Genomic DNA, 245617 nt, shown 5'->3' with positions numbered 1-245617 from the left:
CATATTTGTGGAGTCCTGATTCATTATTTCATTATTTATGATTCATTTCAAGCCAATAGCAGCCCCTTTCTCTCCATTGTACACACTTTTTAAGACCACCTATGTTATAGCCACAAAATTTCAAACGTACCCAAAATGTTGAAGTCTCTAGTTCAGGGGTGTCAAACTCGATTTCATTGAGAGCTGCATCAGGGTTGTGTTTGACCTCAAGGGACCAGAGTGGGCGTGGCCAGCTCGATTTCACTCATGTCGGGGGCACCTGTGGAGGCCTGAGCACTCTATCAGCGAAAATGGGCTCCCAAGCTCCATTTTTGGCTGCAATGGCCTCCTGCAACTCTCTGCCAGCGAAAAGAAAGCTTGGGAGGGCCATAGAAGGCCGTCCCGAGCTCCGTTTTCAATGGCAGAGGCACTGCGAGCCAGTGCTTCACTGTTTCTTTTTTTATATATAAAAAGCTTTTTATTTAATTTTTGTTACCCAATAAAAAATTATTTTGTGAACAGAGTATTGTCCTGATTCCCCCTTTAACATTTCATTCTACATTATTTCCAATTTTGACCCCGTGTCTTGCTGTTTCCAGGGTGGCCCCATGGGCCAGATCTAAGTACCCCACGGGCTGAATTCGGTCCCCAGGCCTTGAATTTGATACCCCTGCTCTAAATCAATGAATACACTTGTTTCTAACCTACATTCAATAGTAGTTTCCCACTGAAGCAATTTTCAGGATCAGAGATGTTCAGGTACATCTATAGCAATCTTCAAACCCAGTTGTCTTAACAGACCGCAGACTTTCTTCTCATATGTATTTTCCGCTACATTTCAGATGTATATTACAGTATTAACACCCCAAAGCATACAGTGAATTAATGGCAAATTCTGTTTCGAAAGTTTTTTTAGATAGAAAATGATGTTTTCATTAGAAGCTGTGATTATGCTAAATAACTTTCTTATTCAGTACAGATATTTCAGATAAAACTGATATATCATCACTACATTGGCTATCTTTTCTCCCCTTAACATTTAGAAAGGGTTAGAATCAGTTGTCTGAAGTGGCCATTTATCCAGTCACTAATCAGAATTGTGCTTCTGTAAAGTAGAGTTTTTAATTGAAAGTGTATTTTCATTTTTAATATGCATGATTGAAATGTGTTCCTCAGCTTCTGAAAATCATGCAGCGAACATCCCTAATTAAAAGAAAGGGAGATTGAATATGTAACTACATTGACCACTACTTAAAAAATCATCATGGGCTCACTTCAAGATAACAAAAAGTAAGGTGACTACATATCAGAAACATCATCTATAGCTTCCTGCTAGTGTATTGGATAATACAATCCAGTGAATTTTTAGCATAGCATCAAAGCTTGGATGAGCCTGGATAGCACTGCTTTGAACATTGGCAATATATGCACTATCTGAATATAAAGGAGGCCATTCAGTTAACACAAAAGAGCAACCCAATCAACATTTAGAAAATGAGCCACATTGATATGCTTTAGAAGAAAGAATGATAATGCCATGATAAACTCAAACATCATTTAAAAAAAAATAGCCAGTCCATATATTGAGTAATATTTAGGTCTGTACAGAAGATACAAAGATTATTGGTACCATCTGAAGGCATAATATTGAGATCTGATGCCAATTATTACCAATATTTTGGATATTATCTATTTTGAATACATTACATAATTATGGTCTTAATCCTGAAGTTGTTTCACACTGTGCAATATTTCATACTACAGACATATCCAAGAGGATAGGATTTATAACACAGAATACTGTATGACAATTTTACTATTTAAATATGCATTTTTTTTATTCTGCAACAAATGTATTAAATGAAGCATTGATTTTCAATTACTGATATGTCCTTTATGTGTTTAGAGAAGAACACAGAATGAATCAGAAGATATTTGTTTCTGGAAAATTTAATTGAAATGTTTTTTATAATTTGAAAATGCTAGATATTATTTTCTAGTATACTTAATAACCTACAGTTTACAGATCTTCTTCAATAGGTAATCTTAAATTACTTATAGTCATATGATTATTGTATTATACAATCTTATTAGTATTTTGTCAAATGTACTTTTAAAAAGGCCCTGAAACAAAATTTAGACAGGCATAAGAAGCCTTACCTAAAAATTCAAAGAAGTGCCTCTCCTTAAAATAGGAGACATGCGAAAAATGTGAAATTGGACAGGGAACATATGGAGAGAGACGTTACGTATTTTATTCATTTTTGTTTTATTTTTTACAATATTTCAACTCAAAATCTTTTTCAACCAGCCTCCTTGACCTGTAATCTTTATGTTCTCTTCTGAAAATTTTAATATTTTAGCCTTACAATTATCCTACAGTAATTCAGAAAGACATAAAAATAGTACAGGGTTCACTATTCTTAACCCTATGAGGAGAACATCTTTATACAATAAAAATTCTATTCAAATAACATTGTAAATTTATCCTGCAAGAGATCAGAGATCAATTGGGTTATCAAGGGAAAAAATAATTGGTCAAAACAATTCTTGGATCTAAAATCAAACCAAACCAAACCAAATTAATTTCTTGTAAATGGTTCAGCAAAATAATTTTAAAACAGTAGAATGACTTCATTACTTCTTTAAAAAAAATTTTTTTTTTCATGCAAAAGACTAGTATTCAACTCCCCATAGAGGAAATCATAATAATACTTTCCACTATTTATACAGCTGAATTGCTTGGTGGAGCATATGTATGTTTGACATCCTTTCCTACTGCAAAATTTAATTTAAAATCTAACATTTTATTGCAGTTTTAATAGTTAGCAATAGTATAAGGCAACCTAAGCAAGCTAATATCCTTACAGAAAAATATGTGTAAATATTATTATTATTATTGAGAAGAATTCATGATTCTGAGTTATCATTCCACAAATGGTAAATTAAAAACCTATTTTTTATATAGAATCTGCTTTTGCAAGTTTTTCAATTATAGTTTATAGTATGTAGGAAAAACGACAGTAAAACTATCAGAAATAGCATATATTATCTCAACTGGATTTCAATTTTTAAAAAAGTGAGCCATCTCTTAATTTCTAATAGAAACTATCTATTTAAGTTGATTTTGTAATGAGATGGAAAGCTGCTCATTTTGCCTTTATTTTGAAGATACAGATTTTGTCTCCATTTATTCAGAATCCTTGTAAGAAGTCTTGTAGTTGAGCAACTATTTCTGTATCTACAGTTTCCATAAGAGCTTGAAAGCTTTGTTCTCCCAGCAATTCCTGCTGTGCTTTTAGTTTCTCATATACAAATTGCTGTAGTGACACAGAGTGTACTGGATCCTTTAGTGCAAGCTGCAGGATAAAGATAAGAAAAATATATAATTTAACAAAACAGGCAAACCTGTAATAATCAGTCTTCTAATCTTAATGGCAGTGAAAAGGGCTTTTGTTTCCTGTACTGCTTACATTGAAAACATAGTCTACCAGTTGAATCCTTGAAATGAAAATTTCTACTACTTCATCAATTGAAATGAATATACTTAGCTTCAGTGCCTATTGTATAACATAATTATGTGCTGTGAACTTCATATCTGTGTTTTTGTCTTTAGTTGTTCAAGGGAGATGTTAACAGCTCAACAGACTGATAAACATTTGAGATGTTTTACTCACATACAAAAGGTAAATATAACATTATCTGTAAGCTTTATGATACTATATGTTTTATAGAAAATCCCTTCTTAGAAATGCTATTAAAAGAATAAGTTATAGAAATCTTGTGCCCTTTGAGGCAGCAGTCCTCAAAGAGTAATCCATTCTTAATCTGTTTTAAAAACACAACAAAACTGTAAAGGAAGAAAATGATATTTTTATTTAGCCCATGAACAAGTATATCTAGATAGCAAACTGAAAATGTTCATATCCAGGTTATCATTCTTCTCTATAGTGATATGATGAATGACAATTTAACTTACTATCTATGTTCCCTCTAAGCTGCGCGGGTGCGCGGATGCGCAGGTGGCAACAAAACACAGCGCAGCAGTTTCCAACTGCCGCGCAGGGATCTTTAGCATGATGGACTTTAAGCTGCAGGCGGCTAGGAGGCTTCTATCAGCTGGGCCGGGATATTATAGTGCCTGGACACACCCAGAGGAAGGCGGGCCTTTGGCCAATAGAAATGTGGCTGCCTAGGGTTATGATTGGGCTCCCTCCGCCGGTGCGTGGCTGATTGACAGGGAGGCCATTCCCTCCTGGATCAAAGTTATTGAGGGGGGGGAGCAGCGGCAACAGCAAACTCTCCGCGGGACGTGCGGAGCATGCTTCCGTCGCAGTTTGTCGGCTAAGTCCCCATGGCTGGGCTCCCCGCTGTTGGCTCTGCTTCTGAGATGCGGGTGTGTGGGAGGAGCTCGCCACGCAAGCAAATGGAAGCCCACGGCAGGTGGGCACATGTCTGAATCCAGCCTCTGCGTTCGGAGCATTGGGGCTCGAGGTTTTTTCCACAGGAAGGGGGAGTCGAGCTGGATTTTATTTGATTTGATTGCTCGAAAAGAAAAAGAAAACAGAGGCTTCTTGGTCCGCCTAGACCAGAAACTCAAAATCCGGAAAATTAACCTTGTTTAGGAAAGTTTTGCGCTGATGGAAAAATAGTGTTTTCCAGTGAAAGTTTTTCCTACTTTTCCTTGTTTGCTTTTTTGGCCTCTATTCCTTCTCCTTTTTTCTTTCCTTCCTTCCTTCTTCCTTCCCTTTCTCTCTCTTTCTTTTTTCTGCCTCTTTTTCTTATCCTCCCTCCCTCCTCTCACCTTTCTTTTTCTCTTTCTTCTCTTTCCTTTTTTGTCTCTCTGTCTATGTGTGTGTGTGTTTGTTTGTGTGTGTGTGTGTCTCCCTTCCTTCCTTCCTCCCCCTCCCTCCTCTCCCCTCTTTTTTTGTTTCTTTATGTGCCCCAATTGCTAATCTACATCAATTGGTAATTTATTCATAACTTGCTAATATCACTGCAGACTATTGGATAGTAAGGGGGAAAGTATGAAGCATATAAAGTAATTCATAGTATGGAAAATGTGGATAGAGGGAAGTTTTGATCCTTTTCCCATAGAAAGTCATCCATTGAACTTGAATACAAGTAGTCCTCAACTTACAACAGTTCACTTAATGACTAAAGTCACATCAGCACTGAAAAAAGTGACTTAGGGCTGTTCTTCACACTTATGATCCTTGCAGCATCCCCATGGCCACATGATCAAAATTTGGATCTTTTGCAACTGCCTCATATTTTTGATGGTTGCAGTGTCCTGGGGTCTCCTTTTGCAACCTTCTGCCAAGCAAAGTCAGGAGGAAAGTCAGATTGACTTAACAACCAGGTTACTGATTTAATTGCAGTGATTCACTTAACTGTATGTAGCAAGAAAGGTTGTAAAATGGGGCAAAACTCACTGAACAAATGTCTCACTTAGCAATAGAAACTTTGGGCTCAATTAGGGCCGTAGATTGAGGACTACCTGTATAGGGAGATTTCTTTACTTAATGTATATTTACATGGTAGAATTGAGTTTCAAATAACACTGATTTCGTTGTCGGGTGACATCTATGAAAAAAATTCAGATGCTCAGACATGAAAATGTGCTGCTCAAACACTATACTTTTCCGCTCACACTGAAAAAAAATTAGAGGGAACATTGCTTACTATATTTCTAAATTTGGATCTTCATAAATATAATTTGTCAGTAAAAGAGTGGCCCCCTCTCTGTAATTACTCTTTTTTGTCAACATATAAGTAGGCAACTTATTTGCTAATAACATCAAGACCTCAGCTATATATCCAATTTTCTATGAGAAATGAGCAAAAACATACTGCTCCACAGTTATCAGAAAGTCGTGTTTAACCAAAGCAAAAACCAAAACCAAACCAGGCAATACCTCACCCCCATAGTCTACTGCAAACTTTTTCTGAGAAATTTATGGTGAAATTTGCAGTATGAACAAAGAACTGAAATTGAAAATTAAAAATAGACAGAGTTGCTGACAATAATATTGTAAGCCCTAATGTTAAGTTTTAAAGTTGTATCTTTAACAAAAGTATATAATAAATAAAATAAAATTATATACAGCTCAGGATGATATGAAAAAATGAAAGCAGCAATTTACTCCTACAAAAAGAATCTCTATATAGTGGCTAAGTATACGTAGTCTTCATCTTAGCCTGTTCATTACAGGTCATTAAACAGATCAGTCAGGTGACCTAATCTGATTTTACAGGTTTTTTTGCGGCAGTCATTAAGTGAACGTGTGACTGTTAAGGTAACCAATGGTCACTATTGGGCAATTTTGTTGAGAAGTGGAAGTAAATGCTGTTTTTTGGCAAAATGTTATAAAATGTGGTCACATGACATAAATGTGGACTAGTTGCTGAGCTCCCAATATGCAGCCAGAAGGCCCCAGTCATTGGAACTTAGGAATCTGGTCATAAGTACTGCCAGGGAAATCCATTGTAACTTTGAACAACTGCTAAGTAACTGGTCGTAAGTCAAGGACTACCTGTGTATTTTATATATCCAATTCCTGAGCTTAAAATAGTGAAAGAAAAGTCTTCTTTGCAAAAACATTCCTCTTCCAATTTCATTCCCGAAATTTAGTATTGGCACAACACAAAATAATTCCAAAAGAAGGAAAAAATAATTTGCGGTCTCAAGTGGCTAAGGCACTGTAATGGCATGTGGGAATGACTTGGGAGACAGCCTGCCTAGAGAATGTTTGAGTAAGAGCCAACGTAGTCCACAGTTGAATAGGGGCAAGAGGCTTAGAAGATACCCTTTCTAATTTCTCAGGATGTAAAACCGAAAGTGGGACTGTCACACATGCAAGATCTTAATGTGGCCTTTCCTGGTCCTTTTGGTAAGACTGGTAGGAATCAGGTTAGAAACCAGGCTAGAAACCAGTAGGCCACAATTTCTAATCCAGCCTTAGGCACAAAGCCAGCTATGTGATCTTGGGTCAATCAGTCTTTCAGCCTAGGAAGGAGACAATGGCAAATCACCTCTGAAATTTTACAAGAAAGTTGCAGGACTTGTTCAAGTAGTCACTAGGAATTAACACTGACTTAAAGGCACCAAAACAAACAAACATCCTTAAGTTAAAGTTCAGGTTAAAAAGTTCATATATACCTGTTTGGACATTAACAGTGATTCAGAATTACTTAAATCTAGTGTCTATCTCAAGATTTACAGCAGGATTGAAAACCAAAATGTATTAGTGCATTCTATATTTGTCTGAGACTAAAAGAGCACTGAATAATACATAAGTGAAATCACTATATTGCCAATAAGAAGAGTAATATATATTTAAATGAAACTATATAATGAAACATTGTATCATAACAAGAATAATCCTTCGGAGGAAAGTACAGTTTCTTTTAATTTCATATATTGGAACTTTCCTATTCAAAGAATGTTTTTAATTTCGAGCTTTTTACCTCACTCTACATTCCCACTTAAATCAGTGCCTTCAGATATATTGGTTTATACCCTCACATTCTCAAATTAGTATTGGTGTATTGAAATAGTAAGCAATCTTTGAACTTTTCTACCATGAACCTTTATGGATGAAAAAAACGGAATTATGTTCATCTTGCTGTCAATGGATATTGTTAATGTCTCCATTTACACTAGTAGGTTGTAAGAGTGAACTCTGTGATAATATGATTCTTGAAGGGCATTGAAGAATTACTGTACAGCTTGCTAAATTCTCCACTTTTCTCCCTGCAAATTACTTTAACAATTCAGTGCTGTTTGCCTGCCATAGTACTGTTATTTGAACAAAGACATATAAAGGGATAACACATTATGTACAGTTTAACTGTCAAATTATTAATAGCATCAAATGTCCTTAGGCAACAATGAGAAGCCATTTTTTCTGTCAGATTAATTTATTCACTGTCAGCTATTTTGTAATTATCAGCTTCTCTAAAATATTTCTAAATAGCCATCACTTTTTACAGAATATTAAATATTTTATTAGAAGCTAATAATATATATATATATTTTAAAAAATGGTAGATATAAAATGCCCCAAATTAAAGATCTGATTTAGCTAAAATCACTCATTTATAATGATGCTAAGAAAGAAGTACAGTGGATACCTGAGTTTTTGTAAACTGAGAAGAAAGTAATACCACTGTCTCTGCAAGAACTATCTTGGCCCTCTTTCAACTGGCACCCAGCAACCACCTCTTCATTAATCTATTGAGCTGCTTCCAACCCAGCTGGTTATTATTGAATTCTCAGTATCTGTGCTGAGCTTGCTTTTATCTTCCTTTTACCATCACATATGTTTTGCTGTCTAATGATTTTTAGATTGTAATCCTGGAGGCAATTATTGTATGATCACAGATTTCTATAAGGTCCTATAAGGAAGAATGCTTTAAGTAGCATTTTGAATAATTAGGGAGAAAAAAACCTTCTTTATCATATGGAGAGATTTTTTTTGTCATGGAGACAGAAGTAGAAACTAACAGGGCACCTCAGAATTAAGGTAAAATAGTGTTCCACAGGTGATTCACATGACATTTCTCAAACACCTTGACACTGACTAAGACTTGTAAGTCTGGGACATGGCAGAAATAGTCCAAAACATCTGGAAATCACCAAATAGCTTAGACCTAAATCTATGGATTCCAATTGATGATTATTCCTTTGTATACTACTTTTCTGCTAAAGTAAGACTTTATGGCTGAACAGAAGAGCTTATAGTAATTTTAAGACTTAGAAATTTGGAATGCTCAGGCATACATCCATAGGTATGTACAAAACATTTTAAGACTAAAACATTCTGACTCCAAACTGTTCCATTTTGACCTCACTGAATGTGTTTTGCTGTTGAAAATCAGCCATTCTGTGGTCAGAATGAAAAGGGACTTTTTGTATTGGAAAGCTTCAACCTTAGAATATTTTGCACATCTCTTTCTATTAGTACCAAAAAGTACTAAGTAGCCAGCATTCTCAGATGAAATGATAGTATGGTTGTTTCTCATTTGAATTGTCAAAATGAGATGAACCAGAAACAGCACATTATTTGTCTACTTAGATATGCCTCTGATTTGGGATAGATAGAATTTTCCTATTTTTATTTTCTTATAACACTTTTATCACAACACTACTACAGATGTAAGAGTCAATTTAGTGTAGCGATTAAGAGACAGACTAGAAATCAGAAGACTCTGATTTCTAATCTCATTTTAGCCACAAGACCAAGTGAGTGATCTTGGGTCAGTCACTTCTCTTAGCTCTCAAGGCAATGACAAGCCAGAAATAAAAACTGACTTGATTTTGAATTTTGAACCACAGATTACTTTTCTCTGGATTATTATTTTTCTTACTGATATTTAATGTGCAATTACTATTTTGTCTCCTTTAATATCCCCCCCCCCCAATCTCAAACATTCAATGTCTGGGGGGTTCAATCTTTTATCATCAGTTTCTCTTAGAATAATTATACATCTGGAAGGAAGAAAAAGTTATCTTACAAACTGTTGAAAATTAATTAAAACAATTAAGAATTTGACTGTACCATCTTTTTTCTTTTGTCCTGTTCTGTGGGTGGCTCTTCGTCTTCTATCACTTTTGGCTCTTCAAAACTAGACATCAACATGCAACTAAAAAAAATGCAAATATATTAGACTTCCAATAATCCTAAAAAGGGTTTTAAGGAATTGTATAAATGTGTGTTGTTCAAAACTAAAGGCTTCTACAGAAGTATGCATGAAGTATGCATAAAAACTTGAAATGAATATCTTGGAAATGCATTTAAAATATTATCTATCTTTATGAGCCAATCTAAGAGTAATATATAATCACATTTATAATATTTCCAAATAAGAAGAATATCAAAATGCATCTACTCCCTCTAGTGACAAACTAGGCTAAAACAAGTTACTTATTCTGGTAGCTTCACTGCAGTATGCACATGCAAAGTAAAGTTATACTTACTCTTTGAATGTTCTTGTTTCTATATCTTCAGTCATAACATCATGCAACCCTTCAACTGAAATATTTATGATACCACAAAATTTATCTTGGACAATACTAGAAAAGACATGGAAATTATTTAAATTGTTTAGTTAAATAGAAAGTAAGTTTAGCATTACTTTTACTATATCTTTTCAGTTTTCTTTTCTTTGTTTAATGCTTAGCTGATTGCTCATGTTTATCCCAAAACTAAGAATATCCTGGTTTCGGAATAATGTGTAACAATCAGTATTATATAGTTTCTACATGGAAAATAGTTGCAATTCAGAGATAAAGTGAGCACACATGCTAGCTAAATAGACTATAATCTAAGTATAAAAAAGTTAGACTGCAATTATTTCCTTGTTACACAAGTGTAGTACAATCTATCTTTACAATCCAGTCACATTGGCATACGTAAGTTTAATAACATGTTTTTTGTTTAACCAGTGATCCTACTCAACTCTTCCCTATGTAATCCATAAAGCTAAGGACTTTGTAAGCCTCAAATATATATTTCATTTTGACAGCAGGATAATACTCAGGAATATTAAAATTCAAATAAGTGTAATTCAACAACAGACATTTACCAGAATTAGGCAGTTATTCACCATCTCTCTAGGACTCCTGGATGTACTTTCCCTTTCCAATTTAACTTATTTTTTTCTTCTTGGAATAATAGGAACAAACTTTTAAATCAATGAAATGCAACATGGATCATTGTTATTTTCTAAAAATTCATAACTAGAACAGTGGTGGGATGCAAACATTTTTGCTACTGGTTCTGTGGGCATGGTTTGGTGAGCGTGGCAGGGGATACTGTAAAATCTACATTCCCATCCAATTCCAGAAGAAGGTTACTGCAAAATCCCCATTCCCTCCGAATCAGCTGAGACGGGAGGCAGAGAATAGATGGAGGTGGGGCCAGTCAGAGGTGGTATTTACCGGTTCTCTGAACTACTCAAAGTTTCTGCTACCAGTTCTCCAAAACAGGTCAGAACCTGCTGAATACCACCTCTGAACTAGAACTACCAGTATATAGGGCCATAAGGCACTCTAGTATATAAAAACAATGCTTGCTTTGCATCATTAGTAGATGTATACATATTGCTGTTTTTTTTAAGTAGAGTTCCTGGAAGATTGTAATTACTCCATGTACCACATCTAAATTTTTTCCTTCTTTGAGTCGAAGAAGGATATGCTTTGAAAGCAACCGAAATTCAAACTAAATCTCTTTTCTCTTATTCCTTCTGCTTTCTACAGTTCTGATACCATACACCACTGATAGGGCAAGTCACTCATATACAAACAAATAGCACCCCCTCCTTTAGCACTGAAGTTGTTACTTAGTTGAGTAATAAAATGTCTGCAAGAAAACAACCAAACTCAGAGAGCACCAAGGAGCCCACATGCCCTATACCTATACAATTTGGCCTCCACCAACTTTTTCACAGGGCAACAAAAATTACATGGGAGGAAGTTGATAAAATCAGCTGCCGCCTTCTCTAGCAGAAGTGCTATGGACTATTAAAAACAAACAAAAACCTCCAATATGCAAAGTGCTTCCATTGGAACTTCTATCAGAAGGAAATTAGGATTGAAACCAGAATATTTTTTTTCTTGTGAATATTCTGTTTAATTATTCCAGATAATGTAATTTTATGCAATAATTTCATAATAAAAGCTGTCTTATCCAACCAATATTGCAGAGCTTTATGATGGTGTCCAAAATACCTGGTAATATGAAATAACAGAAATTCTTTCTAGGAATTTATCAATAGTAATGAACAGTTAAAAAAACCTATCTAATATAAAATTTATGCAGAATGCTAAACATAAAATAACATTAATGATTAATAATTGCTATAGACAGATCAATTAAAATTGAGTAATTATAGATAAAACATAGTTACAATCAATAAAATGCAGATATTAAAATTAGAACAAAAGGTACAGGTTGAAAAAATATTAGTTGCATTTCAACCTCCCAGCCTAACGTCCGTAGCTAAACTTGCATTTACAAAACTCATCTACTGTTGCCTTCTATACACATGAAAAGAAAAAATATGATGAATGTATTACAGTGCTGAATGTTCAAATAAGATAACCTGTGCTTGGTTTTCAAGGGCCGTTGATTTAGAAAGTTCAACATGATTCAATTCAGAACTTCCCAGCGGGTTCTGAGATACGGTAACATTATAACTACCAGCCTGATAAAAGCCATAGTATTCTATTGCATTGTCAGAGTTCTTTTGCACATTGTACTTCTGTTTCAATTTAATAAGTTTGTAGAACAAAAAGAAGATCATAGCACAGGCCAAAATGAAAAAGATTAATAAAATGTCAAAAGCCTGCTTTAGTTTCTCTACCTGCTGTGAACAAATTAGTGATGTTTTAAATGATACAGAAACAGGTTCCTGAGTTGATACTTTATTTTCTTCCATGGTAAAATGAGCAGGTATCTTGTGTGTTGCTATTTGTTCTGACTTCCTACTAGACTTTTCTTCATTGAGATTTTGATAAGCAGATGTATAAGATGCTTTTACCAATGATGTAACTGCATTTGCATTGAAGTTCAACTGTTCTTGAACTGTATTCCTAGTGAGGTACATATTCTGTGCCATTAATGAAGTAGTAACACTCTGCTGGATTCCTGCAGATTTACTGTTCTTGAAAATTTCAAGGCTTGTACTGTTGAAACAATTTTTGAACAAATGCAAGCTAGCATAATTCATATATCTTCCATGCAGACTGGAAGGACTTTGGCAAAGGAGTTTCACAGAGATAGAAAAAGCAGCTAGCCAATTCATCAATCTCTGTAATTTGCAGCTACAATCCCAAGGATTGTAATTTGCCTGTAAATGAGTTAAAGAAATCAAAGGCTTGAGTACTATAGGCTGTAAAAATGTAAGATTATTGAAAGATAGATCAAGTATTTTCAAAGATGATCCTATTCCTCCAAAAGTATTACCTGAAATATCAATTATTTTGTTTCTGTCAAGATGCAAAAACTTCATATGATCCAACAATGAGAAAGTATGGGAATTGATGTTTACTAATTTATTATCACTTAAAACTAATTTTTTAAGATTGACTAGACCTGAAAATCCATTTGGACTAATAGTGTTTATTTTTGCACCTTTTAAAAATAGATATTCAAGCTTGCTAAGTCCTTTAAATGCAAAAGGAGGAATTGACCCAATAGGGTTTCGTGACAATGAAAGTTTTTGAAGTTTCCTCAGTAGTAGAAATGCTGTGGATGGCACACATGTTAAATTATTTCCTTCAAGGCGCAAGTCTGTAAGATTATCAAGGTGCTGGAATGCTCTGTCTGATATTTGTGAAATCTTATTATTTGCTAGGTTCAGAATTCGAAGATTAATCATGCCAAAGAAAATGCGGCTACTAAGGATCCTGAGGTGATTGTTTTGCAGCATTAGATAATGAACGGAAGTGAGGTTACCAAATAATCCTTCGGAAACAAAGTCAATTTCATTATTCTGAAGATATAAAGAGTGAAGATTTGAAAGTCCTTCAAATGTTCCAGGATACAAATATTTTATATAATTATTATTCAGCTGTAGATACCATAATTTTTTCAATTCAGCGAAGATATTTGGATATACGTATACAATGCCAGAATTGTCCAAGTGTAGTACAACAAGCTGCTGGAGGCTTATCAGTGCATTTGGATTTATGTGTGATATATTGTTGCCACTTAAGTACAGAAATAAAGTATTCCGTGAAAAATTGTTTGGAATAAAAGAAAGACTTGAATTACGACAGTCAACTTGTCTGCCTATACACTGATGGCAAACTGATGGACAACAAAATATATCCTTTTGGATTATCATCAGCAGAAGACAAATAAAAATATGCCAAAATGACTCAAAGTGATGAAGTTGATACATATCCCAGGCTTTGACTCTCCAAGACATCTTTGACTGCGCTATCAGGAAAAAAAGTTTAAAAAATGCTTATTCAAAATTCTCATAGCTCATTATTTTTATCATTATTACTCATACAATTATTTAGAAGTGCTACAGGGAGCCCTCAATTTACGACCACAATTGAACCCTAAATTTCTCTTGCTAAGTGAGCCATTTGTTAAGTGAGTTTTGTCCCATTTTACGACCTTTCTTGCCACATTTGTTATGTGAATCACTGCAGTTATTGTTAGTAACTTGGTTGTTAAGGGAATCGAACTTTCCCATTGACTTTGCTTGTTAGAAAGTCACAAAAGGTGATCACATGACCCTGGGACAATGAAGTCCCTTTTTTCAATGCTATTTTAACTTGAAGAGTTACTAAACGAACTGTTGTAAGTCAAGGACTACCAAATTTATTATACTTTATTCCATCATTTATAGTTTAAATTAAATTTACATTTACCCTATTTAAATATTGTTAATGATAAAATTAAATGCTTGCATTATTTAAACAGAACGTAAAAGTTCTTTTACAAAATTGTCAGATAAGTTATGTTTTAGGTTATAAATTATATTCTTCAACCTTTAATGACTCATCCTTCATAACAACATTTCTACTATTCTATGTTTAAAATATATTAAAATTCTCACCCAGAATATGAAGCTCATTTTGTCAGTTAACTGTTTTCCTTCTGTTGAAATTTCTCACTTTGCCTACCAGTCCTGCAATTGTTCCTACAGGAAATACTATTCTTCCCATCGGCTCCTCTACAATGACTGGCTGAAATCAAATTACCATGGATACAGGAAACTGAGAGACAGGAAGTCATTTTATCTTCAGTTCTGAAATGCTGATGGGAAAAAAAATCTCTAACTTATTTTAAAACTAAACTTGATATATTTTTCTTCTCCAACTACTGAATAGGTTGAAGCAAATCTAAATATAAGAGCAATTAAATATGTAAGGTGTTTGCAAATGGTGAAAGCAATTGCTTATAAGCAGAGAAAGAAATATTTCACTGTATTCAAACTTAGAAAGCCCCCCCCCCCCCCCAAATCAAACTATTACTAAAACAAATGTTATGGTCCATGCAGAATGCGTGAATGCACATAGAAAAAATGGCCATAGGTAGCAAAAATGATAGTTATAAAAGAATCAATTGCTGATCTGTGGCCACATACATAATGCCCTTGGCTTTGCTTCACTGCCACCAGATTTTTTGTAAAAGTCTGTGTTTTTGCTTTTTCTTCCCTTGAGCCAGGCAGCACACCTTCTATTTAGCCAATATGACATTATAAACTATAGAGCCATTATAAACTATAGAGGCTTTCCACTTTTCCTTATACTTCGCTTGCTGCATTTGTTTTTTCAAAAAAGGGGGAATGAAGTAAAAATAAATAAGTGTCCACTTTATGGGGGCAGAGCAAAAAGCACTCCCCAAGGCATCCAGAAAATAATTACATTGCTTCAGAAGGAGACAAAATTTTCCACTAAGAAAAAAATGCCAAAATAACTATAAAGGAAAACTATCAAAGCTGCACCTAATGTGTTTCCTCCAGAGCAACAGAATCAAATAACTTCAGAAGTTAATTGATTAAAGCTCCACAATATTAGCGGTACTAATCTCAGACTGGTGCTGTTTTTGAATATGAAGTAGTCCTAACAAATGTTGCTGAATAGGTAAGACAACTGATTTCTCAAAGTTCCTTTTGAAGAGGAAACGATGTGCTACAATAAGACAAATGTATTCGGTCTTTTCCCGTGTAAGATTGAGATTGTCTTGGCAACGTTTCGGCAAGGTCTCACTCGCCATCTTCAGGCTGGATTTTGGGCTTAAAGCGTGGTCATCCTTTCACCTTCTGAAAGGAGGTGCTTTCAAAGTCCTTGCTTAAGAAATCATCTTTGGTTGGACAATTTTAACAAATGCCCGATGCCAATAATTCATTTTCATTGAAACGGAATATAATGGTTACCTTTCCAAAGGCTCTTGATGCTTTTCCATCTAGTTATAGAACAAAAACGGCTGTGGCTGTTCTGACAGATTCTTATTTCTTATAGAAAGACAAGGAAAATAAAATCTTCCTGATATTCCTGGATGTATGGGTATTGTTGACCATGGTATCTTAATGGTATATCTACCATGTTTAATATAATTTATCATACTGTTTTATCAAAATATTTGATTAATAGGTGCCACTTTAAAATATTTCCACTCCACTTTTTCACCATTAATAAAGGTATTGAGATACATCTATTAAACCTCCTAGGAGTTTTCCTAAGGAGTCTAGCAAGGCTTTTCTTCTCTTTTCTTTGTGTTACCCTATATGAATGCTCATTCCCAGATCAGGAACATGTCACCAATATGTTGATCAGAATCCTTTCCTGTAATTGGGAGATGTGTAAATTCAGGATTTCTGAATGGTCCAAGCAGTAAAGAATTGGAAACGGTACTAGATGTGGAAGAACAATCTAAAGTTAAATATGGGCAAAATAGGAATTCCAGCAATAGGATTTTAGGATTCAGAAAATATAAATGTTCTGGTTGGGGATGTACCATATTTTTCGCACTAAAAGACGCACCTGACCATAAGACGCACCTAGGTTTAGAGGAGGAAAACAAGAAAAAAAAATCTGAACCAAATGGTGTACTAATATATTTAATAAAATATAGCCGAATAATATATCAGCCATGTACAGGTGAAATTCAAAAAATTAGAATATCGTGCAAAAGTTCACTTATTTCAGTAATGCAACTTAAAAAGTGAAACTAATATATGAGATAGACTCATTACATGCAAAGCAAGATAGTTCAAACCGTGATGTCATAATTGTGATGATTATGGCGAACAGCTCATGAAAACCCCAAATCCACAATCTCAGAAAATTAGAATATTACACGCAATCAATAAAACAAGGATTGTACATAGAATAATATCGGACCTCTGAAAAGTATAAGCATGCATATGTACTCAGTACTTGGTTTTGGCCCCTTTTGCAGCAATTACTGCCTCAATGCGGCGTGGCACTGCTGAGGTGCTATGGAAGACCAGGATGCTTCAATAGCGGCCTTCAGCTCTTCTGCATTGTTCGGTCTCATGTCTCTCATCTTTCTCTTGGCAATGGCCCATAGATTCTCTATGGGGTTCAGGTCAGGCGAGTTTGCTGGCCAATCAAGCACAGTAATCCCACAGTCATTGAACCAGGTTTTGGTGCTTTTGGCAGTGTGGGCAGGTGCCAAGTCCTGCTGGAAAATGAAGTCAGCATCCCCATAAAGCTAGTCTGCGGAAGGAAGCATGAAGTGCTCCAAAATCTCCTGGTAGACGGCTGCGTTGACCTTGGACTTAATGAAGCACAGACCAACACCAGAAGATGACATGGCTCCCCAAAGCAACAGACTGTGGAAACTTCACACTGGACTTCAAGCATCTTGCAGTGTGTGCCTCTCCATTCTTCCTCCATATTCTGGGTCCTTGGTTTCCAAATGAGATGCAAAAGTTGCTGTCATCAGAAAAGAGGACTTTGGACCAGGTCTGTTTTTCTTTAGCCCAGGTAAGACGCTTCTGACATTGTTTGTTGTTCAGGAACGGCTTGACAAGACGAATAGCCCATGTCCAGGATCCGTCTATATGTGGTGGCTCTTAATGCACTGACTTCAGTCTGTCCACTCCTTGTGAAAGTCCCCAATACTTTTAAATGGCCTTTTCCTAACAATCCTCTCCAGGCTGCGATCATCCCTACTGCTTGTGCACCTTTTTCTTCCACACTTTTCCTTTCCACGTAACTTTCTATTAATGTGCTTTGATACAGCACTTTGGGAACAACCAACTTCTTTTGCAATTACCTTTTGAGGCTTTCCCTCCTTATGGAGGGTGTCAATGATGGTTTTCTGCGCAACTGTCAGGTCAGCAGTCTTTCCCATGATTGTGATTCCTACTGAACCAGACTGAGAGACCATTTAAAGGCTCAGGAACCCTTTGCAGGTGTTATGGCTTAATTAGCTGTTTAAAGTAAGGGACTTTGAGCCTAGAATATTGCACCTTTTCACAATATTCTAATTTTCTGAGATTGTGGATTTGGGATTTTCATGAGCTGTAAGCCATAATCATCACAATTATGACAAATCACGGCTTGAACTATCTTGCTTTGCATGTAATGTGTCTATCTCATATATTAGTTTCACTTTTTAAGTTGCATTACTGAAATAAATGAACTTTTGCATGATATTTTAATTTTTCGAGTTTCACCTGTAACGTCAACAACGGTATTAAGAACCATCATCACTGTCATTAACAAATGGAGAGACTTTAAGTTTCAAGCACTCTTCTACTTTTCTGGAAACCCCAAGAACTCATCATTGCTAGTGTCAGAATTTATGAAGCTCAGTTGCTCACAATCACTGATACCACTTTCTTCGTTATCTTCATATATGATACTACGTTGAGTTCCATCTAAGGCATTGCTAATGCCACATTTTTTGAATAACCGTGCAACGATTTCATCCTTCACTGAGTGCCATGCTGTTTTAACCCATTCACAAACTTGAGTGATGATAGGCCTCTCCATTCGTCCAGTAGGTGTCAGATCATGATTACCAGCAGTCATCTATTTGTTCCACTCTTCTTGCATAAAGACTTTAAATGGTTTGTTGATGGAAACATGGAGGTTGCAACTGGCTGGTAAGACCCCCAGGAATTATAGCTAGATGAGTCTTCACTTCTTTAAATCTCTTTTTTGTGGTTTCGCTAATATGGGCTCTATACTGATTGAGCACTAATAAAGCAGTTTTTTTCAGAATCCCTCCAGGACATTTGGACCACACTTTTTCAACCCATGCTTTCATTCCATTTTCGTCCATCCAGTCTTTCTCATGAACATGCACAACCACTCTTTGTGGAATCACTTTTTTGGGAAGTGATTTGGATCCCCGCCTGGAACAGCTGATCAGCCGTATTCTGGGAGGCTGATCCAACTGCCGAGCAGCTGCCGCCACCGCCACCATTCGCCACTGCTGCCTGTCACTGCCGCCGCACCAACCCCCAGGTATAGGAAACCGCTGCGGCCCAGTCTGTGATGCAATATTCACTCCATAAGATGCACAGATACTTCCAATCACTTTTGGGGGCAAAAATATGGTACTTACACAATAGAGACACATAGAAAAATGACCAATTAAGCATTAGATCCAGGATCAAATCTAATCAGAATAGCAATCCAAATTAAAGCACAGAGGCTTCAGTTGAATGCATCCCATCATGGGGCTTATGAAACACTCTTAAAATTAGGAAGTTTTTTCTAGCATTTAGTCAGACTTCACCTCTTATGGTTAAATTAATTATTTCAGCAATTCTGGAATAAAAGAGAACGTAACCTTTACTTCATTCTCTTGGAATCATTTCTAATATTTGAAAAGTGCTATTGTATTTCCTCTCAGCTGACTTTTTAAAAGGCTAAACATAACTAGGTCATTCATTCTCTTTTCGGTGATAGCTTTCTAATCAGCTGATCATCCTTGTTGTGGATTCATCCTTGCATAATCTCTGAGGTTATTCCAATTTCTCTGAATTCTTTTTGTAGTGTGGCCTCCAAAACTGGATATAGTAATTGAAATGGGGCGTGACCAATATAAGAGTATGAACAATTACTTCCTGTGATTTGTAAATTATTATGTTGATGCAATCCAAAACTTCATTTGCCTTTCTGGCAGACATATTACGCTGATGGCTCATATTCAGTTTGCAATCAACTGCTATTCTGAGATTTTTTTCTCAAATATCATCGCCAACCAGATAGCCCCACCCCACCTTCTATACCCATACATTTAATTTTTGTTTCCTAAGTTTAGTGACTTCTCTATTAATTTTAATTTTGTTACTTTCAATGCAGTTCTGCATCGTACCAAGATAGTTTTGAATGCTCTTTCCCTCTTCTAGGATATTAGATTTCTCACTATAGGGAGTCATCATGATAACCTTGGAGAAAGTGCAGCAACAATAGGCCGAAAAGCAAGCATTAAGCTCAGGGAGTTGAGAGAATATTTAATACGTAATATTAACTCTTTTAAATGTTTCTTATTTTTTTTATGAAGCTTTAATTATTTTATTGTATTTTTTAAGTCAATCAGAGATGTTAATTAAGTTGGAAGCATAAACATTTTCTAAAAAAAAAATGAAATTAAGACATTAAACTTTTTTTTTTTTTTTGCTGATCAGTTTAATTATTTGTATCAATTGCCATTGTTTATATAGATCCAGTAAATTAAACTGTGGGTTCAATTGACCAAATCTCATAACTACTATTCAATCTGTAGAGTCTGAGGATGTGAAGAGAATCCTTAAATAGCTCCCCATATGCCATTATTCTGCTTGCCAGCCCTAGAATGCAGCTGACTTCTCCAGTTGAATCTAAGGCCTTCTCAGAAAAAATACTAAATCTATTAATCCTTAGTAATGAAACTCTAATTTTATTTATTTTTCATTTACAACAATCTTTTCTTACTGGGCTTGCTTCTTCCCCAGTAGCTGCTTAAGCCCTACAACATTCTGATCTGGAAGGATGGGAAAAATCTGTTGAGCAAAATATATTTCCTTTATTTCCACCAGAATGTGGAAATATGTTTATGGATGAAAATATGATGTATCTGGGTTCAACTCGATTACTGGTATTATCCAATACAGGTAATCCTCGAGTTATGACAGTTCACTTAGTGACCTTTTGAACTTATGTGATAAGGAGGAGGAGGAGCATTTCCCCCCCGCCTTCTTTCCAAGTACTAGCTGGATACTAAAGCCTCCAGCTCCCCCATTAAGACCTTAGCCCTCCGGCTATTGACTTTTACCACCAGCACCCTTACCCAATTGGGTTTTAATATTCTATCAATTTATTCAAGGTTAGACCTGCTCCGCCTGCGGGAGGCCCCTCTCTCGCAGGTATGGCCCTTGGCTCTCACAAGGGCCTGCCTTGATGACGGGTTTGTGAACCCCGAGAGGTGGAAGAAACGGAAGCTGAGGGGATTTTTGGTCAAATGTTTTACATTGTTTTTAGGGGGTTCCAGGGAGGGAGGGTGGGTTAACCAGGCCGGGAGGGAAGCCAGCGCCAGTCGAACAGGTGAGTCCAGGAGGGAAGTGAGCGGGGTGGGGGGGGAGAGGGAGCAAATTATTCCGGTAGAGGGTTGTTTTATTACATCGGTCGCGGGGAGGGGGGGATGCGAGGACAAGAGAAGATCACAAGGTCGGTTGGGAGACCGTGGCTGTTGGCTACGCCCGGTCGTTTGTACCAACCCCCGCAGCCTAGGTGGTCAGGAACTACAGAGCCAGGGCCTGCGGCTGATGTTTTGCAATGCAAGGTCCGCAACCAACAAGGCCACCCTCATTAGCGAGTTGATCTCGGAGGGGGAGCTGGACCTTGCAGGGATAACAGAGACCTGGTTGGGCCACGAGGGTGGTTTACCCCTCGTGGAAATGTGCCCACCGGGTTTCCGTGCATTCCATCAGCCTCGGGCCCTGGGTAAGGGTGGTGGGGTGGCGGTAGTTATACGGGACGGTCTGGAACCGAGAGAGTTCACTGTTCCTCAGATACCCGGTTGTGAATCCCTAGGTGTGAAATGGGGCCCAGGGAGGCAGTTGGGCCTGCTGATTGTATACTTGGCTCCTCGCTATACATCAGCGGCCCTGCCCGAGCTCCTCGAGCTGATCTCAGAGACGGCGGTTGAGATCCCCAGGCTCTTGGTCATGGGGGACTTCAACCTGCCGTCGACGGGAGCAGCATCTGAGGTGGCTCGGGAGTTCATGGCTTCCATGACAGCCATGGGCCTGACCCAATTAATTCAGGGCCCCACACACGAGGGCGGTCACACACTGGACCTTATTTTTGTATCTGAACAGTGGACGAGTGATCTGGGAATAGGGGACTTAGTCATTACTCCCCTGTCATGGTCAGATCACTCATGTCTCCGGCTCGACTTCCCTGCCGCTACCCCCCACCGCGAGGAGGCGGAGCCAGCCTGTCCAAGCTGGTACCGCCCCAAGCACCTGATGGAACCGGATAGGTTCCAGACGGAACTTGGGCCACTACCTGTAGCCCTGACCCGCGCTCGGTCGGAGGACCTAGTGGCCGCCTGGAATATGGCGGTGGCTGGGGCCTTGGACCGGGTTGCGCCTTTGCGACCTCTCCTGCGGCAGCGATCCACACGAGCTCCTTGGTATACCGAGGAGCTAAGGGTGATGAAGCGCCATAGGAGACGTCTAGAGAGCAGGTGGAGATCCTCACGCTCCGAGTCTGATCGAACACAGGTAAGAGCCTATTTACGGACCTACCTTGTGGCATTGAGAGCGGCCAAATGTAGACATTGTGCCGCTCTTATTGCGTCCGCGGATAACCGCCCTGCTGCCCTGTTTAGGGTGACCCGCTCTCTCCTGTCACAGGGGACGCGGGGGGCACCCTTGCAGGGTAGAGCAGAGGAGTTTGGGGAATATCTGCAGGACAAAGTCGCTCAGATCCGGAGCGGATGGGCCCCCTCCAGTGGGCCGGACGAGCCGTCAACAGTGAGTCTTGTGAGACCATTCTGGGAGGAGTTTGACTCTGTTGCCCCCGAGGATTTGGACAGGTTGCGTGGACGGCTGCGACCCACCACATGTTCAATGGACCCGTGTCCCTCCTGGCTGGTACTGGCATCCTGGGAGGTGACACGAGGCTGGCTTCTGGGCCTGGTGAACGCCTCATTGGGTGAGGGCTTCCTACCAACTGCCTTGAAAGAGGCGGTGGTGAGGCCCTTGCTCAAGAGGCCTTCACTGGACCCAATGGAGCTGGCTAATTATCGTCCAGTCTCCAACCTTCCCTTTTTAGTGAAGGTTGTTGAGAATGTGGTGGCACAGCAATTTCCACGACACCTTGATGAATCCGAATATCTAGACCCACGCCAGTCCGGCTTCCGACCCGGGCACAGCACAGAGATAGCCTTGGTCGCGCTGGTTGATGATCTCTGGAGGGCCAGAGATAGAGCTTGTTCCTCTATCCTGGTCCTATTAGACCTCTCAGCGGCTTTTGATACCATCGACCATGGTATCCTATTGCGCCGGCTGGAGGGGATGGGAGTCGGAGGCACCGTTTTACGGTGGTTCGGCTCCTACCTCTCCGACCGGTCGCAATGTGTGTTGACAGGGGGGCAGAGGTCGACCCTGAGGTCACTCACTTGTGGGGTGCCACAGGGGTCGGTCCTCTCGCCCCTCCTGTTCAACACATATGTGTAGCCGCTGGGGGAGATCATCCGTGGTTTGGGGGTTGAATACCATCTGTACGCTGATGATACTCAGCTGTACGTTTCAACCCTCACACCAGCGAGGCTGTCGAAGTGATGTCCCGGTGTTTGGAAGCCGTCGGGGTCTGGATGGGGGACAACAGACTCAAACTCAACCCCTCCAAGACTGAGTGGCTGTGGCTACCGGCACCTCGGTTCAGTCAGCTGACTCCAACGCTGGCCATAGGGGGCGAACAACTGCCCCCTGTGGAAAGGGCGCGCAATTTGGGCGTCCTCCTAGATGCCCGGCTGTCAATGGACGACCATGTGGCAGCCGTGGCTAGGGGGGCGTTCCACCAGGTTCGCCTGGTGCGCCAATTGCGCCCCCTTCTGGACCGGGATGCCCTACGCACGGTCACTCATGCACTGGTGACGTCTCGCCTGGACTACTGTAATGCTCTCTACATGGGGCTTCCCTTGGGACGCGCACGAAGACTGCAGCTAGTCCAGAACGCAGCCGCGCGGGCAGTCATGGGGAGTACTAGGTACTCCCACGTAACACCGCTCCTGCGCGAGCTGCACTGGCTACCTGTGGTCTTTCGGGTGCGTTTCAAGGTTTTGACCACCATCTTTAAAGCGCTCCATGGCATAGGGCCTAGTTACCTGCGGGATCGCATCCTCCCACACACATCCCTGCGGCCAATTCGCTCTCACAGGGAGGGGCTTCTCCTGGTGCCGTCCACTCGGCAATGCCAACGGGCGACACCAAGGAGTAGGGCCTTCTCTGTGATGGGCCCAACCCTCTGGAATGACCTCCCCCCCGACATTAGAACCACCACTGACTTCCGCTCCTTCCGGCAGAAACTGAAGACACACCTGTTCCGACTGGCTGGCTTGGCATAATTCTAAACGTCTACCTCCTGGCATATATATTTCCTACTGGTTTTTTAGGGGACTTAATTTTATAGGACACTGGGGTTTTAAATTTTGTATATTTTAAATTATTTATTTAGCAATTACAGTTCTGTCTATTTTATCCTCCTCTTATTTATGTATTTATCCATCTAATAATTTTAATTGTTATTATGTATGATGTTTTTGATATGGACTACACCGCCCCGAGTCCCTTTTGGGAGAGGGGGCGGTCTAGAAGTGCTAATTAAATTAAATTAAATTAAATTAAAACACCCCCAAGTGTTTATAACAAAGTTCCAAAATTACAAATGTTGCAGTCATTTGAACTTACAAATGATCATAGAGGCACTGCAACATTCACCCTATTCTCCCCCCGCCCCCCGCTCCTAACAACTACTTCTCCCCTCCCATCCTGCTACATTGAACTCACCTTGCAAAGTTCTGTCTCCTCTCTGCCACAGTTTCCTTGCTTTTGAGGGAGAGGAGAGCACAATGATTTTGCTGCCAGCATCCAATCAGCTTGCAAATGCATTTCGCAGTGAGAGTGAAATGTTCTGGGGGCCATGAGCTCACCTGACTTCAGGCACCTTTGTGTTTGCAGAGACTTTGTGCGCGAAGTCATGCGAGATCATGGCCCCAAGAACATTTTTGTCTTGCCGTGAAAAGCATTTGCAAGCCGTTCAGATGTTGGGAGCAAAATCATGTTGCTTTCAGAGTCTGGTTGGCTTGCAAATGTTTTTCATGCAGGGAGTGAAATGTTCAAGGGACCGTGGTCTCTCATGACTTCAGGTATTCATATGCTTTTTCAGACAATGGGTGCCTGAAGTCACACGAGATCACGCCCCCCCCCCCCCCGAACATTTCACTTTCGTCCTGAAAAGCATTTTAAGCCAACTGGGTGCTGGGAGCCAAATCGTCCTGCTTGCCTCTCTCTGAAAGACAAAGAGAGAAGTGGCAGAGAAGAATCAGATCTTTGCAAGGTAAGTGAGTCCAACACAGCAGGATGGGAGGGGGAAGCATGAAATATCTCAGTGGGTCAGGGAGGCTTTGGGTAGCCTGTTTCATCACAAGGCCCCATGGCCATCCCCACCCTGAAATGGGTGTTGGTACTTACCTGATACGCTCATTCTCACTGCCTGTGGAGACAGCAGTCACGTAGGGTTAACTCCGTCCAGTAACCAATAGGGCTGAGTCTACAGATTATAAAGCCTCCCTACTTGCTGCTCTTCCCCAGCTTTAGATGAAGACATGATGTAGACTGACGTGTAGTTAATATAGATAAGGAGAATAAAGGAAAACCAAGAAAAGGAAAGAAAGGACCGACCTAATCCTAATAAAAGAGAAACCTGACCGGAACAGGGTGGGGGTGACTGCTGTCTCCACTTGCAGTGAGAATGAGCATATCAGGTAAGTACCAATGCCCATTCTTCACAATTGGTGGAGACAGCAGTCACGTAGGGACATACCCAAGCTAGTCCCTAATTAAGGGAGGGATCCGGTCCCCGTGGAAGAGGAGTCCAAGGAATGGACTTGCTGTAAAACCCTCCTTCCAAAGGCCACGTCAGCTGAAGCAAACCTGTCTATCTTGTAATGACGGATAAAGGGAATGGGAGAAGTCCAAGTGGCCACCCTACAAATTTCTTCCACTGAAGCCTGAGTAGCCCAGGCTGCTGACGTGGCCGCACTATGAGTGGAATGAGCGGTTATACCCTGTGGAGGAATGAGATCATTAGCCCTGTAAGCTTTAGAGATACAGGCTCTAAGCCAGCGACCTATGGTGGAAGAGGAGACTTTAGAACCCAGGGAAGCTGGCTGAAAAGAGACTAGCAAGGCTTCATAAGGCCTGAACGTAGCTGAACGTTTTAGAAATAGCCAATTAATAAGAAACAGCAATTTAATCAGAGAAATACAACTACACGTCCAGCCCAGAACTGGCCGAGTCTAAAAGCTGTGAAGAGCAGCAAGGAGGAGAGCTTTATAATCTGTAGACTCAGCCCTATTGGTTACTGGATGGAGTTAACCCTACGTGACTGCTGTCTCCACCAATCGTGGAGAATACCTTGTGCATTTAACGACCAGTGCATTCGATTAGCAAATGCATGGGCGAAAGCAGGGAGTGATCATGTTCAAGTTACGTGATTTACTCCTATGATCCTCGACTTATGAATGTAATTGACAGGCTCCTTTACATTCGTAACTCGAAGATTACCTGTACTACAATAATCAAAATGACTTTCATACTTAAGAATTTATTTTTCTCAAGCTCAACCAAAAGCATCCATAAACTCAACCAGAAGCATCCATAATCTCAGTGGAGTTTCAGTAGTTTTCAGTTTGTTTTGTATTAACTTGTTTAACTGTTTATTCCTGTGGCCAAAAAAAAAAATGATAAAACGAAAACATTTACATATCACTATCAGTCAGGAGTCAGAATCCAAAGCACTGTGCAAATAACTTTATACATGAACTTAAAAGGATGTATATTTAAGCTTATATGAGAACAAATTTGTGAGAATTTGAATAAAAGAAAATTCAAAAATGAAAGTTGCACTTTGACAAGCCTGACTGCTCACTGTATTTTGTAGCTAATAAATCTAAAGTGTTGCTTACCTGTTGTCTGATGGCAGTAGTGAAAGCAGAGCCAAAGCTGAAAGCTTTCTTCTCTCTGGCTGTGTTATATTATCCATGCGATCAACCCACATTTCAATTATGTGACCAAGGAGATGGTCTGGCTAGAGAAAAACAAAGTAAAAATCTCATTCATAGGCAAGATAAACAATCTAGCTATTTGCAATACAATGAAAAAATAAAATTTTATATTTCAGAGTTTTTGTAATTCTGCCAACAGAATAATCAACTAACTTGGATTCCAAAATACAAAACAATAATTTTGAACACTATAAATAAAACATGCATACGGCTGCGGACAAAACTATGTATGGCATATGTGAAAATGAACTACATAAGAGACCTAAATTCAAAATAAAAATGAATGTGTCAACATACATTTCATGAAGTATATATTTTTAAAGCTACATATTACCACAATCCCTTCTAAAATTATTTTTGAAAGCTCTTAAAAGAAAAACCTAATATCTGATTCTATTTCTTTAATAATAATTGCTAAGCAGTAGTTATCTTCTAAATTATCCTTGCTGAATAAAGTGAATTTCCCTGGATAGAAACATTAAATAAATTAACTGGTTCATTATTATTTAATGACTAAACATTTCACAGAAAATGACTGCTTTGAGATAATTTTTTAATATATTCAATTAATTTAAACCCACTGGAAAATAGAAACTGGAAAAATATGATTTTTTTAAAAAAGGTGGATATTTAAAAAATAGATGTCCATGGATAACTGAATGAAAATTTGAGGTAGAATAAACAAATTACTTCATAAGTAATTACTTATGAACATATAAAAGAAGGAATACAGATACTAATATTAGTAGCAAATGGAAGGCCCCAAAACATAGTAAAATTATAAAAGAAACTCAGATAACAATAGCAAATATGAAGAAAACAGCTGATATGAACTACAGAAATGATAACATAGAAGAAGTAATAACAACAGAACTAGAACAGGTCAGCATAGAAAAAAAGTCTCCCGATGAGAATTAAAAGAGAAAATTATAGCATAAGCAGAATTACCAGCAGAAAGACAAAGACTGCCATCATCAAAAGTGCGCTCAAGAAACACCTGGCATCTATAATGAAGATGTAAATAGTATGCTTGCAATGAAATATTGAACCAACCAATCAGTTTGCCTACAGTACAGAAGTGTAGTTACAAAAGAACTGGGTGCTGAATTTAGAAAACCAAAAACAAAATCCTATTTAATCCCAACCTGGAAGATCAGATTGGAAAACAAGATTTTAAAAAATTAAGATCAGATGCAGGTAATTTAAACAACAGGAAACAACAAAAAATATAAGAACGTAAAGATCAAGAAAAATTCAGTTAAAAAAGATTCAAAAATTGAAGAAGCTTTGGAAATCATAAAGCAGGCATGTCCAAAGTGTGGCCCGGGGGCCAAATGTGGCCCTTTTTCTAATTTCAAGCGGCCCGCAGCCTCTTCTCCCCACTGGAGTTATTTGTTTAGTCTTTCATAAAATACCGTATTTTTCGAAGTATAAAGATGCATCTTTTTCCCCTCAAAAAAGAGGCTAAAAATCTGGGTGCACCTTATACACTGAATACAGCATTTTCTGCCTCCCAAAACTCTGCCCCCTTCACCAAAATGGCTGTGCATAGCCTTTAGGAGGTTTTCAGAGTGCTCCTGGGGGCTGTGGAGGGCATAAATGAGCAAAAAACGGGGCATTTTTTGCTCAACTTTGTCCGCCCCCTGGCCCCCAGGAGCACTCTAGAAGCCTCTTAAAGGCTATTCATGCCCTTTAAAAAAAGGCCCATTTTCGTGGGAGAATGCAAAAACTTTTTTTTTAATTTGCCTCTTCAAAATCTTGGTGCGTCTTATACTCCGAAAAATACGGTAGTTAAGTCGCATTTAATGTTAAGGGTTCAAAGAATGTCAGGTTGAATGATCGGCCCCACACATTTTCACCTCACCAAATCTGGCCTTCCTTGCAAAAAGTTTGGACACCCCTGTCATAAAGGAACAAACAACAGCAATAGCTGTGGAAACTGAATGCTATGAAGTATGAATCATCATTAAAGCAAAATCAATCAGACTAGAGACGATTCTATTAAAGCATAAATGGCAAAGAAATTTTAAAAATGGAAACCAAACAAAAGAAAGCAATTCAGTTTGGAAAAATCTATGAGAAACTCAAAAAGACTATAATAAAAATGCTAGATGGATAACCGAATTAGAATTTAGTAAAAATGAAATGGAAGAATAACAGCATAACTGTCTAAGTCAACTGAAAAGGATTGAACTGGGGGTATCAGTTGCATGTTTTGGGATTCAAATATATGATTAACTTTAAAAACCAGCTCAATGAAATATTGCATAAATATTGACTGACTCAGAAAGACCCAGCCAAAAGGGCAACACCATGAAATCATAGGCCTTATAATATTTACCTACATGTTTATCTATAATCTAAAATCCATGTTTAAATTACACATGGGAATAAAAGCAGACAATATTCAAGATTATTTATAAGAAGAATCCATCCTTCCAGTAGAAAAGGAAAAGCAGATGTACAAAATATCAATATCTAAGTGACAAAACAGTTCTGACAAATTGCAAACATCAATCTACCGGTACATATAATCTTGGTTGAATATAAAAAGGGTGTTTGATTCATTACCACATAGCTGGATTATCAAATATTTGGAAACAACTGGTGTCAGTAAAATCATTTCACTGTTTATAGGGAAAAATAATGAAACAGTGAGAGACAGAAAGTCTTGGGTAAACAGAGGTTGATTGTTTAAGAAAGGTGTGTGTTGGCTGATTATGTAAAAGATAGTCAAGAACAAGCATCAATGCAATTAAAAATTGGAACTTACTAAATGTATAGGAAAAACAAATTAAGTATCAAAAATAATGTAGTAAAAACACAAAAAGAATGCTGGCAAGAAAAAAAAAAACATTACACTGTCAATTTCTACCAAAGACTGAGGGGACAAAATGGTGTACATTAAAAATAGCGTACAACATTAAAAACATTGGATCGATTTTGTCTACCAAGGAGCAAGTTATTTGAACGAATGTAATCAAGAGTATTATTGAAAAATCATCAAATGATTCAAAGTTCATATTTGTGCAAAGAAGAAACTAGACCATGCAAGATCACATAAATTGATTATAAATGACAATATACAGTTGCTAAAATGATTTACTGGAACCCCTGTAAAAATTATCATGGAGCAGTAATGGAAAATTAATGAAAGATTTTTGAAATGAGACATTGAATTTGTTCATTAAGAAATCAGCTGCGGCAAATGGCCTTCCATCTGGATCAAAACCAGAATGGATGGAGGGAATCAGGACAGCTAGAACTCCAACTATTGTGATGGTAATTTTTTTTTTTAAATGTGCTGATTAAGTTCCTCACTGGCTTCTTCTGGCCCCAAATAAATAGATAATGAGCTAAGAAGTCATGTTATCCAAGATCTACACCATGCCTTTTTTATAGATTGAATGAAAAGCCACTGAATAATGTCAAATTATTCAAAAATCCTCTGAAAAGGTATATACACACATACAAACATGCACACAAAATTATTTAAAAATATTCTAAGTGTAATATCTAATATAAATTAAACTTAAAAAAAAAAAGTGAAAAGTGCAAAATTTAAAAAAGAAAAGGTAATGTATCATATTTATGATTAAGGCAACAAACATTTAAAAAGTGACCAAAAAAAGAGAGAAGAAAATGAATCAGTGAAGATAATAAATTGAACTGCTCAAAACTTCAATTAACAAGCTAAATATTAGCTCAAATGCACTTATTGAGATAAAAAGGACTTCCAGTGCCAAGAAAAAAATTGCCCTGACAGGAATAATTTAAATGTTGGTCAATTTATGTCTTTCATACACAAAAGGCATAAAATATAAATCACTTACTTCTTGGTTAAACTCACAAGCCATCTGGTTTAGGAGCAATGAGAAAAAACTTTTATTTTGCAACAAGACTCTACCAATGACTCCCAGGTAAGTTGACATCTCAACTGGGTATCTCTGAAATATAAACAGTTCATTTTAGCTTTCCTATCAGTGGGAAAGTATGAACATGATAAAAGCATGCTGGACTGATTAAATAAGGGCATTCCACGTGTCCTACTGCATTATCAATTTTGCAGCACTGTATATTTACAGTATATGGGCATTTGTAAGGTGCAACCATATGAGAAAACTTCAATATAAGTACTTAATAGAATATCAAGAAAATATGAATTTTATTATTTCTCTGGCTCCCATCCTTCCAAGGATTTTCAATAACAATTTTATGAATGCCTGCTCAAAATAAATACCACTGAGTTCAGTAAGCGAGCAAAGGAGTCAAAGATTTTACAACAATTCTTTAAAAACAAGTTTTTAATACATTATAGTTGTTTGTGAGATGGAGGGATTTGCTTTAAAATGTGCTATTAACGAGAAACAAGTAGCTCATTGTTGTTATTCTCAATGGCAACACTCTTCAATGCAAAGATTTTATGGAACTGTATTGTGAAGTGATACAAGTGGATGAAAAAGTGTTAAATGTTGTTATTGTAACATTTCCCAATACTTCCCATTATCAAATACCAGCTATTTGAAGTGAGGAACCTTATTAAAGGGTCTAGAAATGGCAATACACCAGTTCCATAAATTTGCACTATATATTTAATTCTGATTTTAAAAGTAGTAAAAAAGTATTGTTATGATACCAGTATACAGAGCCATTCTATAAACCACCACAAATACTGAAACTGACGTCATAGTAATAGAAAAGAAAAAAATGAAGTTAGCAGTAATTAACATTGAATATAAATTTATACAGGAAATATTTACAATTTTTCAGTAGTTCCTCATTTTTTAAATTTTTAACTAAGGAACACACCTTACCTCCCCCTGTATAATTCCACGAACCACAGATGGCAAAAGAGGTTGAAACATTTCAGGGCCCAGCACTGGATTCACTTTGAATACATTTTCTACAACCTAAAAGATATTAATCAGATTAATTATTCAAATAGTCTCCTGTTTCAATCAACAGAGAAGAAAATGCTTAGTACACTATAATATATATGGCATAAAACAATACTGATACACTTGAGTTAAGCTTGACTTCTGATGACTATTTGATTAGACCAATTTGATGGGGAATGAAGAAAGTGTAATATTCATCAGAAGTGTTCATTTATTTTCAATTTCACAGTCCAACAACACTTAGGAGAATGTGAGTTCTAGTTATGCTTTAGGCATGAAAGCCAAGTAGATGACTTTGGGTCAGTCATTCTCAATTTCACAGTTTTGTTGTTGGGTGGAAGATTATGTATGTTTGCCACCTTTAGTTATTTATGAAAATAATAAAAGCAGGATATAAATAAACAAATAAATAAATATAATTTAGTAATAGTAATTTAATTTGACTAAGAAGTAGAGTTAATTGAGTAAGGAGTTGATCAACACATGTACCATTTTACAAAATCTGCAATTCTTGTTTAATAACAGATAATGAAATGTAAGCAATGACAAGTTTATAACTGCATTTAATTTTAAAATATTCTACATATTACAACATCCCAACAATAAATTAGGTCAGTTATTTACCTTCAGAACTTGAACTTGACCTTCAGTAGTTACATCTTTTAAGATCTCACAAAATGATCTGCAGAGATCAGATGAATAAATCTAGAATAAAAATTAATGTATAATTCTGTTGTCAATTTGCTTATAAAAATTATTGTAAGTCATGACATACTAATTGTCAAAGATGTGTATTTATTAAATCAATAATTATAATTTTAACATCATTTTATAGTAGCTGAAGCTGTTTTGTCTTCTAGCTTTAATATCCAACACAATTTTATAATATAACATTTACTTTCATTTGCTTTAAAAGAATTATTTTTAATTCTGTTCCTCCTCCAACATTTCTTTGCCTGTAATAGGTGGATACAATAAAATTAGACTTATGCATTGTTGCATAAGAACTCATTGAAGGACAATTCATTCATTATCTCTTCAATTGCATCCCTCTGTGCCAACTGGTTATTGCTAGTACACAATGATTTCCAGAAACAACTTTTCCAAAAAGGCAAAAGGCCCAGGGAAGAAGGAGGGCTATAAAATTCATAGTCAACTGAATTCTAATTTGTCTCATCTATTCTAATAAAGCTAACAGGACAGGCAATGTGGCATACAGGAGCAACAGTAAGATAGTAAGAAGCTCTATTATAATTATTAAAATGACTTTAATTCAGCTTTTACATTGAAGGAAGGTGAGTACATGTGACTGTCATTAGCACTTACAATAATTTGCATACAAAATGAAGTAGGTTAAAAGCCTTATATTTCACTTGTAATCTTGCTAAATGAAGCTAGTTTATAAACCTGGAAGTCGTTCAACCATAAAACCGGTGGTCATTATGAACTACTATGATACTTTGAAAAGCCAATGATGCCAAAACATTTAACTGAGTCTTAGACACAATGTACTATAATAAAAGGAAGAAATCCAAATATTAAGCATGCTGTAACTGAAGGAACAGAGACCTTAATAATAAAAATTCCACTTTCAAGTTAACTATAGTAATAATATAAAAAAGGGTATTAATTGACGTGATCATTAGTGCCCAGAAATTTAATTATCTAATTGATGAAACTGTACATCTTTTCTATTGATTTTGTTTTTTAAATCACATGCGTATCTCAAGTCTGCATTCAAAATGCATCTACAGATAGTCTTTCTAAGGCTTTTAAGTAGCTGTGAGGAGGTCTGTCATAATTTTAATGGTTGCTAAGAAACCAGTCGTAAGTCAAGGACTGTATTTTGAATAAAGAACTGTTAAGGGAGCAGATGCAATGAAACTTTTTTGATCACATTTGATTTGCTCTACAACATATAGGACTGGCTACAGATCTGCTAAATAAGCCATTTACTCATGCAAAGTACAGCTGTAAAAAAAAAGTTGCTGCTGTAATTAACACCAAAGGGTAGAATTTGGGAAAGATAGGAGTTGGCTATCGTAAGGGATAAAGTGACATCTATTCTCTATCATATTTTTACAATAAAATATTGGCCAATGTTATTTCTCATCTTGTTCCCATAAAGCACACGATAAAAAAGTAGAGCTAATTATTACAATACTCCATAAACTAATTATTCATAGAACGGACAAAAGATTAACTCAAGAAAATTCAAGCTTCACAAAATACATAATATTGAATTTGATTTGATACATACCTGAAGAAATTCAGATGAAGATAAAAAAAGATAAGCATTGATGATCTTAAAGCAAATTCGGAGGTTTTCGGAACTTAATTCTAGAAAATGAACATCAGATGATTTTAGCATTTTTATTGCCGTTTAATACCACTTAAATTAACACAATTTTAGGAAATATTCTATAATATAGATAGTCCTTAACTTACAACCACAATTGAGCCCATAATTTCTGTTGCTAAGTGAGAAACTTGTTAAATGAGTTTTGCCCCATTTTACAACCTTTCTTGTCACAGTTAATAAATGAATCGCTGCAATTGTTAAATTAATAACATGGTTATTAAGTGAATCTGGCTTCCAAATTGACTTTACATGTCATAAGGTCACAAAAGGTGATCACATGACCCCGGGAAACTGCAACTATCATAAATAAGGTTCAGTTGTCAAGCATCTGAATTTTGATCATGTGACCATGGGGTTGCTTCAATGGCTATAAGTGTGAAATATGGTCATACGTCACTTTTTTCTGTGCTTTTTAGTTCAGTGTAACTTTGAGCGGTCACTAAATGAACTATTTTAAGTCAAGTATTACCTGTATAACCATTATATTCTCATAAATTATTCTAAAATCATCTAGGTATGCACAATTTATACTATCTGGAAATTACTCAGAAAACAGTGGTTTTAATTACTAATTAGTGATTATTGGAAAGGCTATTACAGTGCCATTAGAAGAACAGTGGAACCTTTATGTATGCATGTATAATTCATTCAAATATTTAGAAGATAAATTGTTTACTAAATAAAAGAAATACATCTTAAAAAGGTCAAAGATATACATTCTGCAAAAAATCTCCAAAATATTTTTATTTAATATTTTTATGATAAGTGAAGAGATCACAGCTCAATAATGCTTATAAAACAAGTAATCGCTTTTAAAATAACTAATAATTTTTTCTAGCTGGTAAATATAAATACAAAAACAATAAATATACCACTATTATCTTTTCCCTTGATGCTATTTATATATTGTAGTTAATGGAGTATTTATTGTACAATTAAAATTTTGCAATAATAGAGGTAATGGAACATGCAAGATACTTGTTAAACGGAATTCTTTAAATTTTTTAGAAGAATTGATATACCTCTCAGATACTGCAATATCTTATATCAGTCTTTAGCCATTATATCAGTCTTTTTTCATTTAGATGAAAAAAGTAAAAAATAAAACTATTTTGTACAGAAAAAAATATTATACAATTTTTGAATCTGAATAGATTAAATTCAATTATTGATAGCTTACCAAGAAGAGCTGACATGTTCTGGAATATTCTTAACAGCTCTGGAGTTAGGCAAGGACTATTCTCTAATGTTACTAACCTATAGGTACAAACAAAATAACATTAAATAATAGAATAGGCCCAGGGTACCTGCGAGACCACCTACTGTCACCAGTAGCCTCCCACTGTCCAGTGCGATCCCACAGGGTTGGCCTCTTCAGGGTGCTGTCGGCCAGTGTTGGCTGCTGTCCCCCAGGGAGTGAGCCTTCTCTGTGGGAGCCCCTTCCCTCTGGAATGTGCTGCCCCCGGAGCTTCGCATAATCCCCAACCTCCACTCCTTCCCACGCGCCCTAAAAAGTTGGCTTTTCCAGCAAGCCGGCCTGGCCTGTTAATTTTATCTAATTTTAAAAATGTTATTGTTATATTAATTGGGTTTATTTTATTTTTTTTGGATACTTATCTAATTTCCTTTTAACTTTTGTGATATGTGTTTTTTAATGTTGTACGCCGCCCTGAGTCCTTTGGGAGAAGGGCGGCATATAAATCCAATTAATAATAATAATTATTATTGTATCCATAAAAAGGGGCAAAATCACTGCGTGTGAGGGAATTGAAATGCCCAATGGCCAACTAATTAAATGCAATGAAAATGAAGCCTACAAATACTTAGGCATTCTGCAGTTGGACAACATCAAACATGGAGAAGTAAAAACTATTGTCAGAAGAGAGTACACCAACAGAGTTAGGAAAATTTTGAAATCTAAATTAAATGGTGGAAATACAATCAAGGCCATAAATACCTGGGCAATACCAGTTATAAGATACACAGCTGGTATAGTTAACTGGACACAAGCTGATTTGGACATTTTGGACCAAAAAACCAGGAAACTAATGACAATGCACTACAGTTTACATCCATGCGGTGACACTGATAGACTATACCTGCCCCGAAAATCAGGTGGCAGACGATTATTACAAGTGAAGCAAATAGTTGAAGAAAAAAACGTGCACTGGCTGATTATTTAAAAGAAAGTCAAGAACATCTATTAATCGAAGTAAAGAACAAAAATCTACTGAAGGCCCAACAGACGAAACAAGAATACAGAAAAGATGTGATAAAATCAAGAATGGAGAGTTGGCAGAACAAAGCATTGCATGGTCAATTTCTGGAAAAAATAAAAGATATAGTGGACAGTGAAAAAACTTGGTTATGGTTAACAACAGATACATTAAAGAAAGAAACAGAGTCACTAATCCTGGCTGCGCAAGAACAAGCTATCCGAACAAATGCCATTAAGGCCAAAATCGAAAAATCCTCTGATGATGCCAAATGCAGACTCTGCAAAGAAGTTGATGACCACATACTCAGCTGCTGTAAAAAAATCGCGCAGACTGATTATAAATTGCGGCACAATTCAGTAGCACAAATGATCCACTGGAATTTGTGCCAAAATTATAATATTAAAACAACAACAAACTGGTGGGAACATAGGCCTGAAAAAGTCACCGAAAATCAGATGGTCAAGATCCTATGGGATTTTCGTATAGAAACGGACAAAATACTGGCGCATAACACACCAGATATCACACTGGTTGAGAAAAATAAGTTTACAATCATAGACATCGCAATACCAGGTGATAGCAGGGTCGATGAGAAGTAACATGAAAAAAATCGCGAAATACCAGGACCTAAAAATTGAAATTCAACAATTATGGCACAAACCAGCAGTGGTAATTCCAGTGGTAATCGGCACACTGGGTGCTATTCCAAAAGCACTGGAATTACATTTAAAACAGTTAAAACTTGACAAAATCACCATCAGTCAAATGCAAAAAGCTGCACTGCTTGGGTCTGCACGTATATTACGAAAATATGTTACGACGTCCTAGACCTCTGGGTGGGGCCTGTCTAGTAATCAATGCCAATTCCGGCGAAACAACTGGCCGCTGTGATACAATTGTATAATAATAATAGAATCTTTCTTAGAAACTAAAGTATATTATTAAAAATGAAGAGTTTTCTTGTCACAGTATATTGAACAGTGATTAATGTCATATGCCTATGCAGTAAGGATGTGAACTGATAAAAAGCAGTGAGAGATACTTTGTTTTTAGTAATTTGGTAACATATTACTTTATACTGTACCTTTAAAAAACAATTATAGATAGTCCTTGAATTGTTACAGTGGCACTGAATTAATGTGGTTAAGACTAGTCCTTGAACCTCTGTGGTCATGTGATGGCAATCTGGGTACTTGGCAACCCATTTGAACTCACAACTGCTTGCCAAGCACCCTGTGATCACATGATCACCATTTGCAAACATCCATGCTGGTTTCCCCACAAATTCAAAGGGAAGTTGGAAGGGAAGACTAAAGTTGCAATGCTCTTCTCCATCCACATACCTCCCCTCCATCCTTATGCCAAAATGTTGCAACATTTAACAATGTTACAATTTTGACCATACAACTTTTCATCCAATTGGTGATATAATTTATTCACAAATCAATGAAAACAATTCCACTACCAAATCTCAGCTAAAAATTCAACTGAAATTGCTCCAGAAAATCGTTTACTATTAAAATGCACCTGAATAATTTTCCTAGGCTAAGTAAGGTTTTCTTCAACAAAATTTATTACTGTCTCTTTGCACAGGGGAGACATATTATACCGAAAGGGACACTGTTAAGCTCCATTAATTATAGGGCCTAATTGAGGTTAATCAGCCTGTAGGGGCAAAGTCAATAAATTAAATGTGGGCCTTTATTTTTTTACACTGTCTATTCAAAATCTAAACTATAAGCATAAATATAATCAAGAGGTACAATAAGAAACTGATCAGCAAAAGATGTAAATCATACAGGAGCAAGTATACCCTAAAATCAAGCATGTGCAAGAGTATAAACTATCTAAAATCTCATGATAGAGGGATTCATATTGCTCAATTTCCCCCCGAAATACAAATAATTTCCAAGTTACATGCTTATTACTTTGGATTGTATAAAAACACCTTTTCAGAGTTTTCCTATTCAAAGAGGGTATAACACAGTTTCTGCTGCCTCCTTGTGCCTTCTTTTATTAATCTGACTGTACATAACAGAGGGATCATTTTGTACTGAAAACCAGAACAGGTTAGCTACAAGCTCTTTCTGCCCAAAGGCTACTCAAATGTAGTCTTAGCTGTGGTTTCTAAATTAATCCATCACCCTGGATTTTTCTGTATTCATTTCTTTATGCTATAGCTGAGCTCACTGTTCATTGAGCAGTGATACATCGTTTCTGTCTCCTTTGATTTCCTGCTGTGCTTCCCTTATAGCCATATCCCTCTCAATAGGTTTTAATCTTGTCCTCAGTTGCTGAACTTCCTGTTTATTTCTTTTTATGAAAAAGCCGGGAAGGAAAGAGCTAGCCAGGTTGTACTGGAACAATGAGTGTCATACCAGACAAATCTTAACATAAAAGAATCTGATTCCTCCCCCCGCTCCTGTAATAACACAAAAGGAAGATAGACCTGCACATGTTCTTATGTGAAAACAGTAGATTGTTTTAAAAATACTAAAATTAGCAAATAAAAACAGTATTAAGTTCTTGATTCCCTCCCGGTGATCCCAACTGGTGACTGTATCACGTTATTTATAAATTTGAACACTACTACTGGTTACTAACTTTACCTCAAATATTTTCCCCTTAAATCTGTAATCTAGCTCAGGGCTCCCTGACCCATGGGGGTTGGGGACCACTGGGCCACGCAAGTGGCAGGCAAGTGTGTGAAAATCTGTCTGTGCAAATGTGGCTTTGTGCACTTGCCTACTGCTTGCACAGAACCACCACCACCACCCCGCTTCTGCTGGTCTGCAGAATCAGAAAGGTTGGCGACCGCTGCTCTAGGTATCCAAGTTCTTCTTGTTATGTGAAATTTAGGGGAAACATTTTTGCTAGATTTAGTCAAACACTTATTCTGGGTATATGTTGTTAATTGCTGTTGCTGCGTATTCCCCAAAAATCTGATATAAGCCATTAAGTATCACTTTTCTATTATAACGATTAGCATATATCTTAATATATTATGATATTTTTATTTACTTGTTTTGGAAAGATTCCTAATAGAAAAAAACAGACTTCAATTTAAGTTTTGTTTATAGTGGCAGTCATGCTATCAATATAAATATTAATGTTTAGAGTTTCATAATGAGTTATAATCATTTCCCAAAATGATATGAATAATTTAGTTTTATATATTCAATTAATTATTTAATCAATGAAATAATGAAATAATAGCGAGTTTTAAATTTTATGGCAATTGTAATTTTTTTTTATTTACTGATATTTTGTGTTACATCTACTACATCTTTACTCGTTACTCATTTTCTTCTTTTTTCTTTTGTTTAATCATTTGTGGTATGCATGTACTACGTTCTTTAAACGTTTTGAAAAAGAAGAAAGACTTACCATAGTTCTAATCCATCTTCTAGGAGATACACATGAGGAGGCTGGCTAACATCAGTACTTAGCTGAATAATTGGGAGCAGAAAAGTGTAAAGATTCTTGCTTTCTGCTCCTAAACCCTGCAGAAAAAAGTAATCAAGAGAAACAACCAACCCTTATGGTCAGATTATGCATGTTAATTGTCCCTATTTCATTTGCAACAATGTGAAGTGATGGACTTCATACACTTTATTGCTCTTATGTTTTGGTGTGTCAACTTTAGCTTGGGAATGCTTCTGTCTCAGTGTGCTAGTGCAGTGATCCCCAACTTTTGCGGCTTGGCACCCTAGCTGGGGGAGAAAGGGGAACCAGGCTGCGCAAGTGGTGGCTCAAAAGAGAAGCCTTTGGCGCATCACTCATGTGAGTGGAGCTGTGCATGCTTACTCACAGCCGGCCTCTTGCAGAGCCCAGTTCTGAATAGGTCACAGTCCAGTAGTGGACTGCAGTCCACGGGTTGGGAACCACTTTGTTAGTGGGTTTGAAGAACATAGGTATGTGGTGTTTCTCAAGTACCTGTTTTAAGGTATTTATTTATAAAGATAAAAATTGGACACCAAAAGATAAGAAGAGCAATGTACTGCATGCAGTTCAGTGGAGGGAGGAGTGTTTAGAGCTCTACATTGGAGAAACCAAGCAGAGAAACTTTACACAAGAAGATGACCCAGCACAGGAGAAGCAGCACTACAAGACCAGAATCAGAATATACCTTCATTTTAAAGAAAAAGGACACTCTTTGGAGGAAAATAATGTTCACATTTTGGACAGGTAGATGGTTTGAGAGAGGAATAAAGTATCCACTTATGCCAAATAAATAATGCAATGATTAATAAATATCAAGTTTTTGGAAAATATTGCTAATCTGTTGTTTCTAATGGAATACAAGTCCCATTAAATGCACCCAATTAAATTATTTTATCAAATGAATTAATAACTATTATTAAGGGATGTTAGATGCAGCGTCAGTACCTTTTAACTTTGGATAGCAGAACATATCTTCCACTGGTCAAGAACTAGAAGTACTAAGTAGGTCAGGTTTCATTCAGTGTATAATGATCTACATTTTTCCATAATAGAGATCAACTCTTCTATTTCAGAAGAAAAAAGGCAGCCTTCTCTATCAACATTATATGAAATATGCACTGACATAAATGTAGAAAGCTTAACAATGGAAGATTCATGAAAGAATTCAAACCTGCTCTCATCTTACAAGATGAACTTGTTGAGATTCAGAAGAATTGAAACACAAGGCATAAGAGTGAAGTGAAAGCAAAAGAAAAAAGTTTAGAATAAGAAAAAAGGTGGAATAGTTCTGCAGAATCCTCCAAAGTATGTATATAGAGACGGAAGCAAGACTAGGGAGGTTGTAGCAGGTGAAGTTAAAACAAACTCCCTTCTCTGAATTATAGACAACATTTCAAGAGAAATGAAAGGGAATCTTTCCAACATTTCTTTTTTCAAAACAAAGGTTTTAGCTATGATTTGGGAAGTAAAGATATTCTAAACCTATTGTATTGGGTTTTTTGTTTCCTTTTAAAACAATCTTTATAGTCTTGAGGAATTCCTGAGTTTTCCTCTTGAACAAGTGTGTGCAATCTGCATGTGATCCCTGAGATCCCCCCCCCCCCCCGGCTTTTGTGACCTTCTATCATGAATGCTAAAATTCACAGCAATTTTTCCTAGAATTTTGGTATGAGAAATTCATATAAATTATAATGCAGTCCCCAGGATAAGGATTATCACAATTAAAAACCATTAAACACCAGTCACCGCCAATGTTCCCTCTAATTTTTTTTTTAGTGTGAGTGGAAACGTATAGTGTTTGAGTGGCACATTTTCATGCCTGAGCACCTTAATTTTTTTCACAGATGTCACCCAAGACAACAACGAAATCAGTGTTAGTTGAAACTCAAAGTTATGTTTATTCAGGGTACCCGCTTAATTAAAAGTGTTATATAATATCAGTATCACTTATAATACTGCAAGTCTGCAATATTAAAATAATTGAATAGTGTTTACGGTAATGTACACTGTTATTCAGTGAAAGCCTGTCTCATCTTACAGTTTCTCATGTCTGTCTTTCTTTAACAACCATTCCGAGTACACTTTGTCACGCTGGTGGCAGGGGCTTTACGCAATCGGTTCCAAATAGTGCAGCATGGTAGATAGATCAGAGGTCTTCAAACTTGGCAACTTGAAGACATGTGGACTTCAACTCCCAGAACTCTTCAGCCAGCATAGGGGACAGGGGAAAGCAAGTAGATAGATCAGAGGTCTTCAAACTTGGCAACTTGAAGACATGTGGACTTCAACTCCCAGAACTCTTCAGCCAGCATAGGGTACGGGGGAAAGCAAGTAGATAGATCAGAGGTCTTCAAACATAGCAACTTGAAGACATGTGGACTTCAACTCCCAGAACTCTTCAGCCAGCATAGGGGACAGGGGAAAGCAAGTAGATAGATCAGAGGTCTTCAAACTTGGCAACTTGAAGACATGTGGACTTCAACTCCCAGAATTCTTCAGCCAGCATAGGGGACAGGGGAAAGCAAGTAGATAGATCAGAGGTCTTCAAACATAGCAACTTGAAGACATGTGGACTTCAACTTCCAGAATTCTTCAGCCAGCATAGGGGACAGGGGACAGGGGAAAGCAAGTAGATAGATCAGAGGTCTTCAAACATAGCAACTTGAAGACATGTGGACTTCAACTCCCAGAATTCTTCAGCCAGCATAGGGGACAGGGGAAAGCAAGTAGATAGATCAGAGGTCTTCAAACTTGGCAACTTGAAGACATGTGGACTTCAACTCCCAGAATTCTCCAGCCAGCATAGGGTACGGGGGAAAGCAAGTAGATAGATCAGAGGTCTTCAAACTTGGCAACTTGAAGACATGTGGACTTCAACTCCCAGAATTCTTCAGCCAGCATAGGGGACAGGGGAAAGCAAGTAGATAGATCAGAGGTCTTCAAACATAGCAACTTGAAGACATGTGGACTTCAACTTCCAGAATTCTCCAGCCAGCATAGGGTACGGGGGAAAGCAAGTAGATAGATCAGAGGTCTTCAAACATAGCAACTTGAAGACATGTGGACTTCAACTTCCAGAATTCTTCAGCCAGCATAGGGGACAGGGGACAGGGGAAAGCAAGTAGATAGATCAGAGGTCTTCAAACATAGCAACTTGAAGACATGTGGACTTCAACTCCCAGAATTCTTCAGCCAGCATAGGGGACAGGGGAAAGCAAGTAGATAGATCAGAGGTCTTCAAACTTGGCAACTTGAAGACATGTGGACTTCAACTCCCAGAATTCTCCAGCCAGCATAGGGTACGGGGGAAAGCAAGTAGATAGATCAGAGGTCTTCAAACTTGGCAACTTGAAGACATGTGGACTTCAACTCCCAGAATTCTTCAGCCAGCATAGGGGACAGGGGAAAGCAAGTAGATAGATCAGAGGTCTTCAAACATAGCAACTTGAAGACATGTGGACTTCAACTTCCAGAATTCTTCAGCCAGCATAGCTGGCTGGAGAATTCTGGAAGTTGCGTCCACAAGTCTTCAAGTTGCCAAGTTTGGGGACCACTGAGATAGATGCACGCCTACTCGACCATAAATCTGAGGGAATCTAGCTTAAATGCTAGAAACAGATAACAGGACTGTGCAGAGCACATGATTCCCAGGCAGCTCCACAGAGGATGCTCTCAAGCAGTCGACGGAGCGAAAGAGGCAAAAAATGAATGGGACTAGAGTATGCGATACCATTTGCTTCCCCAGGAGAGTGTACAAGAGACAAAGCTAGCCTCCTCCTCCTCTCCCCCCGGCTTCCCAGATCAAGTGGTTCCATCCAGGTGGCAGGCACGAAACCGCTTCCAAAACGGAGCTAAACCAGGCAATCCGAGCACTTCCTCTGGCAGCTTAAAAGGTCGGGGGAGCACAGTTGTTGATTATTATTATTATTCCCCCCCCCCAATTAACACCGTGAGTAGTTTCTTCCCCCCCTTTCTCGAATGGCACCGGCTGTTTGCCGCAGGCAGAGCTTGCAGGGGGAATGAACCATTGTGCCTGGGGAGGAGGAAACGGATTATGCCCACTTTTATTTCTTCTCCGAAAAGGGAAGGGATTACAAATCAGTTAGAAGGCTTTAAAAAAGAGTGGAACGTAGGACACATATCAAGGATTATATGTGATGGGGGGGGGTGTAATCCTCCACGTCTCCCCCCCCTTTCTATGCATTGATCCACTACTGTCCGGGTTCTTTCTCCCCCCCACCCCCACCCAGGAGAAGGCTGGGAGTGGGTGCTTTCATGGGGAGGCAGGTCAAGCAGCAGTTTTTGATTTTGGAGATGGGTGGGGAAGGGAAGTTGGGCGTTTGCCAAATGTTATGCTGTGACATTAGAAATCACTGCACTGCAGTTGGAAATTGCTGCGCTGTGTTTTCCTGTTAAGTGCGCACCCGCGCACCCGCGCAGCTTAGAGGGAACATGGTCACTGCCCATATATGAACTAACCGTACCTACTTAATGACCTTCTGACCCTATCCTCACATTACTTTTGTTCCATGGCCACAGAAATATTGCCTGTACTATTATAATGTAATAAAATGTGCACATTCAAAACAAGCCTTACTTGTTTTATTGCTTAACTATGCACAGCACAAGAAAATCTCACAAGCAAAGAAAAGCAAAGAGAAAGAAAAAGGACCTGAACAACACTATAACATTCCTTTTTAGGCTAACCCTTTAGAGGTTGAGGTACACTGTAATATTTAGTCTGATATTAAATTTTACTGGGATATCAATATTATGTAAGTTAAAAATACATGGAAGAAAAAAAGAGAAGAATTTACCTGAATAAGATGATTTAGGGTAGTCAGAATAGCACATCTCAGCATATTGTGTTCTTCACTTTGTTTCCAAAGTAGAGGTAAATACTGAATCAAGCATGCTACATAAGGTCTTATCTGTAATCAAAAGCAATGTAATATTGTTTTTAAGAGTGAAGTGAATCTAAATTCTTACATCTAAAAATTAAGAAATTAACTAATTTATTGTATCAACATATGTACATCTTAATTCCATGACTGCATGTTCAAGAAAATAAACAATTTCATATTCTTTTTTTAAAGAAAACAATATGCAAAATCAAGTGACACAAATACAGCTTTGTCTAAGAATTAGCATCATCGTTACAACAATTATAAGAGAAGCTCTAGAAAAAAAGTTTATATTTTATTGCAAGTCTAAATTATGTTATAAATATTATTCATAAATAATGTGTAAAAAATCAGTACTGGATTTTCTTGAACTTTCAAACTGAGAACTAAGTATTGTTTCTAGGATGGATAACAGGCATGGATATCAGGGAACATTTCGGCCAAGGCAATTATTTCCAGTGGTACTTCCTTCAGAAAACCACAGCAGGATAGAGAGTGTTTCTGACAGAAAACATTTAACCTAACTATCAATCATAACTCCTCTTCAACAGCTCTTTAGGGAACAGGAAAGGGAAGAAGAGCACCACAGGAAGCGTATGATATTATAAAGCATGTATTTGATCCTTAGACTAGAGCCGTGATGGCGAACTTATGGCACGCCTACCACAGGTGGCACGTGGAGCCATTTCTGAGGGCACGTGAGCCATTGCCCTGTCAGCTCCAGTGTGCATGCACCTGCTGGCCAGCTGATTTTCAATAGTTTTTTTTTTTTTTAATCTCCGGAGGATTCCTTAAAGCCTCCAAAGGGCAAAAAACAGCCCAATGCAAACCAGAAATGAGGAGAGCTGCCGGAACGGGGGAAAGACAAGCGGCAAGAAAAGAGGCTTCTTTCATTCGTGCTGGCTGCTCTGTTCCCCCCTCCCCTCCTGCTACTAAAAAGGATCCTGCCTGATAGCTGGAATCCAAAGGGAAATGAGGAGAGCTGCCAGCAAGGGGGAAAGACAAGCGGCAAGAAAAGAGGCTTCTTTCATTCGTGCTGGCTGCTCTGTTCCCCCCTCCCCCCCTGCTACTAAAAAGGATCCTGCCTGATCGCTGGAATCCAAAGGGAAATGAGAGAGCTGCCAGCACGGGGGAAAGACAAGCGGCAAGAAAAGAGGATTCTTTCACTCGTGCTGGCTGCTCTGTTCCCCATGCCCCCGCTACTGAAAAGGATCCTGCCTGATCGCTGGAATCCAAAGGGAAATGGGGGGGGGGGAGAGATCTCGCAAAGTTGGAATTGATTGATTGAAGGGGTTTTTTTTTAGTCCCACAAACTTTGTTTTCCTGTCCAAAATGGCAAGAAACACGATGGAAAAATGCTACAGAGGGGAAATTATACAGGCAAAGAAATGCTTCGGAGAAGCGAGGACCTGGGCGAGGATGGGTGGGGCAGGCTCCATGGAATGGTGCTGAAATGGAGAAAAGGGCAACAGAGCAGCCACCTAGAGGGGAAAAAGCTGCTTTTTCTTCTTTCCTTGCTGCTTGTCTTTCCCTCATGCAGATAGCTCTCTTCCTCATTTCCCTTTTGATTGCAGCGACCAGGCAGGATCCTCTGTGCTAACACGGAGGGGGAGAAACAGAGCAGCTACCTTGAGGGAAAAAAGCTGCTTTTTCTTCTTTCCTTGCCACTTGTCTTTCCCCTGTGCCAGCAGCTCCCTTCCTCATTTGTCTATTGACTGTAGTGCCCAGGATCCTCTTTAATAGAAGGGGGAAATTTAGCAACTGGACTCACACCTGCCATAGTAAAAAGGGCCCAATCTTTACAAAGGAGAATGATAAGGGAAAGTTTTTTGACACAGGAGCACACTTGAGCATCCTCCCACCCCCACCCCAATCTCTGCCCGTTTGTGGCAGAGCAACTTCTCCCCTCACTGGGTGTTAGCCAAGGGGAAGCAGCCAGAGCAGGGAGTGGTGAGGAAGCCTTGCGCAAAAATGTGCGGTCCACACAGGTGAAGGGGGGACATAAAGTTATGTGGGTGGGCACTCGAGTTCGTGTGATAGCGCGCACACATGTGCTTTTGGCACCCGAGGCGAAAAAGGTTCGCCATCACTGGACTAGAGATTTCTTATTCTCAGTTATGTACTGTATTTGTACAACCATGCAAGAGAGAATTGTATCCTTTTAATTTGGGGCAGGCAGATCAGACTGTTTGTTTTGGAAATGGTTCTTCACCTCTAAAGCTAGGTAAAATACCTGAAGATTTGGACTATAATACTATTAAAGTTTTGCAGGTATTACAGAATCTTATTCTATGTTTCATCAGAGCTTAAAGGAGCAATGAAAATTCAGTCTATGGAACTCATCTCATAGTTCACTTAATGTACTCAAATATAGGCTTTCAACCCAAACAATGGGAATACTGTATCCTTTAGGATATTTTGATATCTAATGTAGCGTGGCTACTAAAATATATTAATCCATTAGTTTCTCTTAAGCTTTACTAATTTGCTAATATATTTTTGAAGAATTTTATGTTTATTGCATTTCATTTTTAATGTATTAGCTTAGTGATTTTATAAAACAGGCTAAAATAGAAAGTGGGGTATTATTTTATTAAGAAAAACACACCCAAACCAACATTCATGTGCTCAAACTAAGTTGTAAACCTCAAACTTATTTTCCAGAAGTGTCTCGAGATCTGACTTTGTCATCAAGCCTGGAAATCTTAGGGGACTGGTGAGATCCATTGTTGATGTTCCATTGCTGACTGAATCTCTTATATGTGCTCCATTTAAAAAAATGTCTGTGTTTGACATATTGTTTGTTTGTTTGTTTTTTGCTGTACTATTTTTTCACTCAATCACTTTTTGTGAAATGGGCAATGATGTAAACATGATAAATAAATAAATTGCTTGATATAACGTATTTTGTTTACTTATTTAGGAAAGAGAACAGAAATCATAACTATGAAAAAGTTTTGTTATAGAACTTTAATGGCTGAAATGCATTTTTATTTAAAAAATTCAACAAATTAAAATAATATGTGGTTCAACAAGTTCAAGGAAATGTCATCTGATTTCTTTTTTAAAGTTTAATATGAATTTAAAAATGAAAGAAAAAAAATGAAATTTACCTGCATATTGACTCTTTCAATTACACAAGAGAGAACATGGAGGACATGCATCTTTGTGTCACATTCTCTAACTTCTTGAAGAAGTTTGAAGAGCAACGTAAACATAGATTCCAAGTACTATAAGAAAAAAGTTGGCTGTTAATAAATAGTTGTTTCAGTTAGTGATCCCAAATATTTAATAAGAGTAACTTTTATATCTGAAATATCTGGTCTATCTTTTGCCACAAATCTAATCCTATAAATCGTATTAAACATTACTAAGATTCATACAGTCACTTCCTATTTCAAAATTAGTTTTTCTTCTTCTCTTTTTTTTATTCTCTGTCCCTCATGCCTCTTCTGTGAATTACATTTCTTCATATTCAGTTTTAAGATACCTGAAATGATAATAGCTCATTAAATATACAATATCTATCAGAAATAGATAACTAAAAATGTGTTCTTCTATAAATCAGCAAGATAAAAATTAGAAACTTTCATAGGTGCACAATACATACTACTATATCAACTTTTATAATGCAAATATCCCCACCTTTCAACTGAAATATTTACTTATAATTAGATAAAATACTTACTGGTAAAAACTGGTCAGTCCTAAATTCAAAATCATCCACTGGTAAAATTGAGTTAAGAAAAACTGAACCCTGTATCTCATGATTTAAAACAAAAACAAAACCCAAAACCCAATCTAAATGTTTTCAGCATTCTGTTACATCATAATAATTTACACAAGGAAAAGGATATCAAGTTTTAATGTTGTTGCTGTCTCAATACGGACCTGAGTGAAAATAATTGAATCAGAACATATTTTGCCCAGAGTGCTTACAGTATAAATTTTTTTAAATAAAACATTTATATTCCAATTCTTCTACTTCTTAAGTCGATGCTAAACAACAGATTATAAATACAAATCATTTATTTACAGTCACAGACCAATAATACACAAATATAAATTTTAAAATGCGGAAAAACAAAATATGAAACATTTTAAAATGAGAAGAAACATCAATCAATTTTTGAAAGCAAAAGCTAGAAACCTGGCAACCTTTATGTAGTGGGTACCGAAGTTGGGTCTTGCAGAAGCAAGACTATAATTTCTTGATAATAGAGAAATTAACATTTCTGACAATTGGGATTATAAGTGTCAGGTGAAATGGATGGTACGGTGGAAAGCCTTAACAATACATAAATAACTGTCAATCTCTGTAACCGATCAGACTTTTATATTTGCCTATAGTGTAATTTCAATAAGAGGTACTATGACGTAGTTTTAGGTTGCATCAGAGCTGTTATCGTTGATTGTGTACTCGGACTGGATGTTGTAGATGTCGGGGCAGAGGCAGCAAAGCCAGGCTTCCCAGGAGGTGGTTTTTTAGGAGGCACTGTTTGTGAAATAAAGAGTTCAGTCAATGCAGAGAGTGATCAGTCAGAGGGGTAGCCAGGAGAGTCCAGGAGGCAGAAGGTCCAGGCAGATGGGGTTTTTTCTAGTCACACTGGCAATAGAGTAAAGTTTTTCATGCCAGGGAGTCCAAAAGGTAGCAATCAACAAGAGATTTGTCCGAGTAGCACAGAGACAAAGACCGGAAGCCTGACGTTTTAAAGGTGGAGTCAATTTTCACAGTTCATAAAGACAACGGAAGTGTGCCATCTTGCCCTGCCAGCTTCGGGTTTAGAGGCATAATAAAGTTTTCAAAGTTTCCAAACTTTCCAGATCATCATTCCATTGTAGATTTAAGTTCAAAATTCGCCATTAGTAGGAGCGTGACATCATTAGTTGGCTCTCCCCCCTCCTCCTTCCCTTGGGGCTGAGAGCAAAATTGTTTCAAGCCGCCTGCCGAGGGGGGGGGAATCCCCCTCCCTCCAGCCACGCTGCTCCAGCCAAGCCGGAGGTGAAGTTTAGACTGCTGGCAATTTTTCCAAATTAGTAAAGGGAATGAGAGGGAGTTTTCGCCTCACCGCACCGCAGCCGGGTTCTTCTGCTTGTTTTTTTCTTCCGTCAGCCTCGCAGCGAAGACGCCGGAGTGTCCCCCATCATGCTCCCCAGTGCCTAGAGCGAGGCGGGGGCCCCCCCGGCCGCCACCGATCCAGGGGATCCCCCGCGGTGCCGCTCCTCCGGCAGGAGCCTCTACAGGGCATCCTGTGCCCCCCAAGGAGTGGGGAGCCCACCAGGAAAGCGCGGGGCGAGCAAAGCTTGCCCGTCGCCGTTAGCCGCCGGAACCGATAACAGCTCTGATGCAACCTAAAACTACAGAGACTGAATTTCAACAAATGTTTCAGCAACTTCTACAGGGACAAGAGGAAATAAAAAGACAACTAAAAGAGATGAAAGAAGAAATTAAAGAGAACCAGGCCCAAATTAATAAAAACTCACAGAGACTGGATCTTTTGGAGGGTGGGACGGCTGAGATGAGGGAGGGGATGGAGGGGGTGCAGAAGGGGAACAAAGAAATTGATACCCAACAGATGAAAATAGAATTTGAGAGAATGTCCTTTTATCTTAGATTTCAAAATGTGGTGGAGAAAGATGATGAAGACATAAGGGACATTATGACAAGTATTTTGGCTGAATATATTCAGAAAGAGAAACAACAGATGGGGTGGGAACTAGACTTGGTTTATAGAGTAAACTCAGCTTATGCTAGAACACACAATGTACCCAGGGAGGTACACATTAAGTTCCTCAGAAAAAGTACAAGAGATGAAATTCTGAGTGCACAAAGGGGGCAAGCTTTGAAATATCAAGACAGGCAAATAACCATTCTGAAACAGATCCCCAAGAAAGTGAGGGAAAAAAGAAAAAGCTATTCGCAATTAGCGAAGAAATTATACCAGAAGGGGGTGTGGTTCAGATGGCTGATGCCTGAAGATATGCTAGTATTCTGGGAGGACACAAGAGTTAGAATTAATACACCCATAGAGGCGCAGGCCTTTATGGAAAAAAACAAAGCCCTCCTAGAAAAACCAGATAACTCTACAACAGATATACAGGACACGGGAGGGGCCGGAGCTCTGCCAGCGGGGGGAGATGGGGCAATACCGAGAAAACTCAGATCACAAAAATGAATAAGAAAATCTGCTTGACATAAGTTGACCGAAATTATTAATTGAATTTATATGCTGACTATATGTTACTATTTAGTGATGAATCTTGTGTAAATGTATACTTTGAGTATGGAGGGAGGGGGCACCTACCGCACATTGCAACTGCCAAAATTTGTAACCTTTCCATTACCTTTTTCCCTGTAAACTTTTTAAAAAAACAATAAAACTGTTTAAAAAATAAATAAAAAAATAAGAAGTACTATGACAATTCATGACATCTCCTATGTGAAATATGCAGAATCTTTTAAAGATATATATAGGAATCATTCGCAGAACATACAGCTATGCCATAATTGGGATGGATGATTTTGGCATTTTCACTTGAGGTTCTAAATCCCAAATCATTTGTGTAAGTTTGATTAAGACTTCAACCAGGCCAAGTGATAATATTTCCACAAGGTGAATCAGAGACGGACAGGAAATATGACTTTCAGAAATTTAGATTGAACAACTTCTAAAGCAGGGTTATACTTATAAACACTGAGTTGTGCACCAAATAACATGAAAGCCAAAACATTTACTTAATACAATTCTATTGCTGCAGGGCATTCTGCAGCAATAGTGAGTAACTGAATAACTTAGTTGTGGAGTAACTGAGGGAATTAAGAATTTCCCTAGAACGATGGGGCAATAAAAAAAAAACCCGAGTCACTTACAGTATGCAGACTAGTTTGGGGTAGGGATAAAGGGACATATAAGAGATTTGAAATAGGGTGGTGGGCAAATGTTGGAGAGTGATACTCTTATTCAGAAAGGTCTGTAATAATGTCCTTTATGTAGAAGTTGAAGGGAAAAAGAATAATGCCCTGTTTGATAGGACTGAGGGTGATTAATTTGCATTGTGGTCCATTAATGGAAGACGGCGATTAATTTTCTTGCTGAAAGAAGACAACTAATTTTCTCCATAATTTCTCCTGAGGAATTGAGCTGAAGACTATTAAATAAATGTCACATAAAGGTCTTCTTTAATAGGGCAAGTATTTTTCAGCTAAAAGGTGCAAAACTGTTCATTGATACACTTGATTATTCTGATCTAAATTCTGCTTGTTCAGAAGTCAAGTCATTTATCTGAATACATTCAATCTAAATGTGTACAGTAGAAAAATTGGCAATTAATGACAATAATTGTCACCTTTAAAGCCTTACCATTGCCTGAAGTCAGGTTATTTGAAGGATCATCTTTTCCCCGTTACATCTATCTGACCCACCAGACTGGGGAGGCAAGGTATGTTACAGGTGCCCTCTCTCAAGGAGTTCCTTCTGGATGGACCAAGAAGAAGGGCCTTTTCCATGGTAACTCTCTCCCTGTTGAACATTGTCCCTGCAGTCATAAGATTGGCTCCACCTTGATATTCTTTCGAAAGGCCCTGAAAATATGCTTTTGCTAGCGCACCTGGGGATCCCAGGGCAATACAGAGCCCCTCAATGGTTTGTTTGATTGTTGTCACTGGGAGGGTGACGGTTATTGGGTTTGTTATCTGGGGTTTTTTCTTCTAAGCAACTTATCGTTACCATGAGTTGGGCAATCATTTACATTTTCTTAATAAATTCTTTTTAAAAAAATGAAAATAACCAGCCAATATTGGCCTGATTTTGCTATCACCTTTCTTATATGTGGGGAAAGTGACAAAATCAGGCTACTCTTTGAAGAATGATGGAATGTTATTAAGAGTAATATCTAACACAGAAGTCTGGCAATTAGGATTTATTTTCAGTAATTTTGACAAAATCATCTTTACCAGAAATTTTGCCACTTTTCAAGTGAGACATTACTTTTTTGATTTTTGATTCTGTAATTAGGGACCAAGCCGGGTAAGAATCAAAATCATCTTTACTTTTACTTTACTTTTATTTAGATTTTTATACCGCCCCCTCTCCCCAAAGGGACTCGGGGCGGTGTACAGTCAAATAAAAACACATCAATAGATAGAAAATACAAACACAAAAGAGGAGGCAATAAGAAACTGTACATATCGAAGCAAAGTAGTTAAAAAACAATATTTAAATAACCCTAAAAATACCCGATTAAAATATCTGCCAGGAGGTAGAATAAAACTATAAATCTATAAATGGGCCAGGCCAGCTAAACGGAACAGGTGAGTCTTCAGTTTTTGTCGAAAGGAGTGGAAGTCGGTGGTGGTTCTGATATCGGGGGGGGGGGAGGTCATTCCAGAGGGTTGCGCCCATCACAGAGAAGGCTCTACTCCTAGCCCATCCAAAAGAGCACTTACAATGTCAAATTATCTTATCTAGGACTCTAAAGTGATTAAATCATTGGGACTGGAACTAAATTTATCTGAAGAGCAAGAAACAATGTGCCAAAACAGATGATCATTTTTATCTGTTATTGCTTGTCAAAATCTTAGTCTATTTCACTAATACGTAGCTCTGCTTTTTCTTCTTTGGTAGCTTATTATATTCCCTTTTTTAGTAAGTAGAAAATTTCACAAGAGGGAGATACATTACAAAAATGAGAATAGCAGATTTAAATATCTAAAGATTACCTTTCAAAATTGTATATTTAAAAGATCTGCGGAACAGTTTTCATTAAATATTTTATAAAAAGAAAACATCTTTGGAAAAAACTCCTCATAGGCTAATATATTTGCCATACTTGTAAGGATTTGAAATGGTAGAATATAAATTAATAACATTCAAATTTGGGAATAACTTTTGAGGTTGAATACAATGAAGAAGTGTGTACAAACTTTATTTTCTTTCTTTGTTATTGACAATATTCTCACTGAGAAGATAGAAAAAATAATAATATTGTGCAAGGAGTCTGGACTAGAAACTACTATATGGAATATTGGTTTGCTCCAGACTGATATGCCTCACACTATGTCTTATCTTTTTTTATTAAAAATGTTAGCTTTCTGCAAGGTTTTTCTTCCTGCTACTTGAATTCCCTGCCAGTCAGAATTATCAATGAATCTGAATTATACTTCATTTATTTAACTTCCTAATAAAGAGAAAAGATTTTCAGGTAAAGATAGGCTGTCCACACACAAACCTTATTGAATACTGAATAGATGAATCAATAACTACAGTCTAAAAATGACTGGCAACTAGTGAAAATACATCCTCAGACTTTCTCTGTGATAGTTACATCCTACCATTACTCACAGCGATTCTTATGGATCAAAGACTTTCTTGGTATAATACAAAGCAAACATACCCTTTGGACATACAAAGATGACCTCCTTAAGGCTTTCTGTGATAGGTTTGCTGTATTTTGTAGCACACGGAATTGAATGTCAAGTTTTTGACAATGAAAGAGGAATGTAGTTAACATGAGATGCATTCAGGACAAAGAAGCTGCATCTTAATTTAGGTAAGAAATAAGCACTCCAAGAAAAGGAAGCAGCTAAACTTGAGAAAGCTCAGGAATGAATTACAACTGATATAGTTAGGAGTACTTTGCATGAACTCTACTCTGGAGAAACAGTTTTTGCTTTAGTCAATGACATTCTGTTTAAACTACAATAATACGGGATGGACAGAGTCACCTTAAAGACTGTTTAAAACAACTGAAACAAAAACACAGATGTCTATATATATAGATGAAAGCAGAAGGCAGAGCATTTGATTTTAATAGCTTAGCAGCTGCAGCAGTTGATGATGCAGACAGTACTTGTCTAGCAACTGCAACTAGTACTGGCACTCTGGCTGTTAAGCGGAGTAGTCATTAAATGAAATCGCAGCTGTGGTTATACCTTACTACAGCTTTCCTTTGCTTTACAGATTTGCAAACGTCATATATGTGAGGATTGTTTGCAAAGTTACTTGTTTTTATCACTGTTGCAACTATGAACACTCACTAAATGAAGTAGTCATTAAATGAAGATATGTACAGTCATGTGAAAAAGTAAATGTATCAATGTTTTATCTTTATTAAAATAGTATATGAAAATAAAGGTGATACACAGATACAATTCTAACACAATACAAAAACTAGACAATTGAATCAAGAAAACTCTCAGTGATTCAATAAGAAAGGCCAAACTACCAAAGAAGAACAGTGGTGGATAAGCAGCAATGGACCTATCCTCTCACACTTCTAAGGATGCTCCAAAATGCACAAGGCTGACATACCACTCTTTCAAATTATGTCATTATTAAGGATCCTTAACTACAAAAGAATTCGCAAAAGAATTAAAAAAAGTTTGGGCACCTCACAAGATGAAGCAAGTACTCAATCAACTCTTCACTATAGTGCTTTCAAACAATCAGAGACCTGACTATATAGATGAGGACAAAACCATGGTCCCATTTGATATCACATCTGTGTTCACGTCCACAGATCTGGAATTAGCCAAAGAATCGATGACCACACTGCTCCACAGCACCCCTACCTTAACCAAATATACAAAGATTGAAACAATCAGGATTATGGGTCTCATAAACATCTGCCTAAATTAAATCCTTTGTCAAATCAAAGGCTCACCACTTTCAGGATTTATAGCAGAGATTGTTATGCAACGTCTAGAAGACATAGCACTTCCACAAATATAACCCAAGACAGATATGTAGATGACACCTTCACCATAATAAAAAAGGATCAATTAGAAAACACCCACAGAATCATCAACAACATTTTCAAAGGAATACAATGTACCAGAAAAGAAGAAAACAACAACTCACTACCTGGCCTGCACATCCTGATCAGCAGAGACCACAATGGCAAACTAGAAACACAAGTGTATGGAAAATCAACCATATCATTCAAGTGCTCCAATACCAAAGCAACAACTCTACCTCCCACAAGAGGAGCTGCGCAAGAATTTTGTTTAGACAAACACAAACTCACTGCAGCAACCCTGAACAACAGAAAAAGGAAACAGAGCACCTATACAACATATTCCAACAAAGTAGATATCCACGCAACTTTGTCAAAAAGTACCTGACCACTCAACACAATACAGCATAACCAACACAAGTCCTAAAAAGAATACACTGCCATACATCAAGAATAGCTCAGAAACAACCAACAGATCACTATTATCATAAGACACAAACCAACTAAAGCTTTAAAAAACATCCTACGTAAACAAAACAAAAAAAAAACCAGCAGCCCCAGAAGAAAAAACAGGGGTCATCTACAAAATACAGTGTAATGACTGCAACAACTACTAGGAAGAACAAACAGATAGAAGATCGGCAGAATGCATCCATGAACACCAACTAGAAGTCAGAAGACATGATGAAAACTCTGTAATTTCACAACACATGAACAGATTTAACCATGGCTTCAATTGGAAAACTGTGACCATCCTAGACCAAGCCAAGTCCAAAAACGCAAGGGAATTTCTAGAGACCTGCTGGGACTTGCTGGGACAGCTGAGCTTGGAATCCTTTCCACTTGTAGACAATCTTTCAAGATTGATGTCCAATTGTTTGGCAATTTTTTAAAATCCCTTTCCAGACTCTATAATCAACTTTCTGAATGCCTTAGAGAACTCGTCCAATCCAGGCATCATGATGCACCAGTTAAAAAACAAAGAACAAATCAAACTAAAATCTGAGGTTTAAATAAGATAGGTGCCTTCCAATTACTCTCTCATGATGTTCTATTCATTTGAATCTGATTTGGTGCACCTGATTCTAATTTTAGGTATGTTAAGGGTGATAAATGAGGGGTATACTTACTTTTTCCACATGCAAAATTCATATTTATGTTTATTTAAATTACACAATGGACAACAAAATGTAAATGGTGCATGATTACTTTGAGTTCAAACCACTCATCTGGCTTGGTACTAAAATAGATTATCTATTTTAATTGCCTTAGCACAGAAATGTTATTCTGAATACTAACTGAATACACCTTCAGTTAGATCGGATACTGGGGGGGGGGGGGGGAGAAACTACTTCAGATTTTCTGAGTTACATAAAGAACATTTAAAAATCCACAGAGACATCACTAACAAAAGAATGTGGCAAGAAGCAAATATCAATAAACTGAACATGAAAGGCTAGGCATATAATAAAGAAAAGCTATTTGTAAAAAAAAACCCCAGACATACCACTAAATCTTCATCTTGAAATAAATTACAGATTGCTTCATACAACATAGGTCTCAAATCAGGCTTGAATTTCACAGAAATCCATTGACCAATTAGCCAGATCACTCGCCGCCGTATTGGTTTATACCTATAAATACAAAAAATATTTTTTGAAGTCATAGTTATTAAAACTGGTTACTAAAAAGGTTAATGTCAAAACATTCTCAGTAACTTTATTCCTACAATGTCTGAACACTTTCAGGATTTTTAAAACAATATTTGAATCTGGGGTTAGCTGACTGCAAATGTTTAATTTTCTATAAAAATAAATAAAAATCAGTTGACAATAATTTCAAAGAAAAAGATTACAATAAAATATTTTATATTGAATACATTCAAGGAATAAAGTTAATTGACTTTTCTTTTTACAACCCTGTAATCCCTTTTATTGGGGTGGAATCAGGGCAACTGAATGGAGCTGAGCATTTATTGGCCGGATGCTCTTCCTGATACCTATGTGGAGTTCACAGTGAGATATTTTCTCTTTCTGCCCTGATAGAGAAACAACAGTCTGCTGCCTAGGATTAAACTCTCAACTTTCCGAGTGGGAGGCTTCTAGGCCACTGCACCACTCAGTAAATTTACCATATTTTTTGCTCCATAAGACTCACTCCGCCACTCCAAAGTGGGTGAAAATGTTTGTGCATCTTATGGAGCAAATATTGCAGCCTTTTATATTGCAACTTATGTGTGGTCTCTCAGGCTCTGCCTCCTGCCCTCACTTCACTGCTGCTTCATATTTGGCACTCCATATTCACAGTTAGACAGCGCTCCATATTCACAGTACTCTGAATATTTTTGTTGTTGTTTTCCTCCTCTAAAACTAGGTGCGTCTTACAGTGCAAAAAACATGGTAGCTATTTTAGGGATATGTCTTTTGTAATCTCTATATCACCAGTGCATTTGGAATCTACAGGAATCACAATTCGTAATATTCATTATTTCCAATGAATATCATTATGACTGGAAGCAAACAATTTTTCCAGATGTTGGTAAATTATAATTCTCTTTAGGAAGACTAAGTTTTATGAAGAATGTCATTGCTTTTTTGACAGTTTTTTTTAAAATTCAAAACATATATATGATATACTGGCTCCAATAACATTTGTTTCAAGAATGTACATTAAAGAAAAATGAAGTCTTCCTTCAAATTCTATTAAAAATACTGAACTGATGTGTTGTCTTTTTAATTTTTTAAAAAAATCTGTCTAGGTTGCAGTTTTGGGATTTCTCACTAATTACCTATCATTTGCTCCCCCCCCCCCAATCAATTATTGTTGATAAGTGTTCCCATTATATGTTAAGGCAATCTACATTATAATGTAGAATACAAACTATACAAAACAATTGGTATCTTGTATTACCACAATCCAGAAAGTGTTAAAATCTAAAGTGCAGCCTATGTACGGAGCTGCCACTGTAGCAATTCTTATTTTCTACTTTTAACAAAACTGTGTGTAGCTATTGTGGAAGGAGTATGGAAAGAAGTAACAGTAGGTTGATATGTGCAATGCCAGCAATTGTGTCAGATTCCAAGTTTAGAACAAGGGAAGAAAGCAACAGAGAGATTGATAAAATTCCACACATACATAATCTTATATTTGTCAATAATCTATAATACATACAATATTTTAATTGATTGAATGCAGAGAAACCAACTTTCCCAAAACTGCATTATTTACAATGAATTTGTGGGAACAATCAACTAAAAAAGACACATACCTGTTATGAATAACTTGCAATTCGGCTAGTAGTTGGGTTTTAAACCACTGATCAAAATCCACACTATCAAAGAGTTCATATGCTGCTAGTCCAACTGCATTGTACACTGAACAAAGAAAAATTAAATGTGGGCATTTTAAAAAAATGCTATAATGCAATTTTAAATGTACAGGTTCAACAAGGAATGCAATTTACCAAATATATTAACTTATGTATGATTATTTAAATGGTCATTTTGGGCTGTAACATAAAAGGAATACTGCTGGGCCACATCAAAGATTTACTTAATCTATTATTTTGCACACAAAGTAACAGATTATAGGGTGCCTTTGGGAGCCCCATAGAATGATACAATCTTCTAAAGTTTCAATTAAACAAGTTAATAACTAAGAATTTACTATAAACTGATGGATTTATATATAATTCGACTCCCCATACTAAACAAGGTCCAGTATAAGTAGATCTATCATGATTTTTCATGGGTGTCTAAAGATGATCTAGCTGTTTCTAGCAAACTTACAATTTCTTTCTTTACATACACATCTGTATCTGTCTATCAATATAAAAATGTCACACCACTGTTTGATACATGCCTAATCATAATTCCTCTGTAAGTTCATTTGTCCTTTATATATAGCATTTATTAGAAAACCTGTTTAAATGCAAAACTCTGCATGTCCATGCCAGATATGAAACTATCCTACAGAGATTTCCATTTAATTTTTCCTTTTGTCTGATATGGGTGTTTCTTAAAAAATATTCCCCTGGCCAATTTTTTTGTAGATTGTATGGTAGGTTGGCTTTGGCATCAAATAATCTATTTCTCTGACCCTAGGACTTAAATGAATGAAGGAATTTTGTTTCCTATGACAGAACATTCAAAAATTTCAAAAATGTTCTGCTGGAAGCATCTAAAGAACATTTTCTATATCAAGAAGAATTGGAAATGTTCTATATCAAGTTCAGAATACATTTTTAATTCATTCTGTGCAGAACCTAATTTTATAAACTCTATATTACCTGCATTGTTTATTCTGATAATTGTTTTCAAAACTTCTGACTATGTTATATAGTCATTTATTAAAAGACATTAGAAAACAAGTAATATTCCACATGTCAGTCTAAAATTATTTTTTTTAAACTATATTTACCAGCATCTTTAATCAGAAGAGCATGAGTATCATCCATATTGGTGGGGCCTGAAGTAATATATGTAACAGAAAAATAAATAGTTAAAAATTATTTTTATTCGCTGACATATGAAGAAATAAACTGTTTTCGTGTGAAAGTTACTTATAAATGTGCATTTGTTTGACAGTTATATTATCAAATTTGAAAGAAATCATAATGAAGGGAAAGCAATTACTTGAAAAGAGAAAAGTAAATATTTATGCATGGTAACCACTTATCAGCATTATAATGCAATTGTCTTATATGAAGGCAATTCATATAAGGCAATTGCAGAATGTCCTAGAATTTAGGAAGACGTGGTTCTCATCACTCTCTCAACCGCTTATAAACATTGTAATCTATAAATAACACCTGTACAGGTAAGAGTGAAGTTTTTATATATTTCGAGATCACCACTGAAAAACTAGAGCTGGTGAATAGCTAGTTCTTTTTTGTGTGGTTATTAATTGGCAATAATTCAGGTGATCAAAAAGTTAAGTATGTCAGGATTCTTCTGTCTGGATGCAGCACTGCATTAAAGTCAAACATTTGGCATACACTATTTCATGAACTGGAAGACTGGGCTTAAATTGAAGCCCCACAGGCTAAGATAACCCTTGATTCTAAATACTTCACGATAGAGAAGTCTGGCCAGTTGGCAGGGAAAAGACTTCTTAATCAACATTCAAAAACCAAGACACTCCAAATTGGAACAATATGTTTAACAGGAGGGTATGAGAGTAACAAATTCTTCAAGAAATGTTTCCAATGTATAGCTTATCCAATATATATTTTGTTTTTTATTCCAATTATTTTATAGTTCCTGAGTTATATAGGGGAATCAGGTACATTAGATTTAGCATGAATAAATTCCTGCTTTACTTTCCCCGGGTTTTGTATGGTTACTCTTCAAATCATCCAAACCCTACCTTTCTTGTTCACATCCATAAATTTGAAAGATGCTTATGTCTAACATTGCTATCATTCCTTAGCATCATTCTTCCTTCTGTTTCTGCATAGGATCTAATAATTTACATTCAGAGCCTTGTATCTTGGCCCTCTTAAAGCTAGATTTTAATGCATGATAGCTATAGTAGAACTACTGCATCTTATACGGGTGATAGTATACCTCTATTCAGAAGACTAGCTCAATATCACTTCCTCTAAAAATATCCCACTTATGATACCTTTTTCACTCTGGGTGTCAAACCCTGTGATGAGGGCATGATTAAGAAAACAAGAAACACACATGGAATTAGGGATATGCACAAAAACACCACTGCTAACTGCTTTCTTCTGATTCTCTAAATTCTGACTTCAAAAGCTCAAAATATATAACAATAGCATTAAGACTTATATACCACTCCACAGTGCTTTACAGCCCTCTCTAAGTGTTTTACAGAGTCAGCATATTTCTTCCCGAAGTGAGAGAAAGCAAGTTAAGTAACCTTTATTACAAAGTACAGGAAGTCCTCATTTGGCGACCACTTGTACAGCGACAGTTCGAAATTATGATGGTGCTGGACAAGGAGACTTAAAACCAAACCTGATAATTGCAGCTGTTACAGCATCCCCATAGTCAGGCAATCACAATTCAGACACTTGGAAACTGGCTCACAATTACAACGGTTGCAGTGTCCCACAGTCACATGATCATCATTTGCAACCGTCACTGCCAGCTTCTAATAAGCAAAGTCAGGTCCTGCCAGCAGGTCACAAATAGTAATCACATGATGTCATGTCTAACAGCCATAGCAACTGGAAATGTCTTTGTAAGTCAACATGTTCACCATTGTGCTTTACAACCATGTCACTTAGCAACAGAGTTGCCCATCATAATTACAATTAAGTGAGGACCACTTGTACATATGAAATTTGAATTGTTTCTATTTAATATAAAATCTCTGCTTCCCAGGACACACAAAGCAACAATATTACAGCTTTTAGCAGGATGGGAACACTGATGAACAGTTGCTGATCTGAGCTTATGTTATTTCAACTTCTATTATTTCAACTATAATAAAAGTCCCAACATACTGTACTATACACTCAGACTTTAAGAGGTCTTTCAACCAGGGAGGACAACTGGGAATGAATGAATTTTAATAATTTATTCAACAAAAACAAATCAAAATTTCCATTTCAACTCTAATCTTATTCACAAAATTTAACTACACCTAATGAATTCAATGTTAAAAGTTCATTTAATTTGCCAATAAAAATCTTAGAATTATATTAGTTCCTAAAGTTTTAATAATCTTAGAGGCCAACATTACCTGGTAAAATATTTATATTACTTAATTAAAATTATATAATATAGTAGTGTATATTAAACATATTTAAAAAAAATACCTTGTAGGGAGTGAACCATTTCTAGAAGAACTGGAGTAAGCGTTTGATTAAATTCATGGAAAATATCAATGAAAAGCACTTCTGTACATGGCTGAAAATGAATTAAAATGGTTAATTATAGAAAGCAAATAACAATTGAGCAAATTAGCTTGAAGTACTAAGAGACCTAACTAGAACATGAAAGCAGATGCACAAAGTGTGGTTAGATTAGTTTGTTCTATAACATACAGACATTATAATTAGTGAATATGTCCAATTACATTATCATCTGCCTTAAGCATATATTGTAACACTGTTTTATCCTTACACTGCTTTTTATCCCTACAGTGTTTTTCCCATTTCTTTGTCACCTTAATTTGCTATTTTCTTATTATGGTGCTTGCCATTTCAGAAGCATCACTTTACTGTCCAGTATACCAAATTCTACGTTTACAACTGAATTCTGACATACAGGAAAATGTGTTTAAATATAGCTTAGGCTATTACTATGTCACATTTCAGGTTAAATTGTTGTTTTGGATACTCGTATATAAAGTATATGTTATTGTGCTGCTCAGCATGAAGTAATTTATTCCAACAGTAATTTATAAGCAAGGGTTCATTCAAATTGGAAAATCTTCAATCTGCTGTCAACATCATGAAGAAGTGCTGTACTATGTAAAAAATAAACAAAAACAAGACACCCCCCCCCCCCTCCACAGTCATTGCAGTCTTTAGATTACAGGCAATCTTCAATTTATAAATATAATTGAGCCTGGAATCATGGTCGTCAGACAGGGGGGGGGGTCATTAAGTGGGTAACCATGTGACCGCACCCAATTTTACAATTTTTTGAAGTGGTCATTAAGTGAATTCTGCAGTCATTAAATGAATCTATTATACTCAATGGGCATTGTTTGCTGAAAACCCAAAATAAACATTGGAAACTGGCAAAAAATGCAGCCATGTGATCGTAGGGTGCTGCAGATGGTCATAAAGCCAGTCACCAAATACCCAAAATGTGATTATCTGATCACAGGGGAGGGGCTTTGGAACTTCAAAAACAGGTCACTGATAGTTCTAGGAAGGTCCACTATAACTTCAACAATTCGTAAGTGATTGATTGTTATACACAAAACTCCACTCTCCTGGTTTTATCTTTAGCAGGCAGTTAGAAAGTTTTCCCTAGTTAATATTCATATTTTAAAAAGATTTTAATTTAAATTATATGCCATATACTTACCCGAATACTGTATTTCCAAGAATCACCTCCTGTTTCTTCAACAACTATATAATATGAAAAAATACATTAAATTTTATTTAAATATTCAATATTTATCCTTTGGTGTCACATTTTCTTGAATACACATGAAATTCATATTAAAACAATTGTACATGCAAAACACTTATGGAAATCGTAATTAGTACTTAGAAAACCACAATGCTATTCATTGAAGTAAAATTCAACTGAAAGAATAAGATTTCTTACTAAAGCCTTCAGGGTCCTCTTCCCACATGGTTAGTTCTTCCTCAGTTAACAAGAAGTACTGAGTAACTAGCCGCCTACATATCTCCATTAAAGTTGGATATGTAAAGAACGATGCCTTTATTTTATGAGCTTCAAGAGTTTCAGGACTGCTATCTGCAGTAAAACAGTTCACAAAAAGAAAATATGTATTCTACTAATTTATTGGAAAGGATTAAGTAATTATGAATACCACTGAACTAAAAAAATTACCTTCTATATTTTTGGACGGCTTATAAGCATGATTTTTGACAATCATCTTAATCAGATTCATGCATTGGACAATGAAACGTTCAAAAACAACTCCTTCGCCAGCCTCAGTGAAAACATAGCTTACAGAAAATTCCAATGATCTCTGAATTAGAGACGTGAATGAAAATGGATGTTGGTCCAAGAAGTCTAAAAGCTAAAAGTTGAAAATATATATGTGTACATGAGAATACCACTCCAAAAATGTTAAGATTAATGTAATAATAATAAGAGGTCAAAGTAATACAGGTAACTTTCAGAATAACAAATAGTTTATTTTAAAATACACCAGATATATTTGGCATTTAAAGTTTAACAGCATATTAACATTTAACAGAATTATTACACACACAAAAAATCCAATTTTCATTTAAAACATTCTGCAGCTTATACAAAGATTCACCCATTTTGGATCAAGGATGGTTTCCCATGAATTCTTTTTCCAGACAATGAAGAAAACAATGTAATAGCCTAAATATTCTTTGTTGGGTGGCATATATAACTTTTTAAATCAGGTATTATGTAGATTGCTGAATCTGCAGTTTCTCTTCCTTAAGTGGTTTGGATGGTAAGAAAAAGTAATTCTGAAGAATTCTGGAGAAGCCCACATTGAAGGCTTGGACCAGAATTTATGAAATCCAGATATTGCAGATCTTAAGTCTATCAGTACTGTTTACACTTAGCCTCTCTTTCTGGCCTCTAGGCAAATATCAGCATTCACACAACTATGAGAGACAAGGAAGCAAGAATACAGACTTTAATAAGATATCTCTAATATTAGTTTTGGGGTAAATACAGAATATGGGAACCTGCAAGGAAATTGAACTTCATTTATAATGAATTCATTAGACTCTCTTAATTCTAATATCTCTCCAATTATTTTCTCTTCACTGAACCTATGTTATACTTATTTATGCAAACCACATTTTGTAAGACAGCAATTCTCCTAATACTAATTATTATTAATAAAATAGCATAATTGTTACATTAAAATTGCTAAAAATCTTAATAATTTATTTAGATAAAAATTTCAAAAGATTGGTAGCTATAGAAACTTACCACTTTAGTGAAAAGGATTATAGTCTTCTCTAGCCGATCCCTACAGGCATTATCTGTTTCAATGTTTTTACCTGATAAATAAAATTAATTTATAAATACAAAAATATCAGTCATGCTTAGACAGACCTATGAATTTAATTCAAATGAACCAATATTTGTTAAAAGCTACTGCCAAAAATTCACATTGATTTAATATAGCAAAACCCATAATTTAGGAATGAAGAAGCAGTAGAAAGATCTGCTTAGGACTCCAGAGGACCCTGGATGAGATGGATTATCTGAACCTCTTGCAGTGAGGTTTCAAGCCAGATATGGGACAGAAACAGCACATTTGGATGACATGGTCGCACTTTTGGATAAGATAACCAATTTGAAGTGTTGCTTATCAACTTTAAAGTCCTTCATGCCATGGGATCAGGTTATCTGAGGAATTGTCTCACCCCAATCACATTGTCTCGGCCTAGCAGGTCAATCACAGAGGGTATATTGAGGAATCATTTCAGTTAAAGAGTTTTGACTGGAGGGATGAAGGAAGAAAGCCTTCTCTGCCATTGCCCGCATGGTCTAGAACATCATATCCTCAGAGATAAGGCAGAACCCCTCCTTCCAGCCTTGCAAAAGTGTGTTAAGACTTGACATTGCCAATTGGAATTGGGGTTGAAGTGTGGTAGGCAACCATGGGGATGGTCAGTGACATGAGGCTTCCTCTGTCTTGAACTACTTTTAATTTTAACTTTGTTCTTAACTGTTTTAACTCTGCTCTTATTAATGCTTTTACATTACTTTTTATGTTTTATTATAAAGTGCCCAGAATCACTGAAGAGAGATGAGCAATATGGAAATGTGATAAATACATAAATAAAATAAATAAATGATCTGCATTATTTAAGACTCAAGTGAACTTGCCAGGAGTGAATTTTCAATTAAATGCAAGATTTAGAGCTGCCATTCCTCAGATTATAATGGAAGGCAAGATACTATAAATACAACAAGAACATAAAATCCACTTATCTTTAACAAAAAAATCCAAGATTTATTTTAATATATATTAGGATCATATCTGAATTATTGTGTCTTTTTACAACATGAAAACAAACTGTTTAGTTAAACTGTCTGTTTATATAACAACTGTTTTCAATAATAAAGTATTACTAAAAACTCAAATCTCGGACATCAACAGGACTGATCCCTAATATGCATGGACAGCATTGTATCCCGAAGTCTTAAAATACTTACTGCATTCCAAAAATTGTTTTAATCGTACAAATACTGCATGAAGAAATCCCTTGAGGAGTTAAAAACAAAAAGATGCAAATTGGGTTACATTTGCTTAAAGAATAATTATATTTGTTGCACTAAAGCATTCAAAACAAGTAAGGGAACAAGAACAAGGTAACTTGAGCAAAGAAAATATAAATAATTCTTAAAATTATCAGCTAGATATTGATTCTAATCATTTTTCTCCAACATAACACTTCCAAATATCTAGAATGCTACTGGTTCCAATTTAGATATACTAATAACGCAATATTGTTTATAGCTAATCAAACAAACTAGTAAGTAAATCCAAATTTTGGAGTAAAGTGCAGAAGCCCTTCCTAGACAATGGAAAAAGAGTCATGTTAATCTATGGCAGCGGTTCTCAAATAGTGGGGCGCGCCCCCCTGGGGGGGCGCGAGGCTCCGTAAAGGGGGGCGCGAAGGCTCCCTTTCCATCTGGGTGCAACGGCGGCGGCGTGGGCGAGGCATAATATATCCCGGCTTGAAGTGGCAGCGCTGGGGACTGCTCAGAGACTCATCAGAGCCGCGGGCTGGATCTGTGCAAGAAGCCTGCTCGGGCGGGGGTGGGAGGGAGGGAGGGAAGCATGGCTGTCCCAGGCTTCCCTCCCTCCCCCCCCCAGCCCAAGCAGACTTTTTGCACAGCTCCAGCCCGCGGCTCTGATGAGTCTCTGAGCAGTCCCCAGCGCTGCCACTTCAAGCCGGGATATATTCTGCCATGCCCTCGGCGGCGTCTTTATGCAGGTAGCTCGCCTCCCCGCCAGCAGCTCCACCGCCAACATTCCGTCTGGAAGCGGAAGCGCAACAGCCGCTGTTGGGGAAGGGACAAAGGGGCGGCGGTCGCCCGATCTTGCCACCCCCACCCCTTCGCCCCTGGTAACGGCGACTGTTGTGCTGCTGCTTCCAGCTGGGATGCTGGAGGAGCTGCTGGCAGGGAGGGAGGGAAGAAAGGGAGGAGGGAGTAAGGATAGACAAGCAAGAGGGAAAGAGGAAAGAAGGCAAGCAGGCAGGAAGGAGGCAGAAGGAAGGAGGGAAGAATGGAACTGGAAGGGAGGCAGGGAAGGAGGGAGGGAGAAAGGAAGGATAGGAGGATAGGGAAAGAGGAAAGAAGGCAGGCAGGCAGGGGGAAAGAGGAAGGAGGGAACTGGAAGGGAGGGTGGAAGGAAGGATAGACAAGTAAGAGGGAAAGAGGAAAGAAAGCATGTGACTACGGTGGGAGTCGAGGAAAGACCGGTGTGCTATGTTATGCAGAGGTGTACTTATAACAATTTTATAGACAAATTAGACTATTTACAGTCACGCGGGGGGGGGGGGCGCGAAATGTTTTCTTCTTCCTAGGGGGGGCATGACAGAAAATAATTGAGAAGCACTGATCTATGGTAACAATGAATCAAGAGTCTGGTAAAACGTTTTCCAACGCATCTTCTTAAAAGCATACGCCTTTATGAGCTGCAGTTCATTTGATCAGTAGCAGAGTGACTTTCATTTTATATGCAATACATCTGATGAAATGAGTATGGCTCAGGAGTTTGTCTTTTTAATAAATGTATTAGTTGGAAAAGGTGCTCCTACTGCCCTTTTTTAGAGTTTTTCAAAATCCCTTCATGAATTTGTTTTCAAACTAATATTTTTAATGTCACATGGGAAGAAAATTATTAACTACACAAAGAATATAGTTCTTTTCCCTGTCTACTTGTGCAGCACAATTCCTAGCACAGTGTTCAAATGTCAAAGGCACAACTCCTGAAGGATCTTTTCCTTTTCTTCTAACAAGACAGAATTTGAATTCTACCATATTGTTATACAAGAAGCCATTGGAGGAGGGGGGAAGGGGAGAGAAATCCTTCCAGATTTAACCACTCGTGCAGCAAGAAAATACAAGAAGGTCTTTAATAATATGAGTTTGGTGTTATCATTATGCCCAGACACAACTTTAGACACCTAAGAATAGTATTTTACCCTTTTTTGAATAGCTATTCTATTTACAAAAAATAAATACTTACCATCACCTCTATGTTTTTATGAGGCTCCACAAACCCATGAACTGTCAACTTGCGAAGCACTGAAAAATTAAAACAGTGTTATTCCGTACATCACAAAAGTTATTCATTGATCTTGTTTTATTTTTTAATATACTTGATTGAATTTCTACAAGAATTAAAATATAAAAAGCAACAGCAAAACATAACTTAAATGGAAAAAATTAGAAATGAAAAGGTCATAAAAATAAGGAAAAAGGAAAAAATAAGAAAAGGATAACTTTTAATTTTCTTCGATATACTTACAAATATAAAATGCATTAGCCTTTTGATCTAAAATTCAATAGTACACAATATTTCTATAATAATAAATAATTATAATCATCAAAACCCAATTATTGGCTTGTAATGAAGCATTCTTTATAACTAAGGAAAGGAAACAAGCTAGAATTCCCACTCACACATCAACTTCAGATTTCCCTCTTAGAGAAATTTAGCAAAACACATTGCTTATTCACATTAGGAAAGCTTTTAGAAGGATAACTTTAATGTCTAAATATGATCATCATGTAATAAACAAAACTCTGTCACAACTTTAATTTTTCAAAATAAAATATCTTCAAAGCTTTTAACATTTGTCAGGACAATTTTAGTATTCTAATTTATATATAAAGAATTTTAATAATTCAGAAAGTTTTTAATATTATTACAAGAAAGTATAGAATTCTTTCACAACTTTATCCTTGTCTGACAACTCAATAGGCTATTCAAAGCACTCGAAAAAAATGTTGTTATTATCATTTAAATTTCTACAGATAGTCCTCAATTTATAAATTCTTATAAATTTATAAATTTATAAATTATATAAATATAATATATATTCTGCAGCGATCAGCAGAAGAGAAGCCTGAGGACGAGCCTCGTAGGCTAGCCGAAAGGCCCTGAGCTGCTGAGGCAGCGAAGCCTGAGAGAAGCGAAGCCTCGTAAGGCTGTTGTTTTAAATCCGAAGGAGCCTGATTGAGTTTAAATTGAGAGGGAAGGCCAATTGAAGAATTTAAGAGAAGTTTTTTGAATAGAAATAGAATTTTAGCAAGGAGAGATAGGGAGACACAGCTAATTAAAGGATCGACTGAGTCTATTTCTGGGGAAGAACCTCGTGGGCGTGTCTTTAATACTTGTAGACCCAGTCCTATTGGATCCTGACGGAGTCATATCCCATGCCTGGATAATGTCTCCACCTACTGGGAGAATTTCCATTGTGAAGCAAAGTGGTTGCAAAGCAAGAGAACATGTGACTGCATCGCTTAGTGACCATAATTACAGTACTCTCCATTGCCACAATTAACTGAGAATCACGGGTCATTGTCTACCCACCAATTCAAGCCATTCTCTCCCAGCCCAAGGGACTGCCTTGGCCACTTATCTCCCCCACTCCACCATCTCTGACCTTCGCAATATACTTCCACCTCGAGCCCTGTCAGGATCAAATTCCAGACTGTGGACAGAGTTAGCCTACAATGCTACATTCTAACCACTGTACCACCAGGGCTCTATTTTGAATTAATTTTGATGATGAAAGGATAATTTAAGAAAAATGGAAGATACCTTAAAAAAAATTAACCTGAAAGATTGATCAATTCTTTAAACTCTCCTACCCAAGATAACATGTCCTATGCTAAAGATGAAAACCTGAGACTGTATTTCACAATACTATATTTTAAATACAATATTTTTGTCAATTACCTTTCAATGATAAGAGAGTTCTTTCTAATGAATTACTCATAGTTGTTTCATCTCTAACACAAATCTGTTGAAGGAATGTATCTGTATGATGATTCCACAAGGAACAGGTAAAACTATAAATTCCAGAAGCTAACTGCAGAAATATAATTAAAAAAGACTTCGTAGTTAAAATAAATATAGATGCAATAGATTTTAGTAAGTTAAATATAATCTAGCTGTTACAAACTTAGAAAACATAATTTAGCAACCTTGTTGTCATACACAAGCATATTTACCCAGAGCAAGTCCTACTTAGTAAACTGTTCATTTCTTAAATAAGTGCAATGATGAGTGTAATTTTATTAATGAGTAAAGTTAAATTGGATACAATCAAGCATCAAAACAGCAACATGAGCTCTTACACAAAGCCTGAATGCAGGGATTGATTTTTTTTCATATTGCACTTCTCACAATTGATCTGAATCTCTCTGCCACATCATAGTATCTTTTCCTCAGCATCCAAAAATATTTGCCAAGTTAAAACAAATTAGAATGGGGCGTTGGTTCTTACCTGATACGCCCCTTCTCCGGTGGAGGTGGAGACAGCGGTCATGCATAGGTTAACTCAGTAACCAATAGAACTGAGTCTACCAAAGTGATGTTATCGCCTCTGTGGAGCATGCTCCCACTTTTCGTGATGAAGGAGATAAGTAGACTGCTGTGCTGTGAACAATCGCTCTCCGTTTGGTGACTACACAACATGCTCCCAGATCCTCCCTGCGAGGTAGGCCAGAACCCTAAGGGTGGGGATGACCGCTGTCTCCACCTGCCCTGAGAAAGGGCATATCAGGTAAGAACCAACGCCCCATTCTCCCAAGTTGGTGGAGACAGCGGTCATGCATGGGACGTACCAAAGCTGGCGTGTCCCTGGGAGGGCACGAGACTGGCCTAGGAGCTGGAAGAAGGAAGAATGTGTTGAAGGATGCGCCGTCCAAAGGTAGCATCTGCCAATGCATATCGATCCACCTTGTAATGTCTAATGAATGAATTAGGGGTAGACCAAGTAGCTGCCCTGCAGATTTCTTCCACTGAGGCCTGCCATGCTCACGTCGCTGACGTGGCCGCGCTTCGGGTGGAGTGAGCCGTAATGTTAGGCGGAGGAGTGAGATGATGCGTGATGTAGGCTTGGGCAATGGCCGACCTAATCCACTGGCCAATCATGGAAGGGGAAGCTTTCAGCCCTTTGTTGGTAGGATGGAAAGATACAAAGAGGGCTTCGGTACGTCTGAAGGCCACCGTCATGGCTATGTAGATCTTAAGAGCCCGCCTAACGTCCAGCTTGTGCCATTTGCGCTCCAGCCTGTGAGATGGGGCAGGGCAGAAGTTTGGGAGAGTGATATCTAGGGAGTGATGGAATGCTGAATTGACCTTCGGGACAAATGTGGGATCGATGTGGAGAATGCCTGGAGAATAGGAGCGGCGACGGCGGGGATGGGGAGAAATATCTTCCTGGTAGAGGGGATCCTCATCAGGGGTAATGCTCCTGCCACAATCTGAATCATCCCCACTGTCATCCAAGGCCTCTGTGCCCCTGGCCTCCTCAGGCTGCAGAATTGAGGCAGAAGGAGAGAAGTCCTCCTCCAAGTCAGATGATAGATCAGGAGCGGGGCTAGAGTGGGTAGGCCTTTGGGCCTGGAAAAGGCGAGGCTCAGTGTGCTTGGTCTTGGATCTGGCCTTCTTAGCTGGGGCCTGAGGGGCCCTATCATCCTTCCGGGGGGGGGGGGGTTCCTCAATGCCATCTTGGTCAGGCCTTGGATCCCTGGGAGGGGGCTGGATGGCATTCCCTGGGGCAGGCCTGCGCTTGTGGCCCTTAGAAGCAGGAGGCTCGGTGGCAGGGGCAGGAGTCACAGGGACTGGAAGCAGCTGAGAGCCAGGATTAGGAGAGGAGGCCATAGCCAGTACTCACAATTGGTGTCCAAAATGGCCACTGAACACTTTCGTGCCCAAACAAAATGGCCGCTGAGGCTGCAAAGCCTATGGGCTGGCGACACGAGGTAGCCGAGGCCGCGCTGATAGCGTGGACAGGTAGGCCCTGCGACAAGGCTGTGGGGCCAAGGGCGAAGCTGCGGAGGACAGCTGGGGCCTGAATGCCGATTGAGGTGAAGCGGCGGCAGAAACGGAGCCTCCCAGCGTCGAAACAGCTCCACACGGCTTTTCGGGCTCCCTGCGGAAATCAGAGGCTTCTGGCGGCGGCAGCAGCAATCAGCGCAGTAGAAAGGGGATCAGAGGCTGAGAATACCTCTTCTAGCTCCTTCCGAAGGCGCAGCTGCCCGGAGAGCCTTAGTAGCCCGAAGGCAAAGCAAGGCAGGCCTCGCCAAAGCGAGGCAATCCTCTCCAGCCCGAGGCTGTTGAGAGTGCTGAGAACTTCAGCAGGAGCCCAATGGAGACGAACAATTTAGAAGTATTTTGTAGAGAAGTCCAATTAAGTTCAAATTCGAATTAAAATGATCTATTATTTAAGTTTTGTAGAGGAGAAGCGATTAGCACAGCCAGTTCTGATCAAACTGAGTCTAGAAAAGCGGGAGCATGCTTCACAGAGACGATGACATCACTTTGGTAGACTCAGTTCTATTGGTTACTGACTGAGTTAACCCATGCATGACCGCTGTCTCCACCAACTTGGGAGAAAGATGAAATGCCAGTTAATATAAAATACCAAAACCAAGAAACTAGATTTGTCAATCCCCTCAAAAAGGAAGATTCTTAAACCAACCTAAAATCTCAACCTCAAAAATCATTATTTACTGGGATTGTCTACAGTTTGGGTTTACTGGTATCTCTGGAACATATCATCGTGATCTCTAAATGCCACCTTTAGATGAGATAGGCAGCACATAAAGCTAATAACTAACAAACTAAAATAAAAATGAAGTTATCCTCAGAATGACAGATTTTGTCAATGTGCCTCATCAGTTTTTAAAAATATTTTAAATTTGAAGATTTCAGCACTAGGTTTGATCTGTCTTGAAGAACGAAAAAATAAGCAGAAATGTGTAAAATGTTTTTAATATGAATTATTTTTAGCTTGAAATTACACTCTTCAATTTTGAAGCAAAGCTGCTCTGATCTCACAAAAAACATTTCCAGATTAAAATGGCTAAATGGAATTAGAAACAGAACCAGTTCAAGGTAAAAACTAACTCCAAGGGGCCAAATCATCTTATTCCAGAGAGGGGCATTTTGAACTCAAAATTATTCAACTCTTGAATTACAGTATGTTCACCTTTAGGAATTAAATAATATATCCAATAAAGCAAAGTTTCATACTTACATCATAGAAAAGTTTTCTATCTGCAGCAAGCCGTTTAGATGCTAAAGTCTTTGTAACATGATAGAAGGTAAGTAAAGCTCTATGTTGGCGAAGATCATCTTGAATTTTAACAGATTCTACAAGGGTAGGAATAAGTTCTGGCCACTGTCTAGGACAATCCAGCCTAGCAACTTTTGCAATCAGTACAGAAATTTGTGTGGCAATCTGCAAAGGTAGTCAAACAAAATACTCAACATTAAGCTACCAGGCTTACTGAGCTGTAATCAAAACAGAATCACATCTATTGAAAATTCAGCAACATTGTGTTATACATTGCAGAAAAAAAAACAGGATTAAGGCTGTAAAATCTAAACAAAACAGTTAACACAAATAGACTCGGAAAGAAAATAGTGTAGTAGGGAACAATCTCATTCATTTTTCCAAGTCAGTCTATACAAAATACTATTTTCTTTCTCATGTTTCTCCCCATAATAGTGAATTAATTTTCCATGACTATTGAGCACAGCTGCAAGCGCATTTGGAATTATTCTATTTTTCTAAAATATTTTTGTAAATCCATAAGCCTTAGGGGCTTTCCCATATCATCTATTCTCTTATATGCAAATGGCACTATTTTGACTGTAGATTAACATCCCGGGGTGGGGGGATGGCATATAAAATGCACACTATGTGATTAAAATATTTTCTAATGTTTACTTTGGCAGCGAAATTTATGATCTTCATATCAAAAATAAGACACAACTAGAAAATGTATATGTAGTGAAAGATAGAGAAGGATAGTGTACATTTCTGTGAAAAGTGTATATGGCACAGAAATTCTACTTTTTATGAAGTACTATTAATTTTGATGAAATTAACTTTGATGAAAGAAAACGTTACAATATTTTAATGAACACTGATTTTTTGATTGTGTGTGTGTGAGAGAGAGGGGGGGGGTTGTCTCCAAATAATTATAGGACTGGTATGGTTGGTGGTACAGGAGTGACAAATCTCAGAATTGGAAAGTTTCAAGATTAATTTTCAGATTTTTCAAATTATAACTTTTTTGGACTAAATCCCTGAAAAGTTCCTTCTAGTCAATGCTGATATTATTACTGGGCTGGATGGGCCAATTAAATCATGAAACATAAAGCAATTTCCTAGCCCATTTTTTTTCCAAATAAAGTCCTACTATGAGTATTTTTTTAAAAATCAATATACTATAAATACACAAAACAAAGTGGAAGCACACTTTCATTCTAGGCATTTTTTAGTACTAACAATAATTTTTAAGGTGTCACAAGATTGTGACAAGCAGTTATTTTGAGATTGAAATGGTTACACTCAAACTTTCTTGCATATTTCATAGCATCTTCTCAGAACAGCTAATTCCAAAATGGCCAAGTAATTCTGAGTAGGGCTCAGTACACCCCTATCTACTGTTATCATCGTTTTGGAAAAAAACATAAAGAAAAAAATCTAAAGAAGAGATCAATCTGAATTGTTCATAATTATTAAAAATAGTTCATGCTTTACAAAGGAAAATTCAAGACAAAACCAAGAAATTAATTAAATAAATAAATCTGAAATAATCGACTGTCCTTTATAATAAAGTATTTATGGTCACAAATGAAGGAAAATGGTCACTTTACCAATGTCATACTTTTGTTACAAAAGTGCATACACAACTACCATTATTAGAAATAATACATAAAATAATGCATAATACTTGTAAAAGAAATGTACATTGTGACTTGACTTTAGTTTAGTTTACATGTAAGATTGAACCCATTTATTTTTTAAATATTTTTCACAAAAATAGTTTCAGAAATGCATCAATACATCCATTTTTCATATAATCACTAACCTGATTTACTGGTTCATTGAAATTAGCAATAAGTCCTGCACGCAGAGTAGATTTCTCTTCTTCTGACAGAGCACTATTTATTGGAAAATTAAAGCCTATATTAGAAATGACCATGCAAACTTTATAGAGAGGTTTCTATGATCAGCAAGAATAATACAATACAATTTACAGTAATGCATTTTGAACTATAAACATAATCCTCAAATTACAATCCTTATTCAGTGACTGTTCAAAATTGTGATGTGCTGAACTAGGGTGTGTGTGTGCTTGCAACAACTTTCTTTATATAACATATTTATGTAAAGAGTGTGTAGGAGGATATTAGGACCCAAACATATAAATTCAAAAGAGAAATATATTGATTTAATCAATCTTTGCTCATTAGGATCCAAATAAGTGCAAAGAATAGTGGCTGAAAAAATGTTAAATTTTAACAATACTCTTGTACAGGAAATCTGATTAAAAGTTCCAGATCTAGATTCAAAATGATTTGGTCCTTCTTAGTGAAATACTTGTATGTTTTGTTTTGTTAACAGTTTCAAATAATTTGAAAACAAGATAACAGGCATCTCTTAGTTATCTATGTTATCAAAAACAGATTTCCTTTCTAGCTTATATTTCTCAGAATTTCACACAACTGCTATATTTGTGAAAAAAATTCAGACTTGCCACTTTTTAGGCTATGAGAACATTTGTTCAACTGACAAAATGTGTAACAAGATAAAAATAGTGAAAAAGATGGAATTAATATTACAAATATAAACAGGAACAATGTTTTCTAATGTGTTTTAAACATAAATGAAGTGAATATAAAAAAAGATTAAGTAATTTTATAAAATTCATGTGTTGCAACACTGACATCTATAGGATAACAGAAATTAGGTTCAATGGCAGTCTTATTATTTAATTATTTTCCTTATTACTAAATGATTTGAAAATTTTGATATTGTCTGTGAAATTCATTAAAATTTGAAATAAATTAATTAAAATATTACTAATTAGAATCAAAATAAAATAAATTAAAAAGAAAAAAGTTAACATTTACAGTAATTATCTTACAAAAGAGGCTGATAATTTTTTACTATATTATTATTTTTTAATTTAACTTGTATATAAAAGGGTTTAAGAGTAGCAAATGAGAGCTTTAAGCTTTCAGGGGAAGAAAAAAGTGATAAAGCAGATGAGAACAGACAATATATATCTGAAATATAGACGAACTGGGCAAAAATACAAGAAAAGGAGCAAGTTAATTTGTAACTTTTTGCAATGAGGAGCTGAAATACATTTATATTCATCAGTTATTTAGTCTGCTGTTTGCTGGATGCAGGGATCAGGGGTGTGGCAAAATAAGCCCAAACATTTATCCCTTTCTGTTTATACGTATGGAGACAATTAATACAGAAAATAATTACTATCATATTATAATAACCTTGAACATTTAAGAAAGAACCTCAGAGCTTGGAGCTCAATGGGTCTTCTGATCTTTTTTCTCATTGAAAAAAAGAAGACTGCAAGTCCAACTACTAATTGCAGGATCCAATCTGAGTCGGTCACTGGGACAAGAGGTTTGCTCTTCCAAGCTTTCAGACTCATACTAGAGCCCATCCTCAGGGAATTTCTTAATCTACGAGATGTGTGCATTCGGCTGTCCTCACACCCTGAAGATTGAGAATTTGGGCTACAGCATGAGTTTGAAAGCTTGGAAGAACAAACCTCTGGTCTTGGTTACCTACTCAGATTGGATCCTGCAACTTTACCCTAGGACACATATATTTGCCTTCATTCATGAACTACCGAGTACACAAATTATGCTGAAGGTAGAAATCATGGTTATCTGGGTAATGGATTGCTGGCATTGCTTGCTTCAAGTCAGGAAAATATTTTTAAAAGTACAACTGCAGAGATGACATAGAAGATTAGAAAGCTATTTCTTACTGCATTGCCATTCGTCTCCAATAGCGGTCAATTCCATTTTTGAAGTATAGAACAGCCAACCACCTCACATTTATATCCAAACTGTGGTTAGTGAATATGTTCTGTAACAAAGAGTTTAATATAACAGTATTACAATTTATACAGTGTGTCTTAGGTATTATACGAAGTTGCAAGAATCTATATTCCCAAATTTTGTGGTAATAGATGATGTACACAAAGAATTGTACAATTGAGAAAATGCTATAATTGTTGGTCTAATAAGATACATAGCATAGGCTTAAAATTCACATTACTGAGTAATGTTCTGATTTTGATTCCCAAGAAAATGTTGACATACGAAAGGCAGAAACATCTGTCTGTAAATCTTAAGAGCAGTGATGGCGAACCTATGGCACGCGGAGCCATTTGTCAGGGCACGAGAGGCGCTGCCCTGTCAGCTGGCCAGCGGGTATGGCGCGCTGGCCAGCTGATTTCACCCTTTTTTAAAGCCATTTTTTACCCTCCCCAGGCTCCAGAGGCTTTATAGGGGCCTGGGGAGGGCGAAAAGAGCCTCCGCCACCCCCCTGGAGGCCTTCTGGAGGCTTCATGAGCTTCCCTGAAGCCTCCGGAGTGCAAAAAACCCGACCCTATGGGCAAACCGGAAGTTCGGGAACGGACTTCCTGTTTGCTCGGAGGGTCGTTTTGACTGCTCTCGAGGCTTCAGAGAAACCTCCTGAAGGTCCGTGAAGCCTTGGGAGCGCTCAAAACTTCCGGTTTGCTCGGAGGGTCATTTTGAGCATTCCGAAAGCTTCAGGGAAGCCTTCTGAAGGTCCCTGAAGCCTCCGGAGGGCTTCCGGGGGGCAGGTGGGGGAGGCTGTGGAGGCTGTAAAGCCTCTGGAGCCTGGGGAGGGCGAAAAAAGCATGCAAAATGGGGGGGGGTCCGTCTGTAGTGCGCACATGCACACTGGGTGAGTCGCACATTGCATTATGGAGGCAGCACACCTGCAAACGACTCCCCTGCGCTCCCCCCACTTATGGCACGCGAGCCAAAAAAGGTTTGCCATCGCTGTCTTAGAGCATCTCTCTTTTCCCAGGACTATTAGGCAATTAATGTAGAAATGCTTAATCTCAGAAATGAGTGGCAACAAAGTGTTAACAAGATGGATATGCATCCATCAAAATCTGTGATGGCGGACCTATGACATGTGTGCCATAGGTGGCATGCAGAGCCCTCTCTGCAGGCAGTCAAGCGTCACCCCAGCTCAGCTCCACCACACATGCACGCGCACCTCCCGCTGGCCAGCTTGTTATCGGGTCTCCTGCTGCCCATGCACTGGGCACATGCGGGAGATATATGTGCATGTATGGGGCAGCAGAGTGCAAATGCGGGGCTATTGCAAACATGTGCAGGGCACACACAAGGGGTCAAGCATGCGCGTGGTGTCACGCATGCATTGCATTATGGATGTGGGTGCACTAGCGCTTTCGACACTTAGCGCCAAAAAGGTTAGCCATCGCTGATCTAGATGAATATTTAGCTTAATTATAATTCATATGCATAGTTGATCAATATATTTAAAATGTGATCAACTGCACAGAATTACTGGGATGTACTTTATACTGACTTTATTAAAATATGTATTATTACTTGGTGATCTTTCTAGGAAAAAATATGTTTATTTTCTTCACATTGTTCACTTTCAACCATCAAAAGGCACACACTTCCTGGTCTAAGGATATCCTAAATCCTTTAATTTAAAGGAGCTGATTATTATATATAAATTGAATAAATAAATAATCCACAACAGTTTGTTCATTTTATAGAAGTTTTTTTTTTAATTGGAGCAGCATTCATCAAAGTTCATCAAAACAGATAACACAATCATATATATTTGGTAGTAAAGTTCAAACAATGAACACATAGATACAAAATATATATCCTTTAAAGAAAAATAGCGAAAAGGTAAATAGAAAAGATGATTATGAAGAGGTACTTGAACAAATAAGATTGCATCGTTTTAACTTACCAACAAAACTGAATAGAAACCTGGTTGTGTCTCCCACTGTTTCAGTTGTTCCTCTGCTGGTTTTAATACAGAAGTATCTTGACTAGTAGCTTGGGTCAAGACTTGAAGAACAATGTTACTGGCGCTATGGAGATCCATGAAAATCTATCCAAAACATTTTTAAAAATGCATTGTTAGCTTCCTAAGAGGTCCAATTGCTTCTTTTGTACTGATTTAAGTATTTACTAAAAGAGAATTAGGGACATTCAAATTTACAAACATTTTTTTTAAAAAAAATTCTACAACAATTATTAGCAATAAACCTGATTAAAAAGTACAGATCACAATAAAGAATTTGCATATTAACAGACTTATCTTATGTAATACAGTACTGAAAATACTGTGTTTGGCCATGTATAATGCAGTGCAATCTGGCACTATATAACCCCAGGTTAAAAAACTATCCATTCTTCCAATACTCTCTCATACTCACACAATAGGTATCAGTGACTTCAAATACTGAAAATATAAACATGTGTAACTGTAACCATAATGGTCACCCATTAAATATAATTTTAAGTTATGCCCAAGGTCAAGCAAAAATACTGATTTGCTTTCTTCAATATTAGTCCCCATGCCAACAAGCTCTTAGACAAATGTGACAAATGATATAAACTAATCAGCTAATAGTTGAAAATATATGGAAAAAACTGCAATATCTTTAAGAGTGGGCATTAATGCAATGTTTTCAAAAAACAGAAATGACAGGAGGCCAATTACTCATTAGCATAATTGCCCAAGAGCAACTTGCAGTAATCAAATTTTTAAAAAAACTTTCAATATACAGGTGAAACTCAAATAATTAGAATATCGTGCAAAAGTTCATTTATTTCAGTAATGGTGCCAAAAGCACCAAAACCTGGTTCAATGACTGTGGAATTACTGTGCTCGATTGGCCAGCAAACTCACCTGAACTGAACCCCATAGAGAATCTATGGGGCATTGCCAAGAGAAAGATGAGAGACATGAGACCGAACAATGCAGAAGAGCTGAAGGCCGCTATTGAAGCATCCTGGTCTTCCATAACACCTCAGCTGTGCCACAGGCTGATAGCTTCCATGCCACGTCGCATTGAGGCAGTAATTGCTGCAAAAGGGGCCCAAACCAAGTACTGAGTACATATGCATGCTTAGACTTTTCAGAGGTCCGATATTGTTCTATGTACAATCCTTGTTTTATTGATTGCATGTAATATTCTAATTTTCGGAGATTGTGGATTTGGGGTTTTCATGAGCTGTAAGCCATAATCATCACAATTATGACAAATCATGGCTTGAACTATCTTGCTTTGCATGTAATGAGTCTTATCTCATATATTAGTTTCACCTTTTAAATTGCATTACTGAAATAAATGAACTTTTGCACGATATTCTAATTTTTGAGTTTCACCTGTAATTCCAACTAAAAACAGGAATTAAATAAAATCGTCCTATAAAGCTCTGACTTAATAAAAGGCACAATTATAGAGTTAAACTTTCTGAAAATGTATGCAATCTTTTATGCATGCTTACACTGAAAGTAGAAGATTGATTGTTATAATAAATTCAAGAACTACTTTAGTTCAACATCGTTTCCTAAAAGGCCAACCAAATGTCTATGAAGTACCTGAAAGGTGGAGACAGGGACATTCTTTCACCATTATTGCTCTGCAGCTGATATTTGGAGGCCTGCTGCCCTAGGTTGAAGGTAACACTGACAGAGCTCCTCTCCATGCATTCATATAATCCACTTTTAAAACGATCCAAGTTAGTGGCCATCATCACAGTTTTAGCAATTAATTCCACAAGTTAATTTCATGTTGGGCAAATAACTTTTTTTGGTCTATGTTAAATGTCCTTGCATTTAGTTTATTAGATGGCTGGAAGTCAGCTTCATATTAGAAGTGCCAATGTAACTTAATTCACAGGGTAGTTTTATAACTCTACAACAATATAGTACGATTGACTTGTGGGGCCGGCGCGATAAGTTCACAGGGTGCAATAGGACTGGAAATTTATTAGTAGGATTCACTGTGCTAGGGACTCTTTTGTCTTTCACTGTCGGTTATATTGTGTTTTTTGGGGCGGGGAGAAGCGCGAAGGGAGGCTCAGTCAATCTCATTGTACATATGTTGTACTCTGACAATAAAGGTATGAATAGTTTTGTGAGAAGAAAAACTAGATCAGTTCATATTTGGCCTTTGTACTGAGATGACTTACTGAGCCTTCTAGAAATAAAACCTTCCAGAAAAGCAACAGCAGCTGAATACGGAAACATCAGAAGAGGGGGGGGGGGGGAAGAGAACATGGATAAGAGGAATCTGTGATGATGCAAATTAACAGTTTTATATATTCTTAGGTACTGTACATATGTGAATGCGTAAGAATAGATCCCCAATTATCACACTTTAAAGCAATATCTCTCAATAGGTAATAATTATCCCACTAAGGGCATATATCAGCAGTCTAAATGTACGCTAGGCAAGTCCATTTAAATTCCTTCCTGGTCCACACAAATGGAAAAAGATATGAAGCTGTTTCAATGGCACAAAGATCTGCTAAACCAGTCTTCTGTTTCCCATTAATCTCATTCCTTTCCATGTGCTGTCCGTTTAGTGGGCTTTTATATAAGCCACCTCAGGAGCCAGGTATACGAGTTGAAGTTTATCTTGTGAAGCCAGGAATTCCTGTCTATAATGGATCAATCAAGGAAATGTGGGGAGAGCATTTTTCCAGAGGATAAATAAGAAAAGGAAAAAGTTGCAGCAGTAACTGATGCACCTAGAGATAGATTCCTCACCAAATTTATCACTTGGCACTGTCAAGAATTACCCAAGGGCTCCTCCTTTCCCCCAATGTTTCAGAAGCTACCTCATCTATCTCATTTTTGCTTATTCAAGCAAAAGGGCATTATGTTATTTTTCTAGCAAACACATGGGAAGTAGGGGGAGTTCTGGAATACTTTAGAACCTACTCAAATTTCAGCTCAAGCCTGTTCAGAAGCACACAGAGTTCAGGAGAGTTTCACCTCTGTAAACATACACAGGACTGAAATTTTCCCTGCTGTCCTATCTTATTAGACTAACGCATTAAAAAATTATAACAGAACACTTGTATGGGTATAAGAGTACTTTCTACTCTAGAGTTGTTTCTACTGTTGGAGGATCCAGACACTTTTAAATAAGAAGTGAAAAGCTGAAAATATACTGTGCTCTGTACAAAAACAGCAGAATCCATAAACATCAGACATAATCATTCTGCATAATTATTTATTTCTCTTTAAAAGATTAAATTTTTATATCCTTCCAAAACATGGAAGCCTGCTTGTTGGTTTGAGTCTCCTAAACCTAAAAGGGTCGCCAACGTCGGATGACAGATTGTCAACATAATCGCCATGACGGATATGGCACAAAAAAAAACTTAAAGAGTAGAGTATTGGGGTTTATAAGAATGAATTATTTAAATTAAGTTACTTGACTGAGTGGAGTGCCCTATTGCAACTGCCTTTTCCATTATAACTCAAAGTTCATGAATCCTCTCCTCCTCTAAATTCCTGGGAGTCCATCTCAGCAAAGACCTCACCTGGAAAAACAACACAATCCCAGTGGCCAGGAAGGCCCAACAAAGATTCTATTTCCTTAGGGTCTTGCATAAAAACAGGGTGGAACAAAAACTGATGACCTCCTTTTACTGGTCCACAATAGAAAGCGTCCTCACATATTGCATCACGGTATGGTTTGACAGCCGCAGATAGAAAGACATTGCAGAGAGTGGTGAGCACAGCACAAAACATTGTGGGCTGCCCCCTGACACCACTAGAAGAGATCACTAGGGCTTGCTGCCTTAGAAGAGCGAGGAAAATCCTCAGGGACAACTCACCCTGGCCAGCAGTTCTTTACCCTCCTACCATCGGGAAGGAGATATAGAAGTATAGCTAGCCGTGCAAACAAGCTGAAGAAAAGTTTTTATCTGTGGGCTGTCAGACTACTGATAGCAAAATAACATCATAACTAAGTAGTACAATGGACTTGCAGGGCCGGCACAACGTGTAACATTTTCACATTGGTGTAATGGGACTGGGTGTTTGTTAATATGATTTATTAGATTAGGGATTTTTTTCCTTTTGGGGGGGGGGGACGCCTTCGCTGTGTATTGTATTGTGTTAGGGGGTTGCACTGAGGGAGATCAACCAATGTCATTGCACATATGTTGTGCACTGACAGTAGTAGTTGTTATTATTATTACCGTGTTTCCCCAAAATACGACCTGTCCTGAAACTAAAGCCTTGCCACATTTTTCACGTGGACAAAAATATAAGCCCACCCCCGAAAATAACCCCCCTGGACAACCCCCCCCCTCCGGCCAGGCAGAGCACCGCTCACCGACATAGCGGTATCCTGAAGGCGTCAAGCCGCAGGAGCCGGGGGGGAGGGGAGAAAGACGCTCACATTGCTTGGCACCTTCGGGATACCGCTAGGTTGGGGAGTGGTGTTCTGCCTGGCCGGAGAGGGGAGTTGCTGGGCGGCTGCTCCCTTGCGAACTGGCTCCCGAAGAGCCAGGCACAGCCTCAGGGGTGAAGCAGCCATGAGGTGACCAAGCTCACGAGCAACTGCCCGGCAAACCCCCTCTCTAGCCGGGCAGAGTGCCATTCACTGACCTAGGGGGTATCACTAAGCGCCAAGCCACGTGGCGCTCTGCCTGCTCCCCAGCTCCCGCGGCTTGGCACATTAGAGATACCCGCTAGGTCAGTGCATGGAGCTCTGCCCAGCTGGAGAAGGGAATTGCGCAATCGCCTGTTCCGCCTCCAGCAGGTATACCTCCTAGCCTCAACATGTCTAGGCCCAGCTCTTCCTGCAGCTGCCACCGCGCTCCGGCCATAACGTCTTCTCCGGTTCCAAACTACAAAACTTGGCTCCCGAGTCTTCCAGCAGCAGCCAATCTAGGAGTGCGCTCTATGCTTGTGGGCTGGCTGCTGGAAGACTCTCTGTCCGGAAGACTTTCTCTACCCTAGCGGGTATCCCATATGTGCCAAGCCGCGGGAGCTGGGAAGCAAGCAGAGCGCCACGTGACTTGGCGCTTTACTGATACCCTCTAGGTCAGTAAATGGCGCTCTGCCCGGCTGGAGAGAGGGGTTGCTGGGCGGTTGCTCGTGAGCTTGATCACCTCATGGCTGCTTCGCCCCTTAGGCTGTGCTCTTCGGGAGCCAGTTCGCAAGGGAGCGGCCGCCCGGCAACCCCAAAACAATAAGCCCTCCCCTATAGTAAGCCCAAGGCTATATTTTGTAAGTAAAAAAGAAAATAAGACCCTGCCGTATTTTCAGGGAAACACGATATTATTATTATGTGGTTAATCTTTGGTGAGATTCACAGCCTTTGGGGCTGTTTGGTAGCCTAACAGCTCGAGTCCTAACCAAGGACCTAGGAACTGTTAAGGTAATGTCGAAGGATATAAGTTGTTCCAAGTAGGGTGTTTTTTTGTAGAGTCAGAATGTTCAAGTCAGGTAAATTTAGTATTTTCAAATAGTGAGGTAGCCCTTTAGGTATTGCTCCAAGGGTTCCAATTACAATTGGGACAACACATGGTTTCTTTTTCCATAGTCGCTCAACCTCAATTTGCAAGTCCGGGTATTTTGTGATTTTGTCTTGCTGTTTATCTTCAATTCGCACATCACCAGGTATTGCAATGTCAATGAACCATACTTTTTTCTTTTCAATTATTGTTATGTCAGGTGTGTTGTAGGCCAAGGGCCTGTCAGTCTGGATTCTGAAGTCCCACAAGATCTCGCCTTTCTCATTCTCTAAAACCTTCTCAACCTGATGGTCCCAGTGATTTTTGCTGTACTCACATCCAAACTTTTGGCACAATTTCCAGTGAATAATCTAAGCAACGCGGTCATGGCATTGTAGGTAGTCAGTTTGTGAAATTTTGCTGATGAAGCAGTATTATTATTAATAATAATTAATTAATTAATTAATTAATTAATTATCTCTTTTTAATGCATCAGATGCAACCTCGAGGAAACAACTTCTTCGGGTATCAGTTATCGAGAGTTCGACCAACGAAAAACTTGTCTTCGTATTCTAGGAGAAACGGGACCTTTGTGCTACACTTTGGCGAGACGTCCAGTCATAGGACAGTTACATGGCCGTTAGCCAAGGCTTCGGGCCATGAGAAAGAAAAAGGCAAAGCACCTCCTATTGAGAAAATAAAATCGCCCCTCAGGAGCGCCCAAGACCATCCATATTTCAGGACTCGAGCCCATTCACAACTATCGACCGAGGAGGATTGCTCATTTCAGTCCCGACAGGCCGACCGCCGCCTCAGGGTGCGGGGCCTTCGCTGGCTCGCATCCTCACAGGATGGGAAGGAAGGACGGGGCGGATACAGCCAGGCGTGTCTTCGTCCTCTCTCCCCTCCCTCACTTACCGGTGAAGCCGCAGCTCCTTCACGGGCGTCCTGAGTCTGGCGCACGCGCCTTCCCGCTGGTTCCGAAGCTCGCGCCACCAACCTCGGCTCACCCACCACCGTGCCGCGGCAGTTCGGCGCGCTACGCACGTCATCGCTCGGCGCTTCTCTTTCCCCCAATGGCTCTCTCCCCCTATCCCCCTCCTGCTTCTCGTCCTGCGGGCCCGCCCGCTTCTCTTTTTTTCGGGACGATTCCGGCGCCTGAGGAGGGGAGAGAAGAAAAGTCCCCCAATATAACAAAAGTGGATTGAAAAGGAAAAGTGGGCGGGAACTTTTTGTTGTTGTTGTTGGAGATGTGGGAGAAGGACGCCTGTCAGTCTCCTCCCTTCCCGATTCTTCTTTTCCCCAAGAATGACTCTTAGTTTTAAAAGGGTCGCCACCACCAACGGCGTTGCTCAACTCGCCTTCGCCAAGTAGTAAAAGACTTCCCGAAACTCGGTATTCTGACTCGTCCCTCGAGAGGCTTTGCGGAAAATTGAGTCCTCCTCCAGCACTTTCGCCGCGCGATTCCGAAGGCACGGCGGAACTACTCGTCCCGGCAGCCCCCGCGCGTGCGACACCTCCCCCCCCCCTTTCGCCTTCCTTCTCTTCCGAACTTGGCGTGCTGGAGGCCCGGTCGAGCCATGCCGAAGGTGAAGACGAAGCCGCGCGCTCGACAGCAGCGTGGAGAAGGGAAAGGGAAAGGCCCTGGTGAGAGGAAGTTCTCGGGCTAAGGGAGGACAGGAGTGCAGCTTTGTATCATTTGTCTTGTGGGGGTGGGTGCGCTATGATGATAGTAATTTGGAAGGTACCAAGTACTTTGGCTTCGCTGTAGAAGTGATTTCGAATCTTCCCCCAAAACTATCCAGATTCTAATAGAAAGAGAATATCGTGTGTGTGTGTGTGTGTGTGTGTGTGTGTGAGAGAGAGAGAGAGAGAGAGAGAACATTATATATATATATATATATATATATATATATATATATATATATATATATATATATATATATATATATATATATATATATATATATATATATATATATCAATATATATATATATATCATTATATATATAACCCTAACAATATATATCAGCGATGGCGAACCTTTTTTGGCTCGCGTGCCACAAGAGGGGGGAGCGCAGGGGGGTCGTGTGCGGGCGTGCCGCACCCATAATGCAATGCGTGACCCCCCAGTGCGCATGCGCTCACAACAAGCGTGACGCCCCCCATTTTTACATGCTTTTTTCGCCCTCCCCAGGCTCCAGGGGCTTTATAGGAGCCTGGGGAGGGTGAAAACAGCCTCCCCCGCCCCCCCGGAGGCCCTCCAGAGGCTTCAGGGACCGTCCGGAGGCTTCCCTGACACATTTGGAGCGCTTAAAACGACCCTCCGAGCAAACCGGAAGTCACTTCCAGATTGCTCGGAGGGTCGTTTTAAACATTCCAAAGGCTTCAGGAACCGTCCGGAGGCTTCCCTGACACCTTTGGAGCGCTTAAAACGACCCTCTGAGGAAACCGGAAGTCACTTCCAGTTTGGTCGGAGGGTCGTTTTAAGCGTTCCAAAGGCTTCAGGAACCGTCCGGAGGCTTCCCTGACGCATTTGGAGCGCTTAAAACGACCCTCCGAGGAAACCGGAAGTCACTTCCAGATTGCTCGGAGGGTCGTTTTAAACATTCCAAAGGCTTCAGGAACCGTCCGGAGGCTTCCCTGACACCTTTGGAGCGCTTAAAACGACCCTCTGAGGAAACCGGAAGTCACTTCCAGTTTGGTCGGAGGGTCGTTTTAAGCGTTCCAAAGGCTTCAGGAACCGTCCGGAGGCTTCCCTGACGCATTTGGAGCGCTTAAAACGACCCTCCGAGGAAACCGGAAGTCACTTCCAGATTGCTCGGAGGGTCGTTTTAAGCGTTCCAAAGGCTTCAGGAACCGTCCGGAGGCTTCCCTGACGCATTTGGAGCGCTTAAAACGACACTCCGAGGAAACCGGAAGTCACTTCCAGATTGCTTGGAGGGTCGTTTTAAGCATTCCAAAGGCTTCAGGGAAGCCTCTGGACGGTCCCTGAAGTCTTTGGAGCGCTCAAAACGACCCTCCGAGCAAACCGGAAGTCACTTCCGGATTGCTCGGAGAGTCGTTTTAAGCGTTCCAAAGGCTTCAGGGAAGCCTCCGGGAAGTCCCTGAAGCCTCCGGAGGCCCTCCGAGGGGGCGGGGGAGGCTCTTTTCGACCTCCCCAGGCTCCTATAGGAGCCTGGGGAGGGCGAAAAATGGCTTTAAAAAAGGGTAAAATCAGCTGGCCAGCGCGCGCATGCGCACTGGCCAGCTAACAGGGCAGCACCTCGCGTGCCCTAACAAATGGCTGGCATGCGTGCCATAGGTTCGCCATCACTGATATATATGTTGTATTTGTGCTGATAAATAAATAAGAGACTAGTATAGATCTATTTCAAGCTATTTAGCTCTCATCAGCTAGCCATACCCTTACTGGGATTTGAACCTGGGCTGTATTACATATTAGGCAGATGTGTTAGCCACTAAGCCACAGGCTCTCCTCCTTTATCAGCTTTATCATATACATACATACACACATACACACACACACACACACACACACACACACACATTGTATATATAAGACAATCACTTAATCTGAGCATGATTTAAAATTTGTAGAGAGATTTCTAATGTGCAATCCATGAGCAGTCCAATGTGCAAGCATATTTCTGAGCTGGAAGAACTTTATGGGGAAGAGTGAGAAATATTTTAAAAAACTAGAACTAAAGATAAAGCTTGGGAACTTCACCCATATGTTATTGTTTTGATGCTACTTTCTCTGATAAGGGTGCCAGATTCTGAATTGCATAAATTATTAGAGAAGGTATCCCATTATTTAAGATTTTTAGAAAAAAAAACTATTGGCGAGTTTGATACAAAGCTAAGGAGAGTTTGATACAAAATGACTTGTTATAATAATGCATCTTAAAATGTACTTTTATTAGTAGGCATTAGATTCAACACTGGACTTGGTCAGCATATTTTGAAAAATCCCCTGATTGTTAACAGCATTATAGAAAAGGTAAGTGATAATCACAATCATTCATTGTAAGAAAATCAGTCATTCTCATACATTATTGTTAAATCGGTGGTATTTGAAGCTACTAATGTATACCTATTTAATTAGTAAGTCTCATTAAAATCAATGGATCTGTTTCTCACTAAACAAAATACTTAAGAAATAAAATTTGAACTTTTGAATAAAAAGTTCAACTATACCTGTACACAATACAAATTTCCTTGTACATTTTTTAAAAATATAAAGTGTTCAGATATAATATCAGAGAAAAATAAGTTAAATAGTTTGTTCGCATTTAATAATGTCCCTTTTTGACTTGATAGAATTCTGCTTTAGTAAGTCATTTCTCAATGTATCTCACCCTTTCCAAGTAGGCCACACTAGGAAACCAATGTCATGTAAATAAATATTATTTTTTGAAGCTATAATGAGAGAACCTTGAAAGTCTGAATGTATTCCTCCCCCTTCCCTTTATCTTCAGAACTAGGGAGGGTCCTATCTGAGATGTTTATTCCTGCTACATTCTTGCTCTGGACACAACTCTCTTCTCTGACCATTGCTTTGGTACTGCTCTTCCTCCTTTTCCTATAAGACCATTCCCTTTCCCCTGTATATCAATTAAATTTGTCTGTACACAGTGCTAACAGGGCTAGGTTTTTGTGTAATAATATTTTATTCATTCTTTCAGGCTTCCTTATACCCTACAGATGTTGTTCTAGAGGTTGGCCCTGGAACTGGCAACATGACAGTGAAAATGTTAGAAAAGGTGAAAAAGGTAACGTATTTTTCGGAGTATAAGACGCACCGGAGAATAAGACGCACCAAGATTTTGAAGCGGCAAATTAAAAAAAAAAGTTTTTCCACTCTGCAGACCTCAGAAAAACGGCCTGTTTTTTGCAAAAACGCCCCCCCTTTTTTTTCCCCCCAAAAAGGGCATGAATAACCTTTATGAGGCTTGGAGAATGCTCCGGGGGGGGGGGGGGGGCAAAACGAACAAAAAACGGCCCATTTTTTGTGAAAAGGGGCCCTTTTTTTGTATATATATTAAAAAAAAGGCATGCGTAGCCTTTAGGAGGCTTATAGAGTGCTCCTTGGCGCTGGGGGGGGGTGCTCATTTTTGGCCCCAGGAGGCCATTTTAGTGAAGGGGCAGGATTTCTAGAGGCAAAAAATGCTGTATTCAGTGTATAAGACGCACCTAGATTTTCAGCCTCTTTTTTGATGGAAAAAGGTGCATCTTATACTCCAAAAATACGGTAAATCTAAAAACAAAGAAATACTTTTCTTTCCTTTCCCTGTTTGGTCACAAAGAGATAGCACAAAATAGGAAAAGGTAATGAAACAAAAATTGATTGATCGTGTAAAAGAAGAACTAAAAAAGAATCAACCCTAACAACAGGCTATGTTGTATCCCTTCCCGCTCAACCCTCCCTCAACAGAGGGGGAGGGATACAACACTGCCAATCTTCTATTTACAATGCAGTCCTTTTAACAGTTCCAAGAAGATTCCACACTCATTTGCACTCTGGTTCAGGTGATTCTGAGGATACAGATAAACCTCTTAGTGACTAGATGGCTAAGGGCAACTGTCAGAATGCTAATGACCAATGACGGCAAAGAATATAAACCTATTTGCCACCAGTCAGTCAGAACGGAAGAAGCTTCTTGGATGAGAAGTGAAATGTTTTCAAAGTAAAAAACAGGAAAGTCTAGTTGCCTTTTGGGAAAAAGCACCTTTGGGATAGCCAATATATGAGGAACATCAGTATCCAACACAAAGCTTTAAAAAAAAGCCTTAATATTTACAGCTAAACCAGAAGTTTGTTTAAAATTCTATAACAACATAAAGTAATTTGGGGATTTGTTATATATGATATGTCCACAAAAAGATTTTATATATGATTCTCTTTCAGGTAATTGCTTGTGAACTTGATGTAAAGCTTGCTGGCGAACTTCAGAAAAGAGTTCAGGGAACGTAAGTGTTCTGTGTGGTAGCAAAGTCATGTTTTTTTAAACTAGAACCCCTCTTGGAAATGTATTAATGATACAGTATTATTTTCATTTCAGACATTTGGCAAACAAACTTGAAATAAAAATTGGAGATGTATTGAAAAGCGATCTCCCTTTTTTTGATGCTTGTGTGGCTAATTTGCCTTACCAAGTAAGTATAAAACAAGACTTGAAAAATAAGACAAAGACATTGTATTTTTGTGTTAATCTTGTAGTAATCAATCTTTTGTTTTAAATCTCTCCGCCCCCAGATTTCTTCTCCTTTTGTTTTCAAGCTATTGCTGCATCGGCCTTTCTTTAGGTATGTAGAAAAATCTTTCGTGTTTAATATAATTTAGATGGTTTTAGAAATAATATTCAATCCTATTATGATTAACCTTATAGATTAGAATTCACATATTTATCTAGAAAAGAATTAGCAGTGTGTAAAACTAAACCTAGTAAGAAATCAAGTACTATATGTCGGGTTCCCAACCCCCAGTCCACGAAACGGCACTGCTCCGCAGCATACCAGCAAACGGTCCGTGTAAACAAGCAAAGCCGCAGCCGCAGGATGCAGGCAGCACACAAATCCAGTCCACGGAAAACCCTCTCCACCGAACCAGTCCTTGGTGCCCAACAGGTTGCGGGCCGCTGCTATATGTCTACTTTTCAGTGGAGGTATTTGCTTGAATCACACCACCACACCAAACTGGCTGTTTCTCTAAGCCTGTTGTAGAGGATCCATAGAAAAACTCTGAAATGCTTATAAATACTGTCAGATAAGTTTAAAGAACTATTCATCTGGAATGGGTTGAAGCAAACTATGTTGTTTATCAGTCTATGATCTGTAAACATCAGTCCTCTCAAAGTGTCAGCATTAGTCTCTTACCTTGTAAGAATAACGTATTATTTCAAGAGCATTGTGTAATTCAAAGTATTTGAAATCTTCATACAATAATACTCATACTGCATTTAGCAGCTAAGTCCTCACAATACAGATGAAACTCGAAAAATTAGAATATCGTGCAAAAGTTCATTTATTTCAGTAATGCAACTTAAAAGGTGAAACTAATTCTAATTTTTCAAATTTTGCCTGTATTTTAAACTGCATTTATTAAGCTGCACAGTAGTGGTGCATGACTTAACCTAGCCTATAGTATCTACTTGATATTCACGGAGTTCAAAACAGTAAGCTGGTTTAAAACCTATCAAGCAATATGTATAAACATTGTTGAACAAATGTCAAGTTCTTAATCTTTTCCAGGACAGGGCTAATTCAGAGTAGTATTAAACTTGCATCTCATGTTTATTTTCCAGGTGTGCAGTACTCATGTTTCAAAGAGAATTTGCTCTTCGCCTAGTTGCAAAACCAGGCTCTCACCTATATTGTAGGCTGTCTGTTAATACTCAGCTGTTAGCTCGTGTTGATCATCTAATGAAAGTAAGCAAAATAATAAATAATTTTATCTTGAGTTTTTGGAATTTTAGATAAGACAGGATGGTTGTAAGGTTGTGGAAGTTTTAATAGGATGAAGATAGATTTTTTATTTTTTTTATCGTTAAACGACTTGGCAATTCACAACACTCTAAAGAAGTTACAAAAAATAAATTAAAAGGAGAAAGATGAAAAGTTATTCTTTCTTTGACAGTTGACTTTATTATGTTTAACAGGTAGGAAAAAATAATTTTAAACCACCACCCAAAGTTGAATCCAGTGTTGTAAGGATAGAACCAAAGAACCCTCCACCTCCAATTAACTTTCAGGTGAGATTTATCAGTATGATCTGAAATCCATGAAAGCAACCTAGAATCTCCTAAGTGTACATTACCTTTAGATATCTGGACAACTGTACCTGAGTGCCACATTTTGTCTGAAGCCTTTCTAATGCTCCATATTTTGTTATTCACTGAACAGCATTAAATGATAATTAAGTATATAGTATAAGAAGTGGAAACATTCATAGCTTCATTTACATTTCTAAAACTTGTAATGAGATTCAAAGGTATGAAAGGTTTTTCCTGTCGCTGTCAATATCTACCCTATCTTTGAAAATAATTGTTTCATATAACGCAAAATTTATCCAATTATCCTTATCACGCTTTCTATGGAATTGCCGCTCATAGAACCCCAACACATCTTCAGCTAAGATTAAAGTACAAATGAAAAAAAAGGGAAGATGATGAAAGATGTCAGAGGTTAATTTAATAGTGATCAACAGAAAGCAGCCTTCATGTGTGGTGCAAGAAACTATGTTTACTCTCTAACGTATTTGTTTAGGAGTGGGATGGTCTACTGAGGATAGTGTTTGTCAGGAAAAACAAGACACTTGCTGCCATTTTCAAGTAAGTTACACTTTTTAAATGTTGAATTGCTTGCAGCCTTGTCACTGAATTTTCCTCTTCCCAGATTGGTGTTTCCCCCTGCTGTTGTAATTTATTGTTGGTAAAAGATAGCCGTTGATAAAATATTGTTTTCTTTGACCAGAAATCCTAAAAGAGTATGTATTGCTGTATGAATACCAGGCAAAAGCGTATATTGCTTAGATTTTATGCTGGCCATTAACTAAGAGCAAAGAATAGAAGAATGTGGTTGATTTGATTTATACTGTTTTGTCTGATCATTTTGAGAAAGAGAACTAAGTCCTTATTCAGGAATTACCTAGACCAGGGGTGGGGAACTGTGGCTCTTTTGCGACTTGTGGACTTCAACTCCCAGAATTCCTGAGGCAGCTATGTTGGTTCTGGAATTCTGGGAGTTGAAGTCCACAAGTCGCAAAAGAGCCACAGTTCCCCACCCCTGACCTAGACAAACGGTAAATCAGTCATCAGGGCTCCCATGAACCACAAATCTCCAGAGGTATAACATCAGATTGTTTATTTATAATTGCTGTTGATTATGAAAGGAAATGAACAGCACCATGCAGGTGCCTAAAGATGATCTTGTGTTCTTGTTCCCTCTTGTCTTTTGGTTATTCTCTTCGATTGGTATTCTTGTTAATGGAAATTAAACTTTCAGGATATGAATACTATGTAGCTAAAATTTCCTTGTTCCTTTAGCAGTTAAAAGTCGTAAACTATGCTTGTATAGTCTGTTTTTGTTTGCATATTATACTACGTAATAATCTGACAAAGAATTAGTACTGTCAAAATGGCAAGCATTCCTTTCTATTAATTTTCAATCCTGCATGTTTCCAGGGTAGTTTCAACACAACTCCTTTTCATTCTGTATTAATTATGCAAACATTTTCCCCTAACCTTTAGTAAAAAAAAAAGTCTCCCAGAGCAATTTATAAAAAATAGTAAAATCGATAGTTGTTGCCCTATCAAAGATACATTGATGAATGAAAGAAACTGAGGAGACAGGAGAAAAAGTATTACAGTGGCAGATCAGTCTGTCCAGAAAGCTCTTTTCTGCTTTTTTATTACTCAGAGTTAGTGAGATACGAGTATTAAAAAATAGAAAAAAAGTATGAAGCTATGTTTGGACATGGTACAAGCAAGGTCAGTTTGTAAGGATATTAAAGTGTTAAGAGATGTAGTGCATGTTGGTGCAAACTAACATTAAACATCAGTTGAAAAGAAAGACATTTGCAAAAGAATAATTTTACAATTCAAATTTTTCAAAAAATTTATATAAGTGACTTTCCTTTTTTTCATTATTGCAGTTCAAATGCTGTGAAACAGCTGCTGGAACAGAATTACAGAATTCACTGTTCACAAAATAATTTGGTAAATATTTCTGATCTATTACAGTCTTTTATAAAGCATCTTTGTTTTGAGCTATGTCACATAATTTTCTATTTTTCCGACAGCAAATTCCTGAAAATTTCAATATTGCTGAACTTATACATGAAATCCTAAAAGATACTGGCTATTCAGAAAAACGTGCCCGAGTAATGGATATTGATGATTTTATAAGGTAAAAACAAATGTATTTACTTCAAGATTACTCTTAACTTCGTGGTTGAAACAGAGATTTTACTGGAATGAAAGCAAAAATAAGTGTGAGATTTATGCATCAGGAAGAGTAAGGACCACTGTTTTTAAATAGTGGGTGGAATTTGGACAAATATTAGATTTGATTTACATTTAGAATTATAATTATTTAGATTTTAATTAAAATTTATTGGATGTAATTTCCTCTTAAAATTAAGCTCATCAGCAACTTAAAATTATATATTAATCTTTTTTTCTACTATATTAATTAACAGCTGTTACTTAACATTGCCACTTTATATAAGGGCACAATGGTTCTGAGTGACTTTGTCCTGAACAAAACTGTACGAAAAGAATGTGCCATGGTAGAAACAGAGGTGTGAACATTATCTAAGTGGAAGAAACTAGTCAATATAATAGAATTGGCTTCAAGATGAAGTGTAATGTCAAGCGCAGGAAATCAGGAGTCAAGGCGGTTCAAATGAGTACAGGTTTTTATTGCATGCTAACAATCTCTAGAGACTGATGACACACTTCTGGGAGAGGGGGCGGTCTAGAAGCACATAAAACACTTGTCCCTTCCATCGGGCTCAGCCTGGTCATCTCCCACATGTACAGAGAAAACATTGTTCCTGCTGTGTGGGAAATTAAATGTTGAGCCCATTTGGAAGTAACATCCATTATACCACCTAAAGCTTACTAAAACAAGAATATTTTCATTTTCCAGCGTTCTTCATGGCTTCAACGCAAAAGGGATTCACTTTTCCTGAGGGGATTACAGGAAAGCTGCTGTGAAGATTGAACTAATTTACATAAATATATGTTATAGTAGAATATATTCACAATGAATGTAAACCAACCATCAACTGGCTCTTACCAGTTTTTAAGCTTTTTTATTTTATTTAGTGAAGAATGTATCCATTTATAAATATTATTAAAAGCATCTGGAAATGCATCCCATAGCATCTAGCTTCTCCCAGTAAGTGCTTATATTTCAAGCTATGTATTGATAGTTACTCATTAAAAAATTGTGTAACTGATATGGAAGTTAGGAATGTCTCTAATGCCAAACTTGACATTTTTTTTAATGCCCAAATATTCTTTATATTGTGCATTGCAATAATTTTCTATTAAAGCGATCGCTTCTGTATTTACAAGACTGCAATGTAGTCTTTAATATTATACAATATTAATTTCCTCCATACTCTGTATTTCGTGTCGTGTGTGTGTGTGTGTGTGTGTGTGTGAGTGAGTGAGTGACCAGCATAGGGTCCTTTAGATAGTTGCACAGGATTGCAGTAACAAGCAGGTTGCTGCAATTTGAACCATTTTGTTTCCTGAGAGGCAGTTCCTCTATAAAGGAAGCAGCACAATAGAATAAAGGCCCAAGCTTCAAATTCATCAGCATCTCATGGGCAGAAGCTTCCATGGAACTGTGTGCTTTTGTCTTAAAAGAATTATTGAAGTAGAGTATTAGCACACACAAAGGTTGATACTATGATACTTTGAGGTAAATCTATGATGTTGAGCTAAGGGGGGATTATGTAACCAATTTCCAGCTACCATGTTAGTAAATAGTATGCCTATCTCCTTGCATGCTTATATGTGTAAGACCAGGAATGTCAAACTGGATTACTTAAGAGGGCTGGATCAGCATTGTAGTTTTTCGCTGTACGGCCAGGGACGTATGCCTCCTACAACATTCTGCCAGCCAAAATGGGCCATGCCCCCCTCCCCTGCATGCAGTCCCCCTGTACTCCATTTTGGCCAGCAGAGTGCTGCAGGAGGCTATCCAGGCTGAAAATGGGGTATATGTGTGGGGCTCCCCCGCACTCTATTGTGGCTGCCAGAGGCACTGCGGACCAATCCGGCCCCATGGCCCAGATTTAAGCACCCCGCAGGCATTGAGTTTGACACTTCTGTGTAAGACTGATTCGATATTTTTCCAGCTCAGTCATATCCCATTCTTTCAGCAACTGGGAGAAAATATACACTGCTGCAGTTTCTGCTCTATCTTTACTTTCCAAGGAGCATAGAAAGAATCTGCTAATTGGTTCAGACCTTGGGGTGAAGAATTCACCTTTAGTGAAACATTAAATGCAGTCATAAATTCCAATTTCAACCTTATTAGGCCCACCAATAAATGGAATGCATTGGACTCACAACTCAATTCTTGGAAGTTTTCTCATAAACATTGACCAAGTTGCATCTCAGCTGGAACATAACATGCTGCCTTCATGTGGAAAAGGATTTTAAAAAACCTGAAATGCTTCTGAGTCATTTGGGTTAAATGGAAAAAATGCATTTATTTTTCCAATTCTCAGATGAGTGGAGTATTATCCGTCATAAACTTTATCCAACCTGCTCAAGCTTATATCCATTAATAATTTTGTTAAATTATTCTTGCCTTTATTGTGTATAATTTAAGTGTAACTGGTGTTACTTGCAGAAGAAAATGAACAAAGTACTTTCACTGTTATCAATCAGCATTAGTAACAGGATCACAGCATCATCTATACAATATCACTGTGCTTTATGCCTACCAGTAATATTTGTCCTGAAATAACTAACCATGCAGATAATAGGACAATAATGCAGCCTTATTTTACTAGTTCCCATGTCTACAACCTGAACTGCTTTTTTTATAAGCGTAACTTCTAAAAAGTTATGCCTCTGAAATAGCTTCCATATAGGACATCCCTCTCTCCTATTGTGATCATACTATTTTCCCCTGAAAGACCAGATTTTTCTGCACATTACCTTTAAAATCGGAAGATCAACTTAAATATGCATAGGCTGTAGCAATTGAAGTTTTTTTTCCCCATCTAATCTTGGGATAAGAATATATGTCATTTTCTTTTCAGGTTAATCAAATAGACATTACTTAGCATACAAAAGAAAACTATGGCCTTATGTACGATTAAAAAGAAAATATGGCTTCTCATAGTCCTGATATCACGGGTGTCAATTCACCATGTTAAGTCAAGTGACATTTCACAACTTTTCCCCATTCATGGAACTGGAGTGGGCATGGTCTGCATGTGACGCATCTGGCTTGTGGGCCACCAGTTTGACACCCCTGCCTTACATGATGTGCCCTCTAGAAAGGAAGATATCATACAGAAGATTTCACATTTCTATGTAGATGACATAACCAACAAAATCAAAAGCTTAGTAAGGAATGTAGAAAACTGATATTTTTATGTATATGAGTTTTACTTTCCGGGTTGATGTATAACGGTAAAGATTCCCCTCGCACATATGTGCTAGTTGGTTCCAGCTCTAGGGGGCAGTGTTCATCTCCATTTCAAAGCCAAAGAGCCAGCACTGTCCGAAGAAGTCTTCGTGATCATGTGGCTGGCATGACTAAACATTGAAGGCGTATAAAACGCTGTCACCCTCCCACCAAAGGTCGTCCCTATTTTTCTACTTGCATTTTTTATGCTTTTGAACTGCTAGGTTGGCAGAAGCTGAGACAAGTAACAGGAGCTCACTCTGTTAAACAGCACTAGGGATTTGAACCGCCAAACTGCTGACCTTTCTGATCAACAAGCTCAGCATCTTAGCTACTGAGCCACCATGTCCCTTGGTTGATATATACTTCAGCCAAAATAAATATTCCTTATTCTCTACCGCAGAATAAGTTCTGTGTCAAAAATAGAATATGGGATGTCAATTAATTGGTCTATGAATATTTATATTTCCAACAATGTCAGTGATAGCTTTGTTAAGAAACCATGTAATTATTCATTCAGCAAAGACCAATTCTTATTAGAAAAAAAGTGTACCAATTCCCAGACTGAGACTTAGAGTTCTTTTATAGAAGCAAAATTCTCATTTCTAATTTATATTTCATAATTAAATTTATTAAACACAATTGTGTAAAATCTACATTGCTATTTCAGTTTCATGTTTACAGGTGCTTTGTCATCAAGATAATGGCAAGGGATTTCCACAGCCTACCTTCTTATGGGAATTATGTTAAATACTGAAAACATTGGCTTATTTACACTCTCTTGTCATTGCTCTCCCTGTATTTCCCTCAGCCACAGCACAGATGGATTATGTTCCAGAAACAAAACATGAAACAGTTTCAAGTAATGTTTGTTGCTGAAGTGAGTGCCTGGAATATATATATTGGGAACAGAGTTAACTCCTAGAGAGTCCTGAATAAATCTGACTTTAAAGGAAAGACATAAAAGGGGTAATTCTTTTGGACAGCAATTTGAAAAAAATATTAAAGTGCCACCACCTTAAAAGTGCTGGACACACAGTGCCATTTATGAAGGCTTTAGGCTTCATGGATTATTTTTCAGCATGTGGAGTATATATTGTGCCAATCCTCAAATGATACTAATTCACTCCACTTTTCAAGTGATGGCACTGTACAACTGGAAGATACATATTAGCTACTTTCTTTTAAAGCAACAGTACTAACTACTTGCAAACTACAATTAATGCACATGTAAACTGTCATGCATCAAAAAGCCAATTTTAATAGGAAGAGAAAGGGTTATTTTGATATCCTATTTTTGGGATACCTCTTCTATTCTTATGTAGAGATCAGGTTGCATTTTTTATTTGGACAACCCTCTAGGACACATATTGTAAATCTGCACTACTCTAGATATAACTCTCCTTCATAATCCAGAACCATTTTATTACATATTCACTAATTTATAGCTTTGTTCTTTACAAAGAAGATGTTAGATTCACTCTTTATGGCAGGGGTGTCCAAACTTGGCAACTTTAAGACTTGTGGACTTCAATTCCCAGAATTCCCCAGCTGGGGAATTCTGGGAATTGAAGTCCACAAGTCTTAAAGTTGCCAAGTTTGGACACCCCTGCTTTATGGCATTGAAAGAAACCATGATTCCCGATTTATACAGAGAAAAAAATGAAATGGCTCACTGCCAATCCACACTGACAGTCTTTAATTCCAGATCAATGATATGGCACATAACTATGAAATGAAGAACTAGTCACAAAATGAAAAACAAAACAACACACATTAAAATGTACAAAAAGCAAAAGTAATTTACATTGACAAATAAAGAGTGGCATTTATTAAGGCTGTGCTTTAGAGAGGACATTTAAGATCAGGTTGCCTTGATCAAGGCACAAAACACGTAGAGGTAAGCACAGCTGTTTAGAAGAAGAGGTATATACAATCACTGATGAGGTGGGCATGCATACAAATACAAAACTGCACAGCTGTTCTTTGCAACAACTTGACTAAATGAAACAAAATTCTGTGAAGTTTTTACAAGTCCACCATTGTACTTCATTATTTTTTTTAAAAAAAAAATTGGCAAAATTTCCAAAACATAAAAAGATTCACAATTTTGAGTACGTTAAAACATTTGAAACAAAAAGTGCTTCCCAGCTCCCAAACCTGCCTGGTTGTTCTATCTGGTCTAGATGCATTTTCCAGACATTCAGGAGCGTTCCACACAACTGAAATGTTGGCTGGGGGAGGAAGAAATGGAACATTTCTACAGACACTTCAAAAGTTTTAGATCTTTCAAGTAGACGAGACTTCTTACTACTTCATTTCCAACCAGCTGCATGGTATAGCAATGAAGATTCAGGCATCTTTTAGCAGCAGAGGTTCGCCTCAAAGGGCACGTGGTCTCTTCGGATTGATTTGTTTACTAGCCTGTTCTTCTTCTTGTAGTGCTGTGCGAAAGGACTTCACTTTATCTAAAAAAGCAACAAAAAAGGGAAAGCTCTGTCAAATAATTTCAGTGGGCTTCCAATGCCCAATTCATGAGGCAACTGCTTTATTTGGATATAATCTTTAAACTGTAGCTTAAAGGAGAACTTGAAGGCTGCTGGGACCCACAGACTCACCACCTCCTCTCTATTCCTCCTCTCTATTCCTCCACCAGGATGGCCACAAAGAGAAAACAGGAAGCTTCTGCCTCCATTCTAAATAAATCAAATCATAGCTTACACGCAATTCCTAAAGGATACCTGACCACCGCTAACAACATACCTTCATATATTATAGTTTGAAGTAATGTAAATGGAAGCAAAGTCTTCTACATTAAACACAAGATGAAGAAGAACTGTAGGAACCTATGGATTGCTATAAATTATAGTGGATCACTTTTCCACAACTGCTAGATGTCATATGTTGTCTACACATGTGACAGGCTACAAGTTACAGAGAGATATCCCAACTTCTCCCCTTTTGAGAAAGCAAGTTTGAGTCTGTCTTAAAACATGGAACTGGAGGAGTAAGAGAGAGAAGCTGAACACTGAAGCTGGGATGAGTACTGGGGTTCTTTGAATCTCCTCAGCAACTTCAGAATTAACCTACTATAATATCCAGGAAGCTTAAGGTCCAGAAATCAGGAAAATTGCTATCCACAATTTTCCCTCCGAGGACTTCTGAGAGGGGTGACGTGAGACTGCCAATCTTTCAAGCTCAGCCACTCTGCTACAAGGTCATGTAACATTCTGATTATTTCTAAGCTCATAATGCTGGCTTTATCACTAACTCGCCTATTTCTCACTGTATGTCTGCCAAGTACAGAAATTTGCAGAAGATTTTTCAGAATAATATCATTCAAGTGTCTGTAGCTTGACAGGCATTTTACATTTCCTTGAAGAATTTTATGAGAAAGTTTGCATTACTTTCAATAGTCGTACTGTTTGGGGGAAAAAGTAAAACAGGAACAAATATGCATTCATTGAAATTGTAATAAAAAACTATGTGCCACCACATAGTATGTGTCTGTATGTTATCCTCTAATATTCCATAATAACCAAAATGAGATATTATACTACAATATGATTTCAACTGAAAATCCTTGTGTAACATCTAGAATTCCATTTACATGTATGTTTATTGATCTATTGATTTAAGAAGATTTTCCTAATTTTTAATTGTGCTGAGAAAGAGGAAGGAGTTGTTTCACAATTACTGTCTAAATTCTAAAACAATGTAGCTCTTAATCTAGTAATATTCTCATAGACACAAAAAGCATTCCAAAAAAGATAAAAGCCTCTACCTCGAAGTTCTGTCAAAATGTAAATTTTTTGTTCTAGAATTGCTTCAAGTTGTGTAGCATATGAATCTACATCATAGTCTACTTCTTCTGTCATTTCCAGGAGCGCTTTTTCATCTTCTAACCATCTAATTGATTCCTAAAAGCATCAAAGAGAGAGAGAGAAACACAATAATTGGATCAAGGAAAAGAATTATCAGATATAATCTGAAGTGGATTACCACCTCTCTTAAATTACCACATTGTTTGAAAGTGGTTTAAATGATAATATCAAACTAATCATCTCAAAAATTATTTTTAAAGTTCTAGTATTCTTTTTAAAAATAAAAATGGCTAAAAATATTAGCTTTGTGATATTAAGCTCATAAAAAGCAATAAGGAAAAACATGATGTAATTCCATCTACAGATAGTCCTCTACTTATGACCACAATAGAGCCAAAAATTTCTGTAGCTAAGTAGACATTGGATAAGTGAGTTTTGCCACATTTTACGGCCTTTCTTGCCACAGTTGTTAAGTGAATCACTGCAGTTGTTAAGTTAATGGCATGGTTGTTAAGTGAATCTGGCCACCCCATTAATTTTGCTTGTCAGAAGGTCGCAAAGATGATCACATAAACCCAGTACATTACACCGGTCATAAATATGTGTCAGTTGCCAAACACCTGAATTTTGATCATGTGACATGAGGATGCTGAAACAGTCATAAGTGTGAAAACCTGTCATAAGTCAGTCATGCTGGTTACCTATCACGATTCCAAACCAACCCAACAAAAGAAGAGGGCACAACGTGAGCAGAACAGGTCTCTTTACTGGAGTTTCGGGTTGGCACGTGGTGGCCAATACAAGTAAGAGGGCTTTTAGCCAGATTTACTGGCTTCTGCTAGACTCAGTATGCCCTGCCCTCACAGCTGGCTCCAGCAAGTACTTTTTGGGCCCAGATCCAGTAAGTACTCTTTTAGCCCAGTTGCTCCCTGGCCAACTACAGGAAGTATTCTTCAGGCCTGGATGGCTTCTGAACCGACCACAGCTGGCTTGCCTTCCTTGCTCCTCTCCCAGTGTGAATTGCATCACCCATCTGTGTTCCCATGCATCCCCCTCCCCGTGTGTGTGTATGTGTGTGTGTGTGTGTGTGTGTGTGTGTGTGTGGCAACTCTGAAACAGCGTGTGGTCACAACTTTGAACGGTGCACTGTCTTGGATGTTGACAACATTTTTCAGTGCTGTTATAATCTCAAACAGTCACTAAATAAACTGTTATAAATTGAAGACTACCTGTACTTTATTCGGTTCATATATCTCGAATTAAAACAAAAAAAATTATATAGTAATTGTTTAATTTATAACCCCTTATAATTCCACGCTTCCCCTTATGTCACAAAAACTTTATAAATGTTTAAAAGAAGCCAAATCAAGTATCTATAAAGAAATAATTCTACTGTCAACTTTCTTTGTAATTACCAAATATTGAAACTAGTTTGCCAGTTTAAAAATTTGCAATAAGTTTCAGTTATTTAAACAATTCTCACTTTGCAAACAGCTATGACAAAAACCAATTTAAGCCCTTTGGAAATTACATACAAATGTAAAAAGAAAAAAATGTTTCTAATTCAGATTTACTTTTCAAATATTTCAGTGGGACTTCAAAATACATTTTAGCATTGTTTAGGAGAAAACCATGCCAATGAATTTTACATCCATATGTTCTTTCATTAGTTATTTCTGAAAGTTCCATCACTTCGACAATAACTGACATTCTAGGATGGTGAAATTGTTTTTTAGAAAGCAATCCCACTGGATTTTGGGGGTGCTGCTGTATTAAACACTCAATGGCTCCAATTGCCATATTTTTCAGAGCATAAGACACACCTTTTTCCCTCAAAAAAGAGGGTGAAAATATGGGTGCGTCTTATACACTGAATACAGCATTTTTGGCCTCCTGAAACCCCGCCCCCTTTGCAAAAATGGCCGTGCATAGCCTTCAGAAGACTTCCAGAATGCTCCTGGGGGCTGGGGAGGGCAAAAATGAGTGAAAAATGGGCCATTTTTTGCTCTCCCCCCACAGCCCCCAGGAGCACTCTATAAGCCTCCTAAAGGCTATGCATGCCCTTTTTTGACAAAAACGGGCCTGTTTTTGTGAGGTCTGCAGAGTGCAAAAACCATTTTAAAAAATCTGCCTCTTCAAAATCTTGGTGCGTCTTATACTCCGGTGCATCTTATACTGTGAAAAGTACGGTACCTCAGACAGTGTCCCAAAGCAGACATACATCCCATTCCAACCACTTCCTTCTCACCAAATTGGCATGGGCATGCACTCTACACCAACCATAAGGCAATTCAGTTTCACTATCATACTTTTCAGCTTTGCACAAAGTTAGTGCGTAAGATCCTTATTTTATATTGTGCAATCTCTCATAAAGCATTTACCTGGAAGACAGCTCTGTGGTCTTCTACTACTTGTTCTTCCATTTCCACCATCTGTGACACTGCTTCATGAAAAGTGAATAACTGTGGTGAAACTTCTTCCTCCTTTAAGAAACAATAAACCTCACTGTAATAAGTTGCAAAATGGAAAGCAAAGGAAACAACATTTTGAAGAAAGAAATGGCTGAGTATATTTTGAAACATACTACCCTTTTATCAACCTGAAGTTATACAATGATAAACCTACCCTGTAATAATTTGTCAACTATTGCTTGGTGGTACAGATAACCAGCATGTAGAATAAACATCAAGGAGCAAATGCAGCAATTTTGCACTTCCTTTAATATTCCCAGTGTCAATCAAATGCTATAAACCTAAATGGCGGCTTTCTGGGGCAAGATTTGAAATGTAAGTCCCAGAAAGTTTGAAGCAATGGGGGAAAGGGAAACTTCCTTTCTAGAACATTCTAGAATATTTGTAGATACATATTTATCCATTACTTAATTAAATATCTTATGTACAGCCTAATTGATTTATAAATGTATAATTGATCTATATGGTTAAAAAGTGATATTTTAGTTAATATTTGCAAAAGTATTGCTTGAAAGATTTTTAAAATCTTTTTAAACAGAAGGAGCTACAAGTAGCTGAACTCTTAAAGAATGTTGCCTTCATTTTAGTCGGTTTAGAGCACACAGAACAGAAATAGGAAACAGTAAATAATCACCTTTGAACTAAAACCAAGATGTCTATTCTTTACTGTATCAAAAAGCAGACATTTTCTGCAAGTGAAGGAAGACTAAGAACATATATTTTGCAATATGAAAAACTGTCCAATCAACCATTTCTTGAATTTAAAACTCCTACCACTATCAGCTTTTCTCTGGATATCTTATTTAATCATTTGATCAGTTTCATAGGCTTGTGAAAGGAAGGTTTGTCTCTTCATTCCACAACAAGAAATCCAGTCCATTTTTAATGTAATTTAATTGTAAAAAAAGGAATCAATTGTGAAAAATAACATTCTGAAGGAACAATGAGGAATGAAGCAATGAAACTGTCATGTGAGAGGAGACTGTGTTGCTTTGGGAGATTCTCATCCACTCTGATTAGTAAGCTGTAAGGTATTGGGAGAGGGAGTTCCTTCTTTCCCATCACTGGAATTCTGCAGGATACAGCTGATCATTATCTTGTATTGTTTCATTCCTTCACTGACTCTACATCATGAATCTAGCAGTAATGCTCTTCTCTAAAAAAACAGGTCTCAAAACTCAAGGGAGATTTCCTACCAGGTTCATTTGCTTATGCTTATACATTCCTACCTGAAGAAGAGATAATTTTTTATGTTGGCTCCATCAGTACTTCCATGTTAGTTAGACTGAGCTGGTGAACAAAAATAATTATAATAGCAGATACTAGAATGTGTTCTTTTGTTTACTGACTCAAATGTTTGTTTTATGTACACTGATGAACAAAATTGATAATTGTTAAATTGTCATAAAACAACATTTTATGACAATTTAACAATTGGGGTGTTTTTTTAAACCCCAAATAGTCTAATAAAAGACACTTAGGACTTTGAGCGTCAATGAAGACTCTCAAGTCACCCAGGCAAAGGTTGTCTGAAGGTTGAATCAAGACAACTGGACAAACTTTGGATGTATTTTACATGTATGTAGTCTCAAAAAACTCAAATGAGAATAGAAAAAAACTTTTGCTAGCCACATGAACTCAAAAATATCTCAGCTTGATTAGGAAGAAGGTATACAAAATAAGATGATAATTTAATGTTTAACTAATTTGATCAAAACTAATTAACTAGAATTTGCATTTCCAGAACGGTGATACCTGAGGTACTCACATTTTGTTCACAAAGTAGTTTAAGATCATCTCTCTGAGGTGAGCTCCCAACACCCCACTGTGCATCCAAGTCATCAATCTGATTTGGAGTGTGATGCATGATGGGACGGACGTCACCAGCAGCACTGGGATCAACTGTTAGTTCCTTGACTCTACATTTTTAAGATAGATGTTCATTTTAAAATTAATATAATCTGAATTTAAGTAGGGAGAAAATCATTTCATGAATTCACAGACAATTTACAGTACATAAGTGGTGGTGATGTCAACTTCATGAGCATGTATGTCTATAATAGTAGGAGTCAATCACACTATATTAATTATAAAATTAGTAAATTGCAATCAACCACAACACTGAATTATATCCTCTCCCACACACATGTACACACAAAATATCCACATATAAAATGAATCAATATTGTACATCTATCACTCAGATGTAGAGCTACTAGTACAAAAAGTTGACATCACCATCTCTTACACATTGAGGTAAACAAAAAACTTTGGTATGAAATGTTTGGAACTGGTGAAGGCTAATTCGGAAGATGATTTACAGGCCATGCAGTTTTATCATCTGTCAAACTGAATGAAAACAAAAAAAAATGATGATTGGGAGAAAATAAGTGGAAGTATGACTGTAAAATTACACATCAGAATAGAAAAATAAACCACTAAAATTAACATTCCATGTAAAGAATGAAGTAGACCTGGTGATTGAAGGAGAAAAGTCGTCATACTCATAGGAAGGAGAGAGATCAGAGCGACTGCCACTACCCTGTGAGAAGGGAATGTCCGAAGGACTAATTCCAAATTCCTTTACTCTGCAGCAGCAAGATACAGCAGAGAAATTAAAAGAAAGTGTTCTTGTAAAAACAATGAAAATCATGTTTGCAACTGCACAAAACTCTTCACAATCTATCTAAACCTAACTCTCTGGTAAACCTCTTGGAAAGAGAAACAATTAATAGGAAATTGAAGTCAATGGGTGGAGGCTTGAACATCTTAAAGGTCAATGGCTGGAACTGAATAAAGATCGTACCTCCCCACTAATGGTCTATGAAGCACACCTCTGAACATAGAGTCATTTGTATAACTTCATCAACCAAAAGAAAAATAGCAGGTTTAATGGCCTATATTTCTGAAGTAACATGGCCTTAATGACACATTACAAAGTATGAATTCAATGCAATTTATAGATGTCCACCATTATTATCTAACTATACATGCTTGGAAGGTGTTTTATTGAAAACTAGACGTTATATATTAAACATAAGTCGTCTCTTTCCAGTCAGACTTCAGTCCTGGTGACCTCATAGATATGTCCATGTAGTTTTCCTGGGAGTAATTCAGAAGTAGCTTTTGTATCACCTTCCTGAACCTTCTAACCTGTCCATAGGACTAATATTCCTGGCAGTTCTTTTCCAACTAGATACTCCCTGCTTAGGTTCTGAGCCCTGAAAAGTTGCCATCTAAAGAACCTAAGAACATTAATAGACAGTCAAACCTCAATTTAAAGAGGCGAAGAATCCAGCATACACTGATCACCTTAGTAAGGTATGCAAAATGATTGACTCTTACATTTCTCTTTTGAAAACATTGTTAAATGAAAACAAACATTTTCATAGTTTACCTGTACTTTTATTTTTTTAACTTCCATGTTAAATTTGAATTTTCTAACTACGTAGATGTATATATGTCTAACAATATAATACTGCAAGCAAAGCACCAAAATTAAGATTTTATGTAAATAATTTAAACAAATACTCCTCTTACCTATTTGCATATCTTAATGTATTTAGAGTGTTTTCACAAGATGCCATCCCTGGAGAAATAGTAGCAATCTAAGATGGGGAAAAATGCCAGAATTATTTTCTTGAAGGATAACAAAAGTATACACTTCAACTGATCGGAATCAATATCTTTCTTTTTTTAAAAAAGAATACTTGGTTTTGAGGAACATGTGATGGCTAAAACATATAGTATATGCTTTACTGAAATTTGAAACAGAAGAAAAAGTTAAAGACTGCATGATAAAACTGGCTAAGGATTTTGTTATAACATACAGAGGAAGCAATGGGAGATGTGGTTAAAAGGACTGAAAGTTACATTTTCTAAAAACGTTAATGAGAAAGTTGTATTATCTTGCAACTTAAGTGACTCTTTGTTATAAATTAACACACCACTGGTATAGGACACCAGAAAAATTGCCAGGATAAAGATATTCCAATAACATCTTCATAAATCATACAATAACAATGTTTTAGTTTAAGGAGCAGAAATCCTTCCCTTCAGGAACTTACTGAATTCCAGCAGGTATATATAACTTATTTGTATACAATCCCCAAGAGTTATCTTTCATGCAGTGAAAACACTCTGCAACATTCCTAACTTACCATGCAGGTGCGAGAGTTTTCTCCAATGAATGAATCTCTTAAGACCTGAGTAAGTTTACTTGCTCTAAACGGAGTATGAGGTTTGTTTCGGCCTAAGGCTCTGATGCACTCCTGGAAGAATAAAGATGCTTATGTTTATTCCTCAGAACCAATGCAAAATTTATTTTAAAACAACTGCAAATTTGAATAGCAAATAATGGATGACAAGCTGCACTCCCCTATGTTCTTCTTAAAATATTGCAGTATGTTTTCAATGAAGAAAATATTATACATTAAAGATAGAATTGAGATTGTGTACAGTTCACATTCAAATGTTAAGACTGAAATTCCATTTGATTCTGGTCCAACATTGAGACATGGGCATATACTTTTAATTGCTACTGCACCTTGTGACCAATAGAGTATTCCACCTTGCAATAGTAAAATAATTTGAACCAAAAACTGAAGAAGACTTAACGTTATCATTTGCTGTTGCACTGTTAAAAGTTTTAAACAAAACTGACACTTCTTCAAGATTAATTTCTTGCTATATAAAATGTTTACCAAATAAAATTAGAAGTTAAGGAAATATCTACCACTCTTTATCTTTCTTTCCTTCCTTCTTCTTTCTTTCTTTCTCTTTCTATCTATCCATCCAGAGAGACCTTATCCCATCCACCAAGCTTTTCTAGCTTTGCAAGAATGCCAACAACCTCATATACAATCTCATAAATAAAATATGAATTAAATCTGACAGACAAATCTAAGCCAACTTCAATGACAATAGAAAAGAAGATGGGCTTGCTCATCCTTGAATCTAATCAATTACAATATTTATTTTAAACAGCTGGCTTTTATCAGGAAATAAATAAAAAGTCTTTACAATATACTAAAGGTACTTAAAACAATAGTTAAATTTAAAGATATTCAATGTATGCAAACATTTTACTGTTGATAATGGGTAATATCACCATCTCAAACTACTGTTGCTAAATGCTAAATCAAGAATCTATATGAATGAGCTAGCAAAGATATAAAAATATTCTTGTGTGACACTTGAGAAAGTTATTTTTATGACATTGTTAAACATATTATGCAGATCATAAAACTTTCAGCAGTTCTTTTAGTATATTAAATATATTTAAACCTGTCAAAGAAAGATATAAGCATGAATACAAAAAAACACCTGTACCAATTGAATTATTATTTTTTTATCAAGAATACTTTATTGAGAAAAACAGGCAAACATTAAAATCCTATAGGGACTAAAAATTCAGGTTTAAGCAGCTGGCAACTGGTATAAAGCTCAAGCAGTTATTAGTTGATCATTTTCTTGCTCTCAGCCTTTTGTCAAGCAATGTATAAGTTCTATTTTTTCAATGATCCTTATAAACTAAGGAACCAAATTAGTTTCATAACTAATCAAACCTGTTCCAGCATCAACTTTATATCTATTCTTAGCAGTGAAATAAACAACTTGAAATGACATAAATATAATCAATTCACAGTACTTATCAGTTTGTACTTATGTTGACATGTACCATATAGTGGCTAGTAAACATTTAAAATGGAATGACCATCATCTATAATAAATCATTAATGTAATAAACAAATGTTTCTGAAAAGTTTTGCATTTGATGTAATGTGGAAAGCCAACAACCTTAGCTTGAATTCAGGGACAAGTATTTCTTTTACCTTGAGTGCTAAAAGGCTCTTGTTAATTTCAGCACCTTCTAGTCGGGTTTGCCTATCTGCACTGGAAGTATCAGCTCCTCTTTCATTTCCAGCCAAGTCAATTAGGGAAAATTTACCATGTAGCTTCCCTTTCCTCCGGAGGATGATCTGAAACACTGCGTGACTTCGAGATGAGTGTGCATTTGCTGATGTTTGGCCAGATGTTCTTTAATAAAGAGATGGGGTGGGAAAGAAAGAATGAAATGTCACTGTATGCTATTAACAAGATTAGTGCATTCAACATTGATAAAGACTATAATTTCTGTTAAAAATTAAGGCATATTCTAATAATCAAAGTTAGAAACATTTGAAAGGTATATATTACAATTATGCAGTCCACTTCAATTACAATTTTGATTGAGACCCATTATTAGTATGTTTTCCATTTATACCACAAATTCTACAATATCTCTAAATTCCATAAAAATATTTAAAATATATTTACATGTGAACATAACACTTAAAATGATTGTTAATACATTTGAAAACAGTAATTTGATTATATTAAAACTGCTTCCTATAAAAAGATGAAAAAATCTATTTATAAATTGTATGGAACAAAAACTTCTGAAACTTCATTTAGGTTGTACTCCAAGAAAATACATATGTTTTTTTTAAAAAAAATCAAACTATTTAATTTTTTTAATGTTATCTACTATAATTTCATAATGTGAAAGAGGGCGGGAAAAAGAATACCTGCAACTGTTGCCTATCTCAATAAGTTTTAGAACATCTTCCACGCATTTAACCTCTCGCTCATGTAATCCCACCACCTGGACTTGCTGTTTACCATCTTCTAAAACTCTTAATTTGGTCTTCCTGTTCAGTAAGTCGAAAACCTTATGGGGAGGAATGGGAGGGAAGGAGGGAGAAGAGATATATGTGTTAGCTAAGGAATTTCTGGAGTATTAATTTAGCTCTGTTGAAACAGTTGTTTATATACAACAGAGAAGACGTGTAAACACAAAAGATAAAGATTCAGTAGTTATATATTTTAGGAATAAATCACATACCTTTCCACTATAAATCTCGAAAAACGTTGCATATACTTGAAGTTCCAGTTTTTTATAATTTGGCTTCTTCAACATTAAAAAGACATCTCTAGCTGCAAATAGATTACAATTACAGGAAATGGGAAATGGAAAAACTTCAGAAATGCACAACAGTTCACATACGGATATATTTATTAACTATACTGAGTGAATAGCTAAAAAAAAATGCTGGAATTTATAACACTTTAGGTGCTTTTTCTACAAATACAGAGTTCACATGTAGTATGGAACTGTATTTTGATGCTAAAGGCACAAACAGAATGGAACATAAATAACAGGCTTGCGCTATTCCAACTCCCATCCCTCTTCCTTCAGAATTGCTTGAAGAAGGCCTGTAACATCAATGACATCCGACCCAATTCCCAACTTGCATTGTATGTGTATCTGAAATTATAATTTAAACCAGGAATCATAACTTAGTTGTTTTAAAAAGTCCAAATACAAGTTCTGAATTGCTGAGCTATTAAACTAGAGTTTAATTTTCTTGAGTCACATATCATAAGCTAGGGAGTCAGATGAACTAGATATTGGTTATTTCCCTTCCAGTAGAGTAAAATGAAAGAGATAACTTTTCACACAACATACAGCATAAAAGAAACATGGGTTCTGTAGATATCCATACATCCCATTTGCTCCCCTCCCACTTGTGCATGGATTCTAAAACCAAATTAAGGATGTTGCAATTAGCATTTATTTTGGAATAAAGATTCAAATTACAATTTAAAAGAAGTAACAATGTTTTACCCTAAGGATTATGAGCTAATAAAAAATTGCCAAAAATATATATTCCCACCTCTTTAACTCATGACAGACCTTTAACTCTATCCAAAAGCAATTTTCAGAATTGGGGGAGGACAGAAAAACCTTCTCTCTCTCTCTCTCTCTTTCTGTCTACAAAGAGATAGCTGTAGTAAATCCTCTTTGTAATGAATGTAAAATGTTGCCTAAAATGTATGATTATTGCCTGGATTGATTCACCAAGAAAGATCAATTATTGTGTGAAATCTGCTACATCTGATATCCACTGAATCAAAATTTATGCAATTGAATGTTTATGGTAATTATTACTATAGACACTAATTCATCTAGAAAACCAACATTTCTAGATGAATTAGCACTTTGAGACACTGAAACATTTTTAAAGCCCTAGTAAAACAGTACAAAATATGGCTTGGGCCTTATTATCAGGGGAGGGCTTATTGTTTTGGGGTTGCTGGGCATCTGCTCTCTTGCAAGCGGGCTCCCAAAGAGCCGGGCACACCCTCAGGGGAGAACGGCTGTGTTGCGCTGTCACAACAGCGCAACACAGCAGCCATGAAGCAACCACACTCAGGAGCAGTCACCTGGCAAACCCCCTTTCCAGCCAGGCACAGCACCATTCATTGACCTAGGAGTATCGCCAAGCCGTGTGAGTGCCTGTTCGCCGTCGCCCGTCTCTCACGGCTTGGCGCCTTCGAAATGCCAGTGAAAGGAGCTCTGCACAGCTGGAGAGGGGGGGTTGCACGAGCGGCTATTCCGCTCCCGCGCCTCCCAGCCTCCCAATGTCCTGGACCACCTCTCCCTGCAGAGCCAGAGCACCTACGCTGCCGCCGCCATCCCAGGATGGCTTTTTCGGTGGCTTCCAAACCGAGTTTTCTGCAATGGCCACTCTGGGCATACGCTCTATGGTTGTGAGTTGGCTACCGGCAGAGCATACTCCCAGAGCATACAACCATAGAGTGTACACCCAGAGCGGAGACTGCAGGAAAACTCAGTTTGGAACCTACACCCAGAGCGGAGACTGCGGAAAACTCAATTTGGAAGCCGCCAAAAAAGCCATGCTGTGATTGCGGCTGCGGAGATGCTCTGGCTCTGCAGGGAGAGCTGGGCCAGGGCATCGTGAGGCTGGGAGGCGCATGAGCGGGAGCGGAACAGCAGAGTGCCATTCACTGGCATTTCGAAGGCACCAAGCTGCGAGAGCTGGGCGGCGGCGAACAGGCGCTCATGTGGCTTGGTGATACCCCTAGGTCAGTGAATGGCACTGTGCCTAACTGGAAAGGGAGTTTGCCAGGTGGTTGCTCATGAGCAAGGTCGCTTCATGGCTGCTGTGCTGCGCTGCTGCAACAGCGCAACACAGTCATTTGCCCCTGAGGCTATGCCCGGCTCTTTGGGAGCCTGCTCACAAGAGAGCAACCGCCAGGCAACTCCCCCCCCCCCCTTCAGCTGGGCACAGTGCTGCTCACCAACCTAGGTATCCCGAAGGCGCCAAGCAACGTGATCACCTTTGCCCCCCCCCATTCCCACGGCTTGGCAGCTTTGGGATACCGCTAGGTTGGTGAGTGGCGCTCTGCCTGGTCAGAGGTGTGGGGTTGTCCAGGGGGCTTATTTGTGGGGGAGGGCTTATATTTTTGCCCACCAGAAAAATATGGCAAGGCATTAGTTTCAGGACAGGTCGTATTTTCGGGGTAAAATGGTAGAGTATGAGAAAATGTGACTTGCAAGTAGAGAGGTAAGTAAAGCCTCTCTCCTAGGCCCACTTGAATGAAGAGAGACTTTTATTTTCCATTTTTAAGTTAAATGGCTCCTCTAAGTGTACTGTAGAGCAGTTTAGGAGGTGTACATACTTTATATAGATTGCATTCACACCTCATTTTAGGGCATAATGTGATTTGTTGATATTTGGCTTAGGAATGTTTTATGAATCAACTATTCTGGTTTGGAAACCAGAGTTTTGAATTTACATAAAGTAATTTTATGACCAGTCTCTATATTTATGGTCTTTACAGATCAGTAAAGCAAAGGAAAGCTGAATTTAAATCATAAGCAGATTATGATTTCACTTGGTTACTTTCACTTAAAGACCAAGTTGCAGTTATGGTCTCTACATGAGGACTACCTGTCTCATGTTGTGGTCACTACATGAGGACTATCTGTAATCTTTTATTCCCCCCCCCCCCCAATAGTTGGGGAAATAGGGAAAAATGGGGGGGGGAATATAACAAGGTAGTACAAAATAAAGCATTTTTAAAGGACAGGGCAGAGGATGAGATAGCGATATGGGGAAAGAGAAAGAAAAAGATGAACATTGCAATCCATGTAGCTTTCATGGTAAACAACATAAAAGTGATTTTGTTTTATCTGCTTCCGATTTTTTTTTAACTTTCTAGTTTAGTCTATGTAGGTCTGATAAAACCTGGTGGTCTTTCATCTGAGTATTAACCAGATCTACATCTGCTGAGCTTTTCAGGATTAAAATTCAAGATCAACATGTGACTTAGTGAATCATTTAAATTGATAGGTAATCCATAAGTCACAAATGGTCACATTTTGAAAAATGTGTATACTAGAATCAAGTAATCATAATAAAATGAAATGTAGTAATGGGCAACATGTTGAGAAAATACATGGTTGTACTTACTCTGAGTAATGAAAATTCACTGAGGGATTAATCCATACTTAGTGTCATTGAGGCAAAAAATGGAGGAGTTGGTACTAGTTGGTACTATGAACATATCAATCCCTCTCTCTTAATAAAAAGTCTCAGTCTCTCAGACACCACCTTAGAGATTGCTGTGGCTGTGGAATGGCTGAGACATTTTGCTGATGATTCAGTAACTTTCAAGGAAAAAGGAAAGTTTTTTGGGGGGGGAGAAATCACAAAAACATCCTGCTATAAATGATCTCAAAGGTGCTTTTTGAGGAGGCAACTGGACTTTCTTGTTTTTCTTTGAAGACATTTCGCTTCTAATCCAGCTGTCTGCAAGGAATATAAATCCTCCCATTCCCCACTATCCTGTCAGAGCTGAAGAAGCTTCTTGGATGAGAAGCAAAACATCTTTAAAGAAAAAACAAGAAAGTCCAGTTGCCTCCTCAAAAAGCACCTTTGAGATAACCATGACCTGGATGACTGAGAATCTCTATAGACTTTTTCCAAATGTTCATTACATTTTTCAAGGTCCATACGAAAGTGATCCACATTACACAACTAGTGTTTGTTTTCAACTTTGATGACACGTTTTACAGAAATTTCAACTACAATCACAGATTTATTATAATCACAGTAGTATTAAAATTTCTTACCAGCAAGTGCATAAATTCCTTTTGAACAGTCTTGGTTCTTTCCTGAAAAGTCACCACCCATAGTCTAAGGCAAAAATAAAAAGAGCAATATTAGAGGGGCAATTATGTAAATTTGCTGCCTTATTTATAAAGAAGCAAGACCAAATTATCATTTTCACTGAGCAGATCCATGCAAAATAAGAGAATTTGTTCTCTCAGGATGCTAAAGTTCCCTTTATAGTGCCAATAAAGTAAATTCCCCCCCCCCTTTAAATAAAACTTGAGGTAACTATGGATGTTTTTAATTTAATAGCAACCCATCTCTGAATGCTTAAAGGTCTGAGTAGACCTCTCTGTCTGCAAGGATCTCTACCAGACGGGTGTGACCTTAGTGCAAGGTCACTACCTAACCTGAAGTTGCTCTTGAAGGCAATTCCTGCTTGCATCACTCAAACTCAATCCCAAACACAAGAGTTGTGGGGTGAGTTATCTGATCCACAGACAATTTCCCATTGAGGCCCCAAGGAAAACAAGTAAATTTAAAGCTCAAAAGCAGTACTCTCCATATCAGGATTCTGGTCACCAATCCTAGGGAGGAATTATAATATGAATGGAACTCCCTGAAAATACAGGAGAACTCCAAGCATCTGATCACTCTATAGAACCGTGATGGCGAACCTATGGCACGCGTGCCACAAGTGGCACGCGAGGCGCTGCCCTGTCAAGTGGCCAGCGCACATGCGCGCGCTGGCCAGCTGAGTTCACCTTTTTAAAAGCTATTTTTCGCCTTCCCCAGGCTCCAGAGGCTTTATAGGAGCCTGGGGAGGGCAAAAAGAACCTCCCCCGCCCCCCCCCCCCGGAGGCTTCAGGGACCGTCCCTGAAGCCTTCGGAATGCTTAAAACCACGCTCCGAGCAAACCGGAAGTGACTTCCGGGTTGCTTGGAGGGTCGTTTTAAGCGCTCCGAAGGCTTCAGGGACCGTCCGAGGCTTCCCTGATGCCTTTGGAGCGCTTAAAACGACCCTCCGAGCAACCCGGAAGTCACTTCCAGTTTGCTCAGAGGGTGGTTTTAAGCGCTCCGAAGGCTTCAGGGACTGTCCGAGGTTTCCCTGATGCCTTCGGAGCGCTTAAAACGACCCTCCGAGCAACCCGGAAGTTACTTCCGGTTTGCTTGGAGGGTGGTTTTAAGCGCTCCGAAGGCTTCAGGGAAGCCTCTGGACAGTCCCTGAAGCCTCCGGAGGGTCGGGGGAGGCTCTTTTCACCCTCCCCAGGCTCCTATAAAGCCCCTGGAGCCTGGGGAGGGCAAAAAAAACACATAAAAATGGGGGGGTTCGCGTGTTTTGCGCGCATGCGCACTGGGGGGTTCGCGCGTTGCATTATGGGTGCGGCACGCCCGCACTCGACCCCCCTGCGCTCCCCCCACTTGTGGCACGCGAGCCAAAAAAGGTTCGCCATCACTGCTATAGAAGGTATTATTCCCAGCTGGGGAACCTATTGGCAGATACTATAAGGGTCACCCAAAGAATGTTAAAATTAACAGGAAAACATACATGGGTTTTTCCACTGCCTGTTTGTCCATATGCAAAACATGTAGCCATTCCTCTTTCAAATATGGTTTCCACTAGTGGTCTGGCAGTAAACCTTCAACAAAAAGGAAAATAACATTCAACTATATTTAGTATTTAACTCAAAACTAGTGAAGTTCCATACAACAATACATCAGTCCACAGTTTGCTACAATTCTTGTTCCATTCTTATCCAAGATTTCAACAGCTGAGTTTAAGAGAATCAGTGGAATTACTATGATCAGAAATTATTTTTGAAAAACTGAAGAACCACTGAATACAACAAGCTCCTATTCTACCCTCTATACATATCTTTTAAATTAGCTTAAAATACACACAAAAAGCATTTGTTAGGGTATGTATATATTAGAGGGTTTGATATTCAGGGCAGAAAAGTGACATAAATGATTTAAGGTAGCAAACTGAAGGTAGCAAATTATCTGTGTTGTATGCAACACAGATAAAAATAAGTGTCTCAAGACAACGCATATTACACATATAAACAAAAATAGTTACATTAGTGGAAACAAGACAGTAAAAATTAAATATGCCTGAGTTTTCTATTTTAAGGAAGGGAATTTTTCCATGGAATTCTTAATTCCAAACATATACTATTCTTTTCATTTAACAGATATGCAAATACAGTGGTACCTCATTAAGACTTGTTAAGATAGAACCCACTCGCACCCACTGCAATGTTCCCGAATCCAAGCCTACTCAACCTAGGTGCAGGATTATAAAGTCTGTAGGCAAAGACATAAGTCCATACATGCACAATCCAAAATCAAGGCACAATCCACACATGATAAATCCAAGTCAAGGTACAAGTCCAAAATCTGAGAAGCAGGTTTAAAGTCCAAATACCCAGTCACACAAACCACAGATCTCTGAAGTCACAAAAACTTGGAGTTGGAGCACATGCACAACAGAGAAAATGGACAGTTATTTCCAACATCACGTTGCTCCATATGTTGGCTAAATAGGCTCACCCCGGTGTAGCACATTACCTCCTCGCAAGTAGCCGCACTGTCCTCTGTTATGCCTCCCCTCCCTATGCACCCTAGGATCAGTGGAGGAGGCAGAGTTCCTCCTCATCCTTGCTGACCGGCTGCTGCTGTGATCCTTCTCCACCCTGAACTTCTGACTGGGTCTCCAAGCCATCCTGCTGCAGCTGCATCTTTCCCCTCTCCTCTCCAGCCAGTCACTTATCTGGTCATTCCCGATGACCCCTCCAAGGTTCCTGGCCTCTTCTCTTCCTGTGACTCATTCACTCCTTGCTCGGAGTGAATGGAGAACTTGACATCTTCCTAATGCTCCCTTGCCCTCCTCTGAAGTCCCCAGAGTCTTCCTCTTTGAGCCGAGGTCTGGGGAAGTCATTACAGGGATGGGGGGAGGAGACTGCTGAGGAGAAGAGGTTACATGGAATGTTGTTTGGAAGGAGAATCCACCTCTAACAGAACATCAGGCACTTGCACTTCAGATGCTCTTTCTCTTTTCTGCCTTTTTCAACTTGCACCACAGGCTCTGACACAGTCATTGTCATCTTCACTAAAAACTAATCCAATGAGAACTGCTTGTCTTTTCAGAAGTCATCGAAAGTGTGAAATTGTTTGGTCACTGAATAAATTCACATCTCTGCAGTGAGTCAGGAGGCAGCCAATAATGACAAGTTTTAGCTTGCGCTTCGAGTACCAAACAAACCATGAGCAGGACAAAATTTTCGTGACAAAATTTGACGACTTTCAAAGCAGTCGACTACCAAGGTACCACTATATGTCTAGCTAAAACTTTCCTTGCTAGTTTGGAATCAATACTATTGAAATTTGCTTACATTTTTAGCTTTCTTTTTATCAGCTGCAAACCACAACTCAAGGAAGCTTTTACATTGCACGCAAACAATACATACCTGTAGACCATTTCATTAGGGGCGCTGTCATCAAAGGCATAATCAAATCGGAACGTTTGGTTTTCTAAGTACCTTGTTAAATCTACTTTTTGCTTAGGTTCATGTACCATCACAACATCTTTGCTTGGAATTGTTATGACATCAAGGTCTTTCATTACAGTTTCTAGAGAGGAAATGAAACACTACATTAATTTTCAGAATACTTGAGTTTAACAACTGAAACATTCATATGACGAAGACAGTGAAATTAATCTGTGATTAAATAATTTGACATGTAAAAAGATACTGTATCCCATATGGAAATAGGCTACAATATCTTTTTGTACAAAGTTCATTCTGTGAATTTTTAATAAAAATTATGTATGTTTGCCGGTCCTCATTCCAAATAAGAATTACTTTAGAAATTAAACTATGCAGAAAATTTGTACAATTTATACCATGCTGCCATTTTGCCATGTGTTTCACTTTTATGCAGACATCTACAAATTATAATTTATTATATTCAATGAACATACTGTTCACAAATATAAATAATTAAAAACCACAAGATTTGAATGAAAACACAAATCGTAAGGAATTTACAAAATTGAACTTAAAATATGCCTGGCTTCTTTCCAAACTTAAAGTAGTCACCTCCTAGGTATCAACTCTTTATTTTTTGCTTAATATTTCTACATTCTAATCCAGAGGTCAGCAAACTATGGCCCCAAGATCAAATCGGTAAACGTCCAGGCAGGCAGCAGATTTCCAGGGATGATCCTCAATCAACTTCCTAGGGCAAGGGGCAGACTTTTCTGGATAGTGGTAGCAGCCTTTGTGATAGCAGGCCAGCACCATCCAACGGCTGTGCATGCAGAGGCGAAGTGGATCTGATCCTTTAGAGAAAAACCTTGTTCAGTGGTCTCTGATTGAAACAAAGTCAAATCAGTACCTGGAATTAAGTTTAAAAACCAATAGCAATAGCAACAGCACTTAGACTTATATACCTTCATAGTGCTTTTACAGCCCTCTCTAAGCGGTTTACAGAGTCAGCATATTGCCCCCCACAATCTGGGTCCTCATTTTACCCACCTCGGAAGGATGGAAGGCTGAGTCAACCTTGAGCCTGGTGAGATTTGACCTGCCAAACTGCTGGCGGCCGGTGGAAGTAGCCTGCAGTACTGCACTCTAATCACTGCGCTACCGCGGCTCATAGCATTAAGCACAAACCACTCAGAATGAGTTTCATACTGGTAGTCCTCAAGGTATGACCATTTGTTAGGCAGCCATTCGAAGTTATGATGGCACTGAACAAAGGGGCTTACAACAAGTCCTCCAAATTATGACCACTGCAGCACCTCCATGGTCATGTGAACAAAATTCAAGCATTTGGCAATTCAGCTTGTATTTATGACTCACTGCAGCCTCCTGCGATCACATGGTCACTATGTGCAACTTTCCTTGCTGGCTTCCCACTAGCAAAGTCAATGGGGAAGCTGGCAGGGAAGGTTTCGAGTCGATTGAGTTAAGTCTCTCCAACCCCTCCAGACTCTCTTTGCCCACACGTACTTGCCTTCCTCTGTTTGCTCACAGGCTGTCAGGCCTAGCCCAAGATTGATGCAATATGGTCAAGTTTTTTTATCTGCTCATACCATATAGACTGAATCTTGCCTGGCTAAACTTATACTACCCTGGATATAATGGATGTAGCCTGGGAGATTCTAGGGAGTTGGCATTCTAAATCTCTTCCCCTTCTCAGAATACAGGGCTCTGGACTCTGCTGTTTTTTGCCTTGCTCCCCTCCTTGGAATGAGCCCCCTCCTTCCAGGGAACCTGCAGTTGTGTTACTATAGTTTATCACATCTGTATGTATCCACCAATGTCCTTCTTCCCAAGCCTCCTTTGGGCCATGCACCCCACGTCCTTTTTCCCAAGCTGTCCTGCACTCACACACATTTATGGAGCCACCACTGCTCCTTCTTGGCCTTCCCTGCACTCATATCACACCCTCTTTCCCTTGCCTCCTTGTGCTTATACACACCCACCAGCACACTCCTTCCCTAGCCTTCCTGCACTCATGCCACGCAATACACATTTCTAAAGATCATTCCAAACTGCGAATCTACTACATCAGGATGAATATATCCCTGTCTAAAATAACCATCTTCTCTACTTTAAAACTGCACACTAATGGTATGGTGGGATTCATTATCAAATGCTTTGGTCCCTATTCTTACTGAATTGTAAATCTATGTTCTGGTAAATTACATTTATTATTTTTCATTGGTAAAATTCATGTATTGCAATAGCAGCAAATATCTCAAAAGACATATCGACTTACAACCAGCCTACAAACCCCTCAGATCCAAATTAGCCGTACAGCCAACCAGAGCCAGCACCAACCCTCAACCAACCGATGCTCTGCAGTTTCCTTAGTAAAATTCCATAACTGGCTTGCCATGGCCATTTCCCTGGGGCCGAAAGAGAATGAGTGCTCAACGACACCCAGCTAGCTCTCTGCGCTAGAACTGAGACTCCCCCCTCCATGGTTTGTAACTCAATGTCTTAACCATTACATCAAACTGGCCTTTATCTCTTTTGAGCAGTGTAATCTTTAAAACATTATCAGTCATAATTCAATTTAATCTGTTTAACTATGTATGAATCAGAAGCATATTTCAGAAAATGAAAACTATCCCTCATGATTTTATCAAAATCTAGTGCTATACAATTCTTAATACTGTTAACTGTGTGAAATGTCTATCTCAGCAAAAACATGGAAAAAGCCCAGTGTACCAAAGGATACACAAACAAAAGAAGCGTTGTACCATCAAATATATATCTTCTGTGGGAAGATATTCCTCTAGGCATAAAACTAAACACACTGAAGGCTCATTCATACAAAATGCATTATTTTACAATAAATATTCCAACTATGCTCTTTTAATATTATATGAAATTGAAGCAACTGAAGTTTAGTTTCAAATGATGTATATGTGTTCAGTTTTTCATCACTGTTGTTAAAGAATAAAACTTAATTCTACTGGTCAATAATTGCAAATTAAGTACAAAGGAATATCACAGAAGGAAATAACTAAAAGGTATGGCTCTTAAGATAAACCTTGCTTTATACAATTTTAAATAACATTGTTATAAAATCTACAGCTTTTCCTAATGGTTTATAACAAATTTATCTAGAACAGCACTTTAGAATAAATTCATTAAATGTTGCATGACAAACATTTAAAGCATATTTTAATACTTACTTGCTGAATCATTTATTAAGCAATTTATATAGCCACCCATTTAACACAGTCATTTTATTTCACATTTTTAAACAGCTACTATCCACTTATGATTGGAAGCGGATGGTCTTACAAATAACCTGGGCCTGTACCGTGTAGTGTTTCATAAATAATAATAAACACCTTAAATTGAACCCAGAGCCCCATTGGGAACTAGTGCTGCCTTTTTATTCTGTCAAAGTCTTTATCTTTTCATTTTGTTTGTTTCTCACTGGGCTTCTGAATTCTAATTTTGTTCCAAACATTTACTTCATGGCTTGAACAATTTTTAGCTCATACCCATTTCAAGTGACAAAAATAAACACCTCTCAGTCTCCAGTTGCTGCTTTCACTGTTGTCTTTTCTTATTAGGTCATCTATCTTTCAATTTGCCTCTTTATTAGTCTCCTGGGCTTTGGCTCAGTTTATTGAGCGTTTTCCTCTCAGGCAGCCATTTTGTTTTCCTTTCTTCTTGCCCAGCATTGCAGTTTGATTGGCAACTGGGTCATCCTGGGGGAGTGCCAGGAAATGAGGGAAGGGGAAGAAGCAGCACAGGTGCTTATCACCTGCTCAGGTAGTCTGTCTCTCCACAGGGCCATAGTCCAAAAATCGGCAGTGGGAGGACATAAACTAAGATAAAATCTGTTGAACTAATGACTACTAATTAAAATCATAGTAAAAAAAATTGTTCCACTATCTACCGATACACACACCATTTTTTTCAGGGACAAATCACAATCCCATCATATATATCACATGCAAATATAGAGAATGGATGAGTGGGAAACTGATGTAATTTCAAGTAAGCAGAAGACTTAAGCAAATATTCATATCCCACTGACTCCATAGCATAAACACGAGAAAATTGTGTCATCAAGTCAGGGTTGACTCTTAAAAACCATAGATGGATCTTCTCCTGGATGATCTGTCCCCAGAACAGCTTTTCCAGTCTCCCAACTATGTAGCCATCATTGCTGTAATCAAGCCCATCCACTTTGTTCCTGGCTGCCCTCCTCCTTTTTTTCCTTCCACGTTTCTAAAAATTATGGACTTCTCGAGAAAGCTACGTCTGTGCATAACATATCAAAATATGATAATTGGATTCTGGTCATTAATTTGTTCAATGATTAATTTGTGTTTTCATGGCTATCCAATGGTATTCTTGAAGACTTCTCCAACATAAACATTCAAAGTATCAATACTTTTTGTATACTATTTCTTCAAAGTCTAAACATTCACTTTCACAAGAGTGTCACAGGGAAAACCATCACTTGCACAATTACGATCTTGTTGGTGCTGTCAGGTTATAGCATACAAGTATCTTTTCCAAGAATTTAATGCTGTGTTGCCCTCCAATGCTAGTTCCTTTACTCTTTACTTGTTGATAGTTTGAGGAAGTGAAGCTGGGATTGTTGTCTGCTACTGAGAAAAAGCAGCTGCAGCCAGGCAAAAACAGTTCCTAACCTACTTCTCTAAGGGTCAGCACAGCTCATGCTTATGCCCAAAGATCTGTAAAAGTTTACAGCTCCAAAAACATGAGAGATGGGCTCATACATTAATTCATTCATTCACTTACAAGTTTACTTACAAGCATCTGCACTGGTGTTCCAGCTGCCTGGCTAAATGAGCTACACCATTTTCAAGGATGTGCCAACTTCCAGAGGTAGCCTCACTCCATCCAGGCCCTTAAGCTTACAAAAGACAGAGTGTGTGTGGGGGAGTGTAGAACAAAAAGAGATTTAAAAAATAGCAAGCAGACAGGGAAGCAGGAGGCGACCTTTGGAGATTGACAATAATTAGCAGGCAGGCAAGAGAGCTATCAAGCAGGCTAAGGACCATTAACTATAGTAAGCAGCATATACTGGGGCAATCCCTGTCTTGGCTTGGGAGCTCAGCTAGAGTGCTCAAAAGCAACGTATGTTTTACTAGGTAAAATATAAGTGTGGTTTACCAATGCTTTCTTCCACACGGTATGAAATGATGGCTCTTGTTATTGTCACTGACATATTGACATTGATCATTTACCTCTAGCATCCTCCTATATTATTGCTGCCCAATGGACAGACCAAAAATCCAAAGTATATTTCCTTGTGAAAATAGCCACTGAACTCAATACAACTTGTTACAAAATAAACATTTCTATATTTACCCAATAAAAGTTTGCTAAACCCAGTCCAAACACCTTCAAAAGCACAGGCTGTTCATATATACCCATTGAAGAACTGATAAACAAACATAAAGTATTCTCTGCTATTAGTAGCTTAAATTCAAGTTTCAGGTACAGTGAATACAAGTTCAGTTTGTCATCTATTTTGATTACAATTTTTAAAGAGTTAATAAAAACATGTTTTCTTACAAGGCTATTAACAAATGTATTTTCCCTCCCAGCTTCAAATTTCTCCTCCCCTCTTTAAGATGATTTTTTAACTTCACAATATAAGCAATTCCAAAATAACTTCCATTTTTTAATACTATAACTTTGTATTCAGCTTTTCTACAGATTACAGCTTGAGCTATTCCATCACTTATCTCAGATCAAAGATATGTCCTCCCTCTTTCGAGTATGGTGGGCAAATTAAAACAAAATCAGTTACCAGTCTCAGATTTCAAATGTATATTTTCATTAACTTAAAAATGCATTTTTATGGCTATAGTTATTACATTCTGATTCTATAAAATTTTGATTACCTCATCTTTAAATTAACTGTTTATACCTCAAAAAGGCTGGATTGAAAGAAGAAATTTAATATGTAACATCTTGAAACTTATCTACCCATTCTAAAATCAAGTTCAGCTGTGTATATGGTATCAAGACTATACCCATTTGAAAATTATCTTTGATCCCACTTAAAATCTGTATGTTAAAATGAGCCATACCTTTTTTATTGAGTGGTCGTTTTCGAACACATACGCATATCCTGTGCTCATCAATCTTTTACAAAAAAACAAACAAAATGAAAATGGAATGCGTGTCAAAATTGTACTTGAAATTAAAACTCAACGAGAAAGGTATTCAAGCAATTGTATTTAAAGTTATATAACTGTCTATTTTTAAAAATACCGATGATCTAAAATTCATTGTTATGTATACTTGTAGTTCAACATTTCACATTGAAATATGTTTCAACTAGTTACAGATTCCTATAGGCTTTCAAGAAAAACCACTCTATGTGCTTTAGGCTAATTCTTTTGGCCAATTTAAATACCTCATCAACAATATGGATGAGTGATATATTTTATTATTCATATTGCTATAAAAACTGCAGCTCCAAAACCAAGATGTGGTAAGTTACTCTAATATAAAACTATATTATATATAATATATAAAAAAGAGACATCATTTTATAATCTCCATTTAATTGTTCTAATATCAAATGTACATTTAAACTCTTTTGTAAGCACAAGTTCTCATGGTTGAGATTTGCCAATTTCCCCCTCATAGCAGGTAACACAAATTATACACAAAAGCTTCCTAAAGTTATATTTGAACTGGTTCCTAAACCTAGATTTGAATTGAATGAATGCAAAACCTTCTAATAACCTAAGTGTAAGGTTAATTACACTTACAATGTAAAGTTAAGGGCAAAATATTGCTGCAAATGTTTCTTAAATAAATCAATTCAAGAAAACTGTCAAATAGTAAAAAAAAATATGGTCTCTTTAAAATGAAGTATTAAAGATTATTATTTAAGATTCAGTTCTCAAATAGATTTGCTAGAAAAGAAATCACTAAAAGTGAACATTTGTTTAAATACAACTACTCCAATTTCACAACTTATTCCTGCTGACTCTATGTTATCATTCAAAATGTCAGTAAAACTTCTTTTAATGATTGCGTATTAACAAAACTTACAGGATCTGCAGTTGTTAGTGGTCTATAATCCAAACTCCCTCTGAAATCTTTGATCATACACATGATTTCATAATTTGGATTTGTGGCATCTACATCCTAAGAGAAAAAAAAATCATTACTAAAAGCATATTGCTCATGGCCACTGTAACACATAATTATCAAAAATATTACAAGAGAATCCTGAATGGAGATAATAGGTTTGCAAATATCCATTTTTCTTCTAAAATTCATGTATGATAAAGTAGACCCCAAAGTAGACTTTTGTTGGCTGTTGAAATCAACGTTTTTGGCAGTAGGTAGGGTAATGATGCAAGTGGTTACATTTCATGCACATGGTTGCCTATTATTACTCTGGAAAGAGAGTAAGAAGGAAAATGTGTTTTTCCTTTTTGTAATAAGATTTATTGCTCAGGTTTTATTTTTATGTATTCATTGTCACCAAATTTTTACAACACCTATCCCACTTCGTGTGTGCTACCTGTTCTAACGTATGCCAGTGAAATATGGACACTAATCTCACAATCGATACAAAAGCTACAATTGATGCAAAGAGTCATGGAAAGATATGTGCTCAGCATCACAAGATAAGATAGAAAGACCTGCATGTGGATTAGAGAACAAACAAAAATATATCATGCCATCAAAAAAGTAAAAGAATTGAAATGGAAATGGGCTGGTCACATAGCAAGAAGAACGGATGGCAGGTGGACTAAGGCAGTCATAGAATGGATTCTTGATAAAAAGTGTCGACAAAAAAGGGACCTAAAACAAGATGGATCAAGATTAGCAGGTATTGTGGACCCAGCTGGCAAAGGAAAGCTCAATTATTTGATTACTGATTGAAAACATGCAGAAGAAGCCTTCATCCTGCAGTGGATAGACAATGGCTAAATGATGATGATCCCATCCCACCTAAGTGACTCTGGCAATTTGTTACAAACCTACCCTAAGCAGCATACATTCCAATGCAGTAAATTGGTTAGAATACAGGACCATATAGCACAACGTAACAATACATATCTCATATCATACATTTCACCTCACACTGAGGAACAATCATATCCCAAAAAAATCTATCATTTTTTTTGGGGGGGGGGGGGGGGGAGAAATCACTACTCAACTCAGATCCCAAAAAGGCAAATTACAATGGCTTTATTAAATACCAACAATGCCAAATTAGGTATTGACAATACTGGGGGAGTGAGAAATGCTGTTTTCCATAAAAAAGTGCTAGTGCCCAAAAAGCTGATGGTTATGTAACATTTCACACTCACACTTAATCATTTGGGTTGCACACTTTCAAAGTAGTGAAATGAAGGAATGATTATGGATTTTCAGATCAAACAAAAAATCTGAAATATTGTTGTTATTTGTTTTATAACCAAATGTATTACACTATAAACTTCTAAAGCCTCTAAACCAGTGCTTCCTAAACGGGGTAAATTATATAAAATTGGGTATAAGTTGTTTTTCTTTGGTAATAACACATAAACATATTACCCAAACACACTAGGGATATTTATATTGATTTAAAGTGTTTTACCTACATTGGGTAAAAACAAATTTCTGATAAGTGGTTTGGGTAATGAAGCAAAATGTTTGAGAAGCATCACTCTAAACACTTCTAAATAATTATATATAATAATAATAATAATAATAATAATAATAATAATAATAATAATAATAATAATAATAATCACTGAATAATACAGTGATAATTAAAACTTAACATATTAAAATACAGTCATCAACATTAAAACTCTTGAATTTATATCATAGAGACTTTTCAAAAACCAGCCAAGGAAGTTTTGAATTAAACAGAAAATCAATCACTTCATTGCATGAGGAGATATGGGCAACAATAAAACATATTTGGTCTGCAAATAACTTGTTTATCAGAATATCTTTAGAGTCTGGCTTCCGCTGAATGACATGAGCAGGCTAAAGTTGATTTTGGCTGCAGTTGTAAGATTATTAGCATTTTTTTGTTAAACTGATCAACAGTGTTGTCATTATTGTCAGAGAAAATAGTGCATGTGGCTTGGGTTGGACTAAACCTAATAATAACCTAATACTCTTTATTTATATTGATAAAAATCTTTATAAGAAAGCCATGATGAACAACAGGAATTATTATCTTCACTATCTATTAACCCATAAAGTGATTACTGTAGTAAATGGAAAGAATGAGAGAAGCAAACATTTTAAACCATGAATTAACAGTAAAACAAGAGCAAGAAAACAACCATGTTGATTTTGTACAATTAACAAAGGGGAAGACTGAAGGTAGCCTTTTTGAGCTGATGAATATATAGTGGAAAGTGTAGATTTAATTATTGTGGTGGTACCTCCAGCTACGGTACACTGAAGGGAGGTGTTGGGAGGGGGGCTGGCTTAGAATCCTTGCACTGCAGGAAGTTAACAAGCCTGACCTCCCCCGCAATCCCTGAAGCCTTATCTGACCAATCTCAAAGGAATGCCTTCAGTCTGGTGAGATTCTCATATCATGGCTGACTAATACTGAAACTTCCGCTTGAGATTGTTTATGAGTGGTTCTGATTGCTTGTGCCTGACAATTATGGAAGAATTAAGGACTGGTACCTATCAGTATGAATTGGTGTAATCTAGGATGATATGGATGCATATTAAACTGGGAATCCTTAGGTTGGTGATAATTGCATGTTAAACTCTAATTTGAGGAAAAAATGTCTAATATTCTGAATGAATAGATCCACATTATTCTACTAAGGGAGATAACATAAAAGAGGACAATTAAGTAATTTAAGAATGGCATGATTACTATCATAATTACTGATAAAGACTGATAAATTAATAAGCTTATAAGAGTGAAAGTGGGACAGACTGTTTTATGGTAGTCAAAACTGATCTAATAAAATATGGTCATAGAAGGGGGAAAAGTTAGAAATTACTATGAAAATAGAATTACTGCAAGAAGTACAACTCTTGCATTAAGATGCGTTGTAAAAAAGATTAACCTCCCAATAGGGGGAATGGAAAATGATGTGAAAAAGAGGATATGGAAACTGCTTAGAACAGAATAAAAAGATTTTGAAGAGGATTCAATTCAATGCATTGTTTTAAATGGCTAGAAAAATATGAACTGTACACAGAAGCACTATGAATGAAAAAATTAAAAACCTGTGCTCGTTTCTCTCTAATTTCCTGTTGCTGCAATCTTCGTTTTTCACGCTTTTCTTGCAACTTTTCGACTTCTTTCACACAATTTGATTTTCTACGTGCTTAAAGAAGAAAGACAGCTTTTGTTATACAATGTATTCCAAGTTTTCAGTTTTTTAATTAGTAAGATTGAAAAATGTCCATTTTAATTTAATTCAATATAAATGGGTTTAAAAATCCCTAATATATAACCATCTTCTGAATTATAATTTTGAGCTGTGGGAGACAGTATGAAGAAATTGCCAGAGAGCTTGATAATGTATTGTTGACATAGTCAGCCTGTAATATAATCTGGTTGCTACTTAATTGCACCATATTTTCTACACCACCTGCAAACTAACAAACTCTGCTGGCTGCTCTCCCAGGGACAGAATTTTAATATAGGCCAGAGAGAGAGAAAAAATTCTTAACAAAGGCTGAAAATAATCCTTCAACTGGTGCTTTTTTCATCATCCCACCTTCTTCCTTCCCTTATTTTGTAATGTTAAGCAATTATCTTATCATGGGCGTGTTACATAACAGTTAACAAATACAGCATGTATTTTTAATTTGCAAATCTGTTGGCCTAGCTAAGTAACAGGGGACTCTCTAAGGAAATGTTTTCAATATTTATTTTATACTGTTTTTGTCATAATCATTCTTGCTGGCCCTGGAGAACAAGAGAGGATAACAGGACTACTTAACAAGGAGAGCAGAGTCCCCCACTTTCCACAAGGAAGACTATTTGAATTCTCTTCTATTAAGACTATTTGACTTAAAGGTCTCACCTAAACGGCTAGTTCAGCTTGAAGGTAGCGTGTCTACCTGTCTTACCTAGGCCAGCAGGATGCGGCAAAAAAAGAAGTGACAACACAGAAACAGCCACTGACTAATACATGTTACTCTCTTGGTTTGTCCTAATGTAAGATCTGGCCGATTTTAAACTCAGCTTGTTAGTTAGAACAGAATTCTTGGTCTATTCTTATAGGACTATTGAAAAAATCATCACAATGATGTATTACAACAAGATATAATAAAGGTATAGTTAAATCTCTATTTAAGCATTATGTAATCATCCAAGAGAGTCTACATGTACCGCCTAAAATAAATCCTTGATACATGGTTTACATACAAGGGGGTCCAAATTCCTTTTTTGCAGCTTGAACTGGAGATATATCTGAAACACTACCATTCTGTTGTGTAGATGATGACTGCTCAGGAAGCTGAGTAGGTCGTGCACGTGCAGAACCAATCACTGAAAATATCAAAATCAAGAGTTTACTGAAAAGATTTACAAAGAAAATGAGGCAAAATGGAAAAGAAATAAGTGTAGTTGTTTCACAATTCAGTGACTTTTTAATAGTAATTATACTCTTTATTAAATCTGATACTGTTTAATAAAGCAAATTATAGTTGGGAAAAATCAGCATATTTCTTGGAGACAAATCAAAACATAAGAATAGGTTACATAACAAATCAGTAATTGAATTAATCTTTCACAAATGATTGTCAATCTTTATGTAAGAAGTAAACTTCACATGTCACTCTGGCAGAACGGTGTAAGTATACAAGTTTCAGGGCCAGTAGACCTATTCTGGTGGATCTTCTCTTGTGGCAATACAATCAACCAAAACAAATTACACAATTATAACTTTAAAAAGTTATAGATAAGATGTAATGGTAGTTGGTTACTCATACCTTCCACAAGAACTTGTTAGGCCCCATTGTCTACATATTAGCTCATGCATTACAGATTATGGGAGTGTCACGGTTCCAAGTAACACCCCCAAGGAAAGAAGACCCACACCTTATTCCAATAAAAATATTCATACAAGTAATGGGAGGTGATCAGCAAAACAATGAAGCAGAGGAGTATTAATCCTCTGGTAGAGATAAGGAAAAATGCAAGAGTCAGGAGTAGAAATGTACTACATGAAAGTTTTCATTCCAGACCTGCAGATCATCCCTCACTCAAACCACTTGTGCTTCTGAAACTGATTTCTAAAAATAAATAAGTATTCATTGCCGGACTTATATTCTATTCCAATTATAATTGATTTGTCCAGCTTACTTATCCTAATCTACAAAATAAGGTTTTTTTTTTAAAAAAAATTAAAAAGTATAAAAATCAGCAAGTAACAAACTCACAATTGTATATAAGGGAAATGAACACATTCAAAGACAATATCCTAAGAGGGACCAATTGTTCCCAACACTTGCTAGAAAAGCCAAGTTTTAATAATATTTTGCAGCCCAGTAAGACTGGGGAGGCTGGGTGGGAGGGGTCATCTTATCTTTTCTGACAGGCAGAAATAACTAAAAAGGTGACAGTCCTCAAGCTACACAGGTTTCAAAGATGATGTCTAGCACCTTGAATTACATCTAGAAGCAAACTAGGGTTATTAAAATAGAGGTGTTATATGGGGAAATTATGACAAACACACAGCTATTCAAATTACTGCATTCTAAACTAGCTATATGGGTAGTGCTCAATTTAGGCCTACAATTGAGTCAGGAATCCCAATAATTGGACAAAGTGTTGTTAAGCAAGGCATCATGTGACTACAGAAGGAAGCTCAGATTTTCAGGATCTGAGCTATGTTTCTGCACCATGCCAGAGGAGTTCAGTTCCCCTTAGCCAGCAGTTCTTTCTTCCACAAAATGAGAGGGAGTCCTCTCAGCAGGTGGTAGTAGCTTGGAATCTTCCCTGTTGGCTTCTCCATTGATTTTCTGGGGAAAACTGAAGAGAAAATTACAACTGGCAATCACAGAGCACTTGGCAACCAGTTGCAAGGGCAAACAGGTTGTCAAGCTCCCAAATCACATTCACGTGATTTCAGGGGAGGCCATGATGTTTTACGACAGCTAAAAGGGCTTTACGAGCCATAAAGCAACTTTCCCAAGGCTATCGTAACTTTGAACTGTTTTTAAATAAATGGTTGTAAGTTGAGGACTACTTGTAGTTTCCAAGTGGTCTTCAAATGCAGCTTCAGGTAGTATAGATTGTAGCAGTCCAAACAAGGAGTGATCAACATGTCCAAACATGAGTAACTAAGTAGTGCCTCCTACTTCAGAAAATGTCCAGAACTTGATGGTTTCCTAAATTTTATAGGAACCCTAACCCAAAACCATTCTACTTGGGATCATGTCTAGATTTATTCTGTGCATCCAGATCAGGGGTAAAGTTCAGCAGGTCTGACAGGTTCTGGAGAACTGGTAGCGGAAATTTTGAGTAGTTCGGAGAACTGGCAAATACCACCTCTGGCTGGCCCAAGAGTGGGGTGAGAATGGAGATTTTGCAATATCCTTCCCCAAGAAGTGGGAAGGGAATTGGGATTTTGCAGTATCCTTCCCCCAGGAATGGGGTGGGAATGGAGATTTTGCAGGATCCTTCCCCTGCCATGACCACCAAGCAACATCCACAGAACCGGTAGTAAAGAAAATTGAATTTTACCACTAATCCAGATGCTATAAACTTCTGGCTATCAGGACAAGACTGCATCATCTGTTTGACTGGGGGTAAATATATAAATATATTTATAGAAATATAAAATTGGGTTATATTAGCACATTGATAACTTATCCCATATCAACATATCAATCCCAAACATCCTTGTGTGCGTGTTAAGTAGAAGTTGGGAAAGCATTAAGCCTGTGAAATACCATTAGCCAGAGGTCTCAGCTCAACTTCTTTCCTTTACACCAACTGGAACCAGATCATCACTGCAATACAATGCCTACCAGCCCATGACTTCAGAAACCAGCTAACTAACTATAATTATATTGGGATTTGTATTACTTGGAATGTATTACATTGTTATTACTTGGAATGGAAAATAAAATTGCCATGCAAAGTTTTACAAAAGAGTAAGGCAGACTTTTTTTAAAAAAAATAGCTGGACAATTAAACTGGAATTAAATAAAAAGTATGCAAACTAACTTACCTCTGTTGTCTCTAGCAGGAGTTTCAATTTTAGAAGGAGCCACAGTTCTTCGATTCTAGAGAAAGGACAGACATTCTATAATTTGTTTTCCACATCGAAACAAATTTGTTGGGAGATTTGAAGCCTTTCAGCAGGTAAAAGGAACAGCAAGTTAGTAAAACTTATACATTTGGGAAGTCCCTAAATTATTCTCAAAACTGTCTACAAAAGAAGCTATACCTTTCTGACAAATACAAAACACAACTGCAGGGACTGAATGTCAGTACAGTAAAGAGAAAAATGAGGTAAGTATTTTCTAATTAACTATAATCTCTTTTGAGGGAGATGGGCAGTTTAGGAATGTGAAAACTAAACTAACTATCACTCCCATCTGCATCAAATGTTATGTATCATATAACTAATTGGGGATGCAACCAAATTATCAACACAATTATGAAGACTGCAGAAGAAGTGAAATTCCATGTAAAAGTTATTAAAAATTAAAAGACAAAATATGTATCTTGCAAATTATCTTGGGCTCATGCATGTAAGTATTATTGCAGCTATATTTGGAATACTGGTACAATACAAGAAGCCAATATGGAATTAATATGAAAGCTCAAAATGCAAATAGGACAAGATATTAATGAGTATCAATCATTTTAGAACTGTAAATAGCAGTTACAAAGGAGTTCGATATTATATGACTATTGTTTTAGAGATATTTATTTGTTAGCTTTTTAATGTTTTAATGCTGAAAGCTGCCCAGAGTTGTTTCATTGCAAATGGGTGGCAAAAATAAATAAATAAATAAATAAATAAATACATACATACATACATAAATAAATAAATACATACATACATACATACATACATAAATAAATAAATAAATAAATAAATAAATAAATAAATAAATAAATAAATAAATAGAGAGTTTAATTCTTCTCCTGCACTGGACCAGGGAAATCTCTCTCTCTCCTTCCTATCAAAGAGAAGATGAAAAGTCTACTCTCCATACCAATGAATTCTTTAGCTGATAAGGTTATTTTTATTTAATATAATAGTTTAGCCTTACAATTTGCTATGAACACATTGGCACTATAATCCATATCAAAGTGACTTCCTGTTGTTCAACTTTTTTACATAAAGGGTACTGTTACTATCTTCTGTAAGACTGGAATGGTTTCAGTATAGATGAAGAACTCTTGATGTAAAATATCCCTGACAGCTTGATCACAGCTTTTGACTTAGTAATTTCTTATAAAGCATAGCTGTTGGGCTTTCACATGAAGGTTCTATGGTAGACTGGAAGTAGCAAAGACAGCACTGTAAAAATGAACAGCAGCCATGGCTAAGGAAGTTTTTTTTCTGACTGGGAGATCGATCCACCTGCGTACTGAATTGCAATTTGTGAGATTGAGGAATGGAAGTCTAATGGTCTCCTCATGGGTAGAATTTAGACTCAGCCAGTTTTGGGCTGGATGTATAGGTGACTTCTCTCTCTTTAAAAATTCATCTTTATTAATTGGACTTTCTAAGTTAAATTTAAACTTTACCCTCTGCCATCCTTAAGACCTTCTAGGCAGAGGGGAGCGATTTAAATCATCTGGTGCTTTGCCCCACGCCGCAGGACGACTGCGCGGCTGCTAAAAAAAGCCTTTCCAAATGTCGGAGGCTTTTTTTCTCTCGTAACAAGGTCCGGAGGCTCCAAATCAGCAGTGGCGCGGATGTTCCCTGAGGATTCCGGGCGGCTTGTGAGTGCCCTGTTGGAATGCCCAAGGGTGGTAACCCTGCGGCCTCTGTCTGCTGTTCGCACCAAAATAAACTGCCACACTTTTTTTCTCTCGCCACGTTTTCGAAGCCCACAGACCGGCCGGGAGAAGCCAGAAGTAGTTAGAAGAAGACGGACGCCATTTTGAGGCAAGAGAAAAGAAGTGTGGCAGTTTATTTTGGCGCGAACAGCAGCAGGCGCCATTTTGAAGCCAACGGTCAGTAACAGGGCTCCCTGTCAGCGTTAACCTTGAGGGTGGTTGTTTCCTTTGCCTTGATTATGGCTTCTAATGCAGGGGATGAGGCAGTGGGCTTTCCTCGGGTCTCTCCACCAGATAGCCCTGTGGCTGGTCATTCCTCTGCTAAATCGTCCAAAAGAAGGGCAGTAACCACTGAAGCAGCTGAGGAGCCTCCAGCAAAGGCTCATAAGCCAGCCAAAAAGGGGGCCAGTCCCGTTCTATGCCTCCAGCTCACAGAACTTCTTCTGATAAGCAAGGTGGCAGATAGAGCCCTCATCCATTCCAGGTGATCCCTGTCACTCATGATAGCCCTCCTCCTGTGGGTCTTTCTTCTGATTCCGAGGTTTCTTTTTCTGAACCTGATTCTCCTTCTCAGATAGGAGATGACACAGGGGTTTTTGATCCCCCTCAAAGTGAGGATGACTCCTTAGAGGATGCCGGCCCTTCTCCTGTGGCAGATCAGGCCTCCTCTTCCCCGGGGTTCTTGGGGTTTGAACCAACCCCTGCTATTACCCCTGATGTAGCTGCCATGATCACTTCAGCAAATGAAAAAGGTACAGCTGTGGGCCTCAAACATAAGAGATCCTCTAGCCACAGTTCTGAATCTTGATCTGAGGGATCTAAATCCAAGTGTAAAAAGAAACATTCCTCTGGTAAGGATACTGCTGAACATTCTGCTTCTCGGTCTTCCACGGCAGGGGATGAGGATGAGCAGTCTTCCAGAGATTCTGACCTCTCTGAGGACGAGGATCTGGGCCACAACCAAGCAGCCTTTGTGGGGTTGTTTAAACCTGCTCTTTTCCAATCCTTGTTGTTTAAGGCAAAGAAGATTGCTGGCTTTAAGCCTACCCCGGCTCCAGGGATTCTGAGGACCCCCTTTTCCTAGAACCCACCGTAGAGAAGGAGGTGGTTCCTTCTCCTAGAATTTTTATGAACGTGGTGCAAAGGCAATGGGCCCCTCCTGGCACCGGTCCTCTTTCTAATTCTCTAGATAAGCGCCTGTATAATATAGGCCCTGCCTTAGTTAAGGCTCTCGACCTTCCAGCCATAGACCTTCCTGTGGTGGCTCTGGCTTCTCCTAGTGCAGCTGCCACTGCTCCAGAGGATTCTCTTAAGCCTGAAGACAAGCATTTGGAACAAATGCTTGTCAAGGGTCACCAGGCCTCTGCCTGGGCTATTAGGGCTTCCACTTCTTCCTCATTTTTTAGCGGATCTGCTCTCCTTTGGTTAAAACAACTTCAGAGCAGGATTCCAAATAGAGGCAATAGGGCCCACTGTGCAGGGAAAAGTGTGCCTCTCAGCAGATCGACGGAACAGCCTGCAGGAGCTGACCAAGACAATTCTGCGACATCACAGAGCCCAACTTCTCCAGTTGTTTCATCTCTTGGGGAAAATGGTGTCTTGCTTCTCCATTGTGCCATGGGCGTGCCTCCACAGCCATTGCCTGCAGTGGTACCTGTTACCGTACCAGAAGAAGAACCTCAGCTGCTCCCTGCAATAGGTTTGCACCCCCCCCACACACACACACGTGAAAAAGTCCCTGGGGTGGTGGCTATCACCAGCATTGATGCAAGGGACTCTCTTTCGAGAGCCGGTTCGTCTAACTCTCACCACAGATGCCAGCCTGATGGGGTGGGGCCCCCACCTTCTGTCAGGGATGACTCAGGGACTGTGGTCATAAGCCGATCGTGCCAACACCATCAATTGGCTGGAACTGCGGGCCACCCATCTAGCCCTTCGGCAGTTCCAAAACACGGTGCGCAACACCCATGTCCTAATCCTCACGGACAACACCACCGCAAAGGCTGAAATTCACATTATATTATAATCTAAAATAAAATTTTAATAAAATAATGTACTGTTGCTATATGACTTTCAGAAAAATTATCTGAAATACAACATTTATTTCAAATTTATGTTGGTAATGTGACTAGCACGAAGAGACATTTTTATCATGCATGGTAAACATAAAAAATTTGGATTCAAATACACATATTGAAACAAACATTTTTAAAGTTTAAAGTGAAACTACAACTTTTTTATTGGGATTCACAGGCATGCAACTAGAAAAAAAAGTCATAGATTATATAATCACTATTGTGAGAGAAGTATATGCACAAAAATGGAAAAATTCTGAAATACCAGAGGGATGATTAGTGAAAATGATGGAACAAGCTGTGGTAGCAAAAGTAGCTTGTTGGTTTAGACAAAGATCAACTACTTGTATTGGAATAAAGGAAAGAAAACAAGAAAATTTAACAAGCAGACTATGTATTTGATAATTAGAAAGGGTAGATATATGAAAAAGGGTATTGGTACTTACCTGATATGCCTCTTCTCATAGTGGGGGAGGAGTATCCAGGATGGGTTGACCTTGTCCTCTCGTTGATTGGACTGAGTCAAATAAGCTCTTTGGGACATGCCCTGGTCACCCGGTACTGCCCAGTTATCGGCAAAGAACTATCCGACTCGTTGTGCCATCCACTCCAGACTTTTATTCTAGTTTCAAACCTTTATTGATTTATTCCTTCAACATAACAGTTTAACAACCAAACATAACGCTTTTGCTACACAACCATGTCAGGGAGGGGCTGGATACTCCTCCCACACTATGAGAAGAGGTGTATCAGGTAAGTACCAAGGCCCTTTCTCCATAGTGAGGGGAGGAGTATCCAGGATGGGACATACCAAAGCCTACACGTCCCTAGGGAGGGTTACACATGAAGAGAACATGCCCAAACTTATGCCTGATGGGGCGTGTCCCCCGCCCTGTGAACAGCCTATAACACACTCCGCCGCCCGCCGCCCCCCATGTCTGGAACCTGGAGAAGAACCTCGGGAGTTGGGCATTGAGGGGGAGTGGCAAATAAATCGACCTCCGGGCATCCGAAGTGCCCTGCCACCTCCACGAAGATAGCTGGCTGCAGCCTCCACTCTGAGTTGTCCACCTCGGCCTGGCTGAACCAGTCGGCTCTGATGTTGTCCACCCCCGCTATATGTTCTGCTGTCAATGACAGAAGGTTCCTTTCGGCCCACTGCCCCAGTCTTTTGGCCTCCCACATGAGGGCCTTTGATTTGGTCCCCCCGTCTGTTTATGTGAGCCTTGGTGGTGATGTTGTCCATGAGGACTAAGATGTGACTGCCCCTGACAGAGCGATGAAATGGTAACAGGGCCAGGCGGATTGTACTGAGCTCCAACCAGTTTATGTTGTGAGTCAATTCCACCTGGCTCCATTGTCCTTGCGCCATCTGAGCCTGCAGACGGGCGCCCCACCCGAGCAGGCTGGCATCCATTGTTACCATCACCCAGTCTGGCGTCCTGAAGACTTCGCCCTTGGTTATCGCTGGGGACATCTACCAGATCAGTAAACGGGAGACTTCTGCTGGGAGAAGGACTTTGGTCTGGGAGCAGCTCATGCACCTTTGCTGGAAAGCCAAAAGGAACCATTGGAGGTCTCTGATGTGGAGGCGAGCCCAAGGGACAATGCCGATGGCGGAGACAATGGTGCCCAGCAGTTTGGTCAGAGTGGCTAAGGACACCCTACGCTCCCTGGCTCCCTGGGAGGGTAGCTGCCTGAGGGAGAGCTGTCTTTCTGGTGACAGAGAGACCGTGCCTGTCTTGGTATCTATCAGGGCTCTTAAGTGGATCAGGCTACTGGAAGGGTGAAGGTGGCTTTTGGCCAGGTTTACCGAAAACCCGTGGTCTCTCAGGACTGTCATCGTAATGTCTAGATCCCGTAGGGCATCCTTAAAGGAGGATGACTACAACAACAGGTCATCTAAATAACATTGAATTCGAAAAGGAAACTGCCTCAGGTACGCTCCCAGAGGAGCCATTACCTTGGTGAAAACTCAGGGGGCGGAAGACAACCCAAAAGGCCAGGCCCGGTACTGGAAGTGGTGCCCTAAGTAGCAGAACCTGAAATATTTGCGATGTTCCTGAGCAATGGGTATGTGCAGGTAGGCCTCTGTGAGGTCTATGGAGGTGAGGAAATCTCCCTGCCTAACCCTCTCCAAGATGGAATGCAGTGAGTGCATCTTAAACCTCCTGTAGTGAATGAAACGGTTCAGGTGTTTCAAGTCAAGAATTGCTCTCCAGCCACCTGAGGCCTTAGTAATTACAAAGAGAATAGAGTAATACCCCTGACCCAGCTGTTCTAGAGGCACTGGTCGGATAGCCCTGATGTAGTAGTTACTCAACAGTAGTAACTGTGAAAGGGATCTTGGAGTCCTAGTGGACAACCATTTAAATATGAGCCAGCAGTGTGCAGCAGCTGCCAAAAAAGCCAACACAGTTCTAGGCTGCATCAACAGAGGGATAGAATCAAGATCATGTGAAATGTTAATACCACTTTATAATGCCTTGGTAAGACCACACTTGGAATACCGCATTCAGTTTTGGTCGCCACGATGTAGAAAAGATGTGGAGACTCTACAAAGAGTGCAGAGAAGAGCAACAAAGATGATTAGGGGACTGGAGGCTAACACATATGAAGAACGGTTGCAGGAACTGGGTATGTCTAGTTTAATAGAAAGAAGGACTAGGGGAGACATGATAGCAGTGTTCCAATATCTCAAGGGTTGCCACAAAGAAGAGGGAGTCAAACTATTTTCCAAGGCATCTGTGGGTAGAACAAGAAGCAATGGGTGGAATCTAATCAAGGAGAGAAGCAATTTAGAACTGAGGAAAAACTTCCTGAGAGTTAGAACAATTAATCAGTGGAACAAGTTGCCTCCAGAAGTTGGGAAAGCCCCAACACTGGAAGTCTTTAAGATGATGTTGGATAGCCATTTGTCTGAAACGGTATAGGCTTTCCTACCTAGGTAGAGGGTTGGACTAGAAGACCTCCAAGGTCCCTTCCAACTCTGCTATTGTATTGTACTGTATTGATGTCCAAAAGGTATTGGATGGCCTCCTGCATCAGCAACCTCCAGGTGGGGCTATTTGAGACCAGGCAGATCCGGAACAAGCTCGGGGGGCTGGAGAGGAACTCGAGTGAAAGGCCATACCTGATGGTGTTCTGTACCCACTTATTGGAAGAGGATAGGTCCCAGCAGTCGGCAAAGTATGCCAAGCGCCCCCCAATGGGGGTGAGCTAGGTCTAGATCTAGTTTTTGCGGAAGGGGCGCCCCCCCGCCTCCTCCTCCTCCTCCTCGAAAGGGCCACTTCTGCTGCCTGCCTCTCTGCTGTCTATCTGGGTATCTCTACCTGGCAGAGAATCCTCCCTGGTACTGCCTGGAACCTGAGTACCCCGCATCTGACCCCCTGAAGGAATCCTGACCCCGGAAGGAGGACCCGAAGTCTTGTCCCTGGGAATAGGAACATCTGGGGTATGGAGAAGCATCTTCCGCTTGTCCTTGTTCTCAATCAGGTAGGGATCAAGAGCTGTTCCAAAGAGGGAGTCCCCCGTGAAGGAGGCCAATGCCAGGCGCCACTTGTGGCATACGTCCACCTGCCACTGACGCAGCCACAGCAGCCTACGAGATGCTAAGGACAAGGCGATCATCCTGGAGGCAAACCTGGCTGTGGCCAAGGTGGCGTCCGATTAAAATTGGATGGTTGCCACCAGTTTGTTGATGTCCTGGTATGATCTGACATCAGTTATGGGGATTCATTGCTGCAGCTCCTGTAGCCACAGCAGAGAAGACTGATTGAAGAAGGAGGCGGTGGTGGCTGCTTTCACCATCCAAGCGGCTGCTTGATGACTCCTTTTCAGGGTGAGGTCTGCCTTCTTGTCCTCCAGTTTCAGAGCATCCTCTGGTTCCCCGGGCATGTTGGTAGGCGTATGCATAGCTGTGACAGGTGCATTGATGGTGGGTTGCAACAGCACCTGAGCCATGTCCTGATCCACGTTGAAAAAAACCTTCTCCGTGGATGTGGGCATGTGTCCCGCTGTGGGAGATGCCTATTGACGCTTTATCAGGTCAAGGAAAGCCCAGGGAGTTGGCACCATGTCGGCCTCGATGGCCTGCTCATTGAAAATGGTCTCTGCTGAGAAGCCCTGGCGTTGAGGCAGTGGTTCTGCTGATCTATTGCCGAGCTTGGCGGCTGTCTTGGCCTTGAAGAGAAGTGACTTGTACAAGGAGGGCTGGAATAACCCGGAAAAGGTCAGCTTAGGAGGGGGCATGCCTTCATCTTCAGACAGTTTGTCCTCTCTAATCTCGCCCTCCTCGCATTCTAGGTCACTGTCCTCCTGGGATGAGGCCAGGGAGCTGGGGCGGTCCTCCCCTTGGGCTTCCAGGCCTTCTGGGACCCTAGGAGGGGATGCCACCTGTGGCTGCATCTGTGGCTGTTGGAATGCCGCTGCTATGCAATGCTGGAAAGCACACATCATCAAGTCCTGAAAGTTGGGTACCCTTGTGGGGGGGTTGCTGGCTGGTGCCCAGGCCCACCTGTGCAGGGGTAAACCCCCAGAGGTGATAGTCCCGTGGGCAGGGCTGTCCCCAATGATGCGGTGGGGGGGGTGATTTCCACCCCTGAGCAGAGCCCCAAAGGCCTGAGGTGTCAATAGGGACCCCTGCTTGCAAAGCTGGATCCTCCTCTGTGACCCCGCTGGGTGAGGAAATTCCTGGAGCCTTCCCCTGTGTTCCCGGGCCTGGGGTAGTCTTTTGGCTGCCTGCCTTTTTGCAGATCTGCTCCAAGGCCTTGTGCCTTCGCTTTTCAAAGAGGGTTTGGAAGGCTTGGGGCCACCCTCTGCCTCTAACTCTGCCCTGGGGGGAATGTGCTTCTTCTTGGCTTTAGCCTTTGCACCCCCCCTCCCCCCTTCTAGGCAGCCTCTGGGGTGGCTACTGACCTGGATGGGTGCTCCTCTGCCCCTCCAGTGGGGCTGCTGGCCGTAGATGCAGCTACCCAGGTCAGGCTGGCTTCCTCGGAGCTGCTGGGCGCCACCATCTTGGGTCACATGGTTCCTCCCAGCTTCAAAATGGCGCTGCATGCCCAAAAACAAAGGGCGCTGCCTTTAAAAAGGGTTTCCCAAGTGGCTTGTGCTCCAAGGAGCTGCCACGCGCTCTTGCCACCGATTTTCCTTGCCTCATGCCTCCTTCCGGTGCCACTGTAGCCGGGCTCTCACTCATGGCCTCTCCGTTAAGTCGGACCACATGGAAGCGGCGCGGGCGCTCCGCAGCACTTGGAGAATCTGCGGTTCACCGCTCGACCCCTGAGGGGAGCAGCAGAGCGCTCTGGCGCCGGTAGAGCCTCCACAGCAAGGCTTGCCTTGGTAAGGCTCGTGCCTTTAGCTTTCTGGCTTGCCCGGCAGAGGTCCTCACTGAGTGACCCTGGTCTCACTCAGTGGCCTGGGCAGCGTGCTGCCCCTGAGGGCTTGTGGCAATCCTTTCATCCCACCAGGGGGTTAATCCAGTCTGGAGGAGGCTGTGATCGTTGTGGCAGGGAGGCAAATTCCGTATTTCAGTTCAGTATTTTTCCAAGTTTAAAGGAGACCCAGGATGGCAAACCATCCAGTTGAGGGACTGAATCGATAACTGAGCAGTACCTGGTTACCAGGGCGTGTCCCAAAGAGCTTATCTGACTCAGTCCAATCAACAAGAGGACAAGGTCAACCCATCCTGGATACTCCTCCCCTCACTATGGAGCATAAAAATACTTTGATGTAACGTTAGAGAAAATAAAGTGCAAAATATTTATAACTGTTAAGGAGATTGGAATCCCCTCCTTTATTATTTTGTTTTCTATTTCCTTTTTTATTTTTTTTCCTTATTTCCTTTTTATTTTTGTTCCTTATTTCATTTTCACTTTTCTATTAACTTTTCTGTTTTTCTTGTTTAACTTAAAATTTGCACTATTTTTCTCTACACTTCATCCACACATACATGGACACACACAAGCTGTCTTTAATCTATGCATCTAGGAAAAAGGAACATTTGCTGAACAGAGAACAAAGTTAAAGAAATCTTATTTCATTCTCTTTAACATTTATTTTTTTTAAAAATCAGAACATTGTTAAATTTTCAATTCTAAAATAAAGTTAATTTTAAAACAAGAGGTACAATGAAGTACAGTGATTTCAACTAAATAAACATTATATACATTACCAACCTTCACAATTTTGTTTACTTTTGCTGAAGGTGTGGGAGGTGGAGGAGTCTCTGGGCTAGGATCATCTTCTTCAGGAGCTAGGTCTGGGTTAAGTGAAAATATACTCTCCAAGTCAATCTTTTAAAAGAGAAAATAGTTTAAAATAAATACATTGAAGTATTTACTTGCCTTTCCTCAACTAACAGTCCTTATATAATATTGCCACCAAAATTAAAGGTTCAATCATGAAGCATAAAGATCTTTTTTTCTAAAAACAGCAGAACCTAATAAATTAGGCCAAAATGCATTACTGACATTTTCTACTGACATAGAAAAGGAAGTGCTTCTTTTGCTCAATTCTGAGCAAAATTCAATTCTGAAATTTTAGAGATTACAGCTGACTTCTGCCACATTCCTGATCAGCAGAGTCTCATCAGAGATATATCACTGCTTGATATAAGTCTAACAGCTCTATTTCCTTTTGATTTAGTTGATATACTGCCTTTCTACTCAAACAAGTGACTATTTATCTTGATAATACAGGGGACAATATTTCTTTCCAACTGTGTTCCAGGTCCTTTTCCTTGAATAAAGGAAACTACATTTCAGATAATTAAAAAGATACAAAGAAACATGCTAATAAGTGGTAAGTGGTCCTCGATGTACAGTGACCATTCAAAGTTACAATGTCACTGAAAAGAGTGACTTATGACCGTTTTCAAAACCTATGACCATTGCAACATTTCCATGGTCACATGATCAAAATTCAGGCATTTGGCAACTGACTCATATTTATGATTGTTGCAATGTCCTGGGGTCAGGTGATCATCTTTTGCGACTTTCTGACAAAGTAAAGGCCAAGTTGCTTAGCAACAGAAATACAGGACTGACTACTTGTATTGGATCACGGTATTTCTTGTAAATTCAGCTGGCTATGAAATTTTCATTATTTCTTCCATTAGACTGACTTTTTTAAAAACATACAAAATACCATTGAACCACATTCTTACAGTTTTCATTGACTGCAATTCATATTTAATATTTCTACAAATTGATACTGTATTTGTGTTTGAAGAATTTCATTTTTCATAACATTCAGATGGTTAAAAAAGCCATACCTCTTTTCCTTTAGTATCACCATTTTCAATCCATTCTACAGTAACACTTTCATTATCCTCATTTAGAGATGTTACCATAGCTTCATGTATTCGACCTGGAAGGAAAGTATGTTAAGTTTTAAAATGTGATCAAAAGATCCTTAAAAAGACTCACAACGTATTGCAACACAGTGGCTCTTAATACCCAGGCTATTTTCTCTGACAAATGATAAACGGTTGGGAAAGTTTCATATACCTATTCCTTCTTTAACCAACTGAAAAAACCAAGCTGCCCTCTATTTGCCATTATGCTCTATCTGGGAGACTTTTTCTCCCTAAGCTGATAGTAGAAACTAAAGTATTATACAGCATAAAAACCATTCTCCTAAGTCCTTCTCCTTCTATATATTTCAGAAACCGAAAATATTTTCTTTTGAATCCTTGGTGCTTTCTGAGCTTGGCTGTTTGCAGGCAGACATTTCATTAATACCGTAACATCTTCAGTATTCGTGAGTGTGGGGTTTGCACCTTGTTTACATACAGTTGCTTGCCCTGCCAATGATGGTGGGTATAGCTTTCTCCTTGGTAGTTCCTTGACTAGGATAGTTTTCTGTTTGAATAATTTGTGTGCTTTTCAGGCTGTAGGCTGCTAGAAACCATATGTTCTGGACTTTCTGTTTTCCTTTTTAGCTTTTTATAGTCCTCATTGTATAGTGTATAAATGTGTTTCTCTCTATCTGTCTATGGGTAGCTGATTTGTCTAGGGTGCTCACCATTTCCCTGTTGAAATTATGTATAAATCCATGGGGTGTGAGATTAAAGAATTTTCATCATGTCTTATGACTATTAGTTGGTGTTCATCAATAAGCTCTACTAGGGAGAACACTTCCAGTGACTAGATGAATTGACACCCCATATTTTGTGGAAGACATTGCAGTCAAAAGGCAGCTGGATGTAGAATCCAAACAATTATCTCTGAATTAAAGGGTGATCTTGAGATCACCCTTGTGTATTCCGGTCAATTGGGAGTTTTTTGTGAACTCAATAGCAGAAACTGATATTTTTGTAGCCACTTGTGATCACTTAGGAGTTGTGGGTTTCATCATACTGAGCCATTAATGTGGCCATTTTAAAATTCAACGAAGTCCCATCTTTATAATCACCTTGGGTTTTAATTTTATGACTTCTTCAAGATTTAAAAGCCTTCAAAATTGCTACTTATGCATTTGCTGAGTGAGTCCCTCTTTAATCCACTTAAAAAGAAAGAAAAATATGTGTCTCCAGCTTGGTAAACTTTTATTTCTTGTATTATACAGTAAAAGGATGACTATAGTGTCTCGGCCCAAAGACCCAACTGCATGGCATCATCCATCAGGGAACGTGATCTGGTCTCCCCCTGACGGTTTATATGCGCCTTGGCCAATATATTGTCCATCAATACCAAGACATGTCTGCCCGCCACTGTGTCTTTGAAGTGGCGGAGAGCCAGGTGGACCACTCATAGTTCCAGCCAGTTTATACTGTGAGTCCGGTCCACCTGATCCCACTGCCCTTGGGCCATCTGCCCCTGGAGGTGGGCCCCCCAGCCAAACAGGCTGGCATCTGTGGTGAGAGTCAGTGAGTTCTGGTCCTTGAACAGATGGCCCTTGGTGATGGCCTGAGACGTCCACCAAAGGAGGGAACAGGAAACCTCCGCTGGGATACGCACCTTGGCCAGGGAACAGCTTAAGAGTCTCCTCTGAAAAGGCAAAAGAAACCATTGGAGCTTGCAGGAATGCAAGCGTGCCCAAGGAACTATCCCAATGGCAGACACCATGGTGCCCAGCAATTTAGAAAGTGTGGCTAAGGAGTCCCTGTGTCCCCTGGCCACTTGGCCTGCCAATGACAAGGGATTCCTGACGCTCCTGTGACAAAAAAAAACCTCTACACTCAATTGTGTCAATTAAGGCACCAAGGTGCACTAAGCTGGTGGTCGGATGGAGATGATTCTTGGGTATGTTAATTGAAAACCCATGGACTTGAAGGGTCTGCATCGTGGTCGCAAGGTCCCTTCGCGCCTGACTAGGTGATGAATATTGTATGAGAATGTAATCTAAATATGCCTGTAATCTGACAGGTACCTCCCGCAGCACAGCGACCAGGGCCGCAAGCACCTTGGTGAACACTCGAGGAGCAGAGGACAGCCCAAAGGGCAACGCCATATATTCGAAATGGTGGCCAAGGTAGGAAAAACGTAAGAATTGCCTATGCTGGGGTAAGATGGGAATGTGGAGGTATGTCTCCGTTAAATCAATTGATGTTAGAAAATCTCTGTGTCTAACACTACTCAAAATAGTCTGCAAAGAATGCATCTTGAAACATTTAGAACAAATAAATTGGTCCGCCGGCAGCAGCTGGACTGCCCGTATGTCCAAAGATGTTGAATCGCCTCTTGCATAAGGCGTCGTCAAGCCGGGTTGTTAGATAACGGGCAGGCCCTGAAGAGCCATGGGGGGTTGGAGACAAACTCGAGGGCGAGCCCTGAACCAACAGTAGACCAAACCCAAACACGGAGGTGTTTCTATCCCATTGATCAGCGCAAAAAACCAATCTGCCTCCAATGGGATAAATAGATGCCGGTAAATTAGGTCCGGCAGTAAAACCGTCTCCCGCCCCCGCGAAGGGGGCGCTTGGAGGCCTTACCTCTCTGGTAGTGGTCTGACTGCCCCCTCTGCCTTGAGGAATAGCCTCCTTGCTGCCTATATCCCTGGTTGCCGTAGTCCGCCCCAGAAAGGACGAACCATAATCTTGGTTCCAAAAGGACGACCCCCCATCTTGGCCCCGAAAGGAATGAAAAACATGGGTTGCATGGGATAGATAGGAAGTGGAGCGGGAGAACCCTTTCTTGGGCGCCGTAAGGAGAACCTTTCTCTTTTCGTTGTTCTCGATGAGAAAAGGATCCAATGCGTCCCCAAAGAGAGATTTGCCCTTGAAAGGGGCCGAGGCCAAATGGCACTTGTGGCGCAGTCCGCCTGCCATTGGTGAAGCCACAACAGTCTGCGAGATGCCACAGAAGATGCCATGGCTCGAGAGGCAAATCTGGCGGATGAGAGGGTAGCATCAGATGTAAACTGAACCACCGCCACCAGTTTGGCAATATCCTGATGGGCACAGAGGTCTGCAATGGGGATATGCTGTTCCAGGTCCTGCAGCCAGAGAAGATAGGAACAGGTGAAGAACAAGGCAGTGGTTGAGGCCCAGATTGCCCATGCCGCTGCCTGGTGGCCACGCTGCAGAATGAGATCTTGTTTCTTGTCCTCTGGTTAAAGGACATCTTCTGGGCCCCCCAGCATATTGGCTGAAGTATAGAGGGCAGTTACCGGGGCGTCGATAGCTGGGATCGACAGGAACTGAGCCAATTCATTGGCCACGTTGAAGAATTTCTTGTCAGAAGCCGATGAAGTCGGACTTGAGGTGGGAGCTTCCCACTGACACTGGACCAGGTAAACGAAGATCTTTGGGGTAGGTATCGTTTCTGATGGAAGAGCCTGCTTGGAAAACAGGGTGTCTGAAAACACAGTTGCCGGGCGGGGGTGGTGGTCACCAGCTAAGTGCCAAAATTTGAAGCCATTTTGGCCTTGTATAGTAATGAAGGGAACAGGATTGATGGAAAAAGGCCAGAAAAGGTTTCTGGTTCGGTTCCCTGCCCTCATCCTCGGACATTTCGGCCTCTTTAATTTCCCCTTCCTCGGATTCAGAAGAGTGGTCTGATTCTTCCTCATCCAGGGCCAAAGGTTTTACTGTTGCCAAGGGTGGAGGCACAGCTGGTCTATCAGTTGCCTGCGTTTGGGCTGGTTGCTTGTTGGATTGAGCATCCCTTTGCTGCAAGCCTGCTGCAATGCCCTGTGAAATGGCAGTTAAAATGTCTTAGAAATTGACCATGCAGAGGGGATTAGGTTGACCAATGCCTGCTGAAGTAGATGGGATACTGTCTACCCTCTGCAAAGTGGGAGGTGCCAATGATGCTGCAGGAGTCACAGCTAAATTTATCTCCTGCGTTGGCCCCCAGGTGCCTGACACATCAATGGGAAAAAGAGGGTTAAGCGAAGCCTCCTTGCCCTGTCTATCCCCAGGAGAAAGCTGTAAAGCCAATTGCATCTGGGCAAGCTGAGACGAATCAGTAGTATTAGAGGAGGGAAGCTTCTTGGAAGCAGCTTTCCTGTAAATGTGTTCTAATGTCTTCGCCTTCTGCTTCTCATAACGAGAAGCAGGTTTAGAGGATTTCTTAGACTTTCCGGTTTTTGCTGAGGTCTTTAAGGGCTTCTTGCGCCCCCTGGTGGTGCCAGAGGAGGCAGAGGTAGAGGCAGTGGGGGGGGGGAGCTCCCACTTGTTCCTCCACCACCTGGGGAATGCTAGCCTCGGCAGTAATCTCCCTGCTAACATCTGTTGCTTCAGAGGCTATGGCGGCCGCCATTTTGACAAGAGAAAGGGTGCACAAATACGAAAATGGCGCTTCACGCCTTTTTTTCCAATGGTCCCACAGTCACTGAAAGCAAGATGGTTCAGCTCCGCAAGCTGAATTCCCTGCTTTTGAAGGCTCGGGTCATTCTGCGGTATCTGAAAGATGCTCAAGTGACTACCAATCAATCAAGGCTACCGCGGTTCGCAGCTCTACTGCAAGCAGGAGCGGCGGAGCATTTCCCAGCTTGATAGAATATCCAGAGCTCACAGGGGAAGCGAACAGGTCCGGAGCGCAAGCGGAGAAGGACCGGCAGTGAAGGCAGGGGCGTGCGGCGGCGGTGGACTTGAAAGACGCGAACCTCACAGGCAATATAGTAGTTCAAGCCACTCTCGCTTTTTCAAGCCACAAACGAGCACTTTAAACCATCTTTGCCTGATAACACTGTCACGCCCTGAAAGGGCTCAAAGACACCGACCCACAAAGGCTCTTTAGCTCTGTGAGGAGCTTTAGTCAGCCAGGGTCATGCCTGCATGATGGAATCAAATCAAGACTATCTCTGTACTCACAAAGGCAATACCACAACTATTTTTCTCAGCCTAGGAACAAGGCGATGATGCATCCATCCTCATTGAGGGACTGAGTCGGAACTGGGCTTTGCCTAGCAACAGGGGCGTGGTTTCAATTAACTGTCAGGCTCAGTCCTCGTAATGAGTGGATGAGGTCAACCCAGCCTGGATGCTACCTCCACCACTAGGGAGAATGAAAAGGATATCATGGAAGATTCTAAAATTATAACCTAAAAGAAGGAAATTATTGGATTTACAAATAGAGCTGTTGTACTATTTAACAATCAAGAGAGATACATATATAAATAAGGTAACAAAAGAGCAATGTGGAGTACTTATTTTAAATCAGAATATAAGAGATTCAATATGTACTTTATGTTTAAAGACTTCTGGGAGGAAAAGGGGGGGAAGCAAAATTGGTTGTTGGATTATGGTTAAATAATAATGTAAAATCTCCATTCCCACTCCACTCCAGGGGAAGGATACTGTAAAATCTTCATTTCCTCCAGATCAGCAGGAACTCGGGAGGCAGAGAATAGATGGGGCCATGGCCAGTCAGTGGTATTTACCGGTTCTCTGAACTACTCAAAATTTCTGCTACCGATTCTCCAGAACTGGTCAGAACCTGCTGAATACTACCTCTGCTCCTGATATATAAATAAGAAGTTATGTTTAGTAATGTTTAATGGTTTTTAATGTCTGTAAAGTTTAATTCTTAATTAAGATCAGATTTGCATTATTAAAGAGAGGTATTTGGATTTGATGTTAAACAGAAAATGGGACTATATGTTTATGTTAGGTATTTTTGATAACTTTTATTGGATTTCTGTTGATTAATAAGGTGAGTTACAGATTTAGACAGGAGTTTATAAAAATGGATGAGGTATATAATGAAGATGTATTTGGTTGCTGGTGGTTGTCAGCATTTTTGTGGGTTTGGGGTCATGGTTTCAGTTCACATTGTTTCAGTTATTCCTTGAGTTTATATATGGTGCACTGGCATTTGTTAATGGCTAAGCCATGATATTAGATAATTAGCCTTCATAACAACATGAACATCAAGTGCCTGTCAATAATATAAATGAGAAGAGAATAATACTGTTTAATTGTCAAGGAATCATAGCTTGAGGGTTTTCATAATTAACACAAATTGCAGCTATTTTCAGGAACTGGCGTTTTTGAAGTCACAAACTAAACATTGGCTAAGTATATCATTTCCTTGTCCTCACATTATTTTTGTGGTTACAATCTATAAGAATATCTTTGCAAATCATCCAATAAAGCTTATAAACAATTCTTCATATATTGTGCTAAGTATTTGAAGGTTGAACATGCTTCAAAATATTTTAAAAAAGGTACTTCAGAATAAATGGAAAAATGAGCACAACACCTCTTTTAAAGCATCCAAAATTTTATTTTCAGACATGGCAGCTTTGGGAGTCAACTCATTAACAAGCAGATGTTTTTCTGAATCACATGAATGTTCTAAAATTGCAGCTAACCTAAAGAAATGCTATGTACACACATTCAGAAACACTTCTGAATTATTTTCAAACAATCCTAATACTAATACTATAATGTGACTTTTCCTCCCTTTGTTAAACTGGAGGTCAGTGTTGCCAGCCCGTAATGCATCCGGCCACGAGTTTATTACCCCTGCTCTATAGGATTTACACTCACCAAAAGAAAACACTATTAAGAACCATGATTCCTCAAGAAGTGTCACAAGTCAACACCAATGGCAGGGTCTGGCTGTACTGCACCAAGAACGTTTCTGCTGACAGAAGTCTTTTTACCACGGCAAATGCAGCAGCCTCGGCTCTGCCCCAGGACCACTTCACGTTCTTCACCAGGAGACGATGTAAGGGCTCAGTAACAGTGGCTTTCCAGACTGGTGCCGAAGACATCCTCGAACTCCTTAAAAATTGCTTCAGTGCTCTCGTCTTTCAAGGCATTGGTCACTTCTAGGCCCAGGGCTTCGAACCAGTTAAGCCCCAGGAGCCTTTGCAGGTCACCGCTGACCACCGTCACTGGGAGCTGGCTGCTGTATTTCTTGAATTGCACCCGGAAGGTGCCCTGGCCCACAATGGGGACTCGGTTCCCCTGGTAATCCCGAAGGCAGATGTCAGGGGCGCGTAGATGCTGCTTCTTCAGGCAAGGGATAGCCCGCTTGAGCATGGACCACGGCATGATGGTTAGTGATGACCCAGTGTTGATCTCCATCTTGCATGGAGAGCCCTCGATGAGGACTGTGACCTTCAGCTTTTTTGGCCGCCTAGTGCTGACTTGGCCGATTGAGGTGTGGTAGGTGACACTGGTGTTGCCCTCTGAGTGCCATGGTGGCTTCTGCCATGCCCCTTGGTTGGGCCTCTGCTGGCGGTTAGATCGGCTTCTTGGCTGCCAGGTTGTCATGGGGTACTCACTTCTGCAAACTTTGGCTATGTGCCTCTTTCGCTCGCAGCACTGGCAGATAGCGTTGCGGAAATGGCAAGCTGATTGGGCATGGTCTCCTCCGCAGATAGCGCAAGGTGGGAATCGTGGTTTGAATTTGCGCGCTGGCTTAGCACGGCTACTGCGCATGCGGCAGCTGTCATCTTCGCCTTCTCAGCTCTCGGCCTCTGCAGCCTCGCGATGTACGCGTGGGATCTTTTGCGCGTCGTGGAGTGCTTTGGTGCTGTAGGGTTTCTGTTGACTTGACGGCCGATTCTGATGCCCTGGCTTCGTTCAAGGCAATTTGTAGAGTGAGGTTAGATTTGGCAAATAATCTCGTCTGTAAATTAATGTCCCGCACACTGCATATGATGCGGTCAAGAATTAGTTTGTCTAGGTCTCGGAACTCGCAGTACGTTGCGGACTTTCGTAGCGCCATAACGTATTCGTTGATTGATGCACCTTCCTTCTGGTTGCGAATATTAAATTTGTGCCGGCAGACGTGCTCAGATGGCTTGGGAGCGTAGTGTGTCCTCAGCATCTGCTGGAGCACGGACCAAGCAACCGATTGTAGCGGCGTTGATTCAGAGAGATCTTTGGCAATTTCGAACACTTCCCATCCACAGTAACCGAGGAACATGTTCTTATGGCCTTCAGAAAGGCCCATGAGGTTGTTGGCTTCCAGGAAGCAGTCGAACCTCAGCATATACGAGTCCCAGTGCTCGGTGACTGGGTCATACGGAGTCGATGGGGCATGCATGGCCATTTTGTGTTCTGAGGGCGTTTTGAGTTTGCCACTCAAAAATGGCTGCTCGAAGCCGCGCTGAGTTCCGGGCTGGATGTACTTGCTGGATTGCTATGTTCTTTTTGGTTCGCCTAGTTGCCTTCCAATCCCATCCACATCGCCAGTGTTAGATCAGGTAATGGACTGGCACATACAGGCTAACGGTAACAACAGCTCTTTATTATAACACAAGTATGACCAATCCAGCGAAGGTTGAGTCTGGCAGCAGCCCTTTTATAGGGAGCTGTCAGATCCTTCAACCAATGACATTAAACCTCTGTTCCCTCCGGAACAGAGGACTTGGTGGAAACCATTATAACTGTAGCAAGTATCTAACATGTATTTTCTTTCATTTCAGATAATAATCAATTATACCTAATCATTTTCCAAATGACACAATACATAAAGCCAAAGCAAGCTCTGCTTTCTCATTTATCAGATAAACAGCTGTTTTTCTTTTGGGAATTTTTTCTTCTTTGTACATGTTTACAGATTCATCTGGAGAAGTGTAAGGAAGCCAGGCTCATTTCCTCGTTTGAATCCATTTCTTTGTTTCTCTGATAACAAACTCATTCAAAATAACTGCTGAAGACAAAACATATTTTTCTTCTTGGTGAATGAACTTAATTCAGTTGCTAGATAAAGTCTAGCCAGAGATTTAAGTTATCTCCTGCCAATAACATAACTATAGAAGCAAGAAGACTATGTTAAAACTGGGTGAAGTAACCTACTCTGAGATTCAAAGCATATCTATAAGAAAAATATTAATAAAATCATAAAGTAATTATTATTATATGAGCTTTGATGGCACAGTGATTAGAATGCAGTACTGGAGGCCACTTCTGCTGACTGCCGGCTGCCTGCAATTTGGCAGTTCAAATCCCACCAGGCTCAAGGTTGACTCAGCCTTCCATCCTTCCGAGGTGGATAAAATGAGGACCCAGATTGTGCGGCAATACGCTGACTCTGTAAAACTGCTTAGAGTGGGCTGTAAAGCACTATCAATCAATCAATCAATCAATCAATCAAATTTTATTTGATTAGCCGCACCCTCTCCAGAAGGACTCGGGGCAGCGTACAATTAAAACACATAAAATATACAAATATAAATAGTACATAAACATATACATACGCATGGAGGAGGTAAACAGATGAATAAAATAGAATTAAAATTTCAATTTAAAATCCCCTCAATTAAAATACAAAATACACAATTAAAAAACCCGTCAGGAGCGATATGATAAAACTATAAAGCAATGTAAGTGCTATTGCTATTTTAGAATAACTGGCGTTTTGTCCATAAGAATTAAACAGTATATTCTGTTGTCAGGAAAGCTACCCTATCTGATCTCGATGATCCTCAACTCCTGGGCCACAGCCCACCTCTAGGCATTGAGCCATATGGAACTGGGCCACGAAAGTGGTGGGAGAGTGTGTGCACATCGCATCCCCACTTGTGCAAAGAGCAAGGTGAGCACAAAGCCAAAAAGATTGGGGAACTCTACTGTAATACGATATTATACATATTAAGAAAATAACTATTCATAAAAGACACTAAATTAAAAAATAATAATTTTCTGTCAGGATGGTTTATGGCAACAGCCTATAATATATCATACATTGGAAATCTCCTCTCCCAATATCGACAATGCTTTTTGAGTTTAAAATTATCAGTTTAAAAAATGGAGACATTAGATGAGAAAGGAACACCAATATTTTTGGCCCACAACAATCACACAGTATATGAAACTAAAAGAGATTCCATCACTTTGGGTACTTTTATTGTTTATACAGAGCAATTCAATGGAATTTATCACAAATGCAGACATTAATAATGAATCTCATAAACATGATATTTAAGATAACTGAAGCAAGTAGACAGAAGAACTAGGAAGTAACTTTTCATTGAGACTATCTCTGGTATAAAAGTCTATGTGATAAAAGGGAAAAACTCCCAATCTTGATTCCTGATAACAACATGGATAGACCCATTTAGATCTCTTGGCAGCAATACCTTCTTTACAGGATCAGGTTTTTTTTGTCTTCACAATCTACTCCATGGATTTCTTTATAATCCCTGTAAAGGCTGAAGTTGGCAAGACAGCAACCAATTTTCAGGCCAGACAGAATAATTATGGAAACACTGAACAGATGCCTCTAACCCTCAAGTCTGGGAAAAAAAGTAACCACAAGTTTGACAACTCAAAACTTCAGCAAGAAAGAAACTGGAACAGATATACTGTGTGTGTGTGTATCTATACTGTATGTATATATAAATATTAGTTTCTGTAATAGGGCAGACTTTCTGCACATTTATTACTACTATTTTAAAAAATCCTACACTAAAATACTTAAAGAGATCGAAACAATGGAGGAGGGGAGTACCCCCGTAGAAAATAAAATAAGAAGACCAACTATCCAACACTAAGATCTCATAAAACCCTAGCCTATATTCTTTCTCTAAAATGTATATTTTTTCAAAAGAGAAAAATACAACAACCTATTAAATAGATATAAATTTATACAATTCAACTTTTAAAAAACAAACCTTGACGATCTTTTCTGCTCATGCTTCTAATTCAGTATACATTGATAAAACAACTTTTAGAGCCCAAGACACAAATATTTTTCTATGAATACATAACCAACATCTTGTAATCTCAATTCTCTATCCAGTTACTGCTCACAACTGAATTGTGATCAAAAATATTCAGTAGCAAAAAAGTCCTAAAATGAGACTTAAATTCATACACCGTAAAAGAATTAAGCCAAGACCAACCAATCCTTGCTTCTGTTAAAGATACCATTAATATATTATTACATGAAATAATAAAAACAGCAATAATTTATACAAATACTTTATATAAATATGGCTTCAAATGGATTAACATCTTCTGATAAATATCTTCTTCACCATCTTTTATTGGACATATATCACTCAACATAGTCATGAGGTTAAAAATAACTCAGTTGTTCTACAAGGGTCAAAAATGGTGAGAAATCCCTAGAAAAATATGTTACAGAAAAAACACAACTTTTTTCTCTTATGAGACAGAAACAACAGCAGGTGTATAGCGCCTCTATAGGTTCATGTGTTAAAGACTAGATAGAGCAGCTTAGTTCTTTTATGTCATGCAAAAACAGAAAATAAAAATTAAGAAAATGGATTTTAAAATATAAACAGCAGTATTGTATTTCAGTAAGTGTACAACTACTTAAAACAATGGCATCCATACTTTCTTCATAAATGAACTACATCAATTCCTGGGAGAAAATAGCAAATAGGACACCCACCACTGCGAGTGCTATACCATATTCTTATAAATGAGCAAGGGTGTGAAACTTGTGGCCCGTCGGTCAGATGAACTGCGTGCTGCCCACGGCCACCCTCAGTTTAGCGAAGGGAAAAAAGTCATGATACGTCACGTGACAATGTTTGACCCCCCCTGGCCTAGAGGATGGAAACGTTGATTACTTTTGCAGCATTAAATTTGGAAGTTATGGCTTGTTGACGATGTATAAAAAAAAGCCCTGATGTATTAGTGGACTATCAATGGGTTGCCAATATAGGCATGGTGCATATTAAGCAAATCACTGCATCAAGATCAAAGAAAGTAATAAATACCACTATACTTTGTATAGGTTAAACCTACCTTAGCAACATTAAGATGTAAGATTTCAACTCCCAGAATTCTCCAGCTAGTATGCTTTATGTTTGAAGAATTGAGCAAAATAAGACATTAAAAAGTGTTGACTAAAATAGTACATACTAAAAAGTATTTTAACTGAATATTTTAAATTACTTTGAGGCCTTTTTTTAAACAGGGTTTATGCAAAATTAGAAATATATAAATGGACATGGAAAAGCTAGAAATGTTTGTAAGAGAGGTGCTGGGTGGCTACATGCCTAACCTGCCAAAGAGAAGACTAAGGAACAATACAGTAGCTGTCTACATTTAGGCAACAAAAACGAAATGCACAGGTCCAGTATAGGTGGTACCTTGTTCAACAGTAATAACTGTGAAAGGGATCTTGGAGTCTTAGTGGACAACCATTTAAATATGAGCCAGCAGTGTGCAGCAGCTGCCAAAAAAGCCAACACAGTTCTAGGCTGCATAAACAGAGGGATAGAATCAAGATCACGTGAAGTGTTAATACCACTTTATAATGCCTTGGTAAGGCCACACTTGGAATATTGCATTCCGTTTTGGTCACCACAATGTAGAAAAGATGTGGGGACTCTGGAGAGAGTGAAAAGAAGAGCAACAAAGATGATTAGGGGACTGGAGACTAAAACATATGAAGAACAGTTGCAGGAACCGGGTATGTCTAGTTTAATGATAAAGAACGACTAGGGGAGACATGATAGCAGTGTTCCAATATCTCAGGGGTTGCCACAAAGAAGAGAGTGTCAAACTATTCTCCAGGGCACCTGAGGCTGGAACAAGAAGCAATGGGTGAAAACTAATCAAGGATAGAAGCAACTTAGAACTGAGGAGAAATTTCCTGACAGTTAGAACAATTAATCAGTGGAACAGCTTGCCTCCAGGAGTTGTGAATGCCCCAACACTGGAAGTCTTTAAGAAGATATTGGATAGCCATTTGTCTGAAACGGTATAGGGTTTCCTGCCTAGGCAGGGGGTTGGACAAGACGACCTCCAAGTTCCCTTCCAACTCTGCTAATGTATTATTATATTAAATATCTAAAAGGCTGTCACAAAAAACAGGGTGAAGACTCAGCTATCTATTGAAGGTGAGTGTAGGACTAGAACTAAGAAATTGAAATTAAAAGAAAGAATTGAGGCTAAATACTAGGAGGAATTTCCTAATGGCAGTAGCTATTAAATAGTGCAACTATCAGCTCAGAAAGCTTAATTGACTAACCTTCACTGGAAATTTTCAGTTTAAGGCTGGATAACTCTTTGTGGAGAGTGATTTGGCTGATTCTTACACTGAGCAAAACATGCTGCTAAATGACTTATACCATGTGAATTGGAAAAGATCTTACAAGATTCTAGTTAGTGTGTTTGCATATGAACAACAATTTACAGGTCACAGAGAGCTGTATATATGGTGTTGATTAAGTAAGTATGCTAGTCACTAAATCATTTCTGAAAAAATATGAGTCTTGAATACCTAGCAACCCTATTTGAATTTTCTTCCAATAATGGAGTTTCTAATGATACTTTCACACATTCAAAAGCTTTTATCTAAGGAATATCTCTTACAATATGGTCAATTCTACATTTAACTCCAAGCCTGGACTTCTTGTTATTCTAGTCACATCTTTATAAGAAATATGGTATTTTTTTCCCTTTTGGCAAGCCTAAGCCTTTTGTAGTAATAATGAAATATTCCCCAAAGCACTTTTTCAAAAATGAATGCTGAAGCTGTTGCAATAGTGCCTATGAAAAGATGCTTAAAGATCGAACTATCTATAGGCATTAATGTTTAAACAGAATGCTCACCACTGTTTCTAAGCTAAATGTTGAAATGATTCTAGGGCATGACAATTTGCAAAAATGCCATAGTTGGAATGTCACAAAAATAATACCATATATTATACTCAGGCTTTGTGATTTCATACTGCATTTGCTGAGAGGGCTTATTATTTTTGAACTTTTTACTTCCTATGCCGAAAACCTTAATACATGCTCTGTGGGAATGAAGGAATAAAGAGACTGCTAGGGATCTGGAGAGTCCCCAAATCATAGTAGAAAATGATGCAACGAAATGCTTCTGTTCTCCAAAATGTCACTGTCAGATAATAAAGGGGCTGTTTTGAACTATACCTGAACGTCCAAAGACAGCTAATCCAATCCCAAATGAAAATCCATAGCAAGCAATGGAGTACAGGAATCACCAGAGTCTAGCGAAGAGGAACCTGTGGAAAGCAACCTAAATTTTGAGGAAATAATGTATGGTGAAAATCTGCCAGTAATTTGACTAACAATACTAATGTGTGCCTGGCTTATCTGACTTCAACTTTTTCTCCCAGTAATATATTCTTGTTTACAGCATTTTCTAATCAATTTTCATCTTAATGGATGAAAATGTGATTGGCCATCAGCTATACCTACACCTACATCTGGTTACATCATTCCATAGGCTGTTATTTTAGCAATTATTCAGTAGAGGCACCTAAACAAAAAAATCAGGTTTGATTATTTTTGATTTTCCTATAACTGTAACTGAACAATCCAGCAAATGGAAGTCACTATTAAAAGGCAATGTTTTCTCCTAGGGCAGGGGTCCTCAAACTATGGCCAGCTGAAGCCATTAATCTGGCCTGTACGGCACGAGGCTGCCCCGCCCATATTGCCCTGCCCACCCATCAGCCCCCACCCTTCAGCTGAGTGCAGGTCTCACCTTAGCGAACCCTGCAGGCTGGAGCTGGAAGGTAAGGCTGTTTTTGCCCAGTAGAGTGGTCCTGGGGGCCAGGGAGGCCAAAAAAAAGGAGGTGCAGAGGCCTCCACGCATCCCATTTTGCCTGGCAGAGTGCTTCTGGGAGCTGAGGAGGCCAAAAATGGGATGTGCGGAGGCCTCGGAGCATCCCATTTTTGCCCGGCAGAGTGCTTCTGGGGACAAGGGAGGCCAAAACGCAATGCGCAGAGGCCCTAGGCGAGGAAAACAGAGCCCCTCACCTCCGTTTCTTAGCTCGGGCTTCCTACGCCCATCCACCCCAAGACAAAAATGGGCAAAATGGACAGCTAAATTTGCCACACCCACCCAGTCACATGATCACCTAACAATGCCCACCCAGTCACATGATCACCTAGCCATGGCCACAGAGCCAGCCTAGCCCCCAAAACAATCTGGGGGACCGTGAATTGTCCCCCTGTTTAAAAGGTTTGAGGACCCCTGTCCTAGGGCAATGAATGGGAGCTGGAAGCCATCATACTAATACTGGTAAGAGAACTAGAAACACTTATAAATTCTGGATATTAGGATTCTAGGAACGTTTATCCAATTATGGACACTATGTTTTAATGATTCAGAAGAAGAGCAAGAATGATGTTGAATAAGGAAAGTGGAAATAAGACCTATGAGAAATAGAAGGATCTTGATATGTTTAGCCTCCCCCCCCCCCCCAAAAAAAATCAGTTTTTAAATACTCCAAATCATCCACAAAGAAAATCAAGACCTATTTTGTCTCATTCCAGAAGGCAGGGCAATCAATCAATTGATGTTAAGGACCACAGATTCTGAGAGTAAGTTTTATCTATGTCTGTCTGTCTGTCTGTATGTGTGTACACACACATATTCTAGCAATCAGCAGATCAACAGCTGACTGGCCTACATGACCTTGATAGCTTAATAAATTTTTCTGCCATCTTGTATTGACAGGTACAGGTAGTCCTTGACCACAATTGAGTCCAACATTTCTGCTGCTAAGTGAAACATTTGTTAAGTGAATTTTGACCCCATTTTAAGACCTTTCTTGCCACAATTGTTAAGTGAATCACTGCAGTTGATAAGTTAGTAACACAATTGCTAATTGAGACTGGCTTCCCCATTGACTTTGCTTGTCAGAAGATCACAAAAGGTGATCACATGATCTCCGGACAATGCAGCCATCATAAATATGAGTTGGTTGCCAAGCATCTGAATTTTGATCACGTGACCATGGGGATGCTGCAATAGCCATGTGAAAAATGGGTCAAAAGTTACTTTTTTCACTGCCATTGTAACTTTGAATGGTCACTAAATGAACTGTTGTAAATCAAGGGATTACTTGTACATTACATTTCACCTCAGAGGACCAAATCATGGACTAAATAATTTACTAAATATCAAAGATTAATTTTTCTGAAGGGAACTGGATGAAAAAATGAGAAACCTGCACTCTAGAAAGAAAAAACATGCAAAGAAGGTAGTTTGTATTTACCAGTAGAAATACAATGCTTGAAGAGGTTTCTATCCATTAAGGAGGTGAGAATTCTTATTTGGTTCGCATCTTTGTTAATCTAATTTTCACTTCTTACTAAAATATGTAATGAAATACCATTATTCTTTAGAATGCATATTTCTTCCATGTTTACATTCAAAACTTGGGTGGAAAATATATGAATATATTTGAAACATTTTGAGAGTATAAATATGTTTCTTCGACTCAGGTAAGGCTGTGCAAATGAAGTGTAACTGAGTCATAAGAGCCAATTGCTTTGAAGGCCTTCCCAGTTCACATGTACATGCTCAGAAAGCAATTCAATTGGGTTTGGTACTGCAAACACATAGCTTTGCTAAAATTCAGTAAAAATGTTGCTACAAAGCACTCCTTAGAATGATCATAGCAGCCTTATTACTTACAATTTTATATAGAAATGCATTCAATCTTAATAGTTTTAATAGGTTTAGTTTCAACATAATTTTGAATCTATGTACATCTAGAGCTTCTACTGAAATTAACAGAGCTTAAACCCAAATGTCACTAGGGAAGAAAAGCTATATAATTCTGGTCCTGAGCTCATGTATGTATCTGCATTGGCTCTTCAGTAGAGGACCAAGGATACAGTATTCAGTAAAATAACTGTAGCACTGAATGTGGTCCCACTAACTAGAATATTTTAAAAAATGGAAAAAAAGATTAGACCAAAAGCCTATCCAATCAGATATTCTGTGCAAAAAGATTTAGATATTTTACTATAGTGGCTTTCTCCCCTATCCTCCTCATATTGTAGATGAGCTGTTACCATAATTCCTTTTTAAACAGGAAAAACTACTTCAAGAAAAGGATCAAAGCCAGAGAATTAGGAAGGGAAATGAGTATTTAATCTTTTCTCTGCCTGTCAGTTCTTTGCTATAAATAACCTTAAATTACCTGAATTCTAAATGTAACCAATAGTACACATGGAATACTTGAGTAGACAGTGAGGTTGATTACATTTCAGGAGAAAGACCAATAACATTCTTGTACTATGGCAGACAATCTATGGCAGGGGTCGGCAACCAATGGCTCTGGAGCTACATATGGCTCTGGAGCCACATGTGGCTCTTTCATCCTTCTGCTCCACAATTGATAGAGCTTTCGGTTAGGACAGTTAGTGGAAAAAGGACACCGTACTACGAAAGTCTATGATGGGGGAACCAGACTTCCAGTTGGCTCCAGAATTGAATGGGGTGCTTCCAGTTAGGACCTTTGTGGTGTTTTGCGTGTTTAAGGTTGCCAACCCCTGGTCTATGGAAATGCAAACCATTGACAGACTGGTTAGATCCAGGAGTACGTGAAATGAGTTATAGTTTACCATGCCTTCAAATATAAACTAATCCCAAGTATTATAAATATCTAGTTGCTTTCTTAGAATCTCATCATTCTTTTATATTTGATGGGTGGCACTTTCATGTGGCACTGACCTATCAAGTGTGTGGTACAAAACTTAGTATCTTATTGGCAAGTATCTTTTTAATTATTTAGACCTTCAGGCATGTTCCAAAAAATTGGTTTAAACATCAATTTCTTATATAAATTGTAACTTTGCTGCATTACAAACTTTAGCCAATTTATATCTGGAAGTATCTTAACACAATGCAATAAGTTAAACAAGCTTAAAAAATAAAAACTATTATTCAATTCTTTACCAATCTTTAATCAACATTTATACAAGTAGTCCTCACTTACCAACCACAAGACAAAATGGCAATTCAGGTGCCAAATGGTATGGTAGTTAAGACTGATACCATGTGAGGTCAACTCAAGGGGTCAGTTCCAGGTGTGGTCATTAAGCAAATCATTGCAAGTTGCTAAGTGTAACATTACAACTATGAGGAGCAACTTCCTTTAAACTTCCCGTTGATTTTGCTTGCAAAACGTCAGCTGAGAATGTCACAATGGAAATCATGTAGCCATGGGATACTGTGATTGTCATAAATGTGAACTGGCTTCCAAGGGCCCAAATCACAGTCATGTGAGCACAGGGATGAGACAGCCACAACTTCAAACATCAGTCATAAGGCTTGTTTTTCAGTGCCTTTGTATATTACCTTCAAATAATCCCTGAATAAGTAGACAGCAAGTGAGGACTACCAGTAATCTGTCATTATGTTAGTGATTCTTTTTAAATAACACGTGTGTGCTGTTTCTTATTATAAAATTATATCAAAGTTCTGAATCTCACCACCATATATATTCTATTGTTTCTTAATTCCCTAAATGACTTAGGTCATAGTGAGTCATAGTTATATTAGCAATGCATCCACTGCTTGGCTGATAGTTGGTTCATCTATGTTTTCTTTGCAATAGGAAGGAAGTGGTTTGCTTCTATATTCTTTCAGAATGCTTTTTCAACTTTCCTGATTAAAGTTAAATATTATTTGTTCCAATTCCTGCTTCCTTACAGAATTAGAAGGAATAAAATCTACCAAAAGTTATATTCGTAAGCTAACATTTACACTTTTTTCCAAACAGCAGGCAACAAGTCAACTACTTTGAAAAAAACCTCATAAAATAGGTTACAGAGGTGAATGACAATGGCCCTCCACAACACAAACATCTAAATCTAAGATTCCTTACAAAAATAAAACAATTTATTTGAAACCATTTGATAGTATAAATCCGGGATGGCAAACCTATGGCACGTGTGCCACAAGTGGCATGCGGAGCCATTTGTCAGGATAAGCGAGGCGTTGCCCTGTCAGCTGGCCAGCACGCAGCTGAGTTCAGCCTTTTTAAAGCCATTTTTCGCCCCTCCCCAGGCTCCAGCGGCTTTATAAGAGCCTGGGGAAGGCAAAAACAGTCCTGGAGGCCCTCTGGAGGCTTCAGGAGCTTCCCTGAAGCCTCCGGAGTGCAAAAAAACAGCCCTATGGGCAAACCAGAAGTGACTTCCGGTTTGTCTGTTGGGTCGTTTTTCATCCTCCGGAGCCTTCAGGAAAGCCTCTGGAAGGTCCCGGAGGGCTTATACCGGCCCTACGAGCAAACCAACCGGAAGTCCATTCCTGAATTTCCAGTTTGCCTGTAGGGCCGTTTTTTTGCACTCTGGGGGCTTCAGGGAAGCTCCCCCACTTATGGCACGCAGCCAAAAAAGGTTCACCATCGCTGGTATAGGTATTAAACTATTTAAAGCCCATCAGGAACCTATCCAAACAAAGATACTCAGGAATTTTCATTCATCCCATCACTTTTTACTGGTAGTGGTAAGCAACTCTATAATTCTATTTCTTATAATTAGTATGATACAAGTATCTTTTTTAAAGTTACAATGATCCCCAGACAGAAACAATTTGTTAGAGACATATACCTATTTTTATCATCTGTGGTAAAGAATGAACAAATTCCTTGAATCACTTTGAAAATATAATAAAATCAAGAATTTTGACCCAATTCATTTGTTTATGACTGCTTAACTATTGGTATAGGTTCCTCTGATAAACTCTAACAATATGAGTACCTGCAGTTAGAACTGCAGAATAAAAAGTGTATGGAGTGTAAATCAAAATGCTGAAAGAGAAAGCACAATTATCGATAGTGTTTATTTCTTAGTCCTATTATGAAAACCTCCCAGGTGACGAGCTCCTGAATTTCGCAAATATTAAGCAGCATCGGTTAGGTACCCTTCCAGAACGAATTTAAATCTGACCTCATCCCAGCGTCATCAAAAATAACTAGGAGCATCCAATGGCATCTCACATTCATCATGGCTGAGCAAAGAGATTCATTTTGCACGCAACCCTCCGCACGCTGTTATCCACACCTGGCAAGTGTAATCTCACCAAAGCTTCCCACGCCTACAAACTTCATCCGCATCGTTAAGAAAGCTTCTCACACACTGTTGCCACGAGACACGGGGCAGAAATGGGAAAAGAAAGAAAAAAAGAAAGGGGAGAAAACCTGGGATCGACCCAGGAACTTCACCTTCCCGGGGGGAGTAGTGTGCAAGTATGCGGCTATCAGAACGAGAGAATTAGCAATCCCATTTTATTTAAATTAAATGCTGCACGCTATATGTGACATTGTTCCGAATAGCAGGATGTCACTCCATTTGTTTCTGCTTTTTAATTAGAAGGAAAGCTGACCGCAGTCGGGCTTCAGAATACAGGTTTGCACCTCGGAGAAGCCGCAAGTGAGACCTGCCTGCATTCTCCTTGGGTCTCCCGCACATGCTTCCCCATCGCTCGCCGAAAATACTCCTGTTGCTACCCCCAAGTTTCCGCGCGCAGCCTTTCCAACCGGCCGGCCTCGGCCTCCCGGGCCACGCCCTTCCCGAGCCTCCCCATCCCTGAGGCGACTTCCCCTACAACTCCGCACCCCCGAAACCCTCCCCGCGGCTCCGCGCCCTCCCTTCCCCACGGCACTGCAGCAACCTCCCTCTTTCTCTGCCGTCTCCAGCGGCGCGACCGCGCAGGTCTGCCACCCCGGGTGCCTCACCGCCCCATCCGCGCCGCAAGAGGCGACATAAAAATCTCCTTAACGACCGCGGGCCGACGCCACAGGCCCCGGCGCCTACGCCGCTCCTTCTCGGGGCCCGCGCCCACCTTCGGCCCCTCCACTCGAGCTCCCCCCGGCATCGCTTCCACCCATTCATCGGTTTGCTGCCCTCCTCTGCCTCCCCTCCCCCTTCCCCGGCTCACCATCGCTGCGCTTGATCTCCACGTAGATCCCTATCTGGATCTTGCCGAAGTTGGCCGTTGCCATCGCGTCATCGAAAGGGACGGGGGAGACACCGAAGATGAGGCGGCGAGGCGGGGGGGGGGCGCCCGGCTGAAGGAAAAGAAGAAGCGGGAGGGGCGGCGGGAAAGAGGCGGCGGCGGCGGCGGCCACAGCAGTTTCTACGGGAAAAGGGGAGGGGGAAGGAAGGAGGAGGAGGAGGAGAAAAAGGCGCCGGCCGGATACAACAGTCGCCGGGAGCCGCTGCCGCTGCGCACACAATGGAGGCGTCACGGCAGGATCGGTTGAAGGAGTGGGAGGAGCAGAGGCGGGCGGCGGATTTTCAGAGTTTGGCGTGGGGCGCCGCGGAGGCCGCCGTCGCCGCCCGCCCGCCGGCTTCCAGGCGCTTCCTCGGCGGCGCTTTCTCTGGTGGCTACGGCGCCGCCGCGCTGAGCGGGAGGGGGACGGGCTCTGCTCTCCGCCTCCTGAACTCCAGCCCCCGGCTTCGCTTCCTCGTCGGCAGCGTGCTGAGGTTTACGAGGAAATGCATTCGACCAGGTGCATTTGGGGCCTTGGTCCTTCGAGCGGACTCGCGGGTGGCGGAGTTGAGGTTACTGTGTTTCTCCCCGTTTTGCAGCGGAGGCCGCGAGAGTGAGGGGAGCCGGACGGGCAGAAGCTCTATCGGAAGGCGGGTTCAGTTCTCGTTCTGTCCGTTGTTACCTCATGTGGGATTTTGATGCCCTGAATGAAAAAGGAGCCTCTTCATTGAGGCATTGTCACCCCAACTCTTACTTAGACTTACTTGTCATTCCTCCAAAAGGGTCGTGTATGAAGTTGAGTCTATTTACTATATTTAAGATGCTGCAACCTCACCCCACCTGCCCTCTTAATAGCATAAGCCTGTTACCTTCCCGGTAGTTACGTCAGATAGTTTATTTTGAGACTAGTTCTGGGCTGAACCTGGTCTAGAACCCCTTTTATTTTATTTATTTATTATTCATATTTATAGACCGCCCCCTCTCCCGAAAGGGACTCGGGGCGGTGTACAGTCACTAAAATACGTTATAAAATACATACAAAACAGTTAAAGATTCGGAGCGCGAGGATCTCCACCTTCTATAGCTGCTGTTACAACTTTTAAACTCTGTGCTTGATATGTCTGATCCCTCACATTTTCTCAAGTCATTTTATTGCCTCCAGCCATCAGTAGAATATAGGTGGTGTATTGAGTTAGCCCTAGGCTTTGTATGGAAAACTGAAATGCTTGTAGGTTTTTTTCCCCTTTCGGTTAAAATTGGTTTAAAAAAAATCTATGGGGGAATTGTCAGGGTGTGCATCACAACATCCAGGAATGTGTATTCACTCCATCACTTTGGCTTTCCATAAGGGTACCCACAAATGAAAATGGCAACATTAGGACAAATTCCTAATGAATTTGGCTCTTTCTCAGAAAGAAAATAGGTGGATTGATTAAACCTCCCCCTCCCTTAATATGCTGTTTAGGTTTTGCAAAAGCCTAGAAGAATTATTTTAATCTCTGGTGTTGTGGAACTTTAATTTTGGAATTTAAGCCCAGTACTGTATACATTCAAGTTCTGGTACTTTAAAAAAGTTGCTTATTATATTCACAACATAGTATAACATAGCAATTGAACAGCTATGTATCACAGTTGAAAGTGCATAGCTGGATTGTATTAGCCAAAGATGAAAACAATTTAGTTATATACTATAATTAAGCATATTTTTGAGTTCAGAATCAGGCAAAACAGCATAAAATGGAATAGGGAAAAAGCAAGTAAATTTAAAAAGTTTTGAGGGCTGAAATTCAAAATATGTTGCAAAACTGAATATACCGTTAATACTCATTTCTTCAAGTGGTGATTTATTTATTTTATTCTATTTATGTAGCCCCTCTTATCTCAGCAACTCTGGCCAGCAAGCACAATTAAAACATCAATATAAGAACAAACAACAATTTAAAAACACAGAAGCAAACAATGGCAATTGATGATTAACTGTCAGCAGTAAGTGAACAGCACCTCACAGGCTCAATGACCGCCTGACCCTGATGCTTGAGGACAGCCAAGTCTTAAGAGCTTACTGAAAGGGCAGCAGGATTCTGGTTAAACTAATCTCAGGTGGAATAGTGTGTTAAGGCACTACAGCAGAGAAGGCATACTTCCTGGTTCACCTGGATGACAATCTTTAATCAATGAGATACACAGCAATTTTACTGCACCATCCAACCATTGTGCTGATATAATTAGGGAGTCAGGCTTTGTCTTTCCTCAACAATGTTGATTTGTAACATCACCTCTTATTTAAGGATGTTTCAAACCATTCTTAGAATAAGAATACTTAGAATAACAGAGTTGGAAGGGACCTTGGAGGTCTTCTAGTCCAATGCCTGCAACTATTCTTCATATGTTTTAGCCTCCAGTCTCATAATCATCTTTGATGCTCTTTTCTTTCTAGAGTCTCCACATCATTTTTACATTATGGTGACCAAAATACTGGATACAGTATTCCAAGTGTGACCTTACCAAGACATTATAAAGTGGTATTAAACACTTCACATGATCTTGATTCTATCCCTCTGTTTACGCAGCCTAGAACTGTGTTAACTTTTTTGGCAGCTGCTGCACACGGCTGGCTCATATTTAAATGGTTGTCCACTAGGACTCCAAGATCCCTCTCACAGTCACCATTTGAGCAAGGTACTACATATACTGTACCTGTGCATTTTGTTTTTCTTGTCTTAAGAACCTTACTACTGTACTTGTTGAACCTTACTTTTTTCACCATTAAATTTCATTTTATTAGATAGCACCCAATGTTGAAGTCTGTCAAGATCCTTCTGTATCTTAAGCCTATCTTCCGGAGTGTTGGCTATTCCTGGTAGCTTGGTGTCATCTGCAAATTTGATGGGTTCCCCATCTACCCCCTCATCCAAATCATTGATGAAGATGTTGAAGAGTACTGGGCCTAAAACAGAGTCCTGGGGTACCATACTGCATACTTTCCTTCATGTAGATGCAGTTCCATTGAGGACTACACATTGAGTGCAGTTGGTCAGCCAGTTACAAATCCATCTGGTGGTGATGCTGTCTAACCCACATTTTTCTATTTTATCAAGTAGTAGGTTATGGACTACTTTATCAAATGCCTTACTGAAATCCAAGTAAATTATATGGACAGCATTCCTCTCGTCCACTAATTTTGTCACTGTCAAAGAATGCAATAAGATTAGTCTGGCATGATCTGTTTTTGACAAACCCATGTTGGCTTTTGATTATTACTTTGTTTGCTTCTAGGTGTTTGTTGATTCATTGCTTGATTATCTTTTCCAGAATCTTCCCTGGTATTGAGGTCAGGCTAATGGGTGTGTAGTTTCCTGGATCTATTTTTTTCTCTCTTTTTTTGAATATGAGAACTACATCAGCTCTTTTCCAGTCCTCTGGCAGTTCTCCATTGCTCCAGGATCTTTGAAAGATATAGTTCAGTGGTTCTGAGATCACATCTGCTAGTTCCTTCAGAACCCTGGGGTGTATTCCATTGGTCCTGATGATTTGAACTTGTCTAGGGTAGACAGGTGTTCACTTACTATTTTCTTCCCTATTTTAACTTGTGTTCCTAATCTGTTTTTTGTTAAGTACTGTTTTTGATAGGTTGGACTATTTTTTCCCTTTGTGTAAAGACAGATGTAAAAAATGGGTTAAGTAGTTCTGCTTTCTCCCTGTTGCTTGTCACCTTCTTGCCACTTTTTCCCAACCAATGGACCAATTTTTTCCTTGACATTTTTCTTGTTTTAATCATATTGGAAGAAGCTTTCTAAAAAAGGGAAAGACTGTCAGCACTTGGGCTTCTCTTCTTATGGCCCACTTAAACAGAAATAATGAAACATTGCAATCTATATATCAAGAAAACTGGACAGTAATTTTGGTTGGCCCACTATAAATTAAAAATAATTGGGTGGTGTTACAAAATAGTTAAAGGAAATAGACTCCACATAAAGTTTATTCAAATTCTATAACATTATATAATGTTGTATAAAATAATTATAATACTATGTAAACATACTGTAGCTTATTCCCAATGTTATGGGGGGGGGGGGGATCTCTCAATTTCATAATCATGACCTCATATTTTTTCAGTAATACTATGGAAGTGGCTTACCATTGTCATAAATATTATACTAGCTATGGTATTTCCTAGTAGTCTTTCATCCAAATACTAACCAGATCCAACCCTATTTAACTTTCCAAATTTAATCAAGGTTTTTTAGGTACTGCCGTCTACGTGGGTTTTCCTTTAGAAGCCCATTTCAAAATGAGCATTTTCAAAGAATTGTTGGTTTATGGGGGGGATCCAGTTAACATCCTGCATTAAATGTTTATTAAATATTGTTTAATAAATATAGTGGTAGTGGGAGAAAAGATCTAAAATTCAAAGGCTTTTTAGAGGTCACTACCTCATTTTCTTTTAAGGATGAGTACTCTGGCCATGAGACATTTCTATGTCCATATAATATATGTGGGTATATGTATAATTTTGTATTTATTTATTTTGTCATGTTTATGTAGTGTATATTGGAGGTGGTGATCTTTTAAGAACTGTATGCAACAAAATTTCATTTTAATGTATGCCAATTAGTGTACATTCAAAGTGACAATAAAGCTATTCTATTCTATACTATTCTATGCTTCATAACAAATTCTTCAAAAGGATGGATCAGGGAGGTTCTTATTGTGCTTGTATATCTTCTTCAAAGGGGAAATGATACATGTATTGTTAATTTAAGTCAAATATTATTAGAACAATTTCAGTTCAAACCAACTACAGGATATTGTTTATAATTAGGTAGTAGGTCTACATGTATCTTATCAAGTTTGCTTTTAGAGTGCTTTATTCAGATAAACTGGATTTTTTTTTTAAAAAAAGGAAAACCTATATTAACAATGTTTAATTTAAGAGAGAGGGATAGGCATGATAGCCTAGTGATGAAGATGCTCACCTCCTACTGGGAAAGTTGAGAATTTAATCCTAGGCAGATGTTTCTTTCCTAGGGAGCAAAGAAAAAAAAACCTACTGCAAACACTTCATACGCATCAAGAAGGACTTATTAAAATATACTGTCTGTCTGTCTGTCTGTCTGTCTGTGTGTGTGTATTCATACATACATACACATACATACATACATACATACATACATACATACATACATATATACATACATACAGATAGATATGTCTATGTTTTCAGGGTCCTAAATACAGTTTTTATTTTAGGGATGGAGGGATAAAATCTTGTATAGTACTAGTTCTCAACACTGTTGATATCTTCTTTCACATATACAAATATAAAATTCTCATCATTTGGTTTCAGTTTTTCCTATTCAGCAACTATTGTTGTAAAGCACTGTAAAGCGGTATATAAGTCTAAGTGCGATTGCTGTTTTCATAGCAAAACAAATAACTTGGTGCCTGTTCCTACCTAAACAATTTAAACTTATTAAAATAGAAGAACTGTTAATTATGCAAAATATCATAATGCATGTCTGCCAACCCATTTTTATACTTAAGACTGTAACATATATGTAGCTTATACATATGAGAATAACAAAATCTTTTTTTTTTATATTGTAAAAATTTTATTGGTTTTTACATGTTTTAAGGAAAAGGGTAAATAGTATAGAAAATTTTGACAGCTACATCATGCGAGAGGTAGAAATCCCCCCAAATATCACAACTTTTACAAAAAAGAAGAAAAAAACATCAAAATTTGAATAAACATTGGCAGCTTTTGATTTTACATTCTATCATCAATATATTCAATCATCTTTTGTATCACTTCCAACAATTACATTATAACAACAATTGCAATAATGGTTCAACTCATTTTTGTGACCTGAGTCTTCTCAATGTTGCATCCTCCCCCGTCTGCTGGCAGAGTCGCGGCCCCTCCCTCCTTCATATCTTGTGTACTATCCCCTGTTTCGTCTAGGAGGGCACTATGTTTTTTAATGAAGGCCTCCGCCTCCACAACTGTATTGATTCTAATTCTACTGCCCTCCCAGAAAATCAGCATTCCTTCTGGCAATAACCATCTGAACCAAATTCCTTTATTATATAATTTCTTTGCTAAAGAGGAATATTTCTTCCTCTTATCTCTTACTTTCTTTGGAATCTGTTTAAGAATGGTTATTTCTTTGTCTTTATATTTTAGTGGTCCCACCCTTTGAGCTCCTAAGACCTCATCTCTTGTAGTCTTTCTAAGAAATTTAACATGTATTTCCCTTGGCACATTGTGTGTTCTAGCATATGCTGAGTTAATCCTATAAATCAAATCAATATCCCACCATAGCTGTTGTTTATCTGTTTTAATATATTCTGCTAAGATTGTGGTTATGATCTCCTTGAGATCTTCATTCTCTGTTTCTGGCAAGTTTTGAAATCTAAGAAAAAAAGGAATTCTTTCAAATTCCACCTTTATCATATGATTTTCAAATTCTACATTCCCCTTCTGGATTGTCTTAACCTCTTCCCTCAGCCCAGTCGCGCCCTCCTCCAGCACACCTATTCTCTGTTTATTTTGTGTTGTTGTTGTGTTTCTCTGAGCTGATCACTTAAATCTGCCAGTTGTTTTTTCGATTCATCCTGTCCCTTTATAATAGTTTGAAACATTTGATCAACAGATAGTTCCTTTGAGCTCTCTTCAGTCGCTTTAGGCTGTAAAAATGAAGCCAATGGTGTCTTGAGTGACCAGGCTGGACGTAGAAGATGTTGGGGCCGAAGACGGCTTACCAGGCGGTAATTTTTTAGGACCCATATTAAGTTCAGAGATAGCTATAAGTCTGTACAAAGAAATGGTGTCTGTGGAAAAACACAACCAGGAGAGATCATGAGGCAAGCAAGTCCAGAGGAGAACGTTGGTCTTCTTATACAGCTCCAAGCCAGGTGATATAAATCAAGTGTTCCAAATCCAAGGGTGATACATGCAAGGAGAGGCTCCTGGAGATCTCTAGGGTGTAGTATAGTACAAAGCCAGAAATTCTTTCAAAAGGGAAACTTCATTCATAAGTGCAAAGAAGAAGGAGGAAGTTGGCCATCTTGGCTCTGCCTTCACAGGAGATCAGAAAGCAAAGTCAAAATTTTCCATAAAATAGTTTAAAAGAATCAACTCAGCAGTCCTCCTTTGCAATTGTAGCAAGAAATCATCCTCTCATTGCTTAAAGGAAGAGAAAGTAACTTTTAACTCTCTTTCTCTCCTCCGAGAGAGAGGGGTTTTCCGAATGCCGCTTTTCCGAGGGGGGGTGAAACCCCCCCCTCCAGTCTTAACACTTCGAAAGATTGAAACCACAGTTTAAGAAAGGCTGCTGTTCATCAATTAAGTAGTTAAAAAGGAGATTGAGGGAAACTTCCCACCTCACCGCATTTCAGCTGTAACATCCGATTAGTTGTTTCCTTCCAGGCTCCGCTCAGCGAAGGCGCGCTGCTGCGCACCCCCCACACTCCCCGGCTCCTGGGGCGAAGCTGGAGACCCTCCTGCGGCCGCCACCGATCCAGAGGGTCCCAACAAGCTGCCCTACAGCAGGGAGCCCCTCCAAGGCCCCCTGTGCTCCCAAAGGGAGCCCACCGAGAAGACGAGCAGTGGACGCAAACGTCCGTCGCCTTCGGGGACCGGAAGTTGTCTCGAGAATAGCAAAATCTTATGGTAGAGAACTTTTCAGTAACAGCTTGAGTTATTATCAATCTTATCACAGCCATGCTGAGTTCCCTTGCATTCTTCTCACTGCTGCTGAAGTGCCTTTAAACATTTATTTCACCATATGAAAGCCACTCCCAACTGTGTATATACATTTCATTAATAACAGCATGGATGAATAGGAATAATAGGGAACAAGCCCACAAAGTAGTGCAAATAAAATAACAGCAACATCTACATACATAGATGTATGACTAAATATTTATTATTGTTCCTCAGGAAAAAAAATGCATTTTTCTTTTACTTTTCATACATGAGAAAAAATATTTGAATAAAATATTCAAATATTCTGAAAAGAATGTTGATACAAGTGCTAATATTTTTCCATCTTTTTAATATTACAAATCTCTTTCTGATACAGCCATATAAAATTCCACAATTATTTTTAGAAATAAAAAATGGATCTCTAAAAATCATATGGATTTAGGAGTTTGAAGGATAATAAATCACATTTACCTTTGATACATATTCATCACTGCAACATACTATATATGCAGTGTTTGACTGTATTTCTACCAAGAGAGAACAAATGCATAGTATTTCAATATGTAAAGATTTTTATTCCTTCCAAAACACATACATGCCTGCATACATATAATAAATTTATACAATTGGCTAACTCACATAACATAAGTGACTCCTTTCTCTGTAGACAATCTCTCCACACCCCACCCCCACCTTCCCCTTCCCTCTAGTCTGCCTCCTCCCTCCATCAGGGAAACATCACAGGTCATTTGACAAAGTTAGGGGTAGGAGCATCCTGAACAGGAGGGAATCCAGTTATGCAAGCTTTTGGAATAGTTTTTCTTTGTCTTCCTTCAAGATCCTTCCCACAGAGGAGTTGGGAAGGAGGAGTGCAATTAATTGCTGCCTTCCTTGGTCTTCATTCAAGGAAATTTTCTTCCTTCAGGAAATTGGTGATCATGGTACTGTCAACGTAGGATAAGCTATCTGGAATTGGATATGGCCAGATCAGAGTATAGAAGGTCCTTGTCTTTCACATTGGTGGGGATAGTGTAGAAGATGACCAGGCTGAGCTTGAGAGAGGGGTCAAATGTTTCATCAGTCTTGAGTCCCTTCATGCCTATAAGAGATCTAAGTCCAGCCTACCTTGAATTCCATTGACTTATCTACTGCCAATTTACTTTGACTCTTAGTAGTTCAGATTCTTGTAGAGAGCTTAAGCTTGCAACAAGCCTTTATATTTATTTGAATCTCCTGGATTTCCGGATTTCCTTGGCATCTGACAGATAGTTATCTAACCATGATAGGAATATGGAGTTATAATCAACGTAAATGTGCCATAAGTCTTAACTATCTGGTCAGATAGAAGTGATTAGGTTAGAAGTGGTTTGTGACAAAATTATAAGTCTTAAACTATGAAGAAGTTCCAAGATGGCAGTCCATATTCTTTAAAAGATTTGGTCCCTCTCCATATGGCTGAGCATAGCGTGAGAACCTCCTCTTTTTTCCAGTCATTTCTTATATTGCAGAATACTTAAAAGAGCTTATCTTTTTATAGGGGTTGGATGAATACAGTAGATCCATTCCTCTTGTAGATTGTCTGGTATGTGCAGAATGTGAGGAAGTGATTGGCGCCATTATACTAGGTTTGGAAACACAAAGCAAACTTTCTAACCCTCATGCCTTCAAAACTTGCAGATCACTTCCCCACCCCCATAGAATCCCTTGCTCATTGGAGTCTCTTTATTATATGTGTACTTTGATATGGTGAATGTTTTATTTTTCATAGCTTCCTGTAAATGTATTATGGCTGTAGCAATATGAAGGAAACAAATAAATTGAGCTGAGTGGTGTTTTAGTACAAAGTACAAGGGGGAAAATCCTAACTTAATATAAAATAATTTCCAGCAATATGTATTTAGTAATCTCAATTATTAATAAGTATTACTGTATTTTCACTATTAATATTTCTGTTTTTCAGTTAACTGTAGCCATACAAAGTTTGCTATGTTAAGTATTCTCTTGCTTTTAGAAATATACAATGGCCTTTATGTATCTGAAAGTTCTAATTTGATTTCTTGTTAGAAGACAACGGGGTTCTAAATGATTCACGGGTGTGGCTCCAGAAGCTTTGCTAATATCAGCAAATGTTTTGATTACTTTTTCAAAGAAATAAATATCTTCATTACCATCGTTAATGAAACAAGTTTTTAAAAACAAGCTGAGAAAATATTCTACGTACTTTCATTTGAAGCCCAATACTATATTTAATTTATTCAAATTAATAATTTAATGATATTAGTATTAAAATCAACCACCAGCTTTCTCCAACTTGTTGTTCCTAAAATCTGTTGATACTAAAGTTAGGGTCAATGAATCTATCTATATGCTGGCTGGCAATTGAGGAAGTCATAATCCCAACACACAGGACACATACAGTAGTCTAAATATTTCTTCTGTCTGATGATTAAAAATAATTTTGTATTCCTAGTCAAACAAGTAGGAAAATGAACTTGAGAGTGGGGCTGCTTCATAAAGCAATTATTTCTCAAAGTAAAGTATCAGTTTTGTGATTGCTTTAAATCACTGGTTTTTGTAGCCATTATTTGAACACGACCATGATTTAAAGTTACTTTTACAGTTTTTAAAAACAGCATCTATCATCTAAAATGCATTTAGTCACATATTTGAAATGTGATTCTGATTCTTTGTGGAAATGTTTGGCTAATCCATCCTTCTAATGTATCTTCCAATTTGGCTCAATGTTTGTTTGTCTCTGACCAAGCCATTAATAAAATATTAAATAGGACTAGCAAAGATCTTTCCAAAGAGGACATGATCTAAATTGTTCAAACCTCTCAGCCTCCCTATTTGGGGGGAATGATTGTTGAATATTAGCAAGATAATAGCAGCCTCAGCTGAAGAAAAATTGCATTCAGTATGTCTAGAAAGTCCTTTTGACAATTTAGTAAGTAAGCAGATATCCACATTCTCTAGCACATCCATGTTCCTTTGTTCCTATTTGGAAGAAAGACAGGATATAAATCAGTGGTTCCCAACATGGGGCCCATGCCCCACAGGGGGGCAATTTGATTTTTAATGGGGGCAATTTGAACCTTGTTTAAACCAAGTTAATGGCCTTTTAAGCTTCCTCCACGTGAGTAGGGTTCACTTTTTGAGTAAAGTAAGAATTATATGTCATGGAGAGGGAGATGGTAGCAGGATTTTAGAGATGCTTAAGTGGGGCATGGCCAAAAAAAGGTTGGGAACCACTGATATAAATCTAACAAAAAGTCAGACTAGACACAACTGAATTCTTGCATCTTCCATAATACTTAAAATTGTTTTCATGCACTAGGATATAATTTCATTTCTCTTCTTTCAAATCTTGACATCTTAAAGAATTAGAAATTAAAGCACTGTTAGAAGTTGATTTTGTTGTTCAAGCATTAATCATATTTTAGCTAAGGTAGAAACAGACCTTTTTTTGGTGGAGAAAAGCATCCTGTTACATTCATCCATTATGTTAATTTTGATCATTGTTGAGCCAGTCACTCTTTCTCAGCCCAAATTACTTCACAGTAATTTGAGGTTATTGTGGGAAAAATAAGAGGAGGAAGGTTGCTGTCTTGAGTTATTTGAAAAAATAATAAAGGTGGGATATAAAGTTTATAAACTTTATTTATTTAATGAAATTAAATAAAATGTAATGGATGGGAGAGTATTGGCCCACTGGATATTACCACAGGATACCTCAGCAGGGAAGGGAATTATTAGGTAACCCAAATTGGGTAAAGATAGCCTGCAATTGAAAGAGTATTTCTATTTCATTGTGTCAAAACCACAAGACAAACCTTTAACATTGAGGCAAGATACTTCCAAGACCTGTATGTCAGCTTGTGCAAAAATTCCCAATTCACAGTGACTCTGTTTTCCATCTTGTGATTAAGATTTATAAAATTGCAGATCTTATCTCAATATAAAAATATAAGTACTTATCAAGCAAGGGTTATGCTGGTTTGAAGTTTCCCGTTCCAAGTTAAAAGAAAAGGGTTGTTTTATTCACATATGTACATGCATTTTTATTTGCATACACATATATCCTGAATGACAACTCAAATATCAAATGTTAATTCCAATTTTTCTCATGCTGAGGTTGTTAAATTAATACTGTCATACTTTTTGTTAGAATAACTATTGATAATATCCTATCTATCACTAATCATTTTGTTTTAAAATTTTCCCTTTTCTTTTTTCCCTCAGAATAAGAAGGGAGAGTGGGGAAAATCTTTCTTCTGTCTGATCCTTTATTGATAGTTCAAATCCTTGTTTTTTTTTATTTGCACATTCCTTAGAGAATGTGTAAAAATGACCTTCAATTATCCAGCTGGTCAAAAGCGAAGAATCAGAATTCCTACTCAGTTGAGCAATGTTTTTCTCTCGTTCTCTCCTGTTTTCTTTAATGGAAAGAAACTAAGCCATTTTCCACTATATTAGCCAGCAAAAATGACCCAAAGCACTGTACAGAACATGATTCTTTTTCTGTTTCTTTCTCTCATTAACCAAAAATCATTCTTGCCTTTTTCATGTAGAAAGCAGCCTTTATTCTCAACTTCCTGTGCCTCCATTTTAGCATTTTTATGTGTGAATGCTACATTTTAAAAATTTCTTATCTTTGCTGTGGCAAGCAGTTTTAACATGACATATTTATTTATTTATTTTGTTTTTCCTGTCATTCAGTGGCTGAATTCTCCATATATTTGCATTACAGTAAATTGTGTCCTAAAATCTTCTGCTTCCCATCTTTATTTAAACTCACCACTTCTCTTCTCTCTATATACCAATGACTGCATTTCAAAAGACCCCTCTGTTAAAGTACTGAAGTTTGCAGATGATAAAACAGTGATTGGTCTCATTCGAGAGAACGATGAATCTGCCTACAGACAGGAGGTTGAACAACTAGGCTTATGGTGGGACCGGAACAAACTTGAACTAAACACACTCAAAACTATAGAAATGATGCTCGATTATAGGAGAAACCCTCCTGTATTACAACAACTTACAATACTAGACAACACAGTATCAACAATAGAGACCTTCAAATTTCTAGGTACTATCATATCTCAAGTCCTAAAATGGACACCTAACATCAAAAATGTCATCAAAAAAGCACAACAAAGAATGTTTTTTCTACTCCAACTCAGAAAGCTCAGACTGCCCAAGGAGCTGCTGATTCAGTTCTGCAGAGGAATTATTGAGTCTGTCATCTGCACCTCTATAACTGTCTGGTTTGGCTCTGCAACCAAACAAGACACAGATTTCAACAGATAATTAGAACTGCAGAAAAAACAATTGCTACCAACCTGCCTTCCATTGAGGACCTGTACACTGCACGAGTCAAAAAGAGGGTAATAAAAATATCCACAGACCCCTCACATACTAGACATAAATTGTTTCAACTCCTCCCCTCAAATTGATGCTATAGGGTGTTGCACACCAGAACAACTAGACACAAGGACAGTTCCCCCTCTCCCCCCCCCATGCCATCACTCTGTTAAACAACTAATTCCCACAACACTGTCAAAACTATTTAATAAGGCTGTATTACTATTACTCTCATCTTTTCTATTACCTATCTCCTTTTCTATGGTTATATGGCTAGGTTATATGGCTATATCTAGAGGTGGGTACCTACCAGTTTGGACCAGTTCAGCCGAACCGGTAGTAACTTGGCGGCCTGGGTCACTGGAACTGGCAGCGACCGAGGCCTACCACACCCCCGAACCGGTTCTCTTGGCGGTGCCATAGGTGCTGTCATCTTGATTTTGCCCTCTGCGCATGCATGTGCATGGCGCATCCCTGAGCGAAACAGCAGTAGCAGCAACTGGAACCCACCCCTGGCTATAACTTTGTTGCTTGTATCTTTACAATTTGTATTGTTTTATTTAGTTTCCTAGTCTGATTTATATTGATTGCTTATTTAATATTCTATGACTATCACTAAGTGTTGCATCTTATGATTTATGATGACTTATGATGACTATGATCATAATTTGTCATTTACAGATTTTATGTATACTGAGAGCTTATGCACTGAAGACAAATTCCTTGTGTGTCCAATTGCACTTCTCTCAATAAAGAATTCAAGATTTCTTTCTCTCAATAAATGAAAAGTATTGATTCTCTCTTAGGCTCTTAACTCAGTATTGTATGCTACTAGCCTCAGCTTTTGTTTAATACATCTTGTTATTCACTATGGTCTCTAATTTGTGGTTGTTTTAGTGCTGCCATGCTACCAAGCCACTGCCCAGAGTATCAGTAGACCAGTTCTGCCCTAGCTTTCCTGAAGCCAGTTAGACTGGTGGTCCCTCTATTGGCTGCCAGGGAGCAGTCAGCTGTAATAAAGCCACCAAGAAATCGGAAGTCATTCCCACTGTCACTAGGTTTTGGGGTTTTTTGCTCTTGGTCATTTTGTTTCTGTTTAGGAAAGAAATATTTCTGAAACAATGATCCAATAAGTCAAGGATTTTTAAGTACACTTTTAGTAGCTGTACTCTACTAAAGTTAGTATTCATAGATTGCTCTTTTTCTTCAGTGAGATGAAAATTGTAAACATAAATTGAAAATAAAGTAATGCTTTCATCTCACTTCGGAATCACTAAAGTAATGCTTTCATCTCACTTCGTAACAATTATATACGTTTATTTGTTGTTTGTTTTAACCCCCCCCCTTTTTATTATTCTTACAACTCAAGGAAATGAACATATGCAACACACCTTCCTCCTCCCATTGTCGCAACAACCACCTAGTGAGCTGAGCTGAGAAGAACTGGCCCAAGGCTACCCAGCTGGCTTTTATGGTAAAAAAGGGAATAGTAGATTTATCTATAGATCAGAAACTATGTGCGCTTAAGCCTCCAATTCCAAAGAGATAAAGATTCTGTCCCTGGCACAGGTTTTGTGTATGTACATGTGTGTACCATCAAGTCAGGTTTTTTATTAGAGGCATTTGCATGGACATCCCTGCAGTTTTCTTGGCAAGATTTCACACTAAAGTTGGGTTGGATTGGATTGGCTCTTTCCAAATGTAGGAGGTTGGGCAAACATTATTGTTGATAGAATTTTATTATTGTTATATATCATTTACTTCGACATCATAGCCTATTGTTTTTGTATTTGTATTGGATTTTCAATTCTGCTCAGTGTCATTTGTTATTTGAATGAATGTCATACAATAGCTGGCTAGGATTAAGGTGGCATGTTATGCTTTGCAACAGTCATAGCATAATCTCTTTCTGATTACTGATATTTGAACATGTTGAAACTTAACACCATCATAGGTACACACTTTTAGTAGAAAAACTACAAGTTACAGTCACTTTAATATAGCTTCCGTTTTTCATGTGTTTCCTCAATTGTTCTTTGTGACTTTTAACATAATCAAACTTTCCTAGGCAGCACATACAGACTATTATCCTATCCAGGAAACATCTCACAAATTGGTCTGTAGCTGTAGACTTGGATATGATTGTGACTACTGTTATTTTTTATGGCAACTGACAAGCCCTTGGAAAGGCTTGCTTTTGGCAAACTTGAATATGTTGCATTAAGATACTATAAACAATTGCAAGTGTCAGCTACAGTTGCATTGGAGACTATAGAAAAATGTCAAACTACACATTGGCAGCTATGTAGTAGAGATTTCTGTTCAAAATAACTTGGCCCGAGGAATATTATAATTGTTTTGAAATTTTGTGGATTCTATTCTGCATATGAGTGTTTTGATAATAACCAGAGGTATAATATTGTCAAAAATAATGTCTTTCTTTTTAACAGTGGCAGTGTGTGATTATTATAACTCCGTTATCACTGACTTCAGCAATTTAAAAAGCTCTTTGGAACATAATGAAGGCGTTTACAGCTCAACTCCAATATATTTCACCGTTGGCCTTTCTGAAATTTAGAAGTACGTTGGTGACTCAGATCTTCAATGTGAATTAAGAGCATTAAAATTGAGAAGCTTATATTCCAGCAGTCTACTAAAGTCCATGAGTGGCATCACACAGCCTGATTTGTGCTTAGACAAGGCGATATTACAGTTTATGTTTATTTCTTTAGTTAGGAGTAAGTATAATTGTATAATTGTATGCAGTATTTTCCTTTAGATCTCTCATCTAGACAACTTCAAGAGTGTTGTCACCCTCTGGCTATACTCTGAGATGTCAATTCATTCAAAGCTAGAGAAAGAAGTGTCTGTCAATGTCACTATTTTTGTTACTATGCTATAACCTGAAATTGCATCTTCTAACTTCATCCCTCATTAGTTCAAGCCATCGCCATCTATTGATACTAGAAGGACTGCAGTTTCTTCATGCCTTCTGTAATTGGCTGTGCCAATATACATGAATCTGCATTTGAGTATGTCATGCAACTTTCTCCAATACAGTCATATGCAATAAAGTAATCATTAATATTTCATTCTTTTGCCCACATAAAAAATAATGTAAAAAACAATATTTTGAGGAAGTTTGTTTGGAATGCGGAAACTTCTAAGTTTAATCTGTTCCCTCTCAAATAAAGGTTTCAATACTGGAACCCAGAGGTTCATTATTGTCAGAATAGGTAATACTGGGCTGGATAAATAATCTGTCTTTTTTGACTTCCTCATGGAAAACCACACCTAATTGCAGCTTCATCCTGGGCCCCTTTATTTGGAAATAAAACTCATTTTGTTTGTACTAGGGGACTTGTCCCCAGTATGCGTGGACAGAATTGCAGATTTAAGATAGCCGATTTCTTGAAGCAATTTTAGTGTATCTTTATACATTATTTTACAAATAAGTGATTGGATTAGAATTACAATAAAAGAGAAATCTACTCCCTAAAGTATTGGATTTATATTTTAGCCGATATAGCTGTAACATTGCAAATAACAGAAGGAATGAAAATTAGAAACTGTGGATGGAATTGCAGAGTAAATAATATTAAAGCATTTCCAAGAGGGAGTTCAAAATTTTCCATGTGAAAGTTTACTAGTAATATTAAAATACTTTCAAATATTTATAATAAGGTCCTTAAACCTTTGCCACACAGATATGATGATGTCTAAACCCCCAGTGATTTCAAAAAGCATGAATATCTGGGAAGCATTAGTTTGGGCAAGATTGAGGCTTCAACACAGCAGTTGTTAAATAAATGCTCTTAGGCTGAGACTTCCCAGCTTCTAAGAGCTACATTGTGGTTCTTTTTTTTAATTAAAAAGATTGAATAGCACTTCCCTGTGGACAGTATTGTACACTATTCAAAGATCACCATTAGTAAGTTTGTGGAAATTGTATAAATAACTATCATTTGCTGATAGCACTTCAGACAATTGTATTATAAATAGTGGCTTTTCCCCTTTCATATTGGAAACGCAATGTTGTTTGATGTATTGTTTTTTATCCTTTCTTAATTTCAAGTCACACTTTTTACTGTTTTATCGCTTGAATGTCTAGGGCCTAGATATCTTTGAGACTGCCTATTCCATGAAGATTCTACTTCTCTGGTCTGAGGGGACAGTGAATGCCATTAAAGGTCCTCACCTATCAAGAGGTGTGATGAGGGATGTTGAATTGTACAGTACAATCCAACCAGCAGGAGTTGACCATAGGGATTGCTTCATGACATTTTGTATTATATCATCCAATGCTTTATGAGAATTTTTAGTCACAAAGTATTTTATAACATCTGCTAAATTTCGATTCCAGAGAAACCCATGACTCCCTGTAAGTTAGCCCATTTGAGGAATCTTGTTTCAAAAATTGTTTCCCTGTGATGCACGATTTCTCCCTGTTAGAAGTCACAGACACAAGAGTTTTATTAGTATATAGTAGTAGTAATAGTATTAGTATTTAGCATGAATGAATCCACTGCATATGAAGACTACTTCTGTGAAGGTTGTGGACTATAGCTTGCTACATTGGTCCTTTGCAGGTTGGTAGAATTTTATTTATTTTTTACTTTCTGATCTAGGGCTGAAGGAGTAACTGGAAAGACTAAAATCTAGTTCTCAATGCTCCTAATCAAGCATTTTAACCACTACACATGTTTGATCTAAAGCTGTAATAATTTTATTTTATTCTCTTTTTTTTTCAAAGAAGAGGGTAAAGCAACTTGTCCTGCCCATTCTTACTGCAATATTCTCTGTCTCTCAATAAAAGTCCAGTCATTCAAATCATAAGTCAGTTGGGTTATTCACATATCATTTGTTTGTAATAACTCAGCAATTGTTTTTCCTGTTATAAGTTGAATGGCAAGAGAGTAGTTTGTGTTTACAGACTGCTAGTAGCATCAGGCCACATTTGGGTCAATTCAGCAACATAGTATCTCCTAGCATAAAGAACTTTATTGCTGGTTCTTCTCAGTAATTTTTGCTTTTTTATGAGTATTACAAGCTGGGAGTGGGCAAAGATTTTCTTGTTTTAACTGATTTATAAATCAGTCCCATGGACTTCTGTTTAAAGACTTGGCTACAAACTTTGTGAGTATATGGATATTGTCTGTGAAATCTTACCTAGCAATTACAAATAGATAAAATTATTTGGGTTTCTCTGTTTCCCCAAAATAAACCCCTTGTCAATAGCTATTAAATACCTTAGTGAATCTCCAGCTTTATTGCTATTATATCACTATTTAGTTGCTGGCATTGCTTTCATTTTTCCAATGCAGTCATCTGTGGATTTTTAAAATAAGAATGGAGCAGTTTAACAAATAGGAACTGGACTTCGTTGCAAAAGGCTTTTATATATGACAGTAGCTTTAATGTTTGATTTAATAAATGTACATATCAGTTGTTACACTAGATGGCAGTATGGGGTATCTTCGTTCCCTTTTCCCAGTATCACTGCTAATTTAACTTTTGCTTCAAACACAAATCTGTAGCTCCTTGTAGTTTTATTAACTCCACTATCACTTGCATATCCTATAAAAATAGTTCTTAATAATAATAGGTAATATGCAATTCAAGGGGATATTAATTTGCTTGACTGAAATGTTTGTCTCTTTTATTGAATATGTTTTCTTGAATACCTTTTTCTCTGTTTTCCTGCACATCAGGTTACCAACCTCCAGAAAGCTATTAAAACAATGTCATTAGATGGGGTTATAATAATGTTGGCTGCTGTTCTGTGTTTTCATTTTGATTTATGGGTTTACAGGAGGGATGGGGTTGGAGAGAAGTGTTTTTAGTGTATATTTTAGAAAAGGATGATATTACCTGATGTTTTTTTGCTTGGTACTTTATTATATTTTTATTATTGTAAACCACCCCAAATCTTCATTACATGGTATATGCATTAATGTAGTAAATAATACCACCAGAAGCAGAAACAATAACCAGATAATACTGATTAATTATTAAAAATTGAGAAGTTTTTATTCATGTAAAAACCATATACAGTGTGATTCATTTTGAAAAAAAACAGAAGGAGCTTGGAAAAGAATCATAAAAACTCAAAAAACTTTTACCATATTGCTCAAAAAGGGCTTCTTCCACGCATCTTCTAAAAAGATTAGAAAGAATTCACTTAAATATTCACAAAAACACTTAAAACAATCCACTGTTACACACTGTATGGATTTATCCTTCTGATATTGTGTAATCCATTAGCAATAGCATTTAGACTTATATACCACTTCACGGTGCTTTACAGCCCTCTCTAAGTGGTTTACAGAGTCATATAATTCCCCCAACAATTTGGGTCCTCATTTTATAGACCTCAGAAGGATGGAAGGCTGAGTCAACCTTGAGCCAGTCAGGATTGAACTGCTGGCAATCGGCAGTCAGCAGAATTAGCTTGCAATACTGCATTCTAACCACTGCGCCACCACGGCTCATTATCTTGAGGTGATAAAGGAATTGTATATTATAAGCTATCATGTTGAGAATGTACAGTTACATGAGAGACTGGACAGAGAAAAGAAATTAGAGTAAATAAAACCCACTGGAGGAAAAAAATAATGCTTCATCCCTTATTCTTCCAAGAAAGCTAAATAGACAGTCAGAACATGTTATTGGAAGATGAGTGTGTCCCCCTCTCCCCCCCCCCCACGGTCAGAATGAGCTACTGGAAAAGAGTCAAGTGCAAATCTTAGTAGCACTGGTGCTTATTAGATGGCTGAATTAAAGCCAAAAGGATGTCCAGCTATCGATGTGCCCAGAATCAGAAGGAAAGTTACTGCAAAGTGCACCATGATACACGGAGTATCGGAATCAAGATGTGATGCTGTGTGAACTACCACCACCCCCATAAAATTGAACATTGAGAAAATCATGGGAATCATGGACTAGGGCGAATCACCTAATATCGAAGGAGCATCAGATCTGAGAACAAGAAAATAATGGCAAAAATGGGTTTACTGTCCTTATTAACAAAGGGATGTCAAAATCTTTGTTGAATATCACCCAGAAATGATAAGACTATCAATTTGATTCCAAGGTGAGCAATTCAATGTAATGCTAACTCCATTCTATGCTCTAATTAATGGTAAATGGGAATGAAAAGGACATGGTGGCCATCAGATTGAAGAGCCTATTTATTAAAACCAAAGAAAAGAGACTCGACAGAGTGTGGAAACTTGCACAATAACCTTCATTTCACCTGCTGGGGAAATAATGCTTAGGACTATCACAGACGGAATTAGAACTTTGCATGGAAAAAAATACTAGATATAGAAACTGGTTTTAGAAATGGCTGAGTAACAAGCCATTATAGTCTCATAGTCAATAGCTAATTGAGAAGGCCAAAGAATTTAACCATAGAAAGGCGTTTGGTAAAGTTGAATTGTGGAATATGCTTAGAAACATGAGCATCCCAGAACAACTCATTGTATTCATGCAAAACCTGTAGTCAGATCAGAAAGACACAGGCAGGACTAAACATGACAAAATAGACTGACAGCTTTGTTTCATTCATTCATTCATTCATTCATTCATTCATTCATTCATTCTTGCAGAAAGGCGTCTGAATATTGGCAAACTCACATACTACTTCCCTCAGTTTCCTTTAAGTCTTTTCCCAGCTTCTTTTTCACAGACTGGCTGTGAGGGAAGTTGGAGAAGGATGATGTGTGTGTATTAGTATTTTGAACTGAGAATTCAGGAATCAAAAGAAAACAACCTACCAAAAATAAAGCGGACTTCTTCAGAGGAAAATACCGTGTGGTGAATAATCATCACCATCATCATCAGTGGCTAAGATGCTGAGTTTGTTGATTAGAAAGGTCGGCAGTTTGGTGATTTGAATCCCTAGTGCCGCATAATGGAGTGAGTTCCCATTACTTATCCCAGCATCTGCCAACTTAGCAGTTCGAAAGCACATAAAAAATGCAAGTAGAAAAATAGGGACCACCTTTGATCGGAAGGTAACAGTGTTCTGTGCGCCTTTGGTGTTTAATCATGCCTGCCACATGACCACGGAGACATCTTCAGACAGTGCTGGCTCTTCAGCTTTGAAACGGAGATAAGCACCGCCCTCTAGAGTCAGGAACGATTAGCACATATATGTGAGGGTAACTTTTACTTTTAATCAGAATGAGATTAAAGGAAGCTGTACAAATTGAAATCTCTGCTAAGTGACAACTCCTGAGGACTCTGCAGGAAGCCTGGGGAAGTGTGTGTTGTGTTGTTTCTTTGTTTCTTGTTCCTTTGAGAGGAAAGCATGGTCTCCCACCATGCTTTCCTCTCAAAGGTAAATCTTTTCCAAAAACAAAAGGAAGTAAGCCGGAAGATTCAAGACCATTCCTGTGCGAGGAACCAGAAGATGGCTGAGGATTATAAAAAAAGACTCAGGAGTTCCATCTACCAATCTCTATTGGGATGATGAAGCAGATTCCAGAAGAAGGTTGGGGTGGGGGAAGATTGAAGGTAGAAAGGAAGTAGAGCAGGAATAGGATATTAGTAGCAGCGTATAAAGTGGCATAATATAGGACTAAGTAATATAATAGATTAAGACTATAGGATTATATCACATATAATATAAAAATATAAGACATTGGGTTAGATAGAGATACAAACTGTTACCCCCATTAGGTAGACCAGACAAATCAATTTAAGAAGGCGAAATCAACTTTTTTGAGGTTAGCTATAACAACAGAAACTTGTAGTCTAATTGTGCTGTACATTTTCCTTCCTATAGTTCAGAGGAGTCTGGCTGAGTCACTTGTGAACATTATCTTGATGTTCTGAACTTTAAAATGTTTCAGTCCTTGTTGCCTTGGCAACAGTACATATTTCTATCAAGGTCATCTTCCTTACTTTCTACACAAATCGAATTATTGTTTGCAATTTGTCTGTAATTTTGTTGCTCCTTTGTAGTTCTGTATAATGCACATTGTGTATAACATCTTTCTTTTAGTAAACAAACAAACAAAAAACCCTTACTGTGCTAAGTATTTGACAGGGCTTCACTGAGTTTAGGGATAGCTTGATTGACAGAAACAAAAAACCCTCCCACAAATCGAAAAATGGATATAGATCTAGGAAAGTTGGATTAAAAGATGATGAACGTAAACTGGAGAAAGAAACATCAGTAACCTGCAGTGTGCTGATGATACTTCTCTAATAGCTGGAAATGATCTGAAGCTCAAGTAATTAAAGTTATGGAGAAAAGTATAAAATGAGATAAATCACTAAAAAAACCAAATTAATGACAGCAAGTACAGAAACCTTTAGAAGAAAATATTAGAATTAATTCTTAATATAAATCTTTAGAATTAATTATTGTAGTAGTGGATAGTTTCTGCCTTTAAAGATCAACTATCAACAGTAAAGAGCCAACACTCTAGAATTTGATAGAGTAGCAATGAAGATCTCAGAAAAGATATTCAGATGCCATTATCTGCAAAGATTGTGCAGGTGCTGATTTTTCTATGGATTTGAAAGAAATGTAATCCTTTCCCTAGACACAATCAAATAAAAATCAATCCAAAGGGCAACTATGTCCAATTTCCAGTAAGAGTCACCCAACAAGTAGGTAGATAGAAGATAGATAGTAGCTGGATGGATGGATGGATGGAAATTTCTCCCAGAATGGCATTCTGAACTAGCAACACAATCCTCTCATATTTAAAGATAACTTTAAAAAGTCAAAAACAATCCAGTCCTGGTGAAGAAGATATGAGAAATAAATTTAAAAGAATGCCATCACAGTACTGTCTAATGTCTATCAATATTTACCCATGTAGTATACCTGTATTATCTATCTCATCATTTTGTCCCACTCTCTTAGCAGTAACATTATTATGATTATATTACTTTGTTGTTTGTATGTACAATGAGAGCATCAGCACAAGAAACAATTTTTTTTGTGTATCCAAACACACTTGGCCAATAAAGAAATCTATTCTATTCTGCAGGTGGTCATTCTGGTAAGCTTTCAAAATGTTCTTATTTATCTAACAACAGTAAAGAACCATTCATGAAATGCTTGCTCTTTCTTCTGACCTAACCCTAACCCTCAAGTAATCAAACAACAAAGACAGGCAGAGACAAAGGTAGGAAATGCAAATGTTACTTTTTAGAAAGCCAGTCACAAAGATATCTCTCTTACACATAGTACTATCAACTGGACTAAATGCCTGAGTCATCCCTCTCTCTTTCAAGTGAATGTCCTACTTCCTTCACTCTTTTCTTAATCTGCAAGGTGTTGCTCGGTTTAGTCCTTGCCTAGCTCAGACACACCCTTCACCTTTGAAAGACAGACCGATCCCTAACAAGAACTGGAGACAAAGATAAGCGTCTACTGATGATAATTTCCCATGTGTCCAGGTGATGGCGCTGTAACTCCTTTCACAGAAAAAAATGATTATTACAATCCCGAGAAATAAAATGTTTTGGTCCATTCCAGTTTTGAATATCAGAAAGTAAATGCTTGCAGGTTTAAATTAGCACTGAAAAGAAGGCATTGCTTAAGGGGGAAAGGCAGTTCTTATTTTTTTATAGTACCAAGTACTTTTCTGAGCAGAAAGTCTTCATAATTTTCTTCATTAATCTTAAATTTTTATGACAAAAAAGGCAAAAGGTGTGTGCTTTCAAGAAGCCAAGATAAAAGTAGATGGATGGACAGAATGAATGAATGAATGAATATTGAAGGGCAGTGTTTGGTCCCACTTGGAGTAACATTTTTATGAATGACTGCAGAGAAAAAAGGCTCTAGCTTTAGAACAGTGTTTTAATTAGGTGATACAGCAAGATGACATTATTCAAAGCCCCACCCCCACCCCCCAGTGGTAACAGAGCATACTCTTGGAGAGTTTTGTAAAACGCGAAAGGCCACTTTAATTTCCATCTATTATTTATTAGTTTAATACATTATTAGTATGCTTATTAAATGTTTTGTATACTAACTACTGAAGTTTGTCAGTGTTCTATCATCAAATTTGCTTTTCACAAATAGATCTTATTTTAGAGACTTCATAAAAGGTGACACAAAAATTGGTTCCCCACTGCAGTATAGAGGGAAGGTCAGCCCAGAAACCAGAATGTCTACAGGGCATGGTTAAAAAGTCAAGATGATATCCACAACCGTACCTGAAGATATCCATGCCTGAAACCCAGCACAGCTCCTAAATCATTAGAAGTTTAAAATAACAGAGTTGGAAGGGACCTTGGAGGTGTTCTAGTCCAACCCCTTGCTTAGGCAGGATATCTCATACCACATCAGACAAATGGTTATTCAATCTCTTCTTTAAAACTTCTAGTTTTGCAGCATTTACAACTTCTGGAGGCATGTTTTTCCACTGATTAATTGTTCTAACTGTCCGGAAATTTCTCCTTAATTCTAACTTGCTCCTCTTCTTGAATAATTTCCACCCATTGCTTCTTGTCCTGACCTCAGGTGCTTTGGAGAATAGCTTGACTCCCTCTTCTTTGTGGCAGCCCCTGAGATATTGGAACACTGCTATCATGTCTCCCCTAGTCCTTCTTTCTATTAAACTAGACATACCCAGTTCCTGCAACCGTTCTTCATCATATATGTGTGCCTTCAGTCCCCTAATCATCTTTGTTGCTCTTCTCTGCACTCTTTCTAGAGTCTCCACATCTTTTCTACATCGTGGTGACCAAAACTGAATGCAGTATTCCAAGTGTGGCCTTACCAAGGCATTATAAAGTGGTATTAACACTTCACGTGATCTTGATTCTATCCTTCTGTTTATGTAGCCTAGAACTGTGTTGGCTTTTTTGGCAGCTGCTGCACACTGCTGGCTCATATTTAAGTGATTGTCCACTAGGACTCCAAGATCCTTCTCACAGTTACTACTATTGAGCAAGGTACCATGGTGGGTTGCAGGCGGTATGCCCCGGTACGGGCGTACCGGAGCCTGCCCGGAGCACCAGGTACCGTTCCGGTACGGTGCTCCGGATGGCCCACCCACCCGCCTGAGCTCCTTACCTGTCCTTTAAAGCCTGTGGTGCTTCCGCAAACACGCATAGCACATATATCACCTGGGCGACGCTCCACCAAGCAGCTGGAGCGGCGCGGAGGCTTGCGGAGGCTTCGCTGGCAGATACAATGCATTCGTGCGCACTGCGCACGTCCATGTGGCTGACGCCGGGCCCGTTCCAACCGTACCAGTTGGAACCGGATCCGGAACCCACCACTGGCAAGGTACCACATATACTGTTCCTGTGCATTATGCATAACTCAGCAGGCAGCAGTGCTGTAGGTGAATGAAGGATCAGAAGACTTTCCTTGAAGTTATCCAGACAGATCAATTGAATTATCTACTTAGCCTACTTTTCTCAATTTTTTCTTTGTCCCTTCCTTCTTTAAATCTTCTGACCCTTTTCTTCCTCCTTTAAATATCATTAGACCAGCATTGTTGTTATTCTGCCAAAGTTATATAACTTGGACAATTGTGTTACTTTTGCATTCATTATCTCATTATTTTACTCTCCTTTGACGGATTGCAAACATGCACAGTTCTTGATTCTGGAGGTCAGTGCTATTCTTCCAGCAATTTTAAATTATTTAGGCTTTGGAGTTTAGTTAAATATAATAGCATTTTATTATCACTTCTCTTAGTGCTGCTGTCCTGTGTGAGTTCATTCAAAAATATGTTCCACTGTGTACAATTAACTTTCTCTCAAAGAAGTAGACATAAGATTGCAGCAATTATTCCAGATGTTAAATAAATAAATAAGCTCAAATATCAGACAGTGAACAATCTCTATTTGGAATAACCAAATAGTAAAAGCCAACCTCTGTAAAATTCTTTGTTCCATTCATCTTGTGCATATGTATATATACGTACATTAGCTAATTTATAATCAATTAAGAAATTGGTGATTCCCGTAGCTTCTCATCATTAGTCTAGAAGAGGGAGCTTAATGGTAAACAATGGTCTAGCTCAATTAAAATCCTCTGATTTTAATTTACTTTATTAAGAAAAATATTGCCATATCAGTATTCCTTCATTGCTCTTTTTTAAAAAGATGCTAGAAATAGCAATTTTATCACATTTATAATTAACTAGAAATATAGCGCTTCTGGTAATAGTACTTTAACAGAAGCACTATATTTCTAGTAAGGATATGACTACATACAGTATATCTTCAGGACTACAGAAAACTACAGGACTACAGAGTGTTTTAATGATATCAACCGATACAGTAATTCCTAACTTCTTATTTATTTATTTATCTATCTATTTATTTATTTAGTAATCACATTTATATAGCTGCCCATCTCACCCAAGGTGACTCTGAGTGGCACCCAACAAAGAAAACCACATTTAAAAAAAATCACAGATACAAAAAAAATATAAAAATCACATTAATAGTAAATATTATAAAACAGAGATATAAACCTTAGGCCAGGGGTGTCCAAACTTGGGAACTTTAAGACTTGTGGACTTCAACTCCCAGAATTCCTCAGCCAGCAGAGTTGGCTGGGGAATTCTGGGAGTTGAAGTCCACAAGTCTTAAAGTTCCCAAGTTTGGACACCCCTGCCTTAGGCAAAGAGGGAATAAAAATAGCCAGCTGAACAATGAAGCCATCTAAGCATGTCTCCAGCTCACCAGGAGTCACGGGCTTGATAATAGAATCAGGTCTTGGTTTACTTTTTTTAAAAGAAAAAGAAAAAGAATTAAAAACAAGAATTTTTCCACAGGAATGATTCTTATAAGTAATTCCAAAATCTTATTTCAAATTTATCTGGACCCTTAGTCCACTAATAATTTTCTAAAATCAAAGTTTTTATTATTCTTTTGCTCTTGATTCAAAAATATTTTTAAGTCCTTAAATTTGCAGCAAAAACTTCTTTCACTAAGGAGTGAAGGAAACTCATTTGGTGTTGTAAACCATGTTGTTTCCTAATAGCTAAAAAGCAATTAGCAAACAATTTCCAAACGGGAATAAGGATGTCCATTATCTTTCAAAGAAGTTAACCACAGTTTGAGCAAATTGGCTATTCCCTTGTCTTTCAAATGACTCTAAAACTGCTGGAGGTCACCATCTTGCAATCTCCTTATAAGAAGCAACTGTCTAGAGTACTTGTGGATCAGTGGTGGGTTATGACCAGTATGCCCTGGTACGGGCGTACCGGTGCCTGCCGGGAGCACTGGGTACTGTTCCGGTATGGTGCTCCGGAGGGCCCACCCGCCCACCCGAGCTCCTTACCTGTATTTGAGCTCTTCGGCACTTCCACGCACGGTGCCTATGTGACACTCCACCAAGCAGCTGGAGCGTCGCGGAGGCGTTGCGGAGCGTCGCAGGAGGTAAGGATGCATGCGCGCGCTGCGTGCATTCATGTGGTGGATGCCGGGCCCCGTTGCATCGTACCAGTTGCAACGGGATCCAGAACCCACCACTGTTGTGGATGATCTGAAATCCTCTCCTTCTCTGGAGAGAAATTATCAAAAACCTAGTCTACTCACTGCCTCTTCATTCCACCATGATTGTTGACCCCATTTTTCATGGCGCTATCTTCAGATCACAATTTCTTCCCAGAAGTCCTCCAGTTCTTAACCAATTCTGAGGGGCTTACAAGTCAACCATGCATAAACAAGATTTAAACAGCTAAGAAATAAAACCAGATAAATAGCAAACACACCAGCCACGAATTTCAGGTTCAGGAATACATAACAAATTCATATACAAAGAAATTGTCTCTCAATTTATCTCCTCCTCAGAAATCTGTTATAATAAGCAGATTTTGGTTGCTTTCTTAAATTTCCATAATATTGGGGCAACTCAAATTTTCAGGAGAAATGTTTCAAAGAAGGGGAACAGCAATCTAGAGTTCACTAGTAACAGTAACAGAGTTGGAAGGAACCTTGGAGGTCATCTAGTTCAACCCCCTGCTCATGCAGGAAACCTGTACTAGGGATTCAAACCGCTGAACTGCCGATCTTTCTGATTGACAAGCTCAGTGTTTTAGCCACTGAGCCACCTAGTCGGGCATTTAACCCCTTTAAAATTGCTAATCCCATCTTGAACTTAAACATCCTCATTTATTAAATTCCCAGTTTTCTCAATGCTTATGATGTTCTTCTCAATTCCTCTGAACCAGGGGTGGGTTGCTGCTGCTGCTGTGCAGTTGAGTGTAAATTGTTCCGTACATGCGTAGAACATGAAAAAAAATGATTAAAAACCAAGCTGGCAAAGGCAGCTGTGACTGGGGAACTGTTTTATGGCCGTGGCCAGCCTGCCATCTCTACCGGTTCGGCAACCCAGTTCCAATTTCCACTACCCATTCGCCCAAACCAGTGTGAACTGGTAGCAACCCACCTTTGCTCTGAATGTACAGTAAATAAGCAGATATATAGATATAGATATAGATATAAAGAAGCTGCTCCATTTGTTCTTTTATTTTAGAATAAGCAAAATAGCAATAGCACTTAGACTTACATACAGTTTCATTGTGCCTTACAACCTTCTCTAAGTGGTTTACAGAATCAGCATATTGCCCCCAACAATCTAGGTCCTTATTTTCTGGACCTTGGATGGATGGAAGGCTGAGTCAACCTTGAGCTGGTCAGGATCAAACTACTGGCAGTTGGCAGAATTAGCCTGCAATACCTAGTTCTAACCACTGCCCTTAATTCCAAGGTAAAGATTTCCCAATTCACTGTCATATTACCAGTTGGTGAATTTTCTTTGACCTCAGAAGCTCGGATTTAGTTATATTTGGAATGGAGCAGAGGTCTTCAAAGTTGGCAATTTTAAGACTTGTGGACATCAACTCTCAGAATTCTCCAGCTAGCATAGCATACCTGGCTGGAGAATTCTGGAAGTTGAAGTCCATAAGTCTTAAAGTTAGTTTGTGGACCCCCCGGGATGGAGGTTTATTAGGAACACCAGATGTATATGGTAGATAAGGAAGTCTGAAATGCATTACATACTGTAAGATTATTTCAGAAATAACCCCTGCTTGGTTAGGCTCATGTATTCACTAGGAGTCACGTTTGACTCCCAAGCTTCTTTTATTTTTAAAATATAAAAATAATAAACAGTGAGAAAATGCTGAATGTGCTTTTTATTAATAAGAAAAAGACAACAAGGATGATTAGGGGATTGGAAAGGACGTCCTAAGAGGAAAGACTGGGAGAAGTGGATAGGTTTAGCATGAGAGCAGAACTAATAGAAGAGATGATACACAGCTCAGGGTTCAATTGTGGAGTCCTTGGTGCTCTTTGAGTTTGGTTATTTATTTGCAGGTGTTTTCATTACCCAATGAGGTAACATGATGTTATCTAGTGAGTTAATGAAACATCTGCAAACAAACAATGAAGCTTAGCGAACACCAAAAACTCAACAAGAAGAAAACACTGGATAGGATCGCACTGTTGAACTATTGAAGGAGTGTTATAAAAAAAGTCATCAACTCATTGTGTATTATCACAAAGTATAGGATGGTAATAATAGTTTTAAATTGCTGGGTGGCAGATTCCAACTGACATCCTAGGGAAATCTTGCTAATAATACAAAATAATTCAATACAACTCCAATTACCTAGAGAAATGGTGGGCTTCCTTTCCTAGCTATGTTCAGGAAGAGGCTGGAGAAAGTTGTCTGAGAGATGCTTTAATTTGAATTCCTACAGTACATGAGCACAGAGAATGGATCTAACAATCCTTTCTTTCAACCATGCATCAGTTTCAAATTGGAGGGGATCGTTCTATCCGTTTTCCAGGTACTGTTGCATGAAAACATGCACAGGTACAGTATAGGTGGTACCTTGCTCAGTAGTAGTAACTGTGAAAGGGATCTTGGAGTCCTAGTGGACAACCATTTAAATATGAGCCAGCATAGGAGAGACATGATAGCAGTGTTCCAATATCTCAGGGGTTGCTACAAAGAAGAGGGGGTCAAAAGATTGTCTCATTCTTCTATCTTTCAAAGGCCTAACCCTTTTTGTCCTGGAGTTCCAAACTACTGACCTCAGCTGGGTAGAGGCTTCAATTAAAAAAGGAAAATACAGTGAAGAAAAAGAAGGAGGGGAGGGGGGAGAAAGAGAGAGATGAAGGTTCTAGTCCCGTGATGGTGAACCTATGGCATGCATGCCAGGGGTGGCACACAGAGCCCTCTCTGATGGCACGTGAGCCATTGCCCCAGTTCAGCTCTGTTGTGCATGCGCACCCCCTCCCTCCAGACAGGTAGTCTTTGGGTTTCTGCCATGCATGCGCAGGAGTTGGGGTGCTTGCGGGATGCACGCATGCATGCATGGGGCCACATGTAGGGGATGCATGCACACACATGGAGGGTGTGGGAGCATGCACACATGCGTGGGGATGGGAGCATGCAGGGAGCACGTGCATGCATAGGGAGGCTGTGCGCGCATGCACATTGCCTTTTGGCGGGTTAGTGTGCGCATTGGGCACTCGGTCTGGAAAAGGTTAGCCATCATTGTTCTAATCTTTGTAATTCTTTGGGGTTGCCCTTCCTCTATCCATCCTTCTTGCCAAAGAACAGAAGGCGTAATAAAGCCATTGCATATTCTAGATTTTATCTCCTTTCTTGTGATTGAAAGCCTTTGTACTTTAGACCTTCAGAATGGAGACTGTGGTTTAAAATCTTCAGAGCATTAAAATCTATATTTCACATAAGAAGCAAGAACAAATCTCAGGATGTCTAACTGAATTTCCTCACATTTCTCCCTCCCTCCCTTGTTATTGATGTTTGCAGTTTCATTTCACTCTAATTATTCCCACTGGTGAGAAGCGGCAGGTACTCAGTCACCACCGATGGATGTGTAGCCACCATGGCAGCTTTCCCTTGATTATGAAATTTAATGGTTCACATGGGGGAAAAAATAATCTTTCCTTTTAAAATAAAAGTTTTAAAAAGTGTTGACAGTTTGAGAATTAGCACCAGAGCTACTGTCTAACTACCAGTTCTTTAAGTTGTCACTTTAAACTGTTCACAGTACTATATCTTGCTTACTTCTTGGTAAATTCGTTGGCTTTAAGTGGATTTATACTCGTGTGGGGAAAAAGAAATAGATTTTTACTCACTGCTCCTGTAAAATGGACAAGGTATAATATGCTGTTTTAATAGAGACCTCTCGCAGTTAGGAAGGATTTTTCTGCCCCCATATAAAATAGTTTTGAATTGATTCCTCCTCCTCCCCCCATTTTGGCCAAATGTTATTTTTTTTGGTCCAACTATTCAAAGAGCTGTAGAGGCAGAGAGAGCATTGTAGAGATAGTCCTTGACTTATGACTGGTCACTTAGTCACCATTCCAAGTTACAACAGAACCTCCCCCCAAAATACTTATGGCCTGGTTCTGAAGTGCCAATGGCTGCCCTCTCCACATGGTCACATGACTACATTTTGGTGCTCAGCAATTGGCCTGCATTTATGACTGTCTACAGTGTCTCGCAGTCACATGACTGCAAATTACAATGTTTTTTTTCAGCAAAAATCTCCCATAGAAAACAAAAGGTTGACTTTATGACCTTGGCATTTGCTTAATGACCACTACAAAAAAAAAGTAAAATCAGTGTTTACTTTATGACTGTCATCTCCTAGGTTCATAATTGGCAGCCTCCATTATAGTCATTAGTCAAAGACTGCCTGTATGTGGCCTTGAACCCTTGGGGGTAAAATAAGATTAATGTCAGGGTTCCAAGTAACGCCCCTAACAAAAGAAGACTTCGAGGCTTGAGTTTCCTCAAAGTTTCATTTTATTAGAGATGTCATATTGGCACATCTGGGAAAACCCGAATCTGAAAGTTTCGGAGGTTTTCCCAATGCAAAAGAAAATTCAAGTCCCTGCTCAGCACCCACGTGAACCAATCAGGTACCATCCAAAACAGGAGATGCCTCCTAGTCACCTCATCGCAGCTGCAGGGCCAGATGACCTTGGCTTTCTGAGAAAGAATGTTGCTATGGTTATATATCACCCACACTCTGTATAATCCCCCCTCCCATTTTCCCACAGTAGAATATGTGACAGGCCTGAAGTCCAAAAGGTAAAAGATGGCTTCCAGCTCTGACAATAAGTTAATTAGGGACCATTAAGTCCAGTTTGATTCAAAGTGACCATGTACAAACATTTTATCTCCTGTAACAATGTATAGCTCTTCCTAGTTCATCTCTTGGACTCCATCCATCCCTTTTATGCATTGTTGTATTCTTTTTCTACCTCCCTCAATCTTGACAAGCATAATCATTTTTTTTCCTAGTCCACCATATGTCCGTCATCTCAAAGGAGCAGTCAGCCTTTATTTATTTTAGATTGGTTGATTTGTCCTTCTTGTATAGTCCAAGATACTCTTAGTAACCATTGGGCTATATATTTAATTTTATACCTAGGAGTAACAGATTATTCTCACTTTTGTAAATAAATTGGATACATGTATATTGAAGGACATTAAATCTATTTATTAAGTAAATAATTGAGAAGAGAAGAAAACAGTTAGCCATCAGATTCTGGGAAGAATGTTGAGGTAAAAAATAATTGAACCAAAAATTGTGTTTTCTCTCTTCAGCCAGTTTCTTGGTCTAGAGCAGTGGGTCTCAACCTTCCTAATGCCGCAACCCTTTAATACAGTTCCTTATGTTGTGGTGACCCCCAACATAAAATTATTTTATGTTTTCTGTATTTTTTTTAAAATACGTATTTTCCGATGGTCTTAGGCAACCCCTGTGAAACAGCCGTTTGACCCCCAAAGGGGTCCCGACCCACAGGTTGAGAACCACTGATGTAGAGCAATTCTTTGGAGTGTGCCTTGAACTACTGAATAACCATTCTAGTAATGGAATAACTAACTTTATGTTGTTTGAATGCAACAGCTAATGGAAAAGCACCAAAAGTAGCAAAAATAGGGGAGATATGACTTTAAACTATTAAAAACAATAATCTGAAGCAAAACATTAACATATTATTCAGTTATAATAGAGCTGTTTCTGTAAATAGGATAGGAAACCATGGTGAGAGTGGACTTTAAGGTAAAAAGTGTCAAGATGATGGCTTTGATTGCATTCACTTCTTAGACAGAATAGTATGAGAGTGATGTTGGGTATGAAAACTGGGAAATCTCATTTCAGAAGAAGAAATTCATGAAGAACAATAACACAAAAAGTATGCAAGGTTGTATAGGGTCTAATTTTGAAAAACAGAAAGTGAACAAGACAATTTAGCACACTAAATAGTTAGACAGCAGCCATGGAGGTTAGAATGCAGTATTGCAGGCTGACTCTGCACACAGCCAGGAGTTTGATCCTAACTGGCTCAAGGTTGACTCAGCCTTCCATCCAAGGTCAGTAGATGAGGATGCAGATTGTTGGGGACAATATGCTGGCTCTGTAAACCACTTAAAGCACAATGAAGCAGTATATAAGACTAACTGCTATTGCTATTGATAAGAAAGGATTAGGAGCCTGTTTCAAAGTACCGTCTTTTCTGAACAGGGTTTTAATGCTACTTTTGTCTTTTATGAAGCCAAGCCTTGCACAAGCGTTAGTGATATTGTCAGTAATTCTGTAACATTTGTTTTGCTTCCTTTTGCTGCTCAGGGAATCTGCTGAATTTATTTTCAAACCACAGCTGTAAAGGGCTACTACAGAGTGAATATGAGCTCAGAATAAAATGCCAACATAAAGAATACACTGTTTCTGTTTAATCGTCATATTTATAAAGAGAATACAATAAGGATTAAACAAATATGCAAACCTCTGTTTATTTATGAATAGTATTAGATTTCCAAAAGCAAGACAGATGATCCAGTCTAGCCTACATCATAGGGTTGTTGTCAAATCCTTGGAGGGCAAAATATTATAATTCAAATAAAATAGACTGTTCTTTTTAAAAATATACAAATTGGCAATTCATTAGGAGTCAACAATAAAACAGAATTATTTTAATGTTGATTTCAATCTTGGATCTTAGTAATTTCAATTTTTACATTTTTGTTGGCCACCTTGAACACTCCCTGGAAAGTAAAGGCAAACTATATATAAATAAAAGTTTTCTAATTAAAAAAAAATGTTTTGGGGCCACTCTTCTCCAATCCACATATTTCCATCCCTCAATGGCTGCAGCTTACTTTTAAAAAGCTATATGTACAGCTGGTAATTGCATGAATTGCATCACATCTAGTTTGCTACACTAACCAATAATTTCCCAAAAGGGGGATTTTGTTCTCTCCATTTATAGCTCTTGCCATCCTTTCAAATGCATAATTCTCAAACAATGCTCTGGATGTTTAACAAAAAAAGCATTGACAGTTGTTCATTATGTTATGTATATAGTTTTCCCTCTGGTCCGCTGCACTAGGGGGCGCTGTGCTAAGCGCTGATTGGCTGACTGCTCTGACAGCGGCATATATAAAGGCTGTCAGAGCAGAGCTCAGCTGTTGCCTGTTAGCGAAGCGCGTGTATTGTGAATTGCCGCGTTGGCAACCTGTTAGCAATAAATTGTTAGCATTCTGTTAAGTCCTGGCTCGCCTCCATTTGTCCACCTGTGTTCTCCGCAAGATAGAACATTTGGCGACGAAGGTGGGATCCTCTGGAGGAGCCCAGGCAGAGCTGTGAGTCACTAACCACGAGCTGAGTCACCAAGAGCTGAATTCCCTCAGGGGAATCACTCGACGAGAGGTCGAGTGAGTCATTGTCCTCGCAGACTACGTTGGCTGAAAATCTACAGAAAAAGTTACCTCAGAGATGGCATCCATGAATACTTTTGCCGCCTTCAACGCTGCCACAGAGACTTGGGTCTCATATATTTCGCGTTTTGAATGTTTTTTAGAAGCCAACGGCTTCACAGATTTAACTGAGCAGCGAAAAAAGGCTTGTTTTTTAAATTTGTGTAGTACTGAGATGTTTAATTTGGCTGAAACCTTAGTTGCCCCACACTCTGTCCACGACATAACCTGGGACGTGTTAATGACCAAATTAAAGAATCATTACGCCCCATCGTTTTCCCGCACTACACGAAGATTTGCCTTTTACTGTAGGGTCCAGCGAGAAGGAGAATCCATAAATGATTACGTGGCTGCGTTACGAGCCGCAGCTGTACATTGTAGATTTAGAGACCTAGATGAGGTTTTAACAGATCAGATTGTGGGAGGTGTTAGGGACCTCCGCATACAACGCCATCTACTGGCCAAACCCGAACTTGATTTGCAAACAGCCCTTGATGAAGCCAGGTCTGTAGAAATGTCAAATAAGTCCACAAACGAACTCCAGAGATTCTCAAACCCTCTACCTGTTGAAAAGACTACTGAGGTTCACCATGAAGACACTCTCGAGGACGCCGGAGCTGTCGGAAACGATGAAGTACATCGTCTGCGTGGGGAGCAACAAAAAGGGTGCCAGGGTAAGGCTGCATTCCGTGCAAATTGCCCTGGGTGTGGGGGTAAGCATGATAGGGCAGACTGCAGTTTTAAGAACGTTGCCTGTCTCCGTTGCGGGAGAAGGGGCCATTTGGCAAGAGTTTGTAGGGCAGCGGCGCCTTGTGCAAGCGCGTTAGAAGGGAATTCTCCCAGCCCTAACCAAAGTTTCAAGAAGCCCTCTAATTTTAGCAGGAATGCTGGGTCTAGGAAACAAGATTCTTGTTTCACAGTCAATGATGACAGGGATGAGTCTGCTGTAGATCAGATCACCCATGCACCCAGGGGGAAAATATTCCTCAATGTCAGGATAGAGGGTAAACCATGTCAGATGGAGATAGATACTGGCTCAGCCGTGTCTATCATCTCATGGGCAGGAATCAGGAAAATTGTGCCAGGTATTTCACAGGCACGTCTATCCCCGTGCCCATTGAAGCTGAGGGACTTCCAAGGGAATTCCATTCCAGTACTAGGAAAGTTTTACTGTAAGGTATCATTTAAACAATTTCACAAGAGGCTTCCCCTCATTGTAGTCAAGGGCCCCAGGCCAAGTTTATTAGGGTTGGAATGGTTTGAAGCTTTAGGTCTAGCCATAACTGGTATAGATCAGATTCAGACCACTCCACACCTTGATGCACTGATTAAGGAATTTCCCGAAGTTTTCGGGGAAGGTTTAGGAAAATATACTGGCACACCCATATCTTTCAATTTAGACCCCCAAGTGCCACCACGGCGGCTCAAGCCGCGCAGGGTGCCGTTCGCGTTAAAATCTAAAGTGGACGCTGAAATAGATAAGTTAATAGCTCAGGGGGTGTTAGAACCTATTAACCATGCCCGCTGGGAGACTCCCATTGTCATACCAGTGAAGCATGATGGGTCTGTGCGCATATGTGGGGACTTTAAATGCACACTTAATCGCGCATTACAGCAGAGTGCATACCCCTTACCAGTAGTGCAACATTTATTGCACTCACTGGGACAGGGAACAATATTTGCTAAACTCGATCTGGCTCAGGCATATCAGCAGTTGCCTGTGGATGAGGCAACTGCTGAAGCCCAGACTATAGTTACGCATAGAGGCGCTTTTAAGTGCCACCGATTGCAGTTTGGGGTCAGCGTAGCGCCAGGGTTATTTCAGAACCTAATGGAAAGGCTTTTGCAAGGGATACCAGGCGTCGTGCCTTATTTTGATGACGTCCTGGTATCAGCCCGTTCGCTGGCGCACCTTATGGCCCGTCTACGAACCGTACTTCAGCGTTTCCACGGTGCTGGGTTAAAACTAAAAACTACCAAGTGCCAAATCGCGGTTCCACAAGTTGAGTTTTTAGGTTTCTTAATCGATAAGAAAGGAATCCGTCCTACGCCTGCTAAGGTGCAGGCAATCAGCCAAGCCCCCTCACCAACAAACAAAGCCGAACTCCAAGCTTTCTTAGGGCTGCTCAATTTTTACAATATTTTTCTGCCTCATAAAGCATCTATTGTGGAGCCCCTCCATCGATTGCTAGACCGTTCCGCAAAATGGTTTTGGGGAAAGAAAGAGGCCGCTGCTTTTGCTAATATCAAAAAGTTTTTAACCTCTGAGACTGTTTTGCACCAATACAGCGAATCCCTCCCGGTGACTCTGACTTGTGACGCATCACCCTACGGGGTCGGAGCGGTTTTAAGCCACCGTCTGCAGTCTGGTTTAGAAGTGCCGGTCGCATTTTTCTCCCGCACCTTGTCTTCGCCCGAACGAAACTATAGCCAGCTCGATCGTGAAGCTTTGGCTATAGTAGCTGGGGTGAAGCGCTTTCATTCCTATCTGTATGGCCGTCATTTCCAAATAGTGACGGATCACAAGCCCCTGTTGGGCATCATCGCAGGGGACAAGCAAACGCCCCAGATCTTGTCTCCACGATTCACGAGATGGACGGTGTTCCTGGCAGCCTATGACTACACCCTGCTCCATCGACCCGGGAAGCACATCTCCCATGCTGACGCGTTAAGCAGATGCCCTCTACCCATTGCTGTCCAGGATCCTGCTCCTGCCTCCGACGTGCTCCTGATCGACGAAATGCAGTCGCCCATCACAGCAGCTGACGTGGCCTCACACACGCGGCGAGACAAGCTGCTCTCCAGGGTGCTGGCTTGGACTGAGCGTGGTTGGCCAGCCAAACCTCTGGGCACCGAATGGCAACCTTTTGCAACCAGACAACACGAACTCTCTACCCAGCAAGGTTGCCTCCTGTGGGGAAGCCGAGTGGTCGTTCCTGTTTCGCTCCAAGACGCGGTGCTGACTACGCTTCATGAAGGCCACCCCGGCATCGTCAGAATGAAATCACTCGGCCGCAGCTACGCTTGGTGGCCGGGCATGGACCAGGACATTGCACGGTGGGTCTCTGGCTGTGAAAAGTGCCAGGAGTCCCGACCTGCGGGTCCCAGAGCTCCCATACAAAACTGGGAGCAACCCAGAGCTCCGTGGTCCAGAATCCACATGGACTTGGCGGGCCCAGTAAAGGGCCAGGTTTTTATTGTTATTGTTGATGCTTATTCTAAGTGGGTAGAAATTGCTTTATTGTCTAGTACTACTGCCCCTGCCATTATTAAGGTTCTCAGAAGGGTTTTTGCTACCCATGGGTTACCGGAACTGGTGGTATCTGATAATGGTCCCCAATTTACTGCTGCCCTACTCAAAAAATTCTTTGACCAATTGGGAATCCGACATGCATTTGTGGCACCCTTCAATCCGGCGGCCAATGGCCTAGCGGAACGCGCTGTCAGATCTGCTAAAGAAGCGCTGGCTAGGTTCGGTCCACTCAACTGGCAGGAGGACATAGACACTTATCTCTTTTGGCAACATGCCACCCCATGTGCCACAACTAATAAAAGCCCCGCTGAGTTATTAATGGGTCGGCGCATCAGAACAACACTGGACAGGCTTCACCCTGAATATGCCCCAGCAAAACCTCTTGACTCACACTGTCAATTAAAGGGTTTCTCTGTAAACGCTACTGTATATGCCCGGAATTACACCGGCCACCCACTTTGGGTAAAGGGAATCATTAGAAGAATCACGGGTCCCTGTTCGTACTTAGTAGAACTAGAGGACGGCCGAATATGGAGACGCCATATAAATCAATTGCGAAATCGGCAAGGGGAGGCAGACACAACTGGGGAACAACCAGGCCAAAATTCCGAAAACACACAAACACCTACTTCCAGGCCTACCACCCCAGAGCCACCTCAAAATAGAGCAAGGAGACCAAGGGACCTACCTTGTCTTCCCTGTGAACTTCCAGCGGTGGCTGAATCAGTTGGGATAAGGCCCGGGCCGTTGGAAGCCGCGGCCACTAACTCTGAAGCAGACGTCACTCTGCGGAGATCAGGGCGGGTCCGTCGCCGCCCAAGGTATTTGCAAGATTACGCATGCGCCTTCTAAGTGTGAAGGAGTGTTATGTATATAGTTTTCCCTCTGGTCCGCTGCACTAGGGGGCGCTGTGCTAAGCGCTGATTGGCTGACTGCTCTGACAGCGGCATATATAAAGGCTGTCAGAGCAGAGCTCAGCTGTTGCCTGTTAGCGAAGCGCGTGTATTGTGAATTGCCACGTTGGCAACCTGTTAGCAATAAATTGTTAGCATTCTGTTAAGTCCTGGCTCGCCTCCATTTGTCCACCTGTGTTCTCCGCAAGATAGAACACATTACTTGTTATTTCCAGTGGCAAGCTGAATTTATTCTGCGTTTTGTCCATTAATTTTGATTTTTGTTTGTTATATTCTAAAAGAGAATAATATTTTAATGAAGCACTCATGCGTAAGATATGGAACTCTATATTATTAATGAAATGGTCAAGCCTTATGTGTGAATGTCCTTTCTTTCACCATATCATCCTCTCTTCAGCAGTTTACCTCTTCCCAGATGTCCCATAATTTAATGAAATCCCATGAAAGGCATAATTCCCATTAAAAAAAGAGAGTCACTTAGGTGAGATGTGCAATCTGAAAATGTGATAGATAAATAAAATAAATAATAGAATTCTCTGACATGCTTTTATACTGGGAACCATGAGCAACAAGTCGGTTGCAAAGAAATGGATACGTTTCTAACTGTGAATGCATTTGCGGGCATCTTACATGATGCCACAGAATTAAACAAATTGAAAAATACCATCAAAAGATGTTCTAAGATCATCTAAATCAACAGACAAAAGAACAATAGTTTCTTTCAGTAGAAATAAAAATTTGAGGACTACAGGCACAGGTTCCAGTAGTGTAAATTAAATCTATGATAATGTTTCCATTTAATCTAAATGGTTTATGGTGGTGCAGTGGTTAGAAGGCAGTATGGCAGGCTAATTCACTGCCCGCTGCCAGGAGTTTGAGTCAATAATAATAATAATAATAATAATAAATTGGAATTTATTAGCCGCTCCCTTTCCAGGCAGGACTCGGGGCGGCGTACACTAGAACATATAAAACATAACACGTGTGTACAAACACATAAACATACATATATACAAAGACATACATGCACGGAGGAGGTAATAGATTACAACATTTAGACAATTAAAACCATTAACATACCCCAATAATAAAAAACCCAATATACAATAAAAATTTGAAATTTAAAAAAGACAGTCAGGAGGAATACGAAAAATTACGGTTGAGCCAGGCCAGATAATTGAAAGAGGTGGGTCTTCAACTGTACACGGAAGGAGCGGAGATCGGAAATAATCCTGATGTCACGGGGGAGGTCATTCCACAGGGCTGGGCCCATCACAGAGAAGGCTCTGCTCCTGGGTGTCGCCCCCCGACACTGTTTGGCGGACGGCACCCGGAGAAGTCCCTCTCTGTGTGAGCAAATTGGTCGTAGGGATGTGTGGGGCAGGATGCGATCCTGCATGTAACTAGGTCCTGTGCCATAAAGCGCTTTAAAGATCATAATCAAAACCTTGAAACGCACTCGGTAGACCACAGGAAGCCAGTGCAGCTCGCGCAGGAGAGGTGTTACAGGGGAGTATCTAGTCCTCCCCATAATCACCCGCGCGGCCGCGTTCTGGACCAACTGTAGTCTCCGAGTGCATCTCAAGGGAAGCCCCATGTAGAGAGCATTGCAGTAGTCCAGGCGAGACGTCACTAGCGCATGGGTGACTGTGCGTAGGGCATCCCGGTCCAATAAGGGGCGCAATTGGCGCATCAGGCGGACCTGATGGAACGCCCCCCTTGCCACGGCTGTTACATGGTCATCCATGGACAGCCGGGCATCTAGGAGGACGCCCAAGATTGACTCAGCCTTCCATCTTTCTGAGGTTGGTAAAATGAGGACCCAGATTGTTGGGGGCAAGATACTGACTCTGTAAACGGCTTAGAGAGAGCTGTAAAGCACTGTGAAGCCCTATATAAGTCTAAGTGCTATTGCTATATTGGGGCATTCCCAAAAGATATGATAAATGATTGGTCCATAATTTCATCTTTTCCAAACCCTCTCGCTTGTTCAATAACCCTTGTATAGAGTATGTGCCACCAGCTAATATCTTATCCAAGTTTCCTTGAAAATTATTCTCTAATACCATAACATACTTCTCTGATAAATTAGTTGTTCTGATAAGTTGGTTGTTCAATTTAGAGTACCATTACACTGGCAACCAGCATGTATTAAAAAATGGAAATTATTTATCAACTAATTATTTATCGATAATTTTGATTACAAACATCTGAAATCTGAGAATTTCCATTTCAAGGCAATTGAACCAGCCATTTTCCAAATACGTTTCCACAGTCCTGTAGCCAGCATGCCTCCATGGAGTGCTGTTACCTTTTATCTCTTTTATCTACTCACATTTGCATGCTTTTGAACTGCAAGGTGAGCAGGAGCTATGCAGGGGTGGGCTGCTGGGGGTTTGCAGGGGTTCAGGAGAACTCAAGCTAAGGTTCTGTGCCGTTCAGAGAACTCCAAAATCCCACTCCTAGCTGGCCACTCCTGCCCTGTCCCGCCCCACTCCACCCCTCTTAGGAGTACCCACATGGGTACTCCATTTTGAATGCAGGTAAGTGCAGGGCACGAACGGAGCCTGGTGAGGCTGTTTTCACCCTCTCAGAGGCTCGAGGGATGCCTCTGGAGCCTGGGGAGGGCAACCCCCCCACCTGCCGTGGTGCAGGAGGCCGACTAGGCCACACCCACCATAACCACACCCACCCAGCAACCGAGCAGAGAACCCCTTGCTAACATTTTTTATATATATAAAGTTTTTTATTTTTTCATTTTCATAACGTATAACCACATGCATACTATTACATAGTCAACATCATATTTTATTATTAAATGTTTACATCAATTTATCTTACCATCAACTCTCAAAGACAATTATTGGCTCTTCTGCTCTCCATACACCATATTTGTACCTTATCCATCACTTTCTTCTCCCTCTCTCCTCCCACTCCCTACCTCCTTTCTTCCCTCTGTCGTCCTTCTCTTCTCTTCTCTACTTCCCCTTCCTCTCTCCTTCTCCTCTCTCCCATTTCCACTGCTTCTTTCTCTCCTCCTCTTACCCCCCTGCCCACTCTCCTATCCCTCTCTTCTTCCCTTACCTCTCTCCTCTACTTCATACTCTTCATCTCATTTATTTGGTGTATTTCACTTTTGAGCGAGCTCCATTTTATGTTGATGGTATTTATAATTCCTTTTCAATATATTGTACATATTTAATTTTAACATATATCTTCCTCCTTTTTTAAAAAAGAAAAAAATTGTATACATATATAATCATTGTGCTTTTAACCCACCCACCCACCCCTGCCTCGTTTTGGCTGAGATGTAGACCTAGTTACAATACCCAGCTATTCTCATCAATATATTTATATAATTATGCATCCTTACATGCCCCCACTTTGTGATTCTGTCTTTAAATCTCAATAGTTTTCCATTGTAAGTATATTTCATGTTCCCTCTCCATTTTTCCATATCTTGGTTTAGGTTGTTTATAAATATAATTGTTTATAAATAGCAATCCTTACTGTTCAATGTTCATTACAATTCCCTTAATATATTACATAGAATAACAAGCAGTACACATCTCACTTTGTTCATCATCTTAGAAGTTCTATATATGTCCATGTTTCGTATATTTTAACCCATGCTTAATTGTCCTTCTATTGTCATATTCAATCAATTAGCAACTCAGTTTAATTATCATGTATAAAAATGAATCACAAACCTCTGCTATACAATCTCCCCCTATCAGTTTCATATTTGTCCATATTCCATATATTTTAACCTTTATTTAATTATCTTTCCATTATCATATTCAATCAGTTAGCAACTCAATTTTATTGTCATATTCAGGAGTAAACTCCTTATCTCAGCTTTATATTTTCCCATATAACAATTTCTAGTTGTCTGATTTTTTCCTAGTAAGTCTTTTGTCTCACTTCTCTATTCCTGTCTTCTCCCTTTTCTTTGTTTTGACATGTCCACCCTCTTCAATTTTCCCCAAGCCTCAGTCAAAAAGATCTTTTATATTTTCCTTTGTTGTGGCGTAACCTCCTTCTTCAGTTTTACCACTGCCAAACCAATAGAGTTTTTTGTCTGCTTTTTATTTTCCACTGTTTCTATCCCTTCATTATCCCTCTCCCCTTCTTCCTTCCCTTCTTCTTAAATACCTGCTTCTCTGAATTCAGAATTCTAACTAGGCTTGATTGTAATGATTTATGTATATTTTTTTATAATTTCATGTAGTTCTTCAAATTCCCACCTTTCCATCATGTCCAGTTCCAAAGTTACAGTTAATTATACAGTTCTTATTTCAGAGCTCTGTTCCACCTTAAATTTATCTAATTCAACTGCTGTGGAGAAGAGCGACGGGAGCCATCTTGGTCTTTTGTTCTTCCTTAATGTCCAGTTCCAAAATTGCAGTTAGTTATACAGATCTTATTTTGAAGTTCTGGACCACCTTAAATTTAGCTAATTCAACTAGTGTGAAAACGGAAGAGAAGCTGGAGCCATCTTGATCTTTTGCAGAAAAGAAAAAAAACTTCGTATTTTCCCAGTTCTTGATTTTGTTATTATTTTTTTCCCTTGCTACCTTCCATCTCTTTATGGTTATAGTTGCTCAAAATATATTAATTGGAACAAACTTGCATATAGCTAAACTTGGGTATTTTTCTCTTCAACTGCTTTTCCAAGCTCTGATTTATGGCAGTTGGTTAATTAAAACTTCCCGCACAGGCAAGATTAGGTTATCAGCTATCAGTGAGAAAATAGTGCTTTTTCTTGATTTTTCTCCCTTGTTGCATTCCAACTTTCATTAATTGGAGTTGCTTAAGATATATTAGTTGGAAGAAATTCGGATGAAGTAAATCACCTGAATTGTTTCAAACAGATGGCTTTTGGGGGGGGCTAGTGTGGGTTAAATGAATCTTTTTACCGGTCTTTCATCTTGACCTCATGCTCCTGTTCAGTTGCTTTGGCTGGAAGCCAGCTTCTTGTGCAGACATGTTGCCATGCTGCCACCCCTGCTCCAATTCAGAGGGCAAGTCTTCAACCTGTGAGGGACCTGTTGCCTCCCCCTGGGTCTGATGAGATGCTGACCCTTCTTCGCCCCTCCTCCAGGGGGGTTCTGATCCAAAAAGGATCTCAGAATAGGTTTGTCAGATAGGGTTCATGTGAGGCTCTTGAGAGCTCATCCCCACCCCCATGTCTGTTCAGCTGAAGAACTTCCGGTCGACCCTCCTTGCTAACATTTTTGAAGCCCGTCCCTGGAGCTAGGTCATGTGGCATTCAGGTATTGAACCTGGGCTGCTGGCTTTCCAACCTAGTGTCTTAACCACTAAGCCACCACCTGGCTTTGAAATCTGAGAATAAGATAGTTCCTCCCAGAATTCTGGTGAATGTCTTCCCCCACCTTTCCCATGCTCGCCACAAAGGGGCTCTAAACATGAATTTCCTTAATCCTATCCCTCCCCCCACCTCCTCTGGATGATTGATTACAAGCTGGAGTATTCTATCTTTCCTTCCTATCCTTGTCTTCTTACAATACCATGGAATTACATTATTTGATTTTGTAATGCTCCCTCCATGTTTTAACGTTGCTTTTGAGCTTACAGAATCAAATATTTCCTTGAAATTTGCCCTTATCAGACAATCCTTTCTGTAGAAGTCTGTTTAATGGCAGTCAGACATAATTTCCATCTTTTAAGGTCAGGGTGATCTCTTCAAAGGTTAGAGGATATGCCAGTGTAAGGCTGACTGTTTTCAGTAGTTATGCTGTGGCTTTTAAAGCTAATCCTTGTGGGGAATAAGAGATGTCAGAGAAATATTATACAGTAGTTACTAAATACAACGAGTCCTACATATAGCTTTAAAATGTTCTTACTTCTTAACATTAATTTGTAAATTAATTGTTCATTGTTACATTGAAAAATTAATATGGTGGAAAATATTCATAAGCATAATACAGTGATGAAAAGACAGCTAGAACATTAGGATTATCTTGCAGAAAAGAGCTTTCTGTGCATATATTCTCCCCATATGAAACTCAACCCCAAGACTTGAATGTGCTTGAAATCTTGGACACTGATACCGGAGATGGATTAAGGTCAAGGACATCCACAGGCAAGTAAAAAAAGACAAAATGGCAGCCATGAGTATGAAGCTGAAGCCTTTCCCTATTTTTATATCTGCCACCCTAGTCAGGTTTCAATACCATGGATGTGGCTGCTAGCTTGACTTTTTCTTTAGCCCTGCAGCCACAGATGCCCCTGATTAATACCATGGTAGATTTAGTCTAGTAGGATGCAATTGGCTAAAAATTATACTTTACCTATTTGTAAACTTAACCATTTAACATTTGTGCATATATGCACAAAGAATGTATAGTCAGAATGACACATTGGTATTTGAATGTTCAAAGTCCAAAAGCTCCTAGCAAAAGACTGACATCATGTGATTGGCATCAGGAGGATGAGGGGTTCATTCAAAGTGTTCAAGAATAGGATACAAGAATGCTACAAACTCAACAACAAAATATAGACTAGAAAAGATTGGATTCCTTAGCACTGTGCTCAGAATCACAAAATAAAAAAGTCAATACTTTCATCTGAGTTATGGAGGAAATCCATGCCACTTTCTTTGCAAGAATAGATGGATGGAGAAATGGATAGATGGATAGCTATAAACATATCTATGAAATATAAAACAAAAAAATATTAGAATGATGCCAGACTGAATTTTGACCAATTGATTTATTTTAAACATTAGAACACTTCAAGACTGGGCTATTTTTCTAACACTGGATACTTCCATGAATTAGTTTCTTAGACGGTGATGATGATGGTCCCAAGGGGTCAGCCAAACCTTATTCCAAGAGAAGATAGTTCTGTGACACTAAAATAACAAACAAAAAACCGTGCCTACTGGTCTCCATTTCTTTGTGCCTCACAGAAGTAGGCTACAGTACTACAGTATATAATCAAAAGCTTCTCCTTGGGTTATTAAAAAAGGAGCAATAATACCACTCCTGCTAACCTAATTCACATTCTCTGAAACTAGATGGTTTCAGGTAGAACTTTCACCTAAGGACATTATAATATTGGAGCTCCTACTGTCAGTTTTGCCCCACCTAAAATGCTATTAGCTTAAACATTTCCCAAGCACTTCTGCTATTGAGATCTCAGTAGACATTACCTGAAAAACAGAAGATCAAAAGAAAAGAAGTCTCTGGAATGTGTGATGTATTAGAAAGCATGCGCAGTAAATCATTGTCAGATAAGAAACACTTCTCTACAGTATAACTTATAATAGAGGCTCAAGTAGACAAACAAAATAACGTAGTGACACAACCAACCTAATCACAGGTTTGGTACATGGTTGACTTTTATCAGGATTGTAATGCAGATGTGAGATGACTTCTCTTGCCATCTGTATTTGCAATGGGAAATTAAATTGCCTGAAATAAGAATGGACAGCATGCAGTGCTCCAAATGTTAGTCAACTCATACGCTCATCATTTCTCACCACTAACAGTGCTGGCACTCACTGATGTGCTATCTTGCTCAGCAGCTTACAGAATTAGCAGAAAGGCTGTTCAAAGCACGTGGAAACAAATGTTTCATAGTAGGATAGCACAAGCAAAGCAGTGATATCTTTTGGAAGGCTGGCATGCATGCATGAGCAGATCGCACTTCAGTTGGGGCTGCCAGCAAACTTGCTGCATGTGTAACACATGTGTTTAACACATATGTATCTAAAAATGTTGCGTAGCCAGTTTGGTCCAGTTCTTGCAAAGTGGTTCTTACATTTTGTCATGCAAGAAATAGGAGCAGAAGTTATATCTGGTCCCCTATATCTGGACACTCTCAAACTCATATGCAATGCATATATAGAACTGTTTGGTTGCCCCCCTCACGAGGAAGACTTTGCTCTTTCACATTCTTAAACACCAAATACATTTGATTGTCATTTTTTGTTGTTCTTCCTGCTCCTTCAGTGTCAGGGACTAAATCAGTGTGTCGCAGCACAAAGGAGCGAGTGAAAAATCAAAATGATAATACAGGTGGTTATACCAAAATCTCATCAGAGTTCGTATAGGAATCTAACTTCCCTAATCTCACATTTGTTGATATATCCACACAGAAAATGTGCATGCTTTAGAACATCTAAATAAATTTACAGTGTAAACAAATGTCCTGTTTTGTGTGTGTATGTGTTAGAATTTGTCTAAAAATGAAATGAAGGAATAATCCTAACTAGTTCAAATCTGAATTGCAAATACAGGATATGTGATGAATTTAGAGGAGGATTAGGGACTTTTCCTTAATAAATGTATATTTTGTTATAATGTGACATTAGGTTGCAGAACATTTGGTTCTGTAACCCAACAAGACAGAAACAGACTTCAGAGGATAATCAGAACTGCAGAAAAAACAATTACTGCCAACCTACCTTCCATTGAGCACCTGTACACTGCGCGAGTCAAAAAGAGGGCCGTGAAAATATTTACACACCCCTCACATCCTGGACATAAATTGTTTCAACTCCTGCACTCAAAACAACGCTATAGAGCACTGCACACCAAGACAACTAGACACAAGAACAGTTTTTTCCCTAATGCCATCACTCTGCTAAACAAATAATTCCCTCACCACTGTCAAACCATTGCCTAAGGCTGCATTACTATTACTATTAGTCCTCTCATCGTTCCTATCACCCATCTCCTCCCACTTATGACTTCAGGAGTGTAACTTTGTTGCTTGTATCCTTACGATTTATATTGACATTGTTTCCTGATTGCTTATTTGTACCCTATGACTATCATTAAGTATTATACCTTATGATTCTTGATAAATCTATCTTGTCTTTTTATTTACACTGAGAGCATATGCACCAAAAGACAAATTCCTTATGTCCAATATAACTTGGCCAATAAAGAATTCTATTCTATTCTATTCTACTCTATTCTATTCACCAATTCTGAGCCATTAGCGCAGTCTTGCACAACTCATAAAGGGGAAAGGGCCATATTGATGATTTAAAAATAATTGCAAAAATAGTTGGTGGAGCGATCAATTGCAGCGGCAATGAGGGAGCTGACAGTAAATGATTGGGCTGGTCAACAACACATTTTGGGGAGATGGTGGCAGCATATCTTTCCTGGTGGTGGCAATGTTTGGCAGTGCTGAATTTAATTTAAAAAAATACCAATGGGCTCTATGTGGCATATTGTACATGTCTGCACTAGCGACTCATATCAATACAATGAAAAAGCGTCAGTGTTACAATCTTGGAACTAATAAACCCACCCGCATATGGTACTCAGAGTTTGGGACCACTGGCACCTCGTAACAAACTAGATAAATATTTTGGTGCAGAATACATAAAATTGTACAAGCACTTCTCTCCATCCCTGGTAACAAAAGCTCACCAATGCCTAAGAACTTCCTGTCTTGCTGTGGTGCTCAATATCCTCTTTCTATCCAGTGTGTCTCTCTCTTCTCAAGGATAGACCTTAGAGGTGGGTTGGCCCAGATCGGGCGAACCGGTAGTGGTGGCAGCAGGAGGCTCTGCCCACCTGCCTGGACACTTCTACACATGCGCAGAAGCATCGCGCACGTGCACGAGCAAACCGGTAGTAAAAAAATTGGAATCCCACCACTGATAAAGTTTCCTTGTTGCATTAAATCTGACAGAGTGTCAATTATTTTTAAAGAAAATAATCTGTTAATTTGTGCCGAAGCAACCATTCAGTTGTGTGTGGGTATCTACTAAATATGTCTAGCAAATATGTCTAGTAAATTTGCTGCATTTCTCAGGCTTTCTAATAGGCACAGTTTTAGCACTCCCTTCACCAACTCAGCTGATTTTTCTCTAAAGCAGGTCAAATGTTCCAGGTATTCCAAATACCAAAAATACTTTAAAAGCTAATTTACATAATTGTGCAAAACTGCTTGCATAGTTCATCAGCAGTATGTACATCCCCACAATACGTTCTTCTTACACCTGAAACATTTCCATATAGACAAACTTTGTGTACTCCCCAATAGAAAGCAGCCAGTTCATCTCTGATAACTAACTGCTAATAAAAATAACTCCTTTCAACAGGAATTTCTCTGTTGATGGCCTTCCAGTTTCAGGCTCACTGGAGGAGTAGAAAGTCCTGCAAACAAAACTACTCTCGATTTGTCCTGTTACAATATTGTAGGATTACATCATGCATCAAAAAGCTGACTACCACGGCAGTAGCTACTTAACTTTTTTAGCCATCCCATTTAAAGAAACCAAAACACTGTGTTAAAGTTTATTGATGCCTCTTTCCTTAATGGCCATTAAACAGTACATTTAGCACAATGTTTGGGGAAGAGATCATCTCAGAAAAGGTAACTTGGCATGGTAATGTTCTTGCTTTCATTTGTGAGGTGTGGCTCTAACACATCTGTTTTATAGTTAAATACAGAGCATTTGTCTGTGGTGTTGTCCTTATGAAAAAATATGTCTTAACTGCATCTCAATCAGAGGTGGGTTGGAAGTCCCGGGGCTACCGGTTTGCTCGTGCTTGTGCGCACACATTCATTCACACATGTGCATGATGTCCGGGCAGGTGGGCAAAAACTCTTGATGCCACCACTACCAGTTCGCCCAATCTGGGCCGAACCAGGACCAACCCTCTTCTGATCTCAACAGAGAATTCTGATTTGAATCTATCATGAGTCTTATTGCCCCTGGATTTGACTCCCTGAAATAAGAAAGGTGGTAGCTTGTATGATGTGACCGTAGCTCAGCAGCAGATCACATGTCCTGCACATTGAAAGTAGATGGGTTAGGTCAGGGGTTGGCAAACGTAAACACTCAAAGAGCCATTTGGATCTGTTTCCCACAGAAAAGAAAACACCGGGAGCCACAAAACCCTTCCCTTGCTCGATTATTTCCTGAGCGGCCACAAAACTATCATTATGTAGTTGAATTAAACATTCTGTTTTCTTCTGAAACTTTTCCTTCCTTGGATATAACCATGTTTGGCCTAGAGGGTATTGAAAAGCTCAATAAATCATGTACCAGTGGGGGTCGCACTTTGGCAGTTGTGACGCATATTTTGAGCAACGGAGCCACAGCAGAGGGATGAAAGAGCCACATGCAGCTCCAGAGCCGCGGATTGCTGACCCCTGGGTTAGGTTATTCTATAAATAGAATGAAAAATGTCAGGCCTTGTTGCCCTACTTTTCTCATTACCTGGCTACCGCATTTTCATTAGGAAAGCTTCAGGGGTTGGCTTTAAAAATTTCAGCAATGGTTTCTCTGCCTGGTTGCTGGGTGGGCGTGGCCATGGTAGGCGTGGTCATGTCAGCATCCTGCACCACAGGTGTGTGTGTGTGTGTGTTTGCCTTCCCTAGACTCCGGAGGCTTTCCTCGAGCCTCTGGGAAGGTGAAACCTGCCTCCCCATGGCTCCAGAGGCCTTCCAGATGCCAGAAACGGGCCCATTTCCAGCCTTCTGGAACTTCCAGGAGGCCCGTTTCCGCCCCCCCTCCCCGAGCCGCCGCACAGGCCCTGCACTTACCTCACATCCAAAATGGACTGTGTGGAGACTCCTGGGAAGGGTGAGGTGGGGTGGGAGGGGGCATCCAGGGGTGGGATTTGGAAGTTCTCCAAACCAGCCATAACATTAGCTACGGGTTCTCCCATAGAAGAACAGCTTGTTCTGTGTTTATAACTGCAAATTTGTATTCAACAGCACCTAAATCTTTCCTGAAACAAACCTGTGTTTGTTAAATTTGCTTCTTTTACCATCTTTGTTTATTTATCTTACTTATCATTGATGGCTGGCTAATGTTCTCAGAGATTCCTTCCATTCTTCTAAGCTTTCCCAAGTGGCCAAAAACCACAAGCCAAATAACTGTCCAGTACATCTTTTACAGATTAACAAATACTCCTTGCTCTGCGGAGGTCACCTACACAGTTAAGAACAATTAAAGCTAAATAGCTACTTGCTGGGAGTTGGCCAAAGAAGAACACTACAAACTTGAAGCATTTGCATTCTTTCCGGATAAAGTACATTTAGTATGGTGCTATACATAGGTTTCTTTTTAATTGTTCACTATATTATGAGAGATGATTCTTTTGCAACAGGGACATTGGTTTGGGAAGATAATTTTTATAAAGTATTTGGAATCCATAATAAGCTTCTTACTGTGATCTTCTTAGGAGATAGACATGATTTGGATATGAGAAGTGGTAGAACAGAGAGGGAGAACAGACAACACCCAAGCTGTGGCAAGGATTTTTCTTACTCCTTTGTGTGTGATGTCAACAACAGACAGAACTATTTCACACTTAATGCTTTAAATTCTCATAGCTGCCTTCTGTGCATGCCAGAGCAGGAAGATGGACGTAAGTCAAATCAATCAATCTTCGTAATCTTGTGCATTTATCTAAAACATAATGAGTTCATCTGATAAGCATTCATTTAGAAACGCACTTCATACAGATAGCAAGGGATTGGTAGTAACACCAATTTTTCAGCACCTGCCGCCTCTTTGGCATAGGCCAGTGCTTCCCCAAACTCAGCAACTTTTAAGATGTCTGGACTTCAACTCCCAGAATTCCCCAACTAATATAAACTGGCTAGGGAATTCTGGGAGTTGAAGTCCACATATCTTAAAGTTGCCAAGGTTCAAAAATACTGCTCTAGAGCAGGGGTGTGACACTCGCAACTCCCAGGTCAGGTGCATCACGCACTGGTCATGCCCATGTCCAATTTAGCAAAGTGGGAAAATGTTGTGATACATCACGTGACAACACTATGTTGACACGAGTTTGACACCCCTGCTCTAGACTATTAAAATGGCAGAAGACTTCATATCCTTAGATGTGCCCAGGGGTGATAGCTGTGTATGTTGGTGAGGAACTTGCAGCAGGGTAATTTGCAGGGGCATCTAGACCAACCTGGATTGGGAAGGAGGAGCTGAAGTCGTGATGAGACGACATGCGATCTCAATGCTCTGAGATCACAGTCGATACTTTTGCTGCTGGGTGGTCTAAACGGACCTAAACCGTTCCGCAGAGACAGTGAACAGGAAGAATACATCTTGCTGATCTCAGGGACATCGCAAAGTCCCTGATTGATCCAAGAGAAGTTCTTCAAGCCAGTGACAAAAAATCCAGCCATTTGGCTGATGAAGTCGGGGTGGCTCCAAAACGGAAGGATATGGAAAGAGAAAGTGTTTCCAGCTGGTGAGGAATTTTTACTGTTTTAAAAGTGATTGCCTATAAAAAACATAGACCAACCTGGATTGATGATAATAAATTTTTAAGTAGGGAGAAACTGAGAATTGCTGAAATATGAAAATCTGCTTAGATGATATTCCTTGTGCAGTGTGCTTGGGGCAAACATATAATTATTGCACCATGCCAAAAAGCTAGAAGTTTAACTTGGTCTTATCTATTTCTTACCCTATTCCCGATTTGTTTATTTGTCTATTTATTCTCTTCCTACCTTATTCTTAATCATTCAGCAGAAAGCCACCTGTTCCAAACATTTCAAGGGAAGGGCCAATGCCTATTAGAACCAGGGTTAGCTACCTGGTATGTAAGCGTAATCTCCCTTAAAGAAACTATACAATTCCAAGCTGGCAGATAATTAAATGGGCTTTAAAAAAAAGAAAACACAGGTTGCTTTGCCTTTGGGCTACATGAATGGCTAAATATATGGTCAGGATTATTGTATTTATTATTTTTAATTTCCGCAATGCTAATAATAGCTTATTGCTGTTTGCTGCTTTTCCTGCTATTTTATATGTATTATATGTTTAGCGCTCTTGCCCCCCCCCCTCTCCCCTCTGTGTGTGTGTTAATGTACATTTCTTTAGCTACCTGGACTTTCTCCATGGAAGAAAAAATGTACTGTATATTACATTTTAAAATAAAAGAAATAAATACTCCAGCTTCACTTTTTACTAGCTATTCCCTGGAGTTCTAATCTTCCTCAATTTTTCCAGCTTCTTTAGAATATCACTGTTCACTTGCCAGATCCTCTTGTATATTTGCAAGAAACCAGAAATGCATAATTGAACAGGAGACAAAAGATGAGAACATAGATTTGCATATCACTTGTACATCTACTTTAGGGCACATTGGACTTAAGTTCTGCTTCAGTCTACTGCTGATGCATTGTTGTCCCTTATTAGAATTCTTTTAAACCAGACTGTAGTAGGGAGCTCTTCAGACTTAGGACACCTTCAAATAGTGTATTGTACTTTGACAGATGTTCAAGTAGAGGACAGTCTACTTGTAACTTGATCTGCATTTCATTTTTCAACAGACAAAAACATAACCTTCCTTCCTTCCAGTGACTTGGAGCTATAAGCAATTTTATCTCTTCCTGTGGTTTTTCTCCACATTGTTCCCATGCTGTGTGTACTGCCTGCTATCACTTATATTACAGAAGAAGGATAATGATAATGATGATGATGGAGGAGGAAGTCTTTTTTCCAATTTATATTATTTTTCTTTCTTTCTTCTTTTTTCTGATTCCAGTTTCATTGTCTTTTAGTATTGTAAAACCCCTTAATAAAAAAGTATTTACAAATAGATCAGGTGTTTGCCCTGGGGCAGGGGTCCCCAAACTTGACAACTTTAAGACTTGTGGACTTCAACTCCCAGAATTCCCCAGCCAGCTCTGTTGGCTGGAGAATTCTGGGAGTTGAAGTCCACAAGTCTTAAAGTTGCCAAGTTTGAAGACCTCTGCCCTGGGGCATTTAAAGTAGATGCAGTCTCTGCAGTATAAACTCAACCAACTGCCCTGGACCTTGTCTTTTTGTTTGGAGAAATCTTCCAGGGAGATGACGAACAGCTGGGTCAGAGTGGTGATAAATACATGTATGAGAGAAGGATAGTTGCCTACTTCTTTGAAAGAATTGTTGGCATGAGTCTCCACAAGATGCCATCATTCAACATTTATTGGCCTGTTTCCAATCTCCCTTTGGGGGAAATATTGTAAAGATTGCCCTACACCTGCAGAGGCCCCTAAAGGAAATTGATTGTCTGGACCTACTTCAGTCTTATTTCAGGTCTACGTTCAGCATGGAGATGGCATTGATCATCATTATTGATGATCTCTGATGAAACTAGGATATGGCCCTTCTAGTTCTGTTTGACCTAAGTATATTTTGATACCAGTTATGATAGTATCCTTCTGAACCTTATCCACCAATTAGGAGTAGGGATTAATGCAATGGTGGTTCTGCTCCTTCCTGGAATGATGACTCCAGTCAATAGTAACAATAGGATAGACACACTAGACCTGTAAAATCAGGAACGCCTCAGAGTTCACATTCTCCCCACTTTTATTGAACATCTACATAAAGCTGTGGAGTAAGATCATTAAGTGGCATAGGGTTAGGCTTCATCAGTTCTTCTGACAGAATATAGAATGTGAATATAGATTGTATAGAATGTGAAGGATATGTGTATGTGTTTTATTTTTATAGTTATAATGTACACTGAAGATGGCATTTAATTTCGTTATATGAGGTGCAATGACAACAAAGTAAACTAATAAGTGATGCTGTTGAGTTCAGATGCTTGGAAGATGTCTGGGTCTGGTGAATACTAGGATGATACTCAATTCTGGCAAGAGGGAGCAGGTGTGTGCTTGAAGGCCAGCCAGTTCCACTGAAATGTCATCATTAATTTTGGATATAGGGTGGTACTTCTCATAAATTAAATGGCGTGTAATTTGAGGGTCCTCTTACACTCACAGCTCCTACTCCAGGATTGTGGATAGCTGTAATGGCTTTTGCTTAATTCCACCTAATGCCCCACCTGTGACCTTTCTTGGAATGGACTAGTGCAATGTGCTTTACATGGGGCTGCCTTTGAAGAGCATTCAGAAGCTGCAGCTGATGTGGAATGCAGACTGTCATCTTTAGGGGTCAGGTAAGTGTGCCTTTCCAGTTATTGACTGATTTGATTGATTTAGCATATGATGATGGTATATTGGCCAGGAGACTACCATGTTAATACAGTATAGTTGTTTGGCTGCCTAACATTGCTTTTCTATTTGGTTCATGCTGACATGCTATCCAGAAGTCCATTACTGGGGACAAACTAGCTCTGCACTCAGAATAGCTTACGATGTTCTGCAGCGTCATCCAGGGCTTTTCCCCTCCACCAATATTGCCTTGCGTTTGGGTGCAACATTTGGACAGATCTGGCACCAGTTAGGTTTGTACTTCTGCATGAAGCACCAATATTTTTTTCCACTGAAGTAATACCTATTTATCTACTTGCATGTTGCATTCTTTTGAACTGCTAGGTTGGTAGAAGCCAAGACAAGTGATGGGAACTGAGCCCGTCATACTGTGCTAGACTCGAACTGCCAGAGAACAAACCTTCTCCAGCGTCTTTAAGCCACTGAGCCACCACATCTCTTTTCCAGTTGTTCATACTTTTATGAAACAGTATCTTCTTCCCTTTAAGCTTTTAAGAACTTGGTGAAAATCCTGTGGTTCCTTCAAGCTAGGATGCCAAACTGTCAGCATTTAGCAATATGTGAAGAGACTTTCTCAACATCCTACTATCTGCAAATATACTCTATATATGATCTACCTGTTGACAGGATTAAATATGAACATTGAAGTGATAAAGCTCTGAACATATACAAATTTTCTTTTGTTTGTTCACATACACCTCAAAACAAGCTTACTAAAGCAGATTTTATAACTCTGAACAATGAATTGTAGTAAAATACTCAAACTATTTTAATTATATTTTTTTGTTATTTGCACAATCTACTTTGCTGAAGTGTTTGCATTTGTACCAAAGAGCAATTTATGTCAAAGAGTTTGAAATTAATTTTAAAATTTACAGTAAACTAAGACATTTCTTCTCACTTCCCACTTCTTCTCCATAGTAGTTAAGTGCCTATTTCTTGTCCTTTGGCTTTGACCAATTTTGCCTATGCTAGAAAGTTCTCGATCATTTAGTTCCATGTAATGATATCAAAGTTGGATGAAGCTTCCTGATTAGCACTTTGGATCTCATAAGTTCGCATTACCATAGAACATTTTTTATCTGGGCCACAGAAGTCTGCCTCTCCCTATCTCGCAGATAAGTCTGCATATTTGGTCTATTAAGTTTTTAGAAGAAACAATGAATGGAAGATATGAAAACCTATGCAGAGCAATGAATGGTTCTGATTTCCACATGATCCGGGATTCTATTAATATTGAATTAATTAATGACTACTTGGATGCCGATGACATTTGAGTGACATCAGGGGAAGATAGAGACTATTCAGACTGTTGCATTCTCCATCTTGGTATAAAATTTGAAGGTGGCCCAAATTTGTTCAAAGAAATAACTTTTTGGAGCCTGGGAATTAACACCACAGATTGAAGAGAAAGGAATAGATTTTTATTTAATTTCTTTGAGAGGATATGTTGTTAAAACTGTATTTGAAATTGACCATATTGAGGCAGGAGAGTTCTCTCCAACCCACTCATTGTGGCACGGTATGAACAAACAGCTGGAATGTGCAAATGTTGAAGTAAGAGGATTTGTCTCACTAATAATTCTGTGAACCATGTTGCTAACATGGCTAAGAAGGTGATCTCTTCCAGCTAGCATATCCAAGAGAAATACTTTACCACCACCGACAACCATAGCAAAAAATTAATTGGAATAGCAGATATTCTTATTAAGTTCAAGAGCTGCTGCTCTGAATAGCTATCTGATGAAAAATGTATCATACATCTCTCCATGCTTCATCTCTTTCGGGCAGCAACCTGCAATTATTCTTTCCTTCCCAAGTCCTTCAAAGGATGCCATGCAAATCTATCTTCCATTACTACATTAGCTTTCAGAATATATTTCATCCCCCATACAATCCCTAGATATATACCAGCTAAAGCAGTTCATCCCAGAGCAGAAATACTAATTTCTTTCTGTCCATGGATGACTGGCCTCTATGAATTCCCTTCAGAGACCAAGGTCAAAAGTGCATCTTGAAAAGTGCAGGAAACCTATTACATTTTCTATGAGCCAGCAGTAGAAATGCTGTAACACTGAAGTACTAACTGGACTTGTGTTATATTAACACATTTCAGATTACCACTGACCTGACCTGCAGCTGGGCAAATGGTCTTATTGAGATATTAGTTCAAAAGGGTTCTGCTTTTAGCAATGTATAAAAAATTAATATGACCTTATTGTGTGCCAATATAATATAATAATATCAATTGATATAAGTAAGATAAGCCCTTCCAATCAGTTGCAGGAGAAGGGGGTGAAAAGCCTTCTCCCGATGTTCAAATTATGAATAAAAATCACCATCCTGATCAGGTGGTTGTTAAACATAGGAGTCTCAAGCTAGTGATTTTAACGCTATTGCGCAAAAAAACCTATTCTTTGTACGGCCACGATAGCAACTTGGAAGCAGAGGGATTTGCCAGCTCTTTACAGTGCACTAAACTGCTGACATTGTAGATCAAGCCAAGTCCAAAAATTCTAGGAAATTCATGGAAGCCTCGCATTCAGATCATACAACCTCTATAGAGTTTTTTAAAAAATTAGTTACCATTTAAAAGATAGTCAAAAGCGTACGCAGAACACAAGGTTTCTCTTCAGCAATCAACATCCTGATAAGCACAAAACAGCATCTGATAAACAAACAGAAAAAAATAATAACCTAATCAAGAAACCATCAATAAAGTTAAAAGCAGTGGTAGGATTCAAATAATTTAACAATGGGTTCAAATGACCGGCTTGGTGTCCGTGTCCATGGTGGGCATGGCCAGGGGGTGTGACAGGCAGCACTTCTTTTCCTGCACCCCCTGGGAGCAAAAATGGCCACCAGGGGCGCACTCTTGTGCCCCATTTTGGGCCTAGTAGCCTCCCTGCAGCCTCCTGGGAGCAAAAATGAGCCACAGGAGACTCCTGGAAGGAGCGGGGGGAGCCAGCAATTTAACAACTGGTTCACCCGAACTGGCCCGAAACCAGCTGATCCCACCACTGGTTAGAGGGAAATCTTAATAGCAGGCAAAAATCCCTTTCCTTCACACTGATGAGGTTACTTTGGCTGGTAATTAAATATCTGCAAGAAAAGAGCCAAGTCCGGAGAACACCAAAACCAGTGGTACGCTGTGGTATGGATATACTGGTGCCCGCTGGGAGCACCAGATACCGTTCCAGTATGGTGCTCCGGAGGGCCCACCCACCTGCCCTCCTTACCTGTATTTGAGCCGATCGTGGCTTACACACACAGTGCCTGCGCAATGCTCTGTCGAGCAGCTGGAGCGTCGCAGAGCTGTTGCAGAGCATTGCGGGCAGTAAGTACGCATGTGTGCTCTGCATATGTGCTGTGCGCATATATGTGGTGGACACCCGGCCCTGTTGCACAGTACCGGTTGCAACAGGATCCAGAAACCACCACTGACCAAAACCCAACATATTTAACTACCTCTGAACCATCCAATATGGCCCTTCCTCCCACAAAGTACATTCAATCTGAGATCACTGCCCTGGATCTTCTGGGTATCTTCAGAATGTTAACCTATTTGACCAGTTTGTCAACTTTGTTCTTGCTGCAGAGGAAATGGTCATTGTGAAGTTTTGTGGTTCAAACAGAAGGGACCCCAACACTCTACATGTTGCATCTAGATAAGAATATTGCATAGTAAGATAAACCCACTGAAAGCAGCTGATTGCCTTCTGTCAACATGAGGATGCAAGCCACTTAAATGCACTACATTTTTAAATCTGGTGCTACTTTTTCTGAAAAGACACATTGATTCGCTTATTTTGGGTACTAGGTAGCAGTTAACTCTTGACATAGCTGGTATTGCTGCCCTGGAAAATTCTAGCTCCCAATATATTTTCAGCGGTCTCTGAGCTTGATTGTTTTCTTGCAAATGTTTCATTATCAAAATTAGGTAACATTATCAGTTCTAGTAGGTTTGCTCTCATTTTATACTCTAATGGCCTACCCTGTCAGTGTTGGTGAGAATGGGCTTGGTAGTTCTTTGGTTGGTCTGCTTATTATTAGCGTAAAGGCCACCAAGACCAATCCCACCAACACTGACAAAGTTTAGATTTAAACCTTTCAAGCCAATGGACTTACAGCCATCTTTTTCCAATAGTGAAAATATTGCTCCATATTTATGCAATGGTTTAGTCTGATCTCAATTAGTACTTGTTTTATTTCCTACACTGGCTGATTTTATCCCTGTCAGAATCCTCCTTTTCTTTTACTATATAAGATTATTAGGATGACAGGAGAGAACTCTGTACAATGCTCTGAGCATTTTAAAAGACAAGAGAGAATAAAAAAGCAACACATAGATAATAAGGAATTAATTTCTTGAGCTATAGGGTTTAACAATAAAACCAGGAAAAGAAAATTATGATTTGTCAGAAAAATCCATTTGAAGACTAGCTTCATCATATAGAAGGGTAAGGTAAATATATCTCCAATATTTATTCTTTTGTGCTGTTGTTTTAAAATTTGCACAGAATACGATAATCTTATTTTGATTTTTATTTGTTTAGATGTATTATTTTAGATTTTTTTTTCTTTTTTCATGTAGCTGCAACTTTTCAGCAGCATTCTGATAAAAGATAAATTATTGGTTATAGATAACAATACTTTTTTTTAACTCAAATGTGACGTTTAGCAATCTAATAATTTAAAAAACTTAAGTAAAACTATAATGAGATCACATTTTAATCAAGGAGATGAAAACTCATCAGAGTTTGTGAAAGCATAAATCTAGGACTGAGAAACATGAGAAAGATCTTACCTGTGCTACCAGATTTCACAAATAGCCTCTCAAGATTATTCAACCTTATAATCAAAGAACATTATTTTCCAGGGGATGGAAACATTTTCAATCATCGAGGGAATGGAAAGAGGTGGGGGTTTTGTTTATTTTTATTTGTCTCTGTTGTCTGTATTGTCATCTGAATTACTGTTTGGAACCTTCACAACGTATTTAGTTTCCATTATTTTGTAATTTTCTGGAAAGGGAAATGAAATCTTTACATGCACACATTTTGCTGAAGAATATGTTGGGATATTCCAGGGGTGGCATACACTTACCTTCCCTACCAGTTCGCAAATGTGAGTGCGCACACAGATCCTTCACCGCATATGCTTTGGTGAAAAAAAGGCCTAAAAGGTATGCCAGAGAGCCCAGTGGAGGTAGGCAGAGTGTCAGCGTTCCAAGTATCATGAAGAATTAAATCAGAGTCCAAGGCAAACCTTTCCTTAAAATTCCAATTTAATAAGTCAGACACGTTGGTACATCTGTGGAATCCCAATTCTGGAAGTTACCTAGGATTCCCACCCAATTGAAAGCTCATGATCTTGTCCCCACACCCACTAATCCATCCCATGCTCCAATCTTCTTCTTCCACGCTGTCATCTCTTCTTCCACGCTGTCATCTCCACCCCGCTGATTCCGGTCAGGTGCCAAGGTACAGAGACAAAGAATAAGCTTCTAGAAGGGAATTTTTTATTTTGAAAACAACACATTCTACCCATTGCTATTCCCCCCCCCCCCGCTCCAATGAATATGCATACTGAAGATGAAGCTAAAAGAGAGGGTGTGGCAGGCCAAAGATTCTTAAAGGAACCGCTGCAGGCCTGACACAGAGCCATCTGTGATTTCTGCTACCGGTTTGGGCGATCCGGTTCGAAACGGTAGAATACCACCTCTGGGATGTTCAGAGAAAATTGGTAAGGGAAGAAAGACTTGGAAAAACTTATCAGAAATTTTACCTCAGCTTTAATAGGTGGTATTAGCCAAAGTTAAGGTTTAATTTAAATTTGTAACAAAAGTTTTCAGTATTTTTACCTCTTTAGACATATCAAGAATAGAACCGATGGAAACACCCCCCCCCCCCCCATCCCCATCTAAGCCAGGAATGCTGAAGAAGTAACTATAAGAGCCAAACTGATTGGAACCCATTTCTGGGCAAGAGAAAAAACAATTCAGAAGCCTTTTTTCTAAAAATTTGGAAGCAGCTGTTAATTAATAAGTGGATATTTGCACTCAAAACAAAACTAGTAAAATAGAAGATATGAAGAGTAAATAGCAATAACACTTATACACTGCTTCACAGTGCTTTACAGCCCTCTCTAAGCGGTTTACAGAGTCAGCATATTTCCCCCAATAATCTGGGTTCTCATTTTACCAACCTCAGAAGGATGGAAGGCTGAGTCAACCTTGGCAGTCAGTAAATTAGCCTGCAATACTGCATTCTAACCACTGGGCCACCATGGTTCAAAGAGACATTTTGACATAAGGTCTTGCTTACAGGTATAAAATGTTTTTCTGAATATCAAAGAACCATTTGGGGTAGCTCTAGCTAGGACTAGATCTTGCTTATGAAAGACAAGGCCCACACTGCTTATTTAATTCAGAGAGAAAATGTTCTTGGATATTTTGTGCTTGAATCTCCATAGACTTATTATGCAGATGATGCAACTCCACGCAGCATATTATGTGTGACCCTGAAATTGCATGTAAAATGCTCTTCAAAATGCTATTTCAAGAAATGCCAGGGGGTCAAATGGAATTGCAAGAATTAGCTTGCTTTCTTCTGCACAAGTCTTTTTGTTGAAAAGTTATTATGCATAAAAAATTACACACACACACACACACACACACACACACACACTCGCACATACAAACTATTTTTGAGACATTAGCCAGTTCATTAAGCTAAAGCTCATGGAACTAGAATAATTCTACCGGCATGTAATTTAGCCAGGTGAAGGAAAACAAAGAGAGATAGAGGCGTGTTGAGCAAAATCATTAAACAGAAGCATTTTATAAGTGCAAAATAATATCCTATATAATATAAGCAATCTTAATTACATTAAAGTCTTGGATATGCTGCCAATGACTTCTAAAAGCCTTATTTACTGTTTTGAAAAGCATATAATATTTTGAAATATAAACATAATTACTGTGGAGCAGAGGTGGGTTCCTCTCAGTGCGGTATGGTACGCCAGGAGAGGTAGTGAAAATCTGGCGTACCGGACTGGACCGGTAGTAATGGTGGCTTGGCCATGGCCCTGAACCTTCATCAGAAGCTTTTTTTTTAAAGCCCTTTTTCCCTGCCGGTTCAGGCAAAGGAAAAGAGGTTTTAAAAACTAAGAGAGAGAGGGGGGGGAGAGAGAGGGAGGAAGGAAGGGAAGGGAGAAAGAAAGAGAAAGAAAAAGAAATAAGGAAGTTCACTTTTTAGCTGGGATTCAGCAAAGGAGAAAAACAAATGCTGTTGCTTTAAATCGGATCTGAGCATGCCTGGCTGTGGAATTCTGGGAGTTCAAGCCCACATGTTTTAATGCTGAAAACTTTAAATTGAAACCTGTTTTAAATTGAAAACTGCTCAAAAGGAAGTTTGCAAAGTGACATTCAGCAGCTTGTTTCTGGGTCAACTGAACAACAAACTGGATAAAAGGTAGGATTCTTATATGGTTCTATGTTTTTTGAAGTTTTGGGTTTTGTGCAATATGGGCATTGTGTTTCTAAGAGAGTTTGGATCATTCCATGCTTGTGAATGGAGCCAAACATTCTATAGGCTCATTATCTCATTATCTATCTGGCAGGCATGTGGAATGAGCCTTTCCTGGAGTAATATTTTATTTGGGGGGTGGGGTTGGTTACTTCCCACAGAGGGAAGGGAGAGGGAAGGGAGAAGAAAAAAGGAAGGAAGGAAGGAAGGAAGGAAGAAGGAAGGAAGAAAGAAAGAAGGAAAGAAAGAAAGAAAAACAGCACAGCAATTTAGGGCTAGAAGGCTACTAGGAAGTCATTTAGTCCAACCCCCTGTTGCAGCAGGAAACCTTACATTATATGGATTATTTTGGTGCCTCTAACAAAGAGGAAAATTGCCAGAAAGGAGAAATAGTTTAGTAGGACAAGGCTGCCATGCAGAGGAAGACAGAGATAGTCCTTGACTTATGATTACAATTGAGCCCAAAATTTTGGTTGCTAAGCAAGAGCATTGTTAAGTGAGCTTCCCCACATTTTACCCAATCCATGACATTTCCTGGTGAGTGACAGCAAGTTGGCCACACCCACCCAGTCACATGACCATCAAGCCACACCCACAAAATAAGACACACCCATAGAATAGGTAGTAAAAATTTTGAAACCCACCCCTGATCTTAATGTTGGCAAGGCTGGACACCCCAGATCCACATGATACTACAAGTGCTTTCATAGACTTGAAAATGGCCTTATAAAAATAGCTTATCTATATACTAGGTATTCTAGGTGAATTTTTTTTTTTGCACTTCCTATGCACAATTGCATAAGCTGAGGCAACAAGGTAGGCTGCGTGAAACACACATTCCCTTGGAAAGATTGCCAGAGAAAGCTTTGAATGTGATAGAAAGGTGGAAAGCATAAAGTTCACTGCATTACTGATATTGCATTGCACTGGATTGATTTCATTAATCTTGAACTAAATTTAAAGAGTCTGTGTTGCCTTCAGAAATGTTGGCTTAACATAAGATACAAGTTATTTACAGATCTCTGAGTTGGTTATAGAACAGAAGATGTTTCTAATGCAGTGTTTATCTTGGTCCCTTTAAGTGAGTGAGCTGCAACTCCCACAATTCCCCAGCCAGCCATTCTGGGAACTGAAAATGACTCTTCTTAAAGGGACTGAAGTTGAGAAGCATTGTTCTAATGTGTCTCTTTTCTTGATCACTGATGGAGTGGAGGATCCAGATTCTATAATGCAAACTAGAATCTGTTCTGTGACCAAGAATGATGTTAACAGATGTCAACGAAACTAGATGCGAAATGTCTCCAGAGAACTATTGCCTCAGGACTCTTTGTACCTTAAATTAATATAAATAGATTACATTATTAGATTGGACAGTTTTTTAAAAATCTCAGAATAAGGCAGTGACAATCCACTTCCATATCATTGCCCCCAAACCTACTTGGATAAGTATAAGTAGTCTAGAGGAATCATGGACAGCTTGACGAAATCCTTACATTACAACATTGGCAACTTTATTTTCAACTCTTTTTTCTAATGATGCTTTGTATGGATATTGACTTTTTCCTTGCATTTTATATAATGACAATTTCTACATTCTGTTCTGTTGTACCCATTATTCTGTTGTATAGTATTTATCAATTGATATGTTATTCTTCTTTGGTACTTGTTAACTACTTTATCAATCAATCCATCTATTACTTCAATAGCCATTTTTTAAATTTTTATATATATTGTGTGTGTATCTGAGTATGTGTGTACTCACATATACAATACAATAGCAGAGTTGGAAGGGACCTTAGAGGTCTTCTAGTCCAACCCCCTGCCTAGGCAGGAAACCTTATACCATTTCAGACAAATGGCTATCCAACATCTTCTTAAAGTGTTGGGTCATTCACAACTTCTGGAGGCAAGCTGTTCCACTGATTAATTGTTCTAACTTCAGGAAATTTCTCCTCAGTTCTAAGTTGCTTCTCTCCTTGATTAGTTTTCACCCATTGCTTCTTGTTCCTTGGAAAGGTGCTTGGAGAATAGTTTGACTTCCTCTTCTTTGTGGCAACCCCTGAGATATTGGAACACTGCTATCATGTCTCCCCTAGTCCTTCTTTTCATTAAATTAGACATGCCCAGTTCCTGCAGCCGTTCTTCATATGTTTTAGTCTCCAGTCCCCTAATCATCTTTGTTCCTCTTCTCTGCACTCTTTCTAGAGTCTCCACATCTTTTCTACATCGTGGCGACCAGAACTGAATGCAGTATTCCAAGTGTGGCCTTACCAAGGCATTATAAAGTGGTATTAACACTTCATGTGATCTTGATTCTATTCCTCTGTTTATGTAGCCTAGAAAGGTGTTCTAAACATGTATACATGCATATGAACATGTACATTTATTTGATGGTCATATGTTAGTTTGGGTCATATGCCTTATTTTGCATTCCTTAAATATCTATTTAGTGTAAATTCATCCATGTTTTTTTATTTATTTTATTCATCGCAATATGATTTTATTTTATGAACAACTTTCTGGTTTTAACTCTTCCTGTTAACCATATCTTTTGGGACTTCGTGGCCCTTTATGTGATTGAAAACATTCTAGATGATAGACAGGTTTCAAGAGCATTTTCTATATAAATACTGAACTATATACGCTGGTACCTATAAATATGGGATGTGTGTGTATAAGTATTGGCTTCTGGCTGTACATTTTTGAAGTAGCACTAAGTTCTATCTCTCTGCATTAACTCCCATCTGTCAAAATTAATGTTCTAATACTGCCACACACACCCCCGGTATATTTAGATTTAGGAAAATGCTTTCTGCTTTGGACTCTATAATCTGGAACTTTCTTTATAAAGAAATTAAGTAGTGCATATCCTACAGTTCAAAACAGTCCTATCCCAAGTCCGTCATGGTCAGCAGTAATGTTAGAATTTTTATCTCCTTTTTCAATTTATGACAGCAATAATGCACATAAAATGCATTTAGAGCAGCTCTAGATAGTTAAGTAGGAGAATCAGTTATTCCCGTGAGGTTAATATATGTTTTCCTCCAAATGGAGTGCATTGGGTTGATGGTCTAGATTATTTAACTTAATATACATGATAAATTATTTAATTTCAAAAGCCTTACACTAGCTGAATATGATTGAAACAATTATTCCTGCGCACAACTGCCCCAATAATATTACATGATCCTTTGAAATCCCAAGACTGTTGTTTTACCTCAGCTATCTGCTGCTGTTCATAAACTTTTCATATTGTATAAATTGTTATTTTGCATTCTTTTATTATGTGTTTTTTAACAGTGCAAAATCAGTTTGCTTGGAGTGCATCTTTGGTTTTAGTAGAAAATTGTATGTTGTATTGTATTAATTAGATGAAAAATACTTCTATCTAAAAAATGATGGCATTTCATAGAAATTTTTGAAAGTGTTTTCAAAGTTGAACCTGAACCCTAAAATGCCAGCTGGCGCTTCTTGAAGGAAAAATGGATTAACAGTGCACCACCCAAATATTATACTAGCTTAAAGAGACTCATTGACATATTTAAGAAACTTCATATATTTTTCTGCTTTGAGGATTAAAAGTAACCAGGGCCTTTTTAAAAATCCCAGAGTGGGGTATTCATTGTCATTCATTCATTCATTCATTCATTCATTCATTCATTCATTCATTCATTCATTCAATCAATCAATCAATCAATCAATCAACCAATCAATCAGCCTCCAGGCTAGTTCTTTCTTATCCTTGATATCTTTGCAAGATTTTCAGAAGTTGTTTGTCAGCCCCTCCTTCCTGAGAAAATTTGACTGACTCTAGTTATCTAGCTGGCTTTGTATCTAAGGAAGGACTAGGACTCATAGTCTCTCAGTTACTAGATTGATGCTTTAACTACTACACCAAACTGTACCATCATTGTGGATCACCTGGCCCCATTTGAATTGGGAAATTATGTGATTAGACTTAAGCTTTTCAATTGTGAACCACAAAATGTTTAAGGCGCTTGCTGCAGCTCCAGTGAAAATATGCTTTTGTGACATGGGAACTTTTCTACAAATGGTTAGCTGACAGATACAGAGGTTAGATGAGTGGATTTATGTGAAATAGAGGACCACATGAGAAAGAAAAAAAATGATTAGTAAATATTTTGATAGTTATATAATTGATATCATAATGAAAGATAGTATACTTTTCAATAATGATGGATATTAGAATAGAATAGAATAACAGTGGGAAGGGAACTTGAAGGTTTCTAGTCCAACCCCCTGCTTAGGCAGGAAACCCTACACCACTTCAGACAAATGGTTATCCAACATCTTCTTAAAGACTTCCAGTGTTGGAGCATTCACAACTTCTGGAGGCAAGCTGTTCCACTGATTAATTGTTCTAACTGTCAGGAAATTTCTCCTCAGTTCTAAGTTGCTTCTCTCCTTGATTAGTTTCCACCCATTGCTTCTTGTTCTACCCTCAGGTGCCTTGGAGAATAGTTTGACTCCCTCTTCTTTCTGGCAAATATTATCACATATACCGGTATGTCTACATGTACATAATTATAATGATTATGATGATGTTTATATTGTCAGAGTTTTAAAATCTAAACATCATCATAATCATTATAATAGTGTCCACACTTAGAAAATGCACTGTTCAACATAGAAATGGATAGTTGTATAATTGATATAATAATGGAAGATAGTATTCTTTTCAATAACAATTGATATTATCACATATATGTTTATAATGTTTATATTTTAACACTGTTCAATATAGAAATGGAATTTGTGATATAAAACAATAAAATTATTTATATATACTGTATATATGTGTGTGTGTGTGTTGTATTTGTACTGATAAATAAATAAAGGGAGACTAGTATAGATCTATTTCGAGCTAATTAGCTCTCATCAGCTAGCCATACCCTTACTGTGATGAGCCGAAGGACAGAAAGAGGGAGTAGTGACCTTCCTCCCATATTTAGGCATACCAGGGGTTGTAACACAAATACATACATACATACATACATACATACATACATACATACATACATACATACATACATACATATATATATATATATATATATATATATATATATATATATATATATATATATAATTATGCATACATATACATACACACACACACAAAATGAATGGTACTTGTTAGCTTTTCCAAAACTGCTATTTTTTCAGATATATAGGAATTATAACTCCCCAAATTCCCAGCCAACATAACCGACAGCTTCCCTTATGTAACTGGTAGAAATGGTCTTGGAAATTGTGTTAAGAATCCCCAGTACAATTTTCTAGGGTGACTTCATTTTGAGGTCATACTAAGTGGGCACCTGGAGATTTCACTAAGCCCAAGGCATTGAACAGGATATGTCCTTAATTTGTTTTTTGCCTCATAAGCTTGGGCCTGGGTTGATAACCTTGATGTAGCTTGGTATTATTTTAGAAACTAAAATGAATAAAAATTATAACATTAACAATATTGATTAGATTGTCTTATTCTTCGTATCTGGCATGTGTGCTTAAACTAAACTGAGATTGAAGAATTGGTATTCAACAGCTTACATTTGGGTTGATGATACTTTAAAGTCTTTCTCAAGTTACACTAACATATGATTATCAGGGGAACAGCCACTGTCCATGGTGTTTACCTGATTGCTTCTCGGCACCAATGAGAAGATGCCTTGATTGTGATGACATCTATTTGCAGAATGATCTCCTCCTCAGCAATATGCCAAGTTTTAATAAATTCATGCATTTAGCTATTATCTGGAAATTCGTCTTTTTATTGTGTACTTTTGCAGATATCAATCTCCCACTGTTTTGAAAGCCACAATGAAAAACAACAGAATAGAATGGAACAGAATGGATCAGAACAGAACAGAATAGAAATCCGTTTCAATATTTCATCTAGTTAGATGTTCTACAATTTTACAATTGATTCTGCAATTTCATCTCCCATGTCTATTCCCCCCCCCCTTACTTTTGGTTTATCACAGTGAGGGGGAAACTGTGGTCTTAAATTACTTTACTACTTCCAATGATTGCCTCTATCTAAAGAAATAGCTTCATGCTAAAAGCTAAGCTGAAATGTCACTGCTCAAGTGTACAGATGCTATCGCAAAGTAGAAGGTTAATTTTTGTGTCTAATTTATTTCTGATATACCTACAATAAAAGTTCACATGTTCTAATACTTATGTCGTGAAAAGCATTAGTATTATCATGGTTAGTCACATAGTCAGCCATATATTGAGAATGGATGTGGCATTTTCCCCATCTATTGCTTCCTTCCCAATGGCCTGGGATAGGCATATATTGTTGGTTATTGGTGTTAAAGGTATAGTTGTGGGATGTAAGCTATTTCAAGTAAAGCTGCCTTTTGCAATTGACTGATGGTGATTTTGCCAATTGATGGTGTTCAAGTGGTTCTTCAGGTATTTTGGGATTGTATCCACATCACTTATTAATACTGGTAGTATCTTTGCTTTCTTTTGCCACAGTTGTTCTACTTCTATTTGCAGATGATGATGATGATGATGATGATGATGATGATGATTATCATCATCATCATCAATCACACAGTCAGCCAGATGTTCAGACGGCGTTTGGACCAAGAACTTGCATTAGGCAAATATGGATGTTTGATGCAGGGGTGGGTTCCTGCCTGTTCTAACCTCTTCTATAGAACCCCTGGGTTTTTTTTCTAAAGGGTTAGGGGTGCAAGGGTCTTGTATCTTGACAGCTTTAAGACTTGATGCTTCAAATGCCAGAGTTTCTGAGCCAACATTTTGGTTGCTAACCAAGAGCGTTGTTAAGTGAGTTTCACCACATTTTACAAGTTGGCCATGCCCACCTGGTCACCTGGCCAGCAAGCCACTCCAACTCGGTCACCTGGCCAGCAAGCCACTTCCACAAAGCAGGCCACACCTACAGAAGAGGTTCTAAAGTTTTTGAAACCCACCACTGGTTTGATGGTGTTACAGATATTGTCGCAGGATGAAAGCAGTTCCAAGTAAAGCCGCCTTCTGCAATTGACTGATGGCAAATTTGTCAATACCTATGGTGTTCAAGTGGTGCTTCAGTTGTTTTGGGACTGCAACTGAGGTGCCTATTACTATTGGTACTACCCTGGCTTGCCTCCGCCATAGTCGTTCTATTTCTATTTTGTTATCTTCTCCAGTTCTTTCTCTTCTATTCTGCTGTCTCCAGGCCCTGCCACATCCACTAGCCAGACTTTTTTGTCTTTCTTATCAACAACTGTTAGGTCCGGGGTGTTATGTGGCAGTTGTCTGTCTGCCTGGATTCTGAAGTTACAGAGCAATTTAATTTCTTCATTTTCTATGGCTTTTTCTTTTTTACGGTCACACCAGTTCTTGCTTACAGGCAAATGATATTTTTTTGCAGATCTTCCAATGCACCATTGTTGCTACTTTGTCATGATGCTGCTTGTAGTCAGTTTATGCAATCTTCTTGCAGCAGCTTACCAGGTGGTCCATTGTTTCTTCAGTTTCTTTGCATAGGCGGCACTTACTCTCTGTTGCTGTCTTCTCAATTCTGGCTTTGTATACATTTGTCTTTAAGGCTTGGTGTTGTGCAGCCAGAATTAATCCCTCAGTCTCTTTCTTAACTTTCCTCCTCTTAGTTATTGCTATTATCTGCTTTCCCTGCTATTTTTTTAATGTACTGGCCATGTAGTGCTTGATCTTCCCATGCCTCCATTCTATTCTTCATTTGGTCTTTCTTGTAGTCCAGTTTGGTCTCTCCAGTAGTCAGCAAGCCTTCCTGGCATACTAACTTCAGTGCATCTTCTTCATTATCCTTCAGATATTCTTCCAAAGGCCTTTTTTCTTCTTCAACTATCTGATGTACTTGCACCATCCCACGCCCACTTATTTGCTTTGGTAGGTAGAGTATGTCAATGTTGTTGTGAGGATGAAGGGCATGATTCATTGTCATTATTTTTCTGGTCTTCCTATCCATTGCTTTTAATTCTGTTTGAGTCCAGTTCACTATTCCAGCTGTGTATCTAATGACTGGTATTGCCCAGGTGTCAATTGCCTTTATGGTATTTCCTCCATTGAGTTTGAACTTTAAGATCTTTTTCACTCTCTTGATGTATTCACCTCTAATCTTTTCCTTGACTTCAGTGTGCTTGATGTTGTCAGCTTGAAAGATACCCAGGTATTTTTAATAATCATCTTCAGCCAGACTCTTAAAGTTATTTTCATGGGGCATCTTGATTCCTTCAGTTTTCACTATTTTTAAGGTGACCAACCGTCCTCCTTTAGGGAGGACAGTCCTTCTTTTGTAAGTTCTGTCCTCCCTTGAAAAGTGTCCTCCTACATGTCCTCCTTTTTGATATTTGAAGGCTAATCTGTTGCGCGTTATGTGACGTATTTTATTAAACAGTTTTTAATGGTGTTTTTTTTACTTCATCGCAAGTATATTGAACAGATATTGAATCTTGTGTTGAATTTTTATCTAAAGAAATGCTAGACATTAAAATAGACGGCAATAGTGTCTTTGAAGAAATTAGAAGACTGAATGTATATTTAAATTCTGAAAAAATAATACAATGGGAAAATCAACATGTTGAAATTGATAAAAGATGGGTGGATATTTTCAGCCATTTCAAAAATGAACATATTCCATATGAACATTTATTTATACTTGTTCAATTTACATTGTGCTGCCCTGGAACTAATGCAGCAGTTGAAAGAGTTTTTTTTCAATTGCCAATGATTTTGCGACAAGTGAGAAATCGAGATTGAATGTTGATACTCTAGCTGCAGCACTTGCCGTAAAATTCAATATAAAGGATATTTCTTGTTCAGATATTTCCAATATATTGTTAGAAGATGATACATTGACAAAAAATATTAATTCAATGGAAAAGTACTCATTTAAATAATAATTAACAGGCATGTAAGCATAATTACAATATAAAATGTTGCAAATGTTTTATTATGCATATATCATATTTTAGTGTATTATTGTTGCAATGAATAAAATATTTCTTTTCTTTACGATATATTTTTTCCAATTTATTTGTCCTCCTTTTCATTGTAAAAAAGTTGGTCACCTTACTATTTTTCCTTCTTTGATAGTGAGTGTGGCACATTTGTCCAATCCAAAATTCATTGCAATATCTTGGCTATATATACAAACGTTGAGCAGCGATTATTTATACAATACAATACAATAGCAGAGTTGGAAGGACCTTGGAGATCTTCTAGTCCAACCCCCTGCCTAGGCAGGAAACCCTGTACCGTTTCAGACAAATGGCTATCCAACATCTTCTTAAAGCCTTCCAGTGTTGGGGCATTCACAACTTCTGGAGGCAAGCTGTTCCACTGATTAATTGTTCTAACTGTCAGGAAGTTTCTCCTCAGTTCTAAGTTGCTTCCCTCCTTGATTAGTTTCCACCCATTGCTGCTTCTTCTACCCTCAGGTGCCTTGGAGAATAGTTTGACTCCCTCTTCTTTGTGGCAACCCCTGAGATATTGGAAGACTGCTATCATGTCTCCCCTAGTCCTTCTTTCTCTTAAGCTAAACATACCCAGTTCCTGCAACCGTTCTTCATATGTGTTAGTCTCCAGTCCCCTAATCATCTTTGTTGCTCTTCTCTGCACTCTTTCTAGAGTCTCCACATCTTTTCTACATCGTGGTGACCAGAACTGAATGCGGTATTCCAAGTGTGGCCTTACCAAGGCATTATAAAGTGGTATTAACATATCACGTGATCTTGATTCTATCCCTCTGTTGATGCAGCCTAGAACTGTGTTGGCTTTTTTGGCAGCTGCTGCACACCGCTGGCTCATATTTAAATGGTTGTCCACTAGGACTCCAAGATCCCTTTCAGAGTTACTACTGTTGAGCAAGGTGCCACCTATATTGTACCTGTGTATTTCGTTTTTGTTGCCTAAATGTAGAACCTTACTCTTTTCACCATTGAATTTCATTTTATTAGATAGTGCCCAATGTTCAAGTTTATTTCAGATGGTGTTTTTCCATACAGCTTTAGAACATCCATGTAAAGGAGGTAGGATAGTCTGGCAGAGGTTTTTGATATTTGATAGCCATGGCCTAAGTTATTCAGTATTGTTTACAGAGAAAACCATGCAATGATAAATAGTAGTGGTGATAGTGAATCTGCTTGAAATATTCCTCTCTCGATATTTCCTTCTCCATGTCTCTCATCATTGACCTGCAACTGTGTCTTCCATTGTGCCATCAATCTTTGCACAAAGCTTCTGATGTTTCTACCGACTCCTGTTATTTCTAGGGACTTGATTATCCAGTCATGTGGCAGAGAGTCGAATGCCTTTTTGTAGACAATCCATGCTATATTCAGGTTGGTCTTCCTTCTCTTGCAGTTTTCCAAAATCATTTTGTTAATTAGGAGTTGATCTTTTGTTCTTCTGCTATTAGGGTAGTTTCCTTTCTGTTCAGGTGGAAAGAGGTTGTTGGATTTCACCTCCTTATGGTATCTTGTTACACTGCTTGGCAATGAGTGGGATTATTATTGTTATTGTTGTTTTGAGTCACAGAGCATATTTGGAATGTTTAGAGGACACTGTTGGCATTCTCACAAAGTCTATTAATTAAAAATGAACTGCTGAAATGGTTTTCAGATATGTCCTCTATGTCTCCAGAATGCTACTTACCATCCTGGCCTGTTTTCCTCTTTTCTTTTTGGCAGATGGACACTTTTCCATAGAAAGTCCTGGGTTGAAACTTTTTTTCAATATACTTTTGATGTAAAAAGGATATCTAAAGGACAGAATAAATGCCTATTCAGCAGGGAGACAGTGGACACTGAAGGAACCATTTTAAGCATACAGATACCTACTTCTATTTCTAAGTCTTCCATTCCATCCAAGGTATAGGAAACCCATTCTTCACTACATCTTTGCTAATTCAAGGAACTCACCTAAAAGCTTTAAAAGGTTGTTCCTCAGACTCTATCAACCCTTCTGCTTCCCATCACCATTTGGAATATATTGTTTGCTTGAAAGGAAAGCAATAAATAGAGTATTTCCTCCCAGTTTCTTCTTTTATTATCTTTCTTTGAGAAGACATGATTTGCTTTTCCTAGAAATCTTAAAAAACATAAACATAAGCTGAGATGGAGGAAGCAGTCCATCAGTGATGGACAGTACTTCACTATACTGTTTCCTGAAAAAATTGATTTGTGCCCAGATTCGCTGAAATATGCCTTTCCTCCTGTCCTTCCATCCTTCTGCCCTTCCTTCCTCTAAGGGTTCTAAAATGATAGATTGGGATCCCAGAAGGTCACGAAGTCATTTGACCAGCTTGCACAATCCGAATGGGAAGATGGTCAAAATTTGTTCAAGGCTCTGTCCTTGATTCATCCCAATACCCACACACACAGCACTGCAAACTTTGAGAAACCTTTGTAATATGAAGATTAAAGGCAGTGATCTAAAGAAATATATTTACTTCTTCCCAGATATAATCAAATGAAATCATTTGCTTTATTCCTTGGTGTGGGCGCTTTTATTATTTGATGGGATGGCAGCACTGCAAAACGTTGAGAATTCTTCATGAAGCAATTCTTCCTCTGTATCTTTTCTCTCACTAAAGATAAGGGGGAAGACAACACTGGGTTCTCTTATTACTTTTGTAATTTAGCTTATACGGGACTGAAAGTAAGATCTGGGAAGTAATCAGAGAATGCAAGCTCATGTCTTTCTGCCTTCAGCAGAGAACCAGATCATTAACATTTTGGAATTAACAGAATTCCAACTAGATTTTTTGCAAATGCAGCAGTTATAAATAACACAATCATTTATTCATATGGAAAGAACACTTTGCAAGTTAATTAAAACTCTCAGATGAAAAAGAAAAGTGAGGTGGTGATAAAAGGGGAATCAAACCAGGAAAAATCTAAGAATGACATCTCAAACAGTAAAAAGAGAATTTCATCTCTCAACCCATATTAATTACATTCTGTCCCAATCCTGTCTCTTTCTTGCTAAACAAAGAAAGCTAATTTCATTCAGAAATGCAATTTTGCTGAGACCAGGATTCTTGTAGTCTTAACAATTGTATGGAGAGTTTTCTCTGAATTCTATGCACGTAAAGCCCGCTCTTGTCTATTGTCCCACAGTTGTCATTGGCCCAGGGGAGCGAGTAGAATCTGATCAGGACTCTTCCTAGGAAGTGCCAATCTCAGTTCTTAAGGGAATATTGGACCATCTGCAGATTCTTGCTAGCATAAACCCTAAAATAGGCATCCCTCTCTCTGCTTAGCAATCCCTGCCCCATATCAAGTATCAGTCAAGTTACTCATTCTTACTTTAAAAATCTTCCCAGGTGCAAGAAGAGCAAAGCCATGCAAAATTAGTCCTTGTAATTACAAGGCCCAATGATATATCCTAGAATGTCCCCATTCTCAGGATCATTACCCGTTATCAAATTACAGCACTACTCACCCTTGAATTATAGAAAACTATGACCTGCATAAAATTATCGTCCCCACTGCAGATCCCCATATATTGCCTTTATTGCCTCCGTTCCTGGACACTGATCGTCACCTGACTGCCCTCCCAGGTGACAAACGCCACACATTTGCGGCTGACACTGGTTACAGCCGAAAGAAGATGGAGCTATTGAACTGAAGTCTTCGAGTCAGCAGAAGACAAATACCGGCTTGACATTTTCTTTGCTGGGAATCCTTATCCTGCTTTTATTGCCTCTGTTTCGAAGTGCTACAGGCGCCTGACCTCCCTCGAAGGCTGTGATGGCAAAGTCTACCGTATTATATCCTTTGAGGCTACCCTGGATTGCTTTCGAATAAGGAAGAAAATACTACTCGAACACTAATAATGTTAAGAATAACTCAGGCCCTTATCTCACTTACAGGCTGGGAACAAGATGAACACATTGTCATGGGAACACAGCAGAACAAAAAGTTTGCCAGAAATGTTTGTGCCACTCCTGGTGCAAATTGAGAGCAGCTTTTCTAAGAGCTGTAATGTGATAAAGAGATACAAATAAATCAGGGGTGAGATGCTGCCGGTTTTACTACCGGTTCGCAAGTCGTGCTTTGCTGGTGTGCGTGCCAGATGTGAGTTGCATGCATGTGCACTGTTTAATGTAAATTGTTGTTTATGCATGCGTGGAACAATTTACAATGAACTGCGCACGCGCAGTCATTGAAAACCAAAATGGTGGCAGCCCAGCGGCAGCAAGGGAACCGGTTTGGGGGCGTGGCAGGCCTGGGTCACTGTTGGTTCTGCGACTTGGGCCGGAATTCCACTACCAGTTTGGATTCCTAAGCTGGAAGACCCAACTTTTAGAATTTGGATACCACAAGCAACAGTCCCATTGACATGACTATTGCAAGCTTATGTTGCTTTTAGGTTAAGGTATTCCAGGCAAATGTTAGATCTCATGATCATCTATCGTTGCAAATAAGGATGCTACATTCAGTCTCACGTCTACAAAGATTCTCAGTCATCCAGGTCACGTCTGTCGCAAAGGAGCTTTTTCAGGAGGCCACTGGACTTTCTGGTTTTGAGTTTGAAGACATTTTGCTTCTCATCCAAGAAGCTTCTTCAGCTCTGACAGAATAGTATGGAATTCAGCTCTACTTAGGTGACCCTGAAGACACAGATAAATCCGGGGGTGGGCTGCTGGGGGTTTGCAGGAGTTTGGGAGCAGAGGGCCTCCGGAGCCTGGGGAGGCCGTTTTTGCCCTCCCAGAGGCTCGAGGAAAGCCTCCAGAGCTCGGGGAGGACAAAAACACCTCCGCCCATGGTGCAGGATGCCCAGGCCATGCCCACAACGGCCATGCCTACCCAGCAACCGGGCAGAGAACCCCTTGCTAAAATTTTTGAAGCCCACCCCTGGATAAATCTCCAAGTGTTTCAATGACCCTTTAAAGGGATGCAGATGACCAACTGTCTGCAAGGAATATAAATCCTCCCATTCCCCACTATCCTATCAGAGCTGAAGAAGCTTCTTGGATGAGAAGCGAAACATCTTCAAAGAAAAAACAAGAAAGTCCAGTTGCCTCCTGAAAAAGCTCCTTTGGGTCAGTCTCATGTGTTGTTGTTGTTTTTGGCTTATCAACCTAGAAAATTCCATTGGTTTAAACTCTGAACCCACTTAGCTTTAATTTGAATTCAACTATCTCACCTATTAGTTCTAGCTCTGGGTTCAATAAACAGATATGCGCTTAGTCAGACACAGAGAGCATAAAACAAGTGTATTTGAAGCAAACCACTTTTCCAAGAAGAAAGCCTGGTGAGAAGTAACGAGGTAAAAACTGTATAAATAAGCTGAACTGAATTTTTCTCATCCTTCAAAACAACAAAACATCAGCATATCATAACTTTCCATGGAAGCTGTCCGTAACACTGTTTTCTCCAGCCAGATATTACGAATGCACTATCTCAAATGATGGTCTATGTTCCTCCCATGATCTGGATCCCCTTAAGCAGGGGTGTCCAAACTTGAGAACTTTAAGACTTGTGGACTTCAACTCCCAGAATTCCCCAGCCATTCTAGGAGTTGAAGTCCACAAGTCTTAAAAGTTTCCAAGTTTGGACACCCCTGCCCTTAAGGAACTAAGAGCATCCAGAGATTTACCAGCAGGATGAGACGCCACTGGGGGGCACTGTTGTGCAGTAAAAGCAGAGCGCTAAGACCATTTATCTTTCCTTTAAAAAGGCAGTTTTTGCTATGACAGGTAATTTGGCACATTTCTCCCTGAAATCTGCCAAATGATTTGGCAGATATTTCATATATATCTGAAAATAGGAGCACCTGCTGCTGGCCTACAGGAAGGAGGAGGGATTCTATTAGTTGCTAATTACAGAGCCTGTAACAAAATTCAAGTAGAGGAAACATCACCCAGCCGTTCTTCCAGGGCGATGTAATCCTTTAAGGAGAGAGAAATATGCAGAAAACCCCCTAAGAATGCACCGTCATTTCCTTGACTTCACAGGACAATGCACACCTTTGAGGGAGGGAAGATTTTGTTGATTTAGTTATGGCACGCCGATTATCCTATGACTGCATGCCTGTGACTAAAAGAGATGATAAGTGATGGCAAAGCATCAAGATGGGAAGAAATAATCCCCCAGAGAGACAGCCTCACACATCAGAAGCATGGATTTCAATTCTCTTTGCCACATTCTCCTCTACTCACAATAGAATCCCTTATGCCACCAGGCTTGAAATTTTGGGCTTGGACAATCTGGAACTGTGCCGCCTGTGGTCTGATCTAAGCATAGTACACAAAATTGTCTGCTACAATGTCCTATCTATCAATGACTTCTTCAGCTTCAACCGCAATAATACATGGGCAAACAATAGATACAAACTCAAGGTAAACCGTTCCAAATTCGATTGCAGAAAATACAGCTTCAGCAACAGAGTAGCTAATGCCTGGAATACACTACCTGACTCGGTTGTTACATCCTCAAACCCTCACAGCTGCATTGAACACTTTAGTTTTCATCTCTGAAACAGCTTTTATTTTATTCTCTAATATTTATATGTAATGATATCCTCATTTTTTTTAAAAAAAAGTCAGAATAACATAGGCATTTAGGAAGGCTGTGGAAGTAGGACCAGTATTCGACAATCACTGTAAGAATTTTCAGCCCAGTTGCATTTGACCTAGAGAAATGTGCTACAATAGCAATAAATTGGAGTAAAATCACAAATAGTAATGGAATTGAAAAGCCAAATAGCCAAACCATCAGGAGCTATCAAAAAACTGATGATTATTCACTATGTATTATATCCCGATAGTGTTATTGATAGATTACTAGCCCTGCAGAAATGAAGGTACATGTTTATTTCAAATCAAACAAACTGTTGAGAAAGATAAGCATTGTTGGCTGATAATGTAAACAACAGCCAAGAACAAGTATTGATTTCACTTAAAATGGGAACTTTTTGAATGTATAGGAAACAAAACATGAATATTAAAATAAGGTAATGCAAATATGAACAGAATGCTGACAGGGAAAAGCTTTACATGGTCAGTTTCTACAAAAGGTTAAAGGGAAAGTAGACAAAGGTAAAATCTGGCAGTGGCTTACAACTGGGAACATTAAAAAAGAAACTGAAGGCTTGATTTTGGTTGTAAAGTTAATGCAATCATAAAGCATATATGATGGATGGATGGATAGATAGATAGATATAGATGAAAGATAGACTGCCAGCCAAATGATTGATTGATTGATTGATAGATAGATAGATAGATAGATAGATAGATAGACAGACAGACAGACAGACAGACAGACAGACAGACATTCCCTTAGACATTTTTTTGCAATTTATTCAGTTTCATGTACCAATGGTACCTCATTTTATATTTAAAAAATTGATTATAATTCAGTGTAAATCTCAACCATTTCTTCCACATATTTTCCCACATACTCTGTCCAACTATATATTATATCCATATCCCCCCCATTTTATCCTGCAATCTTTAACTTGTTCATCCTGTTTCTGTTTTCAATAAAAGTTTATACATCTTAGCAATTACTTAACAGATCTCTACATCAAATTCAGTTTTAGCCTTTTCATATTCATAATTCTTTTTATCCTTGTAATCATTTCTCTTGTTTTTACATTAAATTCTCCTTGGGAGAAATACAGTAAATCAGCATAAGTTAACCGTTTTTATTTAGCTATCATTTCCCTTCTTTAAAAAGGCTTCTTGGGGAGACAACTCTAAAGGGATTTTAGGAGACAAGTTAGCCTTATATCTATTCTCAGATTCTCAATATGATCTTTATAATAGCTGTGCCATCTAAACCTTAAATCATTTCCTTCCAATGTGGCAGCATTCTGGTAAACTGGACTTTTATTTCTGATTGCTATAAATATGCTCATCAGCTCCTTACTTTAGAATTATGAAGAGAGATGTAAAATAGAAAGTAATAGTAAGGATAGAACCATCTGCCACATAACAGAAACAATGCTGCCTAGAAAAAAATAAAGAGCCAGCATAAAATTTAAAAGGCTACAAGAATGAGAGAGAAAAACCAAAGTGTCCTTTGCAAGAGAAGAAAAAATTCCAGATATTGAAGAACAGTTTGTAATATAATGTTTGTTTACTGCCCAAATTTAGAAATGAAATACTAGAATACAGTAACATAAATTTGAATTTGACTGTTTGCAGTAGCAATATTCAGCTACTGAGTTATGGATCTTCTCCCAGAGACACAACTAACCCTATTCCTGTTAGTAAAGTTTCATGCTTTTATGCTAAGCAAAATTACTTTAGACTGAGGATAAAGTTAGAAAGAGTTGACTTTGGTGTCCAGTGAAATGCATGTTGTTTCCTAGTAGGTTGAATAAAACACTGGGCTGGAACTGGATTAAATTACTTGAACCTTACTGAAGTCAGGAACAATTGATTTCATTAAAACCCCTCTGATTTTAGAAACTGAGTCTAGACTCAGATGCTTATATTTGCATACATACAGTTTGAACTTGCTAATGTGACTGACTGACATGTAATTATGAATAATTAGGATCCATTTACAAAGAACTACATAGTTTGCCATGCTACACTTACTTCCAGTATGTTTAAGTTGTCCACTTTTTCAGAACATACATATTTATATTTATTTGTATCTATTAGTTTGTCAAACATGTGCAAGATAGCAGGTATAAATATGAACATGGATATGAAAGAAGGAAATGAATACAAATAAATAGGGATTGTAGGACAGGGAAGGTAGGCACGCTGGTGCGCTTATGCACACCCCCTTTACGGACCTCTTAGGAATGGGATGAGGTCCATGGTAGACAGTTTAAGGTTGAAGCTGTGAGGGTTAGAGGATGTAACAATGGATTCAGGTAGAGCATTCCAGGCATTGTATTTTATGTATTTATTGCATTGTATTTTATGTTGTTGCGCATAAAATACAATGTATGGTTCAAACATATTCTTGAAAAGTATTCAGGAAATCCAGGTAGAGAAAGATATAATAGCTAGACTCTTGTGAAGCCTATGCTTTGTAAATTATCATACCTCAGTCATAGGACAGGTTTGGTGATGAAATCCATTCCTCCACATTGGTGCTGCTGGAAACCACCATCAGTGAACTGTTGGACAGCACTACTTAGTCTGTTGTGTGGATGCTTGGGTGGTTTAGGGGCGGGGAGCTTTTTGGTGTGTGTGTGTGTGTGTTTGGGGATTGTCATGTGTGTTGGGCCTGGTCTCTGGGTGTTATGTGAATTTCATTGTATGTGCATACTGTGCATATGCATACAATGACAATAAAGTTTATATATATAAACTACCCTCCCATAAATGTGATGCTGAGTTGAACATGGACAAACCAAATTCAGGCTCTTGCAATAATCTGGTCAATTCCTGTCGCAATTAATGGCTCCACAGTCATATATATTGTTGTGGCAGTACTCTGAAGTGACATTCATTGATCCCAAAAACAGATCCTGCACTTATGGGAAAACGCAAAGGAAAAGGAGAG

At 38.9% G+C, this 245617-nt stretch overlaps 4 protein-coding genes across 12 annotated transcripts; 1 reads left to right on the top strand and 3 right to left on the bottom strand.

The window, feature by feature from the left end:
- Positions 1–2229: 2229 nt before the first annotated feature.
- IPO11 (importin 11) lies at positions 2230–86040 on the bottom strand. Of its 3 annotated transcripts, none has more exons than XM_081944134.1 (30): positions 85911–86040; positions 79025–79168; positions 77019–77119; positions 75084–75156; positions 73238–73441; positions 69928–70060; positions 68209–68267; positions 66165–66213; positions 64929–64999; positions 63834–64026; positions 63585–63737; positions 63339–63382; positions 62117–62207; positions 59746–59793; positions 58595–58700; positions 56834–56960; positions 48450–48483; positions 48281–48321; positions 47706–47822; positions 44506–44619; positions 39632–39747; positions 35206–35282; positions 33924–34003; positions 32288–32368; positions 31580–31675; positions 30599–30712; positions 26667–26788; positions 9962–10057; positions 9543–9627; positions 2230–3338 (listed from the first exon to the last, which is right to left on the bottom strand). In XM_081944134.1, exons 2-30 carry the CDS (start codon positions 79160–79162, stop codon positions 3174–3176), a joined length of 2928 nt encoding a protein of 975 aa, XP_081800260.1. In that variant the 5' UTR covers positions 79163–79168; positions 85911–86040; the 3' UTR covers positions 2230–3173. The 3 variants fall into 3 exon arrangements, with proteins under 3 accessions (XP_081800260.1, XP_081800259.1, XP_081800261.1); XM_081944133.1 differs by lacking the exon at positions 85911–86040 and adding an exon at positions 85468–85605; XM_081944135.1 differs by lacking the exon at positions 85911–86040 and adding an exon at positions 79973–80167.
- Positions 10066–16226, bottom strand: LRRC70 (leucine rich repeat containing 70). The gene is made up of 2 exons (XM_081944136.1): positions 14560–16226; positions 10066–13928 (listed from the first exon to the last, which is right to left on the bottom strand). The coding sequence occupies exon 2, from the start codon at positions 13915–13917 to the stop codon at positions 12058–12060; it is 1860 nt and encodes a 619-aa protein (XP_081800262.1). The 5' UTR covers positions 13918–13928; positions 14560–16226; the 3' UTR covers positions 10066–12057.
- DIMT1 (DIM1 rRNA methyltransferase and ribosome maturation factor) lies at positions 86008–95626 on the top strand. Of its 2 annotated transcripts, none has more exons than XM_081944138.1 (12): positions 86008–86196; positions 88480–88553; positions 89239–89325; positions 90462–90523; positions 90616–90709; positions 90810–90859; positions 91858–91981; positions 92212–92304; positions 92819–92883; positions 94206–94269; positions 94353–94459; positions 95204–95626. In XM_081944138.1, the coding sequence occupies exons 1-12, from the start codon at positions 86130–86132 to the stop codon at positions 95244–95246; spliced, it is 930 nt and encodes a 309-aa protein (XP_081800264.1). In that variant the 5' UTR covers positions 86008–86129; the 3' UTR covers positions 95247–95626. The 2 variants fall into 2 exon arrangements, with proteins under 2 accessions (XP_081800264.1, XP_081800263.1); XM_081944137.1 differs by having other exon boundaries at positions 88477–88553.
- Positions 95627–99395: 3769 nt separating this feature from the next.
- KIF2A (kinesin family member 2A) lies at positions 99396–165203 on the bottom strand. 6 transcript variants are annotated; one of them, XM_081945207.1, is made up of 21 exons: positions 164579–165203; positions 143815–143909; positions 142718–142834; positions 132677–132731; positions 129865–129987; positions 128715–128815; positions 125556–125651; positions 124580–124634; positions 118440–118602; positions 116519–116609; positions 114991–115054; positions 110893–110984; positions 110576–110718; positions 109841–110045; positions 108167–108277; positions 107547–107614; positions 106481–106594; positions 105775–105925; positions 103917–104018; positions 101496–101631; positions 99396–100179 (listed from the first exon to the last, which is right to left on the bottom strand). In XM_081945207.1, exons 1-21 carry the CDS (start codon positions 164640–164642, stop codon positions 100094–100096), a joined length of 2232 nt encoding a protein of 743 aa, XP_081801333.1. In that variant the 5' UTR covers positions 164643–165203; the 3' UTR covers positions 99396–100093. The 6 variants fall into 6 exon arrangements, with proteins under 6 accessions (XP_081801333.1, XP_081801335.1, XP_081801334.1 ...); XM_081945209.1 differs by having other exon boundaries at positions 129922–129987; XM_081945208.1 differs by lacking the exon at positions 164579–165203 and adding an exon at positions 164082–164103.
- Positions 165204–245617: the final 80414 nt, after the last annotated feature.

The sequence above is a fragment of the Natrix helvetica genome, assembly GCF_964273705.1.
Source record: "Natrix helvetica genome assembly, chromosome: 2".
Classification (NCBI taxonomy): domain Eukaryota; kingdom Metazoa; phylum Chordata; class Lepidosauria; order Squamata; family Natricidae; genus Natrix; species Natrix helvetica.
The sequence above is the reverse complement of the archived record's forward strand: the minus strand, read 5'-3'. Positions and strand labels throughout refer to the sequence as shown.

Coding starts and splice junctions, on each gene's coding strand:
- KIF2A (XM_081945207.1), bottom strand. CDS start 164,642: ATGGCAACGGCCAACTTCGGCAAGATCCAGATAGGGATCTACGTGGAG. Junction 118,603..124,579: donor ACGACCACTCAATAAAAAAG/GTATGGCTCATT, acceptor TTTCCTCTCTAG/AAACTGTAATGAAAGACCTT. Junction 104,019..105,774: donor AACTACTTTGTGAACAAAAT/GTGAGTACCTCA, acceptor TGTTTCTTAAAG/GAGGAAGAAGTTTCACCACA.
- LRRC70 (XM_081944136.1), bottom strand. CDS start 13,917: ATGTCTTGGAGAGTCAAAGCCTGGGATATGTATCAACTTCATCACTTT.
- DIMT1 (XM_081944137.1), top strand. CDS start 86,130: ATGCCGAAGGTGAAGACGAAGCCGCGCGCTCGACAGCAGCGTGGAGAA. Junction 89,326..90,461: donor TGTTAGAAAAGGTGAAAAAG/GTAACGTATTTT, acceptor ATTCTCTTTCAG/GTAATTGCTTGTGAACTTGA. Junction 94,460..95,203: donor GATATTGATGATTTTATAAG/GTAAAAACAAAT, acceptor TTCATTTTCCAG/CGTTCTTCATGGCTTCAACG.
- IPO11 (XM_081944134.1), bottom strand. CDS start 79,162: ATGGATCTCCATAGCGCCAGTAACATTGTTCTTCAAGTCTTGACCCAA. Junction 47,823..48,280: donor GGACTGACCAGTTTTTACCA/GTAAGTATTTTA, acceptor TTTTTCTTATAG/TACTTGGAATCTATGTTTAC. Junction 3,339..9,542: donor AGGACAAAAGAAAAAAGATG/GTACAGTCAAAT, acceptor TTTATCCTGCAG/CTTGCACTAAAGGATCCAGT.